The 288,358-nt window shown below is 45.5% G+C and overlaps 1 protein-coding gene and 1 pseudogene across 20 annotated transcripts; both read left to right on the top strand.

The window, feature by feature from the left end:
- The first annotated feature begins 29,928 nt into the window (after window positions 1-29,928).
- Window positions 29,929-31,192, top strand: LOC106634962 (large ribosomal subunit protein eL39-like; annotated as a pseudogene).
- A 49,668-nt stretch (window positions 31,193-80,860) lies between these two features.
- GRB10 (growth factor receptor bound protein 10) lies at window positions 80,861-283,915 on the top strand. Of its 20 annotated transcripts, none has more exons than XM_055115945.1 (21): window positions 92,297-92,371; window positions 94,194-94,276; window positions 94,623-94,650; window positions 116,498-116,685; window positions 117,691-117,860; window positions 141,350-141,446; window positions 169,929-170,016; window positions 199,215-199,437; window positions 204,009-204,150; window positions 246,928-247,084; window positions 254,604-254,719; window positions 255,751-255,819; window positions 257,531-257,668; window positions 258,998-259,108; window positions 261,071-261,169; window positions 267,542-267,619; window positions 268,550-268,666; window positions 269,586-269,652; window positions 269,878-269,965; window positions 278,459-278,552; window positions 280,885-283,915. In XM_055115945.1, the coding sequence occupies exons 6-21, from the start codon at window positions 141,396-141,398 to the stop codon at window positions 281,029-281,031; spliced, it is 1,785 nt and encodes a 594-aa protein (XP_054971920.1). In that variant the 5' UTR covers window positions 92,297-92,371; window positions 94,194-94,276; window positions 94,623-94,650; window positions 116,498-116,685; window positions 117,691-117,860; window positions 141,350-141,395; the 3' UTR covers window positions 281,032-283,915. The 20 variants fall into 20 exon arrangements, with proteins under 20 accessions (XP_063462306.1, XP_008961123.1, XP_063462307.1 ...); XM_055115948.1 differs by having other exon boundaries at window positions 92,340-92,371; window positions 94,608-94,650; window positions 116,602-116,685; XM_055115947.1 differs by having other exon boundaries at window positions 92,348-92,371; window positions 94,608-94,650.
- Window positions 283,916-288,358: the final 4,443 nt, after the last annotated feature.

The following is a 288,358-nucleotide window of genomic DNA, read 5'->3' as shown; positions in this document are numbered from 1 at the left end:
GCTATTGATACTTGTGGTTGCATTGTGAAGTTCTTGTGTTGTGTTTTCCAGCTCCATCAGGTAATTTATATTCCTCTCTCTAAACTGGTTATTCTGGTTCACAGCTACTGTAATATTTTATCATGGTTCTTAGCTTATTTGCATTGGGTTAGAACATGCTCCTTTAGCTCAGCAAAGTTCGTTATTACCCACTTTCCGAAGCCTACTTCTGTCAATTCATTCATCTCAGCCTCCACCCAGTTCTGTGCCCTTGCCGGAGAGGTGTTGTGATCATTTAGAGGAGAAGAGGCACTCTGGCTTTTTGAGTTTTCAGTGGTTTTCATTGATTCCTTCTCATCTTCATGAATTTATCTAGCTTCGATCTTTGAGGCTGCTGCCCTTTGGATGGGGTTTTGTGGAGACTTTTTTTGTTGATGCTGTTGTTGTTGTTGCTTTCTGTTTATTTGTTTTTCCTTTAACAGTCAGACCTGTCTTCTGTAGGGCTGCTGCAGTTTGCTGGAAATCCACTCCAGACCCTATTCGCCTGGGTCCCTCCCACACCTAGAGATGTCACCAGTGGAGGCTGCAGAACAGCAAAGATGGCTGCCTGCTCTTTCTTCAGGGAGCTGCCTTCCAAAAGGGCGCCAGACCTATCCCAGTGGGAACGCTCCTGTATAAGGTGCCTGGCAACCCCTGTTGTGGGGTCTCAGTCAGGAGGCACAGAATCCAGGACCCACTTAACAAAGCACTCTGGCTGCCCCTTAGCAGAGGGGGTGTGCTGCACTGGGGGGAGTCCTGCTTGTCTGAACTCCCCAGATTCTTCAGAGCCAGCAGGGGGAAAGACTAAGTCTGCTGATCTGCCGAGAGTGTGGCCCCCTCCCCACAGGAGCTCAGTCCCAGGGAGATCAGAATTCTGTCTGTAAACCCCTGGCTGGGGTAGCTGAAATTCCTGCAGGGAGGCCCCGCCCAGCGAGGAGGGCTGGGTCACAGTCCAGCCTAAAGAGGCAGTCTGGCCATGATCTGCCACAGCCACTGTGCTGTGCTGTGGGGAATTCCTCCTGGGTCCAAACTGCTCAGTCTCCCCAGAAGAAGCAGGGAATAATGGCAGACTGTAGCTGTAGTGAAGGCCACCGCCCTTCCCTCCAGGAACTTGTAGTCTTAAGCAGTCTCCAGCCTAGTGGCAGCAGAGAATTTGCACAGCTCTGTGCTTGGGACCCAAGGCCCTGGTGGCATGGGCTCATGAGGGGGATTTCCTGATCTGTGGGTTGCACAGATTTATGGAAAAAGAGTGGTTTCCCAGGTGGGGTAGCACAATCAGCCAATGCTTCCCTTGGCTGAGGGTGGGGGCTCCCCTTGCCCCATATGACTACCAGGTGGGCATGGCTCCACCCTGCTTTTCCTCGCTTTCCATGAGTTGCACCAACCGCATAGTCAGTCCCAGGATTCCTCAGTTGCTGGTTCAGGATTCGCTCGCCATTTTCATTCTTCTCAGTGAGAGCCTCTGACTGCAGCTGTTTCTACTAGGCCATCTTAGCCCCTATGCTCAAGAACCACTTTTCTAAATCAAATATTTATAGTTGTGTGAAAGGAAAATAAATCTCAGACCCCAAAATCACTAAATCAAGAGGAAAGTCAAGCTGGAAGCTACATCAGGCAAACCTGCCTCCCAATTTATTCCTAAGTAAGATAGCTACAAATATATATATATATATTTTTTAAAGCTACATATCTCCCTCGCAATTTGCCCACAAGGAAACTCCTGTGCCTCGAGACCTTCATCCCTAAAACAGTTCTGTTGAATTTCACCCTGGCAATGTAAACTGATAGCTTATCTTCACAGATGCAGGACAGAAAGTCATCCCTCTGCTCACCTGAGACAAATGCATATCTGATTGCTTCCTCTGCCCTATTGTTTATGTGAAAATACAGATTCACCGAGCCAGGCTAAACTGTGTATTCAGGGAAAGGCTGATCAAGGACTCAAAAGCATGTGACCTGGCACTGCCCTGGCCCTGTCCCACCTTTCCAGACAGAACCAATGTACATATTACGCATATTGATTGATGTTTCATGTTTCTCTAAAATGTATTCAAGCAAGCTGTACCCCAGACACCCTGGGCACATGTCGTCAGAAATTCCTGGGGCTGTGTCATGGGCACGTCCTTAACCTTGGCAAAATAAACTTTCTAAATTGATTGAGACCTCTCTCAGATATCCTGGGTTGACAGTTGGTACTAACTATTCTCTTCTACCCACATCCTTCTGATGTGTACCCGTCTGATTTCTTTGGTTGCTTATCCAAGTGACCTTAGGTTCTTGGCTGACACATTCCCCGAGCAACACACCTCTCTATGGAGACATACAAGGCGTCAATAATAGACAAATTCTCTTTGTGGAATTCTTGCCCTAGCATTTCACAGCGAGAGATGCCCTCCCGTACCTCCATCACAACAGAGGAATCTGGAGTTCTGTGGCTGCCCACCCAGTTATCATAAGGACCCCGGAAGAACTCAACTAGCTGTCTCCAAATATAGTGAAACCTGGCATGTCCAAGCCAGCCAAAAAGGAGAGACAGAAACAAAGAAATGCTTAGAATATCTTGGGCTCTGCCAGGCATTTGATGTCTCCCATGATGTTTTTAAAACTATACTTGAACATCACCCCCTACTTCTGTGTTTAATGTTCTCCAGCAAAATAAACCCTATATTCTTAGGAGATCCAGGGTTTTTGTAGGCTTTATAAAGGTGGGTAGGCCATGTGACCTTAAGGGGGCTCCATGTTCAGAGACGTGTTGAAAGTGGTTGTGTTGAATTTATACTCAAGTCTCTGCTGTGGCTGCCTCACAGTAGGCAGAGCATAACATTGCCTTCCCCTCTGATCTGGTTCCAGTGCCCTTGATTTTAAACTCAAGGCTTCCTCCCTTCACTCTGGACTCTGTAACAGAAAACACAACAGTTCTTCAGTTACACAGACCTCCATGCCACCCCTTCCAGGATGTGTGACTCCAGGAATAAACTTCAACTACTTTATCTGGATCCACTTCTCAAATTTTTCTGCCAAAATATCTCTGAGTGGATTACACAGGGAAACCCAGGAGCAGAGTCTAAAACTACAACTATAACATGTCCCTAACTTGCATGTTTTATTGTTCACATGAATTTGGCTTTCTAGTCCATTTGCTTTCATAGAAAATTTTCATTGTAAATTATCTACCCACCGAGTAAAATTGAAGCTCTGGGAAGATATGCCATGATTATACTGGACTATGAATTCATACCTTCAGGGGGAGTATGCATGGTTGAAAAAAATTAGATAAAGCATACAGTTGGTGTATAATAAATGTTGGTTGGTTAACATAGGTAATTTAGACAGTGGTCCAGGAATGGCCCCCCATGGTTGCCCTTATGCTGTCATGTCCATGGTGCATATCCTTCTAACAGGGGTCCATGAAACCCCTTCCAGTCCACTAAGCCAGGGCCAGAGAAGAAGCCTGTTTGCTGTCCCTGTTCTAGGCCCTCATTGGTCACCACCACTTCTATGACCCAAGACAGGGTTCCTATTTCCTGCCTTCTCCCACCTGCAAAATTAGGAGGATGGATTAATTTGTTCTTCTGGCTCCAAAGTTCTATCCTGTGCATAGAATAACCTTGTACAAGACTTTCAAGTTTTCTCCCTAGTGGAACTGCTTTAAAAATAGATAAGGATTATTTGTAATTAATTTCCAACTACCTCTATGTAAATGAATATCTGCAAAATGCTTAACTCTCTCAGGTAAATGTTTTTTCTGAAGTATCAGTAGTCACTCATTTGCTGAAAAAATCTTTTCCCTTGGTCCCTGCAGGTGTAAATTCCTGCTCCAGTCACCTGTAGAAGTTACCTCCAGTTCCAAACCCATGAAAATTATGCTAAGGAGATATCCCTCTACCTGCATTCGTGACACATGTCATCAGCAAGTCACGACTCTGACTTCAGAAAATTCATGATCAATTTCACACTCTATCTGTTGCTGAGGAGGATTCAATTCATTTTAGGCAAAGCCCAAATGACGCTGCATTTTGTCTTTATTCCCCTGTTGCCGATGCAGGAGGATTTGGAAGAATAACATTTTAATGGCTTGGAAACTGTTCCCAACAGAATTATCAGAGAGAGAATTTTTCAAGGGTTGCATCACTAAATGACCAAACAAAGACACAGTGTCTGGCTACCACCCACATGACTCGACTGTGAGCCATGTTTTCATAATGATGCAGTGAGATTTAGACACACCTCTTTTATATGTGATAAAAGGGATATTATCAAGGAAATAAAAAACTTACCTCAGAACTAAGAAGCTATCAAAAAGTAAACCCCACTTTGTGGTTTGTTCTTAATAATCATACGTGCACAAATGTCTTGGGCACATTGAGTGCATAATACACATCACCTCATGTGACCCTCATGCAAGCCCATTGGGATGAGTCCTGTTATTGTCCTCAGTGTACAGAAGGGGAAACCCCAGGCTTCAAGAGGCTGGCTAACTTGACCAGCCACCAAGATGAAAGATGGGGAGGAACCCCAGGTAAATAAGGCTCCAAAGTTCCTGCTCTCTGCTGTTGATTCGAATTCAGCAAGTCTGAATTAAAAGACTAAATTAAAGAAAAGGCTGAGGTATAGAAAGTACTATAGCAGTGAAATGTTGCATTTCTCTACATATAAATGATTTAACTTTATTAAAGTATAAGCTTGAAGTTTTTAGAAAGCCCTTTTAGAGAGATAAAGAGAATTTATTTGAATTAAACAGAACTGTGTTGGCTTTAAGGGCATTTACAAGAGGTTTTGTTTCTTTAATAGGTTACATATTCTGCCCCAGGGCTGTCTCCAGCTGACCAACATAGTAATGAAATCCCCTTTTCTTGTTTAAAGGACCAGAGTTGATTTATTTAAAGCTTGGGTTGCCTCCATCAGCTTCTCTAGGGGAATGAACCTCTCCTCCACCCCTCTTCTCCCTATACATCACATTTCCCTCTTGCCCATCTCAAAGAAGTGTGAACCGATTCACAACAGGCTGCTCCTGGGGGCTTAAGACTGACCCTCTCTGAGCAGAGCACTTGAGTAACAGATGCATGGCAAATGTCTGTAACACTCTGAGGAACTGGCATTGAAGTTAGCATTGCAGAGACATACAAAGGCACAATCCCTTCCTGGAATAATCTGCCGCTGGGCCCAATTTTCCCACTCACACCTTTTGTGACATAATTTTGCCTCTCATTCTGGATGGCTGTGGTAGACTTGCTCATTTCTCCTCACAGACTCAGGGCTCCAGTCCCATGGAACGTTTGCTGTTCCCTGAAATCATGATGCGGATACCCACCCCTTGTCTTTGTTTCCTCTTCTACCTGGGCTGGCTTTTCCGTTGCCTCAACTCTGTTTTGTGGGAAAAAGGCAAGTCTCTAGGAAATGGCAGATCCAGTAGATTATGGAAAAATGTAGCACCCACTCATGGAGAGTGGGAGAGAGGTCCAAAGCACCCTCAGTGAATGAGTGCATATCACAGTTATTACTAATTTGCAAATGGTGTGTGGCACACAGGCAGTATGAGTCTGCATTCTCTTTCTCTTCCAATATAGAAAAAAATGTGTGTCACGCAGGGATTTTTTTTCCACACTGGAGGAGAAAGGGAACGTAGAGCCACATTATGGAGCCCCATCTCATAGAGGAGGCTCCCAGCACCAAGGAGACAGACCTGCTGCCCCAGAAGGCACGAGCTTCCCGGCTGCAGACCCAGAGACTCGGTTGGCCTCACAGTTTCCCCATCGTGTCAAGACCTAAAGCCCTGCGACCACTGCCACCCAAGCCCACTGCCATACTTAGTCACTCAGGTATTGTGCGTCTCAGTCTCAACCGTGCTGTTTTCGAAAGAGATACATCTTAGAATCCTTCATCCAAAAAGTCTCATCTCGCCAGTCAGTTCACAGAAGCCAGGCCATCCCCTGCGCCCCTGGAAGCTGTGTTCCTGCACCCGTGCTGCCTTTTATATGAGCTTTAGGGGCCTCTACGAGGTGACTAGGTCATGGGTGGGATTCACAGTCCCTTCTGAATGGGATCATAGCCCTTATAAAGTAGGCTACACAGAGTTTGCCCCCTTTGCTTTCCGCCGCAGGCCGGAAGACACGGCGCTCACTCCCGGGAAGGGCAGCAACAGGCGCCCCTTGGAAGCAGCCTTCAGCGGACACCTGACCGAATCCGAGACTTTCCGACCTCCAGAAGGGCAAAAAAATAATTTTCTGTTGTTTGTAAACAACAGAGATTTTTCATAACAGTCCAAACAAACTAAAACATATATTAATAGTTTGGGGCTTATGCTAGCATATCTGGAAGCATTGACTGCTGTATAATGGTATTTCTTTTGTCATTATGTAATGCAACTGATGCAGGCATGTGTGATACAACTTAAAAGACGACAAAACCTTGGGGTCGGGGAGAGCGTATGGTAGACTCTGCCCCCACCCTCATCCCCGCTGAGAGACTGAATATACAAATGACAATGGCCAGACCATCTATAAAAATAGAATCTGACCCACATCCCCCAGCAACCTGCCCGGGAAGCCAGCCCCAGGGCTCTAGCAACCAGCCAAAAAAGCCAAACAATAGCCAGTGCAACAATCAGTCCCAAACAGTGAGACCTCATTAATAACTGACAGCCTCCTTAATTTTTGCCCCCAGGTCCAACTTGGGACCAACCTGAGAAAGCCAAATTTGCCCAGGACGGCACCATGGGTTTTGGCTGGAGCACAGTATTGCTGTTTGCTGTGATGGGAAGTCCATAGAAGGATCTCTCTTCTCCAGGGCTACTCAGAGTGTGGTCTGTGGAATCGACGCTGGTCCAGGAACTCTTTGCTACTGTATTACACCTTCTTGGGTTGCTGTAAAGAAATACCTGAGGCTGGGTAACTTATAAAGAAAAGAGGTTTAATTGGCTCACAGTTCTGCAGGCTGTACAGGAAGCATGGTGCTGGTATCTGCTTCTGGTGCGGGCCTCAGGGAATTTACAATCGTGGCAGAAGGTGAAGGGGAAGCAGGCACGTCCCATGGCAAAAAAGGGAGCAAGAGATAGAGAGGAGGTGCCACACACTTTTAAACAACCAGCTCTCACGTGAACTCACTCATCACCAAGACAATGGTGCTAAGCCATTCATGAGGAGTCCACCCCCATGATCCAATACCGCCCACCAGGCCCCACCTCCAGCACAAGGGATTACATCTCAACATGAGATTTAGAGGGGATGAATATCCAAACCATCAGTTACCAAGCTGCAATTGAGATGAATATTGACAATGTTCAGAAACTTTCAGAGCAATTGTGGCATAGTTGTGGTAATTACACCTATTGAATGTATGTTGAACCTAATAATTAGAAGTTGGGATTTATCATTTGCATCTTTTTTTAGTAATTTATTTCTATTTTACTTTATAAAAAGATTAATCTGCAATGAATCAAAAATAAAAATCAAACTCATCTTTCACTACAAAGAATTTGAGAACCCTTGTGGCTGTTCTCCTTATAGAAATGAATGGAGGCAAAGGTAGTGGATGACAGTGGGTTATTGATAGATACAATGGAAACTCCTTGCATTAATAAATAAATGTGTGAGTTGAGTGAGAAAATGAATAATTGTTTATCCAATACATATGAGGTCAGCATAATTTTGAGAGGTTAAGATACCTACCCCAAGATTCCCAATGGAAGCTCAGGCCCTTTGTGCTATAGGTTTTTCTGCAATAATACCAATGCTCTTAGGAGCTAGAAAGTTAGTCACTGTAAAACATAAACCATAAGCAATTTAGCCAGCATAGTAAATTGCAGTGGAAAACTAAACAAGTAAAAGGTTTGAATTATGTTTCTGGAAATAAAATAGTAACAGAAATACAGAGATATCAAAGGTATTAGTATCATGTTAGCACATAAGGCTATTTCTAATTCAAAACAACTGTTTTAAAGGGAGCAATCTAGCTCCATATACTAGAACGTACCAGGGCCACTCCCTGTGGATCTGGGAAACATTCCCTCAGGATACGTCCTATTCAAAGCGCTGAGCTGGCAAGAGAATATGTGTAGAAAGAGCGTTTGGAAAGTCCCATTGCTGTACCTGCCAATGTGCACAGGACTTTTACCAATCCTGTGTCCAATTTCAGAATCTGCTTCCTTGTTATTTCCTTAGCCAAAAAAAATTGACAAGAATAATAACGACAATTAGCATGCTGTGAGGAATACCCTGCTGAAAACGAACAGTGTCCAAGTAGTTGACTCAACGTTTGCATCAACAGGCCCCCAGTCATGTGATCACTGCCATCTCAGGTTCACACCTGTTTCCATTGCGAAGCACGCAGCACTCGTGGTCCCCTAAGCCTGGAGATCTCAATATTGTATCCGCCACGACATGTGATGACGCTTCCTTACAGGACCCCCTGCCTTGGGCAATATGAAGTTTTATAAAGTTATACACAATTCCAGAGGCAGCTTCTGTAACCCAGGAGTATATCACGGTATGCAGGTTAATGATGGGATGTGATGGAGGGGCTATTCTAGTTGTTTGTTAGTAAATCATCCACAAACTTTGGTGCTTTACTATCATGAAACTTTGCCACTCTTAACAAATGAGCACGACCCACCAGCATGTTACAGCTCTGGGATTGCAAACCGTCTCTTGATTCCTTATTGCTGTGGACTGAATTGCACTCCATCCCCATGCATCTGTTGAAGCCCTAATCCCTGAGGATACTGTGTATTTGGCAGTAGGGCCTTTAGGGAGGCAATTAAGGTTAATGAGGTCATCAAGGGAGGGCCCTGATTCAATAGCGCTGCAGTCCTTGTGAGAAAGGAAGAGACGCAGAGCACTCTGTCTCACTGCAGGAACCCAGAGGAAAGGCCATGGGAGGACATAGTGGTGAGAAGGGGGCATCACAGGCCAGGAAAGGAGCCCCGCCAGAAATAATTTTCTGTCACCTTGACAGTGGGCTTCTAAGCCTCCAGAACTGTGAGAAGATAAGTGTCTGTTGTTTAAGTGTACCCACTTAGGGGGACTTTGTTGCAGCAGCCTCTGAGGAATGCACACTGTTTGCTCCTATCCTCTCACAACACAGAACACTTCTGTGACCAGGTGTGTGGGGTTTTCTCCTACACACCAAGCAATTATCCAGTGGACACCAAATGGATGTCCTACAATTCAGTTCCATTCTATCTACCTGGAGACAGCATCAGATCCCACGGGAGAAGGGCTCAGTCCCACAAGGCTGCCCCCACCGCCCCAACCCGGCTTCAGATGCCAATCACAAGGCCCAGGCTGTGACCTGTGCTTCTGACCAACATGCTATAAATTAGTGTTCCCATGACTGCCCTCATGGGTGCAATAATTTAGGAGGATGGCTCACAGAACTCAGGGAGACACTTAACTTATGTTTACTGATTTATTATAAAGGATAAAGATAGCCGCTGGAATAAAGAGGTACATGGGGCAAGGTCTGGAAGGGTCCTGAGTGCAGAAACATTTGTCCTCGTGGAGTGGGAGTCCACTATCCTCTCGGCACAGGGATGTATTCTCCAATCCAGAAGCTCCTCAAACATCATTGTTCAAGAGTTTTTATTGACCTTAATCTCCAGCTCCCCCAACTTTTTGGAAGTTGGTGGATGGGGCTGAAAGTTCCAACCCTCTATTTTTCTGATCACTTGGTCTTTTGAGTGACTGGTCCCAGCCTGAGGCTACATAGGGACCCCACCCCAAATCACCGCCTGAGCATTATGCCTTTGGCTAACACCTGAGTGTTAGCCAAAGGGGCTCATTATGAATAACAAGAGACACTCATCACTCAGGCAATTCCCAGAGTTCAAGGAGCTCTGGGACAGGAACCTGGGACAGAGACCAAACATACTTTTGATTATACCCCACAGCCGGAGCAGACTAATAGACTTATCTGCAATGATGGTGACACATTCATCAGGGCTTGGGGTGGGCGTGACACCAGAGCAATGGAACCGTAGTCTTCCAATCATTCATTTCATAACCATGCATTCTGGGCCTATTGAGTATTGGACTCTCTACAACATAAGGAAGACAGAAATTGAATAAAACTAGGAACTTTATCCTCAAGAAGCTTGCAGCCAGTGGGAGAGCCAGCTTAGGGAGCCATCAACACATGCCAGTGTAGACAAGATATTGAAAGGTGATAAAGATGCAGGGGTCTCTGTAGACCTGAGTCTCAGCTGTGATGTTTGGCACTTGGAAGCAGAATGTAATTGAAATGTCTGGCTGTTCCACAAAGTATGGTTTTCTTAGTTTCACTTTAATTATATATGTGCCCTTCTGTCCCTAAAGGGCAGAGAAGCTAATTAATGTGTCACAAGGGTAAATCAGGTAAGACATATAGACATTGAAATGACTGTCATGAAGGAAGATATTGATACTCAGAGTTTCCTAGAAGCCGGAAGCATGACACACCATGCAGGTCACATGGGGAAGAACCAGGGTCCACCAGGAGGCCAAAGGAGCTGGGGAAGTGTGGGCAGGGGCCTTTGGTGTGGTTTCCACAGGAAGGAACCAGAAAAACAAGTGGCTTAGGATTGGCTACTTTGAAATTTTTCAACAGATTCTGAGACATAGAATCTTTTTTTTTTTTTTTTTTTTTTTTTTGAGACGGAGTCTCGCTCTGTCACCCAAACTGGAGTGCAGTGGTGCAATCTCGGCTCACTGCAGCCTCCGCCTCCTGGGTTCAAGTGATTCTCGTGCCTCAGCCTCCTGAGTAGCTGAGACTACAGGCATGTGCCACCACACCTGGCTAAGTTTTGTATTTTTAGTACAGATGGGGTTTCACCATGTTGCCCAGGCTGGTCTCGAACTCCTGACCTCAAGTGATCCACCTTGAGGCATAGATTTTAATTGCCCTTAATTGCCTGGTACCTGACCTGGGGGATGAGGACAGGTACATAGTGGACCAGAGTGTAAGAGCTCAATAAAGAAGGTCTCCATAAAGAAAATAAGAGTTCTGGGCTGGTTGGTTTGCATATGCAAGGCAGGAAGTCATTCCATCTAGCCCTGGGAAGGGTAGTTGAGAGTCACCAAAACCCCAGATGTCAAAGTATCAAAAATCTCAGAAAGAAAAGGGCCTGATTAATACAGATGGCCAGTGTCCTTGGTGTGGCTTACCGTCCATCACACCCCTGCTGGCAGAGCCTATCTACATTTCAGGAAACCTGCAGGGGAGAATATTACCAAACGCTTTTTCACATCTTGGAGGATGCAAATGGACACAGTGTCATGAAAAACAGATCCCATCAACTATGTTCAGGAGCTATGAGATCATATTATTTCAGACAACTTTCAGCTAAAGAACCAGAGAGGAAACTTGGATGTCTAAACCATCAATTTTGAAAATTTTGAGGGGATTTGTGAAGGATCTTCATTTCCTTCCAGTAGATTCCACAAAACTTCATCCCTTTCTCCGTTAACAGAGTTGCACCATCTGCCTCCTAAAAGGCTACCGTGGACCCTCTACTCTTCCAGTGACTTCATGTCTATTTCTTGCATTTAATCCTCACAACCACCCATGAGGTGGAAGTCATGTTTATTTTACAGATGAGGAAATTGAAGGGAAAGGTTAAGTAATTTACCCAAGTTTACAAAGCTAGAAACCTAAGGCTCCAGGATTGGGCCCCGAGGGTCTGACTCTACCTTCCTACTTCACAGGGTCTGTCCCGCTGTTCTGATTTGATAAGGGTGTGCTCAAGCTGACACGATTTCCTCCAAGTCTTTTTCCAATGGTTCTTTATAATGCATCATGGCCATAGTGGAAGAGGAGGACTCGAACCTGTCCTATTGATCTGCACCAGCTCAGCAAGCCACAGGGCTCCCTGTTCATTGCGTACTTTTATGCAGGACTGTGAGAGAATTCACCATTGGATAACAGCAATGAGCATCTACTTATCAAGTACCAGGCAATGGGCTCTGTGAATAATATGCTCGTTCGCATGATAGCAGTGGGAGGCAGACATCATCTGGTCTAATGTCTAAGAACTCATCCTTATTTCTGGTTTCTGGATACAATCCATAATACTCCTTGATGTTTCCACCCCACTCCTGTTTGAAGAGGGCATTTATATTTCTTGAGTTATTCGTGTGTGCCAGGTGCTCTCCATATATCATCTCATTAAAGCTCAAATCACCTCTGTGAAAAAGGTTGCCTAAATAAGAATGGTTGAGGAGCTTGCCTAGGGTCACACAGCTCATAAAGGTCAGATGCTGGATTCTAACCTGGAAGGGTTGGAATTCTAACCTAGAAAGCCATATTCTTTCCACAGACAAGATCATAAGCTTTAGCATGAGGCATACCTGGCTATCTGGGGCTTGATGGCCCAACTTGTCCTTTTTGAATTTTGGTTTGCAGCTGCCCTGTGGGTCCCGGAGAGGTGTGAGTGGGCTGCCTTGGCTCTGACTGGCATTGTCAGTATGACACCACAGCTCCTTCCTCCTCAGTTTCCAACACAGCATCCCTCAGTCACCTCTCATTGAAGGAAGATTATGTCAACTTCCAGGTAAGTGAGGACTTGCTGTCATCAAAGTTTGTGCTGGAAACAGTGTCCTGGAAGCCTGGGTGGGGACAAGGGAATGAGGAGTGGCTAATATCTAGAGGAAGATATATGAACCGCCGATAACATAATATCCCTTCAAAATGTCACTCCTGAAATATGAGTTCGTTGTGGGTAGAAAGAATGCAAGATTTTATATTAATATAAACTGCTGAAGTCCTCATCTGCAGAACATTGAACCCTTACACCGCTTCTGTCTCCAGGATTGCATGCCCTCCTCGCCATGTTATGCTGGTTTGACCTGGGTTTCTGGGAAAGCAAAGGCTGAAGCCAAAGTATACATGGGATACTTGATCAGGGAGGACAAGCCCAGGCTGGCAGGAGTTGGGGAGAATAGGAGGGAGGTTGGATTGGGGGAGGACAAATAGGAGATGCATCCCCACATTGGCCACTACTCAGTATCAAGGGCCATCCTTTAAGTCTCACAGGCCACACTCAGAGTAGCCAAGCACCACTTGGTCTCAGGAGAGTCAGTGCAGGGAGATAGGAGAGAGGAAGAGAGAAGAATTTAACCTGCCAACTCCCAGCCCCAGTAGTCAAAGTTCCTAACATGGCAGTTAATATTTCAGACACATTCCCCCTGTGTGCGTGGTGTGGCAGCACCCCGAGTTCCCAGCAGTAATCCATAAGGGCAGTAAGTCCTTGCTTTCCTTGTGAGTTCACTTGAGCCGGGTGGGAGTTGACCTTTACGTTTCCACAGAGCCCTTACTTTGTCCTGTCACCCTGGGGATGCATTTTCCCCTGGAACCAGGCTTTTTAACCAAGCAGAGCCTGTGTTGACAGGGACAGAAAGCACAGACTCCAAAAGGGGTTCCTGGAAGTGATGGGGAGAAGGATCAATCCCACTTCCACCCCTGACTTCTCAGATGCACTTACTCTAGCTGTTGGGAACGTGGCACCATATGTTGACCATTGACTGATCTTGGCTCAGTTTTCCACAGGCCATTCACTGTTCTCATAGGCCAGTTGCTTCTGTGTGGAAAGTATATGAAGTACATGGTCAGAGCAGTGGATCCTGCGGTCACGTGCCTATTGTTGCACGTATTTTGCTATTAAATTGATTCATTGGTGTCTTCGTCTGTTTGGGTTGCTATAACAAAACACCATTGACCAGGTGGCTTATAAACAATGGAAATGTACTGGTGGCTGGGATATTCAAGGCCAAGGCACCGGTAGTTTCAGTGTCAGGTGAGACCCTGCTTCCTGGTTCACAGCCTGTCTTCCTGCTGTGTCCACATGAAGGAAGGGGCAAGGGAGCTCTCTGGGGTCTCCTTTCTAAGGCCACTGAGTCCATTTATGAAGGCTCTACCCTCATGACCTAATGACCTCTCCAATTCCCTGTCTCCACATCACCTTAGGATGAAGGTTTCAACGTGTGAATTTTCAGAGAAACCCAGACGTTCAGTCTGCAGCACTTGGTATATTCGTTTCCTGGGGCTTCCCAAACAAAGTTTCACAAATTGGATGGTTTGTAACAACCAAAATGGATTTTTTTCCAAATCTGGGGCTAAAAACCTGAAATCCACCTCTTCACAGAGTTGGTTTCCCTTGTAGGTTTCGAGGGAGATTGTTCCAAGCCTGTCTCCTCTCTGATGGTTTTAGCAATGCCTGGTATTTCTTGGCATGCAATTCCATCCCTCCAGTCTGCCATTGTCCTCCCATGGTCGTGTACCTCTCTGTGTGTCTGTGCATCTTCCCCTTGTCTTATGAGGGTTCTAGTTAAGCCGGCCCACCCTCATCCAGTATGACCTCACCTTTACTTGATTATATTTAGGAAGGTCCTCTTTCCAAGTAAGGTCGCATTCACAGATACCAGGGGTTAGGCCTTCAGCATGTCTTTTGGGAGGGCACAATTCAACCTGCAACACTTGGTCTGGAAGGAAGATCATGTAAAGGATTACTCAGTCAACCTTGAGCTGGTGATGCTGGCAGAGACGGTAGGGACTAGAAAGGCAGATTCACACCCACAGTGGGTATGGTGAACATAGATGGGTGCTCCTCCATGGTGGAAGGTGTCCAATGCCATTGACCTTTCGCCAAGTGACTAGTTGGTCTCCTCAAGGCACAATGCCATTGAGGGCCCCGCATTGGCCCTTGCTACTGACAAGTTGGGTGTTCTGCTATAGCTGCAGATGGTTGAGACTTTATGATGAAGAGTTCATGCCTTTGAGCTCACACAAAGCTACTCACGTTGCTATCATGGCATCCCCATTATGGGGAGCCATAGAGCAGCAAGCATGCCTAGGAGAGATACTGGCTGGCATGGCAGTAGGAACAGTCCAGTCCAGCTGTGGTTCAGCAGCTCTTCTGGTGGCATCAACACACAGCACAAAGATGTGCATACTGTGTGTTCAGATCCACAGGTGTACCACACAACCCCTGCCTAGCTTTCCTTGTCCCCAGTCTTCCAGTCTTGTCCCTTCCCAGTCCTGTCCAACTCATTTCTTTTCCAAGACCCAGGAGTCCACACATATCTGTACCTCAGGCCTCCTGTCTCACTGTATGAAGCAAATAATGACTTCTGCCCACCTGGAGGACTTTCCTTCATCCCTGTCTCAGGTCACCCTGGGCAGGGCTGCAATGCAGCAGTCACCCATTTCACCTACCAGCAGCATATGGCACAAGCCTGCCTTCAACCTCAGCCAGTTCAGGAAAATGCCACAGAGATGAAGCCAAGAAATAAATCACCGACTTCTGCTCATTCCTCCTCTGATCTCTAGCAGGTGTGAACCGAACTGTATTTCCGGGGGAAGGACAGTCTATTAATGTGGCCCATAGTGTCCAGCCTCCTGGAGCACAGAGCAGTGGAAAAACAGAGCTGAGTGTATCTTGGGGGCAAATGGAACACTCTACGCATATAAAAAACACTTGCATGTACTCCATAAATATGTAAAACATTATGTATCAATAAAAGAAAAAAATCTAGCTCAAACAGTAAACACTCCTGCCACTCCTGAAACTGACATTTCCTTAAGGGGGACATCCAACTGTGACCTAAACACAATGCATCCTGTCCCCTCCCAGAAGCTGAGGTGTCCATACTCACAAAGGGTCCCTTTGACAGCTGGTAATGGCTCCCAGAGTCTCTTCCTGGAAGGCACATTGAGCCTGGCAGGCACCCAAGGGCGCATGAATCTGACCTCTCTGGGGATTGCTGTCAGCTGCTGCAGATGGAAGGTGCTGCCTCTGCGGCATCTCACCACGGAGCTCCCATTCCTCAGCAACCCCCCATACCTGCTGGCCAAACTGGGGGAATAGAGACATGAGGGACTTTGACCTGAATCCCAAGTAAAATTACTCCAAAATATTTGAAAATTTGAAACAACAAATCATCCCATCTCAAAAAAAAAGAAAAAAACACAAAAAAACAAACAAACAAAAACCTACCCTTTGAAGCTCAGTCTTCTTCTGTCTCCCTACACAGGAAGGTGACATAGCAGGTTCCTTACAGTCAGGGAGAAATTAGAATGGAGAGATGGGGACTTGGTTAGGCTATCCTCCATGCTGGTGGAGACAGCTGTGTGTCTGTGTCCTGTCTCTCCAGTAGTCAGGGAGACACTGCCCCACCAGTTTGCCCTTGGCTGGAGCCACCCTGGGTATTGAACACTAAAGCATAAATAAGGCTAAGAAAGAATTGTTAGCTTGGGGCACAGTAGGCTGTCTTTCCCAAAGATGGCTGTAACAATATTTGTCACTCCAATGCTGTCTTATTGTGTGAGTGACTTGGGCATTCCTTGCAGTGAGGGTGCATCTGTGTCTCCACCCCTTGCATTTGAGGATGCTTGTTGCTGTGTCCACCAATAGCATGAGACAGAAGTGATGAGCTGATCTTCAAGGCTTGTTCAGAGAAGTTTGTGCAGCTCTCTGGGGACCTCTGCTCCCTGGAATGCCCTTCTCTGCCCATTCCCACTCGGGACCAGAATACCACACTCTGAGAATCTGAGCCACATGAAGAGGTCACAGGTAGGTGCTCTGGTCTCAGAGGAGCACCCCCCACCCCCCACCTCAGCCATTCCGGCACAGGCTGTGGACAGTGAGTGAGGAAGCCACCTGGAAAGGGGCCCGCAGCCCTGGCTGTCTGCCTCGTCCCAGGCATTCCAGTCTTCCCAGCTAGCCCCAGTCACCAGGGAGCAGAGAAAGGCCTTCCCAGGCCCTGATTCCCGACCCATGGATTCCTGAGCATAAGGAAGTGACTATCTTATGCCACTGAGTTTGGGGTGGTTTGCATGAAGCAATAGTGGGCTCCTTTCCAGGTGGCTTCCTCACTCACTGTCCACAGCCTGTGCCAGAATGGCTGAGGTGTGGGCAGGGGGCGCTCCTCTGAGACCAGAGCACCTACCTGTGGCCCCTTCATGTGTCTCAGATTCTCAGAGTGTGGCATCCTGGTCCTGAGTGGGAATGGCCAGAGAAGGGCACTCTAGGGAGCAGAGGTCCCCTCTCTCTGAAGCAACAAGTCAGGTCTTGTAGAAGCCCCTCTCCAGCTGCAGTTGTTTCTGATATCCCTGGGGTGCTTGTAGGTGGCCAAGATGAAGTCAGAGTGTGAGGTGCCTGAACTGGGAACTCATCCCTGTGTTCAAGAAACCTGCGGTGGCAGCGGGTGCCATCAATGGCATGGCCTGCAGAGGGAACTGGAGCTCTGGGGCTTGAGGGTGCCACGGAGGAGGACTGTCCTGCCTCTCACCTGGGAGAAGCTATCACTGCCTGGAAGATGCAGGCTGACCTGATCAGAGCCCGCAGGAGTCCATAGGAACCAGGTCCCAGGGCAGCCAACTTTGTCAGCTTTGTCACTGGAGAGAAAGGGAGTGGCAAAAAAGAGAGATGGGAGCCAAGTTCTAATTCAGACAGGTACCTCCACAGATCTACAGGATCTCCAAGGCTGCTTAGACCTGGCTTCGTTCCAGCCCTGGCCAGGATTTTTTAACTAGAATTTGTTTTCTAAGCACCCCAGAGATACAAAAATGAAAGGAGAAGGTCTGTAAAGGACCTGACTTGCCATATTGGAGAGGGGACCTAAAGTCACTGGCTTATCAGGCTACATTTGCATTCATGGCCTGGTTAAACCTGGTCCTGTGGGTCACGGCTGCATGAGTGGAACACTGGACGTCTATGTGGAAGGTCAGGCTGTGGACTCAGCTCTGCAACGGAGCAGTCTTGTGCCTATGCACTAGCCCATCATGCCGTGATACCACCCAGCACAGACAAGGTTGCCTAAATGTAAGTTGAAGCCCAGTGTTTTCAAAGGCTTGCTGTGAGGAGTCCTACCTCTGGCAAACCCGCTCAGTGAGTGACCTGGACTGCACCTGTCCTCTGAGCGGTAGCCTCAGACCTCCAGTGGTCCGCAGCTCTATGTGCTATCATGAGCTGCCCCAGCCTCTGGAGAAGACTCCATTCTGCTGTCCAGCCTGCCTCAGAGGCTGAGGATAGGGGAGGTGAAGGAGCATGCTCAGCAGGCAAATCAGATTCTTTCTCTATGAAAAATTTGAACTAAGAGATAAGGGGGCTCAGGACAGCTTTTGATGCTAGCAGTAGCTGGAGGCTCTCGGTCCTTTGGGGCTGTGTGCGCTGATGAGGAAGAGGAGAGCTCTGCTGCAGAGTGAGGCTGGAGGCTATCACAGAGAGAGCACGCAGAGCAGAGAGACTAGAGGAAGTAGCCCCGAGGACAGTGCAAGAGCTGCGAAAACCACTGCTCCTGGCTCCTGATGGATTTCCACTCCCAGTTCCTGCCACTGGGAAAGGCCTGGAGACCCCCACCTGGACTTCATCAGATACTCACCTTGTCGAGCTTGAGGGGCTTCTGTTTCTTGTGACCATCACTGTCTCCCTCAGACACCCATGTGTCAGAGCACTCAGAAACTTCTAGGCTGGGCTTCCTGATGTGTCCCAAGAATGTGCAAACCTTATTTGCTCATCGTAGGAGGCTGGATCACAGACAGGAGGAAGTGAGGTGGTGGTTGTCTGCTGGGAGGATATAGCATCATTCTTTGGGCCCTGCCATTTACCTGGTGACGATAATCTTCAGAGAAATGCCTGGGCTCGGGATATCAGCAACCCTTCCTGAATCACCCCCAGGATGTTTGCTAAATATAAGGAAACCTGGCAGAACAGGTTCTCCCCATAATCCAACAATCAGTCCTTCAGGCCTGGAATCATCCTTGAGCCACAGCTCACCATTTCCCAGTTCTTTGCTTAGTATGGGAAAACAAAAGAGCACCCAGACACCCCAAAATGCAAAGTGGCAAACTAGCTAAGTTCCTGGGGTGAAAACAGCCATAGGGATAGAAGGAGATGACTGGCCTCAGTGCCAGGCAGCTCAGGGGTGTATTTTGTCATGACTGAAGGGGACTGAGAGGAGTGTGTGTGACATGGAGGGACGTGGCATCTGCTGGCGACCTGCTGTGTGCAGGAATTGTGCTTGGCACTCTGTCATTCCTGCAAATCCTCACCATACCCTGATGACGTAGGTACTACAGGAACCCCAGTTCTGGAGCTCATCTAAAACGAGAGGCAGCCAGGATATGAACCCGTGTCTGTCTGCCCCAGAGCCTGCGTCTGTCCTCCTGGGCCACACTGCCTCTATCTGCCAACGGAGTGCACCCAGTCCTCACTTAGCTGTCTTGGAAGCTCCTGGGGCCAGTCAGAGCAGGGGCAACCTCCGAAAGCCTCTGCTTCCCACCTGTCTGAAGTCAAGCCTCTTGGACCATGGACAGAGAAGGCAGGTGTGCCCTGCCTGGACCTATGCTGTGGGCAGACAAATGTCCCAGCCCTGCAGGTGCCCTTGCTTCCTGTCTGTCCCCTACCTCTAGGGCCTGCGCTGAACCTGACCTCTGCCCAGGACTGGCCCTTTGTTTCATCTTCACTGTTTCCACCTCTCCATCTTCCTTTTCTTCTCTCAAACATTTATTTAGCAACAGGTAATATAGCAGCAACTGTCCTCTGAAGACATGGAGGTGAACTGCCATTATCTAAAATCAGAAGGTGAAACTGACAAGAAATAGACAAAGGACAGTATAGACAAAAGAGCCAGGGGATGTGGTATAGTGTCCATGGCTGCCTTGGGCTAATCTAGAACACAACCTGTGTATTACAGAAGAATCTCCTGGTGGGGAGGAAGCCTGGTTAAAGAAATTCAGATTCCTTGGCCCTACCCAGACCCTCTGCTTCAATACCTCTGAAAACTTGGGAGGATGTGGCAGCTTTACAAATACCAGAAGGACTTACCATAGGGTAGAAGGACTGGACTAGAGATTGCAATGGAACCAGGCTCTGTGGGCAGAAGGAGAAGCAGTCCTTCAACCCAGAGAGGAAAATGCAAACCCAGGCTGGACAGCCACGGTATCAATCCAGGGGCCCTGGGGAGTGGAGCCACCACCACCGTGAGCATGGTGGAAATGCAACTTGCCTTATTGGAGTTAAGCCTTACCCACATGCTGGGGAGTAAAGGTCTGGAAAGGGAGCCACCAACCAGCCTGCCTTAGAATGGTGTGAGTAGCCATATGGGAGCATGTCAGGAAAGCCAGGAGGCCAATAGCATGTCCAGCCAGCAAAGTGACTGCAGCAGGGAGCTCAGGGAGAAGCTTTTGAGGAGCTGATGCCTCTGGTGGTGGCTGCCCCTCTGGGTCTGCACAGGTGTCTGGTTGTTAGCCTGGGGCACTCTTGGCCAGCAGCGGCTGAAGGCAGGAAGAAGAGCTGGGTGCAGAGCATAGAATGCAGGTGGGAGACACGGAGCATCCTGCATCTGTCTGTCGCCACGTCTGAGCAAGATGGCCTTCTCAGAGTCATGGCAGCCACTTCACTCCTGCCTCTCAAATATCTCACAAGTTCCTCTTTTGTTCACCCTTACCCAAAACTATCCTACTAGGGCAAGAGATTCTAGGAAATATTGTTGCAGCCTAGCCAAGTGTCCAGGGCCCATCCAGCACTCCCACTGGTGGGTTTGCAGGGGTGCAAGAATTGGCAGGAGAATTGGATTGGGAAGACAGATGAGTCAGCCTGAAGCTCTGAGCCTGACTCCAGTGAGGACCCACATTCCTTTAGGAAATTCCTGCCAGGTGGTCCTAAGGGGTGGAAGTTAAGTGAGCCACACACGTGCACCCACACACACATGCACACACATGCACACAGACACAAACATAGAGACACACTCACACAGAGACACACATAAATACATACACACACAGACATATATATACTCACATATACACAGGCAGAGACACACACAGACACAAACACAGAGACACACTCACACAGAGACACACATGAACACATACACACACAGACATATATATACTCACATATACACAGGCAAAGACATGCACACAGACACAAACACAGAGACACACACAGTCACACATAAAGACATACACAGAAACACACATACATAAACACACATTTATATACACACAGACACACATAAAGAGACACACATACACACAAAAACATACACTCAGACTTGCACACAGACATACAGAAACACACTCGTACATAAAGACACACAGATAAACACATACACACATACACAGACACACAGAGATACATACATAAATCACACAGACTTTCACACATACAAATCGGCACACACACACACACAAACACACAGATTCACAGACACACTAAAGAGACACACACACCCATAGCCATACACACACTTACACACACAGATATACAGACTCACAGACACACACACATATACACGGACACAGACACAGTTACACACACAAATAGACACAGACACATATAGACACACACAAGCACATAAAGACACACATGGACACACACACTTGCACACAGACACACAGGCCGACACACTCACATGCACACCTCTGCTATCTCCCTTGCCCCTGATTTTGTAGCTCCTCAGCCCTGCCCTCCTGGTTCCAGTGCCTATCTCCTTTGTCCTCCATTTCCCAACTTCAGGAATCCCACCCAAGAACCTCCTTTGCCCCGCTTTCCACCTGGAGAAGGTCTAGTTCCCGACCACACCCAGCTGGAATATTAGCTCCTGCAGGAGGCTTCCCTCAGCCACAGCTAGCAGAGCAGTCAGTGGCTCCCTGCCAGCACGGACGCACTTCAGATGCACCGCCATTAGATCACAACACACAATCTCAGCCTTCATGAAACTCTTCCACCCACCTTTGGCCACCGCTCTCTGAAGGAAAAATTCACTGTATTCATCTCACCCAAGAGAGACATAGTATGTTGTTCAATAAACATAGATAAGTGGGTACTTTTCAGGTGATGCTTCTTCCATAGTCCTGTACATTATAATCAGTTAATTTTAATGTCAGTCAATTATTAACAGCTGGAGTTGTTGGTGAAAGTTATGCCCTGGGAAGGAGTCATGGTGAGATGTTCACGGCTGGAAGCCTCCCCCATGACCAGAGTTTCCACCCCACCTGCTCTCTGGGGTGGGAAGGTGGGGTGGAGACAGATGGAACCACACATATAGACCGGAAAGTGGCAAGCGGCAAGCGCATGATTGAAACCTGCTTCTGCTCTGCTTCCCACCCCCCGCCCAAAAGGGAAGCCTCTCTTTGGTTTTCCATAAGGAGTGTCTGTGTTTGGTCACCAGACAACTCTTACTCATTGAAGGGTGCGTAGGAGTTGGCAGGAAAACTCCACTATGAAACTTCCTAGCTTCGTAAGGAGAATGCCTCCTCTATGAACAGAGGATCTAGTTTAGAGCTTGAAAGAGGCAATGCCAGATTTTAAGAGTAACCTCTGGTTAAATCAAAATAGAATAGGGAATGAACATTTTTTTAGCTTACAACAGACCAGACCTTAGGAATTTTAGCAACTGTTATGTAAGTTAATTTTAATAACCTTATAAATGGCCACAGTTGAGGAAGCCAAGGCCCAGGGATGTTAAATAACTTTTCTCAGGATGGCCAAGGAGAGCACAGCTCCTTTCATTCTCTACATCCCATGGCAGTTTCAAAGACTTTCAGACAAAATTATACACTTGCACGGTATAGGATGCCCAGCAGTGACCTTCTCTTTGCTACAGAGTTGGACTTAACTTGCTTAACAGAACAAATAAGAATTCTTTGAAATAATTTCTAGAAACAAAATTCTTTTTTCATTTTTTGAGACATAGTTTCATTCTGTCGCCCAGGCTAGAGACACAATCATTTCTCACTGCAGCCTTAATGTCTTGGGCTCAAGCAATCCTCCCCTCTTGGCCTCCCAAAGTGCTGGAATTACAGGCATAAGCCACCATGCCTGGCACAGGAACAGAATTCTCAAGTGACATATTCTTGGGTTTTGCTGTCTTTCAGGTCTCAGGGACATTGACTATAAATAGAGAAGTCATTCATGAAGCAAAATGACCAAGGAGGATGCCTGGTAATTTAAATTATTCTTGGGAAGAATGTAACAGTGTTAATTTTTTCACTTACTTATTCTTTTCCTTCTTGCCTACCATATTTTTTTCAACTTTGGGTAAAAATGTAATAAGTTGTATTGCAATTTTTAACAAGTGTTACCCACATCAATATTGAAGGGTCAGTTGCTTCACAAATTTACCAAACAATACTCTTCACCAAAACACTATTGTTGGAAAGGGACCACCTCAACTTAGAGCCCCTCAAAACCAAATCCCCAGTGGGTTACATCACCCCATAACCTCTTGTTACTCATCTTCTTCATATCCACTTGTCCTTTTACAATGTTCCACTATACTTGTTGGTATAAAGATCAGTAATCCATGGTTCCAGCCTTTGAGGGGCTTGTGAGAGAGAGACATGGCATGCCATGGACCAACTTAGTGGAGGTACAAGTGTCCCTGGAGCACAGAAAGGGAGGAACTACATCTCCCCAGGGGAGTTCCAGAAGTTGCCACAGACTGTGACCTGGGCTTTGAAGGGTGAGTAGGAGTTGGCAGGGGAAGGAGAGGAGGAGAATGTGGAAGGACTGGGAGCAGTCATGGCCTGAGGGGAGACAGGACCCCTTGGCCCAGAGATGGCATCTATGGCCATGCAACTAACTCGGGAGGTCACCTGGGCAGGCTGTGTTGGCCAGAGAAGAGCAATGGGTTCCATGGATCCTGGGTCACTTCAACAGTCAGCAACCACACAGGAGAGAGGGCCTCCAGACTGAAACCTACCAACTGTGGGAATGTGAGGCTGAAGTCAAGTAAAATCAGAACATGAAGAGGTGAGAAGGGCGCTGGGTGGGTTATCCGCATGGAGGCTGTGATCACCAAGGCCTGGGACAGGGGTAGAGGACGAGAGGAAGACAGGGAGCTGGCCCTGAAATCCTCAGGATGAGGAAGAAGGAGGGTGGTAACAAGAAGGAGCATGGAGGCATGAGGGGCTAGGGGTTTTAGAGAAAAGGGAAAGAAATGGTTGAGAGACAGAAAGTGGAGAAAGGAGGACACAGCCCAAACCACTAGGTGCAGGCTATGTTGAGTATGAGAAAAGAAAAGGCCTTTCTCGTGTGGGCTTCAGAGAAAGCAGAGACCTTGGAGGACAGAGAAGTTTCTGTTAGGACAGGGAGGGGATATGCAGAGAACAGGCTGAAGATAGAGGGGCATCACTGTTGGACCTGGAATTCCAGGGGTACAGTGGGAGGCCAAGGACATGCACAGGGAGCAGGGCTGGAGGATGTTGGACACCCTGCAGGGCTTGTGTTTCTGCAGGTGGCTGAGGAAGACAGGGATGGGGATGCTGGAGGATCGGTCCTGATTATGTCTTCAGGGAAAGAGGGAAATATTAAGTCCAGGTGGCATGGGGCCATTCTTTCCTGCAGGGCCCCATCCTTTCACAGAGAGCTGTACTCCCAGGCAATGAAATGCTTCTGGCACCACCAGGCTCTGCTCTCTACCAGCACAGGTGGGTCGCAGTAGCCAGGGGGTGAGCTGTGCAGTGGAGTGGCCCTGCAGGAGCCCAAGCCTTGAGGGGAGGATGAAGGCTTTCTGGATGAGGCATTGTCTACGCTGCATCTTCAATGTATCAGAAGGTGTTAACAAGGCGAAGAGGGTTGTAGGCAAAGGGAAGAATGCCTGCAAAAACCCAAGTTCCTGAAATGCCACTCAATGATCAGTTTGACCTCACCAGCTCATGTGTGGAGAGGCGAGTGATGCATCTGGGATGCCAAGGTGAGAAGTGGTCACCTAATAATATAAGGCCCAGGGAGCTCCAAAACAGAGTTAAGAACAAGATGAACAACTCACACATCCAGTTTCTTTTTCACCATTCTCTTCCCTGTAGAGTCACGTCACATCTAAGCCCCAGTGGGGAACTATGCATTCTTGGCCTACACCTGGCAGGGCTGATAAGACTCAAAGCGGATAATTGTGTGTTGCTATGGACTGAATGTTTCCGTCCTCCACCCCCTAAAATATGCTGATGCCCTAACCCCATTGTGATGGTATGTAGAGATGGGGTCTTTGGATGAGGTCATGGGAGTGTAGCCCCTATGATGAGATCAGCACCCTTATAAGAGGCAGAAGAGACCAAAGCACAGTTTTTTTTTTTCTCTCTCTCTCTCTTTCTCACTCTTTCCTCCCACCATATAAGCACCTAGCAAGAAGGTGGCCATCTACAATGAGAGCCCTCATCAAACACTGAGTCTACCAGCAGCTTGATCTTGGATTTCCCAGCCTCCAAAACTATGGTAAATACATTTCTTGTTTAAGCCACCCAGTCTATGGCATTTTGTTATGGCAGCCCAAATTGACAAAGACATGTGAATGTACTTTGTAAACCATAAAATGCTATGCATGTGTTTATTATTCATGGTTGGGTGTTTGAGTCATTTCCAGCTTGTAAATACTATATTATAAAGATTCCTGTGCAAATAGATTTTGGGTTATTTTTGAGGTCTATTTTCCACAGCATGATTGCCTGGCTAAAGAGTGTGGTCTCTTTTATGGTTAGTGTTTTAGCTCCTACTTTATGGCTCTGTTTTCTTACGTTATCTCAATTGATGTCAAGGTGAATTTTGGCATATTGGTTTATCCTATTTTTACTATAAAAGTCATTTGAGGAAGGAGAGCAGGAAAAGTTATTTGGTTTTTTTTAACCTGTAACACAAGTTCATAGAATGAGGGCTGAATATTCTGATTTGGATGAGCTTTCTCTAGAAACAATGCCACAAATGCATCCAGATGAATGTAACCATATTTACAATCTATTTAGACTCATTTAGAGCTCAGTACCTTTCTAGCTAGGTCACTTTGAACAAATTATTTAACTTCTCTAAGCCCCAGTCTCCTCACTAGAAAATGGAAGAAAATACCTACTTCTTTGAGATCATTTTGAGGTGCTTTTTGGTAAGACATTGTGTTGAGTTCTTAGACTGTTACTTGGCCCATAATAAGACTGCTGTAACAACTTGCTGAGGTTTTAGATTGGACTACATGAAGCATCATTTTTATACATTTAATATCAAACATCAGAGAGTTCAAATAGCTCAGCCCATTTTTTTTTCAACAAGAAGAAAGAGTTTAACTTTTCTTTCAGCAGCTCTTTGATACCATCAGAGACCCAGGCTCCTTCGAAATCACTACTCCACTACCCATAATTCTTTTTTTGCTTTTATTATTATTTGTAGTCAGCATATTATAATTGTACATATTTGCATTGTACAATGTGATATTTTGACATGTGTATACGATGCATAATGATCAAATGAGGGTAATTAACATATCCAACACCTCAAGCCCTTATCATTTCCTTGTGTTGAAAACAGAAAATCTGCTCTTTTAGCTACTTAAAAATATTCAGTAAATTGTTGTTAGTCACAGTCATCCTACAGTGCTATACAACATTAGAACTGATTTCTCCTGTCTAGCTATAACTTTGTATTCATTAACTGAACTTTGTCAGCCTGTTTTTATTAATCCCAAAATAATCATCGTTTTTGTTGTCACCCACAGTCCATCTTCCCCTTCTCTTTGGCTAAGTGCACCTGAGGCTATAGAATACTCACCAAAGACCCTTGGGCAACCAACTGAAGGGCATTCACTACAAATTCTGAAGCCCTCCTGACACTGATCTTCCTGAGAATGAGTCTAAAGTCAAAGCCCTTGGCCCACATCCATTGCCCCCATCCTCTCACAATGACATTCTCCCACCTTAAAAATTGAGAATTGCATACCCCAAGGTGTCAAATCCTCCAGAACACCAAGTAAGGGGCAATCCAGAATTCTGGTGGCAGAAATCCTGCTTTGATCAAGACACCAAAAGTCTTTGAATCCACCCAAAACAAGGGCTATCTTTGAGATAAAAGTTAACCTTTGTATCTAATAACTATTGATCAACATTTAAAATGTCCATTAATTTGACCAGTTGTGTACTAATACTAACTGTATGGATAACTCAATTCAAAAGAAAAATTTTTTAAACATTTATGGTCACCAAAATTTTTTTAAATTTCTTTTTATTTTATTTTATTTATTTTTTATTATTATTATACTTTTAAGTTTCAGGGTACATGTGCACAATGTGCAGGTTAGTTACATACGTATACATGTGCCATGCTGGTGTGCTGCACCCATTAACTCGTCATTTAGCATTAGGTATATCTCCTAATGCTATCCCTCCCCCCTCCCCCCACCCCATTAAATTTCTATTATACACATACCCAACATTAAAGATGAACTTGCTATATTTGTTTGTTTTTGTAATAGATAATGGTGGGTATCAAATTATTTGGGTATTTGTATTCCATTTGTGTGTAGGCTTTTTTTTTTTTTTTTTTTTGAGATGGAGTTTCGCTCTTGTTGCCCAGGCTGGTGTGCAATGGCATGATCTCGGCTCACCACAAACTCCATCCACTGGGTTCAATCAATTCTCCTGCCTCAGCCTCCCAAGTAGCTGGGATTACAATCATGCACCACCTCACCTGGCTAATTTTGTATTTTTTTTTTAGTAGAGACAGGGTTTCTCCACGTCGGTCAGGCTAGTCCCGAACTCCTGACTATCGGGGAACCTGCCCCGATACTCACACAGGTTCTTTTCTATCTTCCCTAAGCATTGGCTGGTTTGAGAAATAAAGGGACAGAGTACAAAAGAGAGAAATTTTAAAGCTGGGCATCCGGGGGAGACATCACATGTCGGTAGGTTGTGCAATGCCCCACAAGCTGCAAAACCAGCAAGTTTTTATTAGGAATTTTCAAAAGGGGAGGGAGTGTATGAATAGGGTGTGGGTCACAAAGATCACGTACTTCACAAGGTAATAGAATATCACAAGGCAAATGGAGGCAGGGCAAGATCACAGGACCACAGGACCGGGGTGAAATTAAAATTGCTAATGAAGTTTCGGGCACCATTGTCATTGATAACATCTTATCAGGAGACAGTGTTTTGAGAGCAACTGGTCTGACCAAAATTTATTAGGCGGTAATTTCCTCTTCCTAATAAGCCTGGGGGCGCTATGGGAGACTGGGATTTATTTCACCCCTACAGTCTCCACCATAGAAGACAGCCACACCCAGGGGGCCATCTATAGACCCACCCCCAGGTGCTTATTCTCTTTCCCAGGGATGTTCCTTGCTGAGAAAAAGAATTCAGTGATATTTCTCCCATTTGCTTATGAAAGAAGAGAAATATGGCTCTGTTCCACCCAGCTCACTGGCGGTCAGAGTTTAAGGTTGTCTCTCTTGTTCCCTGAACAATTGCTGTTATCCTGTTCTTTTTTCAAGGTGCCCAGATTTCATATTGTTTAAACACACATGCTCTACAATTTGTGCAGTTAATGCAATTATCACAGGGTCCTGAGGCGACATACATCCTCCTCGGCTTATGAGATGACAGGATTAAGAGATTAAAGTAAAGACAGGCATAGGAAATCAAAAGGGTATTGATTGGGGAAGTGATAAGTGTCCATGAAATCTTCACAATTTATGTTTAGAGATTACAGTAAAAACAGGCATAAGAAATTATAAAAGTATTAATTTGGGGAACTAATAAATGTCCATGAAATCTTCACAATCCACGTTCTTCTGCCATGGCTTCAGTTGGTCCCTCTGTTTGTGGTCCCTGACTTCCCACAACACCTGACCTCAGGTGATCCACCCGCCGTGGCCTCCCAAGGGCTGGGATTACAGGCATGAGCCACTGCGCCTGGCCATCATAGGCTGTTCTTGAATTGCTATAAAGAAATACCAGAGGCTGGGTAATTTGTAAAGAAAAAAGGTTTATTTGGCTCCTGCTTCTGCAGGCTGTACAGGAAGCATGGCACGGGCATCTGCTCAGCTTCTGGGAAGGCTTCAGGAAGCTCCCAATCATGCCAGAAGGTAAAGGGGGGAGCAGGCATCTCACATGGCAGGAGCGGGAGCAAGGGAGAACGATGGGGAAGATGCCACACACTTTTAAACAACCAGATCGTGTGAGAAATCAGTATCACGAGGAGAGCACCAAGGGGATGGTGCTAAACTATTTTTGAGAAATCCGCCATCATGATCCAATCACCTCCCACCAGGCCCCACCTCCAACACTGGGGATTACATCTCAACATGAGATTTGGCTGAGACAAATATCCAAATCATATCACCACTGTTACATTTTAAAGGAGAAATATAATTATTTTTATTTAAAATGTCCATGTTCACATATTAGTATAAAGGGCATCCTTTGCCACTGCTTAAACTTACCAAAAAATTTAGATGTTGACTTAAAAACACACACAAAAGACAAATAGTTTTTCAAAATTCATTTTGAGGGTAAAAAATATGAAGGACTATTGTCCTAGAGAAGCTTGGCCAAAAGTGGGGACAGAGAGGAGGCAAAGCTGTCCTTTCCTTCCTTCAAGATGTCCCCTGGCAGAAGCCACTGCTGGTTTGGAGGGAAGAAGTCCAGTGAGAATTCAGCAATGGGGTGAGTGATACCTTGTCTCCCAGGCTGGGGAGGGGAGCCATGAGCTCCCCCAGAGCAAACGGGCAGAGAGAATTCTGGAGTTTCCATTAAGCAGCAGATAAGACAAACAAGGAACTTTGTCCCCCTTCTGCCAAGCACTCACAACCAGGGCTGTCTTCTCTTCCCTTCCGCACTTCCCCCAGCCTCACCAGACACCCTGGCTTACAAAGATCTGCTCTCACTAGCCCACACTGTTTCTCAAGTTCTCCAAAGTTTCCAGACATCCTGTACCCACAGAAAAAAGCCTACACCCCTTTGTTGAAATTCAAGGTCATTGGAGGCGGCTTAGCTTTCACCAGCCAAACAGATTCACTTGCCTTCTTGCTCCTGACCATGCTCACATCGTTCCTCACACTGCAGAGTCCTACCTGGGAAAAGCCCTGCAGGCCCAGTGAGAACACTCTCCTTTCCACAAAGCTGTCTGGATGCCCAGCTAACTGGAATTCAGAGTCAGGCCCCAGGGAATCTTAAAAGTGCATGATCTGGCTTTCTCCGCCATCATGGTGTGGGTGGGTAACTCCATTTCTCCCCATTTCTTCTCACAAGACTTTCAGGGTCAAGCGATTCCTGGCCAAGAAACAAAAGCAAAATTGTCCCATTCCCCAATGGATTCAGATGAAAACTGGTGATAAGTCAGGTGCAACTCCAAGAGGAGACATTGGAGAAGAACCAAGCTGGGTCTGTAAGGAATTGCACATGAGATGGCACACATATTTATGCTGCATCAAGGTCATCATCGCCATGTCAAGCTGAAAATGTCACCACTATCTGGACACTTGGACATGTTTTACTGGGAATATATTTTTTTCTCTTTGTTTATATGTTCTGCACTAGTCAGATGGGTTCATTAATAAATTTGTGAGAACTTACATTAAAAAAAAAAGTGTACATATCTGCAGGACCTGGGGAAGATGGGGACTGTCACATGAGGAGCAGGGCAGGGTGTGTGGGCTCAGGAGAGGGGTTGGAGGCAGTGCCTTAGGTGGCTCTCCGGTCAGTACTTTGAGGCTGTATCTAAGGGATTCCCAAGGCGTCGCTGTTGGGAAGGAAGAGACGAGTTAGTGACAGCCACTTAGCCTCCTTCAAACTTTCTCCCCAGAAACCATTCTTTTTTTTTTTTTTTTTGAGACGGAGTCTTGCTCTGTCACCCAGGCTGGAGTACAGTGGCGCGATCTCGGCTCACTGCAACTTCTGCCCCCCGGGTTCGAGCGATTCTCCCACTTCAGCCTCCTGAGTAGCTGGGATTACAGGCACCCTGTAATTTTTTTTTTGGTATTTTTAGTAGAGACAGGGTTTCACCATCTTGGCCAGGCTGGTCTTGAACTCCTGACCTCATGATCCACCCGCCTTGGCCTCCCAAAGTGCTGGGATTACAGGCGTGAGCCACCGCGTCCGGCCCAGAAACCATTCTTATAGGTGTCACATCATCAGACCCCAGCAAGTTCAAAGAGTTCAGCCTATTATTGTTAATCTGATGATAACCATCACGGTTGTTCTCACCACGACTTGATTATCTTCACTCCACTTCGCTACGCACATTCTGCTTACCAAGAAAACAAAGGCACTGACCTTCCCCTGGGCCCTGTTTCAATAGTCTAATGCAGGCCCTTCTTTCTCTCCCTTCCCCATCAGTTTCAGAGAAACAGGTGCACTGCCCTGTCCACTGGGACCCGCAGCCCTGCCTTCGCTATACATCTCTCCTGCTGTCCCTCTGTTATTCCTTGGTTTGCCTTTATATTTAACCTTTTCCTGCCTACTCTCTTCCCTTTTTATAATGAGAAACCCTCTGAAGTCTCTCCCATTCTTTGGAAAACAAAACAACCCTTTGACTTCCAATTCCCCATCTACAAACTGTATCTCTCCTTCCCTTCTCAGCCATACCTCCAGAAGTTCCCATCTTTAGGGGCTGACTTTGCCTCCTATTCTTTCCTCTGCCCACTGTTTCTCTGGAACTGCTGGTCAGGAGCCACCAGCAGCCTCCACACGTCCCCACAGGAATTGTCCTCCTGGGATTCCCACACCGGCCTTTCGGCAACAGCTCACGCACCCCTCCTCTCCACAGCAAGACTGCCTGTCTTACTCAGCACCCTACTCTTGGGCCAGTCACAGTGCCTGAAACTGTAGGTCCCAAAATATCTGTTGAGTGAATCCAGGAATGAGTGAATATGCGCCACAGCCTCTTTCTCGAGACTTCTTCCCTTAGTTTCCCCAATATCCTTTCTTTCTGGTTTTCTCTGGCCTTTTCTTCCCAGGATCCTGTGGTAAATCCCTCCTCTCCATGCTCAAGCATCTCTGGGTCTCCTTTCCAGGCCAGACAGTAGCGCACGCAGGGACTGTGCTACCAGACAGAGGGGCGGCTCAGCTCCCAGATGCAGTAGCCACGATCACTTGGGCAAGTTACAAAGCTACTCTGAGACTGCGTCCTTCCCACAAAAATGAAGGTAATCATACCTATCACAGAAGATTGTGGTAAGAAAATGAACTAATGATAATAAGTGCTTAGTACAATGCCAGGCAGGTTGTGAAGTCAATAGATGGTAATGATGATGGTGACAACAGTGTCCCTAGACAATCTCCTGCGCTCCTGACATTTTATTTTATTTTGTTTATTTTTGAGACAAAGTCTCACTCTGTGGTCCAGGCTGGAGTGCAGTGGTGCCATCTCGGTTCACTGCAACCTCTGCCTCCTGAATTAAACTGATTCTCTTGCCTCAGCCTCCGGAGTAGCTGGGATTACAGGCACAAGCCGACACGCCCACCTAATTTTTGTATTTTTAGTGGAGACGGGGTTTCACCATGTTGGCCAGGCTGGTCTCGAACTCTTGACCTCAGGTGATCCACCCACCTCAGCCTTCCAAAGTGCTGAGATTACAGGTGTGAGCCACTGCACCCGGCCCACTCCTAACATTTTAGCTACTGCCTCTGGTCTGACAGCTCCCAAATATGTACCATTAGTCCTGACTTCTCTGCTAAGCTCCAGACCTACATTCAGAATTCGTAGGATGGAACTTGTTTTCCTTCTCAAAACTTGCTCTTCATCCTACACTGCCATTCTCGGTGAATTGTACCATGATCTACTCAATTCATTGCCAGAGTGAGTAGTAAGAAAGAAAGAAAGAAAAAAAAAAACCAGAAAGTAGATTTAGTTCACTTATTGAAGAACTGACTCAAATAGCTATAAAAGACATTTTAGAGACAACTGGGAAAATTTTCATATGAACTGAATTTTCGATTATATTTAGGAATTATTGTCAATCTTCTTGCTCATGGTGGTAGGATGGTGATTATATAAGAGGTGTCCTTGTTCCTGGATGATGTAGGCTGAAGTGTTTGAGGATAGAGTACCTTGATATCTACAATTTACTTTTAAATTGCTCTGAAAAAATGTACACATATACATATACACACATACACATACAGTGCATATTCTTACACACATGCACACATACACAAACATATACAGATATATACATATATTCTAACATACACACATATGAATGAATAAAGCAAATATGGCAAATTGTTAAAAACTGTTGTTTCTGTGTGGTAAATATACAAGTATTCATTGCAGTATAATTTCAACTTTTCTATAAGTTTGAAATTTGTTATAATAAAAAGTTGGGATAAAAAGCAGAAAGGAACTGTTTGAAATGAACACCTGTGCTGTGGTTGACATATGTCCCCAGTAGACTGGAAATTTTTTCCTCATTCTAGGTATTACAATTTTAATCAAGCAGCTGAAGATCAGATTGGCCATTTTGGCAACCACATGATTAAATCTTGCTTGCCTGCTGTGATCTAAACCCTAACTCTATTTTTATGCTCATGTGCTGTTCTATAATCCCACCCATGCCAGCCTGTACAAGGACAGTGGGGTGGGGACTGTAGCCCAATAACAGTTGTTCACTTTGGATGATTCTTTTCAGGTTTGTGTTACATACATTTTTTGATATTTGTAACTTCCTTATCTTTCTCCAAATCATTGGGGGAAAAGGTGAAAAGAAGGTCAGGTTTGGGGATATAGCCCTTGCCATAGTCCTAGAAACTTCATTCCAGGATTATCCTTTGGTGCTGAAACCTAAAAATCTACCTGATCATATTTCTGCTCAGAGCATCTCTCCAACTTCTCCATAGAATCTCTCTCTCTTTGTTGTTTTTGAGAATTGCAATGATACTGTTCATTTTCAGTTTCATAGCACCACTTAGGTTCTCTAGGATTCCTTCCAGATCACCCACAGAAGTTCGATGTTGTCAATTTCAAGGTCTCTCAGTCCCCGGGGATTATGTCAGGAGACTTGGATGGATTTAGAGCACTTATATCAGGGATCCCAAACTCAGATGTCTATAGGACCCAAGCAGGGGTGGTGGGTGGGAGGGAGACAGTGAGGAACTGGTGACACCCATTGAAAGTTAGCGGCACCCATCCGATTTTGCCATCCAGGAAGAAGTGCCCAACATTGCCAAATTGCCTAACTTTGCAAGAAACACCAGAAATGCCAGGGTTCTTTTGTTTTTGTTTTAAAAGAAGAAACATGTGGATTTTAAAATATTTGGTTTCCACTTTAAACTTGCAATTCCGTGCAGGTCCCACAAAACTCATCACAAGGATGCATCCTGAGAGCAGCTGCTTTGGAGGAAGGTTCTCCCTGACCCGCTCGTTCTTCCATGGGATTCATCTTCCCCACACCATGGTGCTGGAATGTTCTGCTTGACTTACGGCGAAAGAGTTGTCTTATTTGTTGTTGTTGTTGTTGTTGTTGTCATCTGGTTTTTGTGTGTGTGTCATTTTCTCCATCTGTCCTGATTGCCCTACAGGCCACAAGCCACAGACCTGCTTCATCCTTGTTCTTCTCTCCTAGCTCTTTTTGTTGCCTTAGGAGTTTCTGTAACCCCAGTACACATCAGGCCTTAGTCTTCCTAGTGCTATTGTCATAAACTCACATGCCTCTCCTATTCCCCAGAGAATATGATGCCATTTCTCTCCGTTTTATTCATGTGCTATTTAAATCTGAGCTCACCAGAGAGTTCCTTGGGCTGCCTTGCTGTTTTCTTTTATTGTGTGCCCTGTCCCTGACCTTTTAAGTAATTCTGACTCAAGCACAAGCCCGCCAGGAGCCAGTAGGTGACGGCATTCGAGGCAACAGCTCAGGCCCAGCCCCTCCACCCACCTCCCTTCCGTTCTAAAACTGGCTGCTTCTTGTCTCTATTTCCACCTGAACTCTGAACTCTTATCACCTAGACCCTGGTGCGTATGTCGGGCTCCTTCAACTTACCCATCCTTCCCTATTTGAAAGCGGGCTGTCTCTGATAGACTTGGTCTTGGCTCATTCCTTTAGTGTCTGATGTGTTTGGAAGTAACTTCATACGGTCTTCCTGTTCCCAGAAGACATCAAATCCTGACCCACTCCAAGTTCCACCTGTAAGACAAGTCTCATCTCTTCCTTCTCTGCTCTGCCTGCACAGAGGAGCTGGTGGACTCATCTTATATAACCTCTCCTTTGCCTTCTTCACAGGGAACATAAGAATGAACCCCTTAGCAAGCACTTCTCAAGTGCCAAGCACATGCCTAAGTACTTTACCTGGATTGCCTCACTCAATCCCAAGCTCAGCCCTACGAGAGAAGAACCCTCACTTCTCCATTATGAGTAAGGAAATGGAGTCCCAGAGAAATGCAGTAACTTGTCTGAGGTCACACGGAGAGGACCCCGCTGAACTGAAATTTGAACCTAACTCTTGGCTCCTGTGCCATTTTTCTCTCACTGACAAAAGCTGGCTGTGGAGGCAAAGTACAACCAACCAGCCAAGAGACCAACCTAGATGCTTGGACACCAGGCTCTTGGCCCTAAAATGAACTCCAGACTCTTGCATGTGCACACACACAGGCACACACACGTACTTCTTAGAATGTCAAAGGAGCCAGGAAGAATTCTCCATATTGGAGCCCTTGAGAAACAGCTCAGGAAAGAAGGCACCGATGGCAATGAAGTCTGATTTTCAGTATGAACTCATTCTATAAACATTGACTAAGCGTCAGTGACACGTCCGGCTTTGAGCCGACAATGGGAACAAAGCAGTCAAAAGAGACACTCAGGCCTTGCCTTCATGGAGCTGTCTTCCCCGTGCACTGAATGAGCTGTTGGGAAATTTTCTTCACACGCACTCACTCACATCCGCTGCACATACTCCATTCAGAGAGACCGCCTCTGGTCACAGACATCGAGGCAGAGGGAGACCACTTTAGTTCTTATTCCAACTGGATCCCTACCAAGTAGCTCCATTTTCATGGTTCTTTTTAATGATGTCCAAGAATCTTATAACCCACAGTGAGGTTATGTTTTTATAGTCTTTTATGGTCTTACTTCTATGATATCGCCACATTCAATTTTGCAGTTTCTTTCTTTTAAACGTGTGCTCGGGGATCTCTGGCAGGCCTTCTATTTCTTTCATTTATTCCCAACCCTGGTCCATGAGCACACATTGAATTGTTAGTTTCCCGATACCTCATTCATATGATGATTACTTTTACAGTTTTCCAGTAAATAGCTCCTGTTACTTTTGCCCGGGGTCTGCTTCCTGCTGTCATACAGACCATTTAGCACAGGTATGGGGCTTGTATAACCTGCACCTACTTGGTTGCAATGAGCTTGGCTGCAGTTAGACTTGAGGTCTTTCCATCTGCAGTTGGACGGGCTAATAGGGCAGGTTGGGGATGGTAGCCTCTCTCTTCTCAGAACATTCATTTATTTCATTCATTCAATTTTTGTTTGCTGACTATGTGCCAGGACTACTGGGGATACAGCACTAAAAGTAGACAAAAGGTCAAATATTCCTACCCTCATGGAGTTTATTTTCAAGGCAGAAGAAATCACAGAAACAAAATGAGCAAGAGATATATGAGTAATATATAGAGTGTGTTAGCTCTATACAGTTGATGATTCCGGGTTAGCAGAGGATAAGTGCCATGATAAAAAAAATAATAAAGCAGAAAATGGTGAGGGAGGGCTACTGAGAAGGTGGCATCTGAGTGGAGACCAGGGCAGGAAGGGGGTGACCATGCCATCATCCATGTTGGAAGTTAGAGGATGAGGAAAGAGTACATGTAGAGGCCAAGTTGTGGGCACCTACCTGGCATATGCAGGCATAGCAATGCAGAGAGGGATAGGAGATGGAGTCAGAGAGATCAAGGGGTGTAAGATCAAGGAGAGACTTACGAGCCATTGTAAAGACTTTGGTTTCCACTCAGGATAAAGGGAAATCATCAGAGAGTTTTTAGTGGACAAGGGACATGCTACACATAACAGGCCCACTCAGGTTGCTGTGCAGAGAACAGCCTAGATAGACATGAACCAGGGTGGGAGGGAGCCAGCACTCTTACCCCATCTGTGGGTTCCTTCTGTGCCTTCTGCCACAGACACCTGGAAACTGGCACCTGTGATGGAGTCCCACCCACCAGGGGGTCTCTCCTGTCAATCACTGCTGGGATTTCTAGGCCAACTCCCTTCTCTTTCTCTGAGCTTGAACCTCCTGGTGCTGGACAGACCTGTCCCTAAGCAAAGCTGTGACCAGGGTCTATGGTTCACCACAGGTACGTGTCCTTAGATGGGATGGAGGGAATTTGAACATGTACCTTGTGCCAGCTTCAGCACATTCCAGGCACCTGACATATGCCATCTGATTTAATCTTCACAAAAACCTATAAAATAATCACCACAGAACAGTTGATGATTCAGGGTGGATTTTGGTATGCAAATTCCACCTCTTGACCGTCTTGTCCTCTTGGGGTCTCACTGGTCTGAAACAAGGCATAGCGAATGATTAACTTGATCGTAGAAGTTCGGCCTCCCTTGAAAGCCAATGGGACTTCACATATAAGTTTTCAGCTTAGATCTCAGGAGCTGATAGACTCAAGATGACCCATTTGGTCACAGGCTAGGCTAAGCCCTACCTCAGGGAGCTGGCCACAGGATAAAGATGAAGCCACTGATGAGTGGAAACTTGAACCCATTAAAAATGTGCCCAAAAGCATGGCAGCATGTCATTGTCATTCTTCCCTTACTTACAAGGCATGAGCAGATACAAGGAGAAGCAGCTAGATTCACCTCTTGCTGGATTATTTGGGGTGAGGTAGGAGAGAACGAGGTCAGGTTGGAGGAACATGGCTGTGATGGCTTAAACTCCCACCCAGTCGAGGATAGCCTGGCCCTTCCCTTTGAGATGCTCAATTTTTGAGTGTATGTGGAGGGAGAAAGGGAGACTTCTATTGTTCCTACTCCCCATCCTTCAGGCAGCATTCACTGAAGGTCAGGACAACATGTGTCACCTGCTGGCTGATTCCTAGAAGTCTGGAGGGTCAGTCACAGCCCGATGAACTCTTCCAGCAATGGAGAGACGTTATCAGTGATCTCAGTTCTAGGCTCTGATCTCCCGCGCAGGGAAGAATGATCATGGATCATGACGGTGTGAGCATTCTGAATAAGCACTGGGAGGTGGGGCATCAGTTCACCCACAGGGTCTTGAGGTCACTGTTAAAGGCTAAATTGTGTCCCCCAAAATTCTTATGTTGGAGTCCTAATCCCCAAGACCTCAGAATGTGATTGAATTATGGTAACATGAGGCCATTAGGGTGGGCCTTAACCCAATCTGACTGGTGTCCTCATAAAGAGAGAGGTTGGGACACAGACACACTCAGAAGGAAGACCATACGAGGACACAGAGAGAAGGCAAGCCAAGGAGAGAGGCCTCAGGAGAAACCAATCCTGCCTGCACCTTGATCTTGGATTTCCAGCCTCCAGGACTGCAGGAAATACATTTCTGTGGTTGAAGTCCCCCAGCTGTGGTGCTTTGTTATGGCGACCAGAGCAAACAAACCCAGGCACCTTGATGCCAATGCTGGAGAATTTGGATTTCTGAGCAGCAGCCTGGCTCTAATGCCCCAAAAGAGATAAAGTCTCATATCAACATGACTCAGCTATAGGGTTGTAATTGTGAGTGAATGGAGTTGTGAATATCTTTGCTCCAATTTTATTCCTATGGCCTTGATTCTACTGCTTAATCCTATCAGCCCTGGTTTTCTCCTCTCAACCACCATGTCACACTCCTCTCCTCTCCACCACTGCAACTCCAGATTGTTCCCTCAGTCCCTCATCACTGGACGTTACACACACCATGCCATGTTTTTTCCAGAATGTGGAGATGTACCCGGCATGAGCAAAAGCCTCATTTTTATTCCATGGCTTTGGCAGAATCTCTTTATCTGGACTTCTTCTTCCACTCTCTATCATTACTGATTTGAATCCTCTTTACTCTTTTGGAATCTGCACTTCCCTATTTTCTGCCTGTGTCCATATGGTCAGAACGGAAGCCCTGATCCACTCCTGATTCTGTACCCATGCCAGACATCACTGAGCAACCTGGCATCCCCAGCCATTAAGCTGATTCAGGCATGAAAATCGTTCTCAATGGTGACTCGAGGCAGCCTCTGCCAACAGATCAGAATAGTTAAGAAAAGGGAAAGCTTCTCACCTTCTGTGATCAGTATGTGGGAAGAGGGCGAGTACTCAAGAATCTTCTTCTACTTTAGCTGGGAGCACAGCACACACACACACAAGTACATGCGCACACTCACACACTCACATGCAATGGGGAGACTTCCCTCAGCAAAAAGATGTAGGCGTCCTGCCTACTGGTCACTGGATGTGTCCACTGACCTTACACACTTCTCCATTGTGTCTGAATGGTGGAGTGAAATTCTTCTCCTCCATGGCTCCCTTCAGTAATTCCCTAATTTCCTCAGTAAAGCCTCCATTCCCTCTCCAGCCCTGTCGTCACTTAGCATTGAGATTTCCTAATGGAAACCACTCTCTTCTGTTGGAATCTCAGGGTGTAATTAGCAGTCTGGGATTTCAGTTCCCTTGCTTTCCTTAGGATGAAGGCCAAGCCATTGCCAAAAATGCTGTCACCGTCAGTGCAGCTCCTCCTGGAAGAGAGCATAGGGGGGAGTTGTTTCATGTTGACTGTCTCCTGTATATTTATTGACTGAAACATTTGAGCTGTTGCTCTTCACATTTGTAATTTTAGATCACAGATGCCTAGCATGTTTAATCATACAGCAAAGCTCACATTAATGAGGAAAATGTCACATATATTGTTATCCACCATAAAAGCTGTGAAAAAATATCTCTGCCATCTGCAATGTGCCTTCTGCTGCTGCCTCTAAGAATTTTACTAGTAACAATACAAAATTAACAGCAGGGCAAACACTTAAAAATGGAAACTTATTGAACTTCCTCCTTGCTCTACAAAACCAGATAGAAGTACAGACCACCTCTCAAAGTCATGTTGTGATACCTCGCCTGGGTTCCTGCAGCAACCCGCTACTGGATCTCCCGGCAGCCAGCACCCTCCAAATACATCTTTAACGTTTCTGCCAGAATGATTTTCTAAATCTGAGATCTGGAATATCAACCACTACTTAGAAATGTGGTGACGCCTCTGTGGTCCCGCCATGCCAGCCAGAACACACTGTGACCCAGTCCCATCCTGTCCTTCGGCTTTCCCTCCCACCAGCCCCCTCTCGTACCCCACCTTCCAGCCAGGCCACATTGCCAGTGACTAACTGGGCCCACCATGCCCTCTCCAGCCTCCACGCAGTCTCTGACTACAGCATTTTCCCCATCCTGTGCGTGGCAATTCCTATGCATCCTTTAACATCTGCCTCAAATGTCCGCTCTTCTGGGAAGTCTTCTGTGACCTGTGCAGGCAAAATCCATTGGTCCTCGTGTCCATGAAGTGATTCGTGACTTCCTCCATCTGGAGGACTTCTCACGGGGAATCTTCATGCTCTGTTTACCAGTGTCGTCTTCTTCCACTCTGAGCTCCTTTATCACAAGGACAGTATTTCAACCACTGTTGCCTCCCAGCCCAACACAGCCATGGCTGCTTTTGTAACTGATTTGGATGCTACAGAATCACAGTGAATGGGGCAAGATGGGTAAGGATTCTTACCCAGGAACGTGCTCTTTTGACTTTGGCAACACAAAACCTTGCCATTATGCAGGCCGTGTTTATTTCTAGGGTTTCTCTCTGTACTTTAGCCCTTTCTGCTACCAAAAGAAATAACAGCCCTGTCAGTCATAGAGCAATTGATAGTGATAAAAATTCTCCTTTTAGACAGTGAGTTCACTTGTTCTTAAGTCATTCTTTGCCACAAACTGCAGGCTTATTATATGAGGAAAATGTGGTATCTCTGAGAAGCCACACTCTTAGAAGTTTATAATTTACCTCAACTGATGACTAAGGTCTCGAGGTTTTTACTGCTTATTTGAGTGTGGTTTGGGTGGGGAAGTGATGATAAACAAAGCTTCGTCTTACTCACTGGAGCTGGTCTGGAATCCAAGGAGCAATACCTGTTCTTTGGGAAGGCACCTACTGCTTGCTTGGGGGTGTGGAGAGAAAAGGAGCAGTCCTCTCAAACTTAATCTCTGCTCTGAGCAGGTGCTCACTGTCCAGGATACTCCACCCTCCTATTCTTGTGCTCCATGCCCTGTCTGCCTCTGAGTTTCAGCCAAGACTTGCAGTTGCAAAAGGCTATTCCACCTGACATGACTTTGGGCAAGAAAAAATGGAATTTTGGGCAGGATATTGGGTGATCTCCACAAACCCAAAGAAAGGACACACGTGCAGATTTCAGATAGAAGTGAAATTCGGAAACAGGGAGCAGGAAATGCAACTCGGGCTGGCTTTTGCTCCCCGCAGTCTCTCCACACCCTCTTTGGTTAAATACAACTATCCCTGAAGCCTCAAGTTCATGGTCCTCCGTTCAGACTGACCAGATTCTCTCCACCCTATTTCTGAATTTCCAGTGCTAATGTATTCCAGAATTTCTCCCAGGAATCCACGTTGGACAGAAGATAGGTGAATGTCATATGCGCAGAGCCCATCCCCACAGTGGGAAAAAGTGTGGGCTTCACAGACACCCTCAACACTGATGGCAACCCCCTGCTATCCTTTCCTTTCCCCACACCATGTGAACAGACCTCCCTCAGCACCCGTAGAAGGAACCAACCCTGCCAACCCGACACCTGGATCTTCGACTTCTCACCTCCAGAACTGCGAGACAATACATTTCTCTTGTTTGAGCCACATGGCTTGTTATGGCAGCCCCGTTTGAAGGGCAGCACACTGCCCTTCAAAAAGAGGAGACAGACAAGCTGGGCAGGGCAAAGGAGATCTCCCCAACATTGTAGGAGATCAGAATGGCTTGGCCATCATTGCTGAGGCCATAACTTACCTTTAACATGGATGGCCCCTTAAGTGGAGTATAAGGCAATTCAATTGAAGAGATTTTAAGAGTACATATGTCTATACCTATATCTGTATTTATACAGTGCTCATTAGCCAATGCGACTAGTGGCTACCATATTGGACAGCACAGATACAGAACATTTTCATCATCACAGAAGTTTCTGCTGTACAATAATGCTCATGAGAAGCAAATGATGTGAAAGTCATGAGACTAGGGCTCTAGAGCCCTGGCTGGGTTCCTCCTCCTCTCCAATTTCGTGTGTGTGTATGTGTGTGTGTTTATCATACCCACGCTTACCATGGAAGTCACTTAGGAACAGAGAACCTCAAGGTCAAACTACTCTTTGCCAAGGCTTGAAATTCATGGCTGTTTTTAAGAACACTTATTTACTTGATCATTTTTATTGTTGATCTTTTAATCTACTTTTCCTAAATTTCATCTTGGTTTTTTTTATTTTAGACAGTCTTCTTTCTGTTTGGCAAAACTATTGGTTGGACACTTTTGTTGAATTTCTTCTTTGTTCAGAAATCAACAAAAAACCCCTCAGGTTCAGAACTTCTTTTCTGTTGAGCATGTGCAGTTCAAGGGTTGAAAAAGAGAAGGGCTCTGTCTTCAACAGTATGGAGCTGGGCTGTCCAATATGGTAGCCAATGGTCACATGTAGCTATTTAGGTTTAGGTTTAAATTAGTTTAAATTAAGTATGGAAGTCCCCAGTCACACTGATCAAGTGCTCAGTAGCCACATGAGACTAGTGGCTACCATACTGGACAGCACAGATATAGAAGATTTATATCCTCACAGAAGTTTCTGCTGGACAGTACTGCTCATGAGAAGCAAATGATGTGGAAGACCTAGAGCCCTGGCTGGGTTTCCGTCCTTGTCTCCAATTTCCTGATCATTCATCTTAGGCAAAACATTTGATATTTTTCACTTTTTTTCCCTCTTCCTACTAAAAGAGAAGGAAAACTAGCTTGCTTACATAATGGACGTAGTTTGTGAAATAAAAGATATGTATACAATTTAGTGCAAAAAATATTTATAGAACAATTACCGTGAGCCAGGTATCACGGTAAGTCTGCAGACCAAACACATATAACACATTCTCCTAGCCTCATGGAGCTTGCAGTCAAATAAGACAAAAATGAGGCCAAAAATAATTATAATACAAGCAATAACAAATATGCACAAGATATTGAAACTGGACAAAATGATATAAAGGTGGAATGATTAATTTGAGGGCAGTGCAGACATTTGCAGGAAGACCTCATATAGGAAGTGTTTCTGAAAGAGAAAGTTTGGAAGATGAATTGGAGTTTGATAAGTTGCACCCGAGTTTTGTGTATGGACTGTATACAATAAAATTCAGGTCTCTCCAGGCGCTGTGGCTCATGCCTGTAATCCCAGCACTTTGGGAGGCTGAGGCAGGTGAATCACGAGGTCAGGAGTTCAAGACCATCCTGGCCAAGATGGTGAAACCCCGTATCTACTAAAACTACAAAAATTAGCCAGGCATGGTGGCTAATCCCAGCTACTCGAGAGCCTGAGGCAGAGAATTGCTTGAACCTGAGAGACAGAGGTTGCAGTGAGCCGAGATCGTGCCACTGCACTCCAGCCTGGGCGACAGAGCAAGACTCCATCTAAAAAAATAAAATAAAATAAAAAATAAAATCCAGGTCTCTTCTTTCCTCCTCCATTTTCTTTACTGTGATCACAGCTCTACATCTGAAGTGTTCAAACCTTGGGCCGGGTGCAGTGGCTCACGTCTGTAATCCCAGCACTTAGGGAAGCCGAGGAAGGCAGATCACCTGAGGTCAGAAGTTCGAGACCAGCCTGACCAACATGGTGAAACCCTGTCTCTACTAAAAATACAAAGTTAACCGGATGAGGTGGCACATGCCTGTAATCCTTGCTATTTAGAAGGCTGAGGCAGGAGAATCGCTTGAACATGGGAGGCAGAGGTTGCAGTGAGCCAAGATCATGCCATTGCACTCCAGCCTGGGCAACAAGAGTGAAACTCCATCTCAAAAAAAAAAAAAAGTGTTCAAACTTTGTAGCCGACCTGAAGAACACACTATTCAAACAGTCTTATGTGAAAGCACAATGTGTAAAATGTATAAATGCAATGTAGGGTTCCACTTTGGGCCAACATAGAGTAACAGGTATCACATTTATCCTCTTGATGAAAATAATAACAAAACAATAAAACAAGTTAAAAACACCATCAGCTTTCAAGATACTAGACACCACCTGATGCAGGACAGTGATCACCATGAGGCAGGAAGCAAACCATGCAAGCCTTAACATTGCCCCTCTCTTGAAAGAGCTCCCAGATAACAGTGCAGAGGGAGGAACCCACGTGCCAGAAGACTCCATAATTTGATGAGACAGAGCTGAGAGGTTATATGGTTCCATTTACGTGAGATGTGCAGAAGAGGCAGACTTATGGAGCCTGAAAGTAGACAACTAGTTCCATGGGCTGGGAGGAGAGGCAAGTGAGGAGTGACTGTTAATGGCATTTCTTTTTGGAGTGATAAAAATGTTGTGGACCTAGACAGTGGTTAGGGTTGCATAACTTTGTGAATACACTAAAAAATTAACTGCATTGTACACTCAATAAGGGTGAATTTTATAGTATGTGAATTGTATCTCAATAAAACACTTACAAGATATAGTATTAAAGGCCAGGGAGAAATGAAACTATATTACACAGCTATTAAGTCACCAAGGATGTATTCTGTTATTTTGTTTCTTTGTTGTTTTTATTTCATCCTCTTTAGTAGACATCACTGCTGTTCATCAATTATTTCCAGTATTTTTCACTTCCGGAGGTATGCTAGGCTTGTACCTCTCTGCCCCTGTGTTAGTCAGCTCAGGCTTCCAGAATAGAATACCACAGACTGTGTGTGCCTTAAACAACAGAAATTTATTTCCTCACAGTTCTGGAGGCTGGAAGCCCAAGATCAACAAGGTGCAGGTAGTGTCATTTCTGGTGAGGGCTCTCTTCCTGGCTTATAGACGGCTGCCTTCTCACCATGTCCTCACATCCCTTTCCTCTGTCCACACACTCCTGGGGGCCCTTATTCTAAGTCATAATAACTTAACCTGTCCCGAGTAATGCAGCCTCCATAATAAATATCGTTATCTTGCTTGAGTTTCTTCATGTTTATAATTTTTAAAAATCATATAACGTTTCAAAGAGTTAAGGTTTCACTTAAAAAAAAAAGACCCCATTGTGGAACACATAAATTGTTTCCCATATTTCTCTATTAAATAATCAGACTGCAAAAAACTTATGAATCTGTCTTTAAAAAACTTTTTAAAATTCCTTAGGTTACATCCACAAGTGAGATTATTAGATCAAAAATCCCACAATTTTATGGATGTTGATTTGTATAACCTTTTACTCTATTACTTATATAAATGTACCTATTCCACTATATCTTTATGATCATTAGGTTGTAGTATTGTTTTCGCCTTATTAAAGTGATATACAGATAATCCCCAACTTACGATGGTTCAACTTAAGGTCTTTCAACTTTACAATGGTGCAAAAGTGATACACATGTAGTAGAAACTGTACTTTGAGTACTTATACAGCCATTCTTAGTTTCGCTTTCAGTACAGTACTCAATAAGTCACATAAGATATTCTCCACTTTTTGTAATAGGCTTTGGATTAGATGATTTTGCCCAGGTGTAGGCTAATGTCAGTGTTCTGAGAATGTTTTAGTCTCAGCTACGATGCTCAGTAGGTTAGGTGTATTAAATGCATTTTCAACTCACTATATTTTCAACTTATTATGGATTTATTGGGAAGTAGCTCCATTGTAAGTTCAGGAGTATCTGTATTTATACTTAGATTTGTGCAAAAATTCATTAAAAATCTGTGTAATTTTGCATAAAGCATAAATCAAGGGTGATTACTAGATTCTAAAAAGTAGTCTTCTGAAGTGCTTTTAAAGTTTGATTTGTTTCAATCAGCATAATGGGTGTGTCTAGGTCAAGTGTGAGGATTATATTTTGGTGTCCATTGAAGTAGGTGGGGTGTAAATTCTATGAAGGGCCGGACTGGCAGAAAGATGTGGTCCTCATGCTAGGTACTTCATGTAGTCATATGCACAATGAGCTTAAAAAGCAATTGGAGTGTCTTGGTCCATGTAGGTGGAACATTGAAGAGTGTCAAGAAGAGCTGGATGGGAGGTGCTGTCATACAGGCAGGGCTCTCTCTCAAGGTCAGCTCTGCCTCCTGTTGTATTGGCTTCTTCTGAAGGCAAGTTCTCTCATGAAGTGGGGAAGATGGCCACCACCAGCTTCCCAGTTTAGCAGCACAGGGAAAGTGAAACTCTCCTTCCCAACATACACATAGCCACCTCAAGGGAGGCCCTCCTGGCCCTGTGGAAATGCATACCCTTCGCATCAGTCCTTCCTCCTGTGGCCCACTGGGGGTGGTGTGCTGATGGACAACCTAGGACCACAAGGGATGGGGAGATGAGTTCTTCCAGGGATGGGGGATCCTGGACAGACCAAACAATAAAAGTCCCCCGTGTCATGCATCCTCATACAATCCTATGGCTGAATTAATAACTGAATTAAGGGAAATTCCAGATCAGCCTGAAGCATCCTGTAGCATCAGAGGACATGCTTTAAAAAATAGGAACACATCAAAAGCACACAGGAGTCATCCTGAAACAGTACCCAATGGCCAAAGCTGGAACAATCCATGAGTCTATGCCAATATAAGTAAACATGTGAATAAGCAAATACATAGGGAAAAAGAGACAAATCTTTCTCACAGAAGCACCACAAGTAATACAGGGGAGCATTGATGCAGCCACTTCTCCAGGAGGTGGGGCTTCATTGCTCTCCTAGTGAGTGTGGACTGGACCTGGTGACTCACTTCCTCTAGAAGGGTATGGAAAGAGAAAAATAGCAACTTCACAATGCAGTAATCTGGCGGATGCCACCACAACCAAGGGCTCAAGGTTAACATCACCAGACTTGAGTCATGGTGAGGTCATGTGCCCCCAAGGCGAGGCAATGAGAAGGGCACTTCACCCCATGGCACTCACCCCCAAAACATAACCCCAATCGATCACAGAAAACATCAGCCGAACTCAAAGCGATGCACATCATCCAGAATGCCTGATCAGCACTCCTCCAAAGGGTGATGGTCTTGAAAAAGAAACAAAGTCCCAGAAATGGGCATAGATGGGAGGAGATTAAGGAGACAGCCTAAATGCACTGTGGGATCCCGGATGGAATCCTGGAACAGAAAAGAGGCATGAGTGAAAAAAACTGGTGAAATACAAAAAAAGTCTGGAGTTTAGTTAGTAGTATTGTGCCAGTGTTAATTTCATAGTTGTGACAAACATGCTGCGGATATGTAAGATGTTAACAATTACAGGAAACTGGATGGAGAGTATAGGGAAACTCCCTGTATTATCTTTACAGCTTTTCTCTAAATCTAAAATTATTCCAAAATAAAAAGTTTGAGAAATTAACAGTGATTACCCATTCCATACTAGGCACTGATTTAAGGGCTATGCATATATTAACTTTTAAAAATCTTAACAATAACATTGAGGTATCTGCTATTATGATTACCACGCTAATTTTATGGATGAGGCTACCAAATCTGAGAGGTTTAGCGACTATCTATAGTCACGTGGTTCTGAGTGTGTGATTAGCGCCTAGGCAGTTTGGTTCTAAAGCCTGTAATCTGCAATCTTTAACTCTACATAACAAACTTTCAAGGAAGAGTTAATATCTGCACATTGTTTTTCCTCTTGAACACCCTTACCTTAGGAGAAAAACCTGTTCTGGTCTGCACAGCTCACAGGGGCTTCCCCTCCACTTATTCCCTTTGCATACACCTTCCTAAGACACAGACTTTCAGATTGCAAGTGTTCCTAATCCCTAATACCCAGGCCCCACAATACTGAAAATTTCCAGAAAAGAAATGGAGTCAGCTTAGAAAAGAGAATTGAGAGAGAAAGAACCAACGAAAGGGAAATAATAAAATTTAGTGGGGGAAAGTATGAAAAGCAGTGCAAACTTGATTCCCTCACCAGAGTAACTCAGGGATTGAGGAGAAATGGCTTGCTGCCTTAGGTGTTGGTTAGAGACCCCAAATCACCCACGAGAAAAGTGCAGTGGGCCTTCAGCCTCCTGCTTTCACTCACGAAAAGCACCTGTTTTCTGCTCTGATAGAGATCAGTGAATACCAGCCACTGAATGACTCTCACGTGATATGCCTTGTGCTGTTAGTTAAAGCTCGTGCTCCTGAATTCTCACAATATTGTGCATTTTATGCCCCTGTAGAGCAGGGGTCTCAGCCCAAACATGTCCACCACCTGATTTCATAGGGCCCATGAGCTAAGAACAGTTGTTATGTGACTAAATGGTTGAAAAATACATCTATGAAGACTATTGTGTGACACGTGAAAATTAGACCGAATTCAAACTTCAGTGTTCATAACTGAAGTTTTATAAACATAGCCTTGCCCATTTATTTACATATTGTCTACGACTGCTTTCACACCAGAGAGTGTGACCATATGGCTTGCAAAGCCTGAAATATTTACTATCTAGCCCCTTGCAGAAAACATTAGTTGAGCCCTGGTGTAGATAAAGAAACTGTGGCCTGGAGAGATTGAAAAAACTCATCTATAAGGATGCAAAAGAAACTGTTGTCTGGATGAGCCCTGGGGCATAGGTGTTCATTACAGGGCGGGCAGGGAAGGAGGCGTGGGTGAGAAGGCTGGGTGTTTGCATCGTACCCTTCTGTGCTGAGGGTTACTCTACAGTGAGCACGGACTGCTTTGATCTTCAGGGGCCGCAAGTGGTGAGGCATCCTTCAAACCCAGACAGCTCGGCAAAGCCCGCCCACTGAGTAAATAGGACTCATCCCAAGACATGAGGTTGAGGACAGTCACTCAGTTTGAATTTTTCCAGATCCTGGGTCATTTTGGAATATGACTGGGAGAATAAAAACTCCAGAAAGGCAATACACTGATAGAATTGTAAAGGCAATAAACTGATAGAATTGTAAAGTGAAGTAAATCTTAAATGCTTTTAAATAAGTGAAAAGCAACCAAATAAGTCTCAATATATTTTCCCTCCAATAGTTAAAACACAAATTTAATGCCAAAATAAATGCACATGAATAGCCAAAACTTCCTTAAGACCTCGAATTCTTAATGCTCCAGGACTGAACTTATATTCCATGTGGTATCCCAAGGACAAGGTGTGTAAGAGGCATGAAAGAAGGCTTAGAAAAGCAAGGAAAATGTCCCCACGAATTAGAGACCAGTGTCTTGATAGTAGAGGTTTCCTGGATTCGGGATGTCCCCTCCTCAAGGCCACGGTAGAGGAAACTGACTACTCATTCATTCAACAAATATTAGGTAAGGGTCTGCTGTGTTCTAGCAGTTGCTCATAGAGCAAGACTGAGACAGGCAAGGTCCCTGCTCTTCTGAAACTTACATTCTAGTGGAGGAGAAAGGGAATTAATAAGACAACAAATTTTAAAACATCATTTCAGGCAGGAGTGAGTCCATGAAGCAAGCAAGCAGAGTGATAGGACAAAGATGAGGTGTCAGGTGCACTTAGGCTGAGTGGCCCAGGAAGGCTCTCTGGGCAGAGCCCTGAAGAAGAAGATGTCAGCTGTTTGGAGACCAGGGTAGGATCATTACAGACAGAGGGAGAAGGCAAGAGAAAGGCTCAAGGGGAGAAAGAGTAAGGCCTACTCAAGAAATAGGAAGTACACATGGAGCAGTATCAATGGGGAGGGTGCCTGAGAGGGTGTTGGGAAGGGAGGGAGAAGCCATACGAGTGGGCCTTGGAGGCAAGAACAAAGAGGTCAGTTTTCATTCTGGGTAAGATGGTGTGGTGGGTTTAACTGTGTCCCCCAGAGATAGGTTCAAGCCCTAAGCTCTGGTGCCTGTGAATGTGACCTTATTTGAAGACAGGGTCTTTGCGAATGTAATCAAGATAAAATGAGGTCATACTGGAAACAGAGGGGCCTTAAATCCAATAATGGGTGTTCTTATAAGAAGAGGGAGGACTGGGAGGCCAAGGCAGGTGGATCACGAAGTTAGGAGTTCGAGACCAGCCTGGCCAATATGGTGAAACCCCCGTCTCTACTAAAAATACAAAAATTAGCCAGGTGTGGTGGCGCACACCTGTAGTCCCAGCTGCTCGGGAGGCTGAGGCAGGAGAATTGCTTGAACCCAGGAGGTGGAGATTGCAGTGAGTCGAGATTGCACCATGGCACCCCAGTTTGGGTGATAGAGCGAGACTCTGTCTCAAAAGAAAAAAGAAGAGGAGGGGACACACCAGATACACACAGGGAGAATGACAGAGACAGAGATTGAATGATGCAGCTACAGGCCAAGGAGCACAGTGGATGGAAGGGCAGGGTGGATTCTGCCCAGGAGCCTTTGGAGGGAGCGTGGCACTTCTGATACCTTGATTTTGGACTTCCAGCCTCTGAAACCGTGAGAGAATAAAGTTCTGTTTTTTTAAGCTTCTCAGTTTGTGGCACCTCGTCATGGGAGCCCTAAGAAACTAACACAGATGGGAAGCCACCAGAGGGCTTTACCAGAGGGCATGATCTTAAACCATAACAGGTGTTGTGGCTGTCATGCTGAGAATGGAATCAAAGAGGCTGTGAAGGGGGTGATGGTCAGGGTCAACTCACAGGTCAGAAGTGGCAGCAAACCTTGTCAGGAGCTGGGCTCCCATGGCACAGCCAAAATTCTGTGAAGGCTGCCAGGCACGATGCAGTCACACACGGATGCATCCACCTACATTCTTGAGGACCAAAAATTATAGAACCCAGATTAAGGCAGGAAATTGCAAATACTGGCCCTGACATACACAAAGCTCCCTGGAGAAGAGTTTCTTCGGGACAGATGCCATGGTTTTCCATTGTTTTGCATCTCCACTGATTTTTACAGAGGGTTAAGTGCATAGTCTAGTTAGTCACCAGTTATTCTCATGCATACTCGCCTACTCATGCATACTCTAGTAAAGGCCTGCTGAGTGCTTCTGGATGGGTTGAAGAGAAAAGGTGGAGGACCGAGTCCTAGAAGCAGATCTTTTACACATGCCACCAAGACTCCATTTTCTTTCTCTTTCATGTTCTCCTTCAACCTTGCTAGAATTCATCTATTGCACATATTTAAAAAGTGACTACATTTTATCCTGAAATATAGTGGTTGTCAAGAATATATGGGCTCATTCTGCCTTTTACTTGGGATGAGAAAATTTTGACTCTTTTACTTGGAATCAGTGACAATAAAGACCAACTAACAATGACAGGACTATGTTTTGATGAACTAATCAGGGATTCCATCACAATGAAAATTAAGGCCACCTGGTTAGTTTCACAGGGGTGAACAGTAGATGTTCCCATCAGATCTTGGTATCCATTTCCCTTTAATAGCAAATTTTAAAAAGCTACTCTCGTGGTCATGATGGAGAGATTTACAGATGTTTCAATGAAAATCTTCGTTTGGAATTTATGTAGCAACGTACATATTGACTTTGTGTCACTGAGAATACCAAGATTTATTATTCTTGAAGATAAGTAATAACCTTGACTTTGCCTTGGTCAACATTTATCTCATGAGTCGATAAATCTCCTGCAATAAATGTCAACTAAATCCTAAACTTTCTGGTACTGGACTGTATTCTCTGCTCTTTTTCTTAGGAAACCAGTGGTCAAACCTGTGGAAATATTCTCAGACGTACGTTATTTTTAGTGAATTCAGTCTGGTTATGACGGCAGACTTTTATCCAAATAACTTAATGTGGGTGGGAAAATTACAGACTCTGAATCTTTTTGTCTTCTTTTCAATAGTTATGACCAATGAATCTCCTCCCCAGTCCAGCTTTTTCTAAAGCTGATCCCAAGTGCTAACATCAGACACCAGCCTGATCAGGCTGAAGGAAAAGCCTGTCTGCAAATAAAGGCGATATATGACACCGGCCATTTGTGTGCCTGTCACTGCAGGCATTATCTGAGCTCCCCTTTTATATTTTAGCAGTGCATGATCTCATACTAACTTTCCATAAGCTCAAAATACTTTTTTGGTGTTGGCCGGTCAAATAGTTTGTCACTGTCTAAAGCTACAGTGTGCCCTGTGAGCAACCAAAGACAGTTGTTCTCATCTGGCTGGAAGTGAGACGATGGTTCTGTCCCCAGATGACTCAGCTTCTGCAGCCAGAAAGGACCTTTCCCTACGATGACGTTCCAGGCAATCCCCTCTCCTCCACATTCTCCACGTGGAGCACGTACCACAGTTTGTCACCGTGCACATAACAACACGGCTGACAGTATGTTGTCCCTTTCCTTCTCCTTCAGGGAGCACACGCATAGGGGTGCCCGTTTTCCACATGATTTTTGGACCTTACCAGGTTACTGAAGCCCAAAGGAGCTGATTCACAGAGAAGATTCCTTGGCGTGACTCTCCTCATGGCCCACCCGCTGTGTCTCCTCCTGCTTCGAAGAGGCCCATTCTAATGTGTTGGCAGATAAATCTGCAGATAAAGATAGGCTTTAATAGCCAGTAGCTCTGCACCTTACCACCTGAAATTTTCCATCTAATGATAATTTTAGGAAGAATATTTTTCAGCTGTCCTACATCCACATTTTCGTCCATCAGAAGGCTTTATTGTTTTGTTTGTTTCTGTGTTTCATTTTGTTTGGAGCCAGGTTTATTTGATTTTATTTATTTGTTTGTTTTGCCAGAATTGCTAGAGAAGCTAGGGTTACTGATGAACTTCCCTGGAAAATCTAAAACACACACTTAGATTATATCAAAATGATCTCAACCAACTAATCAATCATTGAACATGGAGAGATATTCCCCCGATATGAGGATGTTTCTTTTCTAATGTTGATGTTGAGGGAGAGTAGCAAATAAAAGCAAAGATTCTAGAGCCAGACTGCCTATATGTGGATCCAGTCTCTCCCACTTACCAGCTGTGTGACTTTGGGCAAAGTTACTGTCTCTTTGTGCTTGTTTCCTCATGAGTAAAACTGGGATCATTGTAGGACTATGCATTAATTGATAATTAATTTAGTTAATATTTTAAAAGTATATAGAATAGTGCCTGGCACCTAATAAGTGCTATATTAAGTGTTTGATAAATACCTACAGTGACATCTTGCCAACAGTATTGACTTTTATTTATTAAATACCTACTCTCATGCAGCCACTTCATGCACTTTATTACATCTAATCCTCATAACCATTCTCCAAGGCATATCATTTTGAAGATGAAGAACCAGATTCAAGAGGTCAGATGGTTTGTCTGAGGTGACAGAGCAGGTGATAAGAGCTGGGATTGGAATTTGGGACTTTTGAGCCTAAAAACTGATTGCATGTTTCTTATAGCATTGCCCCTGATAGGATTTAAAAGTCACTTTTACTGAGTACTTATTATATATCTACCAATTTCACATATGTTGCTTCAAGGACTGCAACAACCCCTCTGGGTTGCTTGCTTCTATTTTCAGGCAAAGAACTGGGGCTCAGGGAATGAAGGTACCTATGTGAGTAGTAGACCCAGGATTTGAACGCAGGTCTTTTGAGCCAAAGTTTTGCACTTTCCACATATTCCCAAAACCATAAGGATTCACATTTGTTGAACATGTACTCTGAGTAGCTTCCATGTTGTTATCCTCCCACGTTCCAGCTTTTCAATTAGAAAATCGTAAAGCCTATGGAGAAATTGAAAGAATAGAACAATGAATATCTAAATAACCTTCAACTAGTTTCAACAATTACTTTTATAACAAGAGGTTTCAAACATACAGAAAAGTTGCAAAGAAATATTAAATGAGACCAAGAAGGTCATGTTTCAATGATAAAGGGTACAACATGCACTAAGATCTAACTGTGATAAATATGTACACACTTAATAATAGCATCAAGCCGGGCGTGGTGGCTCACGCCTGTAATCCCAGCACTTTGGGAGGCCGAGGCGGGAGGATCACAAGGTCAGGAGATAGAGACCATCCTGGCTAACACGGTGAAACCCCGTCTCTACTAAAAATACAAAAAAAATTAGCCAGGCGTCGTGGTGGGTGCCTGTAGTCCCAGCTACTCTGGAGGCTGAGGCAGGAGAATGGCGTGAACCCGGGAAGTGGAGCTTGCAGTGAGCCGAGATCGCGCCACTGGACTCCAGCCTGGGCGACAGAGCGAGACTCCATCTCAAAAAAATAAGTAAATAAAAATAAAAAATAACAGCATCAAAATCCATGAAGTAACTACCATAGGTGCATTATGAGAACAAACAGAAACACATCAGGTATGAGACTTCATTTCTCTCACCTGTGAAAGATCAAATAAGGATGCAAAACATATGTAAGACTGAAACAAGGAGAGATGCTTAAAAGAGCATTGGGAGCATGGTGGAGGGTAGGGAAAGTCCTAATCCAGAGTGGCCGAGTGGGACAGTAATGAGTGAGTAAGCTTGGAAAGATGAGTATTCCAATCAAAGGGAGTGCTTAAGGACTGTACCTGTTGCCTGAGAGAAGGCAATAAACTCCAAACTACTAACTGACAACATGAAAACACCAGCCCTTGGAGAAACTCCTCTCCTGCCTAAGTACAGATTCCCTTTCCCTCAACAAAGTGGCTTCTGCTTAAATAGTCAGCGTCAGATGTCTTCAGAAGTCAGGTAGATCAACATGTAAAGGACAAGGAAGCAGTTGACCGTCACTAAAGAACACAGCTCTGCCTAAAGACCATGTGGGCATTTGTTAAGCAAAGTGTAAGTCAAACAGTACACACCTGGAGACGATATTCTTTTCCAAGGGCCACAGCTTTTGTCCCCTGATTTGTACTTCAGTATTTTTTTTTTTTTTTTACTTCTCCGGCCAAGGTCTGAGACAGAGATTATTTGAGATAGTTTACTACGTTGGGTAGAGAAAGAGATGTTTAAGGGGTGTAAGGTGTAGAGGTGTAATTGCATAAGGGATGTGCCAATCCCTGAACTGGATAAGGGTCCATGAGCAGAAATTCCAGGCATCTCTAGCTCCCCATAAATCCAATAAAGTGTTTTATTTGTATGTTCTAAACTATAACCTACAGCCATTAAACACACCCAAATAAAATGCAAGTACAAAATATTATATTCTATTTCAATGAATGTTATGATTTCTAAGTGTGTTGGTACCCATTGCCTTCTCTAAGCCTCACACACTCAAGATGTGAAGTATCTGCTTCATAATTCAGTCCAGATGTCAGCATCATGGCTGGGAAGAGAGTATGATGGAGACTGAATCCTCCGCCAAATATAATTCTCCACCTTTAGTGCCACTGGTGTGCTTGAGTGAATGAACTAGTAGGGAAGTATGCCAGAGGAGGTTGCAAATCTTTGGAGGAAACCTGGCATGCAGCCACCACAAAGACAACAGCGGAAGGTGTATAGACAGCTGAGCTCATGGCATTTTTCTTGGCTACCTATGGTCTATGTAGTGCATATAAGTGACTCAAAAGTTCCCGGGTACCCGAGTAACATAGTATGCAAATGCTAAAACTATTATTGTAATGACAGAGGCCTGAGGTCATGATAAAGGTCACTACTAATAAGGACTCAAAACTAAGAAAAGGATTTCAGCTTCTGGCCAAGATAGAATAACAGGAACCAGATTTACCCTCCCATACGAAACAATTTAAAAACTAGACAAGATCCATGGAACAACAGCAGACTTCTTGTCGGAAGTATACAAACCAGAAACATTGAAACAACATCTTTTTAAAAAAAACTGTTTATAGAGTTCCAAGTCTAATAATTTGTTTTCAGAAATAAAGGCAAATAAAAACATTTTCAGGCACTAAAAAGCTTCCAAACCATTCATTACCAGCAGAATCACAGTAAAGATGGAAATCTGTATTTATACAAAGGAATGAAGAGTATCAGGAATGATAGGTGGGCAAATATAAAATAACTTTTTCATGATTTAAAAAAATATTTTAAAAACATAATTGACTATTTAAACCAAAACAAATAAAAATGTTTTATGAGGTCTACAACATGGAGTAAAATGTATGACAAGAACAGCACAGAGGCCAAGAGGGAGAAAGAACGTCCTTGCTGTAAGGTTTGCTGTGCAAAGACACTGGACTTGGAGTTGAGGAAACATCTGAAATCATGGTTTCCTGTGGAATGTGGAGAGACTGTGGGAAAGTCAGGTAACTCCTCTGAGCCTCAGCTTTTTTCTTTTTTAAAATTGTAAATTGACAATTCATAATTGTATATAATTATGGGATAAAGAGTGACATAATGTATAAATACAATGTGGAATAATAAAATCAAGCTAGTGGCCGGGTGCGGTGGCTCACTCCTGTAATACCAGCACTTTGGGATGCCAAAGTGGGCAGATCACCTGAGGTCAGGAGTTTGAGACCAGCCTGGCCAACATGGTGAAATCCCGTCTCTACTAAAAATACAAACAAAGTAGGCAGGCGTGGTGGCTGGCACCTTTAATCCCAGCTACTCGGGAGGCTGAGGCAGGAGAATTGCTTGAACCCAGGAGATGGAGATTGCAGTGAGCCAAGATCACACCACTGCACTCCAGCCTGGGTGACAGATCAAGACTCAGTCTCAAAAAAAAAAAAAGCTAGTTAACATATCCATCACCTTAAATACTAAACAATTTTTTGTGCTAAGAACATTTGAAATTTACTTTCAGTAATTTGGAAATGTACAAAACTCTATTATTAACTATATTCACCATGCTCTGCAATAGAACTCAAAAAAGAAGAAAAAATACTCTTCCTATTTATCTGAGATTTTGTACTCATTGATCATCATATTTCCTCCTTCTCCCACCCCCAGGCCCCGTAACCACCATTCTAGTCTCTGCTTCTTTAAGTTCAGTTGTTTTAGATTCCACATATAAGTGAGAACATGCGGTGTCTGTCTTTCTGTGGCTGACTTATTTCATTTAGCACAATGTTTTCCAATTCCATCCATGTTGTCACAAGTGACGGAATTTCCCCCTTTTTGAAAGCTAAATAGTATTCCACTGTGTGTATATGTACCACATTTTCTTTATTCATCTGTTAATGGACACTTAGATTGATTCCATAACTTGGCTATTGCAAACAGTGCTATAGCAAACATAGGGGCGCAGACATCTGTTCCACGAACTGACTTCAGATCTTTTAGGTAAATACCCAGAAGTGAGATTGCCAAATCATATGGCAATTCTATTTTTAGTTCTTTGAGGGACCTCCATATTGTTTCTCATAATGGCTGTACTCATGTACATTCCCACCAACAGTGTATGAGGGGTGCATTCCTCCACATCCTTGCCAACACTTATTATTATTTTTCACCTTTTTGACATTCTGACAGGTCTGAGATTATATATTATTGTGGTTTTAATATGCATTTCCCTAATGATTGTCCATGTTGAGCATTTTTTCATTATCTGTTGGCCTTTTGTATGTCTTCTTTTGAGAAATGTCTATTTAGGTCCCTTGCCTATTTTTTTTTATTTTCTTGTTATTGAGTTGCTTGAGCTCCATATATATATATTGGATATTAACCCCTTATCAGATGTATGGCTTGCAAATATTTTCTCCCAATCAGTAGGTTGTCTCCATACACTGTTGTTTCCTTTGCTGTGTAGAAGCTTTTTAGTGTGATCTAAACCCATTTATTTATGCTTATGTTGCCTATACTTTGGGAGTTAACTCCAAACACTCATTTCAAAGACCAATGTTGTACAGTTTTTCCCCTATGCCGTCTAGTAGTTTTAGTGTCTCATCTTATGTTGAAGTCTTTAGTCCATTTTGAGCTGATTTTTGTACACGGGGTGAGATTCTGTGAAAACTGGAATTCCACACGCAGAAGAAGAATTTGAGACTCTGTCTCAAAAAAAAAAAAGTCTCTTTTGCTCCAATTTTTTAAAGCAACAGAAATCTCTACCAATGTTATAACTTTCAGATATAAAAATCATGAATAAAATGAGAATTCGTCTGCATGTGGAATTCCGGTTTTCATGGAATGAATGAATTCTTCTGCATGTGGAATTCCAGTTTTCACAACATCACCATTTATTAGAGGCTGTCCTTTTCCTATTGCATATTTTCATGGAAACCTTTTCAAAAGTCTATTGACTATATATGCATGAGTTCATTTCTGGACTTGCTATTCTGTTCCACTGGTCAATGTATCTATTTTTTGCCAGTACCATGCTGTGTTAATTAATATAGCTTTGTAGTATAGCTTGAAATCAGGTCATATGATACCTTCAGCTTTGTTCTTTTTGCTCATGATTGCCTTGATATTTGGGGTTTTTTGTAGTTCCATATGAATTTTAGGATTTTTAAAAAATTCTATAAAAATAACTTTTGAGATGACCACTCTGTATTAATCTGTTCTCATACTGCTAATAAAGACATACCCAAGACTCACAGTTCCACATGGCTGGGGAGGCCTCATAATCATGGTGGAAGAGCAAGGGAGGTCTTACATAGCAGCAGGAAAGAGAGGGCTTGTGCAGGGGAATTCCCCTTTATAAAACCATCAGATCCTGTGAGACTTATTTGCTATCACATGAACAGCATGGCAAAGACCCGCCCCTATGATTCAATTGCCTCCCCCTGGGTCCCTCCATGACATATAGTAATTGTGGGAGCTACAGTTCAAGATGCGATTTCGGTGGGGACACAGCCAAACAATATCATACTTAATGTATAGTCCATGAAGCATTTAAAACATTTCCATTGGCCAGGCGCGGTGGCTCACGCCTGTAATCCCAACACTTTGGGAGGCCAAGGCAGGTGGATCACCTGAGGTCGGGAGTTCAAGACCAGCCTGACCAACATGGAGAAACCCCATGTCTACTAAAAATACAAAAAAAATTAGCTGGGCATGGTGGCACATGCCTGTAATCCCAGCTACTCAGGAGGCTGATGCAGGAGAATCACCTGAACCCGGGAGGCGGAGGTTGCAGTGAGCCGAGATCACGCCATTGCACTCCAGCCTGGGCAACAAGAGCGAAACTCCGTCTCAAATAAATAAGTAAATAAATAAAATAAAACATTTCCAACTCAGGCCCTCCCTCAAATCTACTGAATCAGAATTTTCATTTTAACAGGTTTCCCACATGACTCATAGGTACTGTCAATCAAGGAAAATGACCAAGAAATTTTCAATCATTTTAGGAGGTTTATTTGTCAAAGTTAAGGATGTGCTGAAAGACATGTCTATGCCTTTCTCTAAAGATGACTTTGAGAGCTTCAATATTTAAATGGGAAAGGGTGGGATATTGAGAAATATACAATTTTCATGTGAGAGGGCAGTAGGGGAAAACAGTCATTCATGCCTTTGTCTGGCTCAGTGAATCTGCATTTTTACATAAGATAATGGAAACAATAGGGCAGAGGAAACAATCAGATATGCATTTGTCTCAGGTGGGCAGAGGGATGTCTTTGAGTTCTGTCCTATGTCTCTGCACCTGTGAAGATAAGCTATCAATTTACGTTGCCATGGTGAACTCTAACCGATAAGCTTTAGGGTAAAGCTCTTGGGGCCTGCAGGGAATTTCCTCGTGGCAAAATGTGAGGGAGGTATGTAGCCTTTCTTCTTTGTAGTCATCTTATTCAGGAACCAAAATGGGAGGAAGGTATGCATGACCCAGTTCCCAGCTTGACTTTTCCCTTTTGCTGAATGAGTTTGAGGTCCCAAGATTTATTTTCCTTTCACAGTACCATAAAGATTGAGAATCAATGCAATAGGACTCAGTTGACATAGTGTATAAACAGACACTTTTTAAAACTAAACACTGTATTAATGTTTTGTAATAACCAAGAAAATAGAAACTAGGCATTTCTCATTTATCATTATGATTGTATATGCAATAATTTTTCACTTTATTTTCAGCTTGAGATAATAGGCAGTTTTAAAATGAAAATTATAAAGCCTCAGGATTAACATGTTCATTGCTATTAAGAAAGTCTGGGGGCCGGGCATGGTGGCTCACAACTGTAATCCCAGAACTTTGGGAGGCCGAGGTGGGTGGATCACATGAGGTCAGGAGTTCAAGACCAGCCTGGCCATCATGATGAAACCCTGTCTCTACTAAAAACACAAAAAAATGTAAGCAGGCATGGTGGTGGGTGCCTGTAATCCCAGCTACTCTGGAGACTGAGGCAGGAGAATGGCTTGAACTTGGGAGGCGGAGATTGCAGTGAGCCAAGATCGCGCCAATGCAATCCAGCCTGGGCGACAGAGTGAAACTGTGACTCAAAAAAAAAAAAAAAAAAAAAGGTGTCTGTTTTGCTCCAATTTTTTAAGGAACAGAAATATTTACCAATGTTACCCCTTTCAAATATAAAAATCATGAATAAAATGAGGATTCAATCAACTACATCCTTGTTTCCCCAAGTTGGCTGATAATAAGACTAACTGCACTCTTTGTTGGTTTTATTCTTAAGTGTGAGTTACTTTAGTTTGAAACTGCTGTGGATTAGGGAGGGTGGAGTACAAGTAGTGTTAACCATGGGGAAGAGAAGATTCCTTGGCTGTGGCCAGAGCAGGGCCTTCCTACACCTGGAGGGAGCAGAGCAGAAGCTTCCTGCAGCTCCTGAGCTCAGAGACAGCAGTGGCTTCTCTGTGCAGGATACTGAGTTCACTTCACGGGTTTTGTGAATTCTACAAGGCTACAGTTGATATGTAAGGCTGTCTATTTCTTTTTGTAGCATAAGACAGGAGGGGAACCCTGTGCTCCAGGAGGTTGCTGCTTCCTTTCTCATTTTGAAGGATGAACAAGTGGCCTCTGGTCACCTAAGGGTGGAGGCCTCAGGACCTGATGTCATCTTGGTTCCTGGCCAAGGCTGGGAGTTTCCTGGAATGTGGGCAGGGCCTGGGCCTTGGAGTTCCCATTACTGCATGCTACATGATGCATGGACAGGCAAATTGGGTCTGGTAAGCTTGCTGGAAGTTGGCCCTTTGGGACTGGATTTTCATTTGGGTTATCTTCTCAGGACCCTGGCTATGATTCCCTTGCCTCTGGAGGGGTGGGGGAGGTAGGGAATATTCCACAGTTTAGGGTAGGGATAAAAAATCTACTTATAACTATTGCCCCAGGTAAATGGCCTGCTTGAGTTTCTGATTCAGTAGTCTGGGTCTGGGGCTTGCACTGAGAAATTGCTTTTCCAAGGAGTTCCCAAGTAATCTTGATCCTGCTGGTTGGAAAATCTCACTTTGAAAACAACTGATCTAGGAAGTGATTAACAGTTTATAAAGCCCTTTCATGCATTCTATTGTGACTGAGTACCCCCGTTTTTCTAAGAGATTGTTTAATTATATTTTTCTTCTTTTCCTGTTTCTGTTTCCCCACTTCCTCACCTTTCCGAAATGCAAATATGTAGCCTTTTACCCCCGCTCCCCCACTCCATCTCCGTAGGGAGATGCCTCCATCTCCCTAAGGGGGCAAGTTCATCTAACTATGGGCTTCAAGGTGGAACTCCTGAGAGTTAACAGTTGATTTACAAAACAAAGTATCCGCACTAGGGAGCTCTCACCCTACAGGAGGTTGCCTTGAGGGATAACAGCCTGCCCACGAATGTGCTAGCAGTCACTGGTGGCACTGGAGCTGGCATGCAGAGCTCTCTGCCCTTGCTCACTTCCTCCCCTGCCTTTTAAAAGTGGTCGCTTTCTGCTCCAAAAGTGAAGTGGCACATTTAAAGGCAGGATGCCTGTGCCTCTTCCCCTAAGCTAGTTTGAGAATAAATCACTCTCTTTATACCAGACTCTGCATGCGGTAAGCAACTAACCTGCTTATTGCTAACCTGTCTCATTGAATCCAGGTAGCTAAAAAAGTATTAAGTTAAAATGGACTGGATTTCAGGAGTGCTGTGAATAATTCTGGTGGGAATACTATAAGACAGAGGGAAGGGTGAGAGTTTTGAATAGCTAATGTTCACTGAGCACTGCTTTGTTCCAGGCGCTGGGGAAACACTGGTTCACAGAAGTTAGATAATTTGCCTGAGATTGACCAGCTGGAAATAAGAACAATTTGAACTCCAGAAGTCTGGCTCCTAGGTCCATGACCACCTTCATACCCTGGTGTTGCCTTTATTACAAATGACAATAAAATACTTGCTACTCCAAAAGTACTGGTGATAATTAAGCTTAAATACCAGATCCTGGCACAGTCCAGCGGCCTGTAGTTTTAAAGAACAGTTTATTTTAGTTTCAAAAAACACAGGCTCACTCAAATTTACCTTGGGTAAAGCAAGAAACGTGTAGACTAAATCTCAAAAGTTGCAGAAAGCAAATGAGCTTCATCAACCAATTCTCTCTCTCTCTCATTGTAGGCTCTTCCTTGTGGTACCTTAGCAAATCTCCATTTTCTTCTATTTTTGGGTTTCCACTGCTTATTCACATGTGATCTCATGACATTGTGTTGTCTGATACCCTCACTGTAAACTAGGTCAGTCTTACCCTATTTCCCAAATAGATGTTCTAGGCAAGAATTAGAGAGATTGGGGGATTGTTTCAACCTTGGCCATCTCACTGGTCATTCACTGGCCTCTGAATTGGCTACCTTGGCTCTGGTGACTATCAATGGCCTAATTAGCTATGGTGGTCTCATTGTATAAATCACAGCAGAGTGCAATAAGTTTGCTCATTAAATGAATTATTTCAACTTTGAAATAAAAATGTTTTGAGATATCACATATACCCTATTATAGTGAAGGCATACTTATTTCCACTAAGCCCCTTTTCTGGGTGCCACCGTGCCTTGTGCTATTTCTGCAGAGCTCAGTGTGGGGAAGGCTGCCAGGGACTCTCCCAAGGTCCAGAACAAGGGACCAAGGTCATAGCTGCCCTCCATAGCTGCTGCCACATAAACCCATTTCCTCAGGGACTGGGACAAATTGCATGGCACACCTACTATTTGTCTAGGAGTGAAAACGTAGTTTATGTAAATATCAAATGCAGTCTAAACCAATGGAATCTGGACCAGGAAATCTACCTGGAGCACTGAGGAGATAGCAATGCTGCAGGGAGATGCTGTCCTGGAAAGTCACAGATGTGTGTCAACTGTTGTCTCCTGTCCTCACAAGCAACTACAGAACCCAACAAAGTCACGGGCCTGGGGAAGTGGTCAAATTTTTCACACATCAGGACATCTCTGGCACTAAGGTAACCATTTTGAACCAATATCATGACTGCAGTTCAGTTTGAAGCACTGGAGCCCCTCCTTAAAGCCAGACAGGTGTCAGTACTGGTGTAAAAGGAGAGTGGGATTGAATCTGGGCCCCCAGAGCCCTGTTAGATGGGGAAGATGGACATTAAATAGCCCAGCTATGTCTGGGATGACTTCTGGGTCTTGATCTTTCTACGCCAGTTGTTCTCAAAGGCCAGCATGCCAGAACTGGTTAGGGCACAGATCCCTGGAGCACCCCCACAAAGATCTGATTTTGCAGGTCTGGGTAGGGCCCAGGAATTCACATTTCTACTAAGTTTGCAAGAGGCGTGGATGCTGCTGGGCTGAGGACAACACTTTGAGGAACAGCTCTACTCAGCGTAGCCTGGGGCAGGTTATTCTGCCTCCTGCTCAGGCGTGCGGGTGCAGTCAGTTGTGGCACCAATGACTGCAAGAAGAAAGGAGTCTGGGATGACAAGCTCCATGTGGGACATGCCGTGCTTGAAGTGTGTGCAGGGGGCCCGGGGGAAAATATCTGGAAGGTGGTTGCAAACGAGAGTCTGGAGCTCAGGGAGTAGGCTGAATTGCAGCCATTGGCACATCAGTGGAAAGGAAGGTGGCATGACTCGGGAAGAGTTACAGGGTTTGACAAGGAGGACTCATTCTCATGGTCTCACCCTCCCTCCCCCCGACACACCCTGGCCATTTGTCTTCAGCACTCCGCATTCATGGCATTCCCTGGAGCACGGACAGGACCCAGATCGTGGGGACCTGTCAGGCACCTGCTTCCTGAAACTTCTCTTCGTAAGTCTTGCCTCTGTTTGTGGCCTGGTCTGGCCCTGCAGGTGTCCCTCCTGGAGGTTCCAGGCCAGCCCTGGCACCCTACCTAGAATTCCTCAGCCTTGGTTCCTGGGCAGTAAAAATGCTGGGATGGAACAAGGGGACCTGGGGGCAGGTAAGTGGTAGAACCTAGAGGAACAGGGAGGAAGAGGAGGAGGGACAGAGGATGCAGCTGGACAGAATGCAAGTCCTGTTTCTGCAGAGGGAAGAGGCCAGCTTCTGACGTGGCTGAAGACTCAATCTGAGGCCTCTTCCAGGAGGATGCTTCAAGGATCTTTTGATCAAGGGTGACCACTGGAGGCCAGCACACACTAGACCACAGGTCTTGGTTTAGGTGGAGGGGAAGTAAATAATTCCATTACTCTTCAAGCCTAGGAAATTCTGAAAAGCAGCTTAAAAAAAGCAAAAGGTGACCTGTGGCCAGGGTTGGAAGCCACCACTGCAAGAGGACATGCATAGAGCAGTGAGCTGGGGATGCTGTGGACTGAGCTGTATCCCCTAAAATCCATAAGTTGAAGCCCAAACCCCAATGTGACTGTATTTGAAGATAGGGTCTAGAAGGTGGTAATTAAGGTGAAAGGAGGTCATAAGAGTAGGCCCTAATCCAACCTAACTAGTGTCCTTATAAAAGGAGATTGGGACATGGACACTCAGTGGGCAGACCCTGTAAGAACACAGGTGCATGGGCTGGGGAGAAACTAGTCCTGCCCACGCCTTGGGCAGGCTTTTTTCTCGGACTTTGGCTTCCAGAAGCATGAGAAAATAAGTGTCTATTGTTTAAGCCCCTCAGTCTGTGATATGTTCTTATGGGAGCCTGAGCTGGCTAAGACACTGCATGGGAGAGACTCCAGGTGGCTCAGTGAAGACCACATTTGTAGGCGGTGCCGTGTGGGGATCACCACTTGAGAACAAGCCTTGAGGCTTTTGTCACTGCTGCGAGATCCATGTCAGGAAGTCTTAGACCAGAAAGAGGGTGGTTTATGACCTGTGAATGTGGTTGGTCTCCCCTAAATTCAGGCTGTTAGGGGAGGCTGACCATTGATGAGACTGCAGCTGATCCAGGGTGTAGCAGTTAAGCTCGCAGATAAATGCCTGCGACAGAAAACCCCAATATATATGTCAAAGAGGCGGGGCACCCAGACATCTGTGGATTAGTTCTCACCAGCGTTCATAGTACTGGACTGGACAAGCCTCAGCAGGCCTGCCGGGGCCACGCTCCTTCCAGGGGAAGCTGCTGTGCCCGCAGACCTGCTGCTCGGGCAGCTGTGCTTCCCTGTGGTTGCGTGGCTCTTTCATGGTATCACCCCTACTGCAAGGGTGCAAGGAAGGAGATGTGACCGGGGTGGCATGCGGATGCCAGGCCACCCAGCCCAATCCCCCTTCTTCGACGAATGGGCTCACTCTTCCAGCTGCTGCCAGTGTGGGTGGCCAGCCGTGCCCAGTGGAGTCCCTCTGCAAGGTGTGCCTGCGCTCAGGTGCCCTTGCTGGGGGGCAACCGCATCCAATGGCTGACTGACAGGGGAGTGGTCATCATGAGAACCCCACCTCTTTGCCCCAATTTAGGAGATGCCAGCACAGAGCTGCCCACAGGGTCAGCTGAGACTTCTGTGACAGTGTTGCCATTCAACACCATCTTCAACTCTTACTTTGTTCCTTCCCTCCCACAGGTGATCCTGAGAACACCCTCCAGTGACTGTCCTGTGCACTGATCTCCACCTCTAGTTGGCTTCTCTCACCTCAGAGCAGCCCATCTATGGGCCGACCCTATAACCAGACTTATAACCAGAGGTTTGGGGGGCCAGTAGAGGCCCATTTCACTTCTATTTTTACAGGCACCTGGTATAGAAAAATGAAAAAAAAAAAAAAGCTATATCAGGATTACAAAATTTGTGGTACATTTTCAATGTTTATATTAAATATGTTAAAACTTTTTAAAAAGTAGACAAATGTAATATGATCTTGCTATGCATGAGATAATTATAAGGCTTAATAAAAGATATGCATTCACAGTGACCACATACAGAAATGAGACCTGGTTTGAAGTAGTATGTTTAAAGTAGTATGTTTAGTGTAAAGCAGTATGTATCTTCTTTCAAACTTTCCAGGTTTCGTATGAAGTTTCATGCACGCGTATTGTAAAGTGTTAAGGCAACAGCTCCCAAAGCACACTAAGACACATGTCTGCACCCACGGGCATCACTCTCCCAAACTGGCCAACATAACCCTAGCAAATAAGATGCAGCAGGAGCACGGAGAGCCCCTGGCCACCAGGACTTGCCCTCTCCACCTCCCTGAGACAACGTCCTGCAAGTGCAGGACGATATCTCATGGAGGAACACAGCGGATGTTCCACCTCAGGACCCCCGGCCTGCACACCCCAGCAGGCGGCCCCAGCCCCAGCCCCAGGGCAGGAAGGATCCCAGGGGAGGCCGGCAGAAGCACCGTGCTGTTAGGCCCAGTCTAAATCACTGGTCTAGAAAATTGTGAACAAATTAGATGGTGGTGGTTTTCAGTCACTAAGTTTTGGGCGTGGTTTGTAAAATCCCATTTGGAGATCAAATTTCAGCTGACCCTTGAACAACACTGGGGCTAGGAGCACTGACCCCCGCACAGTCAAAAATTCACACATAACTTTTGACTCCCCACCAACTTAACTACGAATAGCTGTTGGCTGGAAGACTTACCGACCACATAAGCAGTTGATTCACACGTATTTCATTACATGTGTCATATTCTGTATTCTAACACTAAAGTAAGCTAGAGAGAAAAAGAATAACATTAAAAAGGCTGGGCGCAGTGGTTCATGCCTGTAATCCCAGCACTTTGGGAGGCCGAGCCAGGTGGATCACCTGAGGTCAGGAGTTCGAGACCAGCCTGGCCAACTTGGCGAAACCCCATCTCTACTGAAAATACAAAAATGAGCCGGGCATGGTGTCACACACCTGTCATCCCAGCTACTTGAGAGGCTGAGACAGGAAAATCACTTGAACCTGGGAGGTGGAGGTTATAGTGAACTGAGATCGCGCCATTGCACTCCAGCCTGGGCAACAGAGCGAGACTTCATCTCAAAATAAATAAATAAATAAAAATTTTTAAAAATTAAAAAATAAAGTTAGAGAAAAGAAAATGTTATTATAAAACTTATAAGCAAGAGAAAATGTATTTATTCTTTGATAAGTGGAAGTGGATCATCGTAAAGGTCTTCAGCTTCGTCTTCACCTTGAGGCTGAGGAAGAGGAAGAGGAAGAGGAGGGGTTGTTCTTGGTGCCTCAGGAGTGGCAGAGGAGAATGAAAACCCATGCCTAAGTGGACCCACCCAGTTCAAACCCATGTGGCCAAAGGGTCGACTGTCAACTAAATTTGATTCCTTTCATGACCGAGCCTTCCTGCCCCATCATAGGCCCTACCCGTGCCCTGGCCTTGTGTGAAATCAGACTTAGATTAAGGAGACAGCCAGTTGAGGAATATGGACTATGGAATCTGACAGATTGAGCTTGCTGAAGGTGGAAATCAACACTGCAAGGAAATCGGCCAGTTGGTGCCGCAGGAGCCACAGCCGTCCTCATGAAAGCCAGTGACGAGGGGCAGACCACAGGGAGCAGGTGCCAGCCAGCAGACCTGGACGCAGGAGAAGGGAAGGGGGCAAGGTGTGGCGGCACCCACCAGCAACAGCGACCCCCCTGCACTCACCAGCAACAGTGACCCCCCTAGAACAGCTGCTGCCTGTCCTCCCAGAAAGATTCCCCTTAATGAGCCCTTTCTGTTCAGGTAGCTGGCATAAGTCCTTTCTTCCTCGACTCTAATAAAAGAAGAAAAGGAAACAGCAATGTTCTAGTGAGATGTGTAAAGGATTTGAAAAAAAAAAAAAAGGCTTGCCCAGGGGCATTTCTTGCGGTGCTATTCATAGCAGCCAAAAACTGGAAAAGGGCCAGGTGCCCCACAGACATGCATGTGGAGGGTGTCAATTCATAGAAAGGGGTGCCTGGAGGCAGCTGAAACCAAAACAGAATGCGAAACTCACTTCTGGCTATTGAGATGGAAACATGTACATCATATTTATTGGGAAGTGGCAAAAGGTTATCCAAATAGTTGACCTTTCATGTATTTTTAACTCTTCCTGTAAAGTTGTGAATATAAGGGAAATTTAAATTAAATGATAGCTCTTCTTTCACAGATGGCTATAAAATGAGATGCTCAGTGCCAGGCAGCCTTGCTTCCTCTTTCTCTTTCTTTGGTGTATATCCACCAAAGTCGAGTTCCCCCATCTGGCTCTAGCTAGATGATGCCACAAGGGCTGAATGGTGGACCAGAGGATATGTGTGGTGAGTCCCTGTCAGCTGAGATTAGGGTGCCCAGCTCAAAACTCACCTTGCAGGCAGCCCTGCCCAGCCCTTCAAAGGACCTGTCAACATATCAGGGTGGGAACAGGCACAGGATGTCCTGTCCCATGCACAGAGTACCTACCTAGGTGGTCCATTCCTTGGACACTGCCATCGACTGACCAGGCTGTCATTCTGAGTCTCTTCTTCCTCAGAGAAGAAAGTAACTGAGGGCCATCCCTGGTCAAGCCATTCTCCTGGCAGGATGAGCCTGATGAACCATGGGCCTGGGAGTCAGGAGGATCCCAAGCATGTATTTATGGCTCACCTGGAGGGATGGTCCCCAGAGTTTATTGCTGGTGACACCACAGATCACTCCATTACATACATACAAATTTAATCCTAAGAAGCCACCCTATGGAGTAGGTGCTGTTATTTCCCCATCTTACAGATGAGGAAAAGAGGCAGAATAGGGGTCTCACCAGTGGTCGAGCAGGAACTGAACCTACTCCAGATATTACTAAGTTCCTCCAGGTGATGGAGGAAGTATAATCCCTGCTGACTGAGTCTTACCATGAGCCGCTATCTTGCTAGGCACTTCAGACCCATGGTCTACTTGATTTTGCCCACAGTAGACGGTCTCTGCATGATAACTGAGAATACTGAAGCTTGGAGTTATTGGGTGGCCAGTCTATGACCCATGGCAAATAAGGGGTGTGGCTGTATTGACCCCCAAATCTGTCCTCTTTACTGTGATAGGATTTCTCAGTAGCCCTTCTGGAAGAATGACTGTGCTTCATGACATATTCCTGAAAGACCCTAACTTGAGCATTCAGTTATAGCTCTGACTCTGGGATAGTGGGGGGTCCCTGAGTAGTGTCTCTTTGGGGGCTATGAAGGCATTTTGGCATCAAGTGTTGGAGAGTTCTGCTTAAGACTTTAGACAATTGATTAAGATGCTAGGAATGAATGAGGCTGACCCTGTTGCCTAAAATGCTTTGGAAAGCAAAGTGTTAACTGTGTAAAGATTTTTTTTTTCCAAAACAACACAAATAGAGCAGAGCAGAATGGTAAGTGTATCTTTCAAAACACCCATGCTGTTTCAGGCCAGAGTCTCTGGTGGGAACTATAGGGTAGGGTGAATGGTCCACAGTCTCAGTGGAGGATTTGCACCCCTTTCCAGCCCCTACTCAGAGTTTGTGTCTTCCTGATGCACCTTCCCTGGCTGGGGACACTTCCTCCCTAGAAAAGAGTAGGTTAAATAATCAAGCAGCCCTGCCTTTTTCATGAATATTGGTATACCTGATGCTGTGATGGCAAAATGAACAGAAGCTTCTGTGCAGAAAGGCAACTCCATGATACTGCTCCTCTTTATAGAGTGGTTACCCCATGTTATCATAGTGAACAATCATATTATTCATGATGCTTTAAGCCTCAAGTAAAAACAGTAGTCCATGAGCCAGGTGTCAGGGCATGTGTCTGTAGTCTCAGTTACTCAGGGGGCTGAGGTGGGAGGATTGCTTGATCCTAGGAGTTCAAGAACAGCCGGGGCAACACAGCAAGACCCTGTCTCAAAACAAAAAACAAAAAACAGTAAGGATGTTTATTGACTCTCAGAATGTGAAGTCCAGGGTGGGATGGTCTGTGATGACCTCAGATGCCCATGTTTCCTCTGCTCCCTTACGTTGAGGCCCACAGGGTCAGCTTCCTCCTCAGTGGACTATCCTTAGAGCCAGGGAGGCTGCCAGTGCACCTGAGGTTCCACACTTTCTCATTCATAGCTCGTGTCCTACATAACAAAGGAACGGAAACTCCTTTTCTAGACACCCCCAGTAAACTTCCTCCCCCTCACTCTTCTTTGGCCTGAGTTGATTCCCAGGCCCATTCCTAAGCCAACCACTGTATCTCTGGGACACAGGGATGGATGACTCTGATTGCCAGGCATGGTAGAGAAGAGGCAAGCTGGCTGTCCTCACTGCGCCATGCATGACTTACTGACTCATAGATGTGCAAACAAAACAAAATGATGTTTGTTTTATGCCACTCTATTTGGGGTGGTTTATTACGCTGCATTATATTTTAACTCATTACAGACAAAAGTAAGGTATAAAAATCCACTAAAATAACACTATTAGGTAAGAATTATCATCCTGACTCTACAGCTGAGGAAGTTGAGTTAGGGAGTCTGTGTAATTTATCCACAGTCCCACAACTAACAAGAAGCAAAGTTAGAATTTGAACCTGGGTCAAATTCCTGGTTCCAAAACATATGTCCTTAACTAGAACTGAATGAATATGGAGCCCCCAACCGAATGCTTTACTAGGGCATTGTGACAAACTTCCTCCACAGGTGATGGCCTCTATACAAAAAGTCCTCATGGAGTTTTTCAGACATGCAGACATGGAGGCTCTGAGAGACAGAGCAGCTGCTAACTGCTGCCCTCACCGACTGGTCTCTCAGAGCCCCAGCTGGAACCCTGGACTCTTGACGACTGGGACACTTAGGGCCCCTGGGCAGTTTGGAAAGTCTGTGCATCCCTCCCTGGGAAAAGTCTTTCTGGTATACATCTGCCCTTGTCATCATACAGGCCCCCAAAGAGTCTGTCTCAGCCTCTCAGAGTCCTGTTGCAGAAGCCTTTGTAAGGCCATCAATGCCAACATCTTGACTGCCTCTGGACTGCTTTGCACCTACCTGCAATGCTGCAGGTAGTCAGCATTCAATCAGTGTCTGTTAACTGAATGAGTTATCACTGATGGTCTTTAGGACTTCCCTTCCATTCCCTTCCCTTTCCCTTTCCCTTTCTCTTTCCCTTTCCCTTTCCCTTTCCCTTTTCCTCCCCTCCCCTCCCTCCCTGCCTTCCCCCCCACTTCCCTCCCTGCCTTCTCCCCTCCCCTCCCCTCTCCTCCCCTCCCTTTCCTTTTCTTTTCCATGGACTCTCACTCTGTTGCCCAGGCTGGAGTGCAGTGGTGCGATCTTGGCTCACTGCAGCCTCTGCCTCCCTGGTTCAAGCAATTCTTGTGTCTCAGCCTCCCAAGTAGCTGGGATTACAGGCACCCGCCACCACACCCAGCTAATTTTTGTTATTTTTAGCAGAGACGGGGTTTCGCCATGTTGGCCTGGCTGGTGTTGAACTCCTGACCTCAAATGATCCACCCACCTCAGCCTCCTCAGATGCCGGGATTACAGGTGTACTAGGCACCTGGCCTAGTACAAGCATTCTGAGTTGCATTACTTCCTTCCCCCTTATTCCTCCTCTCCTCCCTCAAAGAGTCCCTGCAGACACTGGCATTCCTCTCCTAAGGGAATACTGAAGGAGTGTCACAGGGGTGCTCGGGGACTCAGGTCCTCTACAGACTTGTTTCCTAGTTCTTGCAGTGGGGCACCAACTTTTACTGTGAACAGTCTTGATCTCCTAACTCACTTCCTGCTGGATGGAAGCCCTATCTTGTTCTTTCCCAGGGACTGAATATCTGCCACGGGACTTCCGTCTGTGAGCAGACCTTGCTAGCTCCTTCTGTCCACCAGGTGTCTCATCACCATGAGGGTCACTCATCTGCAGGACATCTACCTCTTTTGCACTTTTTGGGTATATTGTCTGGCTGCATCATCACTGACCCAGCTCCACCCACTCTAGGGTTGGCTCTTCCCACTGCCCATTTCTGGAGCTGCCTGTCATGGTGCCATCCCCATCCTGTGGGTGTCTCTGGTCTCCAGGAGGTCAGAATTCCCAAGGTAGCATCAGAGCCAAGTAAGTCAAACTCCCTAACAGTAGGAGGGCAAGGAGGGTGGGTAGGTGTGAGATTAAAATCCCTAACTTGAATAAATAAAAGACTTTAATATCTTCCTCCCATGACCCTCCCCTTCCTCCACCTTGGATTCAGGGACACATGCTTAAATAGAAATGAGATCACATTTTAGGATCCAAAAATAAACGAGAACACCTTTCCTAAAGAGGGAGAACTTTATTATACTGAAATCTAATTGCAGACTTTTGCACAAAAGACATCACATTAGGTCATACATTTAAATAACTGGTTACATGGAAAATAATCAAATGACAAGAAATGACAGTAGAGACAGCCAGGAATAGTGGGAAGAAGGTAGAAGGGACTGAGAGTCAGACAAAGGGGGCTTCAAATGCCAGCCCTGCCACTGATTTGTTAAGTGACCTTGAGAAGCCATGTAGCTTCCCTGAGTCTGCTTCCTTGACTATAAAACTAAGAAAACAATATTTGCCTCAAATTTATTATGAGGATTAACTGAAATACGTATATAAAGTGCCTGGTACAGTGTCTAATGTAAGGTACACATTAAACATATATCACCTGTTTATGCTGAAGCAGGCACTTAGAGATGGTGCTCGTTTTGAGAATGAAGAGGGAGGAGAAGAAAGAGGAGAAGATAATAACTAAGGGAAGAAGAAGAAAAAATACTGTTTCTCCTAGAAAAATCTGTCACATACAGTCACTCGATCTTTAAATCTGATGAGTCCTAAAAAATAATGACCCTGGGCTACACTTACATATAAATGAATGAGAAGGACTCTCTGCAAATTATTGTAAAATATAATTCTCTCCTGTGCAACTGAACATCCAGACTTGGCTAACAGAAGTGCGAGCCCAAAGTGAATGCAAATACTCACGTGATCGCCCTCCACCTGGACAGGTTTCCTCACTGCTGTAAGTACGAATTGTGGGATATCTAACAGGTTCATCTCCAGGATTAGCTGTTCTATTTTCTGTGTAGTCTCGTACCTCATGCAGGCAGATTAATCCTCTTAAAGAATGTATGCTGACTAACTGAAGCAGCTTCTGGCTTTAACATCTTAAACATTAACTTTAAGGTGCTGTCTCAAAAACATACATTCACTTCCCCTCACACACCGTGCAGGTTATGCTAATACTAAATCCCCAGTAGCTCTAAATAATTTTTACCAATTAAAAGTTTTTGTTCTTATTTTGGATTCTCCTACTAGCTCTGGAATTTTGGTTATTAAAATCATGAAGTGTATTGGGATGGAGATATATTTTATTAAGTAAAGTTTGTGCTACATTCATGGTTAATTAACTTCTAATGGGGTTAAGGAGCTGAAATGATTTTTTTTTAAGTGGCTGGAAAGGAGCTCGTGTTTTAGAGATATAACTAGGTTTGGATGCCTAGGGATTTAGAATTGCATGCCATCCCTAGGATCCTAATTCCCAGGCTGCATTTATTTAGGAAGCTCCTTCTAAACTAGAGGGGTTCTCAGCTCTTCATTGCCAAAAAGGCCACCTGCTATTGGCCACGTCCTTTTGGTGGTCCATTTACCAGCCACCCCCATCCCTGATCCTTCTTTCTTGCTGGTAGAAGCTGCCCCCACAATACAGAAGTTAAAGATGCGTGATGCTTACATTCTCACCTTCCTTCCCGCTAGGGCACGGGCCTGAGACCATGTTCTAGATCCTGAAATGTGAGAAGAAATCTCCTAGTGGATTCTGGCATGAGGCAAGGGAGGAGAATATCCCCTTTGTGCCCTTGGACACAGTTATCAGGGGAACTGATGCCTGGAACTGCATCTGCATTGTGATCTTGACACTACCGGGGCAAGCATTAGGCAAAGCCATGGCCCTGAGAATGACGTGGACAGAAATCCTGGACAAGGCTGGTAAGCTCTGCTCTGTTCCCTGCAGCCCAAAGCATCCTAATGGGTGCAGTGTTGTTTCAACTAAGAGGGAGACGTCTCAGCCAGAGTGCCCGGGGGAGGGTGCTGAGCTTGCTCCATGATGGAATCTTCCTGCAGCAACATGGCCATGCACTCTCCCTGCTCTGTGCCTCCCTCCCTCTGTGCCAGGCACTGTGCTTACTGCCACAGTCTCATCTAAGCCCAGGGCCACCAGAAGGGCAGAGACTTGCTGTGATACATACGTCCTATACTCACCCCAATCTGTTCATTATTGTCCCTCCCCTCTGTCACAGCCCAACATCATCCTCACCTACCAGTCTCCCAACTGGTCTGTTGGCTCCACTGTAGCTGGATCGAGCATTCTAAAACAAAACTGGGATCACCTAACAACTTCAAATCACTCAGTGGGACAAGCAGACATCCATATGCCACAAAAAAGAACCTTCACCCTTGTTTCACACGGTCTACAAAAATCAGTTACAATTGAATTATATCTCTAAATGTAAGAGCCAAAACTATACAACTTCTGGAAGAAAACATAAAAGAAAATCACTGCAGTATTGGTCTAGGAAAGAATTTCTTAGATAGGATACAGAAAACAATCCAGGAAAGGACAAATTGATAATTTAACTTACAAAACAAAAAACTTATGCTGGCTGGGCACAGTGGCTCATGCCTGTAATCTCAGCACTTTGGGAGGCCAGGGCGGGCGGATCATGAGGTCAGGAGATTGAGACTATCCCAGCTAACACGGTGAAACCCCGTCTCTACTAAAAATACAAAAAATTAGCCAGGCGTGGTGGCGGGCACCTGTAGTCCCAGCTACTCGGGAGGCTGAGGCAGGAGAATGGCGTGAACCTGGGAGGCGGAGCTTGCGGTGAGCCGAGATAGTGCCACTCCAGCCTGGGCGACAGTGTGAGACTGTCTCAAAAAAAATAAAAAAATAAAAAATAAAAAAATAAAAAAACTTCTGCTGTTTGAAAGGTACCATTTAAAAAATGAAAAGAATGGAGAAAATACTTGCAAAACACATCTCTACTAAAGGATTGATAATATAAATAACTCTCAGCACTCAATGATAAGAAAAAAACACACAAAAAGATGGGCACATGATTTGAATAGACACTATACAAAACACTGTATATGCACAGCAAATAAGCACATGAAGAAGTGCTCAACATTATTAGCCATGAAGGAAATGCAAATTAAAATCAGAATGAGACACCACTACACAACATTAGAAGCTGCCCCCACAATATCAGGATGGCAGAAATGAAAAAGACAAACAACAGCAAGTGTTGGGCAAGATGTAGAGCAACTGGAACTCTTACACATTTTTGGTGCAGACACAAATAATATACTCACTTTGAAAATGGTTTGACAGTTCCTGGTAAACATATACTGAGATATGACCTAGCGGTCTCTCTTTTAGTTATTTACCCAAGAGAAATGAAAACTTACATTTCCAGAAAAACCTTTACCCAAATACTCATAGCAGTTTTATTCATAATTGCCCAAAACTGGTACTAGCCTAAATTTTCGCCAGCCAGAGAATGGCTGAACAAGTGGATGTACACCTACCCTAATTAAAGTATCATGCTATCCAGTCACTAAACATGGATGATTCACAAGGACATTATGCCAAGTTACCTACTGTGTGATTCCATTCAGATGACAATCTTGAGAGCAACATGGCTGGGTGTGGTGACTCACACCTGTAACCCCAGCACTTTGGGAGGCTGAGGAGGGAGGATTGCTTTGAGGCCAAGAGTTCAAGACCAGCGTGGGTAACACAGGGAGATCCCCATCTCTCCAAAAAAAAAAAAAAAAGAAAGAAAAGAAAAGCAAAACCTAAGAACTGAAAGAGGATCAGTTGCCTGGAGTAGGGAGGGGGACTGACAAGGAGCATGAGAAAACTTTTTGGGGTGAAAACTATTTGTATTAATGTCTTTACTGGTTCCATAACTATATACCTTTCCAAACTCCACAAAATGTACATTAAAAAATGATAAATTTTCTGGTCAGCAAATTATACCTAAGTAACCAGCCTGAATAAACATCTTTCTGTGAGCCTCTGTTCTGGTTGTAAAGACATTTTGATCCAAGCAACTTCAGAAAAGGAGAGTTGATATTAAGACAATATAAGGAAAATGGGGCCAGGTGTGGTGGCTCACACCTGTAATCCCAGCACTTTGGGAGGCCGAGGCAGGTGGATCACCTGAGGTTGGGAGTTCAAGACCAGCCTGATCAACATGGTGAAACCCTGTCTGTACTACATATATAAAAAATCAGCTGGGGATAGTGGCACATGCCTGTAATCCCAGCTACTTGGGAGGCTGAGACATGAGAATTGCTTGAACCTGGGAGGTGGAGGTTGCAGTGAGCTGAGATTGCGCCACTGCAGTCTGGCCTAGGCGACAGAGCCAGACTCTGTCCCTACCCCCTCCAACCCCCCACCAAAACCAAAACAAAACAAACAAATAAACAATGACGGAAAATGGAATTCTATGGAAGTTCAAAACAATAGCTGTACCAGCCTGGGCCCAGAGAGACGGGAGGCACGACGGCATCTTTTGGGTCTTTGTACTTTACACCATCCTTATGCTGAGCCCAACTCGCCGTTCCTCACCTGGTCTCCATTGTGCAGATCCCACCAGTACTTCAAGTTCAGAATCCCAGGTGCAGGCTTCTGATTGGTTGGGTCACCCTTCCGCCCACTGGCCCACCTACCTACAGAATGGGAATCTCTGGGCCAAGCGTCATCCCTGACCAATTTAATTGGTACTTAGGAATCAAGGAAAACCAGGGTTGTGGGGAAACTCTAGACAGAGCAGTGCTAGCTGGGGGGCACTGTGCTGGTAGGCCCCATAACAGACATATCCGGTGCTCTCATCACCATATAAGCCTATGCTTGACAAATAAGTATAAATAGTTAAATATAAATCTGACAAATAAGTCCCTTCTTACCCCTCCAGCTTGGTGTGTTGTCAAAACTCTAACCCCAGACCCAGCAGCAACATTCTGTGACTAAATGCAACTACTTGGTACTGCGCCCTGAGGGAGCCAAGGTCTTTCATGGGTTTGGTCTGAGAGACACGCCTGTCCCTCAACCCCAAAGGCCTTTTCTTCAGTTCTCTTTGCCTAACTTACCATCTTTGATGTTCTAGGGTGCCATGGGGGCATGGCAACCACTGGGAAGCCTTCCTTGAATGCTGCCAGGCTCCCCACCTCTAGACTCCAGGGTGGCCTGTCCATCTCGTTTTGGAGTGTTTGGAATACTGGTGTGGATGTAGATCGTGCATCGTGCAGGAGTCTATTAAAAATGGGCTGGGTGTGTTGGCTCACGCCTGTAATCCCAGCACTTTGGGAGGCCGAGGTGGGCGGATCATGAGGTCAGGAGATAGAGACCATCCTGGCTGACACGGTGAAAGCCCGTCTCTACTGAAACAATACAAAACAATTAGCTGGGGGTGGTGGCAGGCGCCTGTAGCCCCAGCTACTCGGGAGGCTGAGGCAGGAGAATGGCGTGAACCCAGAAGGCGGAGCTTGCAGTGAGCTGAGATCGCGCCACTGCACTCCAGCCTGGGTGACAGAGTGAGACTCCGTCTCAAAAAAAAAATTGCAGATGAACCCTGGAAGTGTGAACTCTCCAGAGCTTGGGTGGGCCCAGGGATGTGTAGTGCAAGCAGGCTCCTCAGGTATTCTGGGGCAGGCACTATGATTATACTATGACTATAGACTACCCCCTTCCTCTTGCAGGGGTGGGCAGGCGGCTGCTTTCCAGACATGTGCTCGCATGTCCACATGGGCCGCATGGGATGGTGGCTGGGCCGTGTGACTAGCAGTGGCTCATGAGAGCAGAGGCGAGGGCCACTGCTGCTCAAAGCAGTTAGCTGTCAGGGTGCCATTCACCCTGACTACTTTCCCTTTGTCAAGGTTACTGGCAATGTTTGAGACAGTGCCCAGGTCTCAGAGGCTCCTGAGAAATTAATTCACAGGACAGTATTCCCCAGTAATGACTATTCACTTAGTGCCCTCTCTGTCCCAGGCACTCCCCCTGCTGGAAGGACACTAGTGAAGGGGCACAGAGTTGCCACAGTCACCATGCTTACAGTCAACAGGGGAAGACAGATGTTAATCAATTCATTACTAATTAAAAATTAGAGTCTATCAGATTCTCTACTTTCAGCTGAAGGAGGCTTATAGCTCGTTTAGATAATTGAATTTCTCACTATCACGGAATCCTGTGTCCTGACACCTAATTCCAGCTTATATGTTTCCCCTTGGGGAAGTGCTTGAACTACAAGCCTCCCTGTCTTGCCCAGTAAGCTGAGCTCTCCAGGATAACGTATAGGCTGCATGGCTAGATTCCACTGTGGCTGCCACCCTGTTGAGAGGGCGCATTGTGCGTGGGCAGGGGCATCTGGAGTTTGGGGGAAGGGAAGGCTATAAGATACAATCTGTATATAGGATTGGCTCATCCAGGATCACTGCACAGAGGACAGCTGCAGCTTCTGCAGCCACAAGAGTGACAAGTTCATGAACTTGCATCAGAAAGTGTCTCTGAATGGGTTCTGCCCACTGATGTCTACAGAGAGCCAGGAAATGTAGGGAATGAGGGCCTGTCCTAGGAATTCTAGAGACCCATGCTAGCAGGAAAACACTTAAGGACATTTATCTTGATCACTTCTCTGTGAATAGTAATGTCTGAAAACCCATACATTTTGAGACAACTAAATGCAATACCTGACTCTAGACCTCAATAGTGGATCTTGTAACAGAGGGAAAGAAATACTATGGAAGACATCGTCAGATCAACTGACTATACCGGAATATGGACCTAGATTGGATACAAGTATTTTATCAATATAAATTTACGAATTTGGTGACTATTGTGGTTATGCACATAATATCTCTACTCTTAGGAAAGACACATCAATGTATTTAGGGGTAAAGGGGCCATAGTGTATGGAATTTACCCACAAGTGATTCCAAAAGAACATATGTCTATGTATCAAGGAAGTTTTGAAACCTCTATCAAAGCCTCCTTGCCTATCAGGCTATCTGACGGGTGTAGGCATGGATTGCTGTTTGGACCTTCAGCAGAAGCTAGAAGGTTCAAAGCTGATGCATTTGTGAGAAGTTGGCTCAAACTGAGTTTTCTGTTCTTTAATTTTCTTTTGAGTCCTTTGTCTGCAACAGGAGTCCTCTGTGTTCCTTTCTTCTAGGAATCTAAAATCCTTTGATATCATCCTCTCTTGATTTTCATCTTACGTGTTTCTGAGCTTGGACCAATAGGCAAAAATTTAGGGAGGTCTGTTTCAGTTACAGGGAAGGATGACCTTTCCATGAGTAACATCTGTCTAAGGTGGAATAACTCCTGCTAGAAGCAGGTGCCTACGAGGGGCTTTGGTACAATAACGTACATGGTTTCCAATCCTTGCTCTGCACTTACCAGCTACTTGACTTTCAGCAAGTCACTTAACCTCTCCAAGATTCAGTTTCCCAGTCCGTACAGTGGGACTCTAACAGTAACACCTAGAGGGCCACAGTGGGGGTTACATGCAAGGATTCATGAAGGTTTTGCACAAAGTGCACGCTCTATGAAGGCAAGATATTGTCGCAGCTGCGTTTAGAACGCCAAGACCCAGGAAAAGACATAATTATCGTTATGCTATGTGTATTATAGTTTTGACTCGGTAGAGATATTAAGAATCACACTAACGACAATGGCTTCCGTCAATTGGGGGGTAGGGGAGTCTTTCGCAGTCACTTTATGTTCCCAGTATGACCTCATTTAATCCCCAGGACACCAACCCTCAGGCGGGCGTTATTAGCCCATTGTAAAGATAAGGACACCAGGCTTGGCAGCATTAAGAAAAAATGAAGGGCCTCTCACTCCACCCGCACTCCGATACTCATACGCAGATGGGGCAAACTGAGGCTCAAAGAGGTGAGGCCCCAGACCTGGCTGGCTGTGAGCAAACCCAGGTTTCCTTTTCCCAGGCCGGGTGCCTTCAGCCCACGACAGAGTACGGGGCAGCCCCAGCTCTTCCGTCCCGTCCTGCTGCGCCCAGGATAAAGGATCTGGACTGCGCAGTTAATACTTTGTGCGTTTCAAACAGTTCGCTTATAAATTGTCTTTCGGGACAGGTCCAATTTGTCCTTTCACTGGCGAAGACTCCTGAGCCGCAGCGGTCGTGGTCCCGCGCCCGAGTCCCGAGGACAGCAGGAGGGGGGAACCCGCTCAGCAGCCCGGGGCAGGAACCTCCGAGAGCTTCTGGCCCCCCGGCCGTCCGGCCCGCGGCCCGCGCCCCCGCGCCACGCCCTGCGCCCAGGCCCCGGCTCCTCCCGCGCTGGCGGCCGCCGAGCGGTCCGGGCGGCGGCGGCGGGAGGAGGAGCAGGAAAAGTAGCCGGGGGAGGAGGCGGAGGCGGAGGCGGCGGCGGCGGCAGAGGCGGGGAGGGCGGGCGGGGCCGGGCGAGTTTAAAGCCCATCGAGGGGGTGGGGAGGCCGGGAGGAGGCAGAGAGGGAAGCGAGCTGCGGCCGGGCGGGCTCGGCGCTCGGAGACCCGGTGGAGCCTAAAGTTTCCGCGCAGCCCCTGGGTGGCGGCAGCGCCGGCGGCGCGGGGCGCCCGGGACAGTCTCGCGCGCCGGCCTCGCCCCGCGGGGACCCGCGCCCGCCGCCGGCCACGCCGAGTGTCGCCCGCAGCCACGCGGAGGCGGCGGGGAGCCGCGCGCGGCAGGTACGGAGTTGGGCGGGGAGCGCGGCGGCAAGTTACTTTGTGGTTGGCGTCCCCGCGGGGCCCGGGACGGCCAGGCGGGTCCCCGCGCCGTCATTGTCTGAGCGCTGGGCGGCCGCGGCCGGGGACGCCGGGCCCCGCGGAGGCGCGGCGGGCGGAAGGGCGTCGCCTCCGGGCCGGGGGCTCCGGCGCCCCGGGCCCGCAGCGGGCGGTGCTCGGAGGCGGGACTGGGGCTGCGGGCGCGCGGCGGAGGCGGAGGCAGCCGGGCGCCCCGCCGGGCTCTCCGCGCTGCGTTCCCGACCCCTGGGGGGAGGTGTGGAGTCCAAGCGGTGCATTCTTGAACCATCTTGTCAGACGCCGGCGGCTCGCGGGCTGTGGCGGGGGCTGCGGTCAAGGCCGCGCTCCTGGGGGCCGCCGCCTGGGAGGGTGGGCGCCCAGGCGTCCCTGCAGCCCCGGGTGCTCCGACTGCGCGGCGGGGCCGCGGCGCGCGCGCCCGGGCGTCCGGGACAGTGGTGCCAGACACTCCCAAATCCCGAGCCGGCCCAGCCTCGTACGGAGGACCTTTTTTTTGGTTCTGTTGGTGACCCGTTAGCCGCCGCTGGGGCCTAACACCAAGTTGAGGGCTCGCGGATTAGCCGCCCGCCAGCCGTGGAAATGTGATAAGAGCGGTACCGTTTGCAGAAGGAAATTTCTGATGCAACTCTTCGCCTTTGCTGATTGCCTCTCCAAACGCCTGCCTGACGACTGCCCTGGAGCATGTGCGTTATGGAAATTAGGGTATCCTTTACTTTTTATTGTGTGCGTCTTTTCTTGGGATTGGAAGAAACGCGAACTTTTTATGGTTTGCTTTCACCGAAACGTTGGGTAACGTAAGAGAGCCACAGGTGATTTTTACAGGGTCCTGGATCTTTACAATGCGTTTGAAAGAATATTTTCTTGCAAACTTGGTGCCCAGTTTCATTCAAGAGATGGGGGGGAGGGGGGAAAGACCAAAACAAGGGGAGCTCGTGAGTAAATATGCGTTATTGCACAACTTGCTCGTTGCTGCTGTTTAAAAGGCCAGGCCTAGAACACTTTGTTTCTGAAAATGCTGATTCAGCCGTTTGGAGCCCCCGAGTTTCAGAAATGGTGGTCTATTTAAAGTTTCAAGCAGTTTTACCAAGAACACATGTTGTTAGCGCAGCAACCGGAGTTGACTAGGGTTTACAACACAATGCTGGCAATATTTTAACGAGCTGACCCCGAGTTCCTCTCTTTCCAGGAGGAAAGAGTTAGAATGAAGAGTTTCTACAGCAGTGGGACTTCTGGCTGTGACAGCGGTGAAGTGTCTTTTAGGAGAGTATTTTAAGTAAAAGCACTGAAAACCAACTATGTTTCCAGGAATGATTCTAGATGTCTAGGTTTTTCTCTTAAAAATCAAAACTCTAGGATCACTACATGTAATATTTGAGTTTTACTGGGAGCACTTGAAAGAGAAGGGCAACACAGGCCAATCCCCAGATTACAGGGAGGGAATTTGAGGACAGAGTTACACGCCCAGCAGGCATTGCTCCTGTAACTGAGAAGTGTAGCGACTGATACTTCTGTAGCATTTCACAGTTTACAAGGCACTTTCAAAAGCCTTGTTGCTTTTAATCCCCTCTACAACCTCCTGATCCCCATTTTACAGGTCTGAAAACCAAGGCTCAGGAGGTTAATTGGCATGCCCGAGGTCATACTGTCAGCAAGTGACAAAGCTGTCACTAGAACCTAAGCTTTGGATCATTTTAGTCTTGTGTTTTATTTGCAAAAGTACATCCACTTCTGAAAGGGAAATGGCGTGGGTCAGGTATGTATAGCCTGCCAGTCACACACTCGGAGAGTGATGATTGCCTGGTCTGGGGGCTCCCAGCCTTCAAGGTTAATGCCATGTTACCAGAGCATTCTAGATATTTCCTTTTAGTTCACTCACTTTTTACATTTAAATACACATTTATTTTGGGAAGGAATTTTGATATCCATGAAGTCATGAGTTTTGATGTGGTAGTTGTGTTTACTGTAATTAAAATAGAAAAGCTGTGTACCCCTAAAGTCATCTATTGCATATTATCTGTTTGGTCACTTTTGGGGCAGCGTTGGCCCACTCAAAATGCTTTTCATTTGTGGATCAGGAACCCAGAACTGGGCAGGTTCATGCCAGCTACTTGTCCAGAGCTTTGTATGGTGATGGCCACCAGGACTGGGACCAAGGGCAGCCCTGACCCAGTTTAAAGAGCTATGTCTGTGTCTACTCAGCCTCCAGTAGGAGAAGAGAGCAGAGTCAGACTCGAAGAGTTAGCTCAGAACTTGATTTTGGTGATCTCTCCGGGTACAGGCTATATTATGTGTAGAAATCAAACTCCAGCTTGAACACAGTCATCTATTGTGCCTTCAGCTTCATCTTAGAGCTGTAGAAATTCTTGATTGGTTTATCTGGTAAAACCGAATGCTTTAAAGGTGGCATAATTTAAGGAATGGAACCTATTTCCTTGGAATTCTGTCCAACTCTTAACTGCAAGGGGAAGAGAAACCTACGGGATCGTAGAATGTATTTGAGCTTGTATCTAGGGTTAGGTTGCCAGCCTGTCAGAGCTCAGAGCTAAATGCAGGGGATTTTGGTCCTGCTCCCTGGAGGGGAAGCCTGTGCCTTTGCACGTTTGCTCCGTAATCCCCGCGTCTGTTTCTCAGTTTATTAAACCAACGTGGCATTGTATGGCTTGTGAGGAGAACATATTTGCCTTGTCTTTCATTTAAGTAATCAGTCCTTCAAAGTTTAAATAAACTTTTTTTTTTTCCTGGTAGTGGAGACTTTTCTTTTAACCTGTGCTATTTTATTTTTTATATAACTGTAGAAGTACAGAAGTGTGGGAGATTATGGAAGAAATTAAGGTCGTCCAACTACTTGGTGGGTGAGACTTGGCAGACAGGTACTTTGGAGTTCTAGGGATCACTTTCAGAGTTTGCATACTATTAGGGGTATAACTGGTCTGATCCATTCAGCCCCTGGCTGGTATTTAATTTGTGTGAATATTTTAGCTGCACACTTTTAGGGAGCTGTATCTGTTTTCACTCCTTGTTCCTCTTGGCTGGGACACCTTTGCATCAGACTCCCACCCCCAACCTGGACCACTTCTGAACTGATCTCTGAGAAATGAGCGTTCCTGCACTTTTGTCTTCCGGAGGCTTTTGTCCATGCTCCTGGTGATCACAGGGCCTGCTAACTGCAGGGAGATAAAAGCAGTCAAAGCTTAAAACTACCCGCTTACTCGTGGAAAGGCAGGCTGATGGCTCTTCTTTAATAATGGATTGAAAAATGGTGTGATTGTCCTTTGAGATGGCAACAGAAGAAGCCATTTCCTGGGGTTATCAAAAATAATCTCAGAGGTAGAAATGAGTGGTTCTGATTTTTTTGCTTTTAGGATATAGTGACTCTAAGGAGATTTTTTCTTTTCCCCTGTATTAGAATATTCATATTTTTGAACCATCTACTTTACATATGGATTTCTGGGGAGATTCTTCTAGTCTTTTCAGATCCCTAATTTGAGGGGCTTATTATTTGGGCTGGACCCAGCAACAGAGTGGACTTTTTGTTGTTAACGTCAAGCCTGAGAATGGGCGCTGGGGAGGAATAACCCCTCCCACCATATCGTTTCTTTTCTGCTCTGTTTGACCAGGGCAGCAGGCACACTGCCTCAGTTGACTCCTGGTTGTACTACTTACTAGTTTGGCCAGGCTGAACAAGTGAACCAACTTGATCTGTTAAAATGGAAGCCATAGGCGTGTTTATCCCCACGGCTTGTTGGGAAGGTAGCACGAGGTGTGATGTGTGTGATTGGCACGATGCAGAGCTCATGCAGTCTTTGTGGCGATGTCTGTAGGCACTTTGCCGTCAGCCTTGTCTTAGAGCAGTTTGTGGACTTGATATCCTGCTTGCTATTAATTTATAAGGTTGGTTAGAAAGGGGACTTGGCTTTTGTATTTTTGTCTTCCAGTGCTTTGTACATGCTAGTTGCACAAAATCTTGTTTGAATTTATCTGAATGTTCTTTGAGCCACAGTCAGTGCTCAGAAGAATCCTTTTGTTGACTGTGTTTAGCGTGACAGTTTGAACTCCTCACAGGTAGAATTCTAAGAGCAAAGATAGCTGGTGTACTGCAGACTTCACTTGGCTGCAAACCATTTGAACCAGATAATAGTGAATAGCAGGTGTCAAAAATTGGTTTCCTTCAACCAGGAGCAGAAGTTGTGAAGACCCCTGCAGTGCATAAGCTCTGATGGGCAGCAGCATTGGGTGTGGAGACAGATCTCTGGTCTCCAGGCCTGTGGAGCCTGTGGCATTTGTCTTCAGGCCCCCACGGTTGGTGTCTGGACTCTTACAGAGGCACTTATCCTAGCTGGGACTGAAATGACTGTGGACCGCTTATCCTGGTCAGGCTGATGTGCCCCTGGGATGTGGCTCCGAGCTCTATCCAGGGCTGTGCTAGTGGGCAGTCCTGCTTCTCCCTGAAGTTCTTGAAAGGTTTTGTATTAGGTAAATGGAACTGGGCATGAACAGTGGCAGTCTTGCCTATTAACATGGGTTTCCCAAAGTACTTGGCACTTTGGCGTGTGTTGGTCCTCATCATTGTGTCATTAAGGTCACTAGAGCTAATGTGGGGTTGGGAGCTGGGATCCTCATGTGCTGGGTCAGTGCAGGTGGCACTGCGTTGGGGACTGCTCTCTGTCTGGTCCTGTCTGTGAGCTGTCAGGGGTCTCACTCTGGGAGCTCCAAGGGGACGTCTGAGCAATAGAGGACCATGAGGGATAGCTGAAGACCCGCTTTCTACCTTCTCTTGTCCTTTCACATGGGAGTCGAGGGTCAGGAACCTCCAAGGCTGCTCACTGCAAGCTACCTGGGCCCCACTGAGATGGCAGGTCCCCACTTCTCTGATGTGTAGGGCCTTTAGTTTACTTATTTGATTTTTAACTTTCATCCCTGGGAGTATTTAGGCAGTGGCTTCCAGCCTTTTGTAAGTGAAGAGTTCCCTTTAGTACCACATATCTCATAGTAATAATTTTTGGATTCCCTGCTTTGAGAAGCTACCATGAATTGAGTAACTTTTAAATTCGGAAGTTTGTACCACAGCTTCCTGCCCAGGGACAGTGCCTGGTGCTGAGCCTGGGGCCCTGCTTGAGATCACTGTTCCTAGATGGTCTTCACATCCTGTGGGAAGTTGAGCTGGCTGGGTCATGTTCAGTGCCCTATAATTGTCCCGTATGGGCTGATTTAAGCCAGAGGGCACCTCCCCCGTCCATCTTTTCACCCTGGCCACACCACCCTGGCCCAGGACAGGCTGCAGGGGTGTTACCTGAGCTTCCAGGTGTCTGTTCTAGGGTACTGCACTCCCTCTTCTGAAGAAAATCACGTGCATCTCACAGAATCCCCTCCAGAGAGGAGAACATTGAGTGTCTTGGCCTGCGATCCTAGTGAGGTGATGGAGCGACGCAGGAGGGATAAGGCAGGAGGGCTTCCTAGTGTCATTGTCGCCTCATCTCTCCATCACAGGTCTCCCCGGCCTTCTCCCCACCTAGGCCTGCAGGGCAGTGAGTGGACACAGGCTGTCCCTGTCCTGACCCACCGTCCCTGCCCAGGGCACTGTCCCCGTGCTGTCCTTGCCTGTCCATATCACACAGTGTTTCTGTTCTCTTCATCTGAAGGGTCACCTGGTTTCCTAATTCCTCAACACCCAGAGCAAACTATTTTAAAATTTAGTTTGGATTTTTAAAATCAGAGTGATATGTAGACATAGGTTAAAGATGAAATAATTCCCCAGAAGTAACTTATCAGCAGATTTTTTTCTGTACGTACTAACATACTTCTGAAGAGGTCTAGACAATAGATTGCGATTCCTGTCCTCCTCCCCCCAACTACTACTACTACTACTACTACTACTACTACTCCTCCTACTCCTCCTCCTCCTCCTCCTCCTCCCCATTTTTCATGTGATTCTTGATTTCAAACTCCATGGAAGGTGAGGGTGATGCCCTTTGCCCCATCCCCACCCTACACTCACTCTTGTCTCCCCATCGTCTCTTCTGGTCCATTCGGCTCCATCAGTATGCAGTGTTGGGATGGTCCCCTAATGCTGCTTATAGCTGAGCCATGTAGTATACTGTGATAACTGTGATTTTCTCCTAGGACATTTTGTTTTCTCCTGGAGTTGTTTTTGCCTAGTTTTTAAAATGTACTTATCATCTCCCCTCCAAACTTACAGAGTTGTGTGAATCTCCTTTCCAAGGCCTAAGGTGATCTGCAGTTTTATCTTTGGAAGCAGTTCCTCGTGTGCCTTTCTGCTTGCAGCAGGCTGGGTTGCTCTGAGGCTCCCTGCACAGCTGTTGTCTTGGAGTCTTTCTTCTCCATTGTCCCAGGAATGCCCCTTTGCCTTTCTCTTGGATCTCATGACTTTTCTTCTTGGTTTATTTCCAAAATTTGATGGAGTACTTTCTATAGAAGCTTCCAAAAAGTGGTGCACAAGATGTCAACTTTTTGAGACCTTGCGTGTCTGGGAAAATGTCCATCTTCTACTCTCACAGTTTACGGTTTGTCTGAATATGGATTTCTAAATTAAAGATAGTTTTCCCTAAAACATTTAGAGGCTTCCATTGCCTTTAGGCAGAATGGGGTTGAGAAAGAAGCTCTTCTGATTCTTGATTCTGTGTATGAAAGAGTACCAGAGTGGTTTTTTGGTTTGTTTTTTGTTTTGTTTTGTCATGTCTGGACACTTGTAGGATATTCTCTGTGCCTTTGTTCCGAAGTTCCTTGAAGATGAGTCTTGTTGGGTCTCCACTTTGTGTGTGGGGTATGTTGAGGGCCCATTGAAGCTGGAATCTCAGATCTTTCTGGTCTTGGACATGTTTTTGAATTAATCCTTTCATTTCTTTTCTTCCATTTTCCTCTTCTCTCTTTCTAGGATGGCAGTTATTTGGTTTTTAGCCACCTGGATTGGTTCTCTGTATTTTTTATCTAATAGTCTGTGTCTGTTGTGTTGTTTTTAGGTTTTGGGATATGTCCTCAATTTGACCTTTTAACTTTTCTGTTGGATTTTGTTTCTATTTTCATTTTGAATTTCTTAGGATCTCTCTCTCTCTATATATATATATTTATATTCTTTTTAAAAAACAGACTTTAGAGCAGTTTTAGGTTTACAGCAAAACTGAATGGAAAGTCCAGAGACTTCCTACATACCCTCTGCCCCACACACGCACAGCCTCTCCCACTACTGGGAATCCTGTACATTTGTTACAGTTGACTATTGACACATTATTGACATTCAAAGTGAGTATTCTTTTTTTAATGGCATAATATTCTTATTTCATAGATACGTCTATCTCATTTGTAGATATTAATTTTTAAAAACTTTTTGTGTATCGTTTCTTCTCTCCCATTTGTAAATGATTTACTTTTAATTTTTCTGTTTGTTTGTGTCCAGCTTACCTGGAAAGCAGAGCCTATGGCAAAGCCTTGTGTGCTTCTATTGTAGGAGGGTGTGCCAGCCTGGTGGAGGGAGACTGGAAGGAGGGAACCTGGGTGCAGGGTGAGGCGGGGTGCCCGCGGTGGGCAGTGCCTAGAATTGAGTGAAGCCAATGGTTCCACATGTGGGGCTGACTTGTGTCACGAGCTCCCAGTCCTCCAGACAGTGCTGGGAAGGGGTTGGGGTGGAGGATGTATCTCCTGTCAGTGCCCATCATCATGGGCCAGGGTTGCATCTGGGCTACATCCCTGCAGGTGCTGGGTGTACAGGTTCTTCAGAGCCCTGGTAGGAGGAGGCTGTGCTGCAGGACATAGGGGTCCCATCAGATGCGGCTCAATAGAGCCGTGGACAGGGCCCAGGGAGGTGAGGCATAGGAAGTGTTTGTCCCATGCAATTTGGCCACATCTTTCACCTTAGAGGCTTCGCTTAGCTGTCTGGGGCCCTTTTTTGTCTTCCCACTTTCAAAAGGACATTGCTCAGAAGCTGACAGGAGCCCTGTGTGAGTGAGCACTTAACTGTGGCCTCTGTGGATGGACGCCTGGTTGCTTGTTGTGGGGCTCATGCTTTTGGGTCTCTTCTCAGCTCTGCAGGAGCCTCTTTCAGTTCTGTTGGAGGTGCTGCTCCAGGAGCTGCTGGGGATGGTGGTGGGATTCATATGGCAGCTAGCATGTGATCCACCAAATCTTTCTGGGACTAAAGGCATGGCTGTGTCTGCTGACCCTGGTCCAGAGACCTGTGTCCCTGCTTCCAGAAAAGAAGTCACCTAGCTGATGGAGCTGGGGAGAGGACCCGGGATGAAATGGGGCCCAGCTATTCCTGACACTTCCAATTAATCTTCTTGTTTTGGACTCTATGTTTCCCATTTCCAGAGGTGAATGGTAGTTCTCATTCCTGAGACTTTCTGGACTTCCACTGAGTATATCATCAGGCTTCATCTCCACTTTCCAGCTTAGCCTTCATCTCTTTTGCCTTTGCTGTCAGTTACTTCTTGACCACTGGCTTTTATACCTTTTCAAAGATTCTGTTCTTGTTCTAGTAAAGCAAAATGTGTGTCCTGTCAGCCATTCAGTGAAGGTCTGGCTTTTCAAGATTCCTTGTCCATCATTAGATCATTTCTCTCTTGCTCTTCCCACATCCAGGAACAGCTGCTTCGAACTGGGACCTCTGGCATTTTGTAATAGAGGGGAGTGTGGCAGGGAAGCCCTCAGTCCTGCACAACCTGTTGTTCTAGCCCAGGAGACGGCAGGGTGCGTGGGATGTTCAGGCAAAGGAGTTCACCATCCAGGCTGGGAGCTGCTGGGCAGGGAGGCAGAGGAACACTCGAGCCACCTTTGTAGGGTTGACTGCAGAGGTGGATGAAGCCACTGTGTCAGACCGCAGAAAAGTCTCATATCTGGAGTCTGGAAGGAACGCCAAGTTCTCCCAGTCAGTAACCTGCTCTGGACTTTGGATGAGTTACATAATTTCTCCACACTTTGGTTTCTCCCCGAATCTCAGGGTTTGATTCTGTGCTTCCATTTCCCATTCTGTGCCTCGCGATGTTCACTCTGTGACATCTTCTCTGAGGGGTGCACAGTTAGAGTCAAAAGCGCTAACACCTTCAATGTTTCTTGCAGTAGCCAGGCCATATGTGGTCAGCCCGGACTGTGAGAAAAGAAAGCCTTGTGTTACCCTTTGTGTTGTGTTGAAAACTGCTCTTGGCTGCTCTCAGAACCAGCCTTAACTCTGCTTTTGTTTGATCGACTTAAACATATTGGAATTTTGTGGTCATGACCACCATGGAACCTCTCCTTTTGGAGTGCATATCTGCACTTTTTCCAGCCTCCTCCTCCAGTGACCTTCAGGGGCCTGACCTGGCCTCCGAGCATTGGACTAGGGTAGCTTTTCCACTCTTTGAACCCCAGACTGAGATGGGGTTTTCCCAGCGCCCTGCCCCTTAACATGTGTGAATGCAGTATAGGATCTCAGTTTCAGAATCCATTGTCCACTGTTGACTGTTACGTTCTTACTGCTGTCTACAATGTCTAGCTTTTCCTACCATGTTCTCTGCTAGAGGGGAGTAGAAAATCTGCTTACTGCTTACTGTGGCCTTGTAAACGGCAGTGAATATCTCCAAACGTTCTGTTTTGCTTCCATCATTGCAGGCTCGTGTGTATGTCTGTGGTGTATGTGTGTGCGGGGGTGGGGGAGTATGTGTGATGTGTGTGTGTGGTATGTGGGGGTGTGTGGTGTATGTGTGTGTGATGTGTATGTATGTGTGTGGTGTGTATGTATGTATGTGAATGGGTGGGTGGGATGTGTGTGGTGTGTGGGTGTGTGTGTGAGGTGTGTGTGGGGTGTGTGTGTGTGTGAAGTGACTAGCACATAGCAGATGCTTGGTATGTATAGGATCTGTTCTTTCCCTCGCTGACTCTCAGTTTAAATGGGACCCTACTTTGTCCTCGTTGTTCAGTAACGTTATGCCTGTGGCTTCCAGAAAGAGCCTCTCCCTTCCTGGTTCTTGCTCTGACATTTTGGGGAGAAGGGTGAGACGACAGTGATCCTGGAAGAGTAGAACTGGCCGGCCCTGCAGGTGGAAGGTTGCTCGAGCAGGCGGCATCTCTAGCTTGCCGCGGCCGCGATGTCCCCCGCCTGTCTGCGAATGCGGCGTAGCGGGTAGACATGGAGGGCTTTCGGCATCGTCAGTGGCCAGTGTGCGCGTCCTTGCCCATCAGGCGGGGGGGCTGTGGGGGAGGAGAGGAGGCAGTGGAGGGAACAAGGGGTTCTTCAGGGTTGCCATGAGAACCAGGGATCCGGCGATTGGGCAGCAGAGGGCCCCCGCCGGGCGTTGGGGCGTGGCCGCGTCACATGGGTTTGGTCCTGGGATTCCTGTTGTGCTCCAGGACCGGGCGCTGCTCCGTCGTCCTCCCGCTCCTCAGGAGCGCCCGGTCCCTCGGAGGCTGAGTATTGCCGCCGGGCGGCAGCCGGCTCCGCGGAGGGGCCTCCGGGCACCTGCGCGGTGATGGCGCTGGGAGCCCCCGGGCACGCTCGGGCGGTGGCGCGGCATCCCACCCTCGCCCGGATGGCGTCCCCAGAGGCGGCGTTGGCCCGCTTTTCGTGCTAGCGCGTTCGCCTGGCGCGCGGTGGCCCCGAGGCCCCGGGTCGGTTTTCTGCGCCGCAGGCCCCTGGCCGGGGCGGAGCCGTGGAGGACCAGCCCGGCCCGGCTCCGAGCGCTGTCCATGCGGAGCGCTGTCCACGCGCCGGGCACTGCGGGGGCTGGGCCCCGAAGCCCTACCCGGGCCGGCGGCGCGCACGCAGCGACCCCGTGCGGCCAGTGCTGCCGCCCGCTCTCCAGGTACTCAGGTGGGCTCCGCCGCGGGCGCTGGGCTGTGGGCGGTGGGCGGTGGGCACAAGCCGGGGCGGCGGGCGGATCGGCCTGCGCAGGCTGCAGAGGCCCCGGCCGCGGCGGGCAGGGCCCGGGAGGGAGGCGGGGAGGTCTTGCCGCGCGGCCCCCTGCCCGCCTGCCGCGGGCTCGCTGCAGTCCGAGATCCCGAGCTTCGTTTCCGCCAGCCATAGGACAGTATTATGTAACCATTTTTAATCTTAATTGTTTAATATTATGTAACGAGTAATAACTGTACCCACGGAAACCCGTGACGACGATTCAAGCGAACCTCGCCCGCTCCTTCCTCGCCAGGCGGCGGGCAGCGGGTGTGGGAACCGGTTTGGGAAATGAGTGGATCTGGGCATCCGGGCTACTGCACCGGCTTTTTCTGTGAAAAACATAATGCTAGAGCCTGCCTGGACTTCTCTTAAACCTGGATGGCATATAGTCCGGTATAAAAGCCTTGGGTAAACACATATAGTCAACGTTGCCTCTTTCTCCATGAAAACCTCCTTCTCCCTGGAAGGTGCATATCAGACAATGCGAATTGAGCAGTGAAGATGTGGGCATGGGGTTCGTGTTCTTGATGGAGTTCAAAAAATTGTGCATACGAACACGTAGGACGTCCTAGCCCTTGCTCTTTAGAAAAACAATCGGATCACCTGTTCCACACGCCAGTCGCCTCCTTGGTCGGCTGCCATTTGTCTGTTGATGGTACAGTCCCTGCCAGGGTGCTGGGGGGACCTCGTCTGCGGAGCCGGCACACAGGTGGCTATGGGCGGGGGAGACTGCAGTCTAAACCCGCAAAGCTCTCCTTCCTAGCCCAGTGAGGGGAAGCGTGGGTGTCTTTCCTCATTGTTCTTTTTAAGTCTGAAAGGCAGCGACTGCAGGGATTATGACGTGCTGGCGGCCAGGGCCTCGGGTGCTGCCTGGAGTCTCCTGCGTGTCTCTGCTCCTTTGATGTCGGCATCGGGGGTGGGAGCAGGGCCCACGCATTCCCCCTTTGGCCTGGGTGGGAACAGGGGAGGTGGTGGGCAGAGCCAGAAGGGCTTACTGGGATTTTCTTTCTCTCTGTCACTCCAGAGAAAGGTGGTAAAGAACACTTGTTTCAGTTTGAGGTGCTCGGCAGCCACGCGCTGAAGGACGGTTTTTAATTGTAGGGTGGGGTGTGAGTGCAGTGTGGTTCAGTCCCCTCCCCGTCTTGTGCTACCTGCCCTTGTACCTGGACCTGTGAATCAGGGATAATAGTTACTATCTTGTAGGACAGAGAATGGTGCATACTAACTGCTGAGGAACACGGTGAATGGAGTTATGGTAATTGCACGATTGGCATGAAGGGGTGAGAGAAGTTCCAGATTGGTCGATTAAAATGTGAGTTATTTTTAGTGTCTCCTAAGGATTTCCATCACCAGTTGCTCCTCCAGCCATCATGTAATTACCACCCCAGAACTAGGCTTCCAAACTTCCAGAGAACACTGCATCTTTCGAATTTTGGAGGTTAGGCTCCAAAATTTGCATATTTAGGCCACAGCCTAAATTCACTGACACTTGTGTTCCCACAAAAACCAGGCAGCTTCTTGGAGTATGTACTTGTGACTTAGTAAGAGTGTCTTAGGAAACTCGCTTGGACTAGAATGGTTTTACCTTTCTTTCAGACTTGGGACGCTGCATTCTGATAATTCTCAGGAGGAAGAATGTATAGGAGAGACCAGGGTTTTTAAGGTGTGACCTCTGAACCACCTACATCAGAGCCGACTGCCTCTCGGTGCATATCCCCAGGCCTCAGCTCTGAGCTATGAAACTGACTTTCTGGGCTTGGGACCTGGAATTCTTTGTCTTTGTAAAGCATGCCAGGTGATCCTTACAAGTATAAAGTTTGAGAACTGATGTGGTGTTCTGGGCCTTGTAACTACTGGGGCTTCTGGTGATTCAGTTAGAAAGTTAGTGTCTGAAGGGTCAAGGGCAGAATGAGGGGAGGCCTTGAGGCAGTATGAGCCCTGTGGACCCTAGGAGGTCTGGGAGCACATGTCAAAAGAGGCCTTTATGTGGGCCTTTTGCTTCTGTCAGATTAAACAAATAACTTGGCACATCTGGTAGTGGGCATGGCCATGCATCACGTGCAGAACTGGTGTGATGGACCGTATTTTCTCATATTTCACAGAATTCACTGGCTGGGCATGATCCACAAAGTCCTAACCCATCCCAAACCCTGGAACCCTTTCCATGACGGTTTATTCTGATTTGTTCAGGAGACACATTTCTTCTGTTTTCATGTGGAATAGGCTTTGTTCCTCTCACGGCCGGCAGAGGTTAAATTAAAGGGGCCAGAAAATGCTGAGCTGTGACTAGGATTGGGGGGCCAGTAGGCATTTATTGGCCCCGTTTGCTTCTTTCTTCCCTTTTTTTCTCTGCCTCCTCGGTCAGGGGGTCCAGGACTATCTCTCCAGGGGCATTTCTGGTCTGTGGAGACTTGCCTGAAGGCACCTGGAAGAGTCTGGGCTGAACTCTAGATGCCTCAGGCTCAAATCTCATATTAGTGAGGGAAGAAAATTCTAAATGTGTAAATGGTACCTGTAAGTCACCTACAAATAATTTTTTTCCTTTCCTGTGCTGTGTCTGGGAGCCAGCTTCTGAGTGTTGTCAAGGTAGTCCTGGTGGCTTGAGACTGGTGATGTGCCGTTGCCAACAATGGCTGTGTAATTCTGAGCAGTTGTTCAGCACTCAAGTGGGATGAGAATGGCAAGGAGTGCTCTGGGTGGCTTTTGACAAGGGACCCCGCCTGTCATTCACTCAACAGGTGTTTGAGGAGCCAGTCTGTCTCCGTCGTCTGTTCCTGCCTTACTTAGATGGAAAATAATGAAATCTGTGTAGGAAGGGAGGGTGAGTAGAGGGATGGCCTGTGTCGACTGAACAATAAAATAGTGATGTTAATATATTTTGCTTATTTATTTTCTTAAAGGGAGCTGGCACGTTTCAGTTCTGATACAAGTTAAATATTAACAATGTCTGAAAATACCACAACTTAAACTTTAATATGCATGGGAATCTCCTGGGGCTGATGATAAAATGCAGCTTCTAATTTAGCTGGTCTTGGTTGGGACCTGAGGTTTTGGGTTTCTGACCAGCTCCCAGGTGTTAGGCTTGCAGTTGGTCAGTGGCCCACACTTTGTGCAGTAAGGTCTTAATGCATTTCCCCCTGTGTTCACTTTAGTGTCTTTTTCTCTAGAAATTCTCTGAAGAGGACACTTTACCTGGTAAGAACTATTATTAATAATGCTATTACTTAATCTAAGAATTTTTGTACCAAGAATTTTCTAGTGATTAGCCCTACATTGTTGTAAATGACATTCTTAAATGTGTCCATACTTTATTCCAGGGGCAAATATTTGTACAGTGTCCTGCTTTGACATTTGTTTGGATTCCTGTGGATTTTATTTAGTGGTTTCTCTTTTGTTTATGATGATAGAACACTTTTAGAAAGGTTTGAAACCTTTTGAATCTTGAGCAGATTTGAAAGCCCCACCTGCCTTCTTTTAAGAATGTAGGAATTGTATCTGCTTTGAGCTTGTGCATGCTAACACCCCACTTCTTCCAAGGTCCTTGCTCAGTGCCTTCATGTCTCAGCATCACAGCCTGGAACCTGGAAGGCCTCCAAGCCATAGAGAGAAGCAATAAAGATGTCCCAGTGGGGCTTCTGGCTGGGGCCCTTGCCTGTTTCTGTCAGCGTTAGCCCGACCCTACCCTTGGAGGTAGGGTTGGGTTGTCCCATTATTTCCCTGTCAGGGTAGGTGGTATTAAAGCAGCTTTTGTCTTGCTTGCACTGTGAGTCTGTTCTGTGTATAAGGCTTCACTGTGTGGATCACCTCTGCTTAATGCCACCTTTTGAAAAATTCTACTACCAAAGTTCTTCCTTGGATAGCAAAGACATTTTTGAATGTTTGTATTTGTGCCTGCCCTAGTTGGTCAGTAAATGCATTGATGGGCTCCATGGGACTTTGGACCCATTCCTTTGTCATCTTTCATTAACAGTCTTCCTAGGCTGGTGGTGATGTTGGGCAACTTAATGCTTCCTGAAGGTTTTAGATACTTACTACAGGAGCTAATAATTTATTGCCAAATAAGTGAGGAAACTTTGGATTAGATAAAGTTGGTTTCTTTATGGCACAACATTTCAGAAAATTTTGTGTGCCACAATGTATTATGACACTTTAAGAGGAAGATGGCTAGACTACAGTGGTTCCAAATTTTGGGGGGTCGGGGTGGAGCTAGAACCCCTCTTGTGCTGATTATTTCATTAGGCTAGTTTTTTCTTTCTTTAGTTCCGGGATACATGTGTAGAACGTGCAGGTTTGCTATAAGTATACATGTACCATGGTGGTTTGCTGCATCTATCAACCTGTCATCTAGATTTTAAGCCCCCCAAGCATTAACTATTTGTCCTGATGTTTTCCCTCCCCTCAGTCCCTCTCCCCTCCCTGACAGGCCCTGGTGTGTGTTATTCCCCTCCCTGTGTCCATGTGCTCTCATTGTTTAGCTCCCACTTATGAGTGAGAACATGCAGTGTTTGGTTTTCTGTTCCTGTGTTAGTTTGTTGAGGATGATGGCTTCCAGCTTCATCCATGTCCCTGCAAAGGACATGATCTCATTCCTTTTTGTGGCTGCATAGTATTCCATGGTGTATATGTACCACATTTTCTTTATCCAGTCTATCATTGATGGGCATTTGGGTTGGTTCCATGTCTTTGCTTTTGTAAGTAGTGCTGCAATAAACATAAGTGTGCATGTATCTTTATGGGCTAGTTTTTTCATACAGTCCTCTCTTAAAAAAAAAAAAAGCTGTATTGAGGTATAATTCACATACCATACAATTTTTACTCATTTAAATTTGAAGTATATAATTCAATTATAATTAGTATATTTACAGATATGTGCAATGGTGTGTGTGTGTGTGTGTGTGTGTGTATGCAGATTGCTGTGGTCTGAATGTATCACCCAAAATTCATGTGTTGAAACCTAATGGCCAACGTGATGTTATTAAGAGGTGGGGCCTTTAGGAGGTGTTTAAGTCATAAGGGTGGACATAGATGGGATTAGGGCCCTTTTAAAAGGGCCTGAGGGGGAATGGGTTTGCTCTCTTCTGCTCTTCCACCATATGAGGATACAGCATTTGTTCCCCTCTGGAGGGTGTGGCAACAAGGCACCATCTTGGAAGCAGAGAGAGGCCCTCACCAGACACTGAACCCCAGTGCCTTGATCTTGGACTTTCTCTCCTCCAGAACCATGAGAAGTAAATTTCTATTATTTATAAATTACCTAACCTGTGGATTTTGTTATGGCAGCACAGACAGACAGAAATTGATACTGAGAGTGGGTGTTGTTATAGCAAATACTTAAAAGAAAAGTGGAATTGGGTAATGGGTAGAGGATGGAACAGTTTGGAAGTGTTTGCTAGAAAAAGCCTAGATTTCTGTGAACAGAGCATTAAGAATGATTCTGGTGAGGGCCCAGAAGAAGAGGAGAGCCGTAGAGATAACCTGTGTCTTCTTAGAAATTTCTAAGTGGCTGTGATCAGAATGCTGGTAGAATTATAGACAGTAAAGCCCGTTCTGCTGCGGTCGTACATGGAAATGAATATCTTATTGGAAACTGGAGGAAAGACAGTCCTTGCTACAAAGGTGCAAAGAACTTGGCTGAATTGTGCCCATACTCTAGGGCTTTGGGGAAGGCAGAATTTAAGAGTGACAACCTAGGATATTTGGTGGAAGAAATCCGTGAGCATAGTGTTCAGTATGCTGCATGACTTCTCTTAATTGCTTACAGTAAAATGTGAGAGAAATGAATTGAAAATGGAATTTATAATCCAAAGGGAAGCAGAGGCTGGGCACTATGGCTCATGCCTGTAATCCCAGCACTTTGAGAGGCCAAGGTGAGAGGATTGCTTAAGCTCAGGAGTTCAAGACCAGCCTGGGCAATATAATGAGACCTTATCTCTACTAAAAATAAAAAAAAAAAATTAGCGGAGTGTGGTGGTGTGCACTTAGCCCCAGCTACTCAAGGGGACTGAAGTGGGAAGATCGCTTGAGTCTGGGAGGTCAAGGCTACAGTGAGCCATGATTCTGCTGCTGCGCTCTAGCCTGCGTGACAGAATGAGACCCTGTTTCCAAAAAAAAAAAGGAAGCAGAATTTAAGGATATGGAAAATTTTTAGCTTGCCCAGGTTGTAAAAACATGTTTGGGAGAAAACACTAAGGGTGTGGCCAAGTGACCTTTTGATAAGGAGATTAGTATGGATAGAAGGAAGCCAGATGCTATTCATCAAGATAATGGAAGAATGATCCTGAAGGCATTTCAGAGATTATCAGTGCTGCCCCTCCCATCAGAGGCCCAGAGTACCAAGGCCCAGGGAACAGAACTATGTCAAAGGAGAGGCCTTGGGCGTCTGCAGGACCTCAGCATTCACTGCCCGGCATCACTTCTCTGCTCTCTGCATTACAGTGCAGCCCTCCTTGGATATCCCAGCTGTAGCTCAAGGGGGCTCACGTGCAGCTAGTTCCCTTGCTGTGGAAGGCACAGGCAATAAGCCTAGGTGGCATCCACATGGTGCTAAGTCTGCAAGTATGCAGAGTGCAAGAGCTGTGGATGCATGGCTACCTTCACCTAGATTTGAAAGGATGCCTCAGAGAGTCTTGGGCTCAGACAGAGAATTGCTGCAGGATAGGTCTGCTGCAGAGTCTCCCTGCTAGGATAATGCCTAATAGAGCCATGGGGCAGGAGTGCCAAAAAGAGCCCCCACTAGGACAATGTCCAGCAGAGTCTTGAGGCTGGGGGCACACCAGCGAGCTCCCACAAGGACAATGCCTAATGGAGCTGTGGGGGTGGGGCTGCCCTCGAGAGCCTGTAACTGTAGAGTTACCCGTGTGTAGTGCCAGCCTGGGAGAGCTGCAGGTACCCAACTGCAACCTGTGAGAGCTGCTGTGAGGGCTGTGCCCAGCAGTTGGCTGCAGGGCTGCCCAGGTCCTTGGGAACCCAACTCCTGCCCCATTGTGTCTGGAAGGCAGGACGTGGAACCAAAGATTTATTCTCCAGCCTTACCATTGATTTAATGTTTGTCCTGTTTGGTTTTGGATTTGGTTGGGAAATGTTACCTCTTTTTTCTTTCCTATTTCTCCCTTTTGTAATGGGAATGTCTGTTCTTTGTCTGTTCCACTGTTGTTTTTTTTTGTTTGTTTGTTTGTTTTTTTTTTTTTTGGAGACAGGATCTCACTGTGTCATTCAGGCTGGAGTACAGTGGTGTGATCTCGGCTCACTGCAACCTCTGCCTCCTGGGCTCAAGCTATCTTCCCACTTCAGCCTGCTGAGTAGCTGGGACTACAGGCGTGTGCCATCACACCCAGCTAGTTTTTTTTTGTTTTGTTTTGTTTTGGTATTAGAGATGGGGTTTTGCCATGTTGCCCAGGCTGGTCTCGACCTCCTGGGCTCAAGAAGTCCAGCCGCCTCAACCTCCGACAGTGCTGAGATTACAGGAGTGAGCCACTGCTGAAGTCTGAAGTACTTTGCCTCAGGTTGAAACACATCTTTGAGTCTCACATGTCTGATTTAGATGAAATTTTAGACTTCAGACTTTTGAATTGATCCTGGCCTGAGATAAGACGTTGGGGCTATTGGGATGGAATGAATGTATTTTGTATGTGAGAAGGATATAAATTTGGGGGACTTGGGGTGGAATGCCATGGTTTGAATGTTTGTGTCTCCTTATGGCCTTATCACTTCCCCAACGCAACTCTATTAAGAGGTATGGCTTTTGGGAAGTGATAAGGTCATGAGGGCTCCAGTCCCATGAATGGATTCTTGCCCCCATCAAAGGGCTGGAGAGAACTAGCTAGGATCCCCTTTTTGCACTTCTGCATTCTGCCATGTGAGGGCACAGCAAGAAGGCCCTCACCAGACACCGAGTGCTGGCATCTTGATCTTGAACTTCCCAGCTTCTAGAACTGTGAGAAATAGATTTTGTTCTTTATAAGTTATCCAGTCTCAAGTATTTTGTTATAACTGCAGAAATGAATAAACACACACACATACATTGTATATAGTGTTCAGTTAATATATTCACAGGTATGTGCAACCGCCACCATAGTCAATTTTAGAACAAAAAGAGACCCTGCACCCTTTAGCTATCATACTCCCACTCCCTGCCATCCCATTGCTCCCCCTGCTTTCCCAACCCTAAGGAACTCTACTTTCTGTCTACATAGATTTCCCTGTCCAGGACATTTCATGTGAATGGAATCGTCTGTGGTTTTTGTGAGTGTCTTCTTTCACTTAGCATAATGTTTTCATGGTTAATCTATGTTGTAGCATGCATTAGTACTTCATTCCTTTTTATGGCTGAATAATATTCCCTTGTATGTGTAGTCCCAGCTACTTGGGAGGTTGAGGCAGGAGAATGGCATGAACCCAGGAGGCGGAGCTTGCAGTGAGCTGAGATCGCGCCACTGCACTCCAGCCTGGGTGATAGAGCAAGACTTCGTCTCAAAATAAATAAATAAATAAATAAACAAACAAATAAATTCCCTTGTACGTATATACTACTTTTTTGTTTATTCAACTGTTGATGGACATTTATGTTTCTACCTTTTGGGTATTGTGAATAATGCTTCTGTAAACATTGGTGTATAACTATCTTTGAGTACTTGCTTTCCATGTTTTTGTATATATGTCTAGATTATAATTGCTTCATTATATGGTAATTCTATGCTTAGCTTTTTGAGGAACTGCCAAACTGTTTTCTAGAGCAGCTGCACCATTTTACATTCCCAATAATAATGCACAAGGGTTTCAATTTCTCCACATTCTTGCCAACACTTGGCATTTTTCGTTTCCTCTCCTCTCCTCTCCCCTCCCCTCCCCTCCCCTCCCTTCCCCTCCCCTCCCCTCCCCTCCCCTCCCCCCTTCTCCTTCCCCTTCCCTTCCCCTTCCGCTTCCTCTTCCCTTGCCTTTCTTCCCCTTCCTTTCCTTATAGCTGTCCTAATAGGTGTTACATCGTTTGGCTGTGTCCCAAATCTCATCTTGAATTGTAGCTCCCATAATTTCCACTTGCTGTGGGAGGTACCTGGTGGGAGGTAATTGAATCACGGGGTTGGGTCTTTCCCTTGCTATTCTAGTGATAGTGAATAAGTCTCATGAGATCTGATGGTTTTATAAAGGGGAGTTTCTCTGCACAAGTTCTCTTCTCTTGTCTGCCACCATGTGAGACATGCCTTTCACCTTCTGTCATGATTTTAAGGCCTCCTCAGCCACGTGGAAATGTGAGTCCATTAAACTTCTTTCTTTTGTAAATTGCCCAGTTCTCTGATATGTCTTTATCAGCAGCATGAAAACGGACTAATACAAGGCATCAGATGATAGCTCATTGTGGTTTTGATTTGCTTTTTGTTATTGAGTTGTAGGAATTTATATATTCTAGATATTAATACTCTTATCAGTTATGTGATATGCAACTGTTTTGTCCTTTTCTGCAGGCTGTCTTTTCACTGTCTTCATAGTGTCCTATGATGCACAAAAGTTTTTAATTTTTGATGAAGTTCATTTATTTTATTCTTTTGTTGCCTGTGCTGTTGGTGTCATATCTGAGTAGTCATTGTCAAATCCAATGTCCATATAAAGATTTTTGCATATGTTTTCTTCTAAGAGTTTAACAGATAATTTTATTTCTTCCTTTCTAATTTGGATGGCTTTCATTTCTTTTTCTTACTTAATTGCTCTGGCTAGAGCTTCCAATACTGTGTTAAGTAGAAGTGACAAAAGCAAGAATTCTGTCTTGTTTCCACTCTTTGGGGAAAAGCTTTCACTATTTCGCCATTGAGTATGATGTTTGCTGTGGAATTTATAACAGACATTAACAGATATTTAATTCCCTTGCCTTGGTGGAATGTTTCGGGAATGATTCTGTATTTGACTGTCCTGGGACTCTTGGATCCAGAATGCGGTCTAGAAGCCCAGAACGAGGTGGCTGGGGAGTTGGGAGACACAAGTAACATGATTTTGTTCTATGTTATAGTGTGGCGTCAGTTCACGTTTCTTTCCAGACCTAGTGGCCATTTTGTGGTCTTGAGGGTTGCAGCAAACGCCTTAGGTTTTGAGTGTCTTTCAGAGGCAAGGGGGAGTTCTTATACCAAGGTTCTCACAACTTTTTTCCCTTTTTGTCTTAAAATGATTGAGACCATAGGGCCGTGGTGATGTTGAAGGAGGTCGCCTGAATAGATCCACATCCGCATCACAATTTCACTTCGCCTCTTGTACTTCAGTACCAGGTTTAGGGGACACATGTGCCATTCAAGTGAGGTTGGCTTTGTAATGACTTTTCAGGGTGGATTTTGGCTTCCTACAGGTAAGAACTTTCTACCTTTGTAATATCCTGACTCATGAGTTGAAACAATAGATATGATGAAGGCCCATGCCCCATTTAGAAGAGTAAGTCTCATGTTGCCAGGTCAGAAATAGATCCTCTTTGCTCTTGTTAAGCGTTGTGCTGAATCCTGAGAGTGGTAATCCCGCAGCAGGCAGAGAGAGGAGGACGTTGCCCTGAAGCTGTGGGGAGGCCTGGGATTCATTCCTTCTGGGCTGCGGGTTCTGGTCTCTTCTACCAGTTTAAACAAAATGGCACAGATGGCCAAGAGCAGTATCAGTTGAGAGTAGCACGAATCTTGGGTGCTGATGTGTGCTGTTTAGTTTTGGCCCCTGTTTTAACACAGGGAGAGGGCAGATGGTGAAGCTCTGGCCACCTGTGAGTGTTGGCAACCCTGGGGGGGCAGTCCGTCCTGCTGGCTGTACTTTGAACTGGAAATACTGGACATATGACATTTTCCTTCTGACTCTCGCTGTTCATGTGGCTTATGCAGGAGGCAGGGGAGGAACATTCTAAATGATCTGGAGCTATGCATCTTGCCAGAATCAACAAGCAGGACAAACCTTTGGGGAGAACAGTTGAGCCACTTTTCAAAGGCAGTGACCCTCTGGGACCCCCTACTTCAAACTGGCCCTGGAGGAGTAGACTGGTGGAGTGGACCGGAATGGAATGTCCTGCTGATTGTGTGGAGCAGGCTGAGTTGCACATGGTTTCTGGCCAGTGATGTTCATTTGTGTGGCCAGGTCTCAAATTCAATATTGTTTTTAAGAAAATCTTTCTGAATGAAGAAGTCTCCATGGACTCTTACTCCATAAAAACTAAGATTCTTTGCAGAGTTTCATTGGGCAGCAGTTCCATGTCTAGAGGTGGAGGTTTGGCTTCTGTCAGACTGTTCCACAGGGCACATTGAAGTCCTGGGTGCTGGGCAGGGCTGAGATTCCCAGGGGAGCACCCCCAGGGCTGGGTCCTAGGGCGCCTCGACACTGTTAAAAATTACTGAAGGCCCCAAAGGGCTGTGGTTATGTGGCTGTATATATTGAAATTTACTATTTTAGGAATTGACAGGCATTTAAAAAATATTTTTTTCTCCATGTAAAAAGAATATTCACCCATTATATGTAAACGTAACATCTTTTATGGAAAAAAGCTGTATTTTCAAAAACCAAAAAAAAAATGAGAAGAGTGTCATTGTTTTGTACTTTTTAAATCCCTTTAATGTCTGCTTTAAGAGAAGGTAGTTGGATCCCCCCATCCCCCCGCCATCTGCAATCAGTCTTATGCTATTTGGCCTCTAGAAAACTCCGCTGTGCATTCGCGACGGAATGCAAGGGACAAGGACACATCATATCTTACTATCTTGAAGATAATTTTGGCTTTACCACTCCTGGAGGTCTTGCCATAGGGGTGAGGTCACTCATACCAGGGTGCCATGTGAGAGGCTACCACAGGTGGAAGCACAGGTGTGGGGATTTAGGCAGAGACCTTGGAGGCCAGGGGCTGCAACACCCCCTCACTGAATTCAGATAGAGAGATGCTTGGGAACCACCAGTTCCTCTGGTTGTTCTCTTGTGTCTGTTGTTTGAATCAGAAACTCAGCAGCTTAGGCCTCAGAGAGATCTTGAGGATACTTGGTCCATAACTATTATGTGCCAAATGAGGGAACTTAGTTCTTCAGTCTTCTAGAAAAATTTTATCCCTTTTTGTGTTAAAACGTGGATGCAGCCTGGAAGTGGTAATGCTAGATGCTGCATACCACCTTGATGGAACTAGATGAAGTGATTAGCTTCAGTCTCCTGAGTCTAGAGAGCCTGGGACCAGGCAGGGCAGCAGCATTTGAGGGACTCTTGGGAAGCTTGGCACAGCTTGAGTGTGGGGGCTGTGATGCACAAGCACAGGCAGCTGTCTCTCTGTCTCTTCCCCCAGTGTTTGTTGAGCCAGTGTGATGTGTCCTGTGTTGGCTGCCCAGGTATATACGACAGTTTCTATCCTCAGGTCACCTTTACTAGGGGGAAGACTGAAGGTTTGTAAAAGAAACTGTGATACCAACGTCATTCGATGATCCACCCAAGAGTGCCTTGGAACAAAGGAGTGTTAATCGACAGCAACGGGAGAATAAGAAGGCTGGCTTTTTTTTTTTTACCTGACATGTAAAGGAGCTGAGGAGAGAAGGGTGTTGCAGAGAAAGCAGGGATCTGCATTCTCTTCCTCCCCACTGCTGTTGCAGGCTGACAGTCTTTGAGTACACACACAGATGTGGCTGTGTTGTGCCCTGTCAGAGGCCCTGTGAGACTCACCACCTCCTGAAGCACAAGGGTCCTTAGTGTGGTGCTCAGAGACCCCTGAACCATGGGGTACAGTGTGGACAAAACTGGCCATGAGCTGACATTGTAGAAGGGCAGCCTTGGAGGGAGGGTGAGACATTCATGACCGTGGACCCATTTTCCTCTGTCAGGAAGGATGGAGGAAGTGAAGAGGACCTGATCTATATTTGCCAAGAGAAGCTAAGCAGGTGGTTTTGGTGGATATGAAGGACAGGTTCTTTCTCGGGTCCCAGGACTCTCTTTCCTCCTGGGAAGCCCAACCTCCTGTGTGGCTCCATGGCTCTGGTCAGATTCCTGACTGCTTAGCATCAAAACAGTGGAGGACAATGGAATTCTAAAAAGATTCAGAGGAAACTTAATAATGTTAACAGGAGACAGTTTGAAATTCGATTGTTGTTGACTCTTTCAATGGCTCAAATTGCGGAGAGGAGGATGTGTAATGAAATGCTAAGAGTGGATTTTGATGGAGTGAAGGAAGTTTGAATTAGCTTTGATTAGAACACAGCCTCATCATGGGGACTCCATTCTCATGGGGAGTAGTGGATGCTTTAAGATGGATTCCCCTGAGTTCAGAGGTGGGCATCAGAGTGATTTGCCTGCATATCAGTCGTGTCTGTGGTCCCGGGTAGCTTTTTGTTCATCAGCCCAGTGAATGGGGCTCCACTTTTCTCCCTTTGGCTTTGCCTCTGGTCCAAGAAGTAAACGTCCTGAAATAGAAAAGGAGGAGCTGTTCTTTGGCCAATGATTTGAGAATAGCTAGAACTAAAGTTACCAACTGTGGAGGGCGGTTCCCTGTGGGCCTCATCAACAGCTGAGGGCCCCCTTTCAGACACCTGTGAACAAGCTCCTCCAGAATCCTTGCATGCAGCTTTTGCAGAACTGATAAAAGCAATGGTCGGTCATACTTGCCACAAGCTGCTTCTGTTGAGATCATCATTCTACAATCTTGACCAATGGGTGAAGTTTGGTTGCACTTTTGGCATCTTGCATTCACAGACCTACAGAAACCAGATTAGGGAGCATGTTGGAGGTGGCTCTGTAAGTGACAATGCTAAGATTGGGAACATAGTGATGACATGGTAAGTGTGTACTGAGTGAATTAATGAAAGAATACTGAATTTCAGGACTAAGGGGAAACATAGAGGTGATTATAAAGGAAGTGAAAACAGAACTCCCAGCTGACCACAATGAACCTGGGGGTTTATGAAGGCCTTATTAGGGCAATTGAAGTCTTAATTTGGGGATTGAAGGAGGTAGCAATGGAGTCTTAAACTTTTCCACCCAAATTACAAGAGCCAGGTAAAAAGAGAATTAGTGCAGAATCTGGTATTTGAGCTTCCTGCATCGATTTTTCTAAATTATTTGCCAAATTACAGGTTGTTTACTTTCTTTAGCTAAGGCACCACTCAGGGTTTGCCTTTGTCGTTGCACAGTTTGTCCCCAGGTCATGGGAGCTGAGGCTATGTCTAGGTGGCTGCAGGCCTGAGAGGTGTCAATGATGGAGTGGAGCTGGGGGTGTTGGGAGAGGTTTGAGCAGACCCAGCTGGGCAGCACCATAGGGCTGCTGGGTAGGTATTTTTGGGAAGCAGAATGCTGAGCTCTCACTCAGAACCCCAGTGTAGGAGGCAGATGATTACCTGAGGCCCTCTGCACAGAGAAGGAACCGGCTTTGGAGAGCATCATGGGTTTCTGCTGCTTCCTCAACTGGTCTCCCCAGTTCCAGGAAGGCAGAACAGGTCATTGAGAGGCACAGCTTGGGCTTCTCGATCGCAACACAGGAGCAAAGTGGTAGATGGATCATGTCTGTGAATGAGGTGTGAGCAGCCCAGTGTAGGACACAGTCAGGGTCCCCAACATGGTGGGCCTAGTGGCTCACTGCTGGGTCTGATTTAAGAAAGAAACCTGGATAGGACGATGTAAGAACTGTCTCTGGGTCCCCAAGGATGGGTTGGGAGCTGAACTGTACCCGCTGCTGGCCAGGAGCCGCAGGGACTCTTGTAGGTATGGAGGGTATGGCATGGGGGCTGCCGTACTGTGACTCAAGAGTGCGATGGGTGGATGTGGGCCTCAAAGTGGGCCAGCTCCGCCCAGACCAGAGTATTCTGCTTCCTGTGGAGCATCCCTGGAGTCCTTGTGACCGTGTGGCCAGAGAGCATGGTCTTGGGGCAGGCAGATGACGAGGCCGTACCAGGATGGAAGTCGTCTGCATTTGGAGGCAGGAAACAACACAGGACTCTCCCTGCAGTTGGTAAGTGTACTCTTAAGGCGTCCCATGCTTGCCTGCACCTGCTTGCCCTATACCTTCAGGATCCAGGTGTCCTTTTGGAACTGGAGGATCAGGAGCCAGAGGGGCCGGCAGTCTAGTACTCCTGCCTTGGGCGTCTGTGTGGGCATTCTGGTATTCCTGCCTTGGACTTCCCGGCAGCCAGGCAGTGGGTACCTGGGAGGATGTTGCACCAGTCTGTGCAGGAGACCAAGAGAACTAAATACTGGAGATCATGCACACTCATTAAAAAAGAATACTGCAGAAAAGTTAGATTACATTGCTAGATAAAGTCATTTTTAATGTGTCCATACCCTGTGTCAGTTTTCAATCTTGTGCGACCTGCCTACTGTATGATAATGATGCATTTCAGAGCCATTAATCATTGTTTACCAACCATTCCTGTTTGTAGGAACCCTCTGTTTCCATTGTCTTTGCAAAATTCTTGATTTTCTGAGTTGAGGATTGGTTTTCCTTATACATGTTTATATAGACATTACCCTGAAAACCTAGAACACACAGTAGTTACTTACTGAATGTACTATTGATATAGAGAATGAAAAGATATCATCATCTTTAGAATAGAATGCCAGGCCCTAGTGGGCTCTGGTGTGTGTGCTGGTGATGGGCTAATGTTGATAACTGGCTGTTTGGGGGTGGTGATAAAGCGTCCAAAGCACATTGACTGTTTCCCCACAGCTTTCTTCATTGAGGAGAGGAGAGATCTTAATCAACTGTGCACGCCTCTTCACTCCAAACTATTACTCCTCTCACAGTTTTAACGATTACAATTACATTATGTTTCCTCCACAAGCAAGAATGTCTTTCCTCTTTACTTTTGAGGTGTATCCTTTTTTCTTTAACCCGCCCCTTTTTTTTTAAACTCCTTTAACTTTTTTTAAAACTCCTTTAAGGGAAGAAGAAAAGGAAAAGAAAGGAAGAAAAAGAAAAGAAAATAGAAGGGCAAAGTCTTTCAGTATTTCCAGAAGCTGCCTGTATAGAAAAGGGCCTGTGCAGTTAATATTCATGTGACTTGGCCTCAAGCACTTAATAGCCTCATTGTGTTTAGGTATAGAGCAGTGATTTCTCTGGAATTCCTAGAAAGGGAGGGGGAGCCCTCCACAAGGGCAGAGGGGGATCACAAGGGACCCTGAGTATAGGTTTTTGTGTGAGGAGAAGCATATAGGACCCTTGGCCTGAAACTGGATGAAAACATTCTTTCTTAGATAAATTTTAAAGTTGCATGAGTAATTTGTGATCTTTATTTTAAATAGTCGAACCCAGAAGTCTGTAGAGAGTGAAATTCTCACTTCACTTCTCATGGCCCTCCTTTGAGGTTGGTGTTCAGGGTTCTTTTGGCTCCTTTTGCTCTGCGGAATTAACTAATTACTTTTTTATTGATGCATAATAGATAAACATAGTTTCAAGGTACATGAGATAATTTAATGCATTCATGTAATTTGTAAAGGTCAAATCAGTGTACTTGATATACCCACCACCTTAAATATTTGTCTTAACTTTAGAAACATTCAAATTCTTCTCTTCTTGCTATTTTGAAGTGTACAATAGATTATTGTAGACAGTAGTCACCTTATTGATTTATTTAATGAAGTGTACTTATTTCAAGAATGAGCAGAAATAAGGCCTAGTATTATATAAATCAATAAGGTGACCATATATTTGTACTCATTAATCAACTTTTCTTTAATCCTCCATACCCCCCTACTCTTCCCTGTCTCTGGTAACCACCAATCTACTCTCTGTCTTCATGAGATCCACTTCATAGCTTGCACATGAGTAAGAACATGTCATATGTCTTTCTATGCCTGTCTTCCGGGTTAATGCATGCTGTTGCAAATGATAGAATTTCACTCCTTTTTTATGGTTGAATAGCACTCCACTGTGTGTATGTACCACCTTTTTAAAATGAGTTCATTGTTGTTGGACACTTAGATTGATTCCATATCTTGGCTATTGTGAATAATGCTGCAGTAAACACGGGTGTGCAGATATCTTTTTGATACAGATCCTTTCTTTTGGGTATATACCCAGCAGTGGAATTGCTGGATCATATGATAGTTCTATTTTTAGTTTTCTGAGGAACCTCCATATTGTTCTCCATAGGGGCTGCACTAATTTACATTCCCACCGACAGAGTACAAGGGGTCCCCTTTGGTACATTCTCCCCAGTATCCATTATTCCCTTTTTGATAATAGTCATTTTAACTGGGGTGAGATGATATCTTATTGTGGTTTTGATTTGTATTTCCCTGATAAATATTAGTGTTGAGCATTTTTTGGATACACCTGTTGGCTCTTTGTATGTCTTCTTTTAGAGATGTCTGTTCACATGTTTTGCCCATTTTTAAATCGAGTTACTTGTTTTTTTGCTATGGAATTGTTTGAACTCCTTATACATTCTGGTTATTAATCTCTTGTCAGATGAGTAGTTTGCAAATAGTTTCTCTCATTTTCTCTGTTTGGAATTCCTGGGTGCAGACACCCACAGATATACTGCTTTCCCCTTTTTACGGCAGTGTTTCTTATTCCTGGTGCTTAGCTCTTTGCCTCCTTTATTAAACACTTGCCTTCTGTCAGTGCTGTGTGAAGCACTCTGTGGGAATTGCATCATTTCATCCTTGCATGAAGTTGGGACGGTTTTGTTCTCGGTTTACAGTTGAGGAAATTGAGGCAGAGAGTGGCTGAGCGCTTGTGCAGGCTGCCCCCACCCCAGCTGGTGGAGGCTGGGTTCTGAGCCACTTTCACAGCTGCCTCCCACAGACCAGAGCTCATGTCCCTGTGGCTCCTTTAGAGCTTTTGCGTGCCTTCCAGTGCTGCTTTCCATGCTGGAGGAGTACTGTGCTCTACTATATTTAAGTCGGCTCCTGTCCAGGCATTTTTTCCGTAAGTTCAGCAAAGATTTGAGCCACTTGGCCCTGTGCTAAGAGATGGGATACAGCAGTAGTCAGGACAGATAGAGTTCTCGGCCTCAGAGCTACCTCTTCTTGGAAAAGGGACACAAAAAAAGTTGGCAGGAAGAAGAACAGCACTAGCAAGCCTGATGTGTTCTGCAGAAGAGGCAGCCAAGGGCTGAGCTATAGACCCGTGTGGGGAGGGTCTGGAGTGGGTCAGGCAGCCTGATCCCTCAGGGTGGACAGGGACAGGACAGGGTGGATGGGGAGCCTTGGTGCTCTGAGGAGGCTACCAGCAGGGGAAGGTGGAAGGCAGCTGGGGCCACAGGTGTTTGAAAAAATTCCAAATACAAGGCAGAGAGCATGCAAAGGCCATGAGGGAGGATAGAGTCTGAGAACCTGGAGGAGGCCAGGCTGGTGAGCGAGGTGACTCCAGCATGGGACAGCAGTGTCTGGGCAGCCTGGAGAGGAGGCAGGAGCCACACGCGTCAGGCCTGGCAGCTGTCGCTGAGAAGTTGGGTGCATTTGAAGTACAGAGGGCAATGGTGTCACCTCATGGGCTCCCCAGAGCTAGGGCTGGTTAAGTGGGAAGCAGTGAGGATGCTTAGAGACAGGGCAGCTGAGTCCCAGTTCAGATGAGGGGCAAAGGCCTGGAGTTGGCAGCAGAGATGGAAGGGAGTGGATGACCCTCAGATGCTTCTGCAGCCAATGAGCTGGGCTAGCGGATTACATGGATGGAAGGCAGAAGAGAAAGTTAGGAATGGAGAGCTCTTGTTTCTGCCTTGTGCAGTTTGGTGGGTGCCATGAACTGGGGGAGAGGAGGGATTTGGGCAGCCACATTTAGGTTGCTTCCAGTTTTTCTGTCTTAAAGTGTGTAGTAAACATTCCGTGTGTGTGTATGCACGTGTGTGTATGCATGTGAGTCTTTCTGTAGGATAAGCTATTCCAAGAAGGATGCCTGTGCCTAAGACTAAAGTCTGAAAGCTGCTGCCCCCACTCCAGCGGGCCTCCCCATGCCTGTACAGTGTGATCCCACCTCCGGTTTAGGGGAGCCCTGTTGCTGTTCAGCCATCCTCAACTCTGGGTAGTCCAAGTCCTTTTAATTTTCAGCTATCAATTATAGCTCATGTGTTTGTATATGTCTCCCTGGCTCCTAGTGAGGTTTAGCATGTTTCACATGCCTGTTTTGCAAATTGTTTGCTTCTATCCTCTCCCCATTTTTATGTTGGGCTGCTTACATCCTATCTCTTATTTCAGTAAAGAAGAGATTAAATTCAGATTGTTGGCTGTGTGGTAATGGAAATATTTTGTCCCAAGGCTTTTTTTTTTTTTTTGGAGACGGAGTCTTGCTCTGTCGCCCAGAGTGGAGTGCAGTGGCACGATCTCGGCTCGCTGCAAGCTCCACCTCCCAGGTTCACGCCATTCTCCTGCCTCAGCCTCCTGAGTAGCTGGGACTACAGGCGTCCACCACCATGCTCAGCTAATTTTTTTGTATTTTTAGTAGAGATGGGGTTTCACCGTATTAGCCAGGATCGTCTCAATCTCCTGACCTCATGATCCACCTGCCTCAGCCTCCCAAAGTACAGGGATTACAGGCGTGAGCCACTGCGCCCCGCCGGCTTTTTGCCTGTCTTTTGATTTGTCTATAGGGTCTTTTGCTGAACAGAAGTTAGTTTTTCCTTCATGGCTTCTAGGTTGAGAATCTTGCTTATGAAGATCTTCCTCACTCAGATTTTATAACATTTTTCTTCTGTACTATCTCTTAGTAGTTTAGTAGTTCTTGTAATGTTTAAGGCACATATGGAAGGTGAGGATATGACCGTGGGATCTTACTGAGCATAAGTTGCCAGCTATCCATGATCTTATTTTTAATTTATGTGTCATCATTCACCTCTGGCTGCATTCTCTTACTTTTATTCTGTAAATGGACATGTCTGTTCCTGTATCTGTAAATCAGCAAGCTGAGTTCCTTGAAGACAGGGCCTTCCTTGGGATGATATTGCTTTACCTTACTGATGTGGAGGTGGAGTGGCCATCAGCAACGTGAGGGCTTCCCTTTAAAGGAGATGGTGCATTTCTAACCCTTCTGATCTTCTTTTGGCTTCCTCAAAAATTTTTTATTTTCTTCAAAGGATCTCGTATGTATTCTTAAGTGTGTTGTTTTGGTTGCTTGTGCGAATTAAATCATTTTCACCATTAGACTTCCTAGGTGTCTTGGAGCTGCTGTGCAGAAGGGCTGGGGAGGGTTTGTAGTTTGCTCTGGGATTGCAATCTTACTAAACGTTCAGATTGGTTCTAATTATTTTTCAGTGCATGGTCTTACATTTCATCTGTAAATAGTGACGGTGTATTAGTCTGTTCTTGCACTACTACAAAGGAATACTTGAGACTGGGTAATTCATAAAGAAAAGAGGTTTAATTCACTCTTGATTCCGCAGGCTGGACAGGAAGCACGGCAGCATCTGCTCGGCTTCTGAGGCGTCCTTAGGAAACCTACAATCAAGGTGGAAGGGGACAGGGGAAGCAGACATGTTTTATGTGGCTGGAGGAAGAGGAAGAGAAGTGGGGGGAGGTGCCACACACTTAAACAACCAGGTCTCTTGAGAACTCCATCACAACAGCACCACGAGGATGGTGCTAAACCATTCATGAAGGATCCACCACCACAGTCCAGTCACCTTCCACCAGGCTCCACCTCCAACACTGGGGGTTACAATTTGAAATGAGATTTGGTAGGGACACAGAACCAAACCATATCAGACAGTTCTTAAAAATCTTTTTCAATTTAACATTTACACCTCGTTTCTGTTTCTTCACTGTGTTTTCTAGACCCCTAGAACAGTTACATCTGATACTGCCATTGTGAGCTTTCCGGCCCTAATGTTAATGGGGATGTCATTTTTGCTTCTTCATTACCTGTGCCACTTGCCTGCTGGAAGTTTTGGATAGATGCTTTTTATCAGGTTAAGGGGGTTCCTTATTTATACCTCATCACTAAAATCTTTCATTCCTGGCATGCAGGGGATTTTAAAAGAAATTCTGTTATCTTCTATGCTTTGGATTTCAGGCTCACTCTAGTCGATTTTCTTTTCCCTAAAAGGAAATGATAAAATCTGTTCCAGCAAGTGATTGAAAGAATCAAAATGAAGAGAAACTTTACAATTATTGTAAAAGTTTTCTATTTTTTTCCTTATGGTAGAAATGATATTTTATTAAAATCACAAACCGTGTGGCAGGGATTCATACATCCAGGTATCTGTTGACTTGCATCTTCGCTCTGCCATTGATTAACTGTGTGGCCTTGGCATATAATTACCGTCTCCTAGCCTTGGTTTCTGCATCTGTAAAATGAGGTAACAGTGCTGCCTCAAAGGATTGATATCTAGTTGTTCTTAATTAAAACCCACCTATCTTTGCATGTTGTGTTTTGTGTCTCACATGCCTTTACTTCCTTCAATTTGATCTTCAAAAAGCCCTCCCATGAGAGATTGTAAAGCATTTGGTAAGATTCTGACAGGTAATAGGTTGTCAATCAAGGGTGGCTGCCATTGCCCTGAGTACAGTTATCATAGCTGTCACCACCATCTTGGGTGGCATAATCTGGAGAGTCAGGAATGGCTGTGAGCCCTGGGATTCTAGTCCCAGGGATCCTGTATGCTCGATTGTGGAGTGAAGACACGTGCCCACTCTTGTTTCAGTGTAGCTTGTATAGCATGTGGTGCCATGATAAAAATACTCATGTTCGTATTTGCAGATTTGACTCTTCTGGATGAACAGTAGCATGTATTTTTGTGCCAAGTACACACTATTTTAACTACTTTTGCTTTAGGGTGCATTTTACTAGATGATGAGTAATTCTCCCTTAATGCTCTATGATTGACCATCTTACCACTTATTTTATTTTGTTAGTTTTAGGATTATTCCACTAGTTCTAAGAAAAAAACTGCTTGAATTTAGATAGATACATACTACATTTCATTTATAAAGTTGTTTTGGATATTTATATTACTTTTAAGAGAATTAATCCTTATGATGTTTAATCTTTCCATTTAGGAACTTAGCGTGTTTCCATTCATTTAGGTCTTTTTATATCTCCTAAGTAAGTGCTATGATATTTTATGGTTTGTATAGGATTATTCTTAGGGCTAACCTAAAATATGCATACCTATGTATATAAACTATTGTGAGTGTGGTCTTTTCTGTAGGTTTTCTGCTCAGTCGCTGTTCTGTGCATGTGTGCATGTGTATTTATCCTGCCTCTCACCGCTCTGCTGGCCTTTGGCTAGTTTTAGAGCAGTGTGCTGCCTCTTTCAGGTAGGCAGCCTCTGACCTCCCTGTGCTTCTGGTCTGCATGGCCGTAGGGGGAAGCACGCTCTCTGGCTAACCCATCTTTGTGCTTGCTCGGCTGGTGGCTCCTGGAGGCCCCACACTGAGGATTATTGGGCCTGTTGGTCCTGCTTGACCCTGAAATTGAGACCTAGATGGAGTCTGGGCCTGCTTACACATTTTGGCTAAGTTTTGTTGGTTTCAGTGATGGTGGCAGTTCAGAAGCTGCTCCCGGGGTGTCCGCGCTCTGCCCCCTGGCCATTCACTGTCTCTGTGGCCCTCTCCTGGTGTCTGCTGGTGGACAGGTTAGTGAGGGAAGAAGGGCCTTCCTAGGATTGGGCAGATGACTGGGTCCCTGGCAGCTGAGTTGCTGCTGAGCCTTTCTGTATGTTTGGTGATTTGAAAGTACAGCCGCTCTCCTATTCCACAGCTTGTGCGTCTGTGGGTTCCACATCCTTGGATTCAACTAACCATGGATAAAAATATTCAATCCCCCCATAAACAATCAAATATAACAATAAAACAATAAAATAATTCAAATAAAAACAATACAGCATAAACAATATAGCATTTACATCATGTCAGGTATTGTAATTAATCTAGAAGTGTTTTAAAGTGAATGGAAGTGTGTAGGTCATATCCAAATACTACGCCATTTTATACCAGGGACTGGAGCATCCTCTGATGGATTTTGGTGTCTCTGGTGTCCTGGAAGCGATCCGCCATAGGTGCTGAGAGATGATGTTGGCAGTGAGGTGGGATGGTTTCTGTTTTCGCTTCCATCTGCTGCCCGCTTCTGTGGGCCTCCTGTTCTATCATCTTCACCAGGAAAGGAGCTGTGGCTGCTGGATTTGCATTACTGAATGAAGAGGCCAGAAGATACACCTGATAAAAGTGGTGTGAAGTTTGGCATTTCTTTTTTTTTTTTTTTTGAGGCAGAATCTCACTCTGTCACCCAGGCTGGAGTGCATTGGTGTGATCTCGGCTCACTGCAGCCTCAACTTCCTGGGCTCAAGTGATCCTCCCACCTAAGCCTCCTAAGTAGCTGGGACTACAGTCACCCACCACCACACCCAGCTAATTTTTAAAAGAAGATTTTTATTTGTAGAAACAGGGTCATGCTATATTGCCATAACTGGTCTTGAACTCCTGAGCTCAAGCAGTCTTCTAGCCTTGGCTTCCCAAAGTGTTGGGTTTACAGGTGTGAGCCACTGTGCCTGGCCTGTATTTCATAGTTGTTGTTTCAGCTTTAAGCTGTCCACAGGTCCTGGCAATAACATTCTGAAATTTTATAATTACTTTTTAGAAATGTTCTTTTAATTCCATTCTATTTACATATTTCTCAGTTTGTCTTCATAAGCACCCTCTTACTCTGGGAAAACACAGTCATCTCTGAGTCTCTGATATCAGTACAATATGGAGTTTAATTTTTTTGTTTAACTAAAAGTATTCTGTCCCCTTCTGAGAAGGCCTAGACTTCACTCCAGAGCTCTCTGGCCGAACAGGCTGAATACCCTCGTCATGAAAGTTAGGATTTATTGAGTGTCTAAATAGTCACTGTTATTACTCTAAATATTTAGTGTGAGAAAACTAGACAGAAGGAAAACTTTATATTAGCTCAGGAATTTTTGGAAGATACCAAAGATACTAAACAGAAATCAAGAGGCCCTTTGTTTCTGGGATATTTTGGAAGTAAGTTAAGACATTATTTATTTTTCCCCAGGTTAGTATATTCTTTAAGATCTCAAGTTTAAGTCGTATCTAACTGGAAACTGCCTAAGAAATCTCTCCTGACTGATAGGGAAATAGCTGAGTGAGCCCTTTAGACTCTGTAACTTCTGTCCAGTGGTCCGGGTCAGCGTGTGAAGTGTGCTGGTCTACTCTCGGGGTGTTGGTGGTCTGGGTGTCGGTGCCAGATGAGGCTACTGTAAACAGAGCCGAGAGGTTGTGTTTGCAGCAGGCTTTCCCCTGTGTGTTGATGGGCGGACACTGAGGTTATTGAGGAGGCATTGTATCTTACTAACTCTTCAGTTTATCAGGTTCAAAGAGCATGTTGTCTTTGTTTTGTCAACTGTAAAGACTAATATCAACTTCCTAGAAAATAGACAAAAATGGATGAAGTGGTGATGGGTTTGATAGGACAAGTATATTTCACTTTACCTCAGTGATGTATTTAATTTATCGTGCCCATGAGAAAAAGCAAACCTTTCAAGCACATGTCTTACATTTGAAGCCACATGCCTGAAGATGCCTTGGGAAGTGGTCCTGGGCATTTGAATCAGAATTGGGGAAAAGATTAGGCTCTCTAGAGATGGGACACACATCGGATATGAGAATTAGCAGTGATTCGTATGCTGTTGTGATGGTGACCGTAAGTCCATTTCCCAGTGTTCCCATTGCCATGTCACAGACCCTCATACTTGTTTGCCCATGCACCCTTTTTTCTTATCTTGTAGTCACTTAAGCTACTAGAACTTAGAAATATTCTAGTCGACATAATCATCTTGATACTTTCCAAACTTCCAAATTCTTTGAGAGGGTTAAAGCGATGCCCTTAATAAAATGCTTTTGCATAGGCAGGTGATGTTCAACTTTGATCAGTCTCATAATCATGTATCACATATCTCCCCTTTTGGTCCTAAAAAGACCAGCATCCCCTTTAAACATTAGCAAGCTTCATAGCTTGCAGGTGGCTGGTGTGTTTCACACCTGAAAATGGGAGAATTATTTGGCGTGTTGTAGTTAAATGATGAGTATACATTTGTTTAACGTTTGCTATACGTTGAACCCTGTCCTAAGCCTTTACATGCATTAGCTCATTTAATCCTAATAAAAGCTCCATGAGAGAGATACTATTTTCATGCTGATTTTATAGCTGGGAACACTGAGCCCCAATGACTCAATAATTTGCCCAGACATCAGCCGCTAAGGGGTGGCATCTGGAGATGAACCAAGACTCTCTGGTGCCTGGATTTTTAGCAAGCATGTTCAGCGGGACCTGTTTCAAAAAACAGCCATTTGACTGGTCTTCTTATATCTGGGCCCAGGACTTCTTGATGTCAGGTAAGAGGCAGGGGCAGGTTTCATTTTCACCATTTAACAATTAGGAAAATTTAGCTTCTGACTCTTTCATGGAGGGATCTGTTGAGATCACCCACGTTGCAGGCAGGGGACCTCCTCCAGCCCAACAGCGATAGGAGGCTCCTGGATGGCACCCTTGCTGCATGCCAGTCACACTGCTAAGTCATTCTCTGTGTATTTCATTTAAACATGTTGAAATCCAGTGGCATTCCAATGCAGTGTATTAAAATCCTCAGTGAGGTGGGTTTCATCCCCATGCTCTGCAGTGGGACCAGAGCCTGGGAAGACCAGTGAGTTGCCCAGGTCACTATAAAGTCTCCTCTGGTAGGGGTTTCAATTGGTCTCCACCCTCTTCTCCATGCCTAGAACCCACCTGTGAACTGAGGGCTCTGCGCCTTGAGCTCTCAGTTCATAGGACTTGAGTGATGAATCAAAGATCAGAGCCAGAATTGGAACCCCAGGTCTGCCTGCTCTGCACCCCTCTCGTGGAACACATGTGCGCCATGCAGAGTGCCCAGCGGAATCTCTGCTGAGAACAGTACCAGGCATTGTGGGCTGGGGCCAGGTCTGACATGGAGGCAGGTTCCTGCTGGGTGGGCCGAAGGTTGTAGCCTGGGAGGACCCTGACCTGGGCCCGAAGTGAATTCTAGGTAACTTTGCCTTGCAAGAGGGCAAAGGTCTGTGTGCTTTGTACCCCGCCTGCCTTGGAGGCAGCGTGCTTTGGAGACGCAGAGATGTGTGGGCAGTGAGCGGAGAGCCCAGTGCATCTTCCCTCTGTCCTCTGTCTCTGGGCATCACGTGACAACTAGAAACCTACATCTTACGTAGTCACGTCCTTGTTTTGTTCTTCAGAACACTCTTAAATGATCTTCTTGGAAAAAAATATTCTTTCATGTCTGTTTTAAAAGTTTTATTCCTGGGCTCAGAGTATAAGTTCATTTGTATAAATTCTATGGAAGTTCAGTGATGGCCCGTTTGACTTTCCAGCTTTGGCGCTGACCACAATGCTGAGCAGGAAGCAGCAGCTGCGGGCCCAGTGACTGGCAGCTCAGTGACCAGCAGCCCAGTGACCGGCAGCCAGGTCCTCACCTGGGTCCTCTCAGTGAAGCCAGGGTGGCCGCCCCAGCAGACAGTGCTACAGAGCCAACTCCTGACAGGTAAGCCCTATGCGTGACACTAGTCACTAGTGCCTTTCTTTGCAGGAGAGTCATCTGTTCAGTATTGATTAAGGTGGTCAGTGAATGCGTGTCACTGTAGGTAGAGGCCTGATACTAGAACCTTTATTCCAAGGTTCCCAAAGAGAGTCTCCCGTCTCTGTCCCCTCTCTCCCTCTCCTCCTTGGCTCGGCTCTGCCTGGGAACACCGGGCTGAGTCGGGTAGGGATGGGAGGACCTGGGCTGCAGCAGAGCCGTGCTGCACACACTCTCCTCGCGGACATGCCTCTGGGCCTCACTGGTCTCCTTGTGCCCTTCCATACGGTGGGGGTGATGCTGCCTGCCTCCTGGGTCACTCTGGGCACCCCTCGTGAGCCTCAGGAGTTGGTAGCTGTTGTTCTGAAGGTGGGCTAGAACACAGTGTGGGAGGGTCTTGACCTGTGCCTTGTTGCTGATGTGTGTGTTAGTGTGCCCCTGCCTCAGTCAGCACTGAGATTGGGGACCCTGTAACTAACGGAGGACCAGGGCAGTGTTGGCGCCCCTGCCTTCCTTTGGCATGTCAGCCTCAGGTGGCCCTTTCTGGGAATGGACCTTCTCTTTGTCCTGGTTGGCCCTGGGTGTGGGATTCTTACAGTGCTGTTGGCAGGTCTGAGATGGTAGCTGGAGATGCAGGCAGAGAGCTGAGGCCAGAACGGCTTCAGCACACAGACCTGCCGGAGCCTTTGCCTGCAGAGTGGAGGATGCTGTTAGCTCGGGCTTCCCCGCAGTATCCCGCAGACTGGCTGGCTACACAACAGAAGTTTGTTTTCTTATAGTTCTGGAGGCTGGAAGTCTGAGGTCAAGGTGACAGCTGAGTTGGTTCCTCCTGAGGCCTCTCTCCTGGGCTTGCAGATGGCTGTCTTCTCGCGGTGTCCTCACCTGCTCTTCCCTCTGGACCTGTGTTTTAATCTCCTCCTCCTGTAAGGACACCAGTTGTATTGGATTAGGGCCCACCTTTGTGACCCGGTTTTAACTTAGTGACCTCTGTAAAGACTCTGTTTCCAAATACAGTCACATTCTGAAGTGCTGGGGGTTAGGGCTTAACATAGGAATGTTTGGGAACACAGTTCAGCCCAGGTCAAAGGCCTGAAGGGAGGCTGGGGGACCTGGGTACTGCCGGTCACCTTCCCTCATATCCACACCCTTGGTAGGAAGTTTCTGGGCTATCTTTTCCCAAATGTCTGCCTTATGTTAGCTTTGTGTTAGATGCTGAATGACATTTTACACATCCCTTTCTAAATTCAGAAGGTGCGCATGTGGACATTTTCCTTCTCTCCAGACAGCTCACACTGCCGTTGCTTTTTTTCTGAGAGTCTGTGCCCCTGCAGAGAGAGGGTCCTGGCGCCAGTGAGGAGAGGGAGCTGGAGCCTCCTGCAGCTCCCGCCCTGGTCATGCATGAACCGTGACCTCCCCCACCTGCCACTGCCTTGCCAGGGAAGTGGGCTGTGCTGTTGGGATGGATTGTCTTTTGTAAAACAGGCCCTTCACCCTTCTCCTCACAGCATAGTTGAGTGAAGGTAGCAGACCTCCCTATCTCAGAATGGGTCAGAGAAAAAGCTACCGCTTTGTGGCCAGTGATAGCTCTACAGACCCTTCCATGCCTGAGACCCAGGGCAGGGCTCTAGGGCAGCTGGGTCCCTCGTCTTGCCTCTTGACTGCTCATTGCAGACGATGTGCAGTGCCTGAACCATCAGGCAGGTGTGCGAGCTTCAGGAAGGCAGCCCTGCGAAGCTGAATCAGGGAGTGCCGTGCTCACGGGCAGGCAGTCGCCCTCCTTGGACCCGTCTGCCCCTTTGCATTGCCCAAGATCCTCATTGGTGACATAGATTTGTTGCGAGTGATGCTGAGATTCCTTGAGATTTGGGACGAGTTTTCTTTCTGGCAAGGCTTTACAGTGTTGAAGGGACACATCTGAAAAAGGCAAAAAGCCATCTCTCACCAGCCCCAGCGCCCACTTCCTGGATCACCTGACAGCCTTGGGCTTCCTGCCTTTTCTTACTGGTCATATAATTCAAAGGGAAATCTCCTTCCCAGCCTCTGCATTCCAATTGCCTGATTATGGACTGCTTGGCATGGACATGGCATTGAAACAAAACTTCGTTTCCCACTTAGTCTTTGTGTTTTTGGCTTGAAATCTGATGATCACTGGCAGCTTACAGAGCAGGTCCACCTGTGTGGTGGCTCCACTCGGTGGGGTGCTTCCTCCGTCCTCCAGGAGGGAGACGCTGAGTCTGTGGTCATCTGTGGCCCCACTTGACAAGTTTGAGCCCCTTGAGGGGTCAGCAGGTATTGAATGAGGCATGGTCTTCCAGGGAGTGCTCTGGGAAGTAGTTTCCAAACTTTATAAGCCATGAAACCTTTCCTTGACTTGGGACTCTCAGATGGGCTCCCTCTTGTCCAACAAGAGAATGAGTGAATGTGGGCACCCATTTGGTACCTGGCACTGTCCAAGTGCCGGGCACCATGGTCACAAGATGGCCCCAGCTCCTGCCTGCAAGGAATTTATTTTTGGTAGAAAGATATCCTGTTAAGAACTCACGTTTTGCTTGACCTAACAGTTGAAGCCCAATCCCCTGGGGTTTCAGAAAGATGCTACAAATCAAAATAATAGAGTCTGAGAAGAGCTAGTTATTGTCAGAGTAGACTTCAGTTTGCAGAGTGTCTCAGATGAGGGCACCCAGGCCTGGATGTGGTGGGGCCTGAGGTGGGAATCCCAGACCCTATAGTGACGGGCCATGGCACTAGACTTGGGGGAATCAGCTGGGCCTCAGGGCAACCCTCCCACCGTCCTTCGCTGCTCACTGCCTCTAAGAGCTAGCCCTGTTTGTTTTGGGGTCAAGGAGGGAGAGGCAGAAATACGCAAATGGTCCTAATGGTCTCAGTTTCTATTCGTTAGCTCTTGGGCCCAGAGAGACCTCTGAGCGTTTCCCTCAGGCCTGTGGTTCCTTGGGGACCATAGCTTAGCTTTCCTCTGTCCGCATTTTTGGTTACTTGTCTTGTTCTCATGGGAGAAGTTTTAGGGGTTGCCTGGGGTTCAAAGCATCACATCCCCAAACTCAGTGTTCATGCAGCAGCTTCTGCCTTGTGGGGCTCAGCCTCAAGGAAAGAGCTCTGTTCTCCTGCTCTTGGCCCGTGGAGACCGGCCCAGCTGCGATGGTACAGCTCTTGCTGGGCTCTTACTCACACAGGAGGGCAACTCTCATGGCCCTGCTCACCCTTGGAATGCAGTCAGGGGAGGGCTTATTATCATGACACCAATCTACCTTAGCGACACAGAGCTTGGCTAAGGGTAGAGACCATTTCTCTGGCCCAGATGCTCTGATGCATGGTTCTTTCCCATTTATAGGACAGTTTGAACTAAAAAACTTTCAGAAACTAACCAAGAATGGTATGCCTTTCACCTTTCTCTTTCCAAGGGCAGGAAACTTCTACAGTTGTGCCACACAACCGTTTTGCTACTCAGGGTGTCCCATAGCCTTTCCCGTAGGAAAGAGAAACTCTTAAGTACCTTGATGTTGCCTCAGCCTTCCTTTTTTGACATCCTCTCAACTTTTGGCTTCTGTAACTTGAGCCTCCCTGAATCTCCTGTTTATCATTTTCTATTTTTGTAGCCCCTCATTTTTTCCCCCCAATAACTTTGCTTCACTGTCCTCCCCATAGGAGCCCTCTCACATTCTTCTGTGGAGTTCTTATTGTCTTGTTTCTGCCTCACGTGGGGCACTTAACCTGCACACCCTGACTCTGTGGTTTTGTATGAGCTTCTCCCCACTGGATTGCGCTGGGAAGCTTGGGTCAGGCATCATTCATGCCCCTTGGCATCCTTGATCAGCCAACGAGATACCTCAACAGTATATTTAAGTAAAGTGTCTTTAAACAGAAACACATAAAAAGAGGTTACATATTGATTGGTTGATGAAAATGTGACCGGCTCATAGAAACCTAACTCTGTATTTCCCCTAGGGCCAAAGACTCACCATTCACTAATTCAGTGTTTGAGGTGACTTTAAAGCCCTTAACTATACCACAAATAAGGAGAATCACTCCACTTGTTCTTGGTCACCAAATTCCTTGCTATCCACCTGCCCCCAAATTGTTTTCATTCTTTTTTTAACCAGCTCAATTTAGATACAATACATTGAGCACAGTAAACTGCACATATTTAAAATGTGCAAACGGATGCATTTTGACATATGTGAAACCATCATCAAGTAACCAAGGTAATGAAAATATTCATCACTTCCCACACTTCCCAGTGCCCCTTTGCAGTTCTTCCTTCCCACCCTTTCACTGGTCTGTTTTCTCTCAGTATAGATTGCTTGCATTTCCTAGAGTGTTGCATAAAGGAATCAATTTATTTTATCTGGCCCCTGGCTATTTATTTTGAGATTCGTCTATCAATATTTCACTCCTTTTTAATGCTGAGTAGTGTTCCATTGTATAGATGCATCACAGTTGGCTCATTCATCCACTTCTTGATGGGCATTTGGCTTGTTTCCAGGTTTTTGCTGTTTCAGACACAGCTTCTGTAGATTGCTTTCTTTCTGTATCTGAGCCTCTTTCTAGGCTTCTAGGAAAGCAGTGTCCTTCCTTTTTTCCTTCTTTTTGGATTGGATTTCTTCCTGCTGAGGTCTTGAGTATCTGGTTTGGACATGGCTGTGGGTCTACCTGGAGTCTGAGCTCTGGCCTGATACAGAGGGGTAGGAGTGGTGAGGAGGGCAGTGTCCAAGGCAAGTCGAGGCTGGGACGTGGCGTCTCTCTTGTTGGTCAGTGAGCTCTCGGTCCCTGTGGGTCACTGCCTTCATTCATTCTTGGCGAGTCTGATTTGCAGGCTTGGGGGCCAAGCGAGCCACTGTGGACCCTCAGAGCATATCCTTATTTATTGACTCCATTCACGTCCTAGGTGGGTAGAGATGATTCCTGGGAGAGCTGTCCTCAGACAGCCCAGGCTGTGATTTGGAAGGGCCCATCCATCCTTCTGACCAGTGGTGAGTTATTTGGGGACCCAGGAGATGAGTGCAGGCTTGATGCTGAGACTTAGGGTAATTCGTTGCCCAGAGTGTCTGCTGTCTTTGCTCTCCTTCTAAAGTGGCTGGCATAATTAGATTGGGGACTTGCTTGTCTTTTGTGATGTACAAACTTGTCTCTTCTGGTATTGACAACAGGCTGTTTGACTTCACAGATGGAGGTGGGCGTGGGAAACCTAAGTGTGATACTCATCTATATAGTTCTGTCTGCAGTTGGTTATTGGAATTGTGGGACTGCGTTCCCTAGCACTTCTAGATGTCTTGCCCTAAGAGAGACTCTCGGCAGGCTCAACGTGTGCTGTGATCATTGGAGCTTCTATTGAACAGGATTGCCCTGAAATGGAGGGTGAATGGCAACCGTTGGATATCTCCGCGTGCGCACCTGCTTAGGTGGAAGACAAGAAACGGTGCAGGAAAGCCCCTTTCATTTTATTTATTTTGGTCTTTGTCCAGCATTCAAAGTTAACTCAACTTTTCAGAAAGGTTTTATATATGAGTGGTGAGAGCAGAGTCGACCAAGATGTTGCTTATGATCATCCTTGAAATTTATGATTAAAAAAAGAAGATAAAATTTGCAAAGAACTTGCTGCCTTGGCAGCTCCCAAGAGAATTCAGTTCCTGAGGTTGAGAGGGAGCTGGTTTTAGGGTGCTTTCCCACGGAGAGCTGCCGGAGGGCTCCTCTGTGCTTCTGTAGACAATCTGCAGGCCAGACATTCCAACTGTCTTCACGAAATAGGTTCTCCTTTTTTCTTTGCCCCCACCTGGGAGAGTGGGGCCAGCCTGGCAGCAATCTCACCAAGGGAGTAGCAGGATCAACAGGCTGTTACAGTCTGTCCTAAGTTGAAAAGAAGATTAATTTTTTTTAAGTTACAGTTTCAATTAAAGGAAGATGGAGGAATGTAATAACATGCAATGAGATTTATGATAAGTACAAACGGTGCTTGAATACCTACATTTAAAGCATTTCATGCTTTCAGAAGTGATAGAGCTGTGGGCCCAAAGACGGGATGGAGGAGAGAAGAGGGTAACATTTCAAAGGTGCCCTCTCTTTGTACTGTTAATGGTTATTTTGATGGATTACTTCATAGACCAACGAGTTGATGACTGGGGGTCCAGAGTGTGCATGATTGATGTAGATGATTGCGTTAGAAGATGATTACCTAGTTATTGCAGTGTTTAGAACCAATGGAAGAAAAATGCTTTGAAAATGACAAATTCCACAAATTATACAAAGTTTCTAAGAAGAACTCCTGGAGATTATTTATAGAAGCTCTGGTAATATAGGATGAGTGTGGCCAGAGTAGAAAAAAATCTACTTTTATCAAAGCAAAATTATTTAAAATTCCATCTCACAATTATACATTAAAGAATTTTATAACAATACAAATTTTGGCCAGGCATGGTGGCTCATGCCTGTAATCCCAGCACTTTGGAAGGCTGAGGTGGGTGGATCACCTGAGGTCAGGTGTTCAAGATCAGCCTGGCCAACCTGATGAAACCCTGTTTCTACTAAAAATACAAAAATTAGCTGGGCATGGTGGTGAGTGCCTATAATCCCAGCTACTCTGGAGGCTGAGGCAGGAGAATCGCTTGAACCTAGGAGGTGGAGGTTGCAGTGAGCCAAGATCGCACTATTGCACTCCAGCCTGGATGATAGACAGAGTGAGACTCCATCTCAAAAAAACAAACAAACAAACAAAAAAAACCCCAACATTTTATATAGAATTGACTAACGTGTTTGTAAACATCTAGACCATTTGAGTTTGACAAATTGTGGCATCCTCTAGATTGTAGAGTCTAGACCCATTCCACCCTTTTACAGGTGAGAGAACAAGAGTTTTTATTTAATATGTCTTTTAATGTAGCACCTCTTTATAAAGTAGAGGTTCTGATTTCTTATGGCCTTTTGGAAATAAATGTCCTGGTAGCTTTTCCCTGTTTTGAGGATTAGAGAAATTACATTTTGCACACGTGGGTCTCACTCTCTCCATGAAATTCGATTGTTTTACTTCAGAGTCTTTGTGGTCAAGATGGATATCATTGCCCTTTACCCCAACTGGTCCCTATTCCTGGAGCACTATGGGGTCCAAAGGCATCGGTCCCCGCCACAGCAGCTAAACACTGGGGTTGCTTACATTCCTGAACTCCAGGCTCCTCCTCAGTGACACTCGGGGTATTGTTAGGAAGAATGAGAAGGAAAATGGAAGTCAGCGCTTAGCTGAGAACCTGGCCCATTATAAATGTTCCACAAAGGCTTGTTTTTACCCGACCCCATCCCTGGTACCCTGATTTTCTCCGCATTCTCCCAGCCTGTTGTGTGTGCCTTTGCCTCTGGTTTTGTTATGCTGTTTCTCCTACCTCCTTTCTCCACTCCTAATTTCCAACACTTTCCCGAGCTCAGCTCTCACATCTGCCGTGACGCTCTCCCCGGCTGTTGTGGTGCCCACTCGTGTCCATCTGCATGGCACTTGGCCTATAGCAGGTCGGTGTGCACTGTCTGATGTCCATCTCTAACACCAGCACACGGCTACTCCGTCATGGGCCACGGGGCCTCCTCCAGGGTGCTAGGCAGAGAGGAGGAAAACCCCTACCTAGGGCTTCCTTAATTAATCCGAAACCACAGGACCCCGTTAAAGATGGGGCGGGGGGTGAGTGATTACGTTCAGTTGTTAGAGCAGATCCACTCCCTCCCCATCCTGAAATAACAGTGTCACCAGCATCATCAGGCGGGGATGAGAACAATCCTATCCTCTGGAATTTCCCACCTGCACACATGCGTCCTGCCTTCTAGAATTTACCACCTGCACGCATGTGTCCTGCCTTCTGTGATTTCCTACCTGCAAGTATGCTTCCTGCCTTCTGGAATCCCACCTGTGCATGCATCTTGCCTTCTAGAATTTCCTATCTGCACACATGCATCCTGCCCATTCATCATCTCCCATGCCTTTCCTATCTCGATGTCTGGAGACGCCCTCCTTTTACTTGCCCAGGCCTGAGGTCTCCACTCCGCTTTTCTTTCACGTGTCCCACCTGCTAGATTCAGAATGCACCACTTCTCTCCTGAGCATCCATCAAGGCCTGGGTGCAGGATTCTGCTGACTGGTTTCTCAGCTTCTCTCCTCCCAGGCGGCCTATTTTCAGCAGAGAAGCTGGAGTCCCATGGAGCTGCCCTGCTCCATGCTTGCATGCCATTTCTCTCAGTGTTGGAGCAGAGCCCTCAACAGTGAGCGTGGTGGGTGCCTGCCCAGTCAGCTCTGGGGGTGAAATGGAGAAGCAGGGCGGAGGGAGAAAAATCCCAAAGGGTTGGAGAGAGGGTAAAACCATCTTTGAAAATGCTTCACCCCACTTTTCCTCTTGAGAGAGCTGCCTTGCTAGATTAAAGGCTCAAAGAAGCACTGGAAGAAAGGAAAACGTTTGACTTTATAGAAAACCTGAACTTGTTTGACTGTAAGCGCCTTTGTTTTGTGGATTTGGAGGGAACGGTGGGGACCTGCTCTGCTTCGCGGGTTTCCTCCTCAAAAGCAGGAATCCCAGCCCCAGGCCAGGTTCAGCTACCGCGCCTGGGCTCATGGCTCAGGGATAGGTCGTGTGTCTCTCCTTAGCCTGGCTTCCTCATTGTAGTGCCCACCAGCAGCGACCATGACTGTGAGAGTGAGAAGAGACCATGATGGAAACTCTTAATGATTCAAATAAGTTTAGAGAGAATTTCGCTGCAGAAACTGGGGCTTTGGAGAGACTGCTGATTTGAGGGGTGGGAGGCAGCGGGTTTCGAACATGCTTTGTCAACACTTGCAGAGGGATGCAGAGAGAGAAAGGGCTAGAGCTAGAGGAGGACATGCTTAAGAGAAATGTCTCTTTGCTTCCTCCCTTCCTTCCCTCCTGAAGTGGGAAATGCACACAAATGTTCATGGGCCCAAGGGAGGGAGGACATGGGCAGGAAGAGGTCATGAATGGAGGCGAGAGCACAGAATGGCTCACGCAGGGACAGGCCAGGGGAGCCTTGGGGACTGGAGGCCCGGGGGGCAGAGACTGGGTGGTGTGCAGGCCCTGAAGTGATATGGGTGTTCTGCAGGAAGGGGTTTGGGGATGCTGCACTGAAAAGGGTGGGGATGGGAGGTTTAGGGCAGTAGGCAAAAAGCCTCTTTTGTGGAGAAAGTGAGTAGCTGAGGGTGAATGAAGATTTGCAGCACAGCAGGGAGGGTCTGCAGGTAGTTTTTGGTGATTGCCATTATCCTCTTTGGTGCTGCTGAGGAAAGGCCCTCACAGGAGTCCACACAGTTCCTAGGTCTGGCAGTGTCACCAGAGGGTGCCCACTCCTCCCTTATTTCGTTAGAATCCCGGTCTTAGGTATAAAAGAAAATAAATCACTCCTTGGTTTACAGGGTTCCATTCTGATAAACCCATCATAAGACACAAATGTCGTAAGTTGAAAATGCATTCAGTGCTGGCAACACGGTAGACGGTGCCTGATTTAATGACGGTTTGACTGTTTTAATTTTAATTTTTGATCTAATAATGCTTTGTGTTTTTGGCTTTTTGATGGTGTGAAATCGACAAGTGTTCAGTAGAAACTATAACCCAATGGTAAGTTGTAAGGAGATTCTTAACTAAAAATGGGTTTACATCCTCATCAACTCATCATAAAGATGAAAAATCCTGAGTTGAACCATTGTCAAGTTGGGAACCATCTGTACAGATTATGAAGAAACCAGGCTGCCTGTGGAGCTTGTATGGTTTCACACTGCCACATCCTACTCTCAGTGGCACCCAGGACAGCGTCCTTAACAGCTCAGATACTGGACTCTGGGGCCTAATTGGGAAGAGAGCAAATCCCAGGCCTTGTTCAAGATTTGCCAAAAGAATGAGATTAAGATCTGATGCCACTATCTTCAGTATTTCCTAATTTAGCCAGAGAGTTTACTTTAGCATCTAGAAAGTGTGATTAACTACTTTAGCGTTTAGAAAGAGTGATTAACTTTTTGAGGCCTTTAAAAAGTTTTCTTTAGGTAAAAAGATGTCTTCTGTGAGTTATTTGGGTTTTATTATAGGGACAAATGGTTTACCATCTAATATTGATTGGAATGACTTTGGAGCGCATTTAGTTTATAAAGTGTTTAAATCCAAGGGTTGTTTTATAGAGCATCTTTTATTTTTCGGATAAAGTTCTAGCCGTTTTCCCAACAGTTATGAAATTCACTATTTTTAGGCGGCAAAGACAGATCTGAGTGGTTTTGCTTTTCCTTCCCGTTGGCTTTATCTATTCCCAGAGGAAGACAGTGCTTCCGGACCAGTGGGGGTTATAGTTGGTAATGTGTTGTCATGGCAATTGTTCCCCTCTTTGTCTTAATTGATTTGGTGTCTTAATTTTTGTTTCTCTTTTTATAGTTTAAATGTACAAAGATCTATTCCTTGGAAGACACCCAAAGGCATTCGGTAATTTGTAAGAATTTGTAAAATTCAAGTATCAAGGATTCCAAAGGTAGAAACAAATCTTTAATGAATTTAGAAAAATATTAATATATCAGAGAACAATAAGTTCTTTTAAAAGGAACTCAATTTTAAATCTATATTTAAGTAATACGCATTGCAAATTTAAAATTACAGTTGACTCTTGAACAACATGGATTTGAACTGTGTGAGTCTATTTATATGTGGAGTTTTTTTCAGTAATTACTAGAAAATTTTTTTGAGATTTGCAACAGTTTGAAAAATCTTACAGCATAGCCGAGAAGTACCAAAAAAATTAAGAAAAGGCTATGTCATGAATGCATAAAATATATGTAGAAGACTAGGCTGTTACTCTAAAATATATACAAATCTATTATAAAAAAGTTAAAGTTTGTCAAAACTTACACAAACACAGACCATACATGGAGCCATTTGTTGACAGAAATGTAAAAAAACCCATGAAAGTGCTGTATGAAATCATCACTGCATAGAATTAACTGTAGTACATACTGCACTTAATTTCATAGTTATGAAAGAATTACTGTTCTACTGTAATAATTCCACTGTTGCTGTGAGCTCAAATGTTGCAAGTATACGCTTTAAATGCCATGTGATGCTAATCATCTCCATGTGAGAAGCTCCCTTCCCAGTAAATTGCTTATTGCATTAAAAAGTGACCTCTCGTGGGTCTTGTGTATTTTTCATGTTTAATGCAATACCGTAAACTTTGAATAACACAGGGGACCCATACTAGTGAAACTGGAAGTGCTCCCAAAGAGCTTACTTTATTCTAAGAATACAGTATGTAATAACTATATGACATACAACATGTGCGTTAATGACTTTATGTTATTGATAAAGCTTCTAGTCAACAGTAGGTCATTAGTAGGTAAGTTTTTGGGGAGTAAAAAATTATACATGAACTTTTAACTGCATGGGATGTTCGTGCTCCAACTTCTGCCTTGTTCAGTGCTCAGCTGTGTAATGTTTATTCTTCTCTCCCCATCCTTCTCCATGCCAATATTCCCAGGGTGCATAAAGGTAGGATGCTTTGATCTCTGGAGCACCTGATACTGCTCCCTCCCTGCCGTCCTTTTCTTTGACTCCAGCCTGCCGGCCTGTGATGGTTCTACGCGGTTTCTTTTCTTTTCCATGAAGTCCTGTGGTCGTGGTGTTGCAGCGCCTGCGTCCTAATCTGTACGATTGAGGCAGTACTCTGACCTGTTCCACAGTGTGTCTAGACTTCATTGTGCACATGGGTTCCTCTTCTCTGCACATGCCTACCACAGAGCAGGGGTATCCACTCTCGGTGAATGCGGCTTGAGAAGGCTGCATGTGGAGGTGGCCTTCATCACCCCACCTCTTTTCAGGGCTAGAAAATTGGTGTTTTCCTCTGGTGAGGCTTTTAGGATGGAGGGATTCGAGGACCTCCTGCCTGTGGATAGCCTAGGCTGTTTTCTGTGGTTACCTTTGCTCAAGTTTTCTGTTGACTTTCTGGGTCTCAGATCAGTTGGATTACTGCATTAACAGTCCTGCCCTGGGCATTCGTGTCTGTGTGTGGACCACAGCACGGCAAAAGGGAAGACCTTCTCTCTGACACCAGTGCTAGTGGTGAGGGTGCCTAGAAAGTGAAAATTAGTTTCTGGTGTCTGCCTCTCCTGGTTCTCCTGAGTAGGATCTTGCTGTTGGGGTTCTGTGCTGTCCCCTTCAGGACTCAGGCTCTGGATTTGCGGAGAGCATATCTCAAATTAACTATGCAGCTGTGCAGCAGGAGTAACTGCTGGCCAAGTTACTTGGATTCTTTCTCATTGGTTGAGTGGGGATGCTGCTAGTGTCTCTGCACAGGTTTCTTGAGGGGACTTGATGCTTCCCACAAATGACAGTAGGGATGTGGCCACCGTAAAGTGGTGCTGTGCTTCGCAGCGCTGCGTGATCTGACCCACGCTTACGTTTCAAAGCCATTGAAACAGATTCAAGATCATGTATTGATTTAAAAAATTTACTCTTTTCTGTCGGGAGGCTGACCAGACTACTGAAGTGGAAGGAACTGTAGATGCTTGAATAGAATATGCCACACAAGTCTTTTTCAAACTGCTGAGAATAAAAAATCAAAGGTCATCCTCATACCTATGGTCACATATAGACCCTTGTACCTAATAATGTGCAGTTGGAAGCAATGAGGTCATGCTTTGCTGCAGATAATTAAAATAGCTCTTGAATCTGTCCCTTCTCCCCCTTCTCCCATCAATGCATTGTGGAAGAAAAGCAGAAATTGGTGTTCTAAAAGGCATTCTTTGTATTTGCATATGCCAAAAAACCCAAGAGTTATTATTTTTTTTAAAGGCAGGAAGCAGAACAGGTACAGCTTTTAGTTAGGGATCTAGTACTTAGGATTCAGTTAGGGCATTTTGAGGAACCGAGTATAGTTTTTACTTCAAGCAGTGTAGTAGCAGCAGGTTCCCCCTTCCCAGCCCCCAGGAAGTGGGATATGATTCTTCAAAGCGTTACTGAATTTTTTCCCCAATATTTTCCCCCTGCAGACATCATAGAAACCAACAGTAATTTAAAGAAAAGAGTGGTGGTGCTTACCTTTGGAAACAGCTGAGGAGCTTTTAACACTATTACCCCCCACCCCCTCCCCATCCCCGAGATTCATTTTCCTTGGTCTGGGATGCAGCCTGGGCATGCAGAGTCTTCCCCTTTCCCCCTAGTGATGTAATATGCAGTCCAGTAGTTGGGACTATGTCAGCAGTAGAATCATGCAAGGGCTTGCGGAAACACATGTTATGGGACCACACCCCCTCCACTGAGTTTCTGGTTTAGTAGGTCAGGGTCTGGGCTCCAGAATTTGTATGTTAACAAGTACCCGGGTGATGCCCATGCTGTATGTCCGGGGGACCATCATTTGAAAACCCTAGGACTTGTAGGATCCTGGTTAAGAGCATGGACTCCTGCACTGAGCTCCGTCTCCCTCATTGAGTCCCATCACCAGCCCTTGGCCTTCATCTCAGCACTTCATTTTCTTGTTGTGATCAGTGGGAATGGATGCCGTGTGTGTGTGTGTGTGCGCGCGCGTGTGTGTGTTTACACATAGACAAATACATAAAAAGCACTGAGCCAAGTGCCTGTTATTAACAGGTGCTTCAGAATCTTTCTTTCCTTCCCTTGACAAATTATGGTCATTGATTGGTTCTTCCATCCAAGTCCATTCACTTTCTTTATATTGGTAGGTGGGTGGAGTTTGGGTTTTACTCAGTTTCATCTTCACTGTTTATATTTTAAGTGTTTTTACTTTAGATGATTCTGATTTGGGTATTTTTTTTGTAAAAATTAAAATTTCAGTAATGTTCAAAATTTATTTCTTTACTGGTGTGCATAAAAATTACTGTATGATTAAAAATCATTGTATTTCATTGTTTAAAATTTTGTATGTTTTTTTGACTATACATTTAAGAGATTTGTCTTTTATTATATTTCTTGGATTTCAATTTTGTCATGCTTTGCTTTCCGATTTTTGACTGTATATTTCCCTCTTTGTGGTTCAAGATGGATGGATTGGTGTTCATTTATTTTGTCCTTATAAAATATGCGTTTCATGGCATGAGTTTTTCTTCTTTTATTTCTCTTGCTTCATTTTATTTGTCTTGACACATGGGGGTGTGCATTGTCCTAATTGTCTAGGACTGTATTGTATCTTTATTTCCTCCTTGAACCACTTATTTAGGCCAGAGCTTGTTTTTAATTTTCAAGTGCCTTCGTTTTTTTGTTTTTTGTTTTTGTTTTTTTTTTAAACACATGTTACTAATTTCTGGTTTTCTTTATTTGGCTGTAGCATGGAGCCCCTTGGCACATTGGCCTACGGTCCCTGTCTCAGTGCTGGACATTTGGGGTCCTGTCTGCAGCTGCATGCAGGCTGGGAGGAGGCAGCATGTAACAGGTTTTTCCTTGGGGCCGTGTTCTGTAACTCCAGAGATCTTTGCATTTTTGTAAAATGCACTACTCTTCTTTGTGGTTTAGTATTTTTAAAAAATAATAATTTTGCAAATGTTTATAAATATTTGCAAATGCCTGTTTTTCATAAATATCAATTAATGCCTTCTCATTACTCATTCCAATTTTATTTCTTTGTCCTACATAATAGACCAACATCTGCAACAACTAGTTTTCCTCGTTTTCTCCTTGAGACTCTCATAGTTTTTGTTTTTAATGTAAACTTTTTATTGAAGTGAAAACTTTTTATTAAACTTGCTTCTAATTTTAGCTCTTTGTATTTTGATACTTTGCTGTTTGGAGGATAATACTGTTTTTATTCATTATCAATTATGCTTTTATCAATGCTTTTTAGTATTTGGATTATTGTTTCTTTGCTTTAAGTGACACTTGACTATCATTGCTACCATTGCTTTTATTTTGTTTGCATTGTGTTTGGTTTTTATATCTGTCCATTCTGTCTTTCTTTTCTAGCTCCCTTTTTAAAGCTTTTCTATTTGCCTTGGGTATTTTTTTTTTCATTAGAATGGTTTTGAATATTATTTTGAAAAGAATTGGATGACTGAATTTACTGCTATGTCTTCTCTCTTCTGTTGCAAATTGTTTGGGTTTCGAATGAATGTGTCTTCATCTATTTTCCCTTTGATGTTTAAAGAATTATTAGTTTCTTTTAATGTTTTTATTATGGCTTAGAATGTAAATATTGTTTTCCATTCTACATGTGATTATTTTAATATACCGTGAACATTGCTCAATTATATTTTTCTTAATAAAGAGTAGGATCTTCTGGCTTTTATGGAAGGTACAGCTTTTAAAAAAACAATTCTATGATGATTTAAGACTCAAAACGTCTTTCTAAAATTTTAAATTTTAAATTGAATTTTATTATTTAACCCAATCATCATTAATTATACAACTTACCCTTATTAGTCAGCAGATCTTTCTTGGGTCCCCATTACTATGTGCTGTTCTGGGTATGGCAGGGAACAAGACTGAGTTCTTGAACAAGATGGGGTTTGTGACTGTCTCAAAAGTGAAGCTGTCAGGAAGTGGTTGTTGCCATGGAGAAGATACACCAGGGCGATGAGCTAGAATGGTGTGCCACTTGAATGGGTCAGGTGTGGCAGACACGCGACTGTCATCTGAGTGACTGGCAAGTGGGGGCCAGTGTTCTGGGGGAGAGAGGAGAAATTCTGAAATATACGTTCAATGTAGATTTCCTAAGGAATGCAGTAAAATGTTCTAGTACTGTTAAATGCACATTTTGGATTTGTGGCTAAATAACAAAAGAAAGGATTCATGTGGCACAGTCACATGACTTTCCCTCCAGCCTCACACAGTTCCCGGGCTGGCTAGGTTCCTTTAAGCAGATGAGCTGTGTTTTCAAAGAGCGGGAGTCACAGGAAGAGGTGGCATAAGAGCTGTGGTGTTTGCTGGGAATGTTTCTGGCTCTCTTGAGTCAGGGAGGAGAGAAATGAGGACTGAGGGGTGAAGAGGGAATAGAAAGAGAAAGGCCAGTGGGCCAGCCTCTCTGTGCCCTGGACAGCACTTGGGTGTGAAGGGGCAGGCATGGGAGGGGACGTGAGGGAGCGGGCCCTCCAACTGAAGTTGGTGACCCCGATGTTGACCACAAGCCCAAACACAGCCCTGCCCTATTTTCAAACTGTAGGTTTCAACCTGTTATTGGATCTTGAAATCAAGTTAGTAGGCCATGAAAAGCGTTTTTAATAAATACAGTAGAACAGAAAAGGAAATATGAGAGTGGATTGCATGGGTTCTTAGCATGCACTTAGTACGTTGCCATGTGTGATGAGCCACATGCCATGCGGGATAGACAAGGTGAGCATGGATTGGTCACGGATGTGTCATTTGGTCATCTGCTTATTGGCATTGGGTTAGAAGATGTCTATTTGACTATCTTTTCAGAAGGGAGGGTAAACGCTCTACAGTTTAAATCCACCATAAACATAATTTGCAATTAGCTGTGAGGTGAGGGCCTAAGAGTATCATCTACAGTCTGCTAGACTCTAGAGTTTCAGTTAGGAACACCCAATGTACTTTTCAGAAAAAGTGTTATTGGGTGCAACATTTTTCAAGTTTATGACAGTTATATCATTTTAATTTAACTAGTACAAGTTGCCCTAACATGGAAAAACAAAAAACAACCCATATAATCGGAAACACAAAGACGTTCAACTTCAGCTGCTGGATCTAGAAGTGTAAATATTGGCATTGTTAAGAAAAATGTTGACTTTAGAATGAGTAAACTTTTGACTCTGCTTGAACGATTTTTCTGAACTATAGTCCAATAAAGAAGTTTAAGCTTTATCATGAAGATTATTTAAATTTTCATTAATTAAAATAAACAAATTTTAATATATTATTTATAATGATAATCTTGCAAAGGAGGGTTTAACCTTCGACATTAAAAGAACAATGTGAAACCACCACAGCAAGCCAAACTTGTTAGTAGGCCCTTTTAATCAAGGGAAGCAAAAAGACAACAGATATTGATACAATTTCTTAATCATCTGACAACGGTTAATGAGAAAGTCTTTAGTTATTATAGACAGAAAGCTGCTATCTATCTACTGGCTTATAAAACTATTCCTCATTATCTATGAATAGGAATCACATATTTTGATAAATCAGCTGATGATTTAGAATCTGAACTCTTTAAAGTAGCACAGTAGATGATCCAGTTGTATAACTGTAGGATGTTCAGAAGTGAGCTTTTTATCTGGGCATGGTGGTGAACTCCTCTAGTCCCATAAGTCCCAGCTGCCTGGGAGGCTAAGGATTGCTTGATCCCATGAATTTGAGGCTGCAGCAAGCTTTGTTCACACCACTGCTCTCCAGCCTGAGTGACAGAGGGAGACCGTGTCCCTTAACATTCCATGTATGTATATACCACATTTTGTTTGTCTGTTGATGAATTATCCATTAATTCATCAGTGGACACTTAGGTTGCTTCCACCTTTTGGCTGTTGTGAATAGTGCTGCTATGAACATGGGTATAGAAGTACCTGAGCCTCTGCTTTTGATTAGTTTGTATTATATGCTTAGAAGTGGAGTTGCTATTATATGCTTAGAAGTGGGTCATATGTTAATTCTATGTTTAATATTTTTGAGGAATCACCATATTATTTTCAACCACAGCAACACCATTTTGCATTCCTACCAGCAATGCTCAGGGGTTCCAGTTTCTCCACATCCTCACCAATACTTGTGGTTTTATTTTTTATATCAGTCAGCCTAATGAGTGTCAGGTGGTATCTTGTTGCAGTTCTGATTTGCATTTCCCTAACGACTAGTGATGTTGAGGACCTTTTCATGTGCGTTTTGGCCATTCATGTATCTTCTTTGGAGAAAAGTCTATTCAAGCCCTTTGTGCCTTTTTAGATTAGGTTGCTTATGTCTTTTGTTGTTGAGTTGTAGGCATTCTTTATTGCATTTTTTTTTGTTTTTTTTGTTTCTTTGTTTGTTTGTTTTTTTTTTTGAGGTAGAGTTTTGCTCTTGTCGCCCAGGCTGGAGTGCAATGGCGTGATCTCAGCTCACTGCAACCTCTGCCTCTGGGTTCAAGCAATTCTCCTGCTTCAGCCTCCTGAGTAGCTGGGATTGCAGGCGCCTGCCACCATGCCCGGCTAATTTTTGTATATTTAGTAGAGATGGGGTTTCACCATGTTGGCCAGGCTGGTCTTGAACTCCTGACCTCAGGTGATCCACCTGCCTCGGCCTCCCGAAGTGTTGGGATTACAGGTGTGAGCCACCACGCCCGGCCTAGTCTGTTGTTATATTGCTATAAAGAACTACCTGAGACTAGGTAACTTATAAAGAAGAGATAAAGAAGAGAGGTTTAATTGACTCACAGTTCCGCAGGCTGTACAGGAAGCATGGCTGGGGAGGCCTCAGGGAACTTAGACTCATGGCGGAAGGTGAAGGGGAAGGAAGCACATCTTACGTGGCTGGAGCAGGAGAAAGAGTGAAGAGGGAGGTGCTACACACTTTTAAACAGCCAGATGCTATGAGACCTTTATCATGAGACAGCACTAGGGGGATGGTGTTACGCCGTTAGAAACCACCCCCATGATCCGGTCACCTCCCATCAGGCTCCATCTCCAACGCTGGGGATTACAGTTCAACATGAGATTTGGGTGGGGACACAGAGCCAAACCATATCATTTATATATTCTGGGTTTTAATCCCTTATCAGATAAATGCTTTGTAAGTATTTTTTCCCATTCTATGTGTTGTCTTTACAATCTTTTGATAGCATCCTTTGATGCACAAACATTTTGAATTTTGGTGAAGCCCAGTTTATTTTTTCTTCGGCCTGCACCTTTGGTGTCATATCTGAGAAATCATTGTCATATTTAATGTCATGAAGATTTTTCCCTGTCTTTACTTCTAAGAGTTTTATAGTTTTAGCTCTTACGTTTAGGTCTTTCATACATTTTGAGTTACTTTTTGCTTATGGTGTAAGTTTAGAGTCCAGCTTCATTTTGTTGCATGCTGATGTCCAGTTTTCCTAGAACCGTTTAAAAAAAATTGGTTATTTTTATTTTTTTGCAACAGTCTCACTGTTGCCCTGGCTGGAGTGTAGTGGCGTTAATCACAGCTCACTGCATCCTCAATTCCCGTGCTTAATTTGATCCTTCTGCCTCAGCCTCCCAATTAGCTGGGACTACAGTGCACATGACCATGCCTGGCTAATTTTTTTAGAGGCGGTGTTTCACCATGTTGTTCAGGCTGTTCTCAAACTTCTGGGCTCAAGCAATCCACCTGTCTCTGCCTCCCAAAGTATGGGGATTACAGGCGTCCACCATACTCAGCCCCCAGAACCATTCATTTATTGAAAAGACTGTCTTTTCCTCAGCGAATGGTCTTGGCATCCTTATTGAAAACCAGTTGGCCATATATGTGAGGATTTATTTCTGGGCTGTTTGTTTTATTCCATTGGTGTATGTTAGTCCTTATGTTAGTACCAGACTGTTTTGATTACTGTAGCCTGGTAGTAAGTTTTTTTGTTATTGTTCATTTTGTTTTCTTTTGTTTTTTTGAGATGAAGTCTGGCTCTGTTGCCCAGGCTGGAGTGCAGTGGCGCAATCTCGGCTCACTGCAACCTCCACCTCCCAGGTTCAAGCAATTCTCCTACCTCAGGCTCCCAGGTAGCTGGGATTACAGGCACATACCACCACACCTGGCTAATTTTTGTAGTTTTAGTAGAGGTGAGGTTTCACCATGTTGGCCAGGCTGATCTCGAACTCTTGACCTCAAGTGATCCGCCCCCCTTGGTCTCCAAAGTGCTAGGTTTACAGGCGTGAGCCACCATGCCCAGCCGTTAGTAAGTTTTGAAATCGGGAAGTGTGAGTTCTCCGTGTTGTTCTTTTTCAAGATTGTTTTGGCTGTTCAGGTCCCTTGAGAAGCCATATGAATTTTAGGATGGCTTTTTGTTTTGTTTTTTTTTTTTTTCCTTCCAGTTTTTTTTTTTTCCTGTAGTTTACTCAAAAGGCAAACAAAAAATCTTTCATTTTATATATATCACAATATTATATAAAAGTCTTTTTCAAAAGAGAAAACCAAATTTCATGTTTGTATTAGTGCATCTTTAATGCTAAAGCTACTTTTTAATAAAATTTTATAAATCTGTCTAGTTTTAATTAGTTTTTATTAGTTTTAATTAGTTTGACCATAAGGTAAGATTTTCATAAACTTTTTAGAGTCCTTTACAATTTTTCATTGAATAGCAGATCACTTTTTTTAAGGAAACCCTGTTACTCAGACACATGGGCCCACATTCTGGCCCTGCATCAGTGTGCTTTCATTTTCATGTTCAACCTACAGAAAAACCTAAATCATCCCCTTTCAATCTTAGCCAGCTTGCTCACAGAACTTCACAAGATCAGCCCTTCACACACCCTCAGCTCTGTTTCTGCAAAAAAAATATCATTAGGATATTGATAGGGATTGCATTGAATTTGTAGATTGCTTTAGGTAGTATTTCATCTTAACAATATTAGTTCCTCCAACACAGCATGTCTTACCGTTTATTTATGTCTTTATTCTTTTAGCAATGATTTAGTTTTCAGTGTACAAGTAGTTCACCTCTTTGATTACATGTGTTTCTAAGTATTTTGTTATTTTTGATGCTATTGTAAATGGAATTGTTTTCTTAATTATCTATTGGATTGTTCTTAATTTATAAACACAAATGGTTTTTGCGTGTTCACTTTGTATCCTGTACCTTTGCTGAACTTATTTACTAGCTCTGATAGTTTTTTATTATGGAATCTTTAGGGTTTTTACATATAAGATTATGTCATATGTCATCTCTGAACCTTGATGATTTTAGTTCCTCCTTTCCAATTTGGATGCCTTTTATTTCTTTTTCTTGTCTCAGTGCTCTGGCTAGGACTTCCAATACCATGTTGAATAGAAGTGGTGAAAGTTGGCGTCTTTGTCTTGTTCCTGATCTCAGGGGAGAAGCTTTTCATCTTTCACCATTAAGCATGATGTTAGCTGTGGATTGGTTACATTTTATTAGAGACCAGAGATAGCCCAGCCCTCTTACTGTATCTAACTATAGTTTACTTGTCCCAAGGAAACTGTTCCACTGGGCTTATGGGACACACATTTTCCTGGCGGATAAGCCATCTCCTTTGGCAAATACTTTCAAAGGTGATATTTAGGTAATAAAATTGGCATATTAAGTGATATTTTTGACAGTCTTAACACACATTAAGTTTGAAACTTCAGGGAGAAAATAAGAACATATTTCTATATGTCAAACACATCCAGGAATTCCAGAAGGCATATTAGTGAGGGCCAGTGAGTCTCCACGGATGAGCTGGGAGACTGGGAGATGACCACAGCAGGGAGGCGTGCGGCATGCATGGGGGGTGTGGGCAGCCTGGTGGGATGTGGCAGAACTGTCACCCAGCGGGCAAGGTGGCCAAGAGGACACTCCTTCCTCTCCCAGGCCCTCAGAGATGTGGGCGAAGGGGAGAGAAACAGGTCCCTGCAGTTAGGGGAGAAGGCAGAAAGAGTGTTTAGAGATGGGGCTAGGACATGGGAGGTGGTGGGGTGAGGTAGAGAGTGAGGAGTCGCACAAGAGTGTGTTTGCTGGTGTGGAAGGCAGAGGCCGCCTGGCTGCCCGCAGGAGACATCCAGGCATGGTCCTGCGATCTGGCAGCAAATGATTTGGGGCACTGATCCACCTCAACGGCTAGGGGTGACGGCCTGTCCAGTGAACCCAAACCGATATGTGTATGAAAATAAATAAATATATGTTTAAATATATAAATATTTATATTCATATGTATTCAATATATAAAGATTTATTTTAAGGAACTTGCAAGTTTGAAATCTGCAGAGCAGGCAGGCTGGAAACTCAGGCAGGAGTTTGCTACAGTCTTAAGCTAAATTCTTGTTTCTCTAGGAAATCTCAGTGTTTGCTCTCAAGGCCTTCTGTGGATTGGGTAATGCCTCTGTTAAGGGTCATTTCCTTTAAGCCAAGTAACTGTAGACATTAACCACACCTACAGAATACCTTCATGGCAATAGCCAGACTGGTGTTTGACTAAGTGACTGGGAATTAGAGCCTGGACTGTTGACGTGTAACACCAGCTACCCCGAGGACAGGCTGACTGCGAGCTGGAGAAGGCTGAGGCCTTGGGGCTGCTGATCATGGCAGAGGTGAAGGGTGGATGTGGGCACAGTTCTCACTCAGTAGGTTGGGGACGTCTGAGCCAGGTCATGGACATGCTCCCTTCATTGTGCCAGTACTTCCACTGCTATTGACTGCTTCCTTTCAGCCCCAGCAAAGTGTTCTGGGGCGTTCTTTGGTGATTTGAGGGATTCTAGAGAAACTCTTGCAGAAAACATGGTTGGTAGTAAATTTTACAGATCTGGGATGCTTCTGTTCCTTTTAGCTGTGATGAGAATTTCCTAGTGATTTTATATTTTGGGTCTGTGTTAGTTTAGTAAGGCTGTCATAACAAAGTGCCACAGACTGGGGAGGGGGCGAGGGGACTTAAATAGCAGAAATCCATTTCCCGCAGTCCTGGATATTGGAAGTCCATGATCAAAGGTATCGGCCGATTTGGTTTCTCCTGAGGCCTCTCTCCTTGGCTTGCAGATGTTCATTTTCTCAAGGTGTCCTGACATGGTCTTCTCTCTGTACAAGTCTGTGTTCTAATATTCTCTTCTTACAAAAACACCGCTTGTATTGGATTAGGGCCCACCCTAATCATCTCATTTTAACTTAGTGACCTGTTTAAAGACCCTCCTTCCAAATACAGTCACATTCTGAGGTACTAGGAGTTAGGGCTGCAGCTTAGGAACTTTGGGAGGATACAGTTCATCCCATAACAGGGTCTTGTCTTGATTTTTGTTGTTGTTATTCTGATTGTTAGAATTAATATCCCTCATTTTATTCGGTAATAGGTGCCGTGGCCCACAGGGGAGAGTATGTAATGAGTTTGTCAGGTTGGATGTCCACTGAGAATTCCGATTTGTTCTATGGCTTGTGGAGCTAGTGTTCACTCAAATGATGTTCTGTGGTCCTGGCCCCAAACACACACACACAACCCCTTCCGGGCTTCTTTGGAATTTGTCTGAATCCCTATTTGCGAAAGCATGATGAAGTTTGCAGGGTGTTAATAGATGGTATAGGGAAGAAGGGTGAGGCAGTGCAGGAGAGTGTTGGGAATGTGTGAGTTAAATTTAGAGGGTCTGATGTCACCCTCACCACTCTGGGCACCCTTCTACCCCACAGACTTTTGACCTCACAGATGACCTCTCAGGGCACCATAGTTGGGGACCATCTCTGCATGTCAGCAAAAAGCTGGTGCCCCGAGCAAGTGTCCTTACTGAACCTACAAGCTGAGGCCAAGAGCTGCCCATTCAGACATGTCACACTTGAACCAGCCATAAGTAGTGGATTTTTTTTTTTTTTCTGGCTTGGCTTCTCACAGTCTGTCTTTATTCCAGGTGCTGCAGCGCAGTAAATGTAATTTGAAGAAGGCAGAAGGAACCCATGGCTTTAGCCGGCTGCCCAGATTCCTTTTTGCACCATCCGTACTACCAGGTATGGGCGAGCACATATATCTGATCCTGGCCCGATGGTGCTGGTCGAGGTCCAGGGCACACATGTCGCCAGCAGCCACGGATCGTTTCTGTAGCTCTCAGGTCACTAGGACACGCTGGAGCAGGGGCTGGTGACAAGTCCCATGGTGCAGAGGCCCACTGCCCTTTCTGCCTCGGTCTTCTGTGTCTTGCTTTGCCTTGTAAGATAGCGTGGTCATATTCCCGTTTGACTGTGCGTACTTTTCTAAAAGAGTTTGGTTGTAGTACAGAGTTGCCCCCTGAGAGCCGGGCTTCCGTGTTTGGAATGAAGCAAGCACTCACTGTGTTTTTCACCTTCTGGGTCGGGCCAGACACTCCTGATGACGGGTTCTGCAGTGATGGTGGTTGTCGGGACATTCACCTGGAGACATGTGCTCACGCGTGAGGGAGTGGGAAGGAGAAAGGGCTTGGTGTCTTAACAGATGTTCTAGAGGGAGTCCTCTCCGCAGATTGGCTCTTTCCTTTCCTGAGAGCCCTAGGTGGAATTTTGTGGGAGAACAAGTTCATTTCTGTTCCTTCACTTTCTCTAGCTCTTCTTCATGGGCTGCTAGAACAGTTTCATCTGCAAGTTCCCTTCATCTTCTGAAACAGATTTTATTTGAACTTTCACTTGGTGTAGACAGATTCATTGTTAGGGGATGGTCTTTGGTTCTTTAGATTTGATTCGCGAATCCTGGTTCATCCTTACTCGTGATTTGTCATTGGAAGTACTTACACCATCTCTCCCAGGCCTGTGACTTTTCGGCTGGAGCAGTCCTAGGTTTGGAAGTCCTTTTATATGCTCAGGCTTTGGTCAGGTTTTTGCATTTCTTTGAACTTATTATTTTCTCTCTTAGTCTGTGAAGTCTCTTTTTAGCTACTGTGATGAGAAATTGCCTACAGCATTATGGCTGCAAAAAGATGCCTTTGAACATTTTTTTTTTTTTTTGGTATCTAAGTGAAGCAAGCCTTCGAAGAAAGGCTGAAGATTAGGAATACCATTCATTCTAATCGTCGAATGTGACACAAAGCCAAAATTGGTTACAAGCCAGAAAAGAGGATTAAAACCTTAGCGAACTGCGAAGTTTGGTGGTGACCCCTGAGTCTGTGTAGCTTGTGAGCTCTGGAACGGGCATCTGCCTCTGCCTCTGCATAATTGTTTTCTTGTTCTTAAAGAGGCTGTGGTTGCCTCCCCCCATTGATTAAAGCTCTGTGCTGCACCCACAGGTCACAAGTCCAGTTCTCGTGTGGCCAGTTAGTGTCAGCTAGTTGTGCGGGCCCGACTGCACCCTTCACCCCTGCCTGCCACTTCCTACTCAGTCCCAAGAGAGTGCAGTCAGCGAGCTCAAAGAACATCCCCAAGGGAAAGTCTCTCTGAGGTCATTTTCATAGTGCTGTCCTCGGCTGGGTATAGAATAGGCTTTTAGGGCCAGATAATGGCCACAGAGGTTCTGTCAGCTTCCCTTCCCTTCCTGGCATTTCCAGTTTCCTGCTGGTACCTACAGAAGTGGCAGACTTGCAAGCTGTGTCAGTTCCTCCCTTGATGGCCTTGTTAGGTGTTTGTAGTCACCGATGCCCGAGGCTGCTTTCCTGGAGCCAGGAAGCCAGGAAGGAAGGGTGGGCTTTCCCTGCTATGTGCTGTCATGCTTTGAGGAAATACTCATTGCTTCTCAGGGCCATTTGAAAGCACTGTCTTACTCTTTAAAAAATTTGACAGCAAGACTTGGCAGCATATGTCCCTTGTTCCTGGAAAATAAGATGACAGTTCCAGAATTTCTCAGAATATGGGATGATTTACAATGGGTTCCAGTCTTGAGCAATCGTAATTATATAATAATAATTAGATAAATCTCCAGAGTTTTATAGAGAAAAATTTATTCTTAAAACCTTCAACATACAAATAATTTTCTAATTCTAGCTGTTCCCTTGCAGCAGTGGCTTGGATTAGATAGATGGTTCAGTCCATGAGTCACTGATGTGATTTTTAAAATATGCACAGAAGCACCAAAATTACTGTATGCGTTTAATCATCCTGCTGTTGGAGGGCAGCAGTTGGGGAGGGGTTCTGGCAAGGTTGGGGATGACCCACTTCACTTTTAAGACTTAAGTTTTTCCTTTAGAATGTGACACATCATAATTCTCTGACCTTGGAGAAATCCTGCAACTTTCCCTACCGCAGTTTCCATACCGAAGTTTTGGTAGAAAAGGGTTAGTGGTATCTGGGTTGTAGCAGGGATTAGAGGAAATATGTCTAAATTACCCGGCGCCTGGTCATCCTTTAGAAGCTAAGTCAAGGGCTGTGATCTTTAATTCTTTGATAGAGCACCAGCCAGGTACCAGGCACATGTTTTGGGCTAGGGAGCCAGCTTTGAGCTCGGCAGACAGATCTTTGGGGCTCCTGGATCCCAGTGGAGGAGACAGACATGGAACAACTGGCAAGTGAGATAGCTGTGAATAATGATACTAATTCTGAAGCAAATAAAATGGGACAACGGGGGGAGAGAGGGCCGGCTGCCTTGGTCTTCGGGGGGGGCTCCGTTAGTAGGGTCCTATAGCTCATTGTCTGCCGTTTTTAAAATCAAAAAGTCTGAAGCAAGAAATTTCCTCATTTATTATGCCATGGCAGAGTCCAGAGCTTTGCCGAACACAGGGTCTGCCTGGGAAGTGGGATGGGGTTTATGGAGCTCCCTCTGGGCCCTGCACATCTGTGTTAATTGATGTGGACACTGTGTTATCATTCTCCATTCCCCAAAACTCTTAATTCTTAACCATGTCCAGCCTCCAGGCTTTTGAAGAAGGAATTATGCACCTATGACAAAATTATGGTAAATAAAAGCAACATTTATTATCTTTCAGAAAAATGCAAAATAGGAAATAAAATGTGCTTGCTACAAACTTCGTACACAATGTTGAACTGAGCATTAGAAATGAAACAACTTGCATGTGAATTTTATGTAGGTGATTAAATTTACTGTTGAATTTCCAAAAGCAATGTTTTTATTTTCATAGTTTTCTGATTTCTGAATTAAAAACAATCATGCTTAGAAATGAGCCATCTTAGAAACTCTCCTTGCCATCCTGCCCTGCAGAGCCTCAGCTTTTGGTGGAGATAATGGCAACAGCATTAGTGCACATACACGCTGTCCAGCCCCAGGACACCACAAGATGTGTGTTGTGGTTCCATTTCAGTGCTGTGTCCCTGAACCTTCAGGTGGGGAACCTACTCTTCTAGTGCAGGGCTTGACGAACTGCAACCTGCTTTTGCAGATAAAGTTTTATTGGAGGCTGGTCTTGGTGGCTCACGCCTGTAATCCCAGCACTTTGGGAGGCAGAGGCGGGTGGACCACTTGAGGCCAGGAGTTCGAGACCAGCTTGGCCAACATGGGGATACCCTGTCTCTATTGAAAATACAAAAATTAGTCAGGCGTGGTGGCGCACACCTGTTATCCCAGCTACTCAGGAAGCTGAGGCAGGAGAATTGCTTGAACCCAGGAGGTGGAGGTTGCAGTGAGCCAAGATCGCGCCACTGCATTCCAGCCTGGGCGACAGAGCAAGACCCGGTCTCAAAAAATAAAATTAAAGTTTTATTGGAACTTGGCCATTGGGTTTTGTATTGTCTGTGGCTGCTTCCAAGCCCCATCAGGAGAGTTGGGTAGTGTTTGGCCCTTTACAGAGGAAAGTTTTTTCTGGGACACTGACTGCTAGAAAGAACCTTTTTGGATGGACAGAGGCTCAAGGGGGCCTCCTTGTATCAGCTCATCTCCTCCCCATTTTCTGGGTTAGAAACAGTCCTCAGATGAGACTTCATCTGCTGATCACATACAGCTTTGGATTTTCTGTTGGGTGCCCTAGATTCCTTAATCTTTTGGCAGTGCGTGGAGGAGCTGAAAGATGACATCATCTCTGAGAGTTGATTTGGGCTCAGTTCCTGGAAATGAATTCCATTCCCAAAGTCTGTCACTGTTGTTATTATTATTATTATTTTTAGTGAAAGAGTGATTCTGTAGTTTTTCATTTTTAAGTACTACACCCCCCCATACTTTGGCTAAAGAACATTTTATTAGACTACATTTTCTTTAAGAAATTTGTTGATAGTACCTGCCACTCTTAACCCTTGAGGTGGGAAGTTACGAAGATCATTTGAAATGTCTCTCTTTAAATTTTATTTGACTGTTCCAGCTGATAGGACATTTACCTAAAATGGTTTTCCAAGTCATTTAAGGTTATGATTCTGAACTTAGGAACAGCAGCTATGTTATGGAGATATTTTGTGAGGTAAAACAGGCAGTGTGTTGACTACTATTCACCTGCATGGCTTTAGGCATGGTGTTTAAATTCTCCACATTTCTTCTGTTTTCAGCATCATTGTGAAAATTGGAAGACACTTATATAAACTTTGGCATTGTGTTTAGCACACAAAAGACCCTGTTAAATGTGAGCCACTGTTTGGATGAGCTGGTATGTGATTTTTTTTTTTTAGAGTGTAGAATTATTTTTAAGAATGTAAGTTTTTTTTTTTTAAGTGATTTGTGCGATACCTATGTAAATTTGAGATTATAATCTTTTTAAGTCTTTAAAATCACGTGAATATTCACTTAAAACAAATAGATGGCATTTGGTTTGGGAAAATACTTTTCATTGATCTGGCAAATTGCTGTTAACTGGCTTTATTTATTTAAATCCTAGGTAGTTAATTACATATTAGTAAATAGTTTACACTTTCTGTAACTAACAGAATCAGTTGAAAACTCTATTCTTTAAATGTTCTAAGTAACTTTGACTAATTTGTTTATTCGCTTACCATTTTATGAACAGTTGATTGGCAGACCATGGCTGGGTATTAGGGTACCAGGTGAACAAGATGTCAACCCTGCCTGCAGGGAGCTCCCAGCCCTGGAGGGAGACAGACAGGTACAACAACCAACCATGGGCCACCATGACCTGGGATGCTGTCAGTGGCGTGCTTTGTGCAGACAAGTCGAGGGGAGGGTGATTAATCCCCCATCCCATGTCATTTCCTGCTAGAACTGTAAAACTAACATATTCGACAGCCTGCAAGCTGACCACTCAGAGGCTGGCAGTGGGGAAAAGATTAAGCTCTTCCTGTGTACTTGCCTTGTCTTCAGCCTTCCACCGACTCTGTGAATTGGGTACCTTCATGATACCCATTTTATAGATGAGAAAACTGAGGTTTTTACTATATGCTGGTCATCATGCTGAGGACTTTACTTGGATTTTCTCTCCTGCCAATGCTACGCGGTGGGGACCTTCATGTTCTCCCCTTTGCAGATGAGATTATCAAAGCAGAAAAAGACCATCTCTCCTACTGAGTAACAGAGGTACATTCGTCTCTGTGAAGTGTGTTTATGTTTAATGTTGGTGAGACTGAGGAGAACAAGTTTTTGTCCAAATGCCAAAATCTCCTCCTCAGAATTATTATAATAAAATATAGAATTTGTATCCTGCAATTTTGGACTTATTGAATTTCTTTGATCATGAAATGCCATAAGTCAGTTTTAACAACAGCTTTTCAGTTGAGATAAAGATTATTATGTATTATCCCTAAATGTGTCATGTGTGCTGATCGTAAGGTGTTTGCATTTTTAAAATGTTAAAATGGGGAGTAGGGCATGTCTTAAAATCAGTGAAATATGACAGATAAGTAAATAAATGGAAATAAAAATACGTAAATATGTATATATTTATTCTCAGTGCTTTTCTTTTTAATGCCTAAATCTTCTCAAACATCATCATCCTCAAGTATGGGCTTAAAGTCTGATTTTTTTTGAATAATATAAACAACTATATTTATCACATATTTTCTATGTATTATTTTTGTTTTTTGTTTTTTTTTTTGAGACAGAGTCTCACTCTGTCACCTAGGCTGGAATGCAGTGGCCCAATCTCAGCTCACTGCAACCCCCACCTCCCGGGTTCAAGCGATTGTCCTGCCTCAGCCTCCCGAGTACCTGGGATTATAGGCATGCACCATCACACCTGGCTAATTTTTGTATTTTTAGCAGAGATGGGGTTTCGCCATGTTGGCCAGGCTGGTCTTGAACTTCTGGTCTCAAGTAGTCTGCCCATCTCTGCCTCCCAAAGGGCTGGGATTATAGATAGGGGTGAGCCACTGCACCCAGCCTGTGTTATTTTTATCCTCTCTCTGGTACTGTGGCAAATATTCTGGATGTGTTATTTTTTCTATTTCTTTTTTCCAGGAAACCAGGGCTTGCAGATATTGGTAAGTTGCCCAAGGTCACACAGCTTGTAATGGGATAGATCAGGGATCAGGCGTGCGGGGTCAAGCCTGAAGCCTGTGTCCTTAACCATTCCACTGTCTGGTTTTTCCTTGGCACCATGTGCTTGGCTGTGCAGATATCTATTTGATTGGGGGTGCTAGAGTTGATTATCTTTTTCGTAAGATTTCATAAGCAGTGGAGGAGCAGAACACAATATTGGTCTATGACTTTGCACTGCCTTTGAGAAGGACATATCTAATCAGGGATACCTATATCCCACTTCTGTTTTCCTCCTACTTATCATGGGGGTTAAATCCCCACAGAAATATTTGTGTTCTTTTAATTTTCCATCCCATGAAAGTTCAATGTTAGTAATCAACTTTCCCTTTGCCATCTATCTGCCCAGAAGCTACTATGAAATCACTTATCAAAGTCTTTGTTTTTGTTTTACTAATGAGACCAGATGGTTGCCTCTTCTGTTGTAAAGTATCAAAGTTTCTACTAGACCTACAAAAACCAAAACTTACCTGCTGTGTGTGTGTGTCACTGTATTCGTCCACACTCACACCGCTTATAAAGAACTACCTGGGACTGGGTAATTTATAAAGAAATGAGGTTTAATTGACTCATAGTTCCGCAGCCTGTACAGGAAGCATGACTGGAAGGCCTCAGGAAACTTAAAATCATGGCAGAAGCAAAGGGGAAGCTGGCAAGTCTTACGTGGCTGGAGCAGGAGGAAAAGAGCACAAAAGGGGAGGTGCTACACACTTTCCAACAACCAGGTCTCATGGCAACTTACTGTCATGAGAATAGCAAGGGGGACATCTGCCCCTGTGATCCCGTCACCTGCCACCAGGCTCCTCCTCCAACCTTGGGGATGGGCATGAGATTTTGGGCGGGGATACAAATCCAAACCATATCAGTTGCCATTACAGCAGGTAGGGCAGGCAGCAGGCAGGTAACCAGCAGAGCAGGCAGCAGGCACAGCTACCTTGCAGGAGTGTTTTTCCAGGAGAGATGGCAGTATCAAGCGCACGCAGACTTGGAAAGGCATCATGGAGCACCTGGTTGGAGCATGAATCCTTGATTCAACTGTTTTCTTTGCACAGAGTCATATTAGTTGATTACCAAAGGGAAGGGAACTCATGACCCTCAGGGACAGGCTGTTTATCTGTGGTCAGAAGATGGGCCTCCTGTAACATTGACTGTGCTCCCTTCTGGCCTTGTCAGTAACGCAGAGCAAATCACTTCCGTCTCTCTGCGTTTGAAGTTATGTGTCATTACCCAGCCAGCCCCCAGCTCCTTCAGGCATCCTTCCTTTGTCGGGGTTTGTGGCACTTTTTCCTGTTTCCTTTCTCCTGTCTTGCCTAGACCTCTTCAAGGGGAACGACCAGAACTAATCAACACTTCAGATGAGACTGACCAGCTCAGAGCTGGGCGGCTCACGCTCTCCCTTCAGGACCCATCCTCCCATCCCTCATTGTAGCACAATGTTGACTTTTTTGAAGGAAGGTCTGTTCATGCACCCACTGCTGTGTCCCAGGTCGTGTTTATTTCCAGTTCATGATAAGTAGAGACATTGAGAAAATGCGTTTAGAGATTTTATAGCAATTTGAATGTTGAACTTAAGAATAAAAATGTGGGTGTGTATCGTATTTTTGTTTTATTTTACTTTCTGGCAATTCATTGCTATGTGAATTGTGAAGTATCTGTGCTTGACAGGTTGACAGGGACAGCAAAAACTGCTTCTTCCCCGCAGGTGGCTCCTGAAGCACTAGTCTTGGCTATCTCAGGATATCACAGTCATGCCTGTGGTTTTTCTGTCCTTGGCAGCTCCAGTTTGCAAAGTTGAAGCTTTGCGTTTATGACCCATTGTGGCCTTGGTGTGTCGTTTGTGCATGGTGAGATTTCCTCAGGCGCTGCTGGAACGTGCGAGTCCACTGCCTCCAGCCAGTGGCGGATCATGGGGGACAGCATCTGTGCCCTCCCACTGTGTTGTCCACTCTTCCCTATAGGCCTGATGTGACTCCGCTGTGCTTTTGCTAACCGTCCTTAACCAGCTCCTTGCCACTGCACTAGGGCGTGAAGGTTGGAGGGTGCCTGTGGGTCCCTCTGTAGCTCTCAGTGTGACCTACCTCCCACCTTCCTATGTCTGTTTGCCTTGAGCAGCTGTTCTAGTCTTGGCTCCATCAAGAGTCTACACCGTTTTGGAGGGTCATGTGGCCAGCGGGAGGTGAGCCAGCCCAGGAGGCATGCAGGCCCCAGGTTTGAATCCCAGTACTGCTGCAGGCATGTGAGGCTGACAGTTATACCTGCACTGTTATGAAATGAGAGCCTCCAGGGACCACCCAACTAGTGGGGCCTTAGGAAATCCCAGTTGACCAGGGGCACTGGGCTGGAACCCTGAACACGGCCTTTGCTCCTGGGATCCAAGGGGCTGGATCCCTAAAAACCCTTCATCGTCTTCCTTTGCCCCCAGACTCTGGTTTAGCAGGCTCTGGGGTACTGGCTGAGGGGTTCATCCTTCATTTCCAGACCTCAGCTGAAACCCAGCTAATTTGTAAGATGGGACCAAACAACATTAGAACATTTCGTTCTTTGGACAGTGAGGAAATGATTGGCAGTTTCTTTGTGGTTGCCCATTCTGGGAATACAGAAGTGTGTAAGACATAGCCGGGGCTTAAAGGATGTACCCAAGTAATAGAGGAAGGAGAATTGTACCTGTTGTTTAATGACTCTAAATAAGGAAACACCTGACCCCTCTGTCTGTGGACACAGAGTTGGAATTTGAGTCCTTCACTGCCAAGGACATCATTGCTTCACTGCAACTTTTCTCTTTTTTTAAAGAAAAAAAAGCTACTTGGTATTGTGAAAAAATAGCTATACGGTTATATTTTGCTTTACTTGTCCCTTCAGAACTTCACTAAAAGAAAAGTAAATTTTATATAAATGTATTTTATTTTTCGACATTGTGAAGGTGTTAATTCCAATTAAATTGGTCTTTGAGGTCAGGTTCTTGGCATTTGCAGGGTACTTATATGGATTTTTCAGCTTTCTAAGGCGTAAATGTGGCCTTTGTAGCTTGTGCAGTATGAGGGGTGAGTGCCAGGGCATCTAGAGAAACAACTTAATCCTGAGAGTGCTATCTTTACCTAAGGTGGGTGAAATGGGATTAAAAATAACCCTACCCAAGGAGGACATTGAGGGCAGCTTCTGAGGAGAGGCTTTATGGAGAACAAGCTGTGTGTTTGGAGGCCAGGTATAAGTAATGTCGGGGAAGGAGAGGGGGCGGTACCCTGTCACCCCACCTCATCACTCTGTCACCTTGTCACCCTGGCATTCTCCCCCATAGTCCATCCCCCATCATCCGGTCACTCTGGGCCCTGTCACCCTGGCTCGCATCACTGGTTCTGTCACCTCTTCACCCTGGACTCCCCTTTCTTGAGTCCTTGTCACAGGGCTTTGAAGCTGTTGCTGCCCATGTGCCCCCATCAACTATGTTCTCCTGGCAGATGGGAATGTGCTTTCTGTGGCTTTGAAATCTTCGAACACATGGAATTTCCCACCTTGCTGCAAGCTCATGGGACTACAGATGCTCTCGGAGCTGCTCTGTCTGTGCCATCCAACATCTTTGCCCTGACACTTCTTTGGTGCCAGGCGGGGTTACCCTGGGGCCTTCCAGGGGACCTTTCTATCACCTTAGGAAGCCGCTTTGGATCTTGGAATGACCCTTGCAGGAAGTCCTTGAACGTAAGTTTATGGCCAGTCCTTGGCCTCCTGAGTGGGCATGAGAGTGGGCAGGGCAGAGGGGCTGTGGCGTGGTGCAGGTTAAGGGTTCGGGGCTCAGCTGGTGGGGGACAGCCTGGGAAGCTGGGAGCTACTGGGCCCGTGGTACACCCTGCCTCTGGGGTGCAGGAGAGACAGGAGAGGAGGGCATAGGAGGTAGCATAGTGACCGGGCCAGCCTCCTCAGCCTGTCTTTGGCCTGATCCTCCCTACCAGCAGCCTAGGCTCTCCTTTGCCACCAGTAATACTGAACTGCTCTGTTCCCTTCTCCCCGCTCCACGCGCTGTCTTCTTCTTCCGTTTCTTTGCCTGGGCCATTTCCTTGGACTTCGTCCCAGACACCTTCCCTTCCCACAGCAGTCCCTGCCACACCCCCATGGAGCCTTCTCTTGCATTCCTGCAGCCAGTCCTGGGCCTCCCTCTGCCTGACCCTTCCTTATGCTGTCGTCTGTCCTCCCCCATCCTCAGCCACCCCAGATTCTGCTTGAGGACAGAGTGGAGACCTATCACCCTTCTGTTTGGCCCCTACCCAGTGGGGAATGGGTGACATGGTGAGGTGAGACCCCGTCCCCAGCCCAGGTCAGAACACCTAATTCTCAAGCTGCAGAGCCCTACGAGGGGCAGAGACAAGAGCTAACAGACCGGGGCTTGGGCCAGCAGAGCAAGAAGGTGGTAGCAGGTGGGGTGGGCTCACCTTGTCGTGAGTTGCTTCTCTTTGGCATACTCAAATGGCCAGCATCGTTCCTCTTCACTTTGGGGCTGTTATTCAGTATAGTAAGGGCTACTTGAATTCAAGCTCTGTGATCCACGGCAGTTGATCTGATGATCACCGCGACGGCTCCTCTGTGACTCATGGGCAGGCAGCGCCTGCAGCGTGGATCTTGGAGTCGCATCCTGGGCAGAGGGAGGAGTCGCATCCTGGGCAGGACAAAGCGGGTTGGTGCAGGATCTCATCACTCTCCTCCACACAGTGTGAAACTGATGAATTATTTATTTCTGGAATTGTCCATTTAATATTTTTGGACCACAGTTGACTGTGGGTAACTGAAGCTACAGAAAGTAAAACCAGGATAAGGGGGGGACTACTGTATTCTCCAGGAAAGTTTAAAATAGTTTCGTGTTTGGGTACCTTTACTGTGTTAAAATTGTTTGAATATGGCAAATACTGTATGTGGTGTTCATGTTAACAATTTATAAAACTTTTCAATGAAGCAGTGCGTTTCTTTTCTTTCTGGCACCTGGATGAAGAGGGTATTTATTGCGACAATTTCCTGCACTGGATTTGGGTGCCGTGCAACTTCTGTGATTGCTCACTCAGTTGCAGAAGAGAAAAGCTATTGGATAATATCGTGCTTTAGACAGCCAGGCAGAGAAAAATGCTATTTTAAACAAGCAGTAAATACATTGATGAAAATTTAGGAAACGGCAACTTTTTTTTTTTTAAATGGTGTACTTTGGCAGAGAGAGGAACCTTAAAATTATTCCTTTTATTAAAAGCATACAGAGTAATTTAAACATAAGCTTCTTTACTTACTTTCTGATTGAAGTGTCTGGTCTTTTAAGGTGGTAACTATGTTTAAATTATATTTTTATATTCCTGTACCATGCATGTTTAGTTGGGATGACTTGCTTTCACTGTTATTTTTCCTTGGGGTTTTAAGTGTTGCCATATGTGCCGGGCTCCCCGTCCGGGATGTGCCTGTCCTCTACTCTCTGGGCCTCTTTGGCGCCTTGTGTCAGATGGGCCTCATCACCTGTGTTTGCTGCCACCGGTTATGAGTCTCGACAAAGGGGGTCACTTAGGTAGGGTTTGCGATCCTGTTTTCATCATGCAGTCAATACTGTCACTTTAGCAGTTTCCCCAGAACCTGTTAAATATTTATGTGTGTTTCAAGCAGACTCTGCGAAACTGGCTACTGGTACATTTATTATTATTATCATCTTAACTAGAAACAAAGTATTCGAAGTGACTGTGATATGAATTATTAACATTATTTTTAACTTTTGTGAGGTTTTCCTATCATTGATCTTAAAGAAGAAAGTAAATATTTAGCTTGTATTTAGTTTTTCCTCTTACTGAACTTTCTGTGACTTAGTTGATGTGTTTGTTAGTGTTTCTGGACAAGTGGTAGGAAACCGTGTTTCTTTATCTGAAGATGGGCTTCAGCCTGCAGCTCTGCTAGGGGTTCTCTGGTGTTTGTTGAGAGGCATTCAAGTTCTGTGAAGGATTTCAGCCCCGCTCCCAGCAGCTGGAGTGGGGGGCAGAAGAATGTGTCTCCACCAGCTATTTCTAGGTGCCAGAGATCCTGCGTAGCATGCAGGAACTCGGATTTGATCACTTGATAGTATGACTTAAGAAAAAAAAAACCTATAAAAGGAGTAAACTCACAGGAAAAACAAAACTTGTCATTCTTGGTAGGAAATTCCAAAGTGTAGTGGAAATGTAAGGAGCTGGTTGTAGCATTTATTTCATGGAGAAAGTGGCATCCGTGTAATTGTTAAAGATGGTTACTCTTTTTTTTTATTTTTTAAATTTTACTTTAAATTTTGGGATATATGTGCAGAACGTGCAGGTTTGTTACATAGGTATACATGTGCCATGGTGGTTTGCTGCACCTATCAACCCATCATCTAGGTTTTTAAGCCCCCCATGCATTAGGTATTTGTCCTAATGCTCTCCCTCCCCTCGCCCCCTACCCCCGACAGGCCCCAGTGTATGATGTGCCCCTCCCTGTGCCCACGTGTTCTCATTGTTCAACTGCCACTTATGAGTGAGAACATGCAGTGTTTGGTTTTCTGTTCCTGTGTTAGTTTGCTGAGAATGATGGCTTCCAGCTTCAAAGGATGGTCACTCTTAAGATGAATTCCCTTTGCAGGGCCTTCTGTCTCTGCCTGCAGTGATATTCTTTTGCCTTGTTTTCCTCCTTCATGTAGGTGTCACAGGACACCTGTGGGCCTGGCCCTTCCTCCTTGCAGTCTTCACTTTTGGACCCCTTTTCAGTGAGGCCTTCCCTTGTGTTCTGTGTAAATTGCAGTCTCCGCCCCGTTTATCCAGCTCTATTCTGTTCTTTTATTCCATAGCACTGCACTCTCAGATTATAACAAGTAAATGGTGTGTTTATTGCTCACTACTTGTTTTCTTTAGATAAAATACAAACTCCATAGGGCAGGATTGTTGCTTTAAACACTCATGTGCTGGGCATAGAGTAATTGCTTGGTAAATATTTGTTGAATGGATCAGCCTCTCTGAAGATTGACTATATTTTTCTTCTGCTTGGGTGACCAAGAGGTTGGATACTCCAAGTCTCTGAAACTCTGTGATTGGTTATCTATGACTGTGTCACCCTTGGGTAAAGATTTTGAGGGGTTCAACAAGCTTAGACATTGGACAGTAATTGCAGGACCCCTCTTGCTGCTTAAGCGCTCTTGACCCTGAGAGCTGTGAATGGCAACCTCTGCTCTCAGGGTTTCGACGGTTGCAATTTCAGTATGCATGGGACTTAACGTTGGGCTCCTGGTGAACTGGGTGTTAATGTGTTTTTGAAACCTGCCCTTAATGTACAAATTACTTTGGAGTAAAGTTAGATCTGTGGTCCTCAAAAACTGAAATATTAGATGTAGAGTGCGGGTTTAAGACCCAGGCTGGAGAGTCCCTGAGTTCTATACTCTGGGATCCTCGTGTGAGAGTGAGCTCTCACTGATCTCAGTCAGTGTGCTCAGGAAGCAGCAGTGAGCGGCCTGAGCCGAGGGCGCCGCAGTGGCCGTGAGAAGAAAGTGTGGGTGGAAGTGGATGTAGAAGGCAAAATAATCAGGATCAGTAAGCAGTTCATAGGTGGATAAGGAGGAGTTGGAGGCTGACTGATTTCTGCATGGGTAACTAACCCATGCAGATGGCTGACTGGCATTCAGGGAGGTGAAGGTAATGCCAGCATTTCAGAAGAAGGACATTTCAAACCAAACTCATTTTCCCATTCCCCAAACTGGCCTCCCCCCTCTCTGTTAATTCTCCCTTGAACTGGGCACTGGGCTTCTTGATTTGAGGGAGCTTGGATCCCCTTCCCTTTCTTCCTTCCTGCTGGACACAGTTCCGCAAGCCTCCGGATCTTGCCTTGGGAATCCCCTGTCCCCTCTTTGTCCTGGCACTTAGTCAGTGGGCTGGAATTGTCTGGGCCGACTGAGTCCCTGGCCTCCTCCCTTTGCTGGGCGCCCAGGGCCCTTTGGACTCCCTGGAGTGACAGAGGAGTCTCTGCCTGGGGGGGATCAGAACTGGGCCTGCTGCATGTTGAGCAGTCTGGAGTGGGGTCAAGCAAAGCATGGCCATGGCCTTGTGGTTGCGTCTCGTAGGTCCCTTCAGGAGCTGGTACCAGCACAGGGTGAACCGATCTGTGTATCTGACCATCGCTCCTCAATGGGTCCAGAGACCCCAAGAACCTCATTTCAGAGAATGAGGCCTTGGCTAAGTGGTGCTAAAAAGCAATTTCCATCTAAACACCTGGTTGATAATATGGACACAGGAGAAGATACGCTGTCTTCAGATCTACTGATAATGAACGAGGTTCCTAACTTAGGGAGAAAGTATTTAGGTAAAGAAATGTTTTGTAGCTTCAGTGGTGGATAAGGAGGGGCCTGTTGTCATATCTGTAGATTACCTGTATCTGTGTACATTTTAAGTTTGTATTACTTGTGTTTCCACACATGGTTCAAATTTCATATTTATGTATATGTACATATATATGTGACTGTGACGCATGTGCATGCACACACACACACACTCTTCAAGCTTCTCGTGCGAGTGAGTGTCTCTCCTTGCGGTGGCAGCATTAGGAGCACATGGCCTGGCAACTGCTTCCTGTGGTGGAGCCCAGTTGCCCCTGACTCCCTTGCTGTTTGTTGAAGCTGGAGCAGTAACCAGACTATTGCGCTTATAACTGCTTTTCAAGTACGTAAGAGTAGGTTCACCTCTGAGTGGAAGGAATGGTGAAGACTTTCTGTGTTTCTGTCCTTGATACCCCCTTGCAGTTGTTAGGCTGCCACAAAGTGGGAGACTGTCTCCTTGGAGTTTGAGAAGGGAGCTAGCATGTGTTTTGTGACAGGACTTTGTATACCTCATCTCACTCAGTTTTCCTACCAAACTTTTTGAAATGGGTGTGATCCAAATTTGCCTACAATAAAAGTGAGGCTCAGAAACTTTGGTTGACTTATCCAGCCCGGCCAAATAGCGGGAATGCAGAAAGTGCTGGCTGCAGCCTTTATTTTCTCTGGCCCCAAACCTGAGCTCCTTCCTCCCTCCCCTCATCTGGCATCATCATTTGGAGGTAGTTTATCGTAATCTTTTCCATCTTCCTTTTCTCTCTGTGTGCCATTCTGGATAGTTTCTATTACTATGTCTTCATAGGGTGCTCCTACCCTAGACCTCTCCAGACCACGCCAGCCGTTGGGCGAGGGAGCCTCACAGTGTGTCTTTGGAGATTGGTCACTGGGGATGGAGGGAGGGGAGAGAAGCGTGGTGTCCAATGTCTGGTTAATCCTGCCCACATATTTTTCATCTCCTGTGTTGCATTTTTCATCTGTAGGGTTGGATTTGGTCATTTTATATCTTCCACTTCTCTCCTTATCACTCATGCTTTGCTTTTCCTTCTTGAATGCACAGAGCATATTTATCTTCATCATTTTAATATATCGCCTGCTGTTTCATCTTGGACATTTCTGTATCCGTTTCTCTTGGCTGATTTCCCTTATCGTTATGGGTTTTATTTTCTTTTCATGCCTGGTACTTTTTGTTTCGATCCCAGTCATTGTAAATTTCACCTGGTTGGGTGTTGGCTGCTTCTTGGGAGGGGGCTATTCTTTTAAATATTTTGGGCTTTATTCTGGAAACAAGCTTCTTAGAAATAGTTTGACCCTTTTGAGGCTGGCTTATAAGCTTTGTTAGCTGGGCCCAGAGTCACTTTTAGTTTGGGGCTAATTTGCCCCCACTGTTGAGGCAGGACCCTTCCGAGGGCTGTCTTGTGTCCCATGCGTAAGGAAGTTTTCCATTTGGGTTGGTGGGAACACGCTTCTCTCCAGATGGCTCTGTCTCCTTCATTCTGGTGGTTCTTCCCAGTCTTGGTATTTTCCTTACATGCATGCGTCATTAATCCTCAGCTGGAGATGTGTGTGGAGAGCCCCCTCTCTTGAGCGCTCTCCTCTCTGCCTTGACCTTCCTGAGTGCTGAACTCTGTCTCCTTAGGACGATCCTAGGCTCTGCCTGGAAGGGAGATTCCCCCTCCCTGCGCTGCAGCTTGGAAGCTCTCTCCAGCCAGTGAGTGGGCACTAGTAGGGCTGCGTCATGTGGATCATGTCTCAGGAATCACTGTCCCATGCTGCCTGTTGTCAAATGTATGAAAACTGTTTCAGTTTTAGTTATTTAGGGGGAGAGGGTACATCTGATCTTTTATATTCCATATTGGCCAGAAGCTCAGAAGTCACCCATGATATTATTTTAACCGTGGTTCTAGGAGTAGATTTGCTTTGGAACATTTTTGTGGAGTGTGCAGACCCAGCCTTGGAACTCAGAAGAAGTTTAGACGTCATATGGTCCAAAAACCTGATTTTATTGGTGAGGAAATAGGCCCAGAGAGTGAAGTTATTTGCTCAGAATCATAGTTTGTCACACTGGCAGTTTGTAAACATTTGGCTCATGCCACAATAAGATTTTTCATACCTGAAGGGCGAGGTGAACTGTTTCTCATGGACCACAGCAAGGTTGGGATCCACCAATTGTTCCTGCTGTAATGGCTGCCCGAGTTTGGTCTTACTGGGAAAAGTCACTCTTTGGCAGAGGGATTGAGTTTCCTGAGCCCTGGGATCTGTGCTGTTTATTCATTTTTATGAATAAAACGAGCTTTATCCAAAGCCTCTGGGGAGCATCACTATGAACCGCCGTCCTCTTGCCCTGCCAGCCCAGCCCTTCTGCTTGCACCTGGAAGCTGCTCCATGCCCTTCCCTGCTCCAGATCGCGCCTGCCCTTCAAAGGGCTGCCACACCTGGGAGCCCCAGGCTGGAGCTCCAGGCCAGACCTAGCTTACCTCATTCCGCCTCCAGCTTCTTGGCATTGGCTGCCATTTACCCTTGGCCCCCTGCCCTCCACCTGTGGGAGGGACTTAGAAATGAGGAAAAGCCACCACCAAGGATTACATCATATCAAACCCTGGGGCCTTTTCCTGGTCAGCCAGGACAATGAGAGTTATTTCCAAATTCTGAGATTATTGTTGAGAAAGTTCAAGGAAGAGATTTCTCTCTTCCTTCTGCTCATGGGGGAAGAATGTGGGTGTGTCATGTGCCTCCTACGGCCCTGATCTGCTAGGAGGGCAACCCTGGCTCTGTTGATCACTCTCACAGCCGCACATGGTTTGGTTCTCTGGTTTTAGTGTAGAGGTTGCTGGGGTTGTGGGACCCAGAGAGAAAACGAGAAGCTTGAAGCTGAAGAAGTTGGGTTCAGCGCAATTGCAATGGCTTTGTGCACCCCACCTGGGAGCTCAGGAGGGCTCAGGATTGCACTCCGTTTTTTGTTTTTTTTTTGAGACAGAGTCTCTCTATGTAGCCCAGGCTGGAGTGCAGTGGTGCAATCTCGGCTCACTGCAAGCTCCACCTCCCGGGTTCACGCCATTCCCCTGCCTTAGCCTCCTGAGTAGCTGGGACTACAGGCGCCCGCCACCACACCCGTCTAATTTTTTGTATTTTTAGTAGAGACGGGGTTTCACCGTGTTAGCCAGAATGGTCTCAATCTCCTGACCTCGTGATCTGCACACCTTGACCTCCCAAAGTGCTGGGATTACAGGCATGAGCCACTGCGCCTGGCCTCAAGTTATATTTAAAGTATATAAATATAATTTGACTATAACTTGCATTGTCACTGATCCTCTTGTAGTACTTTAAAGATTGTGTTGTCAACATTATTAAGTGGGTAGTTTAGAGATTCTGATCTTCTGATTTCTCAGACTGTTAAGTTACTCTAGAACTCATGATCGATTAAGGTACTGCTACATGTTGACTATTCTAACAAATTAATATTATGTTAATACATGTGGATATTTTGGTGTCTGAATAGTTGCCTTTTTCTTGAAGTTGGGGATGGAGGAAGTGGTGAGGAGGGGTGAAGGTAGGGGAGGAAGAGGTAGAGATGATGGTAGAGGTGGTGGTGGAGGGGGAGGAGGATATAGAGATAATGAAGAGTGTGGAGGTGGATGTGTTGGTAGCAGTGGAGGTGTTGGAGATGTAAGAGGTGAAGGGTGGTGGGAAGGAGCAGAGGTGATGGAATGGGTGGAAGTGGTGATGAAGGGGTAGGTAGTGGAGGAGGAGGAGGAGCTAGAGGTGAGGGTGGAGGTGGTAGAGGAAGTGGACGAGGTGGAGGTGATGGTGGAGATGGTGGAAGTGATGGTGGAGGTGGTAGAGGAGATGGAGGAGGTGGAGGTGAGGGATAGAGATGGTGGAGGAGGTGGAGGTGATGTGATAGTAGAGGAGGTGGAGGTGAGGATGGAGGAGGTGGAGGTGACAATGGAGGAGGTGGAGGTGGTGGTGGAGGAGGTGGAGGTGATGGAGGAGGTGGAGGTGATGGTGGAGGAGGTGGAGGTGATGGTGGAGGAGGTGGAGGTTGTTGAGGAGGTGGAGGTGATGGAGGAGGTGGAGGTGATGGTGGAGGAGGTGGAGGTGATGGTGGAGATGGTAGAGGAGGTGGAGGTGAGGATGGAGATGGTGGAGGAGGTGGAGGTGATAGAGGTAGCAGAGGAGGTGGAGGTGATGGTGGAGATAGTAGAGGAGATGGTGGAGATGGTAGAGGAGTTGGTTGAAGTGCTGGAGGTGATGATGGAGGTGGTAATGAAATGATGGTGGGGGTGGTAGAGGAGATGGAGGTGGTAATGAAATGATGGTGGGGGTGGTAGAGGAGATGGAGGTGGCGGTGGAGGAGGTGGAGAAGGTAGAGGAGGAGCTGATGTGGCAGGAGAAGTGATGGAGATGGAAGGAGGTGGTGGGAAGGGGTGGAGTGCTGGTGGAAATGTCGGGAGGGGAGGTAGTGACCGCAGAGGAGGAGGAGGCAGGGGCAGTAGTGGCAGTAGTAAAAATAGCAGCTGAGATTTACTGAGCCGTGCTTTCCATGCGTGATCACACTAAATCTTCAATAGTCCTTGGAGGTTATACTCACACAGGGTGGTTTAATGTCTTCCCCAAGGTCATGTAGCTACTCTTCTGTAGAAATTCTAGAGCTCGTGCTGTCCCCCTTTCGGCCAAAATGCCTCATTGATGTGGGAATACCAGATCCAAAAACAGGAACAAAACTGACTTGGCAAAGGCATTTTATTTTGGGAAAACCATTTGTCAAGATTGACAGGCTCTGGGCAGGAGGTTTCTTTGTAGGGTGATGGAAATGTTCTAAAATTAGATTGTGGTGATGGTTGTACAGATCCTTAATTATACTAACATTCATTGGTTTGTACACTTCCAACAGATGAAATTTATGTTATGTAATTTATATCTCAATAGAGCTGTTTAAAATGTAAATGATTGATAGACTCCTCCCCTTGTGAATAACCAGAATTGATGTTTCTGTGCTGAACACTGCAGAGTGGGTGGTTAAAGTGAGGCAGCTCATGCACTACTTTTGCTTTTAATTCAAGAATGGCCGCACTTGGAGGTAGTTATGTGGAAATAAGTGCCTGAATATGGAGTACAAGCCACTGATCTGTGTGTTTTTTAGGCCGTATGATTTTAGTGAAAATGTGATCATTTTTTATGTGGTGGTATTTTCCCTGCCAGGCCAGGCATTCTTACCATTTGGGAGAAAAGTTTTTTTGTCCTCTGACCAGGGCTTGCCCAGATATTTTCATGTTGGCCTCAGCAGCCTGTGTGAATACAATTGTAAGTAAAGAGCATCCCCCTTGTTCCTTGATACGAGACACCTGGCTTGCTGAGTTTTCTTTTTCCCCCATCTCAGGCTTTTGGTGGAAGCAGCTCTTGTTTTTGTTTAAGGATCAGTTTGACTGAAATCTCTGCTTAAAAACCTCTTGCTTCCTTTCCTCTTGCATAGACCTAAAGTGTAATATCAAAACAGGCAGTGTCACTTTGGGTGAGAAAAATGGCTCTGGCTCATTTATTATGAGGGTTATTTCCATTTGAGGGACTAGTTTTGTACACCTTGCAACTGGCAGAATAGGAGTGCTGATACTGCAGCTTTTACCAAGTTCACTAATGTTTTAGGAATTTTTTTTTCAGCCTTTTTCAGCCTTGTGGAGTTTCTGCATGTTTTAGGAATTCTCTGAGTGACAGATTTTGTAGTTACCCATAGCTTGGTTGTTAAGGACATGTTCTCTGATTCAGCCCCAATGGGTCTCACACCCACGCTTACGAGATGTGATTCGCTGGGCAAGCTGCTGTCCTCCTTTTTCCTCATCTGTAAAGATGAGGTAACAACAGTACCCATTAGAGACAGGATTTAAGTGGGAATGTGTGTAAACTGTCTAGCACCGTACCTGGTACCCAGGAACTATAATATTAGTAGAAACCCTGCCATTTTTACATTAATATTTAATAAAAGTATAATTACATGGCTGAGGGAGGGTAGTTGTGAAATCTGTAACTACACTGTATCTGACGGCTTGTGTGTGTTCAGAGTTCTAGAGCAGGCATATGTGCAGTTGGTAGAGAGGGTATCAGGCATTGGAAGGGAACTGATGAGCTGGGTGATGCCTCCGCTTTCAAAATGCAGGTGACACAGGTAGTCACTCTTCACTCGGCTGCAATAGCTTAATAGACTTGCGGTTTGAAACATTTTACTTCTTTAAGTGCATCCTGTGTGAAATGACAAACCCCATCCCTGTTGCAGTTCACATGTTCATCTGCAGACTCAGCGCCCTTGGGTGGACTCCAGCAATGTGCCCCACCCGTCTCAGCTGATGTCCCTGACTGGGCAGGAGGGGTTTGGGAAACTGCCTGCAGGAAGGCCCCAGGGAGCTCTGGGACCCGGATGGTGGGTCGTGTAGGATTGCGTCTTCTCCTTTGCACCAAAAATCTGAGGGTAGCTGCAGGAGAGGGTTTCAGGGGGTGGGGGAGGGCTGGGAGAGCCCCTTTTAACTGCACCCTCAGGAGCAGTTCTCATCCACTGTTCTCATCTGTTGCTTTTTTTGTTTTTTAATTTGGTTGGCTGTTTTTGCATACCTGTAATGTTTAAAGTTGATCCCTGTTAAGCTTGTAGGTTATGATCGGGCATTCTCCCAGGTGGAAGACATTTTGAATCCCTGTCATTCTGCTCTCTGTGGCATTGGTCTTTGTTTACCTTAGTGGAGTTATTAAGTGTGCCTTCTGTGCCGTTCTCCAGGTTCTGAAAATATTGTGCACAGGGCAGGCTGAGGACACAGCCACGTGATACCCACTGTAGAGAGAGGGAGAGAGAGACCTCCTATGCAAGCTGCCGGCCCTCTGTTCCGTAGTAAGGTCAGTGCCCGCTGTCTACCGAACACTCAGTACCTTTAGTTGCTGGGCAAGCCCTTTATTTATGTTATTTTAATTTGAACCTCAGAAGTGACCTACGAAGTGGTCGTTCTGCCTCAGGAAGGTGTGGAGATACCCCGAAGGTGAGGCAGTTGCCCTGAGTCCCAAGACTAACCAGCATGTGGGGGCCTGGGATCTGAGCCAGTGTCCAGCCTGCTGTGCAGTCCTTCCATTTGTCACCTGCAGTGCCCGCCGCACTGATGATGGCACTCCTCTCATCCAGTTTTCCCGCTGCCCCTCCATCCGTGTGTTGCAGTTTTAGATAAGAAAACTGCCTGAATCGCCCAATGAACAACATACCCTGGTTCTCTGGGGCTGGTTCCTCTTGTGCATCTTGTAGTGTTTAGTTGGTACCCAGCAGAGGCAAGAGTGCATTTGATGCTCTAGTTGAAACGGAACGCCAATGACTGGTGGTAGGGGCTGCTTCCTTGCTGTTTTGTGCCCAGGCTACCTTGTGATGCTTTTTGGTGAAGCCTGGGCTTTGAAAGGTGGGTGGTGGAGCATTCTTGTCCCTCTATCCTCACAGAGAAGCAGAGGCTTCCCTGCCCCAGATCTTGGGGTGAGGCTGGGCCATGTGCTGGGGTTGTGAGGATGAGTCAAGGAGGCCCGTTTCTGGGGAGAGGGTGGGCACCAATCCATTCACCCTTGTTACTTCCTGCTTGTAATTAAAGCAGGGTTGCTGGGTAAGGTGCGAGGAGGTAGACTTTTCGTTGGGGTTGTCAGAGAAAGTGCCAAAGGGACGAGCCTTGAGGATGGGTTGATGGGTTGTGCATGGTGGATGGGGTAGAGAACATTCTACATAGTGAGCATCCAGGGCCGAGTGCTGTGAGAGGCATACAGCAGTCACTTTGGAGTCAAGGAAAACCAGCTGGGTTGTGGCTCGTAGAGTGCCATGGAGGTATGAGCCACATTACATTAGGAAGGGCAGTTCACACATAGACACCTGGGTCCCCCATCATGGGCCTGACTTAGCAGCTCTGGCTGGGGCCTGGGAGCCTGCATTTCTACCATGTTCTCCAAGGTGAGGACCAGCCACACCAGGCCACCTGGTACCCTAACAGGCATGCCCACAGTCCACAGCACAGCTCACCATTTTCTTCCTCCCACGAGTCACTTTTTATGTGTACTCTTTGAAACCTCCAGCCCTTCATCCGCAGAGTGAGGGAAGTTAAGCCACCTGCCTCTGTTAGCCAGGGTCTCAGCAGTCTGCAGCAGGCACCCTCCGGAGGGCGCGGGGTGGGGGTGGGGAGCAAAAAAAAAAAAGAGTTTAATGGAGGGGTCTGGAGAAAGCAGCTGAGTTGTGGGTCCCAGCCTGAGGCCAGCAAGGAGAGGGAGTGAGGCCAGGGGGCATTTGTGCAACCCCCAAAACGTGGCTTATGGAAGGAACAGCCCAGCTGGCCTCCCGGGCCATGTTCCTGCCTGGCCTGGCTCCATCGGCCGCCCACCACTGGGGGCCAGAGGACCAGCTGTTGGTCGATGCAGCTCAGGCAGACTCACTGCCTGGCACAGGATGGAGGAGCAGACAGAAACCATTCTCCTCACCCACTGGAGGGCTCTGTTACAGGAGATGGCTCAGCACAGGGCCTGGGACTGGGTCACCCCAGGAGAGGGAGGGCTTCTCGTGTTCATCTTTATGAAGGTGGTGTTTCTGCCCTGATCTTGCTGGATGGGCTTGTTCTGACTTTGGCAAGTTTTTCTAAAGCATGTGGATTTGGGAAAGTTCAGCATTAGTGAAGTGACCTGTGGGACTTTAATTAAGGAGCTTGGCTGCCCTCTCCCATCCTTTCACCTTCCCCTAGAGGTAGAGAGCATAGTGATTAAGGGCTCTGAGTAAAAAGCGGACTCACAGCTGGGTACTGTGGCTCACGCCTGTAATCCCAGCACTTTGGGAGGCCAAGGCAGACGGATCACGAGGTCAGGAGATCAAGACCATCCTGGCCAACATAGTGAAACCGCATCTCTACTAAAATACAAAAAATTAGCCAGGTGTGGTGGTGCGTGCCGGTAGTCCCAGCTACTCGGGAGGCTGAGGCAGGGGAATTGCTTGAACCCAGGAGGTGGAGATTGCAGTGAGCCGAGATCACGCCACTGCACTCCAGCCTGGCGACAGAGCGAGACTCTGTCTCAAAAAAAAAAAAAAAAAACCAAAAAAAAAAAACAGACTCACAGGGCCTCCCCCATTCCCTTCCCAGTCCTTCCCACAATGGGCGAGGCTGGGAAACAGACACACAGACAAACAAAAACTAACCTGGAGAGGAAACCAAGCTAACACAATGATAAACCTTTTATTCTTGTCCCTGTGTTCATTACCCTGCACCTGGCAGAGCGCCACTGTTTGCCTCTGAATGGTGGGTAGACATTTGCCGCTTACCTTCCAGCTCTGTCCGGATGATCTTTAGTGCCACGGTGGCTAACTTTTTCCCTGCTGCCTTTTGTGTTTTGGCTTTATTTTACAATCACCATCATTTGTCATACCATGAAATCTTTCTTGGCTTCTCAAGACAACAGACTTCATGTCTGAAGTGTCTAATTGAATTAAAGAAGGTACATTTCTGTTTTGACCTTGGAATTTCATAAACAAATGAGCCACTTGTTGAAATTTTGTTCTTACTGCCATACTTTGTCATGCAGGCCTGTCAGATTTTAACAGTGTTTGAGGCATAGATTTGCAAGATAAAATATAGTATCTCCAGTTAAATTACAGATAAGCTACAAATACATTTTAAGGGTAAGTCTCATGAAATATTTGCCACATACTTATACCAAAAAATTATTAGTTATTAATCCGAAATTCAAATTTAATTGGACATCCTGTATTTGTATTTGCTAAATCTGGTGACACTGTTTAGACAAGGTTGCCTTAAATTAGGTTTGCAAGTTACTTGTCTTCTAAATAGATGTCTCAGTGGAGCCTGGTTGGCACTTAAAAGAGGAGGTCTCGGGCAAAGCAGTCATCTGACAGAGGAATGGGCCTCACACCTCACAGTGCACAGGAAGCACCCAAGGGGCTTGTTAACCTGCAGGGCCTTAAGGCTCCTTGCAGGACAGGCCTGGAGCAGGGCTGTGCAGGCCCTGGGTGATCTGGAGGCTGGTCCCACCCACCCTTTGAAATAGGTGGGGTAGCATGTCTTCTGAATGTAGTCTCTCAGTGCTTGTGGGATCAACCCAATAGCAACATTTGTATTAGCAGTATGTAGTAATTATTCACATACATAGCAGTAAATACTTCAGATGAGATGTTTTAATAATTTAAGCAAACTTTGAAACTGTTTTGATGTTTGCTTGGAAGAAAATGACTAAGGAATTCATATAAAAGAAGCAAGAGGGGAAATGTTCTGCTGATGAGAAAACACGTTGGCAGGCTGTGAGAATGGAAAATGTAGGATTGGCGGCCCGGGAGCGGGCAGCTCTGTGGAACCGGTGAGGAGGTGGCTGAGAAACACTTGGATGTGTGTAAGATTATAACACGTGAGCAGGGTGACCTCCCAAATCAGACAAAAGGAAGGCTTGGGTGCTAAGTGGGCCTGGTAGAACTGATCAACTACTTTTGGGGGGAAGGAGTCATTGTATTTTCTCTCCTTTTACTATCCTCCAAAATAAATGTCAGGAAGAGGAAAGAGTAATACATCAAGTCAGAAGAGAAATCAGAGTAAAACACAAATGAAGGTTTTTCAGTTTTCTTGATAGAAGCTGCAAATCATTTTCACGGTTAAATGATGAGCCAAAAAGATAAGGTCAATAAACTTGACTACATTGGATTATACTTTTAAGAATCAAAAGTATAATTAAATTTAAAGACATGCAAAGTGGGAAAAACATTTGCTACAAATGTGAACGAACTTACTTGCCTACTGCGTAAAAAGCTCGTCATGGGTGAAGTGGAAGCAAGTCGGTGTTCAGTGACAGAGGGTTGGGAGGCCAGCGGGCCACCAGGGATGGGTGCTCACCCAGGGCTCAGCCTGGCTTGTTTTCCATCATAAACAGATGAGCAGATTGACTCAGAGAATCCAGGTAACTGGCCCCAAACCCTTAGCTGATGAGTATCAGGGTTGTGATTCATTCATGGACATTTTTTATTGGGAACCCCTTGTGCCCTCAGGATCTAGTCTAGCTGACCTGTTAAAGGATAGCCCAAAAGAAGAAATATAAAGGTCTAATTCGCTTATGAAAAATGTTCAACCTCAGCATTATAGACCTGCATATTAAAACCACAGGGTGGGGCCGCTGCTTACCTCTGGAATTAGCCAGAAAAAAATTCCAGAAAAATAAACAGTCACTGGCTGGCTTGGGTGTTATGAAACAGGCGGTTGCCTCCACTCCGGGTAGAAGGGTGAGTGTGTGAAGAAGAGTTTGACTGTGTGTATCTAGAATCTTAAAAAAGTGCATGTGGCCTCTGGCCTAGTCCTTCTACTTCTAGGGATCCTAAGCAAATAATCAGAAATGTGGACAAAGTTTTGTGCTCGAAGGTGTTTATTTGATCATTATTTATGCTGTCTGAAAGTTGAAAACAACTACAGAGTGTCTACTAGAGTAGTCTAGAATATGAAAAAATGGTATTTACTGAAGTTTTAAAATAGTTGAAGACAGGGACAGGAAAACACAATTATTTACACAATCTCACTTCAACAGTGTCTAGTTGTGTACAACAAAGGTGCAAAGACCACGGGAATGCTATTATCCCACTGTTGTAGGATTTAGGCTAATTTTCTGTCTACTCTAGGTTAGATATTTATATAAAAATTTTCTTTACATGGATTGTTGTAAAATTCAGAAAAGAGGAAAAATATTTCAGATGCCAAAGAGCAGACTGGGTGGGAAATGTTGGCCATGGAATTGCAGAAACTAGATGGGGGATGGCTGAACTTGAGGGGCTGGGGCTGGGAGGTACCACCCTCTCAGATAGCCAGGGGAGCACAGCTCCCTCCTCAGCGCCTGTTGCGGAGGTTCTTGGGGACCTTGCCCTTTCCTCCCAGACACTGTGTGCTCCAAACTGTCTTTCCCCTCTTTCTTAGTGGAAAGCTTACATTTCCAACAACCTGTATTTTCATTAGTAGGATATTGGTGAAATGAATTACACTACACTTCTACTTGGTGGGGTACACTAGAGTGCCGATGGAGATGATTGTTGGCCTGAAAAATTTCAAAAACGATATTAAAACACAATATGTGGAAGATAATTATGATTCAGTGTTTATCAGGATCATTTGTAATCCCCATGTGACTCGAATAGAGTATGCATGTTCTCTACAAATAATTCAAACATTGCACAGATGCACATGGTAGTGTTTGTTTTTGTTATTCTGATAAAAAGAGAGGTTCCGTTTTAATTTTTTGTTCATTTTTTAGCATACAAAAATATAAATTTTTATACTTAGCAAGTTTTACATCTGCGATTAAAAAATGAAAAGAAAGCTATTTCTTTTGAAAGGGGAAAAAGAGAGAAGCTGGTGAAAATGTCTCCCTTCCTTAGGGCTTTGTTCGTTTTATTTTGTTTTCTCCAGATATTCTGGAGGAAGGTGTGAACGCAACTTTGCCTCCCAGGGAACAAGCATCCTCCTTCTAAGTGGTAGATGTGGGTGAGCTGACCCTGCTGGAGTCTGTCCCCTGGGCTACCCTCTGCTTCCCCCCATTGTGAGTGGTCCGTGAAGCACAGCGTTGACCAGACCTAAACCTGTTTGCTCCCAGGTCAGTGTGCACGCAGCAGAGAAGTGAGCATCCATCCCATTTCATGCGTGAGCAAGGAGGGCTCTGGGCAGAGAAACCGCTTGCTGGGAAGCATTCTGGCAGAAATTAAGAGTCACATTCCCAAGGCCTGCTGCTTGGGCACCTTGTTGAAATCAATGTGCCTTTTGAGTTTCTTGGGCAGTTTGGGCACTGCAGAGTGGTGGGAAGGAGTGTGGACTCTGTAGTTCGAGACCCAGAACAGCCGGGACCCACTGGGTGATGAGGGTTGTGAGGGTAACTCACCTTCCCATGCCTCAGTGGCCGCCTCTGTGGCGGGAGCCCCGCTTGGCAGAGGGAGCTGTGTGTGCATGTTGGCTGTCGCCAGCACCTCGCATGCTGGATGTTTCACGTGCTTCAGTTTGCAATCTGGAAGGTCTCTTTTGCATGAATAGGAGGGAATTTGCTGAAGTCAACTATGATACTTGTGACAATGTATTAATATTAATAGTAGTTCTGGGGCACATCTTATACTTTTGGCACAGTTCAAACCTTCCTAATTACAATAGTGGTACATATGCATCATAAAGATGTCAAAGATTTTTATAAATCTATAAGAGAAAACAGACATCTCTCTACCCCAAGTTAGTCACTGATAATATTTCTTTCCCCACATTTGAATGTATCTTTCATTGGCTTCTGGTCCCATGCAGGTGTGTTTCTAGAATTATGGGCTTAGGATCATAATATTGCTGTTTTACGTTTTGCCTGAAAGTGTTGTTCTCACACTAATGTCTAAAAAAAATGCCACTGAGCTCCTTAACATTTTGTAGAGGGAACCATTTATAAAACACTCTCTAGATGTTTCTGTCCCAGGTAATAGAACGCCCAGCACTTGATTACCTGTAGTTGTTACAGAAAATGCATGTGTTCCATGGAATGTTAATTATTTCTATTCACTGCCTAAATGGAGCAGTTGGCAATAATTCTCTTTGAATTGCTATTCAGGGAAAGCTATTTAAGCCCAAACACAGGAGTAACTTTTAACTCCTTTGCCAAACAGCTTGCACCTTTTCATGATTAGCTTCCCTTATGCAGTCTGTTTTCAACAACTATCATTGAAAATGGAAAAAGTAAGTAAGTGGAAAGGAAGTAAGGAATTGAGGAAGAAAGGAAATGCTGGGGAAGCTGGGTGTTGAAAAGTGTGGGATGCTTCTTGTGAACTCACAGCCTTTCTGCTGTGGTCCTGTTTTTTTAGGACAAGGTGGAGCAGACACCTCGCAGTCAACAAGACCCGGCAGGACCAGGACTCCCCGCACAGTCTGACCGACTTGCGAATCACCAGGGTAAGGAATGAGCAAAACACAAGAACACTCCCAGTTCTAGCTTTGCAGCAGTGCCCAGACCTGATATTCTAAAATGTTGCTCTTGACACTAATAGATTACAATTCTAACATTGGTTCTTCTTTTCTCATTAAGGACAGTGAATTCCAAAATAGAGAAAGATCCTTGGTTCTGATATCTTCATGTATTTCCTTTCAATTAGCAAACTTCAGTGAGCAAAACTTCACGATCAGTTTCATACGAGTTATCTAGGTTTCAGCCGAAAGGCAACTTGATGTCACCTATTGAAGGGTACTCCAAGGTGAATCCTCTTGATTTTGGCATTTTTATATTTCCAATTAAGACGGTTTTGGGTGTATGTACTCTTGGTCTTTCTCTACCTTTCTGTGATTCTTTCTGTTCCTTCTATTAATATTTAATTTCTGATGAGGTCATTGTGGGAAAGGAATGAAAGGGAACTACCTTTAGAAAATTAGACTACTTAGGAAATTAGATTGAATAAATGGAAGCTTTGCCGTAGGATGAGGAGCCTGAGGATTAAATAGAACGAAATGTGCGCGTGGCACGTTGTTTGGCTTATTGGAGAGTTTAAGTACAGTAAATCACAGGTCCTAGAGCTGGTGGGAATGTGAATATTCAGATTTTCTTAAATTACTTAATGAGAAAGGTTGACTATAAAAATAAAAGCTGGGATCTGACCATGAGGTCAAAGCAATGTTTTCTCAATTGTTAGAAGATTCATAAAAGCTGTCAAGGTTTTCTGTGGCAAGCATAATTTTAGGATCATCTTTTAGAAAACTTTGAAGTGACATGATGCGGGGAAAGGGTACGAATTTGTTAGTATTGACTTCAAAGCTTAAGAAAATTTTAACGTGTTACATTGTATGCTCACAAATGATCTCATTTAAATGGAAATAATGTAAGCCTTGGTGTTAATGCTCATATAAAAACTTAGGTTAATACTTGAATTAGGAAACCAGAAAAAATTACACTGAAAGAACTCTTTAAGGCTTACCTTTTATCCTTTGTCTTTAAATTGTACACTCAAATATTCTACAGATATCAAAGTAGTTCAATTAAGGGACATTTGCAGCACAGAATGTGGAGCACATTCTGTGTAGAAGAGAGCTGGTTCTCTTCCCTGATGTGGAGTTACACCGTATGCAGTTGAAACTGAGTCTTGGATGTATCCCCACACCTGAAACAGGGCTTAAAGGAATGGATGAACACATCACTATGTTGAACCCTACCTCTGCTCCGTGACCAGAGGGTTGATACCTTTAAGCACACCCTTGACATTGGCCACCTCTCAATCATTTTACATACACATAGCATGTAAAATGGGAAAGCCAAAAGGACTCAGCCTTGCTCAGACCCAGGCATGTCCACAGAGCATTGAATAGTGCTGTCCCCTCAGGGCTGTGGCTCCCAAAGCGGCATGGGTGCTGCTGGCCTAGGTCCTAGGGAATACAAAGGGCTGCGCTTTCCCTTCTCCGGCAGTGACTGGGGAAGCAGGGCCAGAGCCAGGCCCACCGTATCCAGCCGAGAGCTGTGGTGGGGCTCCCCTCTTTTCAAAAGATGCTGGAAAAGGGCCGTTGCCTGGGAGGAATTGTAGTGCATGTGAACTCATGGCCAGGTAGCCAGACAGAGTGGATGCAGCCCTGCAGCCAGAGCTAACCCAAGCAGCCTCCCAGTGCAGTGACGCAGACTGCAACCTTGCAGTCTTCCATGAGGCAGCAGCTCCAGACTGTCCCGACTTGACCACTCAGTGGGGAGGGGGAGGCAGGAAAAGAAAAACAAAACAATCCACAAACCAGCATTCCAAAAGCACATGAAGCAGTCCCATACTAAGAAATATGGTATAGCTAACAAAACCAAGAGATTACCAATTTAGCCTATATGCAACAAAAAAAAGTGTGACCAAGGCTTTGAAATATGTGTTTATAATGCTCAGACAGATGCATGAAAGAATAATGTCTGTAAGACAAGGCAAGAAACTATGAAACACAACAAGACAAAATGAGGCAAGACTTGGGCACCCTGGGCAATGCCTGAAGGCAATGCAGTGTACTCCCAAGTGCAGGATGCAGGGGGAAAGATAACCATCCATCTACAATGTTATGCCAACATATCACTGACTAGGGAAGGCCAAATAAAGCTTTCTCAGGCAAAGATTGAGAAAAAAATGTGTCACTGGTAGTCTTCACTAAAAGAATGATTATTATTTTATTTTTATTTTTTAAGAGACCAAGTTTTGCTCTCTCACCCAGGCCGGAGAGCAGCTCGTAGCTCACTGCAGCCTTGAACTCCTAGACTCAAGTGATCCTCCAGCCTCAGCCTCCCGAGTACCTGGGACTACAGGTGTGCGCCACTACTCCCAGCTAGTTTTAAAAATTTTGTAGATAGGTCCTTGCTAGGCTTCCCAGGCTTGTCTCGAACTCCTCAAGCTATCCTCCCATGTCGACCACTGGAAGTGCTTGGTTTACATGTGTGAGCCGCAGTGCCTGGCCTAGAAGAATGATGAAAAGTACTTCTTGAGGAAGACGGAATGTGGATACTAGGGAAACAGGGCACATATGGGAAAATAATACGTGATGAATAATCAATTGTGTATTTAAAAATATTAGGTGCGTCTAAAGTATTGACTGTAATTACTAAAAGAATGTGCATATAATCTATAGTTCCCAACCTAGCAGAAAAAGATATAAGGGAATATATATGAAAAACACAACAACAATCAAACAACATCAAGTAGAAAACGGAAGAAAAAACAAGATATGAAGAGAAAAAAGATATTAAACAAAATACAAAATAAGATAGTAGGAGTAATTCCAAGTCAATTCGTGATAGTGTTAACAAACTCAAGTTAATAGACACACATAGCTCCCTCTACCCAACAGACAGAGACTCTTGATTCTTTTCTAAAACCTGTGTAACTTTTTGAAAAGTTGACGGTGTATAGAAAGTTGCACTAAATTTTAAGCAATCTATTTCATGCAAGGCTTGTTCTTTGACCCAGTGTGAATAAATCAGACGTCAACATAAAAAGTTGAAAACAAATCACATAAACATGCATGAGGAAACTTTAAAACACACCCACTCTTATTTTACTTATGAGTTAGAGAGGAAATTGCAATGGAAATATCAATCATTTAGAACTGAATGAAAGTGAACATAGTACAGGTGGAAAGTCATACAATGCTGCAAAGGTGGTAAGGCTAACTTTCTAAGCTTCAAAAAAAGAAAAATTGAAATTACAGAAATGAAATAGAATAAGGAATGTAGAAGGAATTAATTATAAAAATTAAAGTCAGAAATTGTTGAAACAGAGTACCAATAGGAACAAAATCAAACACCAGTCTTTTGTAAAAACGACCATAACAGCAAACCTGTAGCACAGACACTCAGGAGGGCAAAAGGTGCCCAAGAAAATCATGGTAAGAGCACGTTAGCAAGTTTTAAAAACAGCATCAAGAAAACTGTGAATGAAAAAATAGAAATCTGGGGGAGATAGATGATTTATTGCAAAAATGTAAAAACAAAATAGACTCTTGAAGAAATATAAAATCGTAATAGAGAAACAGCTCTGGAAGAAATTGTAATCAATACTATACCTTCAAAAATACTCAAGTGGTTTGCAGATGAGTGATATTAAACTTTCAAGAAAGAAACAATTTCTCTTTTTTTTTTTGAGATGGAGTCTCGCTCTGTCACCCAGGCTGGAGTGCAGTGGTGAGATCTCGGCTCACTGCAAGCTCTGCCACCTGGGTTCACGCCATTCTCCTGCCTCAGCCTCCCGAGTAGCTGGGACTACAGGTGCCCGCCACCACGCCCGGCTAATTTTTTTTGGTATTTTTTAGTAGAGACAGGGTTTCACTATGTTAGGTAGGATGGTCTCGATCTCCTGACCTCGTGATCTGCCCGCCTCGGCCTCCCAAAGTGTTGGGATTACAGGCGTGCGTGAGCCACCGCACCTGGCCCCAACAATTTCTCTTTTTAAACACACTAAGAGTGTGTACACTCTTAAACACAGAGGACAACAGCTTACACAGAGGACGAGATCTCCGATTCATACCATGTTTGTGTATCTTTGAAACAGTACAAGAAATCAAAATTATAATACCATTTTACATTTTAACATAGAACAAAAGGTCTAAGTAAAACACTAATGAACCAAATTCAGTACCTTATCTTAAGTGAAATGTAAATGAAACAAATGTTATGACGAAGTTGGTTTTATTATAATAGTGCAGGGGTGGTTTACTATCATAAAACAGTGAACACACTGAATATGTCAGAATTAAAGGGAAAAAAATAATCATTTCACCTGGCAGAAGAGTATTTAATACAACTCTTCACTCATTATAATACATAACAAATAATAACAAAATTTGTACTCAACTAGTACTGAAAAGAAACCTCCTTAACTTGTTAAAGTTCATTTGTTAAAAACCTACAGCATTGCATCATACATAATGGAAAACTGTTAGAGTCATGTTCATGAACATCTAGAATTAGACAGCGGTGCCTGCTGTCACTGGAGGTCTTAGACAGTGTAATAAAAGAAGCAAATGAAGAAACTAAAATGTAAACATTAGAAAGGAAGACTGAAATATGTGTCTTTTTGCAAATAATTATTCAAATAGAAAATTTACACAGATATGTTAGCACTTTTAAAATGAGCAAGAATTCTCTAAGCAGATATAATGTGAGATCAACATGTAAAATGGAATAGTACTCCTGTATGCCAAGAAAAAACAATCGGGAAATGTAATATAAAAAGAAATCCCACTTATAATATTAACAAAAATTATAAGCTATCTAGGAGTATATTCAGGAAGATTACCAGGCCATTATAGGATGTTTCAGAGCATGAAAACAACCTGAGTAAGTGGAGAGCTATACTATGATCATGGATCAGGAGACAGAATATAGTGCAGATGTCACATTTTCTCAAGTTTATCTTTAAATTTAATGCAGTTGCAGCCAAATTCTTAACAGTTTTGTCACATGTGACTTGAAAAATGTTTCCTAACTTTAATAAGAAAGAGTGAAACTCAAGAATTTGAAGACAAATTTGAAAAACAACAAGGCGTTTGGAGGATTGATTTGCACTATCAGATAGCAATCCCTCTTATGTGGTATCACAACTAAGAAAGGATGTTGTTAGTTCAAGGCCAGACAAATAGACCAAAGGACCAGAATAGATATCCCATAAGGAGACCCACACATTTATGGAAACTAATACAGCACAGTGAAATCGCGGCAGAACAGAGATTACAGGAACCATGACTGTTCACATGGGGTGGCAAGGAATGGAACCCTGCTGCGTATTCTACACAATAATTGGTTTCAGGCCAATTAAATAATTAAAAGTGAAAGAACAAAATGCCTTTTATTTGTTTGAATGACAAGAATTAATGAATAGTGAGAATCTTTATTCTCTTAGGCTAAGAAAGACTTTTGTGAATAAGACTTAGCACAACCATAAAGGGAAAATGGTAAATTTGACTGTATTACCATTACAAATTTCTATGTAGACGTTACAGATGATATTTAACATGCTGAAAGGCGCACTTCAGCCTGGAAGAATAATTTGTAACTTCTTGCATGTACATACAAAAATGCATGTAATATGCAGAGTATTAGTATCCTGTTTATGTAAAAAAAATCCTATAAATAAAATAAGATAAACAATTACATAGGAAAACTGGCAAAGAACATGAGCAGGCAGTTTACAAAAAAGGAAAGCATGATGTGTTTGTGTCTAATTCTGGATACTCATTTCACAAGAAAAATACGGAAACCAACTGAGCTGGAAATCAAGGAAGCCTGTGCTCTGAGGGCTGTTAGATGGAACAGAAAGACACAGATCCTTCTTTTAAGTGGGTCCAAGTGCAGAGTGTTCATCCTCCCTCTTGGCGTGTTCACAGCCCTGTGAGTCTGTGCAGAATGGACCTGGGGCTTGCAGCTCCCTGGCACTGGGTACAAAGGCTCCTTCCCTCCCTGGGGTGGGGTGGGGGTGGTTCAGCCCACAGCACAGCCTACAGGAGTCAGTGCCTTCCCTTTCCCATCTCTGTGCCTGACACCAGGTTCAACTTCGGGGATTCTTTTTAACGAGATGCTTTGGGACCTATGACCAAATCTAACAAACATACAGTGCGGTTCTTTCCTGCTTCCTTAATTTTCGAGGCATAATCAGATGCTGCCATCATAGGCTGTAGCTTTACATGGTATGTTTGATCCAGAGTGGCCTGGATCCTTGCATGGAACCTGATGTTTAGAATAAAAGATTAGCTGTGACTTTCCTTGACCTGTTACTGCTATCTGGCAAAGAGGATTTATTGCTCCTGTTTTATTACCTTGTTCCTAACTAATGTAAGCAGCTTATTTTTGTGTGACAGTTGCTAAAAATGCATCCCACATTTCTTAGCAGCACACAGCAGGGAGGGATGCACTTTTCTTTGAAAGGGGGTGGTTTTGCAATAGCTGGAATTACTTTTGACGATTTTGAAAAAACCTTTCTTTATTAAAAATATATAAAACAAAATTAACCATTTTAGTCATTTGTATAAGTGTACATTAAGTGGCATTGGTCATGTGAACAGTGTTGTGCAACCATCACCATTTATCTGTTTCCAAAACTCTTTTATCACCCCAAACAGAAACTCTGTACCCATTAAGCAATAATTCTCCCCAGTCCCTGGTAACCTCTAATCTACTTCCTGTCACTTGATTTGCCTGTTCTTAGTACCTCATGTAAGTGGGACCATACACTATTTGTCCTTTTGTAACTGGCTTCGCTCAGCATGTCTTCAGGGTTCATCCATGTTGTAGCATGTGCCAGAATTTCCTTCCTTTTGAAGGCCAAATAATATTCATTGTGAAGATGGACCACATTTTATTTTTCCATCATCTGTTGAGGGAGGGACACTTGGGTTGCATCCACCTTGTGGCTATTGGGAATAGTGCTGCTGTGAACATTGACATACAAGGGTCTGAGTTCCTGCTTTCAAATCCTTGGGGTATGTATCTAGAAGTGGAATTGCTGGATTGTAGGGTAATGCTATATTTAGTTTTTTCCTTAACAATATTTATGAGATGTGAAGTTTTATTTTTAGAAGTTTGGCCTCTCAGTTTTAGGCAAATTTTGTCTGATTGTTGTTACTGCTCATAACCCAAGCAGAGATTCCTGGCCATGCCTCTCACCAGGAACACAATTGAGTAAAGATGCCCAAAGGGTTGAAAAAGAGATGTTGAAGTCTGTGTACAAAAGTAGATAGAGTTGACTCTGTAGAGAGCTCCCAAAGGCTCATGAGCTTAGTGGGCCCTGTGGTGCAGGGGTAACAGCCTGAGAGGCTGCCAGTGAATGCTGGTTTCATTTGAAACTCTGCTGTCTTGTGTACTGAGCCTCAGTTTCCTTGTCTATAACATGGGACAACAGTGCCTTCTTTGTGAAGTTGTTGTGAGAACTGGAAAGAGGCGTCTGTAAAGCACAGGATATCATGTCTGCCATGGTGTGCCCTTTTTAAGAAGTAACTCTTGCTGGAGAGTGCGAAGAAGTGGGTCTAATTCTGGAAGGCGGTTTGCTACTGTCTAACAAAAGCCTTGCAAAGGTCATACATTTAAACCCATCAATTCCAGGAATTTATTTCAATGACGTGTGCATGTGTGTGCATGTATATCCATTTCAATTCAATCAATAGCATATTCCCCTAGAATAAAGGAAATAGGGAAAGACAAGACTGATCAGATAAACATTACATACACTGATGATAGACTATTATTCTGTCTTAAAATATGTTAAATATCTAGTAATTTGAGAAGATGCTCAGATTTACTGAGTGAAAAAAACAGGGAAACAGGTTACAGTACTGTATGGTCCCAATTTTGTAGAAAGAGAAAATAAGAGCACAATATATGTTTTATATAATGATGTTTAATTTGGGTGGTGGGATTATGGGTGATTTTTATTCACCTTGTAATATAGTGCATTTAAAAATTTTGAACAAATGTAACAATTTTTCATAATGAAAATAAAAATATAATTACTATTATTTTTCATTTTATTTAAAAATACAATGACAGAACTTTGAATGTTTATTATCTAAACCTATAGGAGACAGGAAGGAACAAAAGACCCTGGAAATTCCTGTAAGTTCACCTCAGTAAGAGTTGGTTTTGGCAGCGATATAGTATTGGAAGAGAGAGGCCAGCAAAAGGAGCCATTAGAACTCACGGAGTCCAGCAGGGTAAGTCCATTTACCTAGGAGCAAATAGCATTACACCTCATTAGCCCAGTGGACATCAATCATGCTCAGAGAGAGGACTGAAGTCAGTGAAGGTTGCGTTATATTCTTTGCCCCCTGCTTAAGAAAGAAAGCAGCCAAGAGGATGACGTACGACATGTACAAGAGGGAAAATGAAAATAGGTCCTCTTGCTGGAAGGTGTGTTACTCTCACTCCCTAGAAAACTTACTGATCCAGGATAATGCCTTCCTCAAAGGTTTTGCAGTTGTCAAGAGATAGGGTGTTTTGTTATCAGTAATGTGTGGTTTTGATGTTGATACATCAGTCTGGAGCAATTTGTGGCACCACTAGTTGGAAAATGAATAGATGATGAGTTTGAAATTTGAGGAAGTTGACTTATTTCACTCTGAGTATTTTTCTTGATTTATTTCCCAAGAATATTTGCAGACCTTTGAAGACGAGGCAGTGTGTAGGCAGTGGGGAGAAGTCATGGTCTAAGCAGGTGGTGGGGGACACATCCAGTGGATCGCACCCTGGGAGGATGCAGAGGTGTGTCCCAGGCACGGGGAGGGAGAGAGCCTAAAGCTCTCAGGATCTGGGGGCTTCCCAATAGCAGAGAGGTTAGGAGCTGAGAGAGGGAAGGAAGACATTCATTGTCAAGTTTTTAGAGATTGACAGTCTATCTGCTATCATGGCATTCCTCTTGGGGTGAGAAATGTGTTTTTGTTATTGGCTTATTTGCAGTTTCTCAATGTACCTATAATGTGGTTATTCTTACAATGGAAAAAAAGTAATATAAATTAAAAATTTGAAATGAATGATTGTGCCATTACAGTGTACTCACCAAACTGCAGAATTTTCCTACTAACAGGTGCTCTGAGACCCCTGAGTTCAGTGCTCGGGGGAGTCTGAGGTCTCATCCCCAGGAGGACAGGCTTCAGTAATCAGTGCCAGCCTGTGGGTAGGTGAGGGATGAGTGGCTGCACACACCACAGATTCTTCATCCTGTGAGATCTCACCTAGCCTAGTTTGGGTGGAGACAGGATCTGAGAATTTAAGTTATTGGCCAGAGTCATTCAAGGTCATTCACTCTATTGAGAGATCCACTCTATGAGAGTTTGGCAGAGAGCCCAAAACTCATTTTTAGCATGTCCTTAGTCCCCTCAAATACCCCATCACAAATCGACCCTAGCCCCCTACTCTTGTATTGTTATCAGTGGCCTCGTGATGGATTGCAGAGTTTCTGTTTTTGGTGGTGTGTGTTTGTTTTTGAGACAGAGTCTCGCTCTGTCACCCAGGCTAGAGTGCAGTGGCACTATCTTGGATCACTGCAACCTCCACCTCCCAGGTTCAAGCAATTCTTGTGCCTCAGCCTCCCAAGTAGCTGAGATTACAGACATGTGCCATGACACCTGGCTAATTTTTGTATTTTGGGTAGAAATGGGGTTTTGCCATGTTGGCCAGGCTGGTCTTGAATTCCTTACTTCGGGTGATCTGTCCGTGCTGGGATTACAGGCATGAGCCAGGATTGCAGAGTTTCTGACCACAGACGAAGTGGTCCCACCCACCTGCTTCCCTCTATTCTCCATAACAGAAGCGTTGCAGAGTCTCTGCCCAGCTTTTTTTGTCTTCTGCTTGGCCAGAGACACTTTGTTGCTCCAGCTGGCTTCTCTTCTTTGCTGACGGCAACTGCTTGGGTCTCCCTTTCTCCTTGCTGGTGTGGTTGCTTTAGCCTTGTGGGCAGGGCAGGCTATGGTCCTGCCTGAAAGTGGAGACTGCTCTTCCAGCCTCTCTGCCTTCTGTGTCTGTCTCCTCTGCATGGTGTGTACCTCGGGCGCCCCAATCCCATGCCTGCAAAGCACACAAATTCATCATGCCTTTGTTCCGTCTGGAGAACAGGGCTGTGTGTGTGATTGTTGTAGTGAAGCCTCCTGAGCTGGAATCAAAACATTTTCCTTGATTGCTGGAGTCATAACCCAGGAAGTGTAAGTAGTTCATTCTCTCAGATGGAGACATCCTACACAAACACTTAACTCCTGACTTGAGGAATGTCTTTCAGGCTCTGGAGTTCAGGGGTCCTCTCCAACCCATTACGGCTGTTTTCTGACTTTAGTTTCTTTAGCTTCTTTTCTTGGTTTTCTTTAAGCCAGAAATACTGGTTATAGGCATGCAGCTTTAATTTGTAGCAATGTATTTGGTGCAATGCTTTCCTTTCTAGTAACAGGGGAAGTGTAGAAAAAAGATTGGAGAATGGACTATTTCAGAAGCACCAATTTCTTAGTGGAGAGACTGTCAAGAGGAAAAGACCAAAATTAGAAAAGAATGCCAATTATTAGAGAAGGTAAAATAGATCAAGAAAAAATTTTGTTTTTTTTCCTCCAAGAAGCCATTCTTAGCAACATTAGGTGCCGAGGGACATAGCCTGGCTTTGGGCTGGCTGTTTTTCTGTCTTTTGGTCTCTTCCAGCAATGCTCTTTGACTGGGGGTAAGTTAGGAATCACTTTGCACTTTAGATTCTTCGTTTGCATGTACCCATCATGCATAATTATTGGCAAAAATAATGATGCTGATGACGACTTTGAGGCCTGTGCTAGAACCTCCCTGCATGTCTTATCTTCCTCATCAGAGCTACAGATGGGAAAACTGAGGCTGAGAGGTTTGATAACTTGCCCAGAAGTCACAGACAGGTGTTAACTCAGTGGTGGAACGGGAATCAAAGCCAAAGTCCATCTCAGGTTTTAATTTAGAGGAGCCACCCTGCACACACCTATATGTATAAGCTGCCTGTTGCGAGCATTATTTTATATATTGTATTTTTCCGTTTCTCCCTAGATCATACATTTGTTGAGGGCAGTACACATGTCTTTCTTACTGTGACATATATACTGCCTGGTATATACCACAAGGTTCTACTATACTGCCTGGTCTGAAGTCATACTTCATAGATATTTAATGAATTCCTGAACTCACGTGCCATTAATAGACTTGTGGGCTCCAGAAAGGTCCTGAGCCCCTGCCTCTCCCCTTCTTGTGGGAAGTCCTGGTTACTCTAGGCAAGCAAAGGTAGAAACCAGTCCCTAGCGCCCTGTCTTCCTGCCGTGCCTTGCCATTCATGAGATATCGGCAGCAGTTTGGATGAGGGCATGATTGATGAGAGAACAGGAACTCAAGCAGGAAGACAGCATATTGTGTCATGATTCCTCTAATGTCCTCTTATCTAGTTCATCTTTTACTATGTTATCCACAAAAAATCTTGAAGATTTTATTCATTATATATATACGTGTGTGTGTGTGTGTGTGTGTGTGTGTGTGTGTGTGTGTGTGTGTGTGTTGTGTACACAGTTGTCCCTTGATATCTGCAGGAACCTCCTGCAAATGCCAAAATCCAAGGATGCTCAAGGCCCTGATGTAAAATGGCATAGTATTTGCGTATAACCTACACATTTTCTCCCCTATACTTTAAATCATCTCTAGATTACTTATAATACTTAATGCAATGTAAATGCTGTGGAAATAGTTGTTACACTGAATTATTTGGAGAATAATGACAAGAGAAAAGTCTGTACATGTGCAAGTACACTCTGTTTTTCTTAATATTTTCAATCTTCAATTGGTTAAATCTGTGGATATGGGGGGCTAACTGTATCTGTGCAGAAGTAACTTTTGTTAGTATCATTTTCTCATGGTGAAACTGTGCTATTTCCAGGGGTAACTTTCTTTTTCTGAAACGCTCAGCATAGTCCTGAAAAGTAGTGAATGTTGGTCTCCAGTTGCACACTGATGCCAAAGTTGATGATAATTGTGATTTCTGTGACTGCCCCCACCCCAGACACTAAATACCTTCTATTCGGGTTGAGATGCAGAAAAGCTAGGAGAAAAATCATCTATAATCTTTTTCCCACAAAATAACTAATGCCCATATTTTATTTCTGCCTTATGGAAATGGAGTCATGCCACACCAAATAATAGCATTTGTACATGTCATTAGTGATTATTCTGCAACCTACAGTTAAATTATGATAGTATAGTTTATTAGATATGTCATGATTTCTTACCTTCATCCCTGTTTCTTACATGTTTAAGTGACTTCTCCAGCTATAGTAGTAGGTTCCTAACCTATTAAGAACTTATGCTTCATATTTTAACCCATTGAATCTACCTATCATATGAGGTAGGCACAATTATTATCTCCATATTTATAGGGAAACTGAGGAAACTGAAGCCAGAAGTAGGGGAGTTGCCCAGATCACAGCCCTTGAGAGTGGCAGAGCTGGGATTTGAACCCAGGCTGGTGGGCTCTGGCCTCTAAGCATTTCATCCCTCTACTATTCTGCTTCTAGATTAGCCCTCCTTCCTTATCCACGTCCACCAGTATTTTCTTTCTTTTTGATTCCTCGATCGTTCAGTGGCTCAAACCAAGATTTCAACTGTAGGGATTGAGTTTTCCTTGGCCTTGAAAGCAGTAGATCGAATCCCTACAGTTGCCCCCGCTGCCTGGGACAGTGGTTTCCCTTTAATTGTGCTTATTCCTTCCTTTCCACTTTGAAGATCATTTGTCTTAATAAGGAAGATAGGAACAAAAAAGGCATTGAGGAGCCTGTGTTCTCTTTGTTTTGCCCCAGTGTGTTAGGCAAGCAGCAGACCTCTCCCTCCTGGTCCTTATTTGGAGCAGAACTGAAAAAGCCATTGTCATCCTTTGTAATTTTTCAAATCTCAGCTATTCTGGGCCTTCGCCTTCCCCATGCTCTGACAGTTCACGCCACTCTTTTGTCTGGTCCCCTTTGGCAGATAATTGGACTCCATTAATGTTTCATGTTTCCTTTAGCTGTCAGGATGCTTGCAGCTCAATAGAGGGCTTTATCCCAGCAACTCTTTCTGTTCCCCTGGTGTGTTTGCTTTTCATCCCGTTGCTCCGCTGTTTCCCTGTGTCTTTCATTCATTCGTTCATTCGTTCATTCATTTGTGAAACAAGTATCGGTTGCTCGTGTAGGCGATAGGAGGCCTGGGGCCCAGGCCCAGGGGATGCAGTGGTGAGCAGCGAGTCATTTCTGATTTAATGATCCACAACATATGGACCGTTTCCGTCCAAGGAAGTGCAAATCCTTTTTCGAAGTAGCAGAGTACAACTTAGAAAGAAATAATTCTTTCATTTCATTAAGATCAGTGATGAAAGAATACTTTTAAATTTCCCCTAGGTAGAAATGAGAATATTCTGTCTCCTAAAATCCAATGTCTGTATTATATTTTTCCACTATATTGTACTTTGCCTAAATTAACCTTTTTTTCTTTTTTTTTCTGTTTGTTTGTTTGTTTGTTTGAGACAGAGTTTCGCTCTTGTTGCCCAGGCTGGAGTGCAGTGGCATGATCTTGACTCATCGCAACCTCCACCTCCCGGGTTCAAGCGATTCTCCTGCCTCAGCCTCCTGAGCAGCTGGGACTACAAGCATGCACCACCACGCCCGGCTAATTTTGTACTTTTAGTAGAGATGGGGTATCTCCATGTTGGTCAGGCTGGTCTCAGACTCCTGACCTCAGGTGATCCTCCCGTCTTGGCCTCCCGAAGTGCTGGGATTACAGGCATGAGCCACCGCGCCCAGCCTTTTCTTTTTTTTTTTTTTCCTTTTTAACCACAATTAACCAGTACTAATCAGCCAGAGTCTAGTCATTCCAGATAAGTAGAATGCTTCCTTATTTTGGCATGAGTTATCTTTCTTATACAGTTTTAAACTCTATCCCCAAAGGAAGATGTCAAACTAGAGAATTTCAATTAGATTACAAGTAAAAAATAAAAAAAAAAACCCTCTGTCGTTTGCTACAGAATGTACTATTATTGCCTTCAGAAGCAATTTAGCAAGATTTCCAATATCACTTTTGTTAACATGGCTAATATTATATTCCCCACTATGAATTAATCCCATCTTTAAGGAGGTCCTCAAAAATGTTAGTTTCTTACCCATGGGTAGACACTGTGTGCACATTTGCAGTCAATCCTTACAGTGACCCTCTGAGGAGCAGACATTTCAGTGGTGTTTAATGCTCAGTGTTCAAGGGCGCCCCGAGACTCAGCAAGTGTTGGAGCCAGGAGCCTGCCTTGTGGTCTCCCCATCCCCAGCTATTTCCCTTACAACCTGCATGGACTGGCCACTTAACCCCTTCAACTTTGGATTCAGCCTGACCAAGAAAGTCTTTCACGATAGTCCTGAGTTGTTCAAAGGGTGAGGGGGCAATGACAAGAGGAAGTTAGTGCCCAGCCATTAACCTTCCCATCTTTGTGGATATATTTTTAAATGCACTGAAAAATAATTGCAGCAGGCTTCTAATCTACTTGCATACCAAATGGCTGAAAGTACCTTTGCATAACTAGTGTGCTTCCTCTTGGGGACTCAGCACCCTGAATGGGGACTCCCTGCAGCACCCCAGCTACTGATGGGGGGGATCAGCTAGATTTCTGCATCATGGCAAAATGGTTTCCCCACCTTGGAGCGGACAGGGCACTCCCAGTGACTCTAGACTGTCATTACTGAGGCTAATCCACTGTGGGTATTTGAAGCAGGGAGTGGTTTCGGAGAGAGATGAAGGCAAATTGTCTGGTTGGACTCTTCCTGGCCTCCACCCTCCAGCAGGAGCAGGCTCTGTGCATGGCCAGCTCTCCTTGGTTGGGAGTACTTCCTGTCACAGACTCACAGTATGCCCCTGATAACCTCCACCCCTGCTTCTGGTGCACTCTGCAGTGACCTGGAATCCATCTTTCCCTGTTCATGTGCTTGCCGACAGTTCGGTTTCTCCCAGGTCTCACTCAACATCTGCTCCACCTCTGCCCCCCCTCACCCACCCGACCCCCACCCTTGTCACTCACTGCCTGCCTCTGCACCTTCTGGCCATTCTGTGTGGTTGTCAGATTTTTATTTTTTTAAACAGTCTGGGAACACCATTGTCTTCTCTGAGAGTGGGATTCAGTGGCCTAGGAGTGAGTCCTCACTCTACTCTTTGGCATCTTCTCACGTCCTTCCTGTACACACATCACCTGGGCCAGCTGCATAGACAGCTTACCTTTCTGGAACCGATGTTTATTCTTGCCCTCCCCGGCCTTTGTCTATGGGCTGCCCCTAGCCAGGAATGATTTAACCTCTTTTGAGTGTTTAAGTTTCTCTCATTCTTTGGTCCTGACAAAGATGACACTACCTTCTCCCTGGATGTTTCTCTTTCTCCCTCTGCCCATTAAAAGCAGCTGCTTCCTCTTTGGTATCCCTTGTGGCTTTTTACTTCTCCCCCAGACCTGTCATACTTCACTTTATTAAATTATCAAATACATGTCTGTCTTTGCAGTTTATGTTCCTTAAGCCCAGGGATCATGTTGTTTTTTGTTTTTTAAATCTGGGAAAACTGAAAGATGTTGGATTTGTAGTTAAACCAGAGGAGGAATCAAGTTTTACTCATAGCTGTGTGGTGCTGAGTGTGTGTTTTAGCCTTGCTGACCTTGGTTTTCTCATTTGTGAAATGTGGCTGATAGCATTTAGCTCATGGTTTGGCATAAGGCTACTTAGATGCCATATGTGAACATTTGGCATAGTGCTAGATTCTTGTACTGTTCCTCCCTCCCCTCCACGGTTTCTCAATCTGAACCACTCTTTTTCACCAGCATACACTGCATTGAGCAGAACAGACGAGGAATACTTGTGAAATACAATACTGAATTTGGCTTTGTTGAGTGCTAAGTGTCTATGCTTCTTGGAGATGTGAGCAGTAAGTACACGATGTGTCAGACACACTTATTTTCACCTTCCATTTGGAAATAGAAATCTTCCCAGGGCAGCGCCCAGCATCCCACCAAGCACCAACTTCTCATATTCCATTGTGGTCTCTGCTGGCAGGACAAGGTACTGAGGGGGAGACTGACCTTACATCATGGGCAGCTGCTGTGCCTTAGAAGGACAGCAGATTTGTTGTTTTGTAGACACCATGCGGAAGCAGAGAAGAAGGTAGTGACATGCAAAATGGTGTCTTCCCTACGGCAGGATCCGCAGATGCATGGAGCTGCATCCAGGGTTGAGTGGAGACATGAAAGGCTTGGGCTTATGTGGGAAGCGTGCATGCAAGAGGTGGCGGGGGTTTCTCAGAGCAGAAAAGCCCAGGGCAGACGTTGAATTCGCTGCACTTCCTGGACGGAAACACTATTGGGATGGGCAAGGCAGGATTCAAGGCAGAGGTGTGAAGGCTCGCCATAGAGGAGGGCTTGTTGAGTGTCACTCCTGGAGCCTACAGAGTCGCAGGGAGGCCTGGCATGGTCAGGTAGACTTGGTAAGGCCTGACTGCTGGGGAATGTATCCTGCCAATAGATTCCTGGGCCTGGAACAGCTCTTCTTTGGACACATGCCATCCATTTTTGGAATAAGACAATCTGGCATTTATATACCTGGTGGGTTACCCTCTGGGCCTTTTTCCAAGAAACTAAAAGTTTGGAGATACAGCAGCCTCCAGAGAGTTTGGGAGCTCTGCCTGGCTGGCTGGCTTTCGGGAAAATTCTACCACTTGATTGACGGAAACTGATGAATCTATTTCCCACCTACTCAACTAACATGTACTGAGCACCTGCTGTGTGCCAGACTCAGGGTAAGGTCATGAGGCAAGGGCAGCTCCGGCCTTCTAGAAACTCAAGTTCACTGACAAAGGAAGGTATCTAAATAAAAAAATAAAACTTACATTTAGTGAGGAAAAAACTAAAGAAAATTATTAAAACGTAAGGAGGCAGTATGTGCAACTTTGGAGTTAGGCAGACTCTCCACTCTGTGTCTTGGTAGCCAAGTTTTTGGGTGCCTCAGTTTCTTCCCCTGAAATATATAAAAATGCCTGCTTGGCTGGTTTGGTAGGAAGATTAGGAAAAGCTTGAACTATGAGAATTGCCTGGCATAGGATCTGGTACCTTGCAGGTACTCAAAAAATGGTGGCTTTTGTTTGTCATGCTCATTAATAATGTAATGTTCTATCGAGAGAAACAATAAAAATCAAAACATGAGTCTTTTCCTCTCTCATGACTCCCCACTGTGAAATCTCTCTCCCTGTGCTTGTTCCATACTTTGTTCATCAAAACCTGGAGCATCCCCTCTCCCTGGAGCATTGTTCAGAAGGCACCTCAAAAATAATTATCTTAAAAATAGTAAGCATTCATTTTGGAACTGTCTTAGTCTGTTTGAGTTGCTGTAAGAAAATGCCATCAATTGGATGGCTTACAAACAACATAAATTTATTTCTCGCAGCTCTGGAGGCTGGGGAGTCCAAGATCAAGGTGCTCCCAGATCTGGCAGCTGATGATGACTCTCCCTCTGCATCACAGATGGCGTCTTCTTGCCGTGTCCTCACATGGTGGAATGGGGAAGGGTCTCTCCAGGGCTTTATAAGGGCACGAATTCCATCATTTGGGTTCTACCCCAATGACCCAATCACCTCCCAAAGGCCCCACCTCCTAATACCTTCACTGTAGAGGTTAGGATTTCAACACATGAATTTTGGGAGAACACAGATATTCAGACCCTAACAGGAACTCTGTTCATTTTCTGAGCCCACCCCCGGAGACTTGGAATCAGAATGCCAGGTGCATCTCAGGAACTGGTTTTCCCACCCCAGAAGTTCCTAGGTGGCCCCATGCATCTGGCGGTTTGAGGGTTACAGCTCTAGATCATCTGCCCCTTCAGGCCCGTCTGGAGTGTCCTGTTTTTCTGGTTAAACTGCATTTCCATCCACATTCTGGAAAACCAGCTCCTCTCTCCTGGGCATTTCAGTTTTTGGAGAACTGCCATTTCTTGGAATCGCCTGGTACTGTTCTCCTAGAATGACTTTTCTCCTGATGCCTTAGAATTCAGGCTCTTTTTAGAGCTGAATGCCCTCTACTTGACTGTCTTGTCTGTAAACAGAGATCTCGTTTTAAAACTCTTCTCTCTGCCAAGCAGTGTGCATAACCATCCTAGGAGAATTTCTGGCCTCTGGGATACTTTTATAAACTGGGAGCGTCATGAACTCTGCCAAGAAACTCTTCATCTGAGGACGCACACTGTACTCGACTCTGCACTTCCCTTGACTTCCCACTCATCCTTCACCTCTCTTGCAGAACACTGGGGCTTGGGATCCCTCCTTCGGGCTCCAGTACCCCTTGCCCTTGGGTGCCCACTCTTTCCTACGGGATATGTCCACCCCCTCATCTCTCCTTTAGTTGCCGCTTAACTGAAGCAGGTTTTAGCTTCTTTGTGGAGGGAATTATTTTTCCAGAAGTAGTAAAAACAGTTTCCTGTCCTTTCTTGCTATGTTATATTTAGCCTTGTAAATCCTTTTCCAAAGGTCGTTGCTTAAGACGTCACTGCATCGAGGTGGCAGGGATTTGTCTCTGTTTTGTTAACATCTGTATTTCCAATACCTGAAGTGATGTAGTTAGTGTTCAGCAAATATTTGTTGAATGAAGAAAAATATCGGGTAAATGAATGGATTTTAAATTTATGGAGTTAAATCCACAGAATCATAGAGTGTTAGCATTGGATGTGATGGTAAAGATTCCCCGGTGTCTAATTTACCTTTAAAAAATGGACTTTCTGAGAGAGCACAGTGCTAGTGAGTGACAGAAATTTGGACCATAACCTGGATTTTCCCTCTTCAGTTCCAGTGTTCTCAGGCTAATATTTTTAGGGTTCATGGAAAATGAGAACCTTCCAGAATGACAAGTTATTTATATAGTTTCTTGTACTTCTGCTTCTCCGTGATTTGTGATGTAATAGAAGAGTTAGGAATTGAAATAAAAAGCCTGAGAGGAAACAGATCAAATGGCTAAGGAAGACTTGGGAAAGATAGAGTTAATCCTTTGCTCTTTTTGAGTAATATTTTGTGGGTATGTTTCTCTGTCACTCCCGAAGTGTCTTTTGAGTAGTACAGATAGAAATTGCTTAGCTGAATCTGTGCATATTAAATGCAGTTTTAGCTTAGGTTTTTGGTTCTTGCTGGGCAGGCTGTAATGTTTTGGTAGTGGAAAATTTGTTTCCTGTGTTGTATAGGCTCTATGGTGCAGAGTCCAGGCAGTCATAAAGGGCCTGACGGGATCTTAGTAATGCCCAGGTGCTTCCTTGCAGCAGAGTAGCAGGATGAAACCAAGGAAAAGGAAACTTTACATGCTTTTCTAGGGGATGCTCACTGAACATTGGATGCCAGGTCTTTGATGAAATCACTAAGATGAATTGCTTTCCTTATTTTTTTAAAATATAATAATTGTACAACTCCCTAAACCACAATTAAAAAAAAAATCTCACTGGAATCAAAGTACAGAGTGATTAATTATTACCTTACCTTTTTTTTTTTTTTTTTTTTTTTTGGTGATGATTGAGTTGCAGTTGTCTGGCCGCCAGGCTATCTGCATTTGATTCTGAAGTTTGCCTTAGACTTTAGCCTTTGCTACCAGTTGTCCTGGGGAAATGGGTGAGGGGCTGTTGGCCCAGCTGTGTGTAAAAGGAGATAGACTTTCTACATTTTTATAAGTTTAATTTAATGAGCCTCCACTGGCGGCGGCACTTTGCATGTGTCATTAAAGATAAACAGTTTTTTAAAATCCCACCTGCCATGTTCTGCAGGATTGGTGGGGAAGCATACACATTTATACTGAAAATTCTTATTTTTCTAGGAAGAGGAATCTATGTTTAGTGTAACTTAGGAAATGACTAGCCTTGTCCTGGTCCTTTAACAAGCCAATCTGCTTGGCATCACCTGGAGGGTAACCTGGGAACAATTCAATTTAAAAACTGCGTTTGTTTTTTAATTATTATTTTTAATTGTGGTAAAATATACCTAACACAATTTACCACCCTTAACATTATTTTTTATTTTTTGTTTTTTATTTATTTTTTTGAGATGGAGTTTCGCTGTGTCACCCAGGCTGGAATGCAGTGGCATGATCTCAGCTCACTGCAGTGTCCACCTCCCGGGTTCAAGCGATTCTCCTGCCTCAGGCTCTTGAATAGCTGGGATTACAGGTGCACACCACCACACCTGGCTAATTTTTGTATTTTTAATAGAGACAGGGTTTCGCCATGTTGATCAGGCTGGTCTCGAACTCCTGACCTCAGGTGATCCACCCGCCGCGGCCTCCCAAAGTGCTGGGATTACAGGCGTGAGCCACTGCTCCCAGCCCATCCTTACCATTTTTAAATGCACATTTCAGTGGCATTAAGAACGTTCACATGGTTGCACAACCTTCACCACCATCCATCCATAGAACTCTATTCATCTGGCAAAAATGAAACTCTGTACCCATCAAATAAATAACACCCCATTTCCTTCCCTAGCCCCTGGCCACCACCATTCCACTATCTCTAGGAATTTGACTACTCCAGGGACCCCATGAGCAGAATCAGATAGTGTTTATCCTTTTGTGACTGGCTTATTATGTCCTCAAGGTTCTTCTGAGTTCTAGTGCGTTTCAGAGGCACCTTCCTTTTTTGTGGCTGAATAATATTCCATTGTGTGTATATGTGCCACATTTTCTTCATCTGTTCATCTGTTGAGGGGCACTTGTGCTGTTTCCGCCTTTTGGTTGTTGTGAATAGTGCTGTTGTGAACAAGGGTGTACGATTATCTGTTCAAGTCCCTACTTTCAATTTTGGGGGGTATATACCTGCTTTTACTTTTTAAAAATAGAACAAAGAGAGAAAAACAAATTTGTATTTCTTCTAAGCTTTGAAGATATTTAATTATTGAATATGAATAAGCCCAAATTTCCCCATTGCAACATTTCAGTGTGAGCGTTGAGATTTAACAGATTTATGTTTCCCTCCCCTTTGAATTGGACCAGAAAATATATGCTGACAGTTACTAATTAATAAAAACCATTTTCTGTCATGAAATCTCATTCCTTAGGCCACCTTTCCTCTCTGATTCAAATATATTTTCCAAAGTGTAAATACTCATTTCTGATTTAAAACTTCAAACCACTGCTATAAAGTGACAAGCCAAAAAGTACAGAAACAAAGTAGTATATATATTGGTTTTTAACTTGTCAAATACTTGACTGGAAATACTAAAGGCCTGAAAGATAAAAAGCAAAAATGGGGGTCATCCCTTTGTTCGGGTGATGTTGAGCCGACATGATCATTGATTTTCAAATAAGGTTACCAATCCTTTTCACACACTTACCCAAAAACATCAAATAGCAGATATCATGGCTCTGACCCTGCCTGAGGGCACGTTAATGACTTTTCCCACCTAAATCCCAGAGCCTGGGGAAAACGTCAGCAGAGGTGTAGGCCAAAATGAGCAGAGCCTAGCAATCTACCCAAACAGATGCAAAGGCAGGCTGCCACCTGCCAAACTCTCTTCCTCACTGGAGTGACTCACCACACTCTGGACAAAGGGGTCAGGGGCTCCTAAAATTGCTGTGTTTAGCCAACTGCTCCAGGCGTTCTGAGGTGAGCTACGATCCCTTCTCAAGAGTCTCTGGATTCCCTTATGCCCTTCAGGTCCCTTCCCAATATCTTGGTTCCCAAGGTGGCCAGTGCTGGGGGGCAACAGAAACATTGGGTTGAGTGGGTAGCAGGGCTGCCTACAGCCAAGGAAAGCAAAGCCCCCTACCATCTCCTGCTCTGTTTCTTCTAAGGATCACCTGACACACTCAGGATTCATCAACCCGGGGCTCAGAGACTCCTCTGCTCAGCACTGACACACCCAGAGTCAGAAATTCTATTAGGTTGGCAGCCCTGGCTGGTGAAATTAAACTCCTACCAGGCGCAGAAGCAGGAAGGCTAGGGCAAAATGACTTAAAAGGGGAAGTTACACCTCACATGGAAGGCAAGGGTGCAGCCCCCGTGAAACATGAAAAATGCAAATGGAAACTTGAAGAAAGCATGTCAAATGTTTACTTTCGCATTTTGAAGGAGCCCCATAAACTCAAATACACTCAGATGCCCAGGCAGTCTTTTCAGTGCTTCGTGGCAGGCTCCGTGTGCACACAGAGGAAAGAGGCTCATAAACCAGATTATTCTGGCAACAGAATCATTTCCTGGTTGTTTCGTTGTAAGAATCCTCTCTCCTTCCACAAGGGAGATATGATTTTAGCAGCTCATTTGTAAAATACAGGTTTTTCTCTATCCACTGTTAACAGTCACATTTTCAAGGAAACAAAGAAGAAAGGGTCTGGAGAGCCTTAAGGTCGGGCGGCATCCTGGGAGCCATAAACACCATCGCCCTTCGAGTTGGGACTAAGAGGAGGCCGGAAGACTGGAGCAGCTTGCCTGAAGTCCAAAAGGGCCAGGGTTGCAGCTCAGGGCTCTCTGCATATGCGATGGTAGTCTTTGGGGTAGAGCCGGAGGCTTCTCCGTGGAGGGGCTCCCCTTCTTGTCTCCCAGCCTTCTGCACCCTGCCAGGCAGCTCATGAGCTGTGCCTGCTCTGTGCCTCATCTTCGTGGTTGTAGACTGCGATTTGGCTCTCAGTCGCTTCTTAGTTGCTTTGAATCTAAATAGCAGCCATAGATACTTAAACACTCAAAGGTCGGGGTAGTGCTTTATTTAGAAAGAATGTGTATATTTAAATGTAGCTTTAAGGAGGGCAGAGGACAGATTTTATGAAAGCAGAGAATCAGTAGTCTCCATATTTTGTGTTATCTGTAGAATTGTTGAGTAGGGCCCTGGATCTGTAAGTCATATTGGGATCTTCTTGGAGGAGGGTCTGGATGGAGTTTCAAGGTAGCAGAAGAAAATGCCCCTGCCCTCAGGGAATTGGATATAGGATTAAGTATGCATGCAGCCTTCCTGGATACACTAGCCTGCATTTGTCTTAGGAGAAGAAAAAAAACATTCTAAGAAAAATAATTAAGAAACCACCTGTAAATAGTAATCAGGAACAAGTGAGTGTAGCCTCAGCAGACTGAGAGGATCCTTGTGATTTTAGCTTTGTCTAACTATGTTATGCCCAGGATATATGTTTATTTTTGTCCCATTTTATGTCATCATGAACTTTGAATATGCTTTTGATGGCGATTCTGCCCATGTGGCCTGTGGGTCCTGGGAGTCGGAGTGGAGACTTCTGAGTCTCCATAGGCACCAGCACTGATTGGAGCCCTGCCACCGCCCATTAGCATAGGCCACGACTCTTTTGCAGATGTGTCTGTACATAATGAAAAACCAAAAAACGTATATTCTTACAAATTGTTAAATTCATCAGTTTGTTGATATGTGTTTTCTCAATTACTAGAGACTGAAAATGGTGGTTCCCCTTGTCTTTTGTGAGCTGGGTAGAGAGGAGAGGATGCCATTTTCAACAAAGGTTGGGAGAAGGAAGTTTCTCTTATAAACACTGAAAGCCAAGAGTTAAGACTGTGTAGCTCTTTCTAGGTACAAGGATATTTATATGCATTTGCTGGACAGACTAATTCTAGGGATTTTATTTTCTGCCTCAAATCCTGCCTGTGTGTAGGAACCCGTGAAATAAAGCATTGATTCCATTTGTATTTTTATTTGGAGTTGTGGTTAGGTGGTTTGCTTTTGTGTTTGCTGAATATCTTTAAATACCATAAATATGATAGAGAAGAATACTCTAACCATATAATACCTGGTTTTCTTATTCTACTTACTTATGTCCAAACTCTATATATGGGAAATTAAGTGCATGTGACTAGAATACATGAGAATAGAAGATGAATTGTTGTTCAAAAAGCTATTTCAGTAGAAGGTTAAGTTATATTTGCACAAAGTTTTAATTGGTTAGAAGTTAACAGAAATTGCTTGCCAAGTGAACATGGTCTAGTGGAAAACACTTTTGCAGCCTGACCTTCACTTCTTTTCTAGATAGAAATGTGTAAGGACTTTGGCTTTTGCACATGTGTTAGAGACTTTTCATGTAAAGTGCCACTTATCTGTTTCTTAGGGACTGAATCTGCTTTGACTTAATGATATACCCCCACCCCAGCTGTTTATGACTTAACAGGGTATATCTTCCATATGAAAATGGGGGAAGGGGGTAGTGGAAAAAGCTCTGAAGGCATCGCACACTGATGGAAGCTTGTGTAGGTCTGTGAAGAAGGGATCGTAACGGAGACGTCCTAAACACATGGTGCAAATAACATGTCCTTATGGTGCCAAATCATTTAGTAAAGTGAATCCAGTGTCATCTTTAATCCCTAAACAATGTAAAGAAGACACTAGATGGTGCTGTAAACTAAGAAATGTATTGGTGAAGGTGGTGAGATGGTGCTAGAAGTTAAATCCTCTGTCCCCGGAGTTTCTCTGTCCTCTTTGCCTTTTCCTAGTCAGCACACCTAGCCTGCTGTATGGAAGACATTTACTCGTGATGATTTATAAGCCCAATGCAAATGTGTTTCCCTGGGTTTATATCTATTTTAAAACTAAGCCAGCCTCAGTTTGCTAATGACAGTGAAACTAGATGAGATGTGAATTTGAGATCAGACAAGCTACTCAAATATTTGGGGCAAAGTTAATACCCAGTTTTGGACTGGGTTATTTAAAGAAGGAAAATAACTATTAATAACATGATTGACAGCCATGTTGTTTGACCTATATTTGTGCAGAAAATACATTCTTATAAATCTGTCTGAAGTGAAATTTTATATATAAAATTATTTTTTTCTTCACCTTTCACTATTCCTCCCAGTGGGGCAGCCCCATGGAAAATATTTTGGCGTCAAGTTAACATTAAATAGACAATCTGAATATTCACTGCGAGAAGCATTTGTTTACTTGTTTCTCCCACTTCTGTTACGTGGCAGAAGGCCTTTCACAAATGGGTGATTATTGATCCACTTGGATTCATGGGACCAGACAAGAATTTTGCAGTTGACCACACCCACAGAGGTGGCACACAGAGTCCTTACTGAGGTAGACCAGCTGACAGAATAAACGCCATAGGGATGCTTGTAAGAACTCAGTGTGATTTCAGTCGTATCTTAATGTAGTAATTAAAAAAAAATTGGTGTAGAATATGAAAAATTGTCTTCTTTTGAATCAAACCTTTAAAACCCCTGTTTGGAAGATTTAACTGTCGCTCTTCGTTAGAATTTAGTGAAGCTTACAAGTCAGAGAACCATAATTGATTTTATTATCTAAACAGATAAAATGCTAATGAACCCCACAGGACATTTTACAGTTGTTTCTAAAGTATGGCATTTTAAATTTTCTAAAAAGTTTTATTTTTGCTGTACTGGCTCTGGAAAGTATGAAGGTTTGAAACATCCAGATAGAGTGGTTGGATTCAGTTTATGAAGATTATAACCTATTGAGTTACCAGATTGACCTGGCTTTGTTGAAAATATTCATGATTGAATGTATTAAAGTAGAAAATAGTTGTACAAATAATCCATCTCAGAGGAGAGTAAAAGCATTTTGAGGATATGTGTTGTGTTTATATTTTGGCATCTATTACCTTATATTTACTTTGAATAATGACAGAATTACTTTGCATTTGACCTAATTGCAGAGCTATGACCCAGGAATGATCTGGTTGACTGACAGAAGGCTTAGCAGGAAAAGGACAGGAGACCCTGGGGGCTGCTTGCCTGGGGAGCACAGCCAAGGGGCTGTTGGGAATGCATAGAGAGAAATAACTGCACATGAAAATTCCCCAGAGGGAATGAAAACATGTTATTTTCCTAGAAGAGAACAGTCTCAGAGTAGGAACTGTACCACTGTTTTTATTTCCAAAGCAGGATTAAAAGCCTGGCATTGAACTGGCAGAGTGGCCCCACAGCACACGTGTATTTGTGTGCAAGTGTGTGCATGTGTGTGGACATGTTCGCACGTGTGCACGTGTGTGGCATTGAGACCAACCTGCATCACCCAAGACTGACTATACTTACAGTGAACTTTGTGTTTTGGCCAGTATTGACTTTTAGATGGCCCACTGAGATAGAAATATTGAGCTGTTAATACAGTAAGTTAAGAGTGGCGCTCGTGCTAATTGTTTTGCAGAGCTTCAATTAAGCAGCTATTCCCTGTCAGCTAAATAGGAGTGTAGGAGATGAGTGGGTGCATGATGCATATGTTCTAGAACTTTCCTGAAGCCCCAGATTCGTGGTCTCCACTATAACTTTTCCTCAAGATGAATGCAGCAGTCTCAATAAATACAGAACTGAGGTCTTGTCTTTGGCAGGCAGAGTTCTCTGGACTGCAATTTTCACTCCAGCAGTTGGCAGTGAGGCTCTCCTCTCCCTGAGGCCACAAGCCTTCTGGGCCTCGGGTAGCTCAGGCAGGTACATGCCTGCCCCTCCAGGGGTCCTGATTTTTTGCCAACCAACTCTTCACCACCTCACCTCACCCCAGCTATGAGCAAGAGTTCGCCTGCTGACTCTGAGTGTTCTTCCTTGTGATTAATTATTGATTATGCAGTAATTATTAATTATTGATTCAGCACTTTGTCCTTTTAATATCTGGCCAGGATTAATATTTGACCACTCACAACCCGAACCATGGCAACATCTCTCTTCTTCCCTCCTTCCACACAGATCCTGGGCACACAGGGCCCTGCTTGCTGCGTCTCAGCTGCTGATTTCACCCAGTCCGCATCTTCGGATCCATCTGACCCCTGTTTTTCTAAGGCAACCTTCCTCTTCCAGCCTGATGCTCCCCAGCCCCTGCCCTCTCCCCTGGCCCTGGTTTGAATGTGGCCTCTGTTCTTCCAGCAAGGGCTATGCTGGCCAGGCCTCAGTGATCTCATCGCTGCCATTTCAGCAGCCTCCCTTCTGTCCTCACCCCTCCCTTCTATCTGTCTGTCTTCACCAGGATCTTGAGCGTGATCTGGCTAAACCCTGCTCCTACTGTCCCACCCACTCCAGAAGCCCAAGCACTACCCCCGGGGGTGACCCTGCCCACTCCATACCCCCTCTGCACTACCGTGGTTGCCCAGGACTTCCCTCCCTCATTGTTGTTGTTTTGTTTCCTTATGTCTTGTCTTGTTATGCCCTTTAGCCTTGAGAGATGAGGGGAGCCCTTTAAAACAAAGGCCTTCCTAACCAGAGGGCAGAGTGCCCCTCTGAAGCTTCTGTGAGGAGCACACACCTGGTAGGAGAGAATGAGGGATGCAAAGCTTATTTTCAATACCGCTTATGTGACCTTGGGCAGGTGATTTAATTCTTCCAGGCCTATTTCCTCAGCTGTTAAGCCAGGTTAATAACGATCACTTTTTGTTATTTTGTAAGAAATAGATGAAATAGGGCTAATAAATAATATCTTCCTGTTTACTGTGTGCCAAGCTGTGTTATAAAGCAGATAATAACTAACCTAGTCCTTACAACCCCCCCCAGTGGGGTGGACACTATTGCTAAGCTCATGTTAGAGTTGAGGATGCTTAAGAAATAGGAAGCCCACGTCCTGGGCCCTGGGCCCAGAGCTAGTAGGAGCAGGGCAGGGTGAGCAAGTTTGCAAGTGCCGGTCTCTGCTTTCCTTCCTACCAGTGTAGCCTTTGGTAGGAAGAGGGTCTTGCTGTCTGTGACCCTGTGTGTTAAGTGGGTGTAACTTGCAGCTATTCTGGGAGCAGAAGAGAGGACGAATTATGTGAGCTTCCATCATTATTTGCCATGTTGTCAAAAAGCGAAAAATCTAAAAATGCAGAAGAAAGGAGTCAATATTATTAGAATGTATTGGGTTACACGTACAAAACTCACTCAAATTAGCTTAAGCACAACAACAACAAAATTATTGTATGGATGCAAGAATGTTTTACCAATCTTCCCTGAGCAGGAGTGCAGCCAGGCCTTAGGAAGCACCGGAAGCTGCACAGCCCTAGCTCCTGGCTCCCTTTCCCCGTCCCACCCCAACCCCTCCCCATCTCCATGTGCTGGGTTGTAGCCCTAGGTCTCTGTTTCTCTGGAGAAACAGACCCATTAAATAGGCTGTATACAGAGAGAGACACATGTGTTTTAGGAATTGGCTCATGACACTGTGGAGGCTAGCAAGTCCAAAATCTGCAGGGCAGGCTGGCAGGCTGGACATCCAGGGAAGAGTTGCAGCTCAGGTCTGGAGGCAGAATTCCATCTTTCCCCTTGGAGGCTGGTCTTTTTCTTCTATTCAGGTCTTCAGGTGATGGGCTGGGGCCCTCTCACATGAGAGAGAACAATCTGCTTTACTCAAAGTCTGTGGTTTAAATGTTAATTACATCTAAAAATACTTTCACAGCATCTAGTCTAGTGTTTAGCTAAAACCCGGCACCATGGCCCAGCCAAGTTGGCACATAAAACCGACCATCACTGTCTCTGCGTGCTCATTCCTCCCTTTCTACAGTGCGTTTTCCGCCGCTCTCTCTCTCTCACTTACTCTCTGTGCCATTGTGGCTTCTCTCTCTGCATCTGCCCCATGCCTTCCTCTGTGAAGATGGGCTTCCTTCTGCACTCTGGCCAATCGAGAGGATGGGTGGGCACCCGAAGCCCTCAGGCATGTGTTGTAGTAGCAGCCACACACAAACCCCTGCCACAGTGTCAGCCCCTACTTAACCTTTCTGGGCTGGAACCAGTGTCAGTGTTGGGTGCTGCTCTGTTTCTGTCTCTTGTTTCACTTCTGGAATCCCAGGGAAGGGAGAGTCCTGATCCTGGGAGACACCTGTGATTCAGTCAGCTGAGTCCAGGCCAGTGGGGTCGTGCTATGCAGCTGTGGCTGTGTGCGGTCTACCGGAGGGGGTGGGGAGGAGAGAAGGGGGTGCTGAAGGGAGCTGAGCAGATGCTCCGAATGGCTTCTCCCTGGAGACAGGTAGAAATGCAGCCCAGCTCTAATGATTGAATTGTCTCTGGAATGTCAATCATGATGAATACATGTAATATGCATGCTTCCATACAGTCATACTTGTCTTGGTGTTTCCCCTCTACCCCTTCCATAATATTTGAAAAATAGGATTGAGGTTTGGAACCTGATCACCAAGATGTACATTTGGGTTTGATTGCTCTCCATTGTTAAAGTTTCTTTTTTGCTCTTGCCTTTTTCTGTGCAGAGGATGATGTGGACCTGGAAGCCCTGGTGAACGATATGAATGCATCCCTGGAGAGCCTGTACTCGGCCTGCAGCATGCAGTCAGACACGGTGCCCCTCCTGCAGAATGGCCAGCATGCCCGCAGCCAGCCTCGGGCTTCAGGCCCTCCTCGGTCCGTCCAGCCACAGGTGTCCCCGAGGCAGAGGGTGCAGCGCTCCCAGCCTGTGCACATCCTCGCTGTCAGGTAGGTCCAGGCCTCATGGGCAGAGCCTTCTCCAAGGATGAGAGCTGTCGGCAGGGACACTGCTCTCTGTGAGTTAAATGGTGTTGGAGGGAATAGTGTTGGTCTTGCAAAGTCAAGAGGCAGATACATTGCTTTGATGGGATAACGGATACACCGAGTGTGTGCAGTGTGCTGCCCTTGGGTTGAACTTTGTAGCCAGTTCAATTCCAGTACCTTTTATTGAGTGCCTGCTATGTGCAAGGCACTGTGCTAGGTAGAGGGATATGCAGGAAGACCACCAGAGGAAAAATCTCTGGAAAGATTGGAAGAACAGCCATGGAGCTGATTGCATGCCCCAAGTCCTCACTACCCAGAGTAGGGACGGGAGGCTAGCAGCTACAGCACCCCCTGGAGCTTGTCGTGCAACCCCAGACCTCCCTCAGAGTTGCATTTTGCCACATTCCTCTGCTAATTCAGGGGTAGGCACATCTCTGTGGAAACACGGAGGCTGGAGGGAAGAACGTGCTGGGGACATTGAGGGAGGTTCCTGGGAGGTAGGATTTCTGAACGGATGTCAAAGGGTCATAGGAGCTCAGATAGATGGAGGCAGAGGTTTTGTGAGCAGAAGAGATGATGCAGATGGGGGCCGGTGCTGAAGCACTTTGTGTGCCTTTTTCAGGAGCCACGTGAGAAAGAGTTCTGGACAGGTGTGTGAAGGGGCTGGGTTTGGGTTTTGACACCAGCATTCTGGTTGCCAGGGGTCGTGGGGGCAGTGGTAGAGGGCAGCAGGGTTGGCAGAGCATGGCCGGTTTGGAAGTGGTCTCAGGAGCCCCCGGATGGGAGATGATTGTGCGCTGCCTGAGGATGAAGAAGGAGGGGGTATTTGAGCACGTTGCTGAGGAGGAGCAGCTGCGTTTTGCCAGCACTTGAATTTTGCCAGGGCTGTGAGGAGACAGAGAGTGTGTGGAGGGTGACTTGGATTTTGTCTCGAGTGCCTGGGAGGAGGGTGTCTAGAGAATGGTCATGTCGAAGGTGAAGGTGCTGAGAGTACCTTAGACATTCTGAATGAAGATCTTTGTAGAATCAAGCTGAGAGCCAGGGGCAGCCCTCAAGGATCCGCCTGTCTGCCCTGCCGCAGTCGGGATGGCGTGGGGCTCCGTGGGACCCTGCGTGCCTCTCCGGGCCTTTGCGGAGGATGTACAGCCATCTCTGCTGGGACTGCCCCTTGCCCTCACTGGCCTCTGTCAGGATGGGGTTCTGGTGCCTTCTGTCTCAGCACCCCATCTTCCGGGGAGCTCTGTTCATTTCCTGGGCTCTTCCTTGCTTCTAGAAACTTCTGAGAGTTTTCTTTGTGGTCTGACATCTTGGGTCTTCCGCAGCCCAGATAATCACCTTGCCCCAGGTGGCAGCTGTTTCTTACGGAGGGGAGAGGGTGCAGCGGCCCTGGCGCCCGTGGTCAGCTGCCTCCCCAGCTTCCCACCCCGGCTTCCCCTCCGACTTCTCACTTTTTGTCATATTCATTGATGCTGAATGAGGCCTGTCCCAGGGTTTGTTCAACTTTGCTCTTTGAAGCGTGACCCCTTGTACTTAGCTCCTGAGGAGTTAAGTCCGGTGGGAGAGCTGTTTTTCTCTTGGGAGCATCTCTTGGGAGCATCACAGTAGCCTTGGGGAGTGCCTGGGAATATGGAGTTGCAGTCGCATGGCGAAGGTGCCCGAGGGTGGGCTGGAAAGCCAGAAGGCCTGCCTCCCTGCTGGAGTAGTTGCCCAGGACCCTTGAACCTCGAGTTCTGGCTGAACTCGCCCATATGTGCCCCGGGACTACCTGCGCTAAGTCCCTGGGATGGAGGGGCAGGCTTGCTCTGTGGGACAGCAAAGCCCTCTCCCTACAGGGTCACAGGCGCTGTTCCTTGGGCCCAGTGTCTTCTCTCTGGTGTCCTCTCAGATAAGTAGTTTTGTTTCTTACTTTCAGGTGGATTAAAAAAAAATGTGGAGATCAATCTAGAATCACCAAAGATTATTTTGTGAAGTGAGGCCATTTGCTGAGTGCTTACTGTGTGCAGATGCTGATGAGCTCCTCCTTGTTATCAGTGCCCTCGGAGGGAGGCAGTATGGGTTACCCTCGCTTCCCAGCTGAGGAAACTGTGGCACAGCGGGGCGGTAACTGGGCTCACCACATCAGGTGGGAAGTGGCCATGGAGCAGGCTGCTGGGTACCAGAGGTCACGGAGCATGGTCCACGCTGCAGAGGAACTTACCGGGGGCTGCCATGCAACCCGAAGGGAGCTGGGGGGCAGGCAGGGTATGGGCAGAGGAGACGCTTGGGAAGGGCAAGAAGGCTTTGCACATAGGAAAGCCGATGGGTGAGCCGATTCTGTACAGAGAAGGAACCCAGGCTTTTGAGAGTGCAAGGGCCACGCATGTGTTCTAGACAAACACAAGTGAGCCAAGGCACAGAGAAGAAGGACCTCGCCCCTCAGCTCTGCAGTTCCTGCCACCATCCCTGACATCCCTAAATCTCAGCACCCCTCTCCATAGTCACTGTCCCTTCTATTGTGAGCCTCTTTCGTGGGGATTTTTTGTCTTTGTGTGATATCCCTTAGTCTTGCCTTAGGCGATGTCTCTGAGCCGCTTTAAAGTCAACACAGGACTTTTTAAAATGCTCAAAACAACCCAATAAATAGAGAAGCTTTTGTGGACACTAAAATGTCAGATTATCTTTTTGGGGTGAAGTCACTGGCTAGAAGCCATGGATGGGAAAGTGGCACTGGCCACCCGTTTTATCCATCTCCTCCTGTATGACAATGGCCAGACGTTTCAGTTGGACGCCTTGCCAAGGCTGAAGCTGTTATGGGAAGAGTGGGATTTGTTCACAGTAAAAATAAACTTTCTGGCATGTCGTCAAACCATTATAGGAACGGCTTTCCTGTATTTCACAGCACTGATTCCCTTCATGCCATGTGAGTTCTCGTAATTTTAAATCCATGCATCATTTGCTGGTCTACGTGGGATAGTTAGCTGGATCTTCCTTTAAAAAATAGGGAAAGTTGGTAAAAGAGAAAAAGTAATACAGTCACAAAATGTGTTTCTGTAGTGGCAAATCTCCTGGGAAAGCTAACGGATTGTTGATTTTGTGAAATCGTAAAAATTGTCAAAAAAATTACTTGAAGACACAGCCTATGATGGGGGTTTCTGAGGTATGTTTAAACATGGGGAGGGATTGGAAATGCCGAGTGAAGATAATGTGAGGTTTGCTCCCCTCTCCTTGAAGGTAGGAGGCTGCGGACAGGGCCGCGTGGCCTCAGGAAGGGTGGAGGAGGCTGTGTGTCCAGGAGTGCCCTGGAGGTGTGGGCCAGAAGTTACTTTACAGAGGGGAGGTGCCAGACACTTGACATTCGCTTTGACTTTGAACTTGATTTCTCTGCTGTTCACAGTTGCTTCTGATTCATCATACTGTGTGTGTGTTGCATAGTTGTGTGACAAGTGGGTTGTGCATTTTTCGGAGGAGGGTAACAGATGCCCCTGGAGATGTGCCAGGAAAGTAGAAGTGGTGTGTGGATTCAGCGTGTGTTTCTAAGGTGTGTTTCTAATGTGGACACAGGCTTTGCGAGGACAGATACATGAAGCTATAATTTCCAGTTAATTCAGTGTCAACAACCTTTTTATATAAATAAGCATCCATTGCATAATTCAGATGAGAACACACAGCCTTTTCTCGTATTTTCATTTGATTAGATTAATGCTCATTTCAAGGACATTGAAAAACACTTGGTTCTCATGAAAATGCTCATATTCAGAAAACTTTCACACATCAGGTATTCACTGATCAAACGGATAAGGTATTTGGAGCTGATGCCATGTCAGGTACTGAATGCTGCCTGAGATGAGCACGCACCCAGGACAACAAAACTTCGGCACCCCGCCCCTCGGCCCCCGATGCCTAATGAGGAAGAGAATTGATACCCAATACCCTTTGGGTCTGAGAATGACAACTTGTAATTTTTTTAAAGTTTTTGTTTTAGTAAAATACATGTAACATAAAATTTACCATATTAACTGTTTTTTTCAGGGTACAGTTCAGTAGTATTAATGCACACTCACAATGGTTGTACAATCTCCAGAACTTTCTCATCTTATGAAACTGAAACTCTGTCCCCAGTAAACAGCAATTCCCCATTGCCCTCCCCTTAGTCCCTGGCAGCCACCCTTCTATTTTCTATGGGTTTGAATACACTACCTACCTCACTGGGTGAAATCACACAGTGTCTCTGGTTTTGTGACTGGCGTGTTTGACTCTGCATAATGTCTTCAGGGTTCATCCGTGTTGTAGCCTGTGTCAGAATGTGCTTCCTTTTTCATGGCTGAGTAGTGTTCCATGGTATGGATATGCCACATATTGTTCATCCATTCATCCATCTGCAGACCCTTGGGATGCCTCTACTTTTTGGCTTTTGTGAAGGATGCCACTGTGAACGTGGGCATGCCAGTGACTCCTAGAAGCCCTGTGTCCTGCTTTCTGGGTGTATCACCACAGTGGTAAGGCTGGGTCATGTGGGGAATGGCAGCTTTTAACAGGCACTTATCCCTGCCTTCCAGGCGCCTTCAGGAGGAAGACCAGCAGTTTAGAACCTCATCTCTGCCGGCCATCCCCAATCCTTTTCCTGAACTCTGTGGCCCTGGGAGCCCCCCTGTGCTCACGCCGGGTTCTTTACCTCCGAGCCAGGCTGCCGCAAAGCAGGTGAGTGTGCCCCTGGCTGGAGCCCAGGCTGAGGGATATGCCAGATTATTGGGATCTGCACAGATGTGCCAGATTATTACTTTGGGAAGAAGGGCGGGAAGTCCTGGGATCTTCTCTCTCAGTTCTTTTCTTGTTGTCACAGTACTTGTTGTCCTATGAGGCCGATACAGTTTGGATGTTGTCCCCTCCAAATCCCATGTGGAATTGTAATCCCCAGTTTTGGAGGCAGGGCCTGGTGGGAGGTGATTGGATCTTAGGGGTAGATTCCTCATGGCTTGGTGCTGTCCTCACAATAGTGAGTTCTCACGAGATCTGGTTGTTTAAAAGTGCATGTCATCTCCTCCCCTTGCTCCCACTCCTGCTGTGTGAGACGCCAGTTCCTGCTTTGCCTTCTGGCATGATTGTAAGCTCCTAAGTCCTCATCAGAAGCCGAGCACATGCCTGCACCATGATTCTTGTACAGGCTGCAGAACCATAGCCAATTAAACCTCTTTTCATTATTGATCAAAACTCTTTATCTTTATATTTTAGAAAAAGTCTCATAAAAAATGGCAAATAATAACAATGATTTGATGTTTAAAGATGAATCTTAGTTCTTTGAAAAAGTTTCACCACTGGCTCAATAATAGGTGTGAAAATGCTGGGCTCACCCGGGCACCTGGATGTCAGTACACAGGAGTTGAAGAGTTTCTGTCTTGTAGTCCTGACTTTGAATATGATCTGCCGAAAGCAGAAGAGTTTCCATTGGACCCACAGGGCAATAACCTCCTTTTTGAACTTGTAGTTTCTACTTAAAGTAGATCCATGAAGTAGATAGGACACAACCATTGTCCCCATATGAGGAAACTGAGGCACAGAGCATTTCAGTAATGTGTCCAAGGTCAAACAGCCAACAAGTCAGCTTAGCAGAGAAACTGGCAGAGAAAGGGGTTGAAAGTTCCTCCCCACCGGTTGGCAGGGCTGTGAGCCAGGATGGGCTGCAGCCTCTGGAGGAAGACCCCTAGGGGTGGAGGTGATCATTAGAACAACTGCGCCATCTGATGTTTATGGAGTGAGGGATTTCTGTGTGCCAGGCCTTGTCGTAAGTGGTGGATATGTTTATTTTTTGTTTATTTATATGTTCATTTACTCCTCATGCCATCCCGTATGAATTAAGTACGCATGTTCCCTCTGTTCCACAGTTGAGGGAAGGGAGGCCCCTGTAAGCAGCTGAGCTGAGTGTGGCTGAGACCTGATGGTGCGGCTGAGTGTGACCCAGCCTCAGAATCGGAGCCTGTGATTGCAGCCACTGTGCTGATTGGCTTCCCGGGACTTTGACTTTCCTTCTGCTAAATGCATATTGTTTAGAAGTCATTTTGCCCTTCTACTTGAATCATCTCTTCTCCCTACTTGCTCTCACTTCCCTACCTTTGCTGTTCTCAAGCAAGACAGGCCAGCCATCCCTTTCTCTGCAAATCTGCCTGTCCTGTGCCATGCAAGGTCTGTCCTCTTGAGAGAGAGACCTTTTTTCCAATACCCGCTGGCTCCCAAGTGTGGGTCCCGTTCTGACCTCAGGCCCCCGGAGCAGGCTGCATTATGGCACTATCAAAACTTAGAAGGTGAGGTAAGTGTCCCTCATCTGGGAGCCAGCACTGGCTGGGCTTGTGCACTTTGTCACATGTCTAAAGTGCATCTGGGATGTCTACCTCGCTGGTGACCTTCTGCTTCAAATAAGGATCCAGACAAGCTGTCTGTGGGTTTTGTCACTGAGGTTGTTTACAGAGCTACCCATTCTAAAATAAGACCATGAAAATATTATCTGGCTCTCTCAGCCTTTGGCAAGAAAATTGGCCTCCACCCCCAGGGATTGTCCAAATTTGTAAGCAGAACAAGGAAACCGGGGAATTTTGCCTGCTGGTGTTTTTCTTGGGATCAGAGCTTGTTCCCCATGAGAACGTGGCATTGGTGTCTGTGTCACTCGTGTCCTCAAGCCCACAGAAACGACCAGGAAGGATGTTTCTCACTCAGAACTAGAACTACTTGTAGAAAGTCCTTGTTCTTTGTTCTTTTTTTTTTTTTTTCCTGACTTGCTTGAAGGGATATTTCTTTATCTGTACTTGGTGTTGACTTCTGATCTCATGAAAAGTGTGTTTTCTCAGTGCAGTCAGTAGCAAGTGCTGGACAACCTCCAGCCACTTCCCAGGGCTTTGGATCTAGGATCACGGTGGGGGATGGTGCTGGGCAAAGAGCTTTGGCTCCATTCCTTGCCCCTTGCTTGAGGAAAAGAGAAATCTGATGTTCTTCTTCCCTTCATTCAAGTCAGAGGAAGTAATGCTGAGACCAAGGTCTAGTCAAGGATTCTGAAGTAGTAGAAAAATTGACAAAGTGGACCCGATACATAAAGTGGCTTTGCTCACGGGGAAGAACTCAGTTAACATAGGAAAAGAAGAAAGCATAACGAAATCTATGGAAGGTAATGGGATAGTGAGGTGATTGGAAACTTCCTCATTCATGTCATTATGTTCACTATTAAATAGCAGATTCATGAAGAAGGCAACGGGAGGAAAAAGTAGAGATATTTAAACTTCCATGAGAAAGGAAAAATCATTCTTGCCCAAGCTTTGTAGGCAAAGCCTTCTGAAATTCCCACACAGGCATTAGTACCTTTCTTCTGCCTCTCTCCTTTTTTTTTTTTTTTTTTTTTTTTTTGAGACAGAGTCTCGCTCTGTCGCCCAGGCTTCTGGAGCGCAGTGGCGCGATCTCGGCTCACTGCAAGCTCTGCCTCCTGGGTTCACGCCAATCTCCTGCCTCAGCCTCCCGAGTAGCTGGGACTACAGGCGCCCGCCACCACACCCGGCTAATTTTTTGTATTTTTAGTAGAGACGGGGTTTCACCGTGTTAGCCAGGATGGTCTCGATCTCCTGTCCTTGTGATCCGCCCACCTCGGCCTCCCAAAGTGCTGGGATTACAGATGTGAGCCACTGCGCCTGGCCCTGCCTCTCTCCTTTTTAAGTGACTCCTTGGTAGCTCCGTAATGTGATAAGAGATCAGATGCTGGTGTCCAGAGACCCCAGGTCTGAGAGCAAGCAACTACCATGATGTGGACCTGGCGCTCCTTACAGCATGCTGAGCCCCCTGGCCCGCGTGCTGGGACAGGGTGGGAGAGTGGCAGTGGTCTCACTGCAGCATTTGTGGGCCCTCACGGGTCTGAGTTCCACCTGCAGCTCTGGTGTGTCTCCTTTCTAGACATGTAAGACACAAGCTCAGTGCCCTGTAAAGGCTGCGGGCCAATGGGACTTGATGAAAGGAAGGAGGGGAGGGAAAATTCTGCATGGGAGTAGTCATGGGTAGAGAAGAGCCCTCAGCCTCCTATTCAACAGCACGAGATTCCTCCAATGCTGCCTCCCTCTGAGCTCTCTGCCTTCGCTCACCTTGAGCCCCTACAACGGGCTGGGTGTTTTGCCAGACCCTGAGACCAAGAGGTTGACCGCAAAGTGGGCCCTGCTCTCGTGAGCTTAGCACGATGGTGACAGAGTGAAGAGCTATCTGAGGAAGCAGGATGGAGTAGTTGGTAGTCTAAGACGTGGCAGGCATGTGCCAAAAGAAAGCAGCCATTATTCTATCTAGAAGGACAGGGAGGTCTTCCCCAGCTGCCTTGCGTCCTCTCCCTGGGGATCCCAGAGCATGCAGCAGCCCCAGGCAGGCTTACCAAGTTCTTCCACGATGACTGCACCCTGGCTTCGTGACCCTGCATTGGCCAGGTTCTTCCTGAGTGCTGTGCTGAGTTTGCTAAGGGTACCCATGGGGCTTGCCTGAGTCATCTGGGTTGGCGGGAATAGCTGAATTTCAGACCTGTGATCCTCCAGCTGTAGGGGAGACTTACACCGGCGCAAAGGGGGCTACTTCTGATCGGAGATCCACGTGCTGGGATGTCACCGTCTGACAGCCCACTCATTCCTTCCTGCCTGGCTGTCCTTCACCTGCCCTGGATTCAACTTCCTCACCCTGCCCAGGCTCTGCTTCCTCTTCTGGGTCTGGGGTCCTGCCCAGGTGCTTCTACAGAAGCAGTGCAGGGTCGGTCTCACCTCCCTGGTCCCACCCAGGCTCGTTGCTACCCCCACGTGGGGTGGCACCCGCCCTGCAGCTGCTCAGCATTTGGCCAGGGGGAGCCCTGAGAGCAGTTTGTCCAACGTGCTATGGGTTCCAAACCTGGGCCGGTCAGACCCTTGATGGAAGCATGGAAATCTGGAGCCAGTAAACCCAGGCACTTCCACGCACCTCTGCCACTGGCTCATGGGCCCTCACTGGTGTTTGGGTGCTCATAAATAGTGTGAGATGTTTTGGAGTTGTCTTTCTAGACTTCTTGGGCTTTCTGTTTTATTTTGTTGTTGATGATGAATTTTAAAACAGCAATGTTTTGGCTTGTTAATATTTAAGCCAGAGTCTATTGGTCTTGCGTTTACCTGAGGTTGTACTCTATGGCTTCACCATTAAAGTGAGAGAGCACACAGACCTACTCCCTCACGGAAGGCAAAAACTGATGTTAGAGCAGACATCCCCCTTTGCTCTGGGAGAGTGCATAGAGGAACCGTGATGTATGGTTTTACATAGTGTCTGTTAGAGGTGACAGCAGTCCTCCTTGTCAGCAGTGAGTGACTTTCATTGGAAGGTATATCTTCTGTGGAGATGATTCCATCATTTATTAAATGGCATTTAATTTTATTCAGTGATTTGATTTATTTAAGTTTAATAATACCTCGTCATTGACTTACCAAAAATACAAATACATAAGAATTTCTTTCTGAGTGTTTAATTTCTTTCCTCTAAAAGGTGGTGAAATTAAATTAGTCATTGTTCAGGAAACTGGATATTTGTGGTAAAAATCAACAGGGTATTTTTAACTGCTTTGTGACTCCTTTGAAAAGACAGGCTGTTGTGGTAAGGGTGATTGATATAGCAAAGACTTGTGAGCCCTGAGGCCAAGCACCATGCTCCGGCCGGAGAGGCTGGGCTCACGGTCTAGTTGGTGCCACTGGGTCTCTGTGGTGAGGCTCCCTTTGATCTTGGTGCCCTGGCGGACACTGGCTGCAGTGGTCCTCCTTTGCGTCAGACCCTCCGGGGCCTTCTGAGTTGAGGAAGTGCCATGCAGTGTGCCTGGAGCTGGCCTCGGGTGTCGGGAGGGAGGGGCACCACAGAAGGATATGCTCCAAGACCTGGGACTTGGGCCAGGTGCCAGACAATCCTGGGTAAATACCAGAGCTGTCCCCCCTGCTCCCATAGACACACTGCAGAGGACCCTGGCCGGTGGGCTGGCCCCCCGCCACGGCCTGGTGACTGTCTCCCTCTGCTGTACTTCTTTAAGGTCCTGGGAGAGGAGAGAAAGGTGAGTGGGGTGCCATTTTCCTCCTGCAGGTGCTGGGTGAAGTTCAGAAGGCTCTGAGAGGCTGAGGGGAGCCATGTGTATAGGTACATTTGACTGTTCAGGCTGGTGGGTACGATACCCTGTAGGGGGGCTGTCCCAAAGGCCTTCTCGGTTCCTGCATTCTGATCCTGGCTGTTTGCTGTGTGAGGAGGGTCTCAGCTCAGCGACATCAGAAGTCAGGGCGGAAGTAGCTCCTCGAGGCAAGACTGAGCGTCGGTGTCCACGCTAGGGAAGAGGGGCCCTGTGTCCACAGCCACCGCCCATCAGCCGAGCATGGCCAGCAGGAGCATGGGACCAGTGTCACCAGAAAATTGGATGCTTTGAGAGAAATCAGAATTGCCACTGAAGACCTGAACTCTCCACATTTTGCACATTTCAGTGTCTGTAAGCACTGTGTGGGCTGAAGCAGACACCCTGGCAGGCAGGTCCTGGCCTGCTGGTTTCGGCTGTGGCATCCTGCGAGGTGACTCCTATGGTGTCTGCATTGTCTCCCTGCACCTGGCATGCCAGGGGCTTTCCCTGATGGGCACTGGATCTGGCGTCCACTAAGGGCTCAGCAAGCTGGGATGATGGCCTGAATCTAAAAAGGATTACATTAAATAGGCTTTCAAAATGATGTCTGCACATGCAGCTACAAAAGTATCACCAAGAGGATGGCAGCTGCAGCCGCTGCTGCTTGTGAGAGAAGGGCTCAGTTAGTTAGACACGTGGCTCCAGTCAGCAGTCCAGTGTGACCTTTCCTGAGTGGCTGGCTTGACCATTCTGCTCTGACAGAAATAGGTTTTCTAGAAGCTAGTGGCTTTGTTGTGTTCTTTCTTGGATGCCATTATCCCTGTGAGAAGGACCCTAGTCACATGGCACTCATCCCAAGTGGAGGGACTTGATGGTGAGAGGCTGTGGCAGGAGGCAAAGGAGAAAATGGGAAGTGGTTAAGGATCATTTGGGGCACTTGTGGCTATTTCCTACAGCACACACGTGGGAGGGATGCCTCCTACTCTCTGGGTCCAGAGGCTGGAACAAGGGCCAGAGAGGTACAGGGAGGTGCCACCTACTCCTTGTGGGGGAAGGTCCCTTCACCTGTCAGCATCCCCAGGGAGGGGGCTGCCTGGGGTCCCACTTCCTGTCACTGGAATGTCCCAGCAGCATCTCACTCTGCAGCAGGAGTGGCCTTGCCCTTCCCAGGCTGTGCTGGCTGTATCTCCATGTCAGCCCTGAGGATGCACCCTGGGCCCTCTTCCCTGTCATCCTCACCCGTGGAGCAGGGACAGCGAGTGGGCCTTTGAAAGAAATGTTTTAAGTCAAGGGATAACTGAAAATGTAATGAATCAACAAATGAATCTATGTTATGGAAGAGAATTTGCAAAATTGGTAAAGGTTGAAGTAGATTCCCTTGAGAGTCTAGCTCAGGTGTCTGTAAGAGCATCACCTGAAAGCATAAGGAATAGCTTCTCTGCATTCCAGATGGGCAAGGAAGAGGCTTCGGATGAATCAGGTGATGTTAGACCAAGACTCACATTTGGGTTCTAAGAGATTCTATCAGGTAGAATCTTAATTTTCCTGTTTTTTAGCATCTGTTGGTGGTTACTACACATTTAATTTTCACAGCACTTCCACATGCTGCAAGGGAGAGACTATTTTCATATGGTGAAACCAAGGTCCTGAAGCTCCACAAGGTGAAATACTTTGGCTGGAGTCACACAGCCAACTAGAGGTACAGGCTGGAAATGTACTCAATCTAGATGAGCCCAAAGCCTTAGTCTTCTTCCTGCCCCTCCCAGACCTCTGAGGTCAGCACCCTGCTGAGTTTGGAGAAGACACTCTGAGTCTGTCCAGCCTCCTGCCTGGGGCTGAAGCATCACCCCCCAAATGCAGCACACACTGGCATTTGCTGCTGAAAGGAGATGGATTTGTGCAGGCAGTGGAGGAGCTTAGCATCCAATTCTGAATAACCCTTCATTTCTTGGAGGTATTGGGAGACTTTCATTCCACTTATCAGGGAGCCTCGGTTTCCTGATCGTGCCTCGCACATCCTGGGTCATGACCATCGGAGAGGAAGACCTCTCTGAGAAGGAGGCCCAGGGGCTTTTAAGGACAGCACCTTCACTGCCAGGAAGCTGCCCCTCCTGCCATGCACCAGCCTGGGACTGCCAGGGGCTTGGTCTTCAACTGAGAAGGACAAGGCACCTGGGCATGGGGCCAGACTCCAACTCCACAACATTGCAGGTAATGACAGTAGTAACACCAGCTGCTGAGATGTGGGGAGTCCTTCTCCTGGCAAGCGTGGGACACTGTGCTTCACCTGCTTTCAGGATGCCTTTGGCTGCAAGAAACAAAACCAAATCCGTCTGGTCTCTATTGTAAGGAGAGTTGCTTTTGCAGAACAGGAAGTCTAGGGCCGGAGACAGCAGCCACCACAGCCTCGTCCTGTGTCACGGCACTTGTCCTCTCTCCACAACGGCAGCTGGTGAGACCAGAGTTGGGCTTGTCACCCAGAAGCAGCTGTTCCATATACGGGTGGGTAAGCCAGGTATGCAGAAATGTGAAGTGGTGGCAAGGGCAACTGAGGCAACATGTGGGGCGCACTGACCCCACAGGTCCCAGTGAGTTGGTTGTGGTGTGTGATGCCAAGAACAGATTCACATGTTGAAGAAGCAGAAACCAAGAGCAGGCAGAGAACTGACTCCTACAGTAAATGTACAGAGGTGCTGAGACAAGAGGGTGGGGTGTCCCCAGGGGCACCCTAGAGAGGAGTGCCGGTGAAGAAAAAGTACAGTAATGCTATTCGGAACTTGTTTATTTATGAACTTAAGACAAGCTCAGTGGACACTTTGGGGTGGCTTTGACAGGCCACACTTTCCTTCAGCCAATAAAGGTTCTCGTGCAGCTACATAATGAGTTTTTAGAGCACATTTTTCCATTTGTTATTCAAACACAATTAGTCACATAGTTTAACCCTGTTAGTAATAGGACATAAATCTTGTCTTAGCTCCAATCAGCTCTTCTCCCTCTGCTTAATTTTAAAAATTAATTTTCTGGAACCACAGTAATCACTTTGGATAAGGGTTTGTGCATACAATTATTTACTAATGATCAAAATTAGGTCTCCTGAGGCTTTAACTGCATGCAATATGTTAGACCATCTTTGCTGAGAAAAACTAGTCCTGGCCTCCCAGTGCAGGTTGTTTCACAGAATGTATTGCACGGAGAGAATGCTCTCTCTTGCAAATGTGTGTCTGCAACTGGGCCTGTCCCGAGCAGTTTGCTGGTGGGCCTTGCTGAGGATGGACTTCCTCCATCCTTTAGCCCCTTCCACCCACTGGCAAGCCCTGTTACTCTTAGCGCCTCCACAGTCTGCCCATGTCACCTTCTCTGGTGCCTTTGGAGATCAGAAGACATTGGGGCCTGAGCCTAACTGCAGTTTACCCTGAGTGCTGGGGACCCTGAGGGGTGCTGGCTGCAGTGAGTTGGGTCTGCAGCCCCCAGGGCCTTGGCCCTGGCGGGATGGATAAGATGCTGCGCCATCACAGGATGGTCCCTTGTGGCTTCATGCACGCAAGAGTCAGCATGAGGTGCACTTCAACTCATCCCGCCATTTTCAAGTTAAAATCCTCTGTCCTCGGCCCCCCTCACACCTGCATCTCTAACTCCTTTCCTTCTGCTACTGCGTGGCTCCTGTCTCCCAACGGAAGCCACCTGCCTGTAACCATTTCCCCTCTGCACCGAGAGGCCGCGGTGTGGAGGGGGAGCTCCTGCCCACGGCACTTGGAAGGTGCTGGGGCAGAACCCAGCTCCAGCGCTGATGTGTGGCAGCATCTCTGGAAACTTCCATTTCCTGCTCTGTCTGAGGAGGCGGGGCCCTGCTGATGTCTCTGTGTCTTGGAGCTCAGGACAGTCAAATCTGCACCACGGCTGCTTCCCCTCTTGCTGTGTGAACGTGGCAGGACGTCCACCCCACCCCACTTCCTGCATGGACATGGCTCCATGGCTGTGCCCTACCTCCCTTCCTGCATGAATGCAGCACCACAGCTGCACCCCCCACTTCTGTGGATGTGGCATGATGGCTGCACCCCCACTTCCCATTTGAATGCGGCACCGCAGTTGCGCCTCCCCGCCACTTCCCCTGTGGACGCGGCATGATGGCTGCACCCCCTACTTCCCACGTGAACACGGCACCGCAGCTGTGCCCCCATGCCCCTTTACTGCATGAACGCGGCACCACTACTGCGCCCCCACACCCCTTTACTGCATGAACACGGCACCGCTACTGTGCCCCACCCCTTTGCCGTGTGATCACTGCCTTCATCAGGAGTGACCACGAGACATGTGCTCTTAAGGAACCTGAGGCCCAGGGAGGATAAAGTCATCTTCCAAGGTCATTGACAAATACATCACAAAAAGTGGGTTTAGACTTAGGACCTGAGCTTCTAGCTGGCTTCTCAGTGTGCCACAACAGTGCCCCAGACGACAGAAATGCATTTCAGTACACCTAAGTGAACTCTCAACTTGTCATTCAATTACTTATGAGGGGACGCGTGAATCCCTGAAACCGTGCAAGCAAAACCCACACATGTAGCAGATCCCATTGCATTGCTCACCATCATTTATGCCCTCCGGCGTGGCCACCACTGAAGGATGGATGTTCTAACCTTATGGTCCTGTAATATGCTCCTCTAGGTGAGGGGCTGTCCTGGACAGGCTCTAGACAGAGATGAGTTTGCTGTACTGTCTGCCTTCCAAGACTCGGGCTACCCGGAGAAGAGATGTGGGCACACACACTATTGCACAGCTGCTTAGCTCAGCATGGGAGATAGGTGCAGGACCCAGAGCGACCTAGGAGCAGCCCTGTGTCCAGCCTTGAGCGTTGGCAGGTTTGGGGGGCCTCGGTGACTGTGAGCATTGCATTTGAGCCAAGGCTTTAACAGCAGGGTGGCCAGGACATGTTTTTTTCAAAGGGGGGCTTGGCTAGGCTCCCTCAGCTCTCCGTGGTTTGAGTAGGGTCTAGCTTTCTGGGTTTCAGTCTTCCTCTGGCGTTGCTGAGGTGACTGAGATCTCTCCACGTTTTTTACCTCTCATTTTCTAGAATGCCAGTTACCTGAGTTGTCCTGAGGGGGAAAAAGCCATGCAGGTTCAGTAAGTTTGGGAAATTTGGCATCGTCTATCGTTTTCTTGGCAAGTCTACATTTCCCGTTTGATTTTAGAGGATCTGAAAAATCTTACAGAAAAAGAAAACCTACCTATTCACTCAAGCTAAGCTAGAGCATCTGAAACATTTGTGATCACAGAAGTGCTTTAGAGACAGCACCTGTAAACTTTACACAGAACGCGCTTTGGGAAAGGGTGCTAAATTGCCCATGATTATTTTTAAAATGGTGAATGTCATCCTCACTTTTTTAGACTTTTCTGGCAGCTTTGCTAAAGCGGAGGTCTCTCACAGCTCTCTAGGGACCGCAGCCCCTGCAGTCTGAGAGTAATCCTGAAGGCCCGACGTGACGGCACCTGCATGTTCCCGTGTTTGCATCAGAGCAAGTGATGCAGTTGCAGCGAGGCAGTCGTGACCTGGAGCAGACCACTTGTTTGGCTAAATATGACACAGGAAATCAGTGCAGGAATCTTATGTGAAATCCCAACTACTAGTGTTTCTCCGGTGTACAAATATCTTTTAAAATATAAACCTCTGAATTTGAGGGGCCTAAAACAGATATTTTATTGTAGCATTGAATACCTCTTGATATCTATAGCTGTCAAGAGCATTGGAAATGTGAGCACTTAAATTATATACGTCTTTCACAGAAAGAATCACCATAGTTTTGCCAAAAATCTAAGTCTGTGCCTTGCCCACCTGTGGCCATCTACGTGCGGCTCCTGTGGACTCAAAGGCAAGAGCAGTGTGCAGTCATTGGTTATCGGTGGCCATCAGTGCTTTCACAGAGACCGCCTATTTTGCTAGCAACAGGAAATAATTTTCCTTGGCAAACTGATTTGCTAATTCTTGCTGCTGCTTTGACTCGAAATTTCATCAGATAAGGGGGAACCACTAGACAATGCACTTTCCCCAATTTACCTACCTGACAGCTTCTGCCATAAATGACTGTGAGCAAACAGCCTGCTGGTTTGTGTTTGGTTTTGAGTAGGAATCCACAGTTCACCCACTGGAGAAGCCTGTTACACTCACTGAACGTGGACATTGGCGCTTTATTTATACCTGTGACCAGCCACGGAGGGACTTTTCTTTTCTCCTGCAATAGGCGCATGTGGCAGGTCCACCCAGTTTAGGATAAAGTGTTCTAGAGTTTACAGTCGAGAAGTGTTAGGCCTCTGGGTCTTGGCTGAGACCCAAGATGAGATGGGCCATCTAGGCCACTGCCTGGACAATGGCCATCTCTTTTCCTCCATGTCTTTTCTGTTCTTCTTTCCTTAGGCTCTCGCCTCAGTCTCTTAACTGGCTGAAGGACAAGTAGTTTGAGTAATAAAAATGTAAAAAAGAAAAAAAAAAGAATTAGTGGAGGAAACCAAGTGAAAGTGTTTTGAAAATCCAAAAAAGTCACAAGAGAATTTGGTAAACATCCTCCCTCTGCTGTTGGTGCCAAGTCTGGACATTTCTAGGAAAGAGAGTGCAGACATAGTCCCTGTGTGGGAAGGTTTACAAATACATACCCTCTGCTGGTGATTTTTATTTTTTGGTCCCTGAGAGAACCAAATGCTAATGACTAACATGGTTTATCTTTTACTTTGCCCTAAAATAGCATCTTCGCTGTCATCTTACAACAGAGATTCTCTAGAATCAGGGCAGTAGTTTCTAGCCCTATTTATAGAACCCTGGCATCTTCAGATTTATTTATATGAGGAAATCCCCGAAAAGATTTAAATGGGAACACCATGTACCGGCGCACATTCCTCTCTTTTTGTTCACGGGTAGTGTTTCTGCTCACACAGTCCCTGGTCTCTCTGCAGAATCCTGGAAGGGAATGAGAGGCAGTGTTGCTGTGCCAGGAGCAGCGGGAACATCACAGACACTGGAGGAAGTGGGAAGCAACATTGCTTTCTTCTTCATTTAACCTTGGAGCCTAAGTGTGACTGCCCTTTTGACTCTGACCATTGAACTGGCACAAAAACAGTATTGTAACAGTATTAAAAACAAAGTCAGCTCTTTCCATCTGCCCAGAGTTTGGTCGAGTTCCTGGCCCCTCGGCATTTTATCAGGTTTTAGTAAAGGTGGATATAATTTTAGATGTGTTTTCAGTTATTTAACATCTCATAAGTATTTTCTGTGTTTCTTAGTGTGGTCTTCCTAAAAAACACTCACGATAGCTGATACCTACATTGATGAGTACCAATTTGTGCCATATTTACCTACTTCACAGTGACCAGATAATTTGCATTGTCGTCCAGTGTCTGTGCTATAAATGATGCTTCACTGGGTGCCTGCAGTGCAGCTGTTGCCACGTTTTGAATCCTTTCCCCAGGGTAGACCCTAGAAGTCAGATTCCTACTAAAAGGTTGAGGATGTTTTATAGCTCAGGATGTGTGTTGCTATATCTGTCTGCAAAGACCTGCTTATGTTGATTACCACATCCGGGATAGAGTGAGTTTCAGGACTTTCGAGCCCTGACCCCATTCCTGGAACCTTTCTCCACCTCTGCATTCTCCCTAATGAGAGAGTGGCTCAGAGGCACTGCATGGTAGCACACGGTGGCTTTGGAAGCCTGCCTTCCCCAGCAGGGGTGGAACTCTGTGTCCCAGGTGGTCAGCAGCTGTTTGCAGAGACTCCAGGATTTGTGTCTTCAGAATACCGCAGACACCTTAGCAAGCCCTCTGGCTTTTCCGTGGCTATTTCTGGGTGTATAGTAATTGTATGACAAGTCAGGCCTGTGTGGCCCTGCAGTGACAGGGATGAAGGAAGAAGAGAGTCTAGTGGCGTTTACATAGGTTACTGCATAGTCACCACATCGGGTCTCTGACCTTATGAGCTTAGAGATCTCCAGCATGTATTGTTCCAGTAGTTACACATCCTGTCTTTTTCAGCTGTGCAGCACAGCTCACTGCCACTGCCTCCCTGACATGGTCTCAAGTCCACAGGATCGCCCTGGGACGGAGGATCAGAGTGACCGATAGCAAGCAAGGACCTTGGGTCTGCTTGTCTAAACCCCTCACATGTGTGCACATCTCACACTCTGCGCTCAGCCTGCACCTGTCTCCTCAGGGTTCCAACATCCCCTACCAGGACACAGTCAGGAAATAACGCCCTTACTGTCCTCTGTTCCTCTCTTGTGCCCATTCACTGATAGATTTTAGGTGGTTTCTACATGCAGGTACTGCCTGGGTGCTGGGGTCTGAGGCTGGCAGGGCAGACACAGCCTTGCCCTCTGGGAGCCCATAACCCAGTGAGAGAAACCAATGCTAATCACCTCATAGAGGCACATTATCACAGACAGTTTCCAACATGCTGCCAGGACATTCCATCATGTGGGGAGAGCTATCAGTGGGGCCGAAGATGAGGAATCCTTAAGTGCCTTGGAAGGCATACAGTGTTCCAGAAAGAGGGAATGAGGACAGTTGAGGAAGGCACAGGCACCCTGGATGGTGGCTGAGATAGTATAGAGGAGGCAGCGCCTAGGAAGCCAGGGCCTTAGGTGTCTCAGGAAGAGATTGGTCTCCAGGGCAAAGGAGGTCTCTGGCAGAGAGGGGAAAGCAGCTTTGTACTTTGCTTTGCCTGCTGCAGTGTGAAGGATGGACTGGGCTGGAGGAGGTGTGGGATAGCCGGTTGGGATGCAGGTGCAGGAGATGCTGACGTGTTATCTGGACTAGGGCAGTGGAGTGAAGTTGGACAGCTGAGTGCATCTAAGTAAAATTGGTAAGATGTGATTTATTGATTTCTCATAGTTTTCATGGTCTGTAAGACAACTTGCAGTTCTGTGTTTCCTCTGTCTTTAAATATATGTTCAACCTAACGCTCAGGTCATTTCTAGATACCGTTCTCCAATAAAAGGAGCCAGGGCTGCCTGGGAGATGCTTAAAGAATGAAGGGGACATGGCATAAAGACACAGGAGCCAGCATGAAGGGCCAGGGGAAAATAATAACTTACGTGTGTGGAAACACCTGGCAGACACTCTTCCCAGGTGAGCCACACTGATGTCACCAAAAAAGGGTCAGGGCAGCATTGTGTGGCTCCTGAGCTGTGGCACCCAGGGGGACAACAGCATCTCTACAGCTAATCTCAAAGGGATGTCAGCTGAACCAGAACCAAGAGACATTCTAGAGAATGACCTCGGGTTTTGAGGTCATAGAAGACCCCCACAGAAACAAAAGCCAAAAACAAAACCCAAATCTGAGGAACTAAAGAGCCAAGGCAGTCAAACGCAGCTTGGGTCCTGGACTGAATCATGAACCAAGAACAACATTGTTTTTGTTTTTGTTTTTTTTTCCTTTTCTAAAAGGACAGGAGTCAGACACTTGGCTAAATTTGGATGAGGTCTGTAAATTAGCTAATGGTAGTATATCAGTGTTAATTTCCTGATTTTGATCATTGTACTGTAGTTATGCGAGTGTTCTTGTTTGTAGGAAATATACACAAAGCCATCTAGCAGGAAAGGGGCTTGATGTCTGCAACCCACTCTCCTAGGTAGGTAGGGAAAGAGAATGGGAATTTGATAAAGCGAATGGGGTGAAATGTTAATATTTGGAGTACTAAGGTGAAGAATATATACAGAGAGTTTTTGTATTGCTTTTTGCACATTTTTTGTAAAAATGCTAAGCAAATTATTTCAAAATAAAATTATTTCAAAATAAAATGCTAAACAAAGAAAAACCCCTGCTTAGAATCAAAAATGTGCCTCTTAACATGCACTGATGCTGCAGTGAGCTCTTTCTAGAGGAGAAACCTCACAGAAAACAGAACTGACCAGGTCATCCCACAGTAATTCTCCCTGTTGACCAGAACCTCGTCTGTTAAGGCCAGACCAGGGCAAGCTCTGCAGAGGTGCCCTTGCCTGGGACTCTGTGAGGCCTGGCAGCGGCCACCTGAAGGCAGGAGAATATTTATTGCCATCAACTGATCTGTCTCTGGTTTTTCACAACTCGGGATCAAGGCACGCTCTGAGCTGGTGCTGTTGGCCATGGGAAACACTCGCAGAGCCACCTCCCTGGGACCCCGTGGTGCCCTAGGCATCCCCAGGCATTCCCCACACTTCAGGAGAAGCTGGGGACATGCTGCTGCTTCCTTCCTTCTTTCCAAAAGCCATGGAATACTCATAATTCTGTTGGCAGAACACACTGTGCAAAGGGGGTTGTCTCTTCCATGCTCAGCTTCCTTGTGTATAAACGTCATCCGAGGGCGGGGGATTCCTGAGCCTTCAGCCCTTGAGCCTCAGCATACTGTGAAAGGTTCCCGAGAAGACGGAACACAAGGGAATAAAGACCTCATGGTCTCAAGCACAGTGACAGCCGCATGGTTACACTTCTAGCTGGATTTATATTAGTGTCTGTAATCACTTACAGTTCAAGAGGAAGATCTTGTTATCATTGTGAGCCCCTTCCAGCCTGTACTTTAGAGGTCCCTTTTTGATCTACCATCTTTACTTGGGTAGCTTCTTCATGTAGCCACCTGGGGGATGGCAGGGGTGGCTAGTCATGGACCCTGTGAACAGTGGTGAAGCGTGTGGAAGGAAAACTTAAGTCTCTTCCCGATGCATCGTTTCACCAGCCCGGGGAGGCCAGCGGCTGAAGTGGTCTCTGGCAATTTCCAAGGGGAGGAGTGTGGGAGAACTCAGAGGGCTGGGAGGGCTCTTCCTGCCTGGGGAGGGTTGTGGCTTGGAATACATGCAGGGCAGTTGTGCAGAGCCTAAGCTGCACGTGTGTACACACACCTGCACTTGTTGTGTGCTGTTTCCTATGAGATGAAAATGTCAGACCTGAAATCTCTTCCTGAGTCCCCCACTCTCTTGGCTGTCCCAGTTGCAGCGGGTGGGGCTGGCCGAGACAAACAACTTTTAGTGCAATAGCGTCTGGAGGCTGTGGGAGATTAGTTGTACTCCTCTTGTGCAAGCCCTTATGTATGCTGTGGCTGTTCCCGGCTTCATGGGCGGTGCTGCAGCACAGCACAGACTCTTCCTGCTGTGGCTACCTCCTGCTGCCCCACCACACAGTCCTCCCTCGGAGCATGCACTGGGGCCCACGGCCTAGGGCTGACAGTGCCTAGGAAGACGGTGCCTGCCTGCTGCCCGTGCCCAAGAAGATGCCTTGCTCCTCATCGTACTGGGGCCAGCTGAAGAAGGGCACAGAGGCCAGCAGGGGGTAGTGTGAAGTGGGCCCTGGTATATTGCACTCAGCAGTTGCTCACTTCCTTTGTAACCAGTTACATGAGAGGGGACAAAAATTCTTCATTGTATTCCAGTAAGATTCTAGTAGGTACCAAGAGCATAACTAGGAACAGCTTTGGGAATGTGAATTCTGACCACAGTGAATTGTGTTGTTGAGGGCAGGAATCCAAAGAAGACTGGGCCATTGGAGGATCAAGAGTGAATTATCTCCATGCTGATAATTCTGAGTCAAACTAAACCTGGTGTGCAATAAGCCAAAGGATGAGGCAAAGAAAACGAAGGGGATGGGTAAAAAGAAACATTTTGATAGAAAAATCTGCCGTCTCAGCGAAGTCTGCGTGGTGTCTGCTTTGACCAATCTCATGCTATTAAGATTTTCAGGTATTTGATCGGAGGGCTTGGTTGTTAGCAAGCAGCGGAAGTCTCAGAATCCCTCTCCTCCCACTCTAGAATGACCTGGTCTCTGGACACATACCTGGTGCATGTGGCTTGTCTCTGTCTCTGGTGACACTGTATGGCCATCTCCCTCAAAGGCATTGTTTGTTCTTTTATTAGCAGTCAGTTCAGTGGCCCAAGTCCCTGGAAGGCGTTCTTCTCTTATTCTGTATCCACCCTCTTTGGTGTAATTTGGAGTTCCCCTAATAAAGGACAGGTTGCTTCTATAGAAACTGAAGTTGTTCTGTAGGTGAACAATTTTTATGCCATAGAGACTAAAGAGAACCAGATTTGCCCCTGCCATAACCGTGGCCCTGATGGGAACCTAGAAACTTGCTGCCCAGCCCACCAGGTCTCAGGTACTTAACGGGTGTCTGCAATACTAGCAGTGTGTGCTGTCATATTCTTTTATTATAGATGGTATTCCACTTACTTTTATAGATGGAGTTCTTGTTTTAATTTAGTTTTATATTGTCTCAGCCACTGAATCAGTCAGAACCCTGATTTGGAACTAGAAATACACATTATTTACATCTAGGTTTTTGAAAATTTGAAATCCAAAATTCTACCTACAATTTCCAGAATAGATCAGGGCCCTTCCAAGTGGGGACAGTACATGGAAGCCTGAGATGAAGAGGTTAGAACAGACTGAGTGGGACCTGTGTGGCTGCGTCCAGTGAGGGTCGTCAGCAGGGTCCAGCCCTGCCAAGAGGTTGGGTTGGATGGAAACACAGAAGAGACTATTTGGATTTGGTCTTTCAATGCTGACAGATTACCTTCTTCAAAAGAGTGGCTTTGATGTTATAAAGCTACTGTCATGAAAACCACATGGTTTGAGTTGAAGAATGGAGAGTGAAAGTTCTGTGCACTGAAGCATGTACTCAAGAGAGTCAAATACGTACAAGGTTAGAATCTTGTAAAAGTGGCATCATTGTTTAATTTAATGTGCTTTGACAACTATAAACTATTTGGATGAGCAGCTGAATTAGGGCCTTATTGCACACTGTTATGGATTGAATTATGTCCCCCTCAGAATACATAAGTTGAAGTCCTAGCCCCAGTTCCTCAGAATGTAGCTTTATGTGGAAATAATGTTGCAGATGTGATTCATCAAGATGAGGTCGTACTGGAGTAGGCTGGGCTCCTTACCCAATATGACTGGTATCCTTTTCTAAGGGGAAATTTGGACACAAATAGACACGGGACGAGAATGCCACATAAAGATAAAGGTGGAGATTGCAGTGATGCTTCTATAAGCCAAGGAATGACAAAGATGCCAGCAGCCACCAGAACCTCCAGGAGAGGCCAGAAGTGGGTTCTCCCTCCAGACCTCGGGAGGATCAGACCTGCTCGCATCTTGATCATGGATTTCTGTTCTGCAAAACTGTGAGACACTGAGTTTCTGTTAAGTCATCTAGTTCATGGCATTTTGTTATGGCAGCCATGGCAAACTAATACACATACACTGAAATATTTTTAGGTTGATTAATCTGTTAATAAAAAATCAGACCGTAGGAGGAATAGAAAAATATATAGTTGAATAATTAATTGGTCCTCAGATTAAGGAATGAAACCCTAACTATTAAAGCAATAGGTAAAATCATAGTGGAAGATTGCTGGATTTGACCATGAAGAAAATTAATGCTGTAAATCAAATGTTAAACTGTTGATAAGCTGCAAAAGAATATTTGCAATATTTACATTTGCAATATCCTAAATAAAGAGCTCTTATAAATCAGTAAGAAAAAGGTAAATCTCCTCTCTCTATCCCTTGATTTTTTTTTTTCTCCCAGGAGATTTTCCTACTCCCAATTTATTCACTACTTTCATGAAAAAGACAACTTGTTACTCCTTTTCTTCCCCCTTCTAACTTCTCACCTGGTGTCGTAGCCTTGGGCTTAGTAGGCAGGACCTGCTCTCAATGAGAGCCACCTGCTGTGTCTACCACCTGTTTTATCCATTCCCCATCAGCACTCACCTGCCTGTCTTCCCACACAAACAGGGGAACACATCCTTACATCTTCCTGGGGCCACCACTCCATTTGCAGCTGCCCCCTTTATCTTCTCTAGGACGTTGAGTCTGTAGTCATTGATTTTCTTTTCCTTCCTCCATGGTCAGTTTCATCCTCATTCCAGAATCATTCCTGCCTGCATGCAGACGTGCCTTGACACATCTCATCTAAGTGAAGCCCTTCTGTGGCGACATTCCTCTCTGGCTGCTGCTTCCTTTTATGCTGCTTTTCTGCAGACCTCCCAGGACCAGCTGCTTGACTCCCTGTCTCTACTTTTCCTCTCCTGGTTTCACCCCCACCCACCTTGGTTGGCGCTCTGTTCTACTAGGTGCCTGAAATGGGTCTCATCAAGGGGCCTTGTGGCCTGCCTGTAGTTAAGATCAGTGGCCAGTTGGGGGTGGCATCTCAGCAGCATGTGACACAGCTTTGATTCCTAGAAACTTGTTTCCCTAAGTGTTTTCGACCCCAGCTTGTGATCTCTTCATCTCTCTGCTCCTTCATCCCTTCGCTGTCTCCTGCTCTGCCAGGCTGCTTGGTGTTTGGAGGCCCGCAAGCCTCTGTCCTCAGCCTCCCCCACTCTAGTGGTCTTCTCTCTGAGAGACTGCATCTGGCCCCATGCCATCAGATGCCATCTCTCTGCTCATGACCCAGATCTATAACCAGGACAAGTCACCACTGAAAGGTACCCTCCGTCTTCAATTGGGTCTCTAGTTGCCATGTGAAATTTAACAAAAGAAAATATAGTCGAAGCACACCAAGGCCTCCTCGCCTAACTAAAAGGGGTCATTGTCCGCTCAGTTGCTGTGGCCAAGGAAGAGGAGCATATCCTTGATTCCCCCTTTGGACTCAGGTACAAATCCAGTCAACTCTCCCTCTCCAATGTGTCCCATATCCAGTGCTTCCTGTCCTCTCCACCATGCCATCTCCAGTCCCAGCCTGGGACGACACAGCAGCCTGTCTCCTGCTCACCTCACCTTGCCTCATATCATCCACAGCCCAGCAGCTCTTGTATGATTTCTAGAGAGTCATTTGAATCCCACTGTTCTCCCATCACACCCAGAATTAAATCCAAGCTCTCCCCTGTGGGGTGTACAGTCCCGTTCTCCATTCCCTCCCCCGTGTGGGTCGTCACTGTGTTCTAGCTGCCCTGGCCTTCTTGGTCCCTCACATTTGCCAGCTCAGGTCCACCTCTGTGCATTTCCCCTGTGGCGTCTCCACACAGAGGCTCTTTCCTGAGACCTTTTCTTCACTGCCACTTGGTCATCATTCAGGTGTCAGTTCAAATATCTCTTCCTCTGGGCCTTCCTGGGCTTCTTTGGAAAAGGCAGTGCCCCTGGCCAGCCTCCCTCTGACACAGCACTTGCTTGTGGTCTCCGTGTTGTTCACTGTCTCCTGAGATTATTTTGTTTGTTCTCTGTTTTACCACTAGAACGTCAGTCCCCTAGAACAGGGACAGGGTCTCTTATTCACTGCTCTGTCCACACCTCCGAGAATGGAGCCCAGCACATCCCAGGCAGACGAGTACAAGGACGATGGCCTTGTTTTTATAGAAGTTCTGGATGCTCCTCTAGGGGGATGGTCGCCCTTGCTTTGGCAGAGCCAGGATCAGAACCCAGCTCCCCAACATGGGTTTCTTACCCCCAAGTCCCATGGCCACTCAGGAGCAGGAAGAAGAGGCAGCTGACCTTAACCAATGCATCCATCAGGAGCTAGCCCGACCACATTGAGTAGGTCTGAGGCCTGGGAGTCCCACCCAGAATATTTACTTTGTCCTCTCCTAGTGGAGCGGGAGAGCTGAGAAGATTGCTCTCAAAAGCTTCAAAGAAAAGGACCTGGGACCACTTCAAACAATAAGTCCATTGTTATGTCTCAGTGACCTTGATGACCCCCAGAAGTAGTGTTCTGGGCTCACAGCACACTGCCCTGAAGAAGGGAAACTCTGGAAGCCCAGAGGGAGTAGCTGTAGGAGGGATGTGGTCAACTGGAAAGTCCCCAGGCGTTCTATGGGAGGGGGACCTATGCTCTGCCATCCTTGGGCTGGCAGAGGACTTGGGATAAGGATTCCCAAAGGCAAAATTGAGGATGGGTCTTCCTTACCGCCTTGGGTCGAGGCTCTGCCTTCCTTTCCCTCACAGATTAAGGCAGTGGTTAAAATTACTGCTTTCAGAGGATTATCATTTTCCTTGGTTTCCTAATGCTCCTTTTTAAACCTTTTTAAAAACGTTCCAGCAGCCCAGCTTTTGTCCCCACTGTGCTATTCAATTCCTCTTGTTCCCATCAGGGTGGCATCCACATGGCTAAAGCCAGCGGGGTTCTCTGTCTTCCGCTTGCCGGGCCTGCAGCAGCATGAGGGCTCCTGTCGCTCGCTGCTCTCCTTTCCACAGCTCCGTCTGGGTTTCCACCCTCTTTGCTGGACTTTCCTTCTCAGCCATCGTTGCTGGCTCTTCAGTCACTGGGCTTTGGTGCTCCGTCTCTCCTCTCTGCGCTCCCTCCCTGGACAGCCGTGGCCGTTCCCTCAGCTTCCCATCTTGTCCCTATGCTGATTACTCCCCGGTTTACATTCCCATCCAAACTCTTCCTCAAGGCCCAGACTCCTGTTTCCAGCTGCCAACATGGCACCTCCATGTGGGTGCTTAAAAGACACTGCCAGCGCAACAGGTCCAAAGTCAGCATCTGATCCTTCCCTCCAAACATGATACCTCCAAATTCCCATCTCCGAGCAGCAGACCAGTCCCCCCATCAGAATTCCCAATTCCCTTCCTCACTCCTCTTTTGAGTTTCACGCCACCCCAGCCTGTGTACCAGAATTGGACAGCGCCTGCCTGGTCTCTGCTGTGGGACCCTGGCCTGGGCTTTACTTTCCTTGCCTGTGTCGTCATGGGAGCCTCCTGACTCAGCTGGTCCCCAGTTTCTGCCGCCTGGGAGGGAGCATCACAGTCGGCCCGTGGCATCTTTTGCTGCCTTTGAGGACCTTCTTAGCCAGCAGCCCTTTGCTGAATGTTTTTCCTTTGCCTTCTGCCATCTAACAATCTCTGAATTTTGCTTTTTGTCTATCTCCCCTACTTGAATGAAGTTCCATAAAGTCAAGGGGTTTTATTCCAGACCCGAATCCCAGCACCTTGGTGCCTGGCACGGAGAAGGTTCTCAGGGAGCATCTGCTCAGTGACTGACAGTGAGGGCACATCCGCACCCTCCCCATGTAGCTGGGCCTGAGATGGCTTGAAAAGGTTCGGCCAATCTGACTCAAATCTGAAAACATTTTTTCAAATTATAGGTTACATTTTAGGTTTAATGTTTCATTAAAGTTTGATTACCACCAAAGAAACTTTTTTCAAAAAAAGATGTTACTGGTGGAAATCCCTCTTGTAATTCTGGAGCACTAACTATTTTGATCTGCTTTTTAAGTTATAAAATGCTGAGGTTAGATGCCACATCTATATAACCAAGGTCTCTATTTAGACACTGATAGATTCTAAGTGAGTTTGTTTTGTTGTTTTGCTGAGACTGTTGTGATTCCTGTCCGAAGAGAGAATTGGACTCTTCATGCCTAAATGAGCTTTCTTCCATTAATAGGCACATTTCATCTTATGCTCCACACTTTCTGCCTCTTTTTAGTTAGTGATACTTTTATGGATGCCTGGGGTTGCTGACTTTGTGGCTGGGATGAGTGGAGGAGCCTTGAGCCTGGCTCTGCACCAGGGTTCCTATCTGGCCCCACCGGCCTAACCAGGTGGGATTGGTGCCCGTAGCAGCAGGGCTGGTTAAGTCTCAGTAGATGAGATGGAGGATTGGTTGTTGAATCATTACACCAGTTGGTCCAAGAGCTACTTCCTTTTCTGGAGAAAAAGGCCTCCAGGAACATGAATGCATTAGAAGCTAGCATTTTCCCCAGAGAAGTTCACGTGAAAACTTTTTCCCACTCTACCCCCACTCATCTCTTTCCAAAGAAGCTGGTTCATTCAGTCAGGGCGTGACAATTTGTGGAATCTAGCACTACAAACAGGATTCAGAGTCAGGAGTAAGTTTGCCATGACTTATTACCATATCACCTCTATGTCCAACCAGGAGACCAAAAAAAGGAGAACCTATTTTATTTATAAAAGTAACATTCATAGTAAAAAACAAAAAGTGAAACAAATACTACAAAAAGGTATTTGGTAAACGGTGAGATTCACTTTCTTCTCAGTTTCCAACTCTAGTCTCATTCTCCAGAGGTGACACTGCGGACAGTATCTTGTGTATCTCTTCACAAAATTGATGTGCATTGTTGTGATTTCCCCTGCAGCTTCATGGTGTTGTGTTGTATGGAGGTGCCGTGATAGATTTACCTCAACCCTCTTTTGATGAACAGCTCCCAGAAACAAGGGCCCCCGTGCTTTCATTGTGTAACCTCACGTTCTAGGGTGAACGTTGCTATGGGAGAAGACGCTACTGAGATGTTTATGTACCATTTAATGGCACATAAGCTTACTTTTGTTTGCAGCTCTTTCTAATTATGAATAGAGCTGAAATGAACATTCTCGTGCATAGGTCCTTGGTCATGAATGGGGTTGTGGATGGATAGACAGATGGATAGGTTGGTTTCCAGCAGTGTCATTGCTGGAGCAAAAGTTTTATGTATTTATAAGTATGTGGGTGGGTGTAGAAAGTTCATTTTTATAAATAATGCCAAGGGCTGCATGTCACTTATAATATGATGGGAAGGCATGTGACTTGGGGGCTGGCCACTGGCTAGGACTCTGCAGTTCCTCGCAATGTGGCTTTGGACCAATTCTTCTCACTGCCTAGGGCCTCGCACCACTGGGGCTCTGGTGACAGTTCCCTGGGTGGTGAGGGGACCGTGTCCAGGCAATCCATCACTTCGATTGGCTGTTTCTGTAGTTTCAAGAAACTCTAGACGATGTTTACTGAGCCTGTCTGGGAGCAAATGGACAGACCCCAAGAGGTCTGATACGACGGCATTTGCTTTCAGATCTGCCTGGAGACCTCTTGGAGTCTGAGAACTCCGGGCGATTGGAGGATGGGGGTAAGATGTGCACAGTCAGTTTCAGGTACTTATTCTTCTTGGTGTTAGACCTTCTGAGCTGGTGCTCAGCAGATCCTTTTTGTTTGCTTGGTTTTAAAGGAGTTAGTGCCCAAACGGCAGTGTTTTTGGCTCATGTTTCTTCCCTGCCAGCCCAGCAGACATACTCCCCGGCTGGCTGAAAGCTGCTGTGGGTCACTGGTGATTTTTGCATGGGTTGTGTGGTTTTTAGTACTGAAAAAGTAGCAGGCTGGGAGTCCAAGGGCTGCCAGTGAGTGTGTTCTGCTTTTTCAAAGAAATCTCCATAGTTTCTGTTTTGCCTTTCCGGTTATCAGTATTTTTGTGATTATATAATCTCATTTTGATGGTATGTAAGCTTGCTTTTTAAAAAATGAATTATGGGCAGTATAAAGATTATTAGCGTCAACTATATTCATAGCAAATATATTTTGGAGATAAATCGGGATTTTGAGGGTGAAAATTTTATCTTCAAATACATTTTCTGGCATGTTGTAATTGAATAAAATTATAGCCCTAAACGATAGCTCCATTTATGAAATTTTTCTCATGGCTGTCATTTTCTGTGTCGTCCAGACTGGAGATGGTACTGGGGATTATAGCCCTTTTGCAGTGTTTTAGCTATCCTGTGCCTGCTGTGTCTCTCAGCTTCTCAGACTTCACCGTTTGTGAATCTGCCAGTCTTCCTTCACCGACTGGTCCGCCCATCCCATACCCAGCCCCTTCCACCTGTCTGTCATTGTTCTGTCTGTCTAGCATCTGCCCACACCTTCTTGGTCATGGGGCCTTAGCAGACAGGACAGCCCTGCTCCACTGGCCAGTGGGTGGTGGCCCACTGGGCTGTGTAGAGGCTGATGTCCCGCTCTTGCTAGTTCGGTGCTGTGATCCAGGGTACCGCTTTCACAGCAGGCCTTACAGAGCTTACCTGAGGTTCCCTACTCAGGAAATCACACTTAGACCTGTCCTGCTTACTGATGGGCTCAGGTGAGAGTTTTTCTGAAACAGAATGCCCATCAGTCAGTGACAGGGTTTGAAATAAGACATGAAGGAGAAGTTGTCCTGATAAAGACAGTACATTACCATAAAAGTAGACTGATGATACTGCGTGCGTTTCAGGTTGCTGGGGGGCTGCTTTTGGGCTGCCAATACAAGAGGGAGGAAGAAGGCAGTGGAAGCGGGTGCTACGTCCCTTCCCTATCTGTGTCCCTGAGCTCGGCCATCACATAGCCACCAAATAAAGAGCTCGGGCATGGACTAGGGGACCCTGTGATGGTCAGCTTGTGGGACCTCACTGGGCAGGTGAACACACACCTATAGGGACCCAGTTCCAGGGCCTGGACTCAAGGAACCCCACCTGGACACCTGGGATATTTTGTTGAACCCATTGAGCTCCTAGTCTGTGATTGAGCCACACTGGCTGAGTGTTTTGGACATAAATATCCGGGATAGTGAAGACAACTGCTGAATGGAAAAGAAACAGAGATGCTCCTGGTGAAGATAGCCCTGAAACAAGGGCCCCCATGCTTTCCACTATGTAACCTCATGTTCTGGGGTGATCGTTACTATGGGAAAAGATACTACTGAGATGCTGAGTGAAGAGAGGAGAGCCGCAGGTCATTATTTTCACGCACGTATGTTTCTTTAAACTTTTATTTTGAAAAAATTTCAAATGTATAGAGAAGTTGCAGTAATAGAGCAAAGAACTCTCATATATTCTTTACCCTGATTCCCCAATTGTTAATATCTCTGCCACATTTTAAGTCATTTCCATTGTCCTGTACATATATAGAGATACATATATGCACATATATACATTTATATGTACACACACCATGATTCTTTGGACCATTTGAGACTCATTTGTAGATATCAAGTCCCTTTACTCCTAAATACCTCAGAGTCTATTGACTAAAAACAGGGTTACTCACTTACATATCATAATAAAGTTACCAAAGTCAGGATATTTACCCTTAATAAGATGCAGGGTTGAAATCTACAGACCTCGTTCAGGTTTCCCCGATTGTTCATATAAACATCCTTTATGTTATTCTTTTATTCTGGTTCAGGAACCATTTGTATTCACTTTAAGATCTCTAGTTTCCTTTAATACAGAGTGTTCCTCAGCCTTTTCACACCTGTCGTGACAGATGGGATTTCTTGAAGGGCCATTTTGGTTTGTGTGGTGTTTCCTTGGAGTCCCATCTGGTCCACAGACAGGAGGCTGTGGCCCACAGGCATGATGATGTTGGCTGGTCCAGTTTATGCTGATGTTGATATTTATGACTTGATTGGGGTGTTGTCAGTTACGTTTCTCATTGTTAAGTCTTTCCCCAGTGTACATGGGGGATTGGTTCCAGGACCCCCTCCATGTACCCTAATCCGCTCATACTCCAGTCCTGCAGTCAGCCCTTGGAACCCAAATTTACAAAAAGTTGGCCTTTCGTATACACAGGTTTCAAATACCACCAAGACTCTATTTTCCATCTGCATCTGGTTGAAAAAACTATGCTTATTACTGGACCCGAATGGTTCAAACCTGTGTTGTCCAAGGGTCAAATGTATTTTCCTTTTGTAATTAAGAAGTAATTTGAAGGAAGATGATTTGAGACTGTGTCGATCCTCTGCTCTCTGCAGATGTCCATTGACTGGTGCTGTCCTGATGATGATGTCCAGTTTGTCTATCATTCTACATTCTTGAGTAGGCATTCTGCTTGAAGGAATATCAGTTATTATTTTTTGTTCCTTATTTAGTTTCCAAATTTGCTACAATGAACACATTATATTTATAATAGAAAACTAATGTATGTATGTGTCTATGCGTGTGTGTGTGTAGGAGTATAATGATTGAGTATTCTTTATCTGAAATGCTTGGCACCAGAACTGTTTCAGAGTCCGGATTTTTTTCTGATTTTGAAATGTTTGCAGTACACTTACTAGCTGAGTATCCCAATCTGAAAATCCAAAATGCTCCAATGAGCGTTTCCGTTGAGTATCATGTCAGCACTTAAAAAGTGTCAGATTTTAGAGTTTTTTGGATTTTGTATTTTTAAATTAGCAATACTCGACCTATATGTATGTGTATATATATTTATGTGTATATGTATGTATGAAGCATGTGTATATGTGCATGTGTGTATGTATTTGTGCATGTTTGCATGTATATGTGTACGTGTTTACATATATGTAGGTGTATACGGCATATATGTGTGTGCATTTGTGTATCTGTATGCATATGTGCATGTGTTTGTATGTGTGTGTGTGCATGCGTGTGTGTGTGTGTGTGTGAAGTTTCCAAGCCCACATCCTCTTTGGATGGCTGTTCTGGCCCCTTGGTTCTGAGTGCATGGCCCTTTGTCCTGCCTCTCCTGGCTGCATGCTCTGCAGTTTCCCCTGCTGGTTCTGCCTCCTGCTTAGGCCTCTGAGGCTCAAGAGGAGGGGACAGTGAGTGGAATGCAACAGGACCCAGAACAGCTAGTTAAGAAAACTCCCAGGCACTCAGCAAGCTAGGTTAGAGACAGATTTTGAAGCCTCTATGTAGAGCCTCTGTCGCTGCCGCGGAACTCCTCACCTTCTCCCCACCCCGTGTTCCTCAGGTGAGCAGCAGTGAGTTTGTGCAGACTTCCTGGTACTCTGCCGCTGGCCGGGTTGAGCCTTCCCACGCCCTTGCCTCCTCGGCGCCAGTCTGCAGACACACTCTGGGCTCGCTCACGGTAAATCCTCAGGCCACTGAGCATCAGCCCAAGAGAAGGCTGTCACCACCAGCAGTCCCAGTGCCTTCTCTCGCCAGTGTCACCAGCTGACTGTCCTGCCGCAGAGATGTTGGAGCAGCAGGAGTGGACACTGTGGCCCTGCAGCTGCCCACGTGTTTGTGTTTGTGATGGTCTGCCTTGTCTGTGTGTCTGGAACTCATGGTTCCACCCCTCCCAACTTTGCACAGCTGCAGGGACCATGAGTGGCTGCAGCCTTCAGCTGCTGTCATTGTCCTTACACAGGAAAATGAGTGCCCCCAAGTGGCCTCTGGCCTGAAGGAAGTCCTTTTCCTTATCTGTTCTAAATGTACTGCCCTTCACAGCTCTCATGAATGTGTCCTTGTTACACTAGTGCCAGGGCTTTTAGGATGCCCTTCAGGGAAACTTGCATGCCCTCTGCACACTCCAGTAGAGGGAAGCCATTCAGATAGGGACATCTTGGTGCAATGTTGAATGGAAGACTTGAACAGTCACCAGCAAAACGTTTCGGCTGAGAGTGGAAGAAGCTGTAGGTTTGAATGAAGGCTACCCCCCCGCCCTTTTTTGATGAGTATAAAATTCAAGCATAGTAGAAGTGATGCAAGCAACTCTTTCCTAGGGTTCATTCATCAAACAGACGAACAGGTGGACAGTGCAGAGTGAGCAAGAGCAAGCAAGAGTGAGGAAGAGTGAGCAAGATGTGACTCTCTGTCCAGGAGCTTAGGAGAGGAAGAAAGACAAAAAAATTGTTCCCAGCAACAGTGGTAGGCGCTCACTGGATTGGCAGCAGGACCGCGTTCCCATGAGCCTGCGTGATTAGCCCTGGAGAGGAGATGGTGCTGTGCCTGTGTCACGTGAAAAACTGAGGCTCCAGGCACTACAGCCTGCCTTTCTGTGCTCAGCTCCATAGGGCTGGGATCCGGCAAAGCTGAGGATGGAAGGCCACAGAGGCCCTCCCCTGAGTCCATCTACAAGAAAAACAGTTCAGTGCTGTAAACAATGTACAAGGAATAGATTAGATAGAGGTGAGAGTCCCAAAGTTAATTCCAATTTAGGAAAAACTTCAGCTCATACTCCTGGATATCATGGATGAGGTCAGTGAGATATCAGAAGAAAAGGAAGATTTTAAATGTGAGATGATTTGGATGGCAAATAAGCTACAGAGAGAAGAGAGAGAATGCTGGCTCTCCTCATAGGTTTGAGAGGACAAGTGAAATTCTCTTTATGGTCAAGTTTTGTAGCAATGTCTGACTCAAGGGAAAATGCATAAATTCTAATTCTAAGTAAAATACAGTCGTGGGTTACAACATCCTCTTGAAGGTCAGCACCTTCTAAAGAGAAGGGTGGAGGGGCACAGGACTAAATGCTTGGCCTTGCAGTAAACCTAATGTGGTGTCATGGTGTCTCCAAATGTACCACAGGCTTCCTCCATGATGTCACCCATCTGAAGGTTACCTCGAAGGGGGCAGCCATTCCTCCAACATGTCCTTCTGTGCCTGCTGGACCTGCCTCTGTCATGACCACACAATTGAAGTAGGAATTCAGATTGTGGCACATAGCCCATTTGGGGATCTCCAGCATCCTTAGAGCCAAAAACCATACCCAACAAGGAGTCATGTGTGAAAACAGAAATCTCTAGCTGACTGTAAAGCAAGCTAACTGTGTCCCTTCTGGAATCTTAGCCCCAAAGGACAGTAGCTCCAAGAGGGCCCTGCCCCTGTTTGGGAGGAGCCCTCAGGTTGTATCTTCAGCCCAGATTAAACCTTTCTAGAGATGACCCCAGCAAGGACACTGGTACTGGGGGTCACAGCCCAGATGCCTTTCATGCCATACTTTCTTATCTTTGCTCCCCTTTAATCCACCAATGGAGATTTTTTTAAAGTGGTTTTCAATTTTATTTTTGACAAAATGATTCTATTTTATAAAAACATGTTTTTCAAAATAACAGGCTATGCATATCCATTTTAGAAAAGTTAAAAAAATGGCAGATGAGCACATCAAAACTGATTCTTCCAAATAAGCCTGTCTACTTGGTATAAAACAAGGGTAGAGGCTACTGCTTTGAATCTTGTTGTCCACCCCCTTAGCCAGTGAGACTTGTTCACTGTGGAAAGTCCTATTAGGGTCTCTGAAAACCATGGTTGACTTTTTTTTTTTTTTTTGAGACAGAGTCTTGCTCTGGTCGCCCAAGCTGGAGTGCAGTGGCGCAGTCTCGGCTCACTGCAAGCTCCGCCTCCCGGGTTCACGCCATTCTCCCGCCTCAGCCTCCCAAGTAGCTGGGACTACAGGCGCCTGCCACTACGCCCGGCTAATTTTTTGTATTTTTAGTAGAGACAGGGTTTCACCGTGTTAGCCAGGATGATCTCGATCTCCTGACCTTGTGATCCGCCCGCCTCGGCCTCCCAAGGTGCTGGGATTACAGGCGTGAGCCACTGCGCCTGGCAAACCATGGTTGACTTTCAAGAACTCTTTAGTTATTTCTAGAACTTTATCTCCTTTAGAAAAAAGGATTTTTAAAAACAACATCTTTTTAATTTTCACTGCAAACTTGAAATCTATCAATTATAAAGCAGAATTTTAAAACGTATTTTTAAATTTTAGACTCGGGGGTGTATGTGCAGGTTTGCTACATGGATATATTGCATAATAATGAGGTTTGAGTTTCTACTGTACCCATCACCCAAATAGTGAAGATTGTACCCAACAGGTAATTTTTAAAACCCTCACCCCCTCCTTCCATCTTTCTCCATTTTGGAGTCCCCAGTGTCTGTTAATTCCATCTTTATGTTTATGTGTATGCATTGTTTACCTCCAACTTCTAAGTGATAATATGTAGTATTTGCTTCTTTGTTTCTGAGTTAATTCACTTACGATAATGGCCTCCAGCTCCACCCATGTTGCTGCAGAAGACATGATTTCATTCTTTTTTATGACTACATACTATTCTGTGGTGTATATTACCACTCTTTAAATCCAGTCTACCATTGATAGACATTTAGGTTGATTCTATGTCTTTGCCATTGTGAATAGTGCTTTGATAAACATACAGATGCATGTCTTTTTAATATAATGATGTCTTTTCCTTTGCATACATGCCCAGTAGTGGGATTACTGGGTTGAATGGTAATTCTATTTTTATTTCTTTGGGAAATCTCCATACTGTTTTCCATACAGGTTGTATTAATTTACATTCCCACCAACAGTGTATTTGGCTTTCCTTTTCTCCACACTTATGTCAACATCTTTTGTTTTGTTGACTTTTAAGTAATAGCCATTCTCAGTGGTATAAGATGATATCTCATTGTGGTTTTAATTTGCATTTCTCTGATAACTAGTGATATTGAGCATCTCTTTATATGTTTATTGGCCGCTTGTATGTCTTCTTTTGAGAAATGTCTGTTCATGTTCTTTGCCCATTTTTTAATGGGATTGTTTGTTTTTTCTGGCTGAGTTGTTTGAGTTCGTTTTAGATTCTGGGTATTAGTCCTTTGTCATAATTTGCAAATATTTTCTCCCATTCTCTAGGTTGTCTGTTTACTGCACAGAATCTTTTAATTAAGTCCCACTTGTCTATTTTTATTCTTGTTGCATTGCTTTTGAGGGCTTAGTCATAAATTCTTTGCCTAGGCCAAACTCCAAAAGTTTTTTCCTAGGTTTTCTTCTAGGACTTTTATAGTTTCCAGTCTTACATTTAAGTCTTTAATCCATCTTGAGTTAATTTTTGTACCTGGTGAGAGACAGGGGTCCAGTTTCATTCAGACAAGGGTCCAGGTTCATTCTTCTGCTTATGGCTAAAATTTCCTGTAGATGTTTTAGTTTGTATGGATAGAGATGTTCATAGAGATAGCCAATTTTCCCAGCACTATTTATTGAATAGCATGTCTTTTTGCCATTGCTTGTTTTTGTCAACTTGGTCAAAGATCAGTTGGTTGTAAGTATGTGGCTTTATTTCTGTGTTCTCTATTCCATTTCATTGATTTGTATGTCTGTTTTTTTTTACCAGTACCATGCTGTTTTAGTTCCTTGAGCCATGTAATTTGAATTCAGGTAATATGATACCTCTGGCTTTGTTCTTTTTGCTTAGAATTGCTGTGGCTATTCAAGCTCTTTTTTTTGTTGTTCCACATGAACTTTACAATCTTTTTTTCTAATTATGTGAAGAATGACATTGGAAATTTGATAGAAATTATGTTGAATCTGTAGACTGCTTTGGGGGCAGTATAGTCATTTTAATGATACTGATTCTTCCAATCCATGAGCATGAGATGTGTTTCCATTTGTTTGTGCCATCTATGATTCCTTTCATGAGGGTTTGTAGTTTTCCTTGTGGCAATCTTTCACCTCCTTGGTTAGATGTATTGTTAAGTATTATGTGTATGTATGTTGTGTGTGTGTGTGTGTGTGGCCATTTTAAACATGATTGAGTTCTTGATTTTGTTCTCAGCTTGAATATTATTGTTGTATAGAAATGCTAATGATTTTTATATGCTGATTTTGTATTCTGAAACTTTACTGAAGTCGTTTATCAAGTCTAGGTGTCTTTTGGAAGTGTCTTTAGGGTTTTCTAAATGTAAGATTAAGGCAGTGGCTCACACCTGTAATCCCAGCCCTTTGGGAGGCTGAGGTGGGTGAGTCCAGGAGTTCGAGACCAGCCTGGACAGTATAGTGAGACCTCATCTCTAAAGTACAAAAAAAATTAGCAGGGTGTGATGGCACATGCCTGTAGTCCCAGCTACTTGGGGAAGGTAAGGTGGGAGGATCACTTGAGGCCAGGAGATGGAGGTTGCAGTGAGCTGAGATCACGCCACTGCATTCCAGCAAAGTGACAGAGCCAGACCCTGCCAAAAAACAAAAACAAAACAAAAAAAAACACAACTCATGCCATCAAATGAACACAGAAAATTTGACTTTCTCTTCTTCAATGTGGATACCTTTTATTTCTTTCTCTTGCATGATTGCTCTGGTTAGGGCTTCCAGTGCTATGTTTAATAGTAGTGGTGGGAGTGGACATTCTTATCTTATTCCAGTTCTTAGGGGGAAATGCTTTCAACTCTTCCCTATTCAGTATGATAGTGGCTGTGGTTTTGTCCTATATGGCTCTAATTATTTTGAGGTATGTTCTTTTAGTGCCTAGTTTGTTGAGGGTTTTTTTCATGAAGGGGTGTTGTATTTTACTGAATGCTTTTTCTGCATCCATTTAGATAATCATATGGTTTTTGTTTTTAGTTCTGTTGATGTGACGAATCACATTTATTGATCTGCAGATGTCAAACTATCCTTGCATCCCTGGAATTAAACCCACTTGATCATGATGTATTACCTTTTTAATGTACTGTCGGATTTGCTTTGCTAGTATTTTGTTGAGGATTTTTGCATCTATGTTTTTATAAGGGATATTGGCCTGCAGTATCCTTACTTTGTTGTGTCCTTGCCTGATTTCGGTATCAGGGTGATACTGGTTTTGTAGAATTAGTTAGGAAAGAATTTCTTCTCAAATTTTTGGAATAGTTTCAGTAAGATTGGGACCACCTCCTGTTTGTATGGCTGTTAAAATTTGGCTGTAGGGCCAGGTATGGTGGCTCACACCTGTAATCCCAGCACTTTGGGAGGCTGAGGTGGGTGGATCACCTGAGCTCATGAGTTCGAGACCAGCCTGGCCAACATGGCAAAACCCTGTCTCTACTAGAAAATACAAAAATTAGCCAGGTGTGGTGGCACGTGCCTGTAGTCCCAGCCACTTGGGAGGCTGAGGCAGAAGAATCACTTGAACCCAGGAGGCAGAGGTTGCAGTGAGCTGAGATTGCACCACTGCACTGCACTCCAGCCTGGGAGACAGAATGAGACTCTGTCTCAAAAAAAAAAAAAAAAGAAAAAAAAGGAAAGGAAAAAAAAAAAAGCTGTGGATCCATCTGGTCCTGGGCTTTTTTTTTTTTTTAATTGGAAGATTTTTATAATTACTGATTCCATTTTATTACCCCTACTTGTCTATTTAGGATTTCTGTTTCTTCCTGATTCAATCTCAGGAAGGTGGGTGTTTCCAGGAATTTATGCATTTCCTCTAGGTTTTTTAGTTTGTGTGGATAGAGATGTTCATAATAATCTGTGATGATCTTTTGTATTTCTGTGGTATCAGTTGTAATGTCACCTTTTTCATTTCTGATTGTGCTCATGTGAATCTTCTTTTGTTCTTAGGTAAACTTGCTAGCTATCAATTTTATTTATCCTTTCAAAGAACCAACTTTTGATTTCATTGATCCTTTGTGGGTTTTTCTGGTTTTTGTTTTGTTTTGTTTTTTGGGGTCTCAATAACACTTAGTTCTGCTCTGATCTTTATTTCATTTCTTCTGCTAGCTTTGGGTTTTGTTCTTGTTTTTTTAGTTCCTTGAGGTGTGACATTGGGTTGTTAATTTGAGAACTGTCTTTTTGATGTAGACATTTAACACTATAAAACTTACTTCTTAGCACTGCTTTTGCTGTATTCCAGAGGTGTTGATATGTTGTGTCTCTATTTTCATTAAAAAAATTTTTTTTTCTGCCTTAAGTTCATTGTTTACCCAAAAGTCATTCAGGAGCACGTTTTTTAGTTTCCACGTATTTGTACAGTTTTGAGAGTTCCTTATGGTATTGATTTTTAATTTTATTACACTATGGTCCAAGAAGATACTTGATATGGTTTTGATTTTTTAAAAAATTTATTGAAATGTGCTTTATGGCAAAGCATCTGGTCAATTTTGTTTGATGTGCAGATGAGAAAAATGTATATTCTGCAGGTGCTGGGTAACATGTTCTATAAATGTTTATTTCCATTTGATCAGGTCTAGCTTAAGTTCAGAGTTTCTTTGTTGACTTTCTGCCTCAGTTACCTGTCTAGTGTTGTCAGTGGGGTGTTGTAGCCCCCCGCTATTATTGTATTGCTGTCATTCTCTTCTTTTAGGTGTAGTTGTATTTGTTTTATGAATGTGGGTGGTTTGGTGCTTGCACACGTATTTCCAAAAGTTATGTCCTCTTGTATTGAATGCATTCTTATGATATAATGCCCTTCATTGTCTCTTTTTTTAAAACTGTTGTTAGCTTAAAGTCTGTTTTATCTGATATAAGAATGGCTACTCCTGCTCACATTTGTTTTCCATTGCATGATATATATTTTTCCACCCATTTACTTTGAGTCTGTAGGTGTCTTTAGCCGTTAGGTGGGTCTCTTGTAGGCAGCAGATGGCTGGGTCTTGTTTTTTTATCCAGTTTGCCAGTCCATGTCTTTTAAATGGAACATTTAGGCCATTTATGTTCAACATTAATATTGGTATTTGAAGTGTTATTCCTGTCATAGTGTTGTTAGCTGGTTTATTTGTAGTCTCAGTTGTGTAATTGCTTTATACGGTGAGCTTTGTCTACTTATGTATGCTGTTATGATGGTGAGTATCATCCTTTTGTTTCCATTTTTATAACTCCTTTGAGAATTTTTTTGTAGGATTTGTCTAGTAGTGGCAAATTCCCTCAGCATTGGCTTATCTGGGAAAGGCTTTATTTCTCCTTCATTTTTGAAGCTTAGTTTGGCAGAATATAAAATTCTTGACTTACATTTCTTTTTTCTTAAAGGAGGCTAAAAATAGACCCCCAGTCTCTTCTGACTTGTAAGGTTTCTGCTGAGAAGTCCACTGTTAGTCTAATGGGATTACCATTATAGGTGATTTGACACTTCTATCTAACTGCTTTTGAAATTTGTTCTTTCATGTTGACCTTGAATTAATCTGATGACCATTCTTTGGTGAATGTGCATCTTCTATAGTATCTCTAATGGGTTCTCTGAATTTCTTGTATCTGCATATCTACATCTCTAGCAAGTTTGGGGAAATTTTCCTGAATTATTTCCCCCAAATATGTTTCCAAACTTATTTTTTTTCTTCTCCCTCAGGGATACCTATAAGTCCTAGGTTTAAATAATCTTACATTTCTCAAAGGCTTTATTCTTTTTTAAAAAATTGTTTTTTCTTCTTATCTGGGCTAATTCAAAAGACTAGTCTTCAAGCTCTGAAATTCTTCTGCTTGGTCTACTCTATTGTTGAAGCTTTCAACTGTTTTTTGAAATTCCTTCAGTGAACTTTTCATTTCCAAAAGTTGTTGTTGTTTTGTTTGTTTTTAATATATATATATATCTCATCTTTCATCTCCAGAATTACTCTTCTGGTTTTTTTGTGTTGGTTTTCAACTTTCTCTTGGCTCTCATTGAGCTTCCTTACACTTCATATCTTGAATTCTTTATCTGTCATTTCAAAGTTTTCATTGTGGTTAGGAGCCATTGCTAGAGGGCTAATGTGGATGTCACAACATTGTTTCTTCATGGAGCTGGAGTTCTTGTGTTGGTTTCTTCTCATCTGTAGAAGTGGTCACTACTTATTTTTGAATTTACTTTCATTTGCTTGGTATTTTTTCTTCCCTCCCCCACCTTGAGGATGTGACTGTTCTGTATGTTGGTTAAGTTCCTTTGTCTTGGCTTCTCTGTAGTTTTAGGGGGCCAAGGATTTTATGAATTACTTGGTTATAGATAGCTTTAGTGTAGTGGTTTTCTCAAATGCTAGTTGTTTGTAGGTTGTAGTAACAGTGTGCTGGACCAGTGGTCAGACTCACTGTCTCCTACAGAGAAATGGGGAGGTGGAGGTTTCAGGAGGCTTATCTCATCCCCCACCGCTGTATACTTCTGTCAGCAGGAATTACATTGAGTTATGCAGTTCACCCTACAGGCCAGTAGGTGGCGCTTGCAGTTGAGAGGCAGTTGCAGTAATAGCAGTGGAATTTTTGGCCTTTGTTGATGTGGGGAAATACCAGGGTTTCCCTGGCCATGGGCGGGATTCCCAGGGATCCCGTCCTGCACTCTGCCACCACCCTGGCTGGAGGCGGCAGAGCTGGGCATGGCTGGGTCTGGCAAGCCCGTGACCAGGCTCTCCAGGGCAGGTGCAAGCACCAACCTTGGCGGGGGTCTAGGGACACCTCTCAGGCCACTGGGACAACCCTCTAGTGTGCAGCACAGTTGCCTTTCCTGCGCAACAGAGTCTCTTCAGTAGGAGGAGCAACTGGGATGCTTAGCCCAGCAGGTAGCCCTGGAGACTGCCAGCTCACACTCCCCCAACCTGTGGTTCTCCCTCCAGCATCCAGCCCTAGCAACTGGCCCAACCAGCTAGGCTTCTCCCAAGTCATCCGCACTGCCCTGAGCTCCTGGTACTCAGGACCTCAGGACCCCCTGCAGCGGAAACCCAGGCTATCAGGCCACACCCTTCTGGGTCTGGTCTCACTAAGGGTGGGGCACCCGGCTCCCATGCCACCCCTTGAACCTGCGCCACACTCTTTGCTGTGTTCAGACAGTGGGGGCTCCTCCAGTATTTGAAATCAGGCCACAAGTCTCATCTCCATAGCCCTGGGCAGTGTGCTGCGTCCTGGGGAGCTGAGACCAGGCCTCAGGGTCAAGCCTCAGCTGTGGTGGGGGACACTGAACTGCTCCCAGGCTAACAACAAAACACTTCAGGTGGGACAATGCAGGCTATTAAGCACATTTTTTTAAAGTAGGTTTGAGTCACTATAATTGAACAGGATTATTATGCGTGTTCTCGTTATGGTGAGTAGAGCCATATAATCATGTGTAGTGCTTCAGTTATCCCTTATATCAAGAAATAATATCATTAATTTAAAACAGAACTAAAAAATAATGGCAGAATTACATTCCTTTTTGGTGAGATTAATTTAGCCTACCCTGGTTGGTTATGCCCTAGTCTGAAGTAAATGTAATTTACCCCAAACCTCCAGGCTTCAGGGTCTGCCCAATTTGAGGCCTTCAGGGCCACATGGAATCAAAAGCCTTTTTGTGTGAAGCCTTGGAGCCCACCTGGTACACGCTGGGTAGTGGGTTGCAGTGGAGAAGAAAGGCAAGGAGAGCCAGGGCGGGGAGCCCTGGTTAGATCCTGGCTCCAGTACTTTCCACCTCTGTGACATCGGGCAAGCTTTCTGCCTTCCAGAAATAGTTCCACCTCCTGTCAAAGGGGCAGAGACATGTGCGTGGAGTTAAGGCTTCCTTTGCCTTCCTGGCACAGCAGTCTTCCTGCTTTCTCCTCAAGGCCCCTCGGAGGCCAGGTAGGGTAGGGTAGGTCACCCAGAACAGGATTTCATCCACATGCGCAACCTCATATCACGTCTTCGGGCCCTTTTGCCTGCTTTGATAATTTCTCTTACCCTGTGAATGCCTCCACTTGGCCCTGTGATTACAACCTGGCTTCTCCAAAACATTTACCACGAGTATTTACCAGAGTTACTAAAAACTCCATTTTACATTACATCCTAAAAGAGTTTTTGAACTAAAAAGTATGCTAGATCATAATTAAGAACTGGGACGAAACTGGTCGCAAGAGCTGCTGGCCCAGAAGCCCTCGGATGTCTCGGTTTCTGTGTGAAGGTCTCAGGGTAGGCGTGGATCTCAGGTACTGTGGGTCAGTGTGTGCACCCTGGAGGCCGGGCCGTCTGTCCAGGGACATCTTACGCTGCAGAGGGCTCGAAGAGGACAAAGAGAGTGCCCCATTTGCTATTTTTACAAGGCAATTACTGCTGAGCCTTGAGCAAAGACTCACAGCCAGTCAGGAGGTCTTTTGGATGCAGTAATGAGATTCCCTGAGCCTGTAAGTTATCCAAGAGCAAGGTCTAAGACTGTGGCAGGAAGCAAGAGTGAGGGTCTGTGCTAAGATTGACAGCAAGGAGGGGCCTGAATGACTCCCACACACACATCAACCCCGTGGGGGCCACTGAGACAAAAAACCAGGTGCCCCAGAGTGGAGTTTGGGGCCGTGGAGATAATGATCTACCTTCAACTCCAATTCTTCTTAAACTTCTTCCTTTAAGTTTGCAAAAAAAATTAAGCTCTTGCTTTTTTGTCTATGCAGTGAATATGTAAAAAGTGACAACAGAAAGTCTGGGAACAGTGGAACCTTCTATTAGCACTTCAGGGCTTTTATAACGGGATTCAGTGCCAAGCCAGCCAGAGGTCTGGGTAGCTTTGCAAACCATTCCTCCCCCAACTAACTCTAAAAAGACAGAGTTTCATGCTGTTGACATAATTATGCCCTCTTTAATATTGCCGTTTTATTTTTAAAAACAATTTGCTATTTAGGGGCTTTTTTGCCCTAGAGAGAAAGAAATTGAGGATTTGAGGGGTGGCTTTTCTGACTGAATTGTTCCTGCTGCATCTTAACTGGTCATGAGGTTTGCTTTCTCAGAACTGAAATCCTGAGTTGGAAGCAGCTTTCAGGGTCCTGCCCCTGCACCCTTCGGTGGTTGTCCACAGGCCTTCAGCTGGAGCCTGCCTTGTTCCCAGATCCACGGTGGATCCAAGCACGTCCCAGGGAGGGCACGTGTCAGGGGCCAGGATCTTTTCAAGAGGGTATCTCATTAATCCATGTCATAGCAACACTATGAGGCTGGTGCTGCTTACAGATTTCCATTTTACAGATGAGGAAACTGAGGCACAGAGAGGCTGGATAGCTCAGCCATGTTCCCACAGCTAGTTACTGATGAAGCATGGTTATGGCCAAGTCTGTTTCTAAGTTCCTCTTTGGAACCACCACCCCAGGCCAAGATAGGTCATAACTAATGTAGTAACTTCCATACATTGATTAAGCAGTGTTTGCTTACATTACTGATTCTCAGAGCAGTTCCCCACAGCTTGGATGAGGAAAGCAAGTCTTAGATTGCTAATTACCTATCCGAGGTCACAAAGCCAGTAGGAGGCTAAGCCGGGATAGAACTCAGATAGAACTTGTGGGTCTCAGCTTCTCACCCCTCCTGGTGTTACCAGATTCTTATATTCCCTAAACAAGTCATACCTTGGAAATTAACTGCCTGTGGTAACAATCTCCGCGCTGAACTGTGAGTTGCTGCGGGGCAAGGGCCTTGACCTGCTCGAGAGAACCTTCTAGGCCCACCTCGTGTGAGATGCTTGAACACTGGATGGGCCAGGGAAACCCAGGCCTGCTCCGCAGGAGACCTGAGCCCCCAGCAGTGCTCAGGTGGTTACTAAAGGGGCAGTTGGTGCTGTACAGAATGCTCCTCCTAGAACTGCCAGCTCTTAAAGACTTCGTGGTCAGTGGCTGGCAGTCCCCTGTAATAGGAGCCCTCGTACCTCTTGTGTTCCTTATAAACATTCTCATCAGTAGCTCTACGCGTTGACTGGGTGGTTTGAGACGGCTGGTATACACAGGGCTTTCTTGGTGTTCTGTCTCTGGGGCTTAGTTTTGTGTGTGGTTGGAGGGCCCTGGTGAGATTGGAAGTACCAGAGAGTGCTGTGTCAGGGGCAGAGGGGCCTGTCGCTGGAGCTGGAGGGTGCCTGCCTTTGTGTCTGACTCAGTCTCCTGTCTGCCTTGCCCCCTCAGGGTCTCGCCAGCCCAGCCTCTGTGGGAATCTAAAAGGAGTGGAGGTGGACGTGTGACCAAGCATATCTCAGCTTTTAATACCCGGGCTATTTATAGACCTTTGGGGGGATGGCTGTGGAACAATGGGGGTTGGGGAGAGAGTTTAAAGAAAAATGCAGCAGGGCTGAAAAAAAAATGAGAAAACTATTGGCATGGCTGATTTGAACAAGAAAAGTGGCAGAGACTTGGAGAGATATGAGACACACACTTCAACATAATTTCACTTTCCTAGAGAAGATCATGTATCCTCAGTGCAGATAAGCTCATTGAGACTCAGGGAAGAAGAGCATTAGGAACCCTGATTTGGGTAGCAGAAGGCATGCACTCGTCCTGAAGACATTCCCTATGATGGTTAGCATATTTATAAAGCATTATTGGAGCTCAGTTATATTTTCCAAATTCCTGTTTTTCTTTTATGTTAATGCATTTTAATAACATTCCTACCTAGGACCCAGAGACATGTTTTCTTCACTTAAATTGTATTTCTGTAGACTTATTCAGCCATGTCAGCTGTATTTGAATATTTTGCTTGTTGGGGGAAGCATACTTTCATTGAGTGACACATAAATTCTGGAAAAGAGATGGTGGATTTCTTGAAAAATAAATAAGAGTTGAAAACAAGTCTCTGGGTCCTGATCCAGCCCCAGCCCTGGGATTTCTTTGAGTTGGAGAAGTGGCCCGTAGGTGGCAGGCAGGGGGCAGTGACCCTACCTGAGAGTGCAGGCTTCCCTGGCTGGTCCCCCGTCTGCTGGGAGGCTAGCCTGTCCTCACAGAGAAGGGCTCTTCCGCTCTCGCTGAGCCCCGCCCCTACCACCCCCACAACCCCAACCTGGGCACTCAAGCTTGAGTGACATTGACTCCTTCCTGCCCACTGGGTGACAGCTGAGGGTAGCTAGCTGTAGGAGGGTCAAGAGGGTCCCTGTAGAATGGAGTGGTCCCAGTTCCCGATTAAGGCGGGGGCCTCCCAGCCCTTCCCTCTGCTGTCAGACTCCACGCCGGCCACAGAAATCAAAGTTCAGAGCAAGTAAGCACCCCCTTGCAAACACAAGAAAAGGGGCCAGAGAGAGCAGGGAGCCTCGGAGGGAGTTTGTCAGGACTAACATTCTCACCCACCCTGCAGATCCAGCTCCAAAGCTGCCACTGACACATCAGTTGCAGGACAAAGATTATTTGGAGGTTGGCAGATGGGTCTGGATTCAGAGAACGCATGTGTTTCAGCCTCTCAGCTGCCTGTGTGTGATTTCACTGCCATGGGAAAGCATTGAGCGGGGGTTTTTCTGACCAGTTGGTGTGAGAATTGTGTTGTTGCGGTTGGCGTCCTCACCCCCAAGTCCGGGTCTTGTCTTATGGGAGTGGGAGAGCAAGTCCGTGGGGTGATTGCATCACTGTGGCTGGATTTACTCCCTTAAGGGAGCCCATGCAAGGCAGCCTGGGAGCCCAGCGGGTGGGTGGGTGGCCTCCCTGCTGCCCGGAGACAGCCTGCCCACCAGGGCACACGCAGGCTCCACACAGCCAGCCTGGGACAGTGGGGAGAGACGGAAACACGCTCCCTTGCAAGAGGCAGTCGCGATTTAAAATGCCATCTTGCTCCTCTGACTGCTTTTTCCGGGCTGTCGAGGTAAGGATTTGTTAAACACACCTCATGTTCTGGGAAGGGTGCTTTCCTGTGGGGTCTTGCCTGGAAGGGATAGACTCCCATCCTCTGGACTCTACTTCTCCATCCCTTGGCCTGGAGCTGCTCAGTGTTCATGGATTTGAACGGTACCGGGCAAATGAAGCTTGCTTGTAACTTTGTAGGGGTTAGGGGCTAAAGAATCTTGTGACTATGTTTTTATTATGCCCTTCTTTTGTATTAATTCATCTCCACTCCACCCAGAGCCTCAGTGTCTGTGAGGGGTGAGGTGCTGCGGGAAAGGCTGTAGGTGCCGCTGCTGGACCCTGTGCCCTGGGAGAACAGGTGGACTCGTCAAAGGTTATGATGGGAAGAGGGAGATTTACAGGATTTGTTGTTGCTTGCTTGTTTTTTCAATTGGTTCAACTGTAAAATGTCCAACCCGGAGACCACCAGCGTATTTTAAATGAATCCTGTGAATCCTGTCACTTCTTAAGACAGGTTTGGTGGTTTAGCCGTGTGCTGTATGTTCCCATGAGCTGTCCTGGGCATTTTAAGAGTATCATGTTGTAATCCTACCTGCTCTGCCCCCAGGAGGTGGGAAAGGGGAGATAGGGAGGAAGAGTCACATCCCTGCAGCTGGTGGGGACCTGTTGGCTGCCTGGAAAAACAGTTGCCCATGTGTTGGAGCACTACTATTTTTACTTTACCTGTTTTCTTTTGTTTCAGTTTTTATTTCTTGAAAGCCTGAAGTTGTTTATCTGTAACTATCCCCTTTGTGTGTTGCAGGATGTTAAAGTCTTTAGTGAAGATGGGACAAGCAAAGTGGTGGAGATTCTAGCAGACATGACAGCCAGAGACCTGTGCCAATTGCTGGTTTACAAAAGTCACTGTGTGGATGACAACAGCTGGACACTAGTGGAGCATCACCCGCACCTAGGATTAGGTAGGGAACCATCAGAACAGGATTGGCACCTGGGGATGCTTATGTGCAATTGAATGAAGACCGCTGCTGCCAAATGCCAAATGTGTGACCGCAGTGTCCCCTGCCAAATTAGCAGGCAGTCTCTGGGTTCCCCTCGACTCTCCTGCCTCTTCTGTTTCTCCTAAAATTTCACTCTCCTCTCTCCAGCCCCTTTCCCCTAGTACTTTGGGAATCTTGGCTTGGATGGTTGAGGTAATAACTTGCCAAGGGCTCAGACATGGCGAGGTTCCCTGTGGCTTGTCCGGCCTCCCCAGCTGTCAGAGCCACATGGAGCTTGCTGCACACCTGTGGGCGGGGGACAGGAGGGAGGTGCCCTTGAGGTGCTCTGGAGAGAGCTGGCCATGCACAGGATTGCAGCTGCCCTTCTGAGATCAGCTCCTCAGCTCATGGGAAGAAGGGAGCCATGGTTATAGGCAGCAAAGTGCAGAGAGGTCCGCTGGGAATTGGAGCAAATTATGAAGCACTTTGCTGTAAGTTCGAGTTGAGTCTTACATGGCATCTCTGCCTGCTGGTTAATAAGGCTTTGAACAGTGTTCATGCACGTGTATATGTGTGTGCCCATGTCATGCCTAAAAAGTAAGAGAATATTTTGTATCACAGAATATTTGAAGATATTGACTCTTTACAGAACGTATTGAGGTATTTTGTTCAGGTGGCTTATTTTAGGTAAAAAAGCTTTTCAGACTTTTGCTTAAATTCTTATCTAATAAATATAGTTCTTACAAAGTCATAGTAAAATATTTAAAACCAAAATTTTCTCTAAATCAACAGCTATATTTGTTCCATGTCTTGAAGGAGAGAAAAATAACACAGATTGGAAACTTCCCATAGTTCTAAATTTTTCTCATGAACCTTTTTTGAAAGATTAATACATTGAATTTAAACCTCTAGGTCTGGAATACTTAATTTAAACCTCTAGGTCTGGAGTAGCATCCTTCCAGGTAATATTATACAATTTAAGCCTAAATAATGCACTGTAAATTTGAGCTGACACCACCTTAAGTCTCTGTTTTCTAATGCGCCCTGTACTTTGGAGAGACGGTATGCTTTTTGAAGGAATTGGATAGAACTCTTGCTGGTTTCTTTCCCATCTCTACCAATTGCTAAACGCATTTGTGTGATGACAGAAGCCTTCTCCTCCATTGTCACTAACAGCTTTCTCCTGCCAGGATCACTTACTAGGTCCACAGTTAGTGACCATGATGTCACAGTTGTTCCCATGGAGACTAGCTGTCCCGTCAAGCTCCAGCTTGGGACGTCCATGAGTGGATCCTACAGTGGTCTGATAAGGCTGTCAAAAGCACCTGTTGACACACAAGTAACTTGGAAATTAGACAGTAGTGGGAAACCTTCAGCATGTGTCTCTACATGTGTATATATATGTATGAAAAAATATATATATATAAAATTTTAAAAACAAGTCTGTATAGTTTGACCCAAATACAATGATTATTGTTGAAAGCCCATTCAAAAGTCTGAATATTCTTTTCATTTGAAAGAACTATGGAAAGGACTTCTGCAGATATTTAGTACTTGAATATAATTGGACACACTCAGGACACATAGAAATTGGGTACAGATATACATACATAAAATTTTAACATATAAGGAATGTTTCAGAAATTTTGAATTATCTATTTCATGTGATTTGATTTCTAGACTATCATATGGTAGATAAATAAATGATGCATTAAAACTTTAACCAAATGAAGAACCATTTACTCTGAGAGAATAGGAAAAGAAATGTCCATAAGCACACAGGATTTGTAGGGATATGATATTTACATACCTTATTTCTTTCTCTTCTTTATAGATGGACTTAATACATTCTAGTGGGCGATGACACTTTATTGTAAAATTAAGTATAAAAGGAAAAAAGGGAAAGGGAAACAAGTGAAATGATTAAAAAAAAAAAGAGGAATATTTGTGTCAAATTTTGGGTCCTGTTTCACAAAAAAAATAAAAAATAAAAAAATAACGAACCTCACACAGCTGGGATTTGAAGATACATGAAATTCCTTAGAATATCCTTCCTCTCCTTCCTCAGTTTTCTTTCTCACCACCGGTCCCGTTCTTATTAGTTACTAGGAAACACATTTTTCTGTTGGCTGGGTTTGCAGAGGACTTTGCAAGTTTTTAGAGCTACCAGTTTCACCAGCCTATAAGGTCAGTACCCCCAGGACTCATTCCCGTTGACACAGGGTTTCTGTGTCCCCATCCCTATAACTTCTCTGAATACTGTTTTGTGACCCAACCATATCACTTAACGTTTTTTAAAAAATTAATTTAAGTTGCTGTTTAACTAAAAATCTTATTTCTGCCATGATTTGGCAGCATTCAACTATCAGAAGCTCATTAGTGAGAAAATGCAGGGCTGCGGGGTGCCTCTCAGAGAGCCTGTTGAGTATCTCAGCTTTATCCCCGTTGGAAAGGGACGCAAGGGCCACAAGGCCAATAGGGGCTTCTTCTTTATCATGGATGGTATTCCTGGGCCCTTCTGGCCCTCCAACTCTTAGGGCACATCCCCAGGCATTGCTGTCTCCTTGTAGAGAGCACTTGCCCAGGTAATTATATGTCAGGTATTCTCACAGGGATGTGTACATACGCCAGGCTGGTGGCTGGGGCAAAAGGCAGGTAGTGCTTGCAAGTCTATAAGGCAGATACTAAGGCAGATTGTAACCCAACCCCCCCATAATTGAGGGTATAGGGCACCCAAGTTGGACAGCATTTTAAGCCTATGTAGGGCCTCCAGAATTGAAGATTCCAAAGTACAAAGTACATTATTACTGATTGAGTATCCCTAATCCAAAAATCTGAAATCTGAAATGCTCTAAAATCTGAAATGTTTTGAGTACTGTTTTGATGCTCAATGGAAATGCTCATTGAAGCATTTCTGATTTTGGGATTTTGGATTGTTCAACTGGTAACTATAATGCAAATGTTCCAAAATTAAAAAAAAAATCCAAAAACCAAAGCTTCTGGTCCCAGGCATTTAGGATAAGGGATATTCAACCTGTATAAGGATCTTAACAGCTAAAATATCAGTCCCTTAATAATATTAAACCTTTTCTATACCCAGAAGGAAGTGATGGCTTTAGAAAAAGTGAGGGTAGTTCCCAAGATAGCCTGCAGCAGGTGGTTCCCTTTATGTGGGAGAAAAGTACCATGCGTGGGTGTCTGCAGCCTGGAGGGCATCGCTCCTCTGAGATGCTGGTCACCCTCCATTGGCAGCAACAGTGGCATCCCTGCTGTCACTCGGCAGAGTAGCCCCTCTCGCTGAGGGTGGTTTGTCCTGCCCGCTCTGTGCTGCGCTTGTGGATAAGCAGAGAACGACTCCTATGAGCAGACTGAGGTCAGGTGGCCCTTCCCAGCGTTAGCTCCTGGGGACATTCACTACTGGACGCACTTGAAAAAGTTGTTGCAAAGCCCCTTGCCCTGGTAGGTGAAGCCCTAGTGAATGATGGTCTGTTTTATGATTCCCAGTTCACTTGTCCCTTTAAATGGTCCCTTCCTATGTTAGCACTGCCCCCAGGTTCTACCTGTTGGGGATGTTTCTCAGTCTCAGTGTCTGGAGTGGAGTTCTTAGCCATGAAAACACTGTCCCTGACCCAGGCCACTCAACAGCCGACAGTAAGTCCAGCTGAGGCTGCCAGAATGGGGCAGGTTTTTTGGAAGGTGTCCCCATCCCTTCTGCCCCGAGCATGGTGAGCTGCAAGTCTCTGGAAGGTTCACCTTAGCCAGGGCAGCTTCACACATGGAGGATGAAGTGATATTAAACAGTCATCTTTTAAAATTATATTTTAAAAGATATTTTTGGCCAGGCGCAGTGGCTCATGCCTGTAGTCCCAGCACTTTGGAAGGCCAAGGCAGGAGGATCACCTGAGCCCAGGAAGTTGAGGCTGCAGAGAGCTGTGTTTGCATCACTGCGCTCCAGCTGCTTGACAGAACAAGACCCTGCCTCAAAAATAAAAAAAAAAAAGATAAAAGGAATTTTGAAAAATACAAATTTAAACATACAAAACTAGTATCTTGATGCCCCCTGAACTTGAAAATGAGATTGCAGATAAACCCATCCCTGGGAATGTGGGGGGCACCTGGTGCCTGGGCCTCTTGCACCCAGGCCCCAAGTAACTGTAGACATCAGGCATACTAAGGTCAGATAATCTGGGAGAGAGGCTGGAACTTACACAGAGAACACAGTAAAGAGAAGAGGGTTTCCGCCAGATCTTACAAATTTCAAGGATTTGAGGAATTCTGTTGTCCTGAGAATTAGGTTGAAACAGGAAGAGCAACAAGTCCTTTTCGGGCTGTTTACAGCTTTGTGGTTGTTCCTGGTCAGATGAGAAACACCGTGGCAGTAACTCTGGAGGTCCTGTGGCTGCCACGCTGTTGGATGCTGACAGCTGGACATGCAGAAAGGTGTGGAGGGAGAAACAGCCGGCGCCTGTTGACTCTTGCTGATTAGAGGGGGCCTTTTGCAGGCTGGTTTTATGTCCCTCTCTCCCTTTTGTATGTGAAAAGCAACAAAAGATGTCCTTTCCCCCACTAAAATTTATAAATAGAAGTCCACTTACGGCCTTATCCACACGTCAGGGCTATCTCACTGATTACTCTGTTGACAGTTTCTTAGCCTGGGAAAGCCCTGAGCTTGCTGACAGCTCTTTTCTCTCCCTTGGGTGGGCTGTGCTGAGGAATGATGGGCAGGGAGTGGCCCAAGGGCTGCAGCTTGATGTGAGGCCGAGACAGTGGGGTGCACAGCTTCCGTGCACCGGCTCTGCCATGGCCCCTCCACTGCCAAGTGGCAGCACAGGTTTCTGCCGAGGAGTCACACTTTAGCTGCAAGGGTTAAGGCAAGGAAGTAAGATTCTCTTTTTTGAGTTGTCTTGATATTTAAATATTTTTTCTTGAGGAGTAGAGTAATGCCAGCATTAGTTTCAGAAATTTGAAAAATACAAATGTACTTCAAGGAATTTTTGCCTTTTCCATTTCTTGAAATTATTTTTGGACTATTATCTTGAAAAGTAGTGTTCCCATTTAACTTAGGCCGTTGTAATCATGCAGTTTATAGATAGTGATGTGATTGTTTATAATCATGCAAGGTCATTTGAAAATACATATCTTTAAATCATGGAGAAAATTAAAACTGGAGGGAAGATCTTTGAACAGATGTGCAGTCGACAGCCAACTGGAACACTGGTGCCTGGAGCATTTGTGCCAGGGGCACTCAGCTGCATCCGGAGGCTGCACAGCTCTGGATCTCTGAGAAAGGGGTCACCTGCCACGTTGTGTTCACTGACCTGCTGTGAGTGACGAAAAGGGAGTTGATGTTTTGTTTGTCTTGGGACCCACCTCTGGGTATGGTAGGCGCCCTCTGGAGTCACCAGCGTCAGAAAAGCACACTTCTTTCAGGATACACAGTCAGTTTCACAGCCCACCGGTTATCCCGAGTTCCTGGGCCCCCCTTTGCCAGGGCACCAAGCCCTCACCTGTCCACCTGGATCTGACCACCAGGGACACGTCCCCCTGTGTGTTTACACTGCCATGTGCAACTTTCCCATGATCTTTCCAGGGGAGGCGCAGGGAGACAGGAAAGTATTGTCCACAAGGATGGGCGCCTGCGTGGGTTTGGCCACCCCCTTTGGGGCTGGTGGCTGCCCCAGGCATCCTCTTTGGCTCTCCTCAGGGTTCTTTGGAGACAAAATGCCCTTTGCTTTGGAAACAGACATATCCTCCTCATTTAGGTAGCTATCACCTCCCATTTTTATTTCTCCTTATTTTGCCTGATAAAAATTTTTAGTTCTGTAAATCAACCATCAACAGGTTATTAGATTGTTGGTTTTGGTTTTGGGTTTTTGTTTTTGTTTTTTCCTGTAACTACAGAAAGACATTTTTCTCTGAATAAACATTTCAACAGAAGTCATTGATTTGTTTTCCTTCTGGAAAATCCATTTTCGATGAATGAACCTCTTTTTGGAAAGCAAACGTAACAGTTTTTGTTGCATGTTCTTGGTTTCTCTCTTTTTATATCATGGGGAGACATGAGGGCCATGTATTGGTTCACATGTTGCTAGCAGCATTCCCTCCCAGACAGGGACAAATGGGAACTGCTCCACACTTGCTGGTGGTGCCAAGTCTGAGCTTTCTGGCAGCCACGGGGAGAAAATTCCTTTCCTTCACAAACTCTGGCTTTAAATGTGTTTTTACCAAGGAATCCTTTCCTTGTAATGTCAAAACCGGGGCCGAGCACGAATCAGCTCCAGAATTTGCTTCTGCATGCCGGTTGGGGCCCATCTGAGATGAGTGCCCATGGCGACAGTTGTTCGTTGTAGACGGAAAGTCTTTTCTGCATTCTGAGATTACTTTGACTGAGAAATGCTTTTGCCTTTAACTTCATTCCTTCCTTCCAAGATGAGACTTTCCTCAAGATTCCAGTCTGGCTGCAGGAGAGGAGGGTAGGGTCTTAGGATAACAGAACTACCCTGGTGGCAATTCCATAGCATGTTAATCTGTACCATTTTGGCATCAGTTCACACTTTGACCCTGCTGTACATTTGTTCATCTTCTTTATTCCATGATTTCATAAGGTTAGTTTCCCATGGCCACCATCCTCCCATGACAGTTTCTGAGGAGGTGCCTGGGAAGGGACGTAACTGCCATGAAAGGGAGCAGTGCGGCCTCTCTGGGCACACGCTGTTCTAGAGTATGCTGAGTTCTTCCCGCTCCACTTGGAACCACTGTGTTCACACAGTGAGGGAAGCGACTTTTCCCTTTCTGGGGGACAGTGCTGCTATGTAAGATGCTGTGAAGGAGGCGTGTGCGTACGTGCGTGTGTGTGTGTACGTGTCCACAGCGGGTGCTGGAGGATGGAGTGTGTTTTCTTCCCTGCCTTCACGTGTAATTCAGTTGACAAGAACTATTCCATGATGTGCGTGCGGGCTTCAGTGTGAAAGATGAGTATGTACGTACAGTCTTGCTGTGCATCACGGCCTCTCCCACAGTACACAGCACCATCTTTTCTGGCAACCAAGTTTGATGTCATCAAAAAGCTTCCATCTCCTTCCATCTCTGCGCCTTCTTGGTCATCCCCCTCCTCCACCTCTTTCAAGTTCTTTCTCCTTTGTCTTTGAATATTTTCTCACTTGTTATAGTCTTTACAAGAGTTGAAATTTCTCAATTTAAGGGCAAAATCATTTGCTAAGAGTCTTATGGGCTCATTCCTTAACATCTGGTTGATCCCAAATTCAAAAGAAGTATATAAAAATAAGTATTGACCTGAATTCTTCATGCTGTATAGCTTAAGACCTCTTATGCATTTGGTAATGCATTAAAGAGAGATTTAAATTTAGTTTCCTTCCTGACCTCATCTGTATTCATAATGTTTAAAGAAGAATAGAAAGTTGAACAAATCTTCCATTTGGTTGTAAAGCTACCATGAATTTCCCACCTGTTGCGTCTCACACGTGATGCTTTGCCCCTGCAGAGAGGTGCTTGGAAGACCATGAGCTGGTGGTCCAGGTGGAGAGTACCATGGCCAGTGAGAGTAAATTTCTATTCAGGAAGAATTACGCAAAATACGAGTTCTTTAAAAATCCCATGGTGAGTCTTACCTCTTCAGGTTTGGGGTTTGGGACTCTTGAAATCTTGAAGTTTATACTTGGGTTTCATAGTATCAGATTAGAAAGTGAGTGAGAGGCATGGTGTAGCATATGGGTTTGAGAATCAGAGTTGTAGTTTAATGAAGCAGTCCTTGCTTGAAACCCAGTCTCGTGCTTCACTAAATGTGCGTGGGACTGGCTGAAGGTAGAGGTCTCCTTCTTCACATAGACACAGTGTAAAGGGGGTTAGTCTCTAAGACAGGAGCTGGGAGAGGCTGGGTGTTTTCTGTTATTTTGAAAGTTCTCAGTTGAACTGATCAAACACTTAGCAGAAGAAAAACTCATTATTCTCTGCAAATAGCAAATATATTTTGTGATCATAACGTGGAAGAATGACTAGAGAAATCAGTGCGATTGGTTGCTGTCTTGAGCTGGTCACCTTGATCTCTCTTTTCTTTCTTTGGGAGAGGCACTTGTCCTGTGAGAGGCCAGGATAGGGAGGGCACCTCCTAGCTCCTGGGGCACTCGCTGTCATCCTGAGTCATGGGTCAGAGCTGCATCAACTGGGGAGAAGACCCAGGGCCATTTCTGACTCTGATAATTTAGCTGCTTTTTTATTCCAAAGTAAGGAATTTGAAGACTGTTTTTGGGGAATGCAGCAGAACAGGCTTTTCTCGTGACTGGGCTTACCTTTTAGTTTCAGGAATTCTTTATCTCACGCTGTGCACTTGTGCCACTGGGCTGGGACGCTGGCATCGCTCTTTGCCATGGAGCATGCTGTGAGACATGAATCCCTTAGTAAACATAGTTGGTATTCCACACTAGTACCCAGCATTTCAGGAAATGAAATACAACCTTTTGAAGGAGGTGTTTCTTCTGTGTGATAGGAGAATAAAAAGGACTGCCATTTTAAATACAGGTGTATGTAATTATACTGGTAGGAATAGTTTTAAAATTGACATATCTATATGACATACCTTCCCTCACTTTGAAGCTAACCTTTTACGTATTTGTTTTTTCCCATTTTCTTAGAATTTCTTCCCAGAACAGATGGTTACTTGGTGCCAGCAGTCAAATGGCAGTCAAACCCAGCTTTTGCAGGTACTGGGCCACAATAGATCTCTGCTGAAATAGACTTTCTGAATAGAAATCCTCTTGGAACTGAATGGCAGCATTGTAAAAAACCTAAAGAGATTGCATCTTTCACCATTTATAACCTTGGCTCTTAAGCGGGGCGGGGGGAGGGTTTAGAGTAACCAGAAATTAAAAGTTTCCTTGGAAAATCTGTGTGTAGCTGGGTTCCTTCTAAGCCAAACAGGCACTTACACGATGCCCTTGCTCTGACTTAGAAGAGTCCAGTGATGCCACTGCTGAGTGTGGGCCAGGGGGTGCATGGAGAAACCCCAGTCTCAGGGCTCCCCAGCTCCTTTCTGAGCAGGGGTCCCAGGTCAGGCCACCGCCTAGCTGCTTGGAAATCTCTGCAGAAGCACAGAGTCTATAGTAAAAGATGATCGGGTTACCACAACAGACTTTTAAAAGTAACTTGCCATATATTACAAATAAAGAAACCTGCTTTAATTGTCCTGATTCATAAAGTCTGTTCTAAGAAAACCTGGTCTCTCCCCACCTCCTCTTCCAGTGGAGGGAGCCACCAGGGCCTCTGTGCCCAGCTCTCACACACACTCCTCCGGGGAAGCTGGGAGTGGGGAATGGGAATGTTACAGCTACACCCTAAAAATGTGCCTGTGTACATGTTAAAAGTGAGAGAATAAACCATTTCCTAAGGCCACCAACAAGATCCAGGTGACATTACATGTAAGAGAAACTACTAAAATGTAGTTCCTACAGAATTCTCCTCATAAGCCCTTTTTCTATGTTGTTATCACCAAATTTGTTTCAGCATCTAAAAGATAAGAGTTTCAGAGCTCTGTTCTGGTGGTGTCTTCAGAAGCCCTTCTGACCATAGCATGTGTCTGTTCTGGCGAGAGGTGTCAGCACTAAGTTACCACCTATACACAGTGAACAGTGAAATGGCAGATTCTGTTTTAATTGCCTTGACTTTGAGAGGATCCATGTGCTTTGTGAAGATGTGCAGTGATCTCTTGAGACTCAAGAAGGACTGACCCAGGTGCACCAGGGCTCTGTCCGACGTGCCTTTCCCACCTGGGGGAAAAGAGCTTTGTCCCCTCCCAGTCTAGTAGCAGGACCTGCCAGCGTCACCTCCCCAACTTCGCTCCATGACCTGGCCCTTGGCCTGTGTTCCCTTTGATGAAAAGCGTAGTTTCTTGTTTTGTTTTGTTTTGATAAAGCCTTTATTCTTAAGGCTGCCTGTGGGAAGAGTTAGCTGGAACAGGGGGACATCACCAGGATGTCCTGCACCTGGGTGCATCACTTGCGGACACATGACACCTTTTATGTGACCCTTGACTGGAGGGGTGCCTGGGTAAAAGTGGCCACTACATACTCACTCTCAGTCTCCAGAGTCCCAATCACTTGGTCATGGCACTTGCTCTTGCCCTCAGTCTGATGTCAGACTGGATCCTTCAGTGCACTATCTTATAGGGAAATTCATGACTCGTGTTATCACCAGTGTTGGAAAGGTCCATTTGCTTGCATATGTTTAAATACGAATTATGTTCTATGCAACACGAATTGAGATGGGATTTTAAGACTTTGGAAAGGAGAACACTCTCATTTTGATCCAAAAAGGAGTCTTTTAATAATTCAGAAAATGTCAGCTATGCTGATAACATGTCTGCTTTAATTATTTTAGATTAGCATTATGTGATTTTAAAAATTTGTTCTTCAACAGAATTTTCTGAACTCCAGTAGTTGTCCTGAAATTCAAGGGTTTTTGCATGTGAAAGAGCTGGGAAAGAAATCATGGAAAAAGCTGTATGTGTGTTTGCGGAGATCTGGCCTTTATTGCTCCACCAAGGGAACTTCAAAGGTGAGCTTTAAAAGCTACCACCACCAGCCCTAATTCTGCCACAGTCACTCCCCCGAGGTCCTCAGAGTGAACCTGGGCTTCATTTTTAAATGCACCTTAGACTCCTCCAAGCTCAGGACAACTTCTTAATAAGCTAATTGTGCAACAGCTGAACTTGGAGTCACAGGTTTCCTGGTCTCGCTCAGAAACTAGGTAATAAATAATACAGGCCTAAGAACCCCACTTGCCCAGCCCCACCCCCACTGCGGGTTGGGAGCAGACACCCCTGGCTGCCCCATCACTTCAGAGACTGGCCTAGTTCTCATAAGTTGGGATTTAAGCTAGCTGTAAAGATGTTTGATAGACTATTGCCACCCTAATGCCAGTGTAACTTTATGTATCATAGATATTTCATGAAATAAACTGCAGGCTTGCATGTATCCCCAGTGAGAAGAAGGTGGGAGATGGAAAACAGCTGCAGGCCCTCAAAAGAGAGCTTAGGCCGGAGGCTCCTTTGCTCCCATGTACACTCTTGTCTGCTCTCTTCTTGTGCTGTCCACATATACCCTGTGGCAGGAGCCTTGTCCACCCAATACCTGGCTGAGCACTTACCATCTGAGGGCTGCGGTCTCTTTTGCTCTGGCCAGCAGAGGTGAAAGGGAGCTGGCGGGACCCCAGCACAGGTGTTGAGCATCTGGGAACCGGCTCTGGGAAGGTGTTGGGGCCGGCTCTGGGAAGTCAGCAGCTGCCGACGCCTGGGCCAGAGAGAAGGGGCGTCTGCAGAGAGGGGCTTTGAACTGACACAGGGCATGGTAGCTTCCTGACCTCCCAGCTCTGCTGTGTGGCCCGCTCACTGTCCTCATGTGTGCTGAAGTTGGGAGGGTATTTCGTAGAGCAGGATACAGAGCTGGGCTGGAGAGTTGAGGAGGAGAAGGGTGGGACAAGCAAGCTACCAGTGGGAAAACCCAAAGTACGGTTGGACTCTGGACTCACAACAAACCAAAGGCAGACAGGCCCTGTGCTCTTAACTCTGACCTTTGGGTTATAGATTTTCTCCTGCTTTTTATCTTGAATATCCGGTCATGGGGCTTTGATTTGGCAGAAGTATCAAATACGTTCCAACAGCCTTGTGTGTCTGAGAACTGGGGAAGTGGGTGTTTTGGGTGAGACTGGGTGAATTTGGTTTTAGTTTAGCACTGATTACACCTCGCGTAATAATCATATGTAATATGTATAGTGTCATCGGGGAAAGTGCTTGTAAGTGTGCAGAGACTGCCCTCTGTCTACCAGAGGTGAACACATTTGCTCTTTGCTGTGCTTGAGACTTTAACCTGGCCAGTGTTGTCACAGGAACCCAGACACCTGCAGCTGCTGGCCGACCTGGAGGACAGCAACATCTTCTCCCTGATCGCTGGCAGGAAGCAGTACAACGCCCCTACAGACCACGGGCTCTGCATAAAGGTACCCACAAGCTGTCCACAGACGGCGCGCATGCTCAGCAGCCCACAGGAGACTGACTTCTTCTCTTGCCCAGCACTTGATTGTTGCTTCTATTGTCTTCAACAGAAACATAGTTTCACACTGGATTTATCCATTCCTGTAAAAACATTTATTGTACACTTGCTGCTATCAGTCCTTGAGTAGCTCAGAAGCTCAAGGACAAGCAGACAGGGATGGATAATGTGGCCAGTGGGCTCAGTGTTTTAGGGAGGGTGGCTTTTGGCGTCAAAGGGTGGGCTGTGGCTGTAGCCCAGTACTAGTAGCTGGAAGGGGAGGTGGGGCAAGGGAGGGGGCCCCCAGCCTGTCACCTGGGTTGCCTGCATGGTACTGAGTGAGCTGATGGCTTCTGTGTGGGCCTCTGGCTGTGGGGATGGTCAGACAGGAATAGACACAATGCTGCCCACCCTCTGCATGCATGTGTGTGCTGGCATGCACACACACGCGTGCACACACATCTACATGCACATACCCACACGTGCATACATACATGTATAGACATACACCTTTGTGCATACACACAGGTATAGACATACACCTTTGTGCATACACACAGGTATAGACATACACCTTTGTGCATACACATACATTATACACACATGTACATAGACACACATACACATGTGCACACACCTACAGGCAGAGCCCACTTCTTTTCCCCTGATGAGGTTGTGGTGGTATTAATAATCATAATGGTAGATGATATTTACTGAATGCTTACTGTGCATGATATGTTCCACTGACAGTTTTACATCCATTATCTTAATCTTCACAGCCCCTTGTGGGATAGGAAGTTGGCCACATTGCCCACATCCAGTAGCCAGTGAATAGTTGTGCCTGGAGTTTGCCCTGTAGGCTGACTTATGAGCCATAGCCCAAGCCACATCCCGAGAACACACAATACGGGGAGCCCCTCCTTAGGGGAAAATTTCTTTCCAAAATATCACCTCATACCTTGCTCAGGGAATACTCTTTCGGTTGTAAGTAATAGGCGTCTAATTCACACCAGCTAGAGGCCCAAGGCAGCCTCAGGCGGGGCTGGAGGTATGAGCAGCAGCTGGCACTCTCCCTTCCCACCAGCCCACACCAGCCATGCTTGCCTGTCTCTGCAAACGCAGTCTCTGCTTCTCTCATAGCACCAGCCGAGCGCAGGGTAGTCACACCTGTCCCTCAACCCCTCTAGATTCTTGGGAGGGAGAGCTGGGGCGTGTCCAGCATTGTTTCTTGAGTCTGAGGTCGGGGGTTCTTCTGGAGATGCAGGTCAGTTTATGCCTGCAACAATTCTCCTCCCTCACCAAAGGGCCCTGCCTCTGGAGGGGCACCTGTCTTCTCCCCATGGTGCCTACTTCCCCTTCTGTCTCATTCTCCAGAGCCAACATCAGTCTCCCTCTCTGGACCTTCTACTTGGGGTCTGATCTTGGGGCTGCTCAGACATCAGAATCCCTGAGCTCCTCAGGGGTTGCCCCTCTTGGCTAAGCCCTGCAGCAGCCCCTCCTCTCAGTGGCCTGGGGGCAACTTTAAGATCTCTCCTCCTGTAAGTCAGAAGGCAGGTTCTCCTCCCATAGAATCCAGTCCCTCGACAGAGTTAGATGCCTCTTCCTCTTTGTCCTATTGTGCTTACCACATTACGTTGTCCTGTGCTAGTTTGTTTTTCTGTCTCCTCTGAAGTTCCCGAAGGATGGCGTATTATTCAGCTAAGTGGTACACAACCTGGGGCCAGTCCATGGTAGGCACTTAATAAAGGCTTGTCAGGAAGGTGGATGAATGAATGCTTAACACACAGGTGTGTGTGTATCTGCTGTGCTCCTTGCTAGGGGGATCTCCAGCTGGTTGTCTCTGGTTTGTGTCAGATGCAGCCCTGCCTTGACAGAAGCTGTTTCTGACTCCCTGTGTAACACTAACAGGACTTTCTTTTACCTCCTGTAGCCAAACAAAGTCAGGAATGAAACTAAAGAGCTGAGGTTGCTCTGTGCAGAGGACGAGCAAACCAGGACGTGCTGGATGACAGCGTTCAGACTCCTCAAGGTATGTGACATCTTGCGGTTTGTGTTGAGTGCACATCTCTTCGTGGAAAATTGGCCTCTGGACTTGATGTCTATTCTGGCAGGAAAATGCTCGTAACTTTTCCGCTGTTCTGTCAATATTTTATTTCTCAAATGTAGTTAAGCATCTTTCTAAACAAGATCTCAGGAGCTTTTAACAGAGGGCCTAATATTAAACAGGGTAGAGCTAGGTTTTCCGGACTCAGTACTACTGACATTTTGGGTAGAATAATTCTTTGTCGGGGGTCTGGGGGACATCCAAGCATTGCAGGCCACTTAGCTGTGTGGCATACCCGGTCTCTGCCTGCTAGATGCCAGTCGCACGCCTGGCCAGTTGAGACAACCAAAAATGTCTCTAAATGTTGCCAAATGTGCCCTGAAGCCAGAGGATGGGGAATTGCCCCTGGTTGAGACCACTAGATTAGAAGAATAGGATTCGAAAAATCAGGACCAGGGAGAAAGGAAATAGTACATGAGGTGTTAATTATTTTCACGACTGAACCAACTCTCAGGTTCCCAAAAAGCCAGGGCCATGAAGTAAACATGATGAATTATACAGTTGACTGAAGCTCCTCAGCGGAGACAGTACCTCCTGACTGTAAGTTCTAAAGGAAATTTATCACGTGGTACTGCATATAGAGTCATGCCCTTGACAGCAATTTCATGCCAATTGCCAGAGTGATTTCATATGGCTGTTTACTGTAGTCACTTTGGATTTCCCACAGTGTTTCTGTGCACATATACCATATCCCACATGTCTGGAATTAAGTCTACAGAGTCCTTGTGAGTTGTAAGTTAGCTGGCCCAGGTGAGCTTGGCTAAAGTCCAGGGGTCTCCATAGGAGATGTTCGTTTAGTCAACTGGAGCCAATGGATACAATGGTCTAGGGATTTCTTTACAAAAACTCCCAGCCTTCGTTGAACTGTAGTGGCCTTTGAGCTGGTCCGGAGACTCAAGGTGAAGTCAATTAAGGAGATGGAGGAACCGAAGGAAGCATAGCTCAAAACTTTCCTGGAGGTGCTGCAGATCCAATTCTGAATGTGGTCCTGTTGTCCTGTCCACTTGGCAGGTAGCATTTTGCACCCAGTAATCCACAGATTCCAGAGACATTAAGGATACATCCTAGTGCCATTTTTATAGGATGCTGGGGCCCAAACCAGAAGTTCCACAGATTGGCTTCCTGTATCTCTCTCCCAGAACCTTATTTTATGTTTTCACTGATTAAAAAAAGAATTATGGAAATCAAAACTTTACAAATTCATAATGGAAGAGGAAATGTCCATGTTAATACATCATAGATCATAGACCACTCCTGTGTAAGCCGGATTTCAGTGTAAGGGTCATCAGTGGGAACTGGTCACATAGGTGACATAATATCCATTGAGGGCAGTATTCTGCATGGACCTCCAGAAAGAATGAGATTGCTCTTTGTGTCCTGTTGTGGAAAAATTACTAACAATTAAAAAGCAAAGTACAGAACAGTATATAGAGAGAAGGCTACATTTGTGTGAAGGGAACAGGAAAAATTGGAATATTTGTATTTGATGGTATGCTCATGAACATTGTGTGAGCTGCAGGAGAGAAGAAAGAGGTTGCTTAGTAGGGAGAGGAGATGGGAGAGGCAGCTGTGCAGATAGGGGCAGCGGCCAGGGGTGATCTTTTGAAGCTGTCTGTATATGGTTGAAATTTTAATCTGCAAATGAATCATCTGTTTTGGAAAAGGCAAAAAAAAAAAAAAAAAAGGAAATGAAAAAGGAAAGTGGTAGTATACTCCAAGAAGCTATGAATTCTATTACTTTGGGTAATATATAATAAATCCAAGTATCAGGTTCTTAACCACTGTTTCTTGGGTGTCTCTCCTTTGTTGCGCTAACATAACGAGCCACAGGAAAGGATGTGGGCAGAGTGACTAATGCAAAACGAACTGACTTTATTGTTGTCAGTGTTAACAATGATGTGTTACATAATATTAAGATTTTTTTGAGCATTTGCTATGGGCCAGGCATTCTTTATCACTTTACTGTTTGTGACAGCTCAGTGACATGCATATTATCATCCTCATTTTGTGGATGACAAAACTGAGGCCCAAGCTGTAGCTGCCGCGATGTGGCAGAGCAGGGTCGGAGCCCTGACATTCTGGCCCCAGAACCCCTTTCCTCACTACCATGCTTTGCTGCCCTCCCTAGAGCCACCTGGAAGCTGCCATGAGTTCTGAATGCATTCCTCTTGTCCCAGCCACTTTGCAGGGAAGCACTTTGCATCCAGTGATACACAGATTCTAGAGTCATTAAGGATACGTCTTAGGTACTATTCTTATAGGAGGCTGGGGAGCCAGACCTGACAGGAAGGTGGCAGTGATGGCCTCGGGGCCGGTCTCAAGTGGAGTGCGAGTGATGTGTTTCTGCCCCAAATAGCCATAGGATTGTAATGCAATCGAAACGCCATTTGAGTGTTGTCGGCACTGATTCATTGCCCACTATACAGAAATGATAACCGGGATAGAGTTAGGGACAGTGGGGAGGTAACTCTTTATGACTCCAGGGTCTCCATGTTGACATTCATTCTAAAACAAGGCATCCCGTGTGTGTGCTCTGCCTTCCTCCAGAGGAGGACACAGGACGCCGGATCCCCTTTTAGAGGATAAGAGGGTCTGAGGGCTGAAGTTGACAGGGCCCTTTTACCATCTACTATAAACAGCATCTTCATATCAACCATGGAAAGGCAGAGCTGGGTTGTTATTTTGAATTAACCTAGGACCTTCTTACATCTTTACCTACACAGATACACTTTCTTGAAAAAAATGGGTAAATCTTATAACTTGGGTCTACATAGGAGAAAGCTGGCATGGCTTTACTTAGCTTTTCAGAAAGATGCTCTTAGTAGCGCCAGCAGATAATCTTTTGTCTCATTTCTTCCTGTTACATTGTTTGTTAGGTAATTTCTTGGAAGCTATAGGAGCTGTGTGAATAGTATTAAAACTTTGCAACAATTATTTATTGCCATCTTTCCTCCTCCCTCTGTCTTCTAGAAGTCTCTTAATCTACTCTAGAAACTCATGCCCAAGAGGGAGGTCTTGCCTCATCCATGCAAGAGTCCCTAGTACTGATTGCTTTGGTTTTACATGACCTGACGTTGAAAAGGCAATGAACGCAGCATTAAAACTTTGCAACAATTAATTTATTACCATTTAATCTTTTCTGTCTACACACACCCATATATGTAAATATATACATGCAAACGTGAATAAAATAAAATGTGTATGTTATTAGGTACCCAAAATTGAGAATATTTGTATCTTCCTGGTATGTCAATTCTAAGACATTATAAAATATGTTTTATTAGCAATGCTCGTTGCCCCAGAGTCTAATCTGGCACATATTAATTTATTTAATGGTTTTTACCTCAGCTTTGCTTCATTACACAGTTTTTCTTGGACCATCTTTTTTCTACCTTTCTGGGTCCTTATGTTTAAGGAATATCTCTTATAATCACAATGTAACTATTTTACTTTGATAATCTTTATCTTTTAACCAAAATATTTACTGTGATTTAATTGTATTATTTAGTGTGATAATCATATTTGTATTTGAACCTGCCATTTGCAGTTTTTTCCAGGTTGTCCCACCTCTCTTGTATTCCTTTTCTCTTAATTTTTTAGATTTATTAAGTATATTTATGTTTTTCCCTCTATTAACCCAATACGTACATGTACATTTACTATTTTCTCCCGGTTACCCTAGATATCACATCTTTTTTTCTTTTTTTTTTGAGTCAGGGTCTCACCCTGCCTTCCAGGCTGGAGTACAGTGGCATGAGCTCATCTCACTGTAGCCTCAACCTCCCGGGCTCAAACCATCTTCCCACCTCAGCCTCCTGAGTAGCTGGGACTACAGGCATGCACTTCCATGCCCAGCTAATTTTTGTATTTTTTATAGAGACAGGGTTTTGCCATGTTGCCTGGGCTGGTCACAAACTCCTGGACTCAAGCAATCTGCCTGCCTTGGCCTCCCAAAGTACTGGGATTACAGGCGTGAGCCACCGCGCCCGGCCTAACATGCCCCTTGAACTTATTAAAATCTTTTATAATGTAGTACATTTACTGACTGCTTTCAGGCAGGCATGAGGACCTTTCACTCCATTTGCTCCATTGTCCCTTTTGAAGGATTCTTGTCATATATATAAAACCTCTTAAGACATAGTGTTGTTGTTATTGTTTTATATACTCAATTTTAATTTTAATCACCTACATCTTTGCACTTTGATCTTTCCTAAATTTGCATTCTTCTCTCTGGGACTAGGAGACCTCAACTTAGCGGTTCTTTTCATGTGGGCCTGAGAAATTTTCTCACTTTTTGTTTCACTTTCATTCTTGAAGGAACGTTTCACTGGTTATAGGATGCAAGGTTAGCGGTTATTCTCTTCTGCATCTTCCCACTGCATTGTCTTCTGAATCTTATAATTTATGTAAAAAAATTAGTTGTCTGTCTTCCCATTGCTTCTGTGAAAATAATGCATGTTTTCCTCTAGTTGTTTTTGACATTTTCTTTGTGTCTGTTTCTCAGCAATTTTTCCATGATATATGCTCGGAACGGGCTTATTTATCCTACACCCTGAATCTGTAGCTTGACGTCTTTTTGTCAAGTTTGGAAAGTTTTTGTCATTATCTCATCAAATATTTCTCCTGACCTGTTCTCGCTCTTCTCTTGCTGGAGTGCAGTCGTTCCTGTATTAGACCTTTGCATCATGTTCTAGGTATTTTTATCTTAGAAATGAGTATGTGCCATGAGACCTAGAGCCAGAACTGAGCTTAGATCCCATGAAAGAAGAGCTGTCCCACTTGATGAGCTGTCCCACTTGATGACTTCACTTCCTGTTTCTGACTCTTTCTTCTTCTCCACATGGTTGGAATGTGTGATTTGGGTGTGTAGGTTGGGATGCTGGATGTGTATGAGACTTTGCAGGGCCCTGAGTCCTCATTGCCAGGATCAGAAAGTGCAGACTACTGAGCCAATTAGGTGGCAAGCCTCAGCTAGGGAGGGCACTGGGTCTGGAACAGGTCGTGTACGTTCAAAGTCGTGACTGCGGGCAGCTTGCCTCATTCCTCTGTGCTTCAGTTCTGTGCTCTGTAACATGGGGATAATTATAGTGTACAGCTCATAAAATGGAGAGGATTAAATGAAATAACAACATAAAGCACTTAGACACATAGTGTCTTAGACATATTGAGCCCATAGTGGCACTCAATAAGATTACTTGCTCTTGATGTTATTATTATTATGTTTGTCACTGTCCCGCTTATTCCAAAACCAGTCAGCTCTTCCCTCCTGAGGGGCCACAGTAGCAGCAGCACTGAGGCATGCACCATATTGAATGTGAAGTTGAATGATTTGAACTGTGCAGGTCCACTTAGAGATTTTTTTATATATATAAATCTATTATATAAAGTTAAGATTTATCAAAACTGAATGCATGCAAACACAGACTGTATATGGCACCATTTGTAGTCAAGAGATGTAAACAAAGATGCGGATTACCTCAGAACTGCATAAAATTAACTATAGTCCCTGCTGTATTACTCTCATAATTTTGTAGCCACCTCCTGTTGCTAGTACAGTGAACTCAGATGTTGGAAATATCCATTTAGAAACCCACCTTGTGTTGCTAATTATCTCCCCATGAGCGGGTCCTCTCTCCAATAAATTGCATGTTGTAGTAAAAAAATGGGCTCATGTTTCTGGAGTATTTTTCGTTGTGTGTAGTGCAATACAGGAACTTTAAAGAACACCATGGGACCCATGTGAAATGCCACTAGTGAAGCTGGGCGTGCGCCCAAGAACAGAGAAAAGTCACAACATGACAAGAAAAACTTAAATTACTTGATACATACTAGAGATTGAATGGTTGCCCTCCACACCACACAGATAATTCATTGTGTCAACATGTAGACTTACAGAATCGAATGCAGTACAGTCCCATAATTGTATTGTCTCTTACGATTTTCTTAATAACATTTTTTTCTCTAGCTTCCTTATAAAAATATGGTGTAGAATACATATACGAAATATATGTTAATTAACTGTTTATGTTATCATTAAGGCTTCTGGTCAACAGTAGGCTACTAGTAGGTAAGTTTTGGGGGAGTCAAAAGCTATACTCGGATTTTTTATTTCAAGGGGCGTCATTGCTCCTAATCCCTGTGTTGATCAGGGTCAGCGGCACTCAGGCTCCTGGAGGCTGGTACAGGGCATCACTCCCTGTTCCGAACTCAACATTGCCCTTTCCTGCTGTGGCGTTTGTCACATGCCGGGCCTCGGGGCTCCCGGGCCGGTGACTAACTGTGGCTTCTCCTCTCCAGTATGGAATGCTCCTTTACCAGAATTACCGAATCCCTCAGCAGAGGAAGGCCTTGCTGTCCCCGTTCTCGACGCCAGTGGTAAGTAAAGCCAGGAGCTTCAGAAGTCTAGTGCCTTTTCAGCTTCTGCATCACATGTGTTAAGGACGCCTCATTTCACACAGGGTGGGCAAGAGAAGCTCTGGAGAGTGTGTGTGCATTTCAGGGAAGCCAGTATGTCCCACGATGACGTGGGTTTTGTAGTCTCAACAGTGCAACGGCAGGGAGTGAATTCCTCTGCCGTTCTTCTCCCGTCCCTGCATCTCCCCTCAGGGTTGTGTAAGTAGGTGGCTCTCTTTAAGTGCTCAAAAATGGCAGCAACAACTTCTGGCCTTGCGGGGTACTGCCTTTCCTGCCTTTCGCTTTTGTTCCTTAAACCTTGGGACCCATGGGAGCTGTTGACTATTAACGCTGCATTCATTCCCTGGTGAGAATTTAGAGATTGTCATCGTTCCTCTTGTGTTCTGGGCACTCTGTTCTCAAAGGAGCAGAAGCACTTCATCTTCTCAAAATACAGTCCTGAGGCTCCTTCAGCATCTGCCCCTTTGAGATGCCAAATGGTGCCACAGAAAGGGTCCACGAGTTTTCCTGAACCCACGTCCCCGAGGAAATGACTCACTGGGGAGGCCTAGGCTCACCCTGGCTGTTGATTTCTTTGATGTGTTGGAGTGCAGGTCAGGAGCCTGTGAAGGACCACATGGTCCAAATGCTGCGAGTGCCGGGGGCCTCACCAGCAGCCTTTTTAATACTCAGGGAGGACTAGAATGTGTTTCGTTCTTAAGAAAAACTGAAGGGGCCACTGAATTTTCAGCCTGAACCAGTGAATTTCCCACCTGAAACTTGGGGAGTTCAGAGGTAGAAAGCAGGCATTCCCTGCTCCCCTTTCCTGACCGTCTTGATGATAGTTTCACGCCAAGACTCCACTCTGCCTTATTTCCCTGCATTTTAAGAACTGCGGCCTTTCCTTTTCAGCGCAGTGTCTCCGAGAACTCCCTCGTGGCAATGGATTTTTCTGGGCAAACAGGACGCGTGATAGAGAATCCGGCGGAGGCCCAGAGCGCAGCCCTGGAGGAGGGCCACGCCTGGAGGGTAAGGCCCCGGCCCTGGCCAGCCTGGAGGGGCACCCTCGAGGTGGTAGCCCCACCACGTGGTCTTCTCCCAGAGGAACAGCTCTATGCGGGTTGGCAAGAGGGGTGCCATGTTGAGTGGGGTGGCCTCTGAGTTCTCAGCTGCAGGAAGCAGTTGGCCCTTCTAGGCCCCTTCCATGTTCCCAGCACCCAGCCTTTCCCCGCTGTCCCCTGTCCCCTGGGCTTTCATGGAAGGGACAGGAGAGGAACAGAGTTCTCTGCCCTCCGTGGCTCCTATGCAGAACTGTTCTGCTGATGAACTGGCAGTGGCTGTCTGTGGAGTGCACAGAGCCCGGGCCTGAGTGGGGCCAGCAGGTGCTCACATCAAGGTCTGCTACTAACAGCCTGAAGGCCTTGGGCCACTCCCTCACCCCTGAGGCTTAGGTTCTTAATCTCCAGGTGGGAAGACTATCACTCAGCTTCTAAGTCCTGAGACTTAAAGGCCATGTGCAAAGCAGGAGCCTGGACTCTGGCATTTTCTGTACTTCAGCCTCAGGGGATGGGAAAAAGAAGGAAGTCCCAAGCACGGGGAGTCCAGTGCCCAGTGTTTTGAGAACTGCGTGAGTTTAATAGAAAGGCTTGTGTGTTTCTCCTGCGATTTACCAGGATGTTCATGGCATTTTCATCGTATGTCTTCAGTGTGAGAAATAAGCATGTCTACTTCGATACTGGGGCTACTAGAGATATTTCAGGGTGTTCTTAACAACTGGGAACCCTGAGCTCTTTGTTCTCAGGGGTCAGTGGGGTCTTCAGATGGGGCAAGGTCCCTTGTGAGCCCAGTCAAGCACCCCACCCAGTGGCCTGCCATGAGCTTGGACATATTGGGTGACTTGGTGTGTCTGTCTGCTGTCCTCGGTGCTAATGTGGGATTTCTTTTGCAGAAGCGAAGCACACGGATGAACATCCTAGGTAGCCAAAGTCCCCTCCACCCTTCTACCCTAAGTACAGGTAAACAGGGCACATTGCCTGATGTTTTTGTTCATAAAGAAAATCAAACAGCACCCCCCTCCACTCCCCCTGAGCCTTACGAATTTGCCTGTGGCCAGAGTGCACCACACAAGCTGTAGCTGGGGGAGTCAGGGGCTCTGAGTTGATCAGAGTTGGTTGTGCTGTCAGGGAAGCCATTCTGCAGAGGCACCACCATCCTACCCTCCTCCTCTCTTCCCCCCACAGTGATTCACAGGACACAGCACTGGTTTCATGGGAGGATCTCCAGGGAGGAATCCCACAGGATCATTAAACAGCAAGGGCTCGTGGATGGGTAAGGAACCACCACTGATAAGAGCTGTCATCTGCTAAGGTTTTATTGTGCTGGGGATCTGTTCTGTTTAATTCCTCAGACATCCTTGCTGGACAGGCAGCAGTTTTGTCCTCATTTTAAAGAGGAGAAAAGGTAGGCTAGAGGTATAAGTGGTACGCAGGGCTTGCCCAGCTAGTAAGGGGCAGAAAGGGATCTAATCCATGTCTGCCCAGACTGTATCTGTAATTATCCTTCACCTCTGTATGAAATCTGAAGAGATGGACAACACAAGTTGTTTTATCTTCATAAGGTAGTGGGCAGATGGAAAAAAAAATGCTTTTGCCTACGCTTTTTGATTGTGTACTATATGAGGTTGGTTTTGCTGAGAACAAATAGCCCCAAACCTTAGTGGCTTAAAACAACAAAAATAAATTACGTATCATTGTTGGTTGAGTGGCCTTTCTCACCTGGGCCAGCTTGGCTGGGGCTGGACAGTCCAGGATAGGTTCACTCGTGTTTGGTTGTTGCTGTGAGCTGTTGCCGTGGCAATGAGTGACTGGGCATGTGTCTGCAGCAGATTACTTGAGGCTCCCAGGCATAGCAAGAGAGGTTAAACCCCACTACACATGCACGAGACTTCTCAAGATTCTCGTACCATCACATTTGCCACCATCACATTGACCAAAGCAAATCCCAAGACCACACTTGAATGACCCTGGGAAGGAGCTAGCCACAGTGTGGATATAGGGACAGGGACATGGGATGCAGTTACCACAGAAGGCCGACACTGCGGAGCCAGCAGTCTTCCAGAAAGAGACACAGGCTGATCATCCTCCCTGATGAAGTAGTTACATCCATGTGGGAGCTGTCCCATGCGGGGTCTGAATACTCAAAATACAGGTTCCTGGAAGCTGCTAAACTCAAAGAATGATTCTTGTGTCCTTCGTTTTACAAAAAGTTTTATTATGGAAATTTTCACATTTACATAAGTGTATAATGAAACCCCACTTCCCCATCACGCAGCTTCAACCTGCTTACTTCACCTCTTCCCTTTCCTACATTCTCCTCCTCCTCCTCTTCATCTCTCTTTTCCCTTTTCTCCTCCTCTTCCTCCTCTTCTATTTTAAAGGAAATTTCAGATATCCTAAATTTTTGCCAGCAAATACATCTCAATGCCTGTCTCTAAAAAAATAAGGACCCTTTTGTTTTGATATAACTGCAATGTTATTACACTTAACTAAATAAATAAGAATTTCTTACTATCATCTAAAAGCTAATCCATGTTCAGATTTCCCCAGTTGTCACCAAAAAAACTCCTTTAAATTAAGTTGAGGTTATTTAAGGCAGGACCCACAAATGGCATTTAGATGCTATACCATATACTTCTGTCTCCTTGGATATAAAATAGTCTTTCTCATCACTCTGTTTTTCTTCTATTTTTTTAAACATCTTTTGTTTGTTAAAGAAGTGGGTCATTTGCTAATAGCATGTTTGTGGTTTATTTTAATAAGTTCCTTTGTCTCCCTGATTCCTGGGGAGTGGTGGTCATGGTGTGATCAGATGCATTTCTTCTGCCTGGTGTCTGCAGGGCAGGTACTGGGTGCTCTACTGCCTGGAGTGGAGGAGGCCTGAAGCCTGGCTGCTGTTTAGTGGTGTCGGGTGAGCAGGGGTTCAAGTGCAGCCAGCTGGAACTTCCCCACCAAGGCTACCGTCCCCATCCACCACATGGTTTTAGCAGCCCTTGGTGAACTTGCCCAGGTTCAGTATTTCATTAGGGGTTCCAAAATCATCATTTTCTAATTCCTTCCTATATGAGCTGAAGTTCTTTCTTGCATTAGATATTTCCTGGAAAAAGTAGGTAAATGCCTGGTTTTCCCCTTTACTTGTCAATTTTTAGAATGAGTTTGTGTTCTCCCACCTTCCACTAGAGGCAAACAAGGGGTGTTTTTGTTGTTAGTTTGTTTGGATTTTGTTTAAACTGTCACTATGAACTTAGATTTTTGTGTTTGATTTATTTCAGTCAAAACCTCTTCTCGACGCTCACTTTGCCCCTCATTGGCCAATGGTTCCTTCAAGTTGCTTCCTGAGTTCTTCTGAGCTAGCATTAATGGTATTTGATTTTGGGGTGACAAGATGTATTAGACTCAAACGATGCATTTCTCACAGGGACCCTGATTCATTCTAATGCAAAATGGTATTTGGAGACTACAATCTTTAGCTCTTTTTAGTAAACAGAGCTAGGACATGGGCTTTTTTAAAACAAAAAATAAATGTTGGGTTCACGTTGATATTGCTAATTCAAATTTGAGATTACAGGATTTTTTACTTCTTTGATTTTGTTGTTTTTTTTCCCTCTGATGATCTCTGTTAATGGCATTAACTTAATTACTTATTACTTTATATTACATAATATAAAATACATACCTGTAATATCTTGAAAATATTAATGCTGATATTAATTCAGTAAGACACCTGAATTGCGTTTTCTTTACAGTCCTTTTAATCCTTAAGGATTAATCCAGGCAGGTTACCTTAAAATACCTTGCCCAAAGTCACTTAAAGTAATTCTTCTCTATGGTTCTGTCACCAAACTGCTGGGTAAATCAGGTTTGTTTGTTTGTTCTCTTTAGTGTTTGCAAGTGGATCTGATTTATTTTCTTTTTGGTTGAATGCTGCTTTGTAAATTGCATAAAACATTTTCATGGTTCCAAAGTCAGATCTATGAAATAAGGCACATGCCCTGTCCACTCAACTCTGCCTCCCAACCCCTACACCTGATAAACAGCTTTTATTAGTGTTTGTTTATCCTTCTGTCATTTCACTGTACAAATACGAGTGAAAAGATTTTGTTTTCTGCCTCTCGTTAAGCAAATGTAGCGTGCCGCAAGTACTGCGCTGCGCAGTTTCCGCAGTCTCTGCATCCCAAGGATCGCTCCACAGCAGCGCATCGCGATGGCCCACATTTCTTTTCCACTCTTGGGTTTTCTTTTATGTACATGGAACATCATTTTTTAAAATGTCCCCTACTGAGGGATGTTCACCATGTTTCCAGGCAAATGTTATGAGACACAGTGCTGCATTGTTTCATAATTTTGCCATGTATCTTTGCCATGAGTCCTGAGAAGTAGGGCTGTGGGGTGGAAGGGCAGGGCCTATGTAATATTGTGAAGTATCACCAGAGTCCCTCAGCAGGCTTACTTCTTCATCTGAGAGTCATGCTGTCAGCCGCATCTCTCATGAAGGAGGCTGACCCTCATTTCATGTATGGAAGGACTTCTTTGTCTTTTGGCAGTTCTGCCCTGTTTACATTTTTTGTCCATTTTTCTAATCAGTTAAGTTGCAGACACTTTTGTTTTTCCCACTCCTAAATCATAAAGGGGTGCATTCATGTTGTCTTGTACTTGGATTCTTTTCCCCCTCTCTCTCCTTCCTTCCCTCTGCTCCTCTTTCCTTCCTTCCTGCTCTCTGCATTCTCCCTTTCTTTCTTTTGTCCTTAGTTGGTTCATTTTTGGTCTTTGTTTGGTTTTGTTTCGATCCCAGATGCACTTGGGTTTATTTATCCTCACTGCTGGGTAGAGTATGGGTCTGATTTTATTTTGTTTCCCATATGGCTTTACAATTGCTCCAAAACTCCTTACTCAAGATGTCAGCTTTATCACAGAGCAGTCTCTCAAAGCATTAGAAGCAACTCCTCCTCTAACTGTAAAACAGTATGTTTCTCCTCTAAAGTTTCTGGCATGCCTGAGGAGAGAAAAGCCTAACACAGAAATTTCTCTTTCTGTGACATTTTTGAGTTAGGGGTATCTGTGTGTTCTGGGGCTTCTAATACAGTGTATACCTGCTTATACCCCTGAACCGCATCAACAGTGGGCCCAGAATGTTCTAGGGGGAACTCTGTTACCCTTGCCGTGTGTGGGAGGCAGCGCAGGCTCACTTCGGGGTAGCGTCACTCTGCTGGAGAATTGGCACTTCCACAGGAGGCTTTATTTGGTGCTGTGGCCACTAAGTGTCCTCCCCAAGGCCAGGGCAGTGAGGACGCCCATCATCCCGAGGCGAAGATGTTTCTGAACCTCGGGGGCAGGCGTGGCAGTCATATGTTTGAAGAAGCTTCCTGAGTGATTCTGGGATAAGGCCCACTCTGTCCACTTTGGATTGAAAGGGCTGCCTTGGGGTGGGGTGGATTGCAGGTCAGCACTGCTGGGCCACCTGAATTGTGTGTCAGCGTTTTGCTTCCCCCAGCCACGTTTGTCTTTCAATTTTTCTTGGATCAGAAACCCAGTTGGCGAGGCTTCCATCTTTCCAGACCTGTAAAGCGATAGAAGCATCACCTCTGTTACCTTCCGTTCCCCAAATCAGCCCGGCTGGTGCCACCCGTCTTATTCTTCAGCAGGCATTCCTCTCCGTCCTCCCTGGAGCCTTCCTCATCTCCAAGGCTGTCATTTCCAGCTCCCGCCTTAGGCTGCTGGAGCGCTAACCACACACAGAAATGCAGATAATGGGATCGATTCAGGCGTTAACACAGGAACAGCTCATCTTCCTCTCAATTCTTGGGTGTAGGGAGGAGGTGTATTTGTATAACAAGGTAAATAATCCATTTCTAATCTTTACTGATCCCTGCAGAGATGATGAAGGCAAGCCAGTTTAAAGAGTTAAACAACAAAGAAAAGAAAACCACCTCGAAAAACAGCACAAGATTCTGGACAGACAGTATAACAACAGCATTTTCCATAGCTTTATTCTCAAACGGTGTATGCAGTTAGAAAGAGACATCAGAGCCTTAAATAAGCCCGTAAAGTATTCCTGAAATCCCAGGATCCAGGCAGCTCCCCTCCCATCCCCGTCCCCACCCATGCAGCTGAGCGTGTGCGTGCGCATACTCGTGCTTTACCAGCCCTGCACTGAATTTGCCGCCTGCTTCCTTCCTGTCTTCCACCCATGCCCATCCCAGAACTGCAGGAGAAGGATCTTTTTAAGGGGAAATCTAGGTCTGTAGTCCTCTCTGCCAAACCATCCCACCCCACCCCCAACACCATGCTTATCCCCCCAGGGCATGTGGATGCCCCCCCCCCGCCACGCCCACACTCATGGTCTAGCCCCACTGGCCTTCCTGCTGTGCCAGGCATCGACCCCTGTGTCATCTGCCTGTGCAGTCCCTCTGTCTGCACTTCATGCCCCTCCACATGTTGGAAGGAAACCTCTTCGGCAAAATTTGAATTCTTTGAAGCTTTCCCTTCTCCCAACCGCAGAAAGAGAGGTGTTATCCCCAGGACTCACATAGCACCCTTGTAAGAGGGATACTTTCACTTTTCGTCTGCTTTTCCTGCTGAACCAGGAACTCCTCCATGACTGGCTGTGTGACCTTGGGGAAGTTGCTTAGCTTCTCTGTGTGTCACTTCCCTTATCATTGTGAAATGAAGATAACAGTATCACCATGAAGATAAATGAGTTACTACATGCATGAAACACTTTGCACGGTGTCTTGCTTGTAAACGTGGTCTAGATTGTACTCTGATCACTGTCGGGTCCTGTCACAAGGGGCTCTTCGTTCATTTATGATGGACTGGTGAGTGCACCATCCCTAGCATCGATTCTTAAGAACTTACCTGGTTCTTGCCACTGTCCATCCTGGGCCGTGTTTACAACTTCTGAGCCTGGTTAATAGTCACTTAATGTGCTTAGCTTCTCACTGGGCATCTTTCCTATAACTGCAGTCCCCTTAGAAATCACTGGATTGTGGCAGTTGGCTGATTGCAGTGATTGTTATTTCAAGCTACCTTGTATTGCGTGTGATCATGCACAAAGCTGTATATACATCAGCCATGGTCTTCTCAGTGGTCCTGTAAGAGAAGAGTTATTCTGGCTGGGTGCAGTAGCTCATGCCTGTAATGCCAGCACTTTGGGAGGCCGAGGCGGGCGGGTCACCTGAGGTCAGGAATTTGAGACCAGCCTGGCTAATACCATGAAACCCCATCTCTACTAAAAATATAAGAATTAGCTGGGTGTGGTGGCGGGCGCCTGTAGTCCCAGCTACTTGGGAGGCTTAGAGGGGAGAATCGCTTGAACCTGGGAGGCGGAGGTTGCAGTGATCTGAGATTGCACCATTGCACTCCAGCCTGGGTGACAAGAGCAAAACTCCGTCTCAAAAAAAAGAGGTGTTGTTCCCCTTCTGCAGATGAAGAAATTGAGGCTGAGAAGAGAAGTTGCCCAAGATGATGAAGCTAATAAGTGACCTATCCAGGATTCCTGCTGATGCCTAAGCCATGCCATTCTCCCCCCATAGCAGTCATCTCAGATAGACAACCTTCAGGCATTCCCTATAAAGCTCAAGCCTTCCAGCAGCCTTGGGACTTCCCAGGGTGAGCCTGCCCCTCTCAGGGGTACACGTCCCTCTCGGGTGAACAGGCCTGGGCCATGCTGCCATTCACTCGTCTGTAGCTTCCCATCTGCAGAAGGAGACAGCAGGTAGTTAACGGCAGAGAAAGGGACGCCCCACATTTTCCTCTAGTTAGAGCTGAAGCTCGGCAAACTTCTGGGTGTCAGAGTAACGATGTTTTATTTGGAATGACATGACTCTGACAAGTCTTTGAGGTGGGCACAGCTGCCCAGCATGCACCAGCGCTTGGGAGAAGAACTGGATCTCCTTGTCTTCTCTCTGGCGGTGCCGCGTGTTCCCCAGTGGGGTCTGAGCTTCCTCACGCCGTCCCATCTGGCCTGACCAAGCCAAACCATGGAATCCCATTCTGATCGGTGTTTCCCAAAGTATATCCTGAAGCACACAAGGCCTGCAAAGTGCTATTTTAGAAAGGGTGGTGGAGGTTTCTACGTAGGTAAGATTGGAAAACTGCTAGACAGTTACCATGAATATTCACATATTTAAGGCTCTGAGAAGTCCTGCAGTAAAATATATTTATTTTACCTTTTCAGCATGGGATTTTCCAGTCTTATTTAACTGCTTTCCATCTTCACATTACAATCTAGACCTGGTGATTTTGCTGATGATTGTAGTTTGGTTTTGGATACATTTAAAGTGAGTTCCTTTTCAGGCCATTTCTTCTTTGTAGCTTTCATTGGATCTTTCTTCGCTTTCTGATGTATAACTATCTTTTCAGCTAACTCCAGATTTTCTCATGTAAGAGCAATGATTTTATGCCTTTTTTGTGCTATTCTAATTTAGGATTAAAAAATAATTTTAAGGTTGTAGAAAGGTTGCAATAGTAATAGGATGAACTATACACACTTCGCCCAGATACCCTTAATAAGATTATGGCACATTTGCCTTATTGTTCTTAGTTATTGTTTTTTCTTCTGAACCGTTTAGGAGTAAGTTGTGGCATGATGTCCCTCTAGTCTGAATTATTACAGTGTAAAATTTCTAAGAACAAGAACTTCTATAACCACAGTACCATTATAAAAACCAGGAAGTTAACATTGATGACGCAGTTCATTGTCTAATCTATACCCTTCTTCCTAATTGCCTCCTTTATAGCAAAAGAACATCTTCATCCTAAATCTTCTCTCCCAGCATGTATTCATAATCTTGACCTGCGTTTCGAGTAGAAGCCAGTTCTTGTAGAGTGTGCCTGGGCTCAGCCTAGGCTCCTCACTCATGGTGAGATTCAGGCTATGCATTTTTGGCAGGAGCACCCCCGAAAAGTGATGTTGTGTCATCTTCAGTACATCGTCTCCGGAGGCCCTCAAGGTCAATTTGTCTCATTGCTAGTGGTAGTAATTTAGACACTTGATGAAGAAGATGCTGTCGGCCGGATTTCTCCACTGTAAAGCTATTATTTTCCCCTTTGTAGTAAATAAGTATTAACAGTACAATACTTTGATGCCATGAAAATACTCTTGTTTCTCATCCACTTTTCATCTGCTGGTTTCAGCATTTGTTGAAGATCCCCCCTCCTTCGTTAATTGTTAGTTACTACAGTAATTGCCAAAGGGTAGTTTTTGAATACATCATGCCTTTATTTATTGGCTGACATTCTCCTCCAAGAAAGATTTTTGCCTTCTCCCGTATTAATTTATTTGCTTGTTTATTTTTAAATAATACTACAGACTCACGGATTCCGATTTCATGGGTTATGATTCATTACTTTTAAAATTCATTTTGATGCCCAGATTTAGTCATCCTGCCTCCTGTGTCTTTTTGACATGTCCTCATTATTCTTTGAGCACTTCTTGATATGCAGGCACAAAATATTCCTTTTCATCCTATAGTTTCCCTGCCCTAACCCTGTAGTCAGGCATATCCCCAAGGAGCCCAGCTTTTTTCCAATGGAGAATGACAATTCAGAATTACCGTCTTGGTGCTTGCCTGGTGTGCTGTTGCCCCTAGAGGCCACTTAAATGCCAAAGCACTGAAGCATTGTGGCTCCAAGCCTGTGTGTGTGTGTGTTTGTGTGTGTGTGTGTGTGTGTGTGTGTGAGAGAGAGAGAGAGAAAGAGAGTGTGTGTGTGTGATTAGTTCCAGATTTTAAAATATTTTAGCAATCAACTATTTTCCCTTCCCCAGGCTTTTTCTCCTCCGTGACAGCCAGAGTAATCCAAAGGCATTTGTACTCACACTGTGTCATCACCAGAAAATTAAAAATTTCCAGATCTTACCTGTAAGTATTGATGTTCTCAGACCAGTCCTTGTGGTTTGTTTTCTGGTTTCATTCTTAATGCAATTTTCAAGTTATAAACCCACAAGACCGGTAAGTATCAGACAGTTTCAAGGCTGCAGTTAAGAAACTTTCAAGAATTTCTTTACAGGTTTGTCTTTTGAAATTAGAAAAACATTTCCCTGGAAATAATCCTGAAAGTGGTGATAGGGTGTTGAGGCCCCCCTTGAGCCTGTGAGCTCTTGGTTGCAGCAGAAAGGGTACTGATGGGGAGGATCAAGGTCGCAGGAAGGGGAGGTGGAGGAGAATTAGCTGAGGGCCCACAGCTGAAAGGGTACTGATGGGAAGGATCAAGGTGACAGGAAGGGGAGGTGGAGGAGAATTAGCTGAGGTCGCAGCAGCCGTGAGCACATGGGTCTGGAAGGCAGGAGTTGTGCAGCAGGATTGCCTGTTGGCTGCTGGAGTCTGAGGAGTCTTGTAATTTGTCCTGGTGTACACCAGGGCTATCCAAGAAGCGTAAGTGGCCTCCGAAAGAGTAATTTTGTTTCTCCTTCCACATGGTCCTTGAATCTAAAGACCATTCTCCCTTTGAACAATTCCAAAAACTTCATTACAGAATACATTAATCAACACTACTTTTTTTGACAAAGCACTTTATGTTTGATTCGCCTGATGTTTACCTCTCACTTCAGTATGCCACAGTTCAATTCTAGTTCATGATTAGAGTGCTAGATCAGTGCCTACAAGAATTCAGTTTAGTTGAGAATACAATACACAAAATTAATAGCTGTTTACATGCTGAATTGATAAATTCTGCAGGTAATGATAATGTTTGTGAAATGCATCCTGTGGAACCCAAACTCTACCAAAAGAGGCTGGCTGGACAGTTTCCTCTCAGAGATTCAATCTGCATGTCAGCAAAGAAAAAGCTCTGAGAAGGCTTAAATTAACTAAACTCACCTGTTTTACACAGTTGAACCTGGAGTTCTTCAGGCTTATCTGACCCCCAGGACTTTGTTATGATCTCAAGAATCGTGTAGTGACTGGCAGCCATGGACCATACAGGATGAGGAGGGTGTCTTGCTTAGCTTTTGTGAGCCAGGGGAAGGCAGTGTGCCACGCACTGTCTTTTCTGTGGCTGCTTGCTTCCTGCTGTGTGCTGACATCCCCACCTTACTCGTGATGAAAATGAGGCTCATGGCTGTCAGTGGCTTTCCCTGCACCGCGCTGGGGTGAGGAACAGAATCTGGGGTTGAGCCCAGCCTTCCCAGCTTCCAGCCAACCTTGTATGCAAATACAGGAATTACTGTCCTAGGGAAAGTGCTGCATAGACGATCCTTTTTGTTCTTCTACTGCATTATATTATTCACACAGTTATAATTCTTTTAGCTCAAAATATAAAATGAAAAGTGATTGACATTTTAGGCTGGATGAGTAAATTAAAAAAAAAAAAGAAAGGGGGCTTTCGTGGTAGGCAGAGTGTGTAATGCCCAAATCCTACAAGTAACAAAAGAACAGCAACTTGGGACTTAGGGCATTAGGTGTGCAGCCTCTGTGTGTGAAAACTGGCTGTGGGATGTGCTGTTAGCTCTAGCAGTGGTTTTAGAGTTACGAAGTGGTTCCAAGCTCATTAATTAGCCAAGCCTTAAAGCTGACCTGTTCCCGCTGAACAACACGACCTCCTTTCAGCAGTGTTTTGCACTGTACTACAGTCATCCAACTGAAAACTCACTGAGTTAAAATAGGTGTTAGGAATATGATTCTCTCTGGGAGATACTGTGGCATTCCCCTGCTTTAATAAAAATAACTGCCCCATATTCAGGGACCTAGGAACGGAATTTACCTGCGTGAGCTTATTAATCCCTCATAGCCACCCAACAGTTGCTGCATCATGGAGCAGAGTAAACCCCTGGGGCCTCAGGAGTTGGCTGAGGTCGTATAGTGAGGACCCAGGTTTGTGCAGTCTTCTCGGGGCATGCTGTGTGCAGTGGGTACTTACAAGTTAACTGGTAAATGTAATTCTCATGAGCTGGGTGAACTGGGGGCAACTTCGAGCCCTTCCCCTTGACCACCTTAGGGAGCAGGGGAGCTAGCTGTCCTCAGCAGCCTCCGCAGCCCACCCAAAGTCTGTCCCTCGCTCAGGGACATGGCAGCCCCCAGCACACATCCTCTGCTCCCCTGTCTTTCCCGCCCCTGGTGTTTTCTAGCCTACCTTGCCCTGTGTGTCCCTCTGGAATCAAATCATGGGCAGATGTAGCTGCTGCTGGCCGTGGGCCCCGTTCTGTTCCCTGAGGTGGCGGCCTCTAACCTGGCAAGTGTTCTTGTGTCTCTCCAGTGCGAGGACGACGGGCAGACGTTCTTCAGCCTAGATGACGGGAACACCAAATTCTCTGACCTGATCCAGCTGGTTGACTTTTACCAGCTGAACAAAGGAGTCCTGCCTTGCAAACTCAAGCACCACTGCATCCGAGTGGCCTTATGACCGCAGATGTCCTCTCGGCTGAAGACTGGAGGAAGTGAACACTGGAGTGAAGAAGCGGTCTGTGCGTTGGTGAAGAACACACATCGATTCTGCACCTGGGGACCCAGAGCGAGATGGGTTCGTTCGGTGCCAGCCGACCAAGATTGACTAGTTTGTTGGACTTAAACGACGATTTGCTGCTGTGAACCCAGCAGGGTCGCCTCCCTCTGCGTCGGCCAAATTGGGGAGGGCATGGAAGATCCAGCGGAAATTTGAAAATAAACTGGAATGATCATCTTGGCTTGGGCCGCTTAGGAACAAGAACCGGAGAGAAGTGATTGGAAATGAACTCTTGCCCTGGAATAATCTTGACAATTAAAACTGATATGTTTACTTTTTTTGTATTGATCACTTTTTTGCACTCCTTCTTTGTTTTCAATATTGTATTCAGCCTATGGTAGGAGGGGGATGTGGCGTTTCAACTCATATAATACAGAAAGAGTTTTGAATGGGCAGATTTCAAACTGAATATGGGTCCCCAAATGTTCCCAGAGGGTCCTCCACACCCTCTGCCGACTACCACGGTGTGGATTCAGCTCCCAAATGACAAACCCAGCCCTTCCCAGTATACTTGAAAAGCTTTCTTGTTAAAATAAAAGGTGTCACTGTGGTAGGCATTTGGCATGTTTTGTGGACTCAGTCAAGCAACCACAGTCTGTTAATCATTTCTCTATGCTCAGATGTCAGATCCTCTTGTTATTAGTGTGTCTTGTTCTGCACAGTGCAGGAGACTTTATTCCTTTGGAAAATTCACTGTTCCACAAATAGCAGGCTGAATGGCCTCGCCTCTAGATTGACGTGGGCCAGCCTCCTTGAGACACACCTGGCACCCGTCATCGGCCAGCGGTGGATGCTGCATAATCCACCTGGGTACTTCAGCCTTGCGTTTCCACAGCCTTCAGCCTGTTCTAGAACGATCACTGCCTTACCCCTGCTGCTGCAGTGGTGTGAGTCGTTTCACGGCTGATGTCCCTCGGGGGATTAAAGGATCTAAAGAGAAAATGGCACCTGGTTGTCTTCGTGCTGTGTCTCATGGGTTTCCATAGTGATAAAGACAAGGAAACGCTGCAGGGGGCACAGGCACAGGCTGATATTTAAAGATCTTTGCTTGCAGCCCTCCGTCCTGCTGAAAACCCCCATAAGCCAGTGAACACAGAGCAGCTAGAGGCTCCTCCTCTGCTGGCTTAGGGTCAGAAGTACCTCACAGTGGTTGTGGACATGGAAGAGTTTTGTCAACACAACACTTTGTCCCCGCTCCGGGAGATGAGTCAGATGGTGGCTTGAGTTGTCACTTGGTCCCCTCCGCCCCTCGGGTGGCCCCCTTTGCCACGTCCCCTTAGCTTAGTGATCAGGTGTGAGAGTGGCCATTTCCTTACCTTTGATCCCTGTAAAGCAGAAAGGACTCCTTTGACAAGCAACAAACTACTGTGGTGAGCAGAATGATTTCCTTTTTCAAGACAACACCTGCCTGGCTTCTATTAATGTGTGCTGGCCACGATATTGCCCCAAATCCGCCCCACTGAAGTGCTCCCTAAGGAACAGCATTTCTCTGCTCCTCAGTCAACCCCCGTAGCCTAGAGCAGTGTCACAAGCTTCAGTAAGGCCAATCAGCTGGAAGTCAGTCTACCGTATAGTAACACTGTATTTCAGTCTACAGACCACACTCTAGTTGTTTTCCATGAAAGGTATACAAATGAAGAATTTTCTAGCAAAACATGTTTTTAACCATCAGTGCTCAATTGCATTTTCTTCCTTTCGCAGCCAGTCAGTCTTTCAAACTATTGACAATAAGATAATTCTCGCGTTCACACCTGGCGGCAGGCTTCACTGTAGGGACGGACATTGCAGTTACACCACGATTCCTTCCTCTTCACTGGCTCGAGGTAAACCCTTTTCAAGGAAAAACAACTCTAGGATGTCTTTTTTCTGTGTACGTAGACCAGTCCCATCAGTGTATAATCTCTCTCTCTCACGCCTCTCTCCAATAGACAGCTTGTATTTGCAGTATTTCATATTTATAAATATGCGTTTATTTAAAAGGAGAACAAAAGCTTGACTCTGATTCACAGTTTTGTATGTAGCTGGTTTGACGTAGTCTTTTGTATTTTCCCTGCCGAAGTGAATTGTTGGAGAATGTAAACCGCCTCCACGTGGCGGCAGACTTCCTAAGGCCCCAGCTCGCTGGCCTCGCGCTGGGCGGCTGGGAATTCCACCTGAGAACAAGTCCCGCAAACCGGGGACGGAAGGACATTTGACTTTTATTTTTGTATTTAATTGACATGAATGTAAAGGGGACAGCTCAGGGTTGTTTTGGAGCCTGTTGACTTTGTATCTCTGCCTGTGATTTTCTTTTCTAAATGAAACTCCATGTAGCAACCAGGACGAAGTTGAGAAGGAAAACGCCAAATGCTTTGGTTATTAGAGTTTAATAGGTAAGCTCTGTTACACTAGGTGTTAGAGTTCCAGAATGTTCTTTTGTTTGCTAAACCTTGAAGAAACATGTGCCTCAGCCTAGATGTTTTGTCTTCTCTTTTCTGCACTTAATACCTGACAGTATGACCGATCTCTGCACCTTTCTGGGGGCGGGCAAGCTGGCGGTAGATTTGTGATGTCACAGTGCAAACTGCAGTGACTGTAAATTGGCCTGGCGTGTATAAACGTTTTCAGGGAATGCAGAAGGTATTAATGAAGAGACAAAACCTTTATTCCATGTGCTTTGCTTCATTCTGTACATAGCTCTTTGGCTCGTGAACCTAATTGTAAACTTTCAGGTATTTTTGTACAAATAAGGGACTGATGTTCTGTTTCTTGTAATTAGAAATAAACATTAATACAGTGTTCTTCATTTTCTATTGCTGGTGATATCTGTTTCTAATTTTAAAACACTGGCCAATCACGAGGTCAGGGGTTCGAGACCAGCCTGACCAATGTGGTGAAACCCCGTCTCTACTAAATATAAAAGTTAGCCAGGCATGGTGGTGCGCACCTGTAATCCCAGCTACTCAGGAGGCTGAGGCAGGAGAATCACTTGAACTTGGGAGGTGGAGGTTGCAGTGAGCCGCGATTGTGCCATTGCACTCCAGCCTGGGTGACAAAGCAAGACTCCTATCAAAACAAAACAAAAAAAAACCCTGGCCTGTCATCCACTAAAAACATTTTGAAATGACTTAGAATATTAAAAACACACTTCTTACCACTAGCTAGACACTATCACAAGGAATCCATAGCTGTTTGGGATGTGTCACACACAAGCTTGCACAGCCCTCGTGAGACACCAGGCTCTTGGCTGCTTAGTGCTCCAAGTTGGTGGCAAGACATTCTCAGCTGGCCTCTCCTCCCCCATAAAAATAACAGACCTCAGAAGGTTTCAGAAACAGTCAGATACCCACACAGCCTTCAGAAAGACCTCAAGAAACTCACATTCACCCTTGAGCCCAACTGGCATTTTTTCCACTGCAGTAAGACAATTAAAATGTCTAGAACCTAGGTTTTCTAAGCCAGCAAACAACTGACAGAGTAAGAATAGATGCCCATTATTGTTGCTTCTCCAGCCCTCGCCTGGGAGGATCCTGGCTGAGCTACTGACCTGACACTTGGGCCAGACTTGCCATCTCATGCCTCTTCCCTGTCACACCCTGGTCAGCTGGAGGGCATGTGCATGTTGTCACAAGCTAGCCTGGTCTACCAGCAGGAGGGCCCCTGTGCTGTGTGGACTCTCCCGTCATTTGTTTTCAGAATCTGAATTCTCAGTTTCTGGAAGCCCACCCTCTGCTTCAACATACAAGGAGAGCCCAGGGCAGGTGGGGACCCACCGGGCCAACTGCAGTTGTTGATCGTAACACCAAAGAAGCTTGTAGGTGCAGCCACGCAGGGCCAGCCAATGGCCTCCCAAGAGCACCCCTGTGGCACAACGCGAGAATGCATCTCACTGCCTCCAGCACGTTCTTCATCGGTTTTCACAGCATTTGAGTGATTAGTAAAATTGTAAAAAGGGATTTTGTTTAATGATAAAAGCCTTAGCTTCTTAAGTGTAAAAAGGTAAAATATTCAACATCTTCGGATTATAGAATGGTAAAGGCAGCGTTACCCCTTTTCATTTTGGAAGTTATACAACATTAAGAAGGGCAGGAAACAAAAATGAAAAATCCGCCTTTGACAAAATTGGGCTTCATCTGCCATCCCCAGTCATCATCCACAAGATGGGCAGCTTGGGAGGCCTGCAAAGATCAAGCAAGGGCCACGTGACAGGATGTCCATGGCTGCTGGCCTCAGCACAGCTAGCAAAGGGCACTTCAGAATGAGTGGTGTCCCTCGGGGAACTTGGGGTCCTCTGGGAACAAGGAGAAAGACACTGGGGTTGGTGGCAATTGGTGTCATTTTTTTGTTTTTTAGGACATGGTAGGCACTTTTGATCTGTAACTACATCAAAGTCTCATTTGATTTCTGGGAATGTTTTGTGAATTGCATCTAAATACATTTTTCTTTTTGTTTTTTCTTTTTAATTTGTTTTTTATTGAGGTAAAATATACATACATAATTTACCATGTTTACATTTTAAGTGTACAGTCCTTATAAATGTTTCCACTTCCTCCCCTGCCCCATCCCATTTCCCAGCCTCTGGTAGCCACCAATCTACTCTCTATCTTCATGAGATCCACTTTTTTAGCTCCCACAGAGGAGTGAGAACATGCAAAGCTTGTCTTTCTGTGCTTGGCATATTTCACTTCAAATGGTATCTCCATTTCCGTCCATGTTGCTACATCTTTGCAAAAAGATGGAAATTGTGTGTTTGCTCCCTTTTGTCAACCTCTCCTAGCATTTGCGTTTTCTCAGGCCCTGCAGCTCTCTTGGTGTTTGAATTTGAGTTGCTGTCTTAGTCCTGTCCTCCTCCATATCCGCGATGGTGTTTCAGTAGGGTCTGTTCTCCATGCTGTTTCCATGCACACTTCCCTGCTAGGCTGGCTTCACTTTTCTCTGACGTTTCTCTTCAGAGCTCTGCCAGCTTTCTTTATCTAGTGCCTGAGCTTTTACAGCTCCGCTTTGACCTTTGGTGATGTGATTGCTTTCTTGTTTCTTGTTTTGTTCTTTTAAGTTCGTGACATTATGTTTGGTTGCAATTTTAATCTACTCACGGCAATGTTTTTCTACAGAATGCTCTTTGCTACCATTTTTTTTTCCTATTATTTTCTTTTATCTTGGGGTATCTACATAGAAGATCAGTGCTGGTTCTTTAAAGGAGATGAGCTCTTCTTGGACTAGCCAATAGACAGGAAGTTTAGGCAGGGAAGTCCACAAGGGCTGTGTTGGATGCTACCAGGACAAAACAAAAGTAAATAAACCCTTACGTCCAAAGGCTGAGTATGAGAGTTTCAAGAACTTGACAACGTAAGCCATTAAGACGGCCAACCAACTAACTCCTCTCACTTCCTGTGGTCACCCCACCTTCACGTCCAGCCCTTACACCACTTCCAGATGAAACTCCAGAAATGACAGCTGGTAAATTTATAATAGAACCACATTTTCTCATTGGTCATCACTGTATATTCATACGTAGGCACACAGATCCACTCTGCTCTGTATACTCACACCTGGGCACACGGATCCATTATGCCATAACTGTATACTCACACCTGGGTACACAGATCCATTCTGCTGTAGCTGTATACTCACACGTGGGCAAATGGATCCACTCTGCCATAGCTGTATATTCACATGTGGGCAAACGGATCCACTCTGCCGTAGCTGTATACTCACATGTGGACGCAGATCCACTCTGCCGTGGCTGTGTACTCACACGTGGGCAAGCGGATCCACTCTGCCATAGCTGTATACTCACACGTGGACACAGATCCACTCTGCCGTAGCTGTGTACTCACACGTGGGCGCAGATCCACTCTGCCGTGGCTGTGTACTCACACGTGGGTGCAGATCCACTCTGCCATAGCTGTATACTCACACGTGGATGCAGATCCACTCTGCCGTGGCTGTGTACTCACACGTGGACGCAGATCCACTCTGCCGTGGCTGTGTACTCACACGTGGGTGCAGATCCACTCTGTCATAGCTGTGTACTCACACGTGGGTGCAGATCCACTCTGCCGTAGCTGTGTACTCACACGTGGACAAGGATCCACCCTGCTGTAGCTGTATACTCACATGTGGACAAGGATCCACTCTGCTGTAGCTGTATACTCACACCTGAATACACAGATCCACTCTGCTGTAGCTGTATACTCACATGTGGACAAGGATCTACTCTGCTGTAGCTGTATACTCACACCTGGATACACAGATCCACTCTGCTATAGCTATATACTCACATGTGGACACAGATCCACTCTGCTGTAGCTGTATACTCACATGTGGATACAGATCCCCTCTGCTGTAGCTGTATACTCACACCTGAATACACAGATCCACTCTGCCGTAGCTGTGTACTCACACGTGGACAAGGATCCACTCTGCTGTACCTGTGTACTTACACATGGACAAGGATCCACTCTGCTGTAGCTGTGTACTCACATGTGGACAAGGATCCACTCTGCTATAGCTGTATACTCACACCTGAATACACAGATCCACTCTGCTGTAGCTGTATACTCACATGTGGACACAGATCCCCTCTGCTGTAGCTGTATACTTACGGATGTGCACACAGATCCTGTGAGAGCTGTGGCAGAGATCTCTATTGGGAGCACAGAGGTGAGCCTGAGTCCCATGGGAGATTCGTCTGGAAGGTGTGTGTGGATGAACGTGAGGGTGATTTGACCACAGGCAGGAAGAGACGATGCAGCCTACATAGGTGTGTTCTGTCCAATGTAATACTAGTCACACGGGACTATTTAAACTTTAATTTTAATTATAAAGTAAAATGAGAAGTGTAGTCCTTGGTTGCACAAGCCCACATTTCTAGTTCTCAGTAGCCACACGTGGCTGGTGGCTACTGTGTTGGAGCGTGCTGATCTAGAACAGGTCCATCATCAAGGGAAGTTCCATTGGAGAATTCCGGCCTAGGTGAGCGGCCATGATAGCCTAAATTACAAAGGTGGTTACTGATGATCGGAATGAGGAGGGAGTCATGTGAGAACTGGTCTTTGTGTCTGGGGGATGCGCTGAATTGGTGGAGCTCAACTCCATATTCCAGGCTGAGGGTCCTTCCACTTGAGTGGCTCCTCTGTCTCATCCACAGATAAGACACACTCACCTCACAACCAGTGAGCAACCACCCACTTCTGCTTGCTTTCCAATTGTAACTGAATGCCCACGGCTTCGAGTCATAAATGTGTGC

The sequence above is a fragment of the Pan paniscus genome, chromosome 6 (genome assembly GCF_029289425.2).
Source record: "Pan paniscus chromosome 6, NHGRI_mPanPan1-v2.0_pri, whole genome shotgun sequence".
NCBI classification, from domain to species: Eukaryota; Metazoa; Chordata; class Mammalia; order Primates; family Hominidae; genus Pan; species Pan paniscus.
Note: the sequence above shows the minus strand (reverse complement) of the source record. Positions and strands in the feature narration are given on the sequence as shown.

Excerpts from the sequence above, each read along its gene's own strand:
- GRB10 (XM_008962875.6), top strand. The coding sequence starts at position 141,396 with ATGGCTTTAGCCGGCTGCCCAGATTCCTTTTTGCACCATCCGTACTAC. Across the intron at positions 259,109-261,070 it reads ACCACGGGCTCTGCATAAAG|CCAAACAAAGTCAGGAATGA; the intron begins GTACCCACAAGC and ends TACCTCCTGTAG. Across the intron at positions 261,170-267,541 it reads CAGCGTTCAGACTCCTCAAG|TATGGAATGCTCCTTTACCA; the intron begins GTATGTGACATC and ends TCTCCTCTCCAG.